General features: G+C 34.8%; 7 protein-coding genes and 1 non-coding gene across 23 annotated transcripts; 3 read left to right on the top strand and 5 right to left on the bottom strand.

The window, feature by feature from the left end:
- The first annotated feature begins 21,955 nt into the window (after window positions 1-21,955).
- LOC114875760 (G1/S-specific cyclin-D2) lies at window positions 21,956-82,918 on the top strand. Of its 2 annotated transcripts, XM_029186412.2 has the most exons (5): window positions 22,015-23,503; window positions 33,065-33,280; window positions 62,384-62,546; window positions 70,094-70,239; window positions 76,451-82,918. In XM_029186412.2, exons 1-5 carry the CDS (start codon window positions 23,306-23,308, stop codon window positions 76,655-76,657), a joined length of 930 nt encoding a protein of 309 aa, XP_029042245.1. In that variant the 5' UTR covers window positions 22,015-23,305; the 3' UTR covers window positions 76,658-82,918. The 2 variants fall into 2 exon arrangements, with proteins under 2 accessions (XP_029042246.2, XP_029042245.1); XM_029186413.2 differs by lacking the exons at window positions 70,094-70,239; window positions 76,451-82,918 and adding an exon at window positions 65,163-66,063 and having other exon boundaries at window positions 21,956-23,503.
- A 1,800-nt stretch (window positions 82,919-84,718) lies between these two features.
- LOC114875761 (echinoderm microtubule-associated protein-like 2) lies at window positions 84,719-197,943 on the bottom strand. Of its 11 annotated transcripts, none has more exons than XM_046286640.1 (19): window positions 197,491-197,943; window positions 159,268-159,372; window positions 126,994-127,224; window positions 124,976-125,141; window positions 122,881-122,994; window positions 113,398-113,526; window positions 110,543-110,611; window positions 97,689-97,994; window positions 96,796-96,868; window positions 95,678-95,884; window positions 94,945-95,182; window positions 93,512-93,669; window positions 92,625-92,882; window positions 92,009-92,146; window positions 90,387-90,503; window positions 88,351-88,374; window positions 87,818-87,905; window positions 86,500-86,726; window positions 84,719-85,916 (listed from the first exon to the last, which is right to left on the bottom strand). In XM_046286640.1, the coding sequence occupies exons 2-19, from the start codon at window positions 159,311-159,313 to the stop codon at window positions 85,788-85,790; spliced, it is 2,718 nt and encodes a 905-aa protein (XP_046142596.1). In that variant the 5' UTR covers window positions 159,314-159,372; window positions 197,491-197,943; the 3' UTR covers window positions 84,719-85,787. The 11 variants fall into 11 exon arrangements, with proteins under 11 accessions (XP_046142596.1, XP_046142597.1, XP_046142593.1 ...); XM_046286641.1 differs by lacking the exon at window positions 197,491-197,943 and adding an exon at window positions 160,669-160,737; XM_046286637.1 differs by lacking the exons at window positions 159,268-159,372; window positions 197,491-197,943 and adding exons at window positions 132,849-133,239; window positions 145,253-145,731.
- On the top strand, window positions 130,287-132,354 carry LOC114875762 (ataxin-8-like). Of its 5 annotated transcripts, none has more exons than XM_029186425.2 (4): window positions 130,287-130,393; window positions 131,818-131,848; window positions 131,940-132,107; window positions 132,220-132,354. In XM_029186425.2, exons 2-4 carry the CDS (start codon window positions 131,824-131,826, stop codon window positions 132,321-132,323), a joined length of 297 nt encoding a protein of 98 aa, XP_029042258.2. In that variant the 5' UTR covers window positions 130,287-130,393; window positions 131,818-131,823; the 3' UTR covers window positions 132,324-132,354. The 5 variants fall into 5 exon arrangements, with proteins under 5 accessions (XP_029042258.2, XP_029042260.2, XP_046142611.1 ...); XM_029186427.2 differs by lacking the exon at window positions 130,287-130,393 and adding an exon at window positions 130,470-130,547; XM_046286655.1 differs by lacking the exon at window positions 130,287-130,393 and adding an exon at window positions 130,604-130,673.
- On the bottom strand, window positions 151,284-155,746 carry LOC123988023. Its single transcript, XM_046286649.1, has 2 exons — window positions 155,256-155,746; window positions 151,284-152,007 (listed from the first exon to the last, which is right to left on the bottom strand). Exons 1-2 carry the CDS (start codon window positions 155,398-155,400, stop codon window positions 151,508-151,510), a joined length of 645 nt encoding a protein of 214 aa, XP_046142605.1. The 5' UTR covers window positions 155,401-155,746; the 3' UTR covers window positions 151,284-151,507.
- Window positions 197,944-208,444: 10,501 nt separating the features above from the next.
- LOC114882266 (peritrophin-1-like) lies at window positions 208,445-209,393 on the bottom strand. The gene is made up of 3 exons (XM_029199150.2): window positions 209,387-209,393; window positions 208,576-208,864; window positions 208,445-208,469 (listed from the first exon to the last, which is right to left on the bottom strand). The coding sequence occupies exons 1-3, from the start codon at window positions 209,391-209,393 to the stop codon at window positions 208,445-208,447; spliced, it is 321 nt and encodes a 106-aa protein (XP_029054983.2).
- A 3,586-nt stretch (window positions 209,394-212,979) lies between these two features.
- Window positions 212,980-215,667, bottom strand: LOC114880689 (peritrophin-1-like). The gene is made up of 3 exons (XM_029196968.2): window positions 215,582-215,667; window positions 213,913-214,125; window positions 212,980-213,422 (listed from the first exon to the last, which is right to left on the bottom strand). Exons 2-3 carry the CDS (start codon window positions 213,917-213,919, stop codon window positions 213,106-213,108), a joined length of 324 nt encoding a protein of 107 aa, XP_029052801.2. The 5' UTR covers window positions 213,920-214,125; window positions 215,582-215,667; the 3' UTR covers window positions 212,980-213,105.
- Window positions 215,668-218,550: 2,883 nt separating this feature from the next.
- Trnas-cga lies at window positions 218,551-218,632 on the top strand. Its single transcript has one exon. It is a non-coding gene; the product is annotated as a tRNA-Ser (tRNA).
- A 1,815-nt stretch (window positions 218,633-220,447) lies between these two features.
- Window positions 220,448-234,920, bottom strand: LOC114880690 (MD-2-related lipid-recognition protein-like). The gene is made up of 4 exons (XM_029196969.2): window positions 234,781-234,920; window positions 228,657-228,782; window positions 221,685-221,854; window positions 220,448-220,615 (listed from the first exon to the last, which is right to left on the bottom strand). The coding sequence occupies exons 1-4, from the start codon at window positions 234,878-234,880 to the stop codon at window positions 220,532-220,534; spliced, it is 480 nt and encodes a 159-aa protein (XP_029052802.1). The 5' UTR covers window positions 234,881-234,920; the 3' UTR covers window positions 220,448-220,531.
- Window positions 234,921-243,793: the final 8,873 nt, after the last annotated feature.

The raw sequence follows: 243,793 nt of genomic DNA, 5'->3' as shown, positions 1-243,793 counted from the left end.
ACATTATTTTTATTATTTTTTAATACACTTGTATTATAGGTGCAAACACCGTGACAAAAATAATAATACTATTCATACCAGACGTCGAGATATGTGTAGTTGGTATTTCGAAAAACGCAAAATTGGGTATAAATTACTGTAAGCCCTTCGATTGTATAACCGGATGTTAAAAGGATGATGTTCATTTGCTTTTTAAAGAATGCACCATTCTTGTTATCAAAAAGTAAATCATACGGAATCATCGCCCTCTAAGCATCGTTGTTTACATTGAAGTGATAAGAGACGAGCTCGTGCCGAGTTGACGCGGGTCAAAATGACCCCGTCGAGGGTTAACGTGCCCGCATCTGGCTGCGACGCTCGTCTCGGCGCCTCGTTGTTAAATACAACGAGGAAGCGTCGGAAACGGAAGACCGATGCGGGCACGAGATGCACTGCTCCAACTTTTACCTTCCGTTCACAAAAATAATCGTCAGCTGAATTCTTTTGATACGAATTTTCAAAGTTTTTCAAACGAGACAGTTGAATTTTTCCAATCAGGAATCTTTTATTGAACATTTTTATTTTTCCACCTGTTTATTTGCAATTCACCTTTTTCCTTGAAAGAAAAATCATTCGATATTGCGCATTTAACTTGAAACCACTATTTGATTTAAACTTCTAATAGGATACAAAAATGTTTTTTATTGACAATGATAGGCGTTGAACGTAATACGTGTACACTCGCGATCAAATTAAGCTTCCGTAGAGAAAATAGTTATATAAGAAGCAGAAATTCTAAAAATCCGAATTTCGACGATATTAATTTAAAAGTAATTTAGAAAAAGGATAATGTAATTTTTAATCATTAAATATTATAAAATTTAGTATAGGTTGATATATGCCACTTTTAAATAATTTCTTAATGAACTCAGAAATGACAATAATTGTGCGTTTATTTTGTTTAATTTAATGCAATTTTCAACTAATTCTGATAAGTTATAAAACTATCGTCCTTATGTAATTCTATGCTGTAACTAGAATGCAGGTTATTCATTTGAACAAAAAGTCGCGCAGTTAATTAATAGATAATAATAAACTACACTGATAAATGAGATGTGTAACCTCCTAAACATTCTAAAGAATTTTTCGATCGATTTTCTTGATGGTTCTGTGAGACAAAATTCCACATATTTGTTGGTATTATATACCTACCACAAATGACATGTTACACACAAAAGTGGATAATTTCATGCACTATAGTTGTTTCTTTCTTCTCAGAACTATGCCTAATAAACATTCAAACCGTATTTATTGGTCATAAGAAAGTTTAAAAAACAGCCACGAAGATGGTAAAAAAGGCTCCTATTACAATATAGCAAGCTTATGGTATATCGTACCGTATATTTAAACGAGGAATAGTTTAAAAATAATTGCAAAAGACAGGTCAATGGAAAGTGCATTCCATCTGAAAACTGTAAGGAAATTGTTTACTTTGTGAAAAAATAGATACCACTTTTTTCAATATTTGTACGTTACATTGATTTCTACAATTTTTTATTATCACTATTTCAAGTTTATCCCATAAATTATTTATATTTTTAAAAATAAAATTTTTTATAAAAAATTCTAAAGTAATTGTTAATAATTTAAAGTACAGTTGATTTGCATTAATTTTTAATCATTAGTTCCTAATCCAGGGCCCCACTACTTGGATATAATACCACTTTCAAAGCCTTTTGAACTTTTAATTTTACTATTAAATTATACGAGTTGGATATCTGTAATTATTAATCAACAAACATAATTAATCATATTATTATATAGTTTTATCCTTTTCCTTGTAATTACTTATACTTGCGAGATGTCACCTTTCAAATCTAACTCTGGCATATTACACGGAGTTACCATATAACTGAGAAATATGAATAATAAATAAACAGCAATCCAAATTTTCCCGCATAAATGTTTATACGCGAGTAGTGGGAGAACCAGAGACCTATATATAGGAACCACTTCGCTGGATCGTCATTTTTTCCAGGGACGCCTACGGGAAGACTGATTTGATCGGGAGTGTACACCATGGAATCTAATCTTCCGAATGTAATAAAAAAAAAACGGAATGTAAAGCAAGGAGCGGTCGAATATCAGAGTGTACGGTTAAAGTTTTCGAACGCAAACACATGAAATTTAAAAACCACGATACCGGTACGTACTACGCGATACGGTACCCATATGTAGGCATTTAAACCATATCATTCATCCGCAGGAAAAATGTTACAATTCGAAAAAATGAAACTTACATTAAAATTACAATTTCAAGGTTACAATTTACAACTGAAAATTACAATTCGAATTTTGAACTTTTTGAACAAAAATCGGACTGTTACCTTGGAATAGCTGCCATTTTATTATAAATTAATGTTTCACAAATTCGAACTATCAACCACAAGATAAAGATATATACTTACAAAATCTCTTTGGTTTTTTAATGTCAGATAACCCAGACAAGAATGACGTTGCTCACCGCAAAACATGTTTCTAAAAACAATCTTCAGGAAATCGTTTATATCTCCCTTACTTTTCAATATTTTTTAACGAAAAAATTTGTGTATATATTTGAAATTATGTACTTTTATGTGTATAAGATTGTACACGCATAACGGTTTCCGTTTCTCCAGAAAAAATTTGCAAAATTTCGTCTTTTTTGGCCATGCAAGTACATATGACCCTTTAAAATAGAATTTTAGTTTAAGATGACAATCATTGTATAATTTACTCTAATTAATACGCCGATGCACCGATTACATTATATTCGATCTCCAGTACAGTCCACGTCTTAAATTTTCAAAAGACTGAATCGAGTCACCGTATGTGCATATCGTTCCGAGCGAAAGGGTTAAAAAACGTGTCACAGGTATTAGCATATTTCTTCGACTTCCATTGACTGTTTTCCAGACTCGGAGTATGCGTATCCTCCTGAATTCCGTGGTCGACGGAACAATGTTGAAAACACAGGGCGGCCAGGTAACTCGTCTTGTTTTCTAATTTAAATGAGAAACCTGCATAGCTTCACGCTCGGCGTTATTCCAAATATGTATACCCGCGATGGAAGCCGTGAAAAAGACGCACGGTTTTCGAAGGGGAAGCGGTGTAACCACGTAAAAGATAAGCGAGATTTCGGTTGTTTCGTTCAACGGAAGAAACGTGGATCCTTGTGGGACACGCCTTGCATGAAGAACACTTGTGTTACCGGGAAGAATGTGAAGTCCAAACACGACCCAACGGCAGCAGCATCGACCCATCGAGTTCGACGCTTGTCTGGTAGCCGTTTACTGCTGGATCAACAGAGAACCTCGATCCTATTGTGATCATCAATTGAACGTACAGTAGACTCTTGATAACTTTCCGCGTTCGGGATTGTAGGGGAGGAAATATCTGGGAAACGGAAACTTAACAAATGTCCCCTATCACAATGGTAATGTATAATATTGTGCTGGGAAGCTAGCGAGACAACCAACGTCGAAAATTATTATTTCATATTTATTTATTATTACTTACCTCGGACATCAAAATTTTGTTGTTCTATTCAATAATATATTTTTATCCTCCCCCTCATGAAATTCTTACAATAATATCTTAGTGAGTTTTAAAATTCATAAGTTAGTGATAAATAATGATGAACTAGATATATTGTAGAAAGAGGAAGAGATAATTAAAAGAAAGAAAGAAAATGTCTCCAAATTTTTTAAGACATCTTCTTTGATTTATGATATTATTAACAAATAATTTGTTGGAGAAATAATTAGAAAATCATTTAGATCGGACGACGGACCATGGAGAGAGTCGTAATTCTAATTTAATTCTCTTTAAAAATTATTTTTCTAACAGATCAATTTTATTTTAAAATTACACATTTCATTTTAGGACAGTATCTTTGTTTGGGTCATGATTGACCCAAGCTTCGTTGTGCGAGAATTAAATAATAAAATATAATTGTCTTTCTTAGTTCAAACACTTTTGATTTCAAATAGAATTATAGTGTATTATATTATATTTTCTACTGTTTTAAAAAAAAGATCAATCACTATTTGAATCTCGTATAATTTAGACCAATCTTATCATTCCCAAAAATTTGCCGTATTGCATCGTCGTTTGGAAAATAAATATAAAAATGATTCTTTTACACGATATACATTTTGTAGCCAGAAATTATAGGAAACTCCTTGTTAATCGTTATCAGTGAACGCAGCCGTTTGTCACGATCGATACCCTGCATAGATCCCAGAAGAAACGGGTGAAAAAAGTAACCGAGGGTGAGATACGACGATTTGTGTCCTGCGATAGAGCAGAAAGGGCAGTTATTGGCGCCGGCGCCTGATCATCATCGTTACACACGTTACAATCTACTGACTGTTAACTATCTTTTATTTGCGTATAATAATGGTTATACAAGAACTGTCGTTTCTTGCTAATTATATACAGTCGATACTCGATTAGTTCTTGTTACATGTTACCTATCGTGCGAGGTAATTGAAAATGATACGAGATGAAGTTTAATAGAGGAATGTTTTATATTCATTCAATATAAAATACAAAGTCATCAAATACATCTGGCTCTGTAAAATACAATCTTAACTTATGGTGCCGGTGTTAAATTAAATTATATCGTCGGTCTAATGTCAAAGTCAAAAATCTGTATTTTTGTCGATTTTGAATTAAATATGTAATAAAATTTCATTTTAAGCAGAGTATACATTGCCAAAACAGCAAATACGAAATTATGTAATAGCACCAAAATCTAAGCATCTACTAAATAGTAGGGTAATTAAATAATTATCCAAAAGTCTGACTAATTACCCACGTATGAAATGCCAAATTGCCAAATGCTAATTCTTTAGAGGGAGTGAGCATTTTTTGAGGATTAAGAAATCGAATTTTTTAAATCTTTTTATTTGATAATAAACAATATTTGGAATCAGAATATATAATTAAAAAAAACAATTTTTCGGATTCTATAAGTGTGCTACAGCCAGATTGGCAGCATCTTTTAGATTGTAGGTAAGAATACAAAAAAGCCCACATATTGATAGGGTTGTATAATATTTTCTATTCGGTGTTTCAACATTCCCTTTGGCTGAAATACATATCTAGTATGATACTAGATGCTCTAAAAATTTCAAGTTGACAGCTGCAGTAGATTCTGAGAAAAAGGAACATGAAATTGGCTAATTTTCTACATACCGTAGAAAATACATACCTACTCCCCTTAAACGTTTGACTGCTGACTACTCGAGACTTAAACGTTCTGTGTGTACGAAATAAGAATTAAGTCAATAACACTTCATTATAACTAATCATTATAATTTGATAACATATAAGGTAAATGTCCCCATTACCGGATATTTAAGAGTGTGACTGTTTAGAAATAGTAATTTCTTACTAATATTCAACAATATTTAAGTAAGATATGAATTATTATATTTATTGAAGTTTTTAATTTCCCAATTGAATCGGTTTTGAAGTGTTATTTGACTATTTACACGAAAATTATAGTAAAAATTATTTTCGATCTGAGTTGACCGACTTGTACCATCTATCTATATTGACCAACAGTTACTTAGATATAAATAATAAAAATTTAAAGAATGCTAAATGAAATAACAAATAAAATACTTTAATTACAATATCCAAACCTTTTAGTTAATATATCGTTTTATTCATTGCTACAAACAATAACAAAATCATATGGTCGCTAATGGGGGTGCGGTCGGTAATGGGGCATTTACCTTAGGGTCTAATTAGTAACATGCATTGATATACAAAAAACAAATTATGTATGCATATTGCGTCCATAGCAATCAGAGGACTTATTACCTATCTCAGACTATAAATTCTGTAGACATTGAGTTATATGAAGCTGATTTAATAACAATATAAATAAATTTATGATTCCAGTTCTAAACTTCAAACCTCAATATCTAAAAATGATATTTAGGCACATCTGTGACTTTGGTATTTCACCAACGATATGTAAAAAAGAAAAGAGGAAGCATCAGCAATTTTAAAAAGATTTATGTATCACAAAGTTTCCCAAAGGATCAATCCTTTTCTCAGATTCGTGTCAACGATGTTTACACATCGATTCAATGCCCATTGACGAGTTAAATCGTTGGTGGTCGATCGGTGTTTATATTTATCTAGAAAAATACCGTTGTAGATGCGATATGTAATGGTAGATTATGGTCAAACCGTAATGAAAGCCCCTATTTTTACAAACAACACCGTTGTGACTTTGTATTGAGCGCTCCTTTATCAAAGGGGAGCGGAAGCAGTTATCAACGCGGGATACGATAAGCGTCAGTATTCGATAGATTTAGTTAGAAAAGATCGTTAAAAGGGTGTGGTTATTTAATATCATGCTATCTAACGCTAACCCTTTCTTTCGTAAGTAGCGCCGGATTAAGGGGAGGTCTCAGGGTGGCTACAGCTTCGAGCTCCACTTTCCAGGGGGCCTTGTTGTAAACCTTCCATTTACTATATCAATAAATATTGAACGAAACTTTAAAACTAATCTTGTCTTGTTCGTAAGCTCATTTTAATTCTATGGAACACCATGTCATTTCGAACACAAAGGGTTGATATTGAAATAGTAATAAATTTAAGGGAGAATGGGGCTATCGCGATCACTTATGACAAATTATTAATATCTTTGTTTTAAACTGATTTTTTTCAAGCTTCTTAACTATAAGAAAAATATAAGGTTTTGATTTTAACTAAAATTGTCGGAAACATTAGAAAGGTTACATAAGGGACAATGTAGGATTTAGGAAATGGAAATAATATGAAATATAAAATTAAATTAAAATTGTGGTGTTCTCCATAATCCGCTGTCGCAGGACTCTCTCTTCGTGGTTCACCATCTTGGGGGTCTTTGCATTATATAGTTAATTAATAGCTTAATCGACGGCGTCTGAATTGTGTAGGGTCACGATAATCAAATTATGAATAGTGATGATCAAGGTGGGGTCACAACGATCACTACGTTATGAATTTAAATGCGGGAACAGGTTTTTTTATTCAAGTTAATTCGTACAATATTAAACATTTATATTATTGAAAGTAGGGTAACGTATACAGTTATTGACTCTTATATAATAATTGACCCTTTTCCTAAAAAAGTAGAAAATATTACATAATCAACTATAATTATATTGAGAACAAAAGATATAATTATATTTTATTATTTAACCCTTAAACAATAGAGTCTGGGTCAATCGCGAACCCAAATATGGATATTAACCTAAAATTAAACGTATAATTTTTAAACAAGAGAATTTCATGTACTAGAAAGATAATTTTTAAAGGGACAGTATATAATTTTAAAAAATGAAACTAATATGAAGTATGGAATTAAATTTGAATTATGGCACTCTCCATGGTCCGCTGTCGAACAGTTAAGAAATGCATTATGTTATATCCTTTATTTAAAAAAAAAATTGTCAATTATTGTATATATTCAACTATGCACGTTGTCCTATATTGTATAAAAAGAAAATTTTATTCTCATGACCCTAAATGCTCGTGTAATTTAAAAAGTTGTAAAAAATAAAAATAATTGTTCATTGCACCCGATTTTCGCTCCGTCACCCATATATGGGTGACGCTTGAATTTCAATAGGAACCCATCACTCATATTATTAGGAATTCTTTGACTTACTTAAATAGAAATACTTGTATTAGATACTTGAAATTGTGGACAAAAGTATAATGAAATATTTTAAAGATAATATACATAAGATTTGTGAAGACAAAAGTAATACTTAATGGAATTTTCAATGGTTTTAGCTTGACAGGCAAAGTGTTAATGAAACTTGAAAGATATAATATACGTACACGTACCTAAACGTACTAAAAAATCTCATTATTACACGATAATTAATTACATGAACTATAAAAATTTGATTGCACTATCTCTTCTTCTGTGAATATTTGAATACATTTTATACGCGCTAAAAATCGTCAGAAAAACAAACATAAGCATTATCTCCTGGAATTTTTATAATTATCGTAATCATCGTGCCCCGCTGACCACGATGACCCCATTCTTCCCTAGATCGAAAATCTGCAATAACTAAGAATAACTAACAAAGATATCGTTAAATCACATCTTGAAAATTTCACAATTTCCCGGACCTCCCGTCAACTATAAACTCGGTGGGAAAATTTTACGAGGACCTAACCATCGGGAAGCTCGGAAAAATCAACAAACCTTGGAAGTTGAACGGTGTCCTTTCCTCAGAAGGATCTCTCTCTGTTCCAGGTAGAATTGGTCTCAGCGGGGACCCGTTAACCGATCGGGAGGCGTCGAAAAGAAGCGAAAAATCCGTGGCCCGGTTCCGCAGTAAATTCAGCCTGTAAATTCGCCGGTAAGTCGAAAGCGCGCCGTCTGAATGGCCGGTGAGCTCGACGTGCTCCCACAAGCATCCATTGTACGGTTTATTATCCTGCAGCAACCCTTGAGGATCCGCTCGCCACGGGAGAAACAATGTTCGACGTTTCGTCGGCCTGTTCGGGACAGGTCCGGTCATTAACGGTTCAGGTACGTGTACCATCAGCTGAAAGGTTGTTCCTCTGTTCCAGAGGCCGGGCCCGGCATGACCCTTTCATTCCTGCCGCTCATCCTTCGTTCGAGGGAAAAAGTTCGTTTCAACGGTATCATGATTACGGTTCACAGCTCTCGAGGTGTCTAAACAATCTATCGCCACGTTCGAATGCCATTTCTAAACCGATTCTGATCCTAGTTTGACCGGATAATGCGATTTTTCAGCTGAAATTTAGGTTAATGGACGGGGTTGCTTTTGGAAATCCCTTTAGGATGAGATTTAAGGGAGTAAGCCTGTCAGACGGTTTCAAAAAATCGATTTTTTTTATTTTATTAAATTTTGAAGTGTATAGAATGTACGTACCGGTCATATGACCGGTTGTAAACTTTTGATCAGGAAATTAGCATAAAATGTTATCGCTCTTTTACATTTCACTTCATGACTTGTTCTATTAAATATATTCAATTAATTTTACATCATTTGTTTATATTTTTATTTGTTAAATCCGATAAACACATGTAACATAGCGTCATTTATCACGACAGGTCATTTGACCGGTTGCGGTACAAATAAGTATACATATATTAAATCGGTACGTTTAGTGTTAAAGGGATATTTCAAAATTTGAAGGTTTCAGGGATTAGGCCACTCTGGAATTTTGAAAAAACCGAAATTTTTTGTTTTGATTAAAAACTACCTTAATGTCTTAAAAATGATATGGCAAAAGATAATGGGTGGGAAAAATCTGTAAGTACTGCTGCGCCTTTTACTGAAAACTTGAAACGCATTTTTCTCGAAACCGCATTTTTCAAACTGGCCGGACTCATAAATTAAACAGATCATCACCAATCGATTTGAAAATTTAACAGTATATTCAAAACTAAATTCTCTACCGAACTACGTAGGAATTTTTCATTATACTACATAGTTCTTTTGTTATAAATAATTTTCTGGCGATTTTCTCTTAAACGCCATTTTTGCAAAAATCAATATATCAAAAAAATCCTACGTAGTTCGGTAGCTGTTCTCACATAAAATGGAAAATATTTTGGCTTTTTATCCTAAGTTAAAAACTGCAGGAGCTGCTGGTCCGGCCGTTTAGCCCTACAAAAAGGAGGCGCCATCGAAGAAATGCATATTTTGACTTGAATCACTATACAAAAATTAATTTTTAAATAAGTTGTAAAATAAAGGCATGCTTACAGAATTTTTATTTATTCCATCATTTAAAAAAAAAAAAATTCCCAAAATATGCCTATTTTTTCTTGCTCTAGAGTAGCCTAACCCCTTAACGAAGTTATAGCACTTTAACCTTCTTTTAAGTTTTTCTAGAAACTATGTTTTTCACATGGTAGACATAAAGTCTCTGGAAATATACATCCGATTTTCTTCAAACTTTCAGGGAATATTTTCTATAGGGAACTCTACAATGTAGCATAGGTTTTTGTCGACATTCTAATTATTTACCTTTTTAGAACCGTTTAAAGTTAACTCTTTTAGTAAAAGCAGATTTTTCGTCTTCAAATTGTCGCCATTTCTGTAATTATCAAAATCTTTTTAAAATCCTACGCTACATTGTAGGTGATACATTCTTATCTGCAAACCAAACAGAATTTTTTATCTTAGGCATTCCAGTTGTTACCGGCGATGGCGGCCAACAACCCATTTTCTAACGCACGCGGTTTCGGAGTTAATGAATAACTCTGCCATTTTTAAATATTTCCAGTTTAAAAAATTAGAGAATATAGTTGGAAGTTATATATATGTTTTCCAACAAGATGGAAGTTTTCACTTAGCCATTACCTACTTATAAAACAATTCCACAAGGAAGTCAATTTTTTGACACTGTCTGACAGGTGTAATTGCAATTATGCAATTTTTCAGGTAACATTTTGATGGTGTTGAATGTTTTATTGGGTAGTCATTTTATTTTCGATGAATTCTGTCTGCTGTTCTCATATTTCCCTCTTTTTATAGTCAATAATAACAGATATTCGTAATTTCTTAAGATGAATATCACTTTCGTTAAAATGTTCTATCGACATAAATTTTTTCCATAAATTATCAGCGAAATGCAACGACGATTGTATTCCAGATGGAAGGTGAAAAGGTTCGACCGTTCGATAATCAATTCTCACGAATTGAACGTTCGCCACTGACATTTTCCAATCATCAGTTACTTACGCAAATAATCCCCGAGAATTTCTGAAAAAAAAATTTCACCGAACTCGTATGAAAATAAAACAAGCTCGACCATCGTCGCCTCGGTGAATCCGTCAGAGTCCGTCAGAATAATCATTCCAAGTGTCAGAGGATCAGAGCCGTAATCATCGCTGATTACCCTAACGCGAAACGCGTCCGACGAAAAATTCGCGATGGTCTAAATTAAGATAACCCCTTGGCCAATTATCGTTGCTGTCATCGTCTTCCAATTCGTCGGTTATCAACTCAGCTCAAGGTGGAATACCACCGATCGCTTCCTTGCCTTTGACTTTCGGGCTTGCGGATATGTGTACTGTCTTGTCGTTAACGAGAAATCCTATGGGAATAACGCGATCTGATTTGTTATGCCCCATAACTCACACGTACTTTTGGCCCTAACGTATGATTAGTCGAAATCACTTACTAATTGGACATCCACTAATTAGGCGGCTCGTCTAAAAGTTATGGGGTCGATCGATGTATGTTCAGTATCCCCTCTTACTTTTGTGCCGTCCCGCGAGACTTTTTGTGAGAGGAGGACAGTATAGTCCGTGGAAGCCATAGAGCGAGAGAGAGGTAGTAGTTAAGTTACGAATTTTTCCTTGGCTACTAATGTAAGTTAAAATATAGCATTTTGAAAAAATAAGTCTTCCATCACTCCAAAGTTCTATAGGGTCGATAGGGTCGATCGATGTATGTTCAGTACCCCCTGTTACTTTTGTGCCGTCCCGCGAGACTTTTGGAGAGAGGAGGACAATATAGTCTGTGGAAGCGATAGAGCGAGAGTTACGAATTTTTCCTTGGCTACTAATGTAAGTTAAAATATAGCATTTTGAAAAAATAAGTCTTCCATCACTCCAAAGTTCTATAGGGTCGATAGGGTCGATCGATGTATGTTCAGTACCCCCTGTTACTTTTGTGCCGTCCCGCGAGACTTTTGGAGAGAGGAGGACAATATAGTCTGTGGAAGCGATAGAGCGAGAGTTACGAATTTTTCCTGCTACCTTGGCTACTAATCTAACAATAAGTTAAAATATAGCATTTTGGAAAAATAAGTCTCCCATCACTCCAAAGTTCTAAGATTACTTTACTCTATCAATGTAATTTATTGTTAGATTATACCGCATGAGAAATGATCTCAAGCCTTCTTCCAATATTATACTCCATCAGTCTAATATCCTAGTATTAGTATAGCTCTATGTAATCGTACCGCTCCGCAAGACTTCTTGCGAGCAAAGGGCAGTTTAGTCCGTGTATAATCTATGGAAGCGTTATAGTAGAAAAGAGGTAATCTGGCTATTAATGTAATTTAAAATATAATACTATGGAAAAATAACTTTTTAGCCAACCCGTATCTAAAATGAAAATCTTGAGAAGAGGGCTAAAGCATTTTGACTATCTGTTACTTTTGTACAGGCCAAACGGTAAGAGTTATTGAAAAAAAATTTTTGCGCCATTGCGTCTAGTGGGTCAAAATCTCAACGAATGGCTGAAATTTTTTTTTTGCCACTTCCGGTCAGACCGAACCTCGCCCTACATTTACCTAGTTATTAGCTATTTCCATCACTTTAAAGTTCTAAGGTTAGTATGTCCTTAGACTATACCACTTTTCCCTATATTCCAATATTTCTAAAAAATTTTTTACAATATTTGAATAGATTTTGATCTATTTTAAATTTTTGGAAAGATTTTTATTGTATGACACTGACTGTATTACACTCTACTAGTAGCCTTCTTCTATCAGTCCAATATCCTAGTATTAGTAAGTATAATTCTATGTAATCGTGGTATATTATTGCCACGAACTATACACCTGAACGAATGACAGAACGTGAGATGTTGGCGCCGCATCGAGCCTTTCAACGGTCGTGACGGTAACCCCATAGTCACTTATGCAATCGGAAGGCTCATCGAAGGATGTGACACATTATGCAGCCGCGTATAAATCATACGGTCAGGACTGCAGGCATCGGAATTATCGAGCACGCCCACTTACAGACAGATAAGCCAAATAATGTTGGCCTAAGGCGGCCTGTTCGATCGAGAACATGGTCAACATTTCGTTCGAGGTGAGCAATTCCATGGGACTGTGTCAATGCCTGATTTCCTGGACGAAGAAGAAAATCAGGTCTGCTATCACGATACTGTTGCGTTTTAGAATTGTTATCGACTCTTGGGAAATTAATCTCGTCTAGGCAAATATGTATATTCTTCTACACTTCGCAGACAAACTAGGTCATTTATGTCATTTTGCTGTTGCAGATTTTTTAAAAGAAATTCTTCTTAACACTTAGGGTTGATTTTCTCCATCTTTCTTTTCCGGGCTTTTTTTAAGGCATTGCAATGAAAATATGTGCAAATCTACGTGTCCCATCCATTAGGTGTTAAGTGAATGAAATACCTTCCTCCAATTGTAGCCAATTTTTTCTTCAATTTCTATCAATTTTTGTTTTCCTTTGAATTAAACTGGATATTGAACTCCTTATGTAAGATTCATCTTCTTAAAATGAATAAGATAAATGTGTACAAAAAATAGCTTCTTATTTCAACATCATTGATATAGTTGCAAATGAGGGTGATAGCAAAATAAATCTCTTAGTAAGCCACGAATCTTCCTCTCTGTCAGTTCTAGAGTAAGTGCTATGGGGTTAGTCACAGTCCTCTTACAGAAAGGCAATGCCTTCCCCACTCCGTGGTCAGATCCCTCAGGAAGAAAGTCCTTGTTCTTTAGCAATACGGCGTCGAGCCGCTTGCCTTCTCTAAACACTCTTCATTCAAACAAGCAATTCTTCGATACCTGATAGCTGGGTGACCCAACTTGGTCATCAGCCATCCTCGGACACCAGGGCTGTTTAGTCTCACGCTGTTTCAAGACCTCACGCAGTTGTGACGACAGGATAAGATTTGCTATGGACTCCGAACACTAAAGGTGTGCGAGTACTCGTAATTTACAAGCCGAGCTGAACTCGCTTCGATTGTTCGAGCCGAGCCGAGCGCTTGAATTTGCCGAATTACTCGAAATCGACGAACTGTTTGAATCAAAAGCGAGATACTCGAAGAAATCGAACTACTCGAATATTCGGCGTCGTAAAACTTCGATTTACTTGAAGATGAATTTTCAGCTCGAATATTCGAGTAATTCTATTTCTTTCGAGTAGCTTGCTTTTGATTCAAGCAGTTCGTCGATTTCCAGTAATTCGGCAAATTCAAGCGCTCGACTCGGCTCGACCGACCCTGTCAATTGTACCCTTATTCCCTAGACCCTTATTCAATTGTACTTGAATAAATCGAGCACACCTCTACCGAATTCTGAATCCCCACGTGATACACCTCGTCAACCAATATCTGTGACGACCCAATAACCCCTGGACCCCAAAGTCCTGATATAGGAGGGCCTTTTCCTTCATATTAGCAAAAATCCTACATAAGGCCTCGACTTTTTCTTATACATGGTCAGAATATTAAAAGAATTGTTCAGTCCAACACCTACGCGATTCTTGTATTTTTTTTTTCTTTTCTTATACCATGATCCTTTTGGCGCGACATAGTCCAAGTCCGCATCATAAATCCATCGAAAGCGAAATAGTATCAGGCTATCTGCCTTCGAGTTCATTAAAAACACGCTGACGCTAACAAGTGTATCTCTTCATTGAACGATATCTCTCTTCCCAATTATTTCTCTCTCCGCGATCAACGATGATTTTGCAACAACTTTAACAGATATTTGTATCGAGATGTCGTGAAACTAACGTTACTTTTGAATTAATTTGTTCTCGATAGATAAAAATCTTTTACTATTTTAGGTTTTATCTATTTTAAAGGCACGAGCTTTTGTTTGGTAAGTTATCTTAGTTTTAGAAGAATCGTAGAAGCTCGGTAAAATTATTAATGAAATTTTATGAAATATTAATAGAAAAATTAATCAAATAGTAATAAATACGATATAATGCGCTTTAGCCCTCGGAATGACGGACCATGGAGAGACTCCCAAGGTGGATCATGAAAAGAGCCACAATTCCAATTTAATTCTATGCTTCATATAACTTTCATTATCTAAATTTTACACCGTCTCTTTAAAAATTATTTTTCTAGTACATGAAACTCATTTATATAAAAATTATGCATTTAATTTTAGGTTACTATCCTTGTTTAGTTTAGGATTGATTTACGTTCTGCTGTTCAAGGATTAAATAATAAAATGTAATTATCTTTCATAGCCCAAATACTTTTTGTTCCTGTGAATACAATTCCAGTTTTATATTATATTTTCCACTTTTTTAGAGAAATGGCCACTTATTATATAGGAGTTAATAACTATATACGTTATCTTGTTTATTTAAAAATAAAAAACAGCTTACCTTTTCATACTATGCAAATAAGAAAGAGAAGGAAATGAGAAGAATTTATTTCGTCGAAATTGGACTTTCTCCCATCGATTGTCGACATTTGTACGATAAACGAATAAGATAGCTTCTTTGGGGGATTCTTTTCGGTATTTTTATAAAGACCTCGCCAGGATTTCGTTCCTAACTAATCGAGACAAGTTCGAGGGCAGGGTCTGGAGCAATGGTGGCTGTGGAATGGAATGCCACTTTTACCTTAACGGACATTTCCAACGATCCTTCCAGCAAACCGAACCAACCAAAAGCGACGAGAACTCGATGATTCGCTGATAAATCCACCTTACGTTCTACACCTGTTTTACTTACCGTTTATTTGCCGGCAAACGTGTGAATAAATTCGATTTCATTAGTTGTCATAAGGATCTGGGCAACAAATAAACATTGGATTATAAGATTAAACAAGTGGATTATGTAAAGTTATTAAAAATTCTCAATTATTTTATTGTAACATCTGCAATTGCCTTAATCATATGTATTTTCAATTATCGTAATTCTAGTTATTCTTGAAATATTATAGTTCCTAGGATATCTTAATCATTACATAATCATTCCAGTTACCGGGAAATCAATAATTACTGCAATTATTTCAATTGTTCGTGATTACGATATATCAGGATAGGTGTATTTTCATCGGAACAATTTTAATTAATACTCAATGTAATCTTCGCTTTATACAAGGTGATTAAAATATAGGGACCGATAATACTCTTGAAGTAGAGCAAAAAGTATCTAATCAATACTGGTTCAAAAATTAACCCTTTCTCCATGAAATCAATTTTCTTTTCTTCATTTTTTTTATTTCAATGTGTTATGAAAAAAACTAGTTATGATATGGAACACTAATAATTAATCATTTTTGTTGATATTAGTACATCATCAACTTTTATTTACAATCTTGAACTAAACAATAAAAATTGATTTTACAGAGGAAGGGTCAATTTTAGAATCTAATGATAATTAGACATTTTTTACTTCACTCAGTGAGTACTACAAGCCCTATAAGTATGGGACCCTATTTTTTCATCACCCTAATATGCAGAGTTGTCCCTAGAAATTGCAAAACTCAGAGCGAAAGTCGAAATTATTAAAGATATTTAATTAGAAATAGATAACCTTACAATTTCTTCTTTTATATTTGTAATATATTGAAAAATTTAGTAGATTTCATGGAATTTGGAAAATAATAAAGGACCCTGTTACCTGGTGCTAGGGACGACCCTCGTATTCAATGAAGAATACAGAAAAGAATAATATTCCTCAAAGTAGGCAACGAATTATGGTCTAATCTGTTAATTACTTTATCACACTTCCCGAAATGATTTTCAGTAGGAACTGAAATAAATATTTACGGTAAATACGTTGAACTGATGAACAGCTTTAGAAGGCGTTATAATGATCCCAATGCAATAAATACCTACCTAAATTGACCTGGAAAATTTCCGGGCACAATTACTTTATTGTCCTTTCGTTTAGGACCGAGACTCCAGGTAATAATTATTCCCAGTACCTGAAGGTAATATATCATTGTGATGCAGGTAGCACACTCAAACAGGAAGTGATTCATTGTATAAAATTCAATTGAAATGGAAGAGGAAATATTTTTTACCAGCTTTCGTTCACTTTTTATTAAATACATAAGAAGATAATTATTTTCTGGTCGATTAGTGACCCAGTTAATGATTTAAACAACCCATTGAAAACAGGCTTAACGGTGTTCCATAACACGCATCACCGTCGAGAAATCTTCATCGATGATGTTCCTCGCCGAGCAGAGCATCTTCAACGAGTCTGCAGAGACATAACGCTTGTGTTGAGGGGCGTGAACGGTCCGAAAAAAAAAGATTATTTCGCTAGTTAAACACTAATTAGCCCCGAGCGGCAATTCAGTTCGTCTGGAACAGGGCCGGCCCTGAGATTTCGGGGGTCCGAGGCGAGCTCCGAAAAAGGGCCTCTTCACATATATGACATAAAAAAAGTACCTCAAATAAAATTTATAAAATTAACTAATTTAGATTTGCATTTACATCGATTAATATTCAAGTAAATATTATTACTCTTCTTGCATTCTTAGACGCAAAATCGTCTTATGGGGGCCCTAGGCGGCCTCCTGGTCTGCCTAGGCCCAGGGCCGGCCCTGGTCTGTACGTAGCTGGGACTGTCCTGTTGATTGCCGAAACGGGGACGTTGATCCGTGGAAGTGGTCGGTTCCCTAAAACTCGAAGCAACTAATAATTACTTAATGAGACTCAGGTCATGATGCCGTTTCGTGTTTGCGCTTCCACGCGAGAACAGTGTCGGTCAATTTCGCCGCCTTTACCGAAACGAGACAAAGGAGATCAACCCTTCGATTTTGGGGAAACTATAATTAACCGTCGAACGACGGTAGCCGGGTCAATTTTCACCCGTATTTACGAACAGATTTCAAGCAGTTTAAGGGAAGCGGGCATTTTTTGAAATCAAAAAATCGAATTTTTAAAATCTTTTTATTTCGTATTAGAATCTGTAATTAAAACAATTTTTCGGGCGCTATAAGTGGGCGAAAAATGCTGAAAAAGTTGAGTATGAATTAATAGAGGCAAGATTTTAGAAAAATGCTTCCTCTGTAAAATCACGTTTTTCTGCACTCATATTCCTTTTCCTCAGTAACCATTCGACCGATCGAGTTAGAATTTTGTGTGCCTTTACTACTAAGGGTAACACGTATTTTAGCTGAAAATTTTTTTGCAATTCAACCTACAGCCAGATTGGTAGTATTTTAAAAATACAAAAAAGTATTATTTTTTCTATTCGGTATTTCAACATTCCCTTTGGATGAAATATACATATAATATGATACTAGATGTTCTAAAAATTTCAAGTTGGTAGCTGCAGCAGATTCTGAGAAAAAGGAAAATGCAATTGGCTAATTTTCTATGCCCACTTTTTTAAAAATTATCGATCAGATGTCAGGAGGAAACTAGCGAGCTTTTTTATTTTAAATGCAATTTTATAACTTCGACAAAAAGGGATTCTTTCGCCCACCCGCATCCGTGACTATATAAATGCAAATTCAACAATCGCTTATCAGGCCATATTACGCGGTGATAAAGAGCGAACAAGTTCGGTTAAAGATGCCGACTCGACGAGAAACCGGGTTCCACGACTGCGAATGGCTTATTTACCAGAAAAGTGAAGTGATTGGAAAATGTTTAACCCGTGAAAGAAGCTCGTGAAAGCAAAGTATGTTACTGAATAAATGAAGTGCCTAAACTTTCTTTTTTTTTTTTTTTAAAGCAGTTAACACAAATCGTATGACGAAAGTTTAAAGACACACTGGATTACGGTAAATTCATTACACTTTCATTGCATTTTTAATAAAAGTTACTTCTTGAACAATGTGTGGTTAATATTATTCATCTACAAATACATATATAAATTGAATAAAAAATCGCTTTAAAATCGTGTTAGGTCAGATCTAAATAAAGATTTATTTTTTAATAAAAATGAAAGATGTATTTAAAAGCATCAATATAATAATTTGTCAATTATTTAAACAAAGCAGCTTTAGAAGTGCTAGGGTTAATTTCATGAAAATCATGGAAAATTAAAAAATTCCACGTTCTAGTTTTCCAGAAAAAAAGGAAAAGTGCCAAATGTGATCTAACATACGAATCTCACGTGTCTCTACCTGCGTCCAATCATAAATCACCGGATATCTGTTTAACAAATACTCCAGCCCGAAAGCTACCTTTCAAACGAGCAATAAACCTTTTCCAAGAAAAAACCCTCAACTTTTCATGGAATGAAGAAACCGTGTCCACGTGTTGCTCCACGTGGCTCAATTAGGCTAAAATTCGTTTGCTCGCTGAATCGGACGAGTCCGATACTAACAATAAGACGAAGTTCGAAGGGGAAGTTGCGAGGCGTATCGTGAAAGATGGGTAAGCACCGAGCGGAACATTCATGCTCTAGCGAAATTAAATGGTAAAGCAGCGCGAACGCGTAGAGAGCCGCCTCGGAGCCATTTAAACCAGCCAGAGGCGAGGATATTCGCCTGGCTTTCCAACAGCATAAATCTTCCCCCGACATTGGCCGACCACGTGATGCAACCGGTATGTTGTTGGCCACTTTGTCGCAGCCCCATCGAAGAGAGAATCGTTCCTTGATGCCTTGCGAACGGTTGTCCCTACGATTTAGGGGATTGTCTGGTAGTTACGGTCGATTGTCAGCCCGCGGTGTTACTTAGATTCATGTGTCGCTATTCGATGAAAAGGAAGTAATGCCCGTTGCTCGCAGAGGTAATTCTTCGCATCATATTCGATGATGATCGGACATCTGGGAGGAAAACAGCTGTGCAATTAACCCTTTCGTTATGCACATTAAATCATATGTAGCTATAAGATGGATAATTTCACATTTGTACAAAACAAACGGCATTTTATTAGAATAATCTTACATGTTGTAGTAACAAAATTATAAAGATGGAAATGATATGAAATAGAGAATTAAAAATTAAATTAGAATTGTGGCTCTCTCCATGGTCCGCCGTTTAATTTTTCACTGTTTTAGTTCATTTTTACTCAATCCTGAACTCAAGTGCCAACCGATATGCAGAGATTGCGTAACAATAAAAATCAGGATTTTTATCCTCCCCTTCAACCCTGCTTATAAGTAGATATATGGAAACATAATAACATTTTTACTACAAGTCCAAAGGTACTTGAATCTTTTTTAAAAGCTAGATGACGTGTTATCGTTTTGAAAAAATTGCAATTAGTACATAATAATAAACTCGCATAAATTGGTAAGAAACCTAAGAATTAACTCTCGGTTAGCACACTTCTATGAAAATAATTAAATATTTGGTACACTGGGTCAAACGTACCTTATCCAATACTGTAAAGCAAATATCTAAAAAAATATGTGTTTCTTGGAAAAAACACAAAGGATCTTTTTCAAACAAGAATTTTTTCCTTGGTATTTTAAAAAAGTATAACAACATCTAAAGTTGTCCTATGCTAAATTATTACATTTTAGTGGCCCAATATAAAAGTGAATCGCAAACCAAAAGATAATTTAAATTAAAACAATATTACAGGGTCTGAGGTGTCCAGAGTACCAACCAAGTGTTAATCCTCAAGCCAAGCGAATAAAATAAAGATAATCTCCATTAAATAATTCCGCAGCAAAGGAAAAAGTATTTAAATAATGATAACCAATCCAAGCGAGCGAGTCATCGGATCGATTGCAAATCGAACAGTAGAATATCCGGTTGGCACAAGGTCTACTTATACCTAATACGTGATGTCCGATATCATTCGGACTTACTCGTCCGTAGTACTCGAGCGTACCACTTATTGTTCAGTCGTTACGACGTCGTCTGGTACGCGCAACGCAACATCCGGTCTCGTAAGTTGCACGCGCGTACGATGCCGTAGTAAAAGCGTAGTAAGTACACGCGAACAAGCCCCAAGGAGCCGCGGGTTTCGTGTAACGAAGAACGAATTCCCACTCCTACACGGACCGTTTCTTTCTCCCGGCCCGTTGAAATTATCCACCGGAAGTGGCCCTTACTTTCCCTGTACACGGTTCAGAAATTTCTTGGTTAAACGAACGAACAAACCTCTAGCTTATTTCAATCGCCACACGAGCATCGTACACCTTAATGAGTGTACGCAATCAACGCAATTAAATACGAACTACACTTTTTGAATTTTTCATTCTGAAGGAAAATGTAGAGGAAGGCCAATTTAATAAATTGTCGATAGTCTTCACTGCGGAACGTTCTGATTGATATTTGTGAAAAAACGAAACCAAAAATTAGCCATTTTGTATTAAGAATATTAATCGAAGGTTTCGATTATTTCGAATTTTCAAGAAAGTTTAAGCATCGAATTTTATGTTATAAAGATTTCATTGATAATACAACTGAGATGTAATTTAAAACCTGAAGATTGATGAAAGTTATCGTATAAACATTTATGATAAACATGTTGATCGTTCCAAAGGTGAAAGATATTATCAATTCTGATACTCATCAAAAATTGTACAAGATATTGTATATAAATTAGCAACAAAAAATAACACTCAAAATCAAAAACAAAAAAGTTGCATAGATGTAAATAGGGTGGTTTTAATTAAAAATTGATTAAATAAATAAGAAACTAAGGTCTTTGGGCAATTTTCAATGCTATTTTTCCTATTTTTATGAAGAATATCTCAAGAGATACGTAGTCAGTTGTTACGTTATGAAACTGAGATAACAAGCTGTAAGGTGCTCTTAAAAAGTTGAAATTTTGATAGCAAGAATGATGGAAAAATTTTCGACGACGTAATGAACGAATGAAAACGAATAAGTCCGAACATGACCGAACTCTTTTGAACCAACGTTGGATCACATAGAAATGGTACCCTATGCCATCGTTAAATCGATCATCTATTGACTTCTATATCGTTTATTTTCATTCCTTAACACGAAGACAAAATATAATGACTCAAAAAATTTCACAAAAATTCTTGTATCAAAGTCTCCTAAAATATACACCATAATTAAATTTAAAAAAAAATAAGTACTAGAAATGTTATGTCTGTTCCGGAGTTGTTCGAATATTTGTGAAGACCATAAAGCAATATTTCTTATGTATTTTCTAGGTACCGACGGAGATCGTAAATTTCGCACGGCCCTGAACGCGCTAACGAAATCATTCCCGTTCAGAAATTCATCCCAGGTCATAGTAGGCTCAAAGACGGTAGGTAGGTTTAAAACGCTATCGCCTTGGAAGCCGTCGTTTCCGTGGTTCGTCCCTGGAAATAACAGGAGAACGCCGAAGGTGGCGAGCCTGTAGGTGGCAGTCGCGCCGTTGGGTTCCTGTTACACGATGCGAATCCAGCACTGGCGCCCCAGTCATAGGGGAACGGTGGTGGGGGAAGAGTTACGTTTCACGTGACACGTTGGCGCCTTGGTGGTAGGGATCGATCGTGGGGTCACGTGACCGTATGGCGCCGAGGTGGTGGGGATCGATCGGGGGGTCACGTGACCGTATGGCGCCGAAGTGGTGGGGACGCACCTACCACCCCTTCGGTTTGGAGCGAACCGGCAAGACAGGAGGACTGCCGGCATTCTGACCTGGTAAGTCGCCAGTGTCGGATCGTGAGAACAGTGTTTGTGAGAGGCTAGGCTCGCTACGCAGGACATTTAAATCGACCGTGAGCAGACGTTGGTTCTAAAGAAAACGGTTTCTCCGCGTACACCGGCCGCCAGCTTATCGCGACAATTGTGGACATAACTCGCGATCGACTCCGGCCGCGACACTAACCGACGAAACACGAACAAGGCCGAATAATACGCTTATTTATTAGAATCCTACGTCCCACGATCCTTCGAACGATTACTCTTTATTCATTCGTTAGTGTGCAGCCGCGGCTCGTTCGTGTGTCTTTTTTTTCTCACTTGGCTCGAGAGACGAAAAGTACGAGAAACGAAATAGAAAAAAAAAAAGAAAGAAGCGATACGAGCCGACAATTACGTCAAACAAGCGAGAAGAGGGAAGTCGAAAGGAAGACAGTGGTGTTGTGCATGAAGGAAGAAAACCCCGTACCGACGTCTCTGAATATTTTTTACACCGTTGCCTTCATCTCGTGTCGTACAATATTGTTTTCGCGTAAACGGCCTTTACGTGAGTGATATTTCGGAGTCATCGTCCGAAACCAAGGTCTCTCTTGTTGGTACATGTATCTATATACCCGCAAATACGGTACACACGTGTATGTATGTTATTTAGTGAAGTGTTGAGTGGCCCGGTCGCGCGTCTCTCTTCTCGTGCGGATTCGTGTGAACTTCTGTCTGTATCTTTACGATCGATTCGTGCATGCTCTGTCTGGTCGCGGCAGCGAAAAACGGTTTGGCAACGTGGCACGTGAATAAAGTGACACCACGACGGCGACGGCGACGATCACGAGGACGGCGGTGAGACGAAGTAACGGAAATAACGAACGTGAAAGAAACAAAATACAGCCGATCTGACGGCGTCCCGTCGGAATTGGCAGAACCGGTGGATCGTTCGTTCGCGTTAGTCGAATAGGAGGCTGTGCGGCCGTGACGTGACGTTATTCTAGAGGTTAGAAAACGCCACGGGTACCATGGATTTGCTTTGCTGCGAAACAACCGAGTCGGAGTGCAGAGCGTACGCCGATCCAGCTCTACTCGGTGACGACCGTGTCTTGCAAAATCTGCTGAAAACCGAGGAGAGATATGCGCCTAGCAGTTCTTACTTCGAGTGCGTGCAGAGGGACATCTCGCCGCTCATGCGCAAGATCGTCGCGGAGTGGATGTTGGAGGTGAGCAATCGTTTCCGGTCCACGTGTCGCCCTTGAATTTTCCCAAATTTCTCGCATTCTCTACCCTATATTAACCAAGTGTCGTTAAGAAAAAAATTCCCTTTGACTAGTAAATTTTTATATACAAAAGGGATAGGATATCGACGCTTATTATTTATTTACCGTTCGCATGGCTCTCGCGTTTCGAGCTGCTTTTCCTACTGTCAGCAACTTGACAGCCAGTGTGCGCAATCATACTTGTTGATAATACTCGACGTTAAGCCTCTGCTCGCTGAAAAACGTTGGTATACACTACCGTTCAAAAGTCATAGCTGATAACCTTTCGTTTGTATAATATAAATTCCATACTATATCTTTATTGTTATATATATCAAAACTCCGATTATATTTAAAACTTAGCGAAATGTTAGTTGGAGTTCTATGACTTTTAAATGGGAGTGTACAATCGAACGCTATCGTTTTCATTGTTCAAACCAGTCGCGATAAACAGAAACAATTGAATCATTCGCATTGCATAACCGTATTATACTTACGTGTTCTAAAATCTCAAATAAAACTCGGTGCGTCCTTATTCGAATGGAAGGATAAATCGAATAAGAAATTATTTAGTTATTTCAAATTGGCTATAAAGTAGAGAAGGAGTTTTTATTAGAAGTTACATACTCGTTTTTACTTTCGATAGATCGCATAGCGGAAGTCCGTTTGATATATCGAACGGTCGAAACGAGTTTGCCTATCGTTTAGTTTTCTTCAGTAGAGCGTTGCAAAGTTAACCGTGCAATAAACGGTGAAGAGAAAGAAGGTTCAGATTATTTTTGGCTGCGGCGAGCGAGCTGAGACGCGTTCGGTGACGTCGAACAAGAACGCGTCTGCTGGAGTCCCTTTAAAATTTAAAAAACACGCTTATTGCGTAGGTACGCGATTTACTGGCGGCGCGTGCGGTTCTTTCGTTGGATCGTCATTGACAAAACGAATCGGTCACTGATTCCGTCACCATTCTTTGCCATAGGTGGTCTCGATAACGACCGTTATTAATATTTCACTTTCGGCGGTTGATTCTCCCACAGCGCGCGGACCATGGAGAGAGACCCAACTTTCATTTCATTTACAAAAAGTTACGAAACTTTGTGAATATGTACGGAAATTCTTCCTGATTAAAACGTAATTTTCGTTTATTGTCCGTTTTCAATCTAAGGGAGTGAAAATCGCCCATAAAGTTTCTCTCTTTCTCCGAAATTATTGAAGATATTAAAAAACTACATGAGCAAAAGTTGTTCATCTTAATGTATATTATTTTTTGATGTTGAAATAAGTAATTGTTTTGAAATATTTTTGTTTATAATTGTTTGTGATTGTTTAAATAATTTCTACTTTCAGCATGAAAAAATACTATACATTGAGACAAATAACTTTTGCTTATGAAATTTTTTAATGTCTACATCGGTTTCGAGGAAAAAGAAAAAAATGTAAAACAACTGAAACTTCAAGGGCGATTTTAACCCTTTCAGGCTGAAAACAGGCAGCAAACGAAAATTGCATTTTAATCAAGAGAACACCGCCTACATATTCACAAAATTTTCGGGGAAACTTCCGAAAGGCCCCATCACCCCAGGACAACCAAACTTCGGATTTATAGTAATTGAGGGACGAGAAATCGAATGAGACCATTTTCAGAACTGGCAAATAAACCGTTCTCGAGATATACAGGGTATTCTAAAAGTGCGGAAGCCCCATATTATCTTGATAAGAACGCATTTCTACACAAAATGACTAACCCTAACCCTAACCTAGGTTAGGTTACACAAAATGACTAACCCTAACCCTAACCTAGGTTAGGTTACGCAAAATGACTAACCCTAACCCTAACCTAGGTTAGGTTACGCAAAATAACTAACCCTAACCTAGGTTAGGTTAGTCATTTCCGTGAAAATGCGTTCTAATCGAGGTAATAGGGGGTTTCCGCACTTTTAGAATACCCTGTATATCTCGAGAATAGTTTATTTGCCAGTTCTGAAAATGGTCTCATTCGATTTCTCGTCCCTCAATTACTATAAATCCGAAGTTTGGTTGTCCTGGGGTGATGGGGCCTTTCGGAAGTATACCCACAAAATTTCATAATTTTTTGAATTTCCGGGTTCGAGATCATTCCTTGTTAGTAAATTGTTACTAAATTTGAAACTGTTCTTCTGAAAATAAATAAAAATAAGCAAACGTAAAATTATTTAAATACAGAATGAAAATAAATTTGAATTGAAAAATTGGAGAACAGTGGTAGAAGCAAAAGTAGCTTTGCCTTAGATTCTGGTCGTGTAATCGTTCCACAGCAGACTTCCTTCGACGACTATGGTAATGAATTCCCCACTTCCGGATCGAATTGCACGATTCCACGTTCATTTTTCCTTTCAACGTGACTCTGGCCCGCTGACAATGTAGTCTGGCTAGCCAGTAAACGTTTAAATGCCTGCTTCCCAAGCGTGCCCTGACAGAAATATGTGCGTTTCGCACGACAAACGTATCTTGCCTTTTTTTTTTCTTTGCAAACTAACGTTTCTAACGGTAATTGTTCCTTCCTTCTTTTTTTTATATCCTGGCAACCTATTTGAGGCCCAACTTTTGTTACAGTTGAATGACCAGCTCCGATGGTCGATGTTCTTTTTCTTGTTTCATTGCGGGAGAATATAAGAAGAACTTTTTGAAAATAAATTTTCAATTTGAAAAAGAAAAGGCACACAATTCATTTATAGGGTAAACAGACCAGTAGATGGACGGTTTAAGTAATTCTGAAGTTTATATTAAGTTTCTTTAAAAATATTTGTCTTATAAAAAAAAAATCAGAAGTTTTGTACTTAAAAATATTTAAATTTAAAGAAAAAATTAATTGCATGTAGAGAAATTAATTTGTTCAAGCGTAAAATGATGAAAATTGTACTAAATAGCAAGTATTACCATTAGATGTACGATAGAGCTAATTTATATGTTTATTTATAAATTTCTAATATTATTTTTACAATCATACTTAATAATAAATATTCTTTGCGTGCAAAACAAATTTTCATAAAAAATGTTACTTTTATGAAATAATAAATGTTTTTTCTACAAAATAAATTAAAAATTTAATTTTCTTATAATTATCAATTAATATACCATCGTCAATCTACTGGGCTCTGTTCATCTACCGGCTTGCTTAATTTATTGTAGAAAAATAATTTTCTTTTTTAAATTTATTGCATTTAAGCAGTATCTTATTTTAGTTATAGAAAATTTGTCCTAAAATCTACGTTAAGGTTGCACAAGGTTATTTTCGATTCGAATTCATAAAGAAATTGATTAGTTGAAAGCGAGGAACTTGAACGTCCAGAATCCCCACGCTTTCTAATGATGTAACTCTTGTTAAATTAGAAATCGTTGTTGAAGATCATCGCATTCCGCCCGTAATTAACCATCGACGGTCACGTTTCATCATGAAAACTAGACTGTGAGATATTTAAAAATCCCGAGGTTGTATAGGTCATTTCATAAATATTGATAAGAATAACAAGGACCTATCTAATCTTTGTGCTAAGATAACGCGTTAATTTCTTATGTAATACATTGACTGTTTCAGAGATAGATAGGTTCTGTTAAATGGTTGTCTGAAAAATTCAATTGTATATTATAAATCGTTTAGTAATTCTAATTCATTCGTTCGTTAAATAACCATCGTCTTTATCTTAAAACACGTATGTATATTTAATCTTAAACCGCACACTTTGATGATAAATCATTAGATTAAATGGTTGATTAATTTTCGACATTCCAGGAAGTAATTAGATTCGAAGACATTTGAATTTGAAATAAGGATTTTTAAATTTGCCATCTGTCCACGAATTCTAATGCGATACTTTCACTTTGTATCGGTTTTGCACATCTAATTATCAGAAAATTAAACACGAATCTATTCATTAAGAATACGTTAGAAATTTTTGGAATTTATCTCTCTTTCTTGGGCACACGATGAACTTTTAACCCGTTTGAGGGTTAATTAATGTCTAAAAATTTTCGACTTGCATTATTCTTTGATTCGCAGATTCAATTATTATCCATCAAACGTTAGAGCAAAGGGTTAAACGTTTCACGAAGCCTTGCGGTCATTTCTCCAGAACAGTTTCCCGCGATTAGTGGTTCAAGGCCCACTGTTATTCGGGCGTCGATTGATTTTTTTGCACGATTAATTGCAACGATCAGAAAGGTTTGTAAAGTCGGCCTTGGAGCACACGGCTACGATGGGAACGTGACTGGACTCTGGCTTCGCGTGTACACTCGCGATCAAATCAGGCTTCTCTAAGAAAATATTAATATTAGAAGTAATTTAGACAGAAAATAAAATCATTTTTATTTATTATATATTATAACATTTGGTATACAAATGGAAAAGTACGAAGTTTTTTAATATCTTCAATAATTTTGAAGATTTTCACTCCCTTGTTAAAAACAAGGTAAATTGTATTATGCAATTTAAATTTTCCCGCGCAAACGTTTGTACGCAAGTGGTGGGGGTTACGGATCTATATACAGGGTGTCCCGACGGAAGTGTGACAGATCCGTTATTCCGTAATGAGACAAAAGATTATTGATTTTATTATTGAAAATTATTGTGTCTTACCGCACCAATAGGATTGCTTTTACTATTTGCTACTCAAACCGAGACGACTCCACTGAAAATTGATAAATTTGTAAACGTTATATCTTGAAAACTAATTAAAATCGGGGGTTAAGGTTCGGTATATAACCTAAATTGACTGCAAGAAACCGATTAAAGTTGGTAAGAAATTTTTGTACAATTTTGGGACTGCGCATGCGCTATTCAATACTGAACATGTGCTATTCGATACTGCGCATACACAGAACCTAACCTAACCTTAGCACGATATTTCGAAAACGGTAAGACATCCAGCTCTGAGACCAACTTTAATCGGTTTCTTGAGTCAATTTAGGTAATATTCCGAACCTGAGTTCTCAATTTTGGCGGGGCCATTTAGAAACACAGCCAAATCGAGTGTATACATTCAAGTTTAATAAATTCATTTTGAAAAGTACTGTCACATGATCTGAAAAAACATGTATAGTTCCATTTAAAAAACGAAACTTGATCATTATATCTCTTAAACTAATAAAGCAAAAAATTTTTTATTTCGATCAAAACATAGTTCCCATTTTACCGTGCAATTTCCATATCAACAATTTTTTGTATCATTACTAGTTACGGAATAATGGGTCTGTCACACTTCAGTCAGGACACCCTGTATACAGAGCCTTCTCCCCTGCAGCGTCATTCTCCTCGCGAACGCCTAAGGGGAAGGGTGAGAACCCGGGGCGTTACCATTTTCCCGGTGAAGCCTGATTTGATCGCGAATGTACTTACACGCGTGTCGAAGTCCATTGCTTTGAATTCTTTGGCATTAGAGAAGCATTCGTCGGTCGAATTGCTTTAGCTCGTTTTCTGCTTCCTTCTCGGCTATGCTTCGCATAACTTATCGAGCATCTTGCAGGTTCAACCCTTCTCAGATGTTGCTGGTGAATGATAATACATACACTTTTTTTCCTTCTGTGGGACAATGTACTTATTTACCGTAGATTGTTCACTTTTATTAAGCTGCATAATATAATCATGATACTTTAAGTATTATAATTGATATTGATTTGGTTTATTAAAAACTTTGTTACTGCTGCTTAAAAAAATTTAATAACATTGTTAACTTCTAGCTTGAGATTGGTCAATTTTCATAAATAATATTAATTTAATCGTGCAACAGTGTTCGGATGGTTTGTTGTATTGTCTGAGCTTAATGCGTTCACTGCTACAGTAGAAAAGTCTGTATATAGTCAGACAGGTTACAATTACAATTACTCAGCGTACAATCATTCTGTTTTACAAATGCATAATTTCTGAACAAAAGGGTTTCATATATTGGAACAATCATTTTTAAAGGAACAGTGTAAAATTTAGAAAATGAAAATAATATAAAGTAGGTATAGAATTAAATTAAAGTGGTGGCTCTTTCCATGGTTTGTTCGAGGTGACTGGCGCAGTAGAAACGGGCGTGTGTGGTAAGACACGACAGTAGAATCGAATCGTTCGCTTCAGTTTAACAGTAATTTAAATTAATATCTATCTTTTTTAACATTTTTTTAATCAATCAATTTGTGATATATCATTTAAATAATTTTCGAAGTATTTAGTATGAATCCTTGGATCTATATCTTATCATTTATCGTTAGAAAGATCGACATTTTTTGTGAACATATGTTCTTTCAAAGAAATAAATTAATTGGGTCATAATTCGTGAATTCAATTAACAATTTTCAATATTCATATCTCAAAGGACTCGAAAGTCTTGATACAGATCTTTCGAGAGTCTCGATAAGTACTAAAAGCTGTGGAAAGTTTTTCAATCTTTTGAAAGTAAATTTATTACAGTTATTGAAACTTTCCAATATCCCTCGGATTTATCAAAATCTGATTATTTTCGGGGATTGTTGTATTCTGAGACTATCAAAATTTCTTTCGTCATATTTATTTATATTTAATAAGGTTTTTAAAAGATTCTGTATCTCGAGAGTTCCTCTTATCTCGTTCATTTTTACATTTATCAAACACCGAATCAAAACAATGTTTTGCATTGAAAAATCAAAACTGAAAAATCATTCTCTTCGGAACAAGTTCAATATTATCGCTGTAATGCGTTAATGAACGTCGATTTGCTTCCTTCGAAAATGCCATGACATTTCGAAAACGAAATCCTTTTAGAGCAGAAACGTTAATTATTCTAATTCAAGATACTTCATTAACTTCTATCTGAACTGATTTCTCTTTTTTTTCACGATTTTATTTTGCACATTTCAAGTTCAGTTTTACATAATCGAAGTGTTTCATTTTCTATTAATTTTTCGTTGAAATATTAGAGCAGACGAAATTGGAATAAAAGTAGTTTATCGTGTATTTAAATATAGCTGAATCAGTTTAGATTTTATTTAAAATTTTCTGAGGTTTCTTAACTTTGACCACGACGAAAATACGACATCCTGTCAACGATTTGTTAAGCGACTAAAGAAAAAATATATTTTTAACCCTGAAACATTTGCATAATGCCGCGTGGTACGTTAGATACTTTTTATTTTACACACAGAATCATAAGGCAATATTCTATAAATGTGTTTTCAAATGAGTTTTTTATTTGCTTAATTATAATTTTTGGGGCAAATATGTAAATTGACAGCTTCAAATCTTTATTAAATAATCAGTAGTGTATATTAATATTTTTTTATTTCTTTGCAATTGAAAAAATAAAATATTCACAATGAAATGTTATGTTCGAGAAAATTAATTATGGTCATTAATTTTAAGTATCACTGTCATTCTTTTTTTTTGTCACTGATATAAAGAGAGAGTTGGAATACCTATCGTGGCAGTAAATGCAAAATGTTACTTGATTTATGAATTAAATAAACCTTCAATAAATCATCGTACTTTGCAATTTCTGTGAGGTATTGAATTTTATGATAATGGCGTTTAATTTTAAGTTGTAATCGTGATATCCCACCACAAGTTCGAGTTAACCTTCTGTAATATTTGAACAGATGCACGACGTAATCGTCGAGGACTTTTATTTTTGCAACAGGCCGCTGATAGAACGACCTCTTTTCGCAAATTAAAATTTGTCGAATCGTTCCATTTTCAGTCAGATTTAAATTTCGTGAAGCTTCTAGTCCCCAAATTTTAGGTTCACAAAATCGTAATTTTCCAAGTTTGTACTTCAAAAAATTGCAATTTAATCAAATTATCATTTCCTGAATTTCAATTTTCACTTCATTTTCACTTCAAAACCTCCATTATTAAAATATTCCCATAAAAAGAGGATAATGAAATTCTGTTCTTCGCATTTACCTTCGAATCCTCGTTTCACTCTGTTGCAAAAATATTCCTCCCTCTTTTTTCTTAAGCTGAACTAGCGAAGGTAGCTACGCACCCTCCGAACGCGACGTTTAATCGATGATAGGGCGCAGACAATTATTTTGTTAAGTCGCTGGTACTAATTGGTCGTGGTATACGCGTCATGAAGCAATTAGGAGTATAGAGGGGTGTTGGAAAAGGGTAGCAAACGTTGGTCACGCTCGATAAATCGATTCGTATGGCTGCACTCACCGGTCGAAAGCAACCGGTGGGATTTCTCTGAACCCTCCCCAGAAAATTTTCGTCAACCCCTATATCACATAACAAGCTAATAGAAAATGACGAAATTTCTGTTTCTTTCGATAAGTTAAATTTACGTAGATAATTTTATAAACGCATCATTGTTTATTATTACTTCGATCGAAAAATGAAAATTTGGCAATTTAACTTTATTTTAGTTGAATCCTCGTTGACCGACCATGGAGAGAGTCACAATATAGTTTTGTATTTCATATTATTTCCATTTTCTAAATTTCACACAGTTCTTTTAAAAATTATTCATCTAATATATAAAACTTTTTCAAGGATTAATTAGTCGAAAATTATTTCAATCCCTCGAATTAGAATCTTTGAAAAGTCGTTACACTCTTCCCAACATTGATTCTATATTCTGGCGGAGAATACGTTGAAAACACAAACGAAGGTTCCTGACCTGTGCTCTAGAGGTGATTAATTAGCTACGATATTTAACCCTTAATCGGTATGGTGGGGTCTGAGAGTATAAGTGTACAAAATTTAACTATAATTAGGGCTCTCTATTCGGAGATTATGATAAATAAAACAGGCCGTATGTTTTACTAAATTAAAAATTTAAAAATTGTCAAAAAATATTAAAATTTATAAACCTGAAAAATTAATTAAGAAATTAAAGTATACGAAACAAATCGGAGAATACCAGATGCATTAAGGAAAATAATTAACGCAATTTGGTAAAAGATAATACATTGTATCGGAAATATCTAATATACCAAAGAGAATAGTCAATTTTTTTTTTCATAATATACATGTAAAATACATTGCAGTTCTATTGATAATATAAAGGAAAAGTATCACTAAATGATATTTCTATTTCATCTCATTAAAATTTCGTGTTTTTATAGTCAATGGTAATTTTTTATTTTACAAGACGTGTATACACGTCAACGCTCTCTCCATGGTTCGCCATTCTGGGTTCTTTTGCAATTGGAAAAGTCTTAACATATTTCTTTACAATTAATAATTATTTTTGCAATTATTCAATTTAAGTGCCAATGCAGGAAATCCGGTTCGACCTGCATTTCCTTTATTTCTCGAGCAGCCGACTATCGATGAATCCCAATGCAACAAGTTTTAAGATTTCAACCCTTAACAAAACTACTAAAATCTCTTTATTATATTGTCAGGTAGAAATTCGATTCCATTAAAATTCAGATGGAGTCATTGATAGTCGCCCAATTTCCAAGCATCTCCATCCCTTTGGGTGAATTTGTTAAAAGCAACCCCTTTTCACCCCTTTGTACACACGATACGACCTATGGGGTCGACGAGACGAAGAACAGGATTGTAATCTGTTGGTTGATGATCGGTGACAGGTATGCGAGGAACAGAAATGCCAGGACGAGGTCTTTCCCCTTTCGATGAACTACGTCGACAGGTTCCTTTCGATCTGCCCGATCAGGAAGTCGCAACTGCAGCTGCTAGGAACTGCTTGTCTTCTTCTCGCCTCGAAACTCCGGGAACCATCGCCACTCACCGCTGAGGTGCTCGTTTTCTACACGGATAATTCTATCACCATGGATGACTTGTGGGTAAGTGTTAGTAATGATTTTATTCATGTTTTTTTTTCGTGCATGCTGGATGAATTGATATTGGATTGAATTTAAAAGAAAAAAAGAGAAGATTTATATTCAAATTAAATTTTCACTGGTAAATAAAAGAAAAAATTGGGTGTCATTCCAGGCAGGGCTGAGCCTAGGAATTTTGTCGCCCTGTGTAATGATATATTTTACCTCCCCTCCCACAAATAAAACTCTTACAATGAGGTCTTAATAGATTCTAAATAGTAATTCATAAATTAATGAAAAATAATCATAAACTACATATTTTGCGGAAAGAAAGAAACGATTAATGATATAGAAATCTCCTAAATATTTTAATACATGTACTTTGGTCTATGATATTATCAACAAAAATAATATATTTTTACTACCTTTTATCATGATTTACCATATTGGAATTTCATATAGTTTAGACAAATTTTATTATCCCCAAAAATGTTCCCTGCAAATGCACATGTCGTATCGTCGATTCCAAGTGATAATTATTGTCACACTTAATATAGTCTCTTCAATCATTTTGACGATAACAGAAAGAAAGAAAATCCTGTTGGTAAGCAGTATTACCTTCCAGTGATAAAACACTAGGCGTTAATGAAAACGTGCCAGTCTTATCGTTAATTGCACTGCTGTGCACGATAAAGTCGTCGAGGTAGAATACTCGTGAGTGAGTTTTCGGCGTAGAAACATATGCTGATATCCTTCACTGTCACTTCATTTTTGGTAAAAGATCTCCGTCGCGATAAGTTAACGATAAAAATAAGTTCGGCTTTCTTCGTCGAATTGGAAAAGATACGATCTTTCGTTACAAGGAATTAAGGTGGGTCAAGGTGACCCTCCGATCAGAGTTAATAATTTCTTTAATTTAAAACTAAAAATCTATATATAGGGTAAGGAATACTTTTTTAAAAAATTTTTTTTAATTTTTGCGATGAGGTCGGGAGAAAGGGAGGGTGTGCTCCAACCTCCAAGACTTCCGTATAAGTTGTCCCTGCGGGCAAATGCTCGTTTACCAACTAATAAAAATTAACTTGGCGTTACCGACATGAATGTATTTAATTATTGGAAGATTTGAGTGCGGAGCAAGAAAATTATATATAGGGTAAGGAATACAATAGAATGCGTTTTTTAACTCTCGGACGGCGGACCATGGAGAAAGCTCCAATTTCATATTATTTTCATTTCCAAAATTTTACACTATTACTTTGAAAATTCTTCTCAATACATGAAACTGTTTTGTTTGAATATCCTTGTATGGGTCACGATTGAATCAAGCTCTACTATTCAAGGGTTAAATAAAAAAAATGTCCGAATACTTCTTGTTCTAAATAGAATTATAGTTTATTATCTAAAGAACGCATTTTATTATATTAAATATTATTATACAGGAATCGATAACCTTATGTTACCCTATTTGTTATTCGAATAACAACCTTCTCGCGAAAGGTGAGAAAAATAAAAGGACAAATTCGTTGTGCCCCTTTCTTTATTTCGGGTATATGCGATCGCGTGGCTGTTTACGATCGGAAGCAAATCGTCAGCTGGATCAAACACGGTGAAGTCAGCGGTGCGAAGTACCGTGAATTTCCTCTTGTCGTTGAAATGTATCGCAAGCTGTATCAATTCACGTGCTCGTATGCTAATGGCATGAAAGTTTCATAGGAGAAATTTACGGTACACTTCTTTCCCGACCATTTGGCAAATCGGTATCAAATAGAAAGAGAGGAAGCGCTGTTCCCTCAACGAGACCGTTAAATCGCCGAATCTTGAACCACTGATAAAAACGTGCCATCGATAACATTATCGATTATCATACGTACTGGCCTTTACGCCTGTTTTTTCGACGGACACACGTTGACGTTACAGTCATTTTATGTATCTCTTTTGTCACTCGTGGAATTTCAAGTTAACCCATATATATTCTGTCCTTTGGTTTATTTGAAGTTTTGTAAGATGCTGGGAGAGAATGTTTTGGGGATTTCACTTATTTTAATTAGGCGTAGTAGGTTCAGTCGTGGGTATGATCATTGACGTAATTTTGGAATTTGGAAATTTGAAAACTTTGCAAATTGGATATCTGAAAATTTGGAGCTTTGTGACTTTAGAAATTTGGAAACTTTGAGGTCTTGGAAGTTTGGAATTCTGCAAATTGGATATTTGGAAATTTTAAGGCTTTGGAAATTTGGAACTCTGCAATTTGGATATTTGGAAAATTGCAAATTAGAAATTTGGGAATTTGGAAACTCTGAAACTTTGGAAGTTTGGAACTCTGTAAATTTGGAGCTTTGGGACTTTAGAAATTTGGAAACTTTGCGACTTTGGAAATTAGGAACTCTGCAAATTGTATATTTGAAAATTTGGAAAATTGCTTATTGGATATTTGGAAACTTTGAAACTTTGGAAATTTGGAACTCTGCAAATTATATATTTGAAAATTTGGAAGATTGCTTATTGGAAATTTAGGAATTTGGAATTTTTGAATCCTAGAATCCTAGAATTACGGAATTTTCAAATTTCGGAATGTTGTAAATTTGAAATTTTGCAATTTCCAAACTCCGAAGTATCAAAGTTTTCAAATTTTAGAATAAAAATAAATTTAAGTGCTGAACTTCCGCAATGACCTGTATATCTATAGACAACTGAACGAACAGCTGACTCACGATTAGAAGAACACATATGATCCCATATGTATGTGTATGTGTAAACACAATCAAGCAGTACAAAACAGTAAGAGGTCATTCACTCATGGCCCTTCTCGTAGCACAACAATCGCTAGTGTAAATAATCTCCTACTGTTCGATAGTGTTTGCTATGTATTCATATGTATTCTCGTTTGTATAAGTACAGGTATTTATGGCCACGTACTCAGTTGTTCTTTCAGTTGTACAAGGATTAACCCCCCTCCCAAGCTGAATAATGAATTTTCAACATTCAAATAATTTTTGATTAAAATCGAAGAAATTCATATCGTCCCACGAATGGTAAAACGCATTTCATTTATTATCTAATCTCGCATCATCAATTCATTAAAAGTCAGAATGCGAAAGTGTTCCTTTTATCAGATAAAAGGAAGCAACGTTGTCAAAAGGATTTCGTTCGGTTACATAATAATATAAACCTATGAAAAAGAAGAATATTTAAAAAAGAAAAGAAACCAGGGTGACTCAGAGAATCAATAAAATCGAAATAAATAACAACACGAGTGTCTGAGTAATTTTTTGAGTTTTGAACTCTACTCTGATAATAAGTCTTGTGAATCATTGGCGTGAAAAAAAAGAAGAAATTGTTAGATCTTCGTCTGAAAATAGTCTTTGGAATTCGCGTTGGTTTCTTTTAAAACGAGCCATGTTGGATGTTGCAAAATTTTGCCACGAGAAACGATAGGACTTACTATATGTTACAGTTATTCAGAAAATTGATTACATTCAGAGACATTTTGAAATTGAAGCAACGACATCGCGCAGTGTCAAATTCCGCTCGACGAAAGGCAAGCATTTTGCAGACGTAGTAAATAAGAATTCTTCAGGAATCTCTGGCTTCTTTGCATAGTTGAGAAATCAGAGACGGTATGTGAAGGGTTTTAAATGGCTATGATGGCCAGTTGCTCGGCCTGAATTCCTGCTTTTCGAGCACACGAAAGCGTAACCGGGCAAGCGAGCGATAGCCTGAGCAAGCCTAAATAGATAACAGCTGATAGAGGGGCACGTTATTTAATTTTCAGCCATTCTCGAGTCTCTCAACTCTTCAGTCTTGGAAATTCTAGGAATTTTTCACTCATTTCGTTTAAATACCTCGTATTATTAATTGAGAAATTATAAGCAATGCTCGATCAGAATTGATTTTAGAAGTGTTCATTGATCTATCTATGAGTATTCTAAGCCCACCATTTATAAATTATAAGTTAGAAAAAGAACAATTTTATAATTTTTATTTTTAACAGATTTTTCTTGAGAGCAGCTGGAGTTCTAAGCACCGAGGCTTTTAATACTTGAAATCACCAGAGAAATAGGTTTCGCGATTAGTTTCTCTAATTTTGACATTAATTGCGTAACTACAGCTGTCTAATGTCTTTACTTATGTGTATCTCACAGTAAACGATGAAAACGTACGAGGTTATCAGTTTAGAAGCTACGTAAACTCTTATCGATGGATTTAATATTTAGAATTTACTATTTTAAAAATCTTTTATCGGTGTATTAGAAGAAACTATCAATGAACATAGTACATTCACATATTTTTCTTCTTTTGAATCATACAACAGCGGAATGTGCAAATATTTGCATATTTGCCCCATTTATCTAAATGACGGATGCATAGTTCCATTCTTCGTTTACGAATGACGTTGGATCATTAGAAGCTTAGTAACCTAGATTCAACATTAGGGGAGGATGGGTTAAGACGGATACAAAAAAATAGTATTTTATTATAATAATTTTACATGTTATAGGAACAAAATTATATATTTAGAAAATGAAAATAATATGAAGTACAGAATTAAATTAGAATTGTGCTCTCTCCATGGTCCGCCGTTATAGAGTTAAAAAACGCATTATATTATATTTCATACTGTTTTAGAAGCATATTTTTTATACAAATATAAAATAGAATTTTACTATAATAATCTTACATGTAGTGGTAACAAAATTATGTATTTAAAAAAAGAAAATTATATGTAGTATCGAATTAAATTAGAAATGCGGCTCTCTACATGGTCCGCAATTTAACTCCCCGTTGTTTTAGTTAATGTCTAGTCTACCATATTGAACTTTAATGTCAACTGATATGCAAAGATGGCATAATAATCAAAACTGGTATTAGTAAAAGAAGCAAAAATAGTATTCGCCATCTTGTCCTATCCTCCCCTATATTAACTTTCGGATGGCGGACCATGGAGACAGCCCCAATTCTAATTAAATTTTATACTTCACATCATTTTCATTTTCTAAATTTTACACCGTTTTGGTGAAAATTATTCTTCCAGTATATAAAGTCTTTGGTTTAAAAATTATACATTTGATTTTATGTTAATTTTCTTGTTTAGGTCACGATTGTCGTTTAAGGGTTAAATTTTCTCTAAAATTTCTCAGTGTCATATCGCACACTTGGTATCGGGCTTCCCTCAGGGAAAATAGTAATTTCCATCCTTTCCCAGGGAAGGAGGACAATTTATATAAATCTGTAATCTCCCACTATTTACACATAAATTGTTTACGCTAGAAAATTTAAACTTCTTCAGCGAGCAGAGATAAACACATTACTACATCACCGAAAAACACGAAACAGAGTCGAGCATATAATCGTCGCGTAAAACAGTCGAAACGTTGAAAGGGTAATTGCTGTTTCAAGGCCAATTTCGTCGGGCCCCATGGCAATAAACACGTTGCAGGCGGTTTTCTGTTGTGCCTTGTGCTCGTCCAGTCGTGTAATAAAAAAGTAACTAGAAGGAAAAATGAGAGGGACCACTGACTAATCATTGGAAAATAAACAGGAAGGTGGTAGCTGAGGGCGTGGTGCACCTGCACCACGCCGGAATGCACATGCACTGGCACGCGTGCAACAGGCACGAAAAAGTTTATCGATCGAACGCCGGATAAAATGACGGAATTCACCGGCCACCCCGGAAACGGGGGAACATTTCGAGGGTGTTACATGGGGTGCTAACCACCGGCGACAAAATACAAACATTTCGAGGGGTTGCTATAAAAACCCCCCTAACTTCAATTAAAATTCTTGATAAATTTTCTAATCAGTAAAGAAAATCGTGATTTTTCGGTTTAAAAATCAGTTCAAAAATCGCGACCTACATTTATTTTTAAAAGAATTCTCTGATTTCTACCTAAATCAGGATACGGGTTGAAAAATCATAATTTTATTTTTATATAAATTACAATCTTATTTAAAACAACCCTTTCCTTAAAAGAAAGGAGAGAAGAAAACATTCTGGTTCCCAAGCAACGTCAGAAATCCACGCACTTCCCATGCACCCCTAAAAGCTCGTGTTGGAGAGAAAAAAAAGTCTCGCAAGCGTACGGTCGGAGAGGGGATACGGGATTGCGCGACACTCTCTCCGGATCAGGCGAAAATACCCATAGAATCGAATTCCGGCCGGCTGTCCCGTACACCGTGCACGGTGTCCGCTGCAGAAGCCAGAGAAAAGGAGGGGAGCAGGTGAGAGCCAGGTGCGTCGATCGTCGTCGTCGGTGACGGCATCCTGGCTCTTTCAGGGCTGCACCGGGCCCCGTGCTCGAGCCAGCTGCATCTCTGAATACGAGCCACCCCTTTCTTTCGTCCACGAGTCAGGAAACCCCGCCGAAGCTAGCCTGGATACGCGGCGATCTGCTCGTGAGAGATTCACGAAGGAAGAGAGGCTTCCTTTTTCCTTGCGAACGTAGGAAGCTGTGAAAGCGAATCGGATGCATAAGAGAAGACGCGTGTTCCCTTGGATGTGGGCCAGCTGCCGCGTAATTGCCGTGAAAAGTATCACCTGTTGATCGCTGGATATCAGGTGCGACTTGAGATGATTGGATCCTCGGGCTGATCTGGATGAAATTGGTTATTGAAACTTATCTTTTTTCATGGTATTTCCTGGTGTCCTTGATCGAAGATGAGTTCAACTAATGGATATTGGTTCGTCATTTTGTCCTGCATATCAAATAATTTTGTTATTTTTCATTTTGGAAAGTTGAAATTCTGATGAAATTTCACGACCTAAAAGTATCACGAAATCACACTCATGGTATACCAATCTGAGGATCAAATACAGTGGTATCTCGATATACTATACGTCCAAACTTTTTGTGCGAATTTTGCGTCATTTTTAAATAATTATCTCAGAGGAAATTTTTTTTGTAATGTATTAATTTACAATCTGTCGTAAAGTGACAATAAGTAAATTTGTTAAATTATTACTCTTACATACAAAAGAGATGTTTTTGAATAAAAGAGGAAAAATTAATGTAGGTATAATAATATTTTTTACATGAGAACGGATTAATCATTTTTACATTACTTCTTATGGGAAAGGTTAGTTTGGTATACGTCCTATTCGGTATAAGTTCAAACATCAGGAACGGATTAAGATCGTATACCGAGGTACCACTGTATAATAAAAACGACTACATAAAAATATCATCGATATTCTGTAAGAATACAAAAAACACAAACGGATATTGGTTCTTCATTTTGCTTTGCATATCAAATAATTTTGATACTTTTTCATTTTGGAAAGTTGAAATTCTGATGAAATTTCATGACATAAAAGTATCAGAAAATCAATTTGGAGTTTGAAGTATAATAAAAACGACTACATAAGTGTTTCCCTGATATTCCGTAAGAATACAAAGAACCCCGACGATATCTAAAAAATGGTCAGTCAATTCACATCGAACGTAACCATCACCTGCTCGCTGATAATTATGCATGCAGATCTTGTCGCGTTTCCCGTATTAATAAGCCGGATTAACGAGCCAGACAACTTTTTTCCCCCGTAATTATTTCGACTTATTAATCACCAATTAATTAATCCTTTCTATGTTTCGTCGATCGTTAGGTCTCTCTGTCCCGTATAATTTCTGATTGCTTGTACCATGGATGTGTTCAGGCTCGATATAGTTGGTTGCCGATGCGGATGTTCGCGAGCCTGATGATTTTAGCAGATAACAAGCTGAATCTACCAGTTAGGCACGCGATAGTTCAGTTACGCTTAATCATTGCCCGTCTGCTTCGCTTTTAATCCTTGCGATTCCCTAAGCTTTTGAAGGAAGGACTGGTTTCCGAAGCACCTACTTTTGCTTTGTGTAGAAAATAGGAATGCTTTTTGAGACTACAAGGCGAGTAGATTTTAGGAACTTGTAATTAGAAAATTTTTCAATTTGAAAGCTTTCAATTTCAACGTTTTTCCACCAGGGATTTTTGCGTGTGGAAATTTTTAATTTTGAAGCTTTCAATTTGAAATTTTCAAATTCATGGATTTTTACCTGGAAATTTTTTTATTTTAAAGCTTTTAATTTGAACCTTTTCCAATTCTGGGATTTTCATCCGGAAAATTCTTCGATTTTAAAGCTTTCAGCTTTGAATTTTTTCTAATTTAGGAATTTTCATCTGAAACATTTTTCAATTTTAAAGCTTTTAATTTAAATTTGTTTTCACTTCAAGAATTTTTATCTGGAAAATTTTTCAATTTCAAAGCTTCCAAGATTGAATTTGTCTAATTAAAAAATTGTTACTTAAAATCGCTCAATTTGAAGGCTTTCAATTAAAAATATTTCTTAATTAAAAAAATTCAAATTGAAAGGTGTCAATTTTCAGTTTTTTGTTCGTAGAAAATGAATTGCAAAACGTAAAGATTTCGTGGACACTTCAAATTGATAGAATTTGTAAATTAATTTGTAAATGGTTTTTACACGATATCGTAAGACAGAAAGTAGATGATATAAGGTAAAAGATAGGGAAATTATGTGGTCTAACCGCACAAGGATTTTTAATAAGATCACAAGGCCATCGGCTGCATCGATGCACGGACGCGGAACGAAGCGTTCTTTTGCAAAAGCGAAGCTAGCGATATCATAGACCAGTCACGACGTTCCTAAGGTAAACCTGTTGCGAGCGTAAAATTAATAAAAAGTAAAAGTACGATTCAAATCGTCAGTGAAATTCCTATACAACCGATTTCATTTCATTTCATTATCCATTCATAATTTGTCTGCAAATATTAGTACCTATAGATTTTTTAACACTAGATTACCTTTACTTTTCCTTCCTTAGATTACTAATTCCTTCCCTCTCCACTCCTCAGTTCCAAAAATCCATATGTGAGTCCGGCAATCTAGTGTTAAAAATGAAAAAAAGGAACCATATAATAAAGGGGTAAACGTACTTTTAATTTTAGAGCGGAAACGGAAAATAAAAATTAGGATTAAAATTGATATTATGTATTAAATTACATTAATACGAGTGCATACTGACGTTACTTTAGTTTCTTCTCAAGAGATTCCTATGCAAATCACCAGAAGCTCAATATGAACGGCTTGAGCAAAATTCGCAGTAGATAGTACCGTTGGTAGTCAGACAGCCGTCTTCGAGAACTCTTATCTCTTGCTTGCGACACGCTTTGTTAAGCTTGTTTCATTTCCTTCTCAATTTATTTTTCAAAGTTACGTACCATCATTAATATTATAGCATTATAATACATTTTTTAATTTTGATATATTTTTGTAGCTGAAGGGTTAACGTCAACTATTACTTTATAATCCTCAGATGTCGGACCCTGGAGAGAGCCCCAATTTTAATTTAATCTTGTATTTCATATTATTTTAATTTTCTAAATTTTACTGTTTCTTTTAAAATTATTCTTTTTATATCTATAATAATCTTCATGACGGACCACGAAAAAAGGCCCAATTTTAATTTAATCTTGTATTTCATACTATTTCAATTTTCTACATTTTGCACCGTTTTTTTTAAATTATTCTTCTTACATTTATAATGATCTATAATAATCTTTATGACGGACCATGAAGAAAGCCCCAATTTTAATTTAATCTTGTATATCATATTATTTTTATTTTCTATATTTTACATTGCTTCTTTAAAAATTAATCTTCCTATATCAATAATGATCTCGATGATATTTCTTTGCATCACTCATGTAAGTGACCATCTGTCATTGCAATTAAGGGCTGGAACAGCAATCAATCAAATTACAGTACAGAAAGTTGTTGCTTTCCACCTGTTTTGCTTTTTTATCCTTTCTCGACCATTTCTTTTCCTTCGCTTACCATTGTTATTCTTTTGTCATGGGTTGAAAAGCCTTTTTCTTCTTCTCCCTTCGGCGACCACTGTTTCCTGGCATTTAAATTCCTCGTGGCGCGTGACGCGTATGAGAACAACGTTGTACGGTGTCATTGATTAAATACAAACGGCGTAAAATGGGTCTCGGTTGGACGGAAATCGAAGGAAAATCAGTAGCTTTCGATTTAAACAAAAATATCTAAAGAAAAAAATAAAATTATAATTTTTTATCCAACTCGCGAAACTACCAAATTAACTGAGCTGAAATAGCACACTCTTAATTAACTCAGAAGTTCGTTAATCGTCCTGATACACGAACAGCGGATTAAATTACGAAGGAAGAAAGGTGGTATTGCAAGTATACTGGGTCATTATCGGCACATGCTACAACCTGTTGCAACATTTGTAATGCACACCTTGCAGCCCTTGGCCAATGGAATGGTGCGTTGATCCTCGACGTGGCCTACCTTAAAGTAGCCGCACGACAGGTGCTTCGTTTTCTGCCAGCAGGTCTTCGTTTCGTTGGAATTGGGACGAAAGGGTCGGCAAATTGGCGAATGAATAAAAATAAAAATATACGAGTATTAAATCGACCCCCATAAGTCGCGTGAAATTGAATCTACCAAGTTAATTGCTGTTTTGGCATTTACTGCGACTTCGTTTTCAACTTTGTATCTCCTTTTGCCGAACTTCCAAATTGATTTTCTTTCTTCTTTTATTTGGGAACTGATCGAACGAGGAATACTTTATTCGACGTGGTAATTAAATTTAGGATTTATTTTTCAAAACCAAAGGATTTTTACGAAAATCGGAGTTCCCTAGGGAAAATCGCGATATAGAGAAATCAAGGATTCTCAAGATCTTAATTTTTACAATACTCAATTTAAAAGTAATTTAGAAACGAGATAATGTAGTTTTTAATGATTAAATATTATAAAATTTAATATATGAATAATAAATAAATATTGATTCAAATTTTCCCGCGTAAACGTTTACGCGCTTGTGATAGGGCTATGGAATCTATATATAGGGAACCGCCTTCCCTACATCGGAGTGGCCTAAGGCCTAAGAGGGAGATTGCGAACCCGGGGCTTCGCCACTTTTCCTAGGGTTGCCTGATATGATCGCAAGTGTATTAAAAGATAAGTTTGATTGAATTTTTGAGGTAAAATTCACATGTAGTTTATTTCCTTTCACCAATTTATCGATGTCACCAATTTATTTGAGCGGACAGGTGCATCGATTTCACTGCAAATTACTCAACGGTATCATGAAAACTGATCAGAAATTCAGGGAAAAAGTGGCGCAAATTCTGTGTTCAAATTTATGAACTAAAAAATTGGTACCACCTAAGTTTAGGAGGGTAGTATTTAAATTATTATACTCTAAATTTACAGGGGTGTGAAATTTCAAAGTTTGTACAGCTGTAAAAATTGAGAAATTTCAAATTATCAATATTAGTACTTTCTAAGGCTCTAATTCTCTGATTCTAATTTTTAACATCTTTAAATTCATCCGATTCGCTATTTTCATGATTATAATATGAAGTACTTGCACTCGAAACTGAACGCTCGTGGAATTTGCAAATTTTTCTCCGACCTCGCAAAAAGCCACCCACGAAGCGACTAAGAAATTTGTAAAAAGACGTTGAAGCTTCATCATCGAGCTACGTCACGCCTAAATTTCCGTCGAAGGCAACGATAAAGAGTACGCTCGGCTGTGTACCAGGCAGAAAAGCGAGTTTATGCAGCCTCCGGCTGGTCACCGCCCCCGACCGACTTGTTCACGTCGAAACTATTTCTAATAGTCGGCTACGAGCCGACAAAATCGGCTCCGTGACGGCTCGAACAATAGGCAAACCTGGATGAATTAAGGACAACCGAGAACCATCTTAACGCGAGAAACGTCGCCCCTATTGTGTGTTGACTTTTCTCTTTCCACCTTTTCTACCACTTTTTTCTTTATTTTTAAGCAACGACAAATGCTGGACCTCAGTGAAGGTATGTCGAAATGAGGATTATAACGGGTCAGAGAACGGTAACTATTTTCTTACAGTTTGTAATTGACCATCTGAAAGGTGTAGACATTTTAGCTGCTGTTGATAGAATTCTTAGTAATCGAATCTTTTTACAGCGGACCATGTAAAGAGCTCGAATTTTAATTTAATTTTGTATTTTGCATGATTTTTATTATCAAAATTTGACAATGCTCTTTTAATCCTTAGGTCAATCGTGACCCAAACTTATAAAATATATGCAATAATATTAATTTGCAATTAATTTAAGATTGGAGCTCTCTCTCTATGGTCCGCCGACCAATAATCAAATCTTTTTACCCTTGGACGGCAGACCATGTAGAGAGCTCCAATTTTAATTTAATTTTGTATTTTGCATTATTTTTATTTTCAAAATTTGACAATGCTTCTTTGATCCTTGGGTCAATCGTGACCCAAACTTACAAAATATATGCAAGAATATTAATTTGCAATTAAATTAAGATTGGGGCTCTCTCTGTGGTCCGCCACGGAGAGAAAATATTCCTTCATTATACGAAACTGTTTCATTAAAGAATTATACACATACCTCGCATAGTTTAGCTATATATGTATACTATTAGTAAAACACGTTGATTCCCACAGTAGAAATGGCCATGTGTAGTCAGACACGGTATAATTGTAATTACTCAGGATGCAATCAATTCAGTTCTTACATCAAACTCCCTACTTGCTATCCAGCATACCATGGTATTATTCAAAAATAAATAAATTCTTTAAAATAGATGGTAAACGAATTCAACAAAATTGCGACAAATAGATTATAATGGAAATTTGACATACAAGAATGAATAATGTCTACCTACTGTAGAGATGAAGACATCATTTATGAACGCGGTATCTACATATGTAGGTACCTTCATTCCCTTTACAGAGATGTTGCATAAAGATGAAGAAAGCGGTAGATGATTATTTCTCGTATGCAATTTAAATTCATACATAGCCACAATGTGACAGCTGTACGTAACGTTAACTGTGAATTTTAATGATGAATTTCCATGGTATTGTCAAAGGAACGATGATTGTTCGTGTAGCATCATTTTAAATTGACATTTATGCTAATCTGACCTAATTAAAAATTCATTTTATAGGCTTCAAGTTATAAATATGTATTCGATTGAATTTGAGAAACGAATGTAAAAGTTGCATCAGTTTAATCATTTTTACAGCTATTTACAAATAAAATGAATAATAATTAGTGATAATATAGGTACTAAGAAATTTAAGTGTTCATTTATTAACATTATGTTTAAAATACAATGAACGATATGTAATTCTGTTAAATTGTCTTTACGTTTAATATCTACCGCAATGTTGTTATCTTCGAAGATAAATACTACTGTGTAACTAGCGTTGGAAGAATTCAAATCTCAGAAACACAATGGCGATGGTGAACGCGTAAAGTAGAGGCAGGGTCGTTGAAAAAGAAACGCGTAAACACATAAAACCGCTTCCTGCAGGTTACAATGCGTTACGAAATGTTAACGAAGCAATCTTTGCTCGCTCGTAAAACGATTATTTTCGTGGTCGACCCCATTGTTTCTCACGCGACAATATTCGCCAAGGGGGGACACGCGCGAAACATTAACCCGCCTCCTCGAATTGCAAAATCTGTTTCTACTTTCTGTCATTTTTTGACAATCGTACGTCAAGCTCGTTTAGTTATTGACATATCTCCATTTTAAATGGACACTGAAGGGTTGTTCACAAAAGGGAGGGAAAATTTCAATTCTGGGTAATTGAATGGAGTAAATCAGATTGAAGAAGAATGAAGAAATTAAATGTTGAAAGCCTTGTTATTATTTTGCAAATAAATTTATTGCTGCTATTAATTTACACCTTTGTTGGCCGAACTTTACTTTGGGGAACGCAAAATTGTTGATTATTTTTTATATACTTTGATAGTATTTGACAAATAAAATCCAAGAATATCAGTTTTAAACTCAGGAATCCACTAGTTCAAAAGTTACGCGCATAGAAAGGTAGGTATTTTTAGTGTATTTTGGGATGAGTTTCCGAATGGCCTCACTAAAATTGAGAACTTAGGTTGGGTATATAACCTAAATCGACTACTACATACCGATTAAAATTAGTTTCAGAGCTGGATATCTTACCGTTTTTGAGATATCATGGTAAGAAATTTTTGTATAATTTTGGGACTACGTATGCGCTATTCGATACTGCGCATACATAGAACCTAACCTAACCTAACCTAACCTTACCACGATATCTCGAAAACGGTAAGACATCCAACACTGAAACCAACTAATCGGTTTCTTGTAGTCAATTTAGGTTATATACCGAACCTGAGTTCTCAATTTTGGTGGGGCCATTCGGAAACACAGCCATATTTTGAGGTTATTTTAACGCCATTTTGACGGAAAAACCAAATAGTGTATTGTCGCTCGGTACATGGGTTTTAAAAATATTGATTGTTGAGCTTGGTCATATATTTTCTAAATTGAATATTTTCAGATGATTCCTAAGTACATTTTCTTCCTTTTGAATTAAGTATGTTCAATGATCAAGTCACGTGTAGATAAAGACATTTGACTTTTCCCGCCAAAATAGTCACCACCCACGTGATCTGCTTACAGGCAGTCCGCTGATTGGACGAATTATGGGTAAAAATTAATATGGCGTCACAGTAACTTTTTAAAATATGCTAGGAACTTTATATAGGTGTAACTTTTGATTAGGTGAATCCCTGAGGTTAAAACTGATATTTTTGGATTTTACTCATCAAATACTATTGAACTGTGAAAATAAAAGTTAACAATTTTGTGTCCTCCAAAGTAAAGTTCAACCGAAATCAATAAAAGTCAATAAAAAATATAAAAGGTTCATTCCAGTTTACTCTAATTCAATAAGATTTCGTTTCGTCCACTTCACCTTGAATTCAATTCCGAGGTAAAAGGAACTGGTGCTTTCAATGAACGAGCAAAGTGTTTCAACACGTGGTTGTCAGAGCCCATAGATCCAGCAGAGATACGTCACATCCGTATTCGAGGCCGAAAGGAACGAGGACGAAAAGAATCGAGCGGCTGTTGCTCTTAGAAGTTAGAAAGCCAATTCCTTCTGGCATATCTGGCCTTGGCTCGATCAATATTTACGAACATCCGGTTTACGAAGATCAAATACCCAGACGTGCCATTTGATCGAGCTGCCACAAACGATCTTGTGACAAATAATACTCACATAATACGGTAGGCTGTGTAAACGGAAGTTTCGATTCAATTTTATATCGAGTTCCATTCACCTTTGATTTTATTCGAGAAGAATTTAAGCATAGGAATTTTTGTGAACGCGTTCTACCATACATAAAAGTTATTAACATTTTAGGATTTTAGAATTTTAGTACTTGGGGACTTGAGAATCTGAGATTTTAGAATTTTAGAACTTCGGAACTTGAGGAATTGACGATTTTAGAATTTTAGAACTTGAAAATTTTAGAATTTTAGATGTTTAGATGTTTAGAAGTTTAGAATTTTAAAATTTTAGAATGACGAAGGAACCAGTCCCCAGTTTCAAAGAGTCCCAACCCCTGCCCCCGCAAAATAATTAGTTTTCCAAGACTCTTAAGAATAGTACAAGTAAACTTTTCTAATTGATAAAATTGTATTCATTGCGCAGCGAAGATTTGTAAAATATGCAGGAAACAATCGATCCTCCAAAAATACAAAACCCCTCGAAGTCAGGGATCTAGGAGAACACAAAATGAATTTTAATTACGCTTTTCCGGGCACTCGAACCCCTGTAACCCCTCGAAAATCTAACGATCCTTTTTCAATTTGGTTAAATACAATTCTGGACGGGAACTAGGGATACTGGTACCCTTATCCCAGGTACTTATGTTGACGTTTTCCTAGAATTTTCTTTAAAAAACGATCCGTTCGATTCTGCGTTTAAAAGCCCTGTCAGCCAATGAAGATAGTTTTTCTTCTCCAGTTACGTGTTCCTTCAACTTTACACAATCCTCGTTCACGATTTTCGTGCGTTGAATACTTGCCGAACCTGTTCTTTTCCTTTCCTCGAAACAATTTTTCTTTTTCTTTTCTATTATTTGTCATGTCATTCTTCTTAGAAAAATGCATTATTTGCATTGCAAATGCAGAATAATTATTTACAAACATTTTACAACCCCTGGTAATTTTTCAATCCTTCTGCTGTAAAATCCTAAAGATTACAAATTTGATTATCAAATGAATAAACAATAAAAAGAAATGAAATGTTAGAAATTAATTTTCTGATATAACACTTGTAATATTTTAATTATTTCATTAAATCAAATTAGTAGGGTTGATCATTAATGACATCGGAGTAAACTTGTTTTAAAAAAAATTGCATTATTTTATATTAGAAGAAAAAGATGTGACAGTTGTTGAAAAAAAAGCGTTTGCAAGTCAGGAAAATTCTGACAAAAAGCAGACCACGTGTGGCTGAATGAAGGAATCAGTAGTCGCTGCCAGTACCCCGTCAGACACGCACGATGAGGTCACCGCCGTTCCTCTCCAAAGTGAACGTGGAAACAAGTCGGACAAGGTTGCAACAAGTTCCTTAAGAAGTTCTATCATTCAATAATACCTTTCTACGTAGATTACATCCAAAATTACGAAAATTATTTTTCGAGATTTGTGTTGACGAAACTTGTTTGTAGTTTAACATATGATTGAGATTTCTTTGATACCTTGAATTCTAAATTAAATTCATTCTATCTCAATTTCTTATTGAGTATTTATAATTATTATTACAGTAGATTCTCGTTATATTGCCGCGCGATTGATTTTACCTTTAGACTTTTCAAGATTTTTAAGAATATTAGTGTCGCTTTTACAGTTTCATAATCTTTTACCCCCACCGAAATAAGAGCTTGAATGCTTAATAAATTTTCCATTTTTACAGCCCTCTCCATGGCAATATAACGAAAGTCCACTGTATTTAATATTCTGGCAAATGGTTAATAGGGTTGTTTAAAATTAGATGGTGGTTTTAGCAATTTTCTAATTTTCAGTTCATTTGGTTATTTTTCAAATGAATAGAAAAGAAAAGGCACGTTTGATAGACAGAATAATGGCTATAATTAGCCTGTACTGTGATGAAAATGAATATCAGTAATATTTCTGATGGTGTTGAGAAACAGGGGATATATGGTTGACGGTTGTAGAGAATGCATAAGCACATGCACAAATAGAAGTCAGCATTCGAAGCAGATGTCCTACACGATTCCTGGAAAGGAATCGACAGGAGGACAATGATGTGTCTTTCTGTACACAGACCAGGAACTACAGAGCCTCCTTTCAATATCCTAAGTAAATATGCATATAAATATGCGTATTAAAAATTTCCTTTTCAATTTAAATTTACTCGAACAAGGTGAAATATACCTAAGGTAGATCTTTAATAAATTACCGTCGAACGTAAACAATTTATCTATTTTACATCTTTGAGTAAGGGTAGACGGAGTAAGGTGGATACTCTAGACGAAAATAAGAATAACTGTTTTATTTCTTATATAAAAAAAAAATATTCAACTATAATTATCTTACATGTAGAAGCAACAAAATCATATACAGAATTGTGGCTCTCTCCATGGTCCGCCGTCCGAGGGTTAAAAAACGTTTTATATTACATTTCTTACTCCTGAACTCCCCTATTGCCTCGGCAATATTCCTCATGTCTTGGGGGTTTTTTTGAAAATTTGTCCCCTCTCCTACCCCATATAAATTTTTTCTCAACTTCCAATAGGTAATACCATACAGGATTCCTCATGCACCGCCGGTAAGGGGGCCCGCGATCTTGTCCCCAGGTTCGGTTTACCTACACTCATGAAATAACGGAAAAAAAAAAACATTTCTTACTCTTTTAAGGATTTTTCTTCTCTTCTACCGCATATAAATTTTTCCTTAACTACCCTTCGGTAACACCACTTAGGACTGCTCATGTACCACTCACGAAACAAACTTACTCTTTTAAGGAAAGGATCACTTATTCTATAGAAGTGAAGATCTGTATACGTTATCCTGTTTTATTTCTTGTTAAAAAAGAATATAGCATTCTTTACCCCATCTTCTCCTATATCTAATTTGCGGTGTCACCAGTGATCCCCAAGGAATTCAATAATGTCAATATAAAAAGAAAAAACACATCGTGTCCATATTTCACACTGAATCGATGGCTATTGCACCGGTGCAAGGATAGAAGGAAGGGGTCTTGTACGCGCGAAAAAGGACCTGATGTATTCTCCTGTAATCGGAGCAGATGTCCTGCAGAAAAGACGGTTCCTGGAAGTAGCGTTGGCCATCGTACTGGCGCGGCCATAGATGGCTATTAGAGGTACCAGAAAACGACCCCTCGAGCACCGTTTCGTCTCTCGACTGTTACTCGAGGGTCCTTCCTTTCCCCGGGTGGAATGCCTTACGCCCATGGAGAGCAAGGAATGCGCGGACGGTGATTCTGCTTTTTGTTGCCAGTTACGCTGAGAGAAGGAGCTCTCCCTGGCCTTTGTATTTTATTTTTGGCCGGAATGGTAAACACCTTGCTCACAGGCGCCGCCCTTCGATCCTGCATCATTCTTCCCTCTTTCCTCGTCCACCGCTTCTATTCCCGCCGGCTCCTTTTCTATCTTTTCTTCTCACTTTCTCTCGCCCTCTTCCTTCGCCCGTTTCATCCACCGGGTGAGCCGATACGCATAGAAGAAAAATTCCATTCGGGGGGTGAAATGTATCCTGGAAATTTGTATTCATTGTTAGTGTTTGTTCATAGTGTTGTATCACAGATAGCCTAAGCGCGTGTTGCATAAAGTGCAATAAATCATTGCCCAAGATTTATGGATCCTGTTGGGAAAAATATTCTACGTTTCTACAAGGAATTACCTTTCCACAGATAATCCATCTTTCGTTATCTAATCTACTATCTTTGCTAACGTATGTACATTTGCAGTTTATTGCCTGCATAATACAGGGTGATTCGAGAAAATCAGATAAAAATTATAGAATATTGTAATTTTCTCCATAGGCAAACTAGATTAGACTTTTTTTAAATCTAACAAAATTCTAAGATAATTCTAAATTTTTTTTTTTTAATAAAATTGCAAATTCAGAGGAAATTGAAATGAAGTTCTAATTAATTTTATGAATTTTTGAAACGATCCCGAGGGTGATACCTGTTTTCTGGGACACATTGTATGTTTCGGCGTCTACCTTTTCGTTGCAGGCCACCTCCTATCGATTCCTCATTGCGAACCAGATAAATCGGACCCCCGTTTCTCGGAACTGGCCAGGTAATGGCAGGGACGTAACCCTCCGCGTTTCTTCTCTCAAGAAAAGCTATTGTCCGTTACTCCTGTTGGCCGTTTTCGTCCTGGTTCCTCGGTCTGTCTAGAATTCGGGCTCTCTTTCGTTGGCGAAAATTGATTGCAACCAACCTTACAGTTCCTATCCTTTATATTTCTCCATTTCTTTCTGAAAAGTTCATAAAATTAACAGATATAATTAGGTTTTGAGTAATTATAACTCCTAAATATTTTATAATGCAATTTCTTCGATGTAAATAGACAGGAAGCCGCCATTACTTGAATTACGTCCACCAGCTGTCGCACTGATTCCATTCGATCGTCATCTGGATGTGAGAAAATTTGTCATTCTTGGAAACGATGTATCACGTGCATCTGTAATTATAACAAATTACTGTAATTAGTACGCTGTTCCACTATCACCAAGTGTTATCCGATTTCGCACGATCTCTTATCTCCATGGCGCAACATATGTCCAAGTAATTAATCCTGTGTCTCTGGCATTCACACGAGCTTCAATTCTGTCATCAGACGGTACTCGTTTTCTTAAACATAATCGTATACCGTTCGTGAGAAACTGGTGCAATTAATTATCAGCATCATTGAGAATTTATTCAATCCTCGGATGACGAATGCTAGGTAGAATAATTTAGAAAACCAATATAAAAATAAAAAAATTTAATTTGTGGCATCCACTGTTCCATCATCAGTAATACAGTAGGCTCTCGTTATATTGCCGCATTCGAAAACTTGTCAATTTCTAAATTCCTTTGAAGAGTGGGGAGCATAGAAATGTATCATTTTCTTCGAAGGGTGGTATTAGTATACTTTAAAATCCATGTGAACATCAAATTGCTCGCATGGCTATGTAACGAGAGTCCACTGCATAAAGAATGCAAATGCAACGCTATGCATTTAATGGGTTAAACGAATGCAATTGTTCGCAGTTCCGTTGTTTATTAAATTCGATCCGGAGGCGATAATGGTAAAATACGGTGTCGGCTCGTACCAGACGAGACCGCAGAGGGTTAAATTGCACGTGGATCAGGTATGCACACCCGTTGCGTCATACGTGCGTGCGTACTGCGTGTATGTCTACGCGGAGTACGCGTACACACGATACGTATGTACTACCGCAATACCATGAATACCCAGTGGCGTATCAAGTTGTCAACGTGCCCCTGTTCCAGTCTTCTCTTCCTTTTTTTTTTTAAATCAGGAGTAACTTGTTTGAAAATCGACTAGTTTAACGACGTTACATATATACATATATATATATATGTATATTTCATCTTCGTTGGATTTTATTTCGATCATATACCGGAGATACCGTAAGGATTAAAATATAGAAAACTATATAATTATAAGTGATTGGTGGATTTAAATGGCAATGCTTGGGAATCTTTACGATTAGTTGGAAATAAAATAATAACGAAATGAATTCATGCAAATGTAGATTTTTATACATTTTTATAGTTATTGATCGGGTTAGAACTGGATGGAAATTTGTTTTATATTTAGAGACAACCATTTATTTATATATTCGTGGTAAAACCATATTAAATTAGAGATATCATGCATTGTCTGACTTTTATCTGGTAACCATATGGAGCAGTGTGTTATAGGGAAAACGTGCCTAAAGATAATGCTTCGTTCACAGATTGGTATGTTAATATCATTCAAAATTGTTCTTCCAAGAAAATAACGTGGAACATTTAAATTTATTTCTCCGAATAATCAGATACAGGAAATAGCCAATATCTGGACCTTACAGCCAAAATATGTTAAGTCCATTTTTTTGAAAAAATGACATTTTACATGTTTTCTGTATCAAATTTTTCACTCTTCCTGATAGTAAATATTATTTTATTCTAAGTCGTTTAGTTTTTAATATAATAGTTTAAAAATAATATTAAATTATTAGAAGCAAGCAATTTTAAGTCCAGTGTTAAGTTATAATAATTTTGGACTTGATGCCTGCTTCAAAAGATAAGTCAGAGTCATAACACTGTATTCAGGTTTATAATATGAAATCACATAATAATAATGATATTATTATTAAAGGTATATTATATTATATCTCATGTAGGTATAGTATAATGATATTATTATTAAATGTATATTACATCATATCTAATGTAGATATAGTAATAATGATATTGTTATTAAATCTACATTGATCAAGAGGAGATGCGAAATTGGAAGTAGACAGTATTGAGTCAAAACAGCCAGACAGTATCAACAACAATTTATTTATTATTTCAAAAAGCAACAATGTCCAGTACACGATAGATAGATTCTTTATCTGCGTTAAAAAAATTATGTACATTTCTCTAATAGTTTCAAAATTATAAGACTTTCGCACCTTTAATTTGCTCTGCTTTAAAATTTGAAAAGTGAATTGGTAGACTCTGGCCCTAGGGTCTAGATATGTTTATTAGTATCGTAATTACTTCGATATTTTTAGTGTTTGTCAATATTCCTCGATTTCATTCATTTCGATACATTTATTATATTGCCTTTAGCTTTTGAATTGCGGACCCTGGAGGGAGCCCCAAGTTGAATTTAATTTTGTAATTCATATTAGTTTCATTTTCTAAATTTTATCCTCTTTTTGGAAAGTGTAGCTTAATTGGGGTCCAAATATGTACAGCCAGTCACCCTTATTAGGAATTTTTGACCAATTAGTAGTATTCCTATCAAATACTTGAAATTATGAATAATAATAATAATGGAATACTGTGAAAATAAAATCGTTACAATTATTAAATTGCTAACTAAATTTTCTCTTCTTAAAAAGCAAATGTATTGATGAAAAATTATATTAATTATCGAATGCTAATAAATAATTTTATATGAAACAAAATGTAATTCAGTGTATACTTTAACATTATAAATCGCACGTTTGTAAAATTAGAATTTTCCTTTGCCACTAAAAGTTCCAATTACTGGGAAGAATTTTTATAGCCAGTGATAACAATTTTTCACACAAGCTGTCTTCGCAATGGAATGCATGCATTCCGGACGTTAGTAATCAGGACTTCTATTCTCACTTTGTCAACCGGTCCGAACCAGTCTGCAAGATTTTTGAAACGACAACCTTCTCCTCTTCCTGGTCACCCTTTTTTTTTCTGTGCTCCATCTATACTTGAATTATTACCAGTTGTAACTTGCGCGCTTAGTCAACGGATAATATGCTCGATGCGTGTCCTTATTCTAAGATTAAGTAGAAAATACATATCCTACCACAGATTTAAAAGGCTTCGTAAACCGCTAGAAATCCATTTTCACACGAATACTAAAATGACATTTTGTAAAAACAAAATATCCAAGTTATATTCCATAGTTATATTCGATCGAGGATGATTTTATCGTCCGATCGTTTATCCGACGTATGGCACTTGTACTCGATGTTACGCTACTGTTACTACTTTACACAGTTATTACAGACACCTATAGCTTCGCACCTGTAGATATGGTTATGCCCGTTGTGCTCGAATGTTCCACGTCTCGCAGCGCACCTCTTCTTCTTCCTTCTTTTTACCAGTCTGATATCGACTTTCTCTGTTTCGATTTCGTGGTCGATAACGCGTATCGAGCACGGTAGAAAGCTAACAGGAAGTCTGATTTAATGGCAATAAAATGATGTTGGCCCTTTGGTGATATTCACTCGATCGATTTATTTATGAGAGCTGCTCCATTTTCAGTAACGATTTATTCATCGAACGATCGAATATTATTTATTTTAACCCCTTCTGCTATGATTTTTTTATTAGGCGTGTTAATCAGAGCTAACTGTTCGTTGCTTGCATTTTAAAACAAATAAAGAAAATTGAAATATGCATATATGCCATTCAACACTTCTTAATGAGCAAATTATAATTAGAATTGAACTCAAAATTCAATTTTGACACATTTGAACTGGAATTTGCGTTACGAGTGTGACTCGGTATTAGAGAGCAAAGGATTAAGTATTTATTTTTAATCTTATTATATATACAAATTAAAGTGATCGTACAGAGTAACAGATTGAAAAATATAGATACTTTGGCTATTTTTTTTTAAATAAATAGCATAATATAAAAATTTCCTATATTAAAATACATCAATTATCTGATATAAAAAATGGTTTTAATTGTTTTTTGTACACAATTTTGAAATAACCACCTCTAATAAAACGTTGTGGTGTTAACAACAAATTGGCCGTACACTTTATCTGAAACTAATATAGGGAATATTATTTAAGTAGTCCTTTTATATTTTGGTAGTGTATACAGGGTGTCCCAGAACTACCGTTGGTCCCTTGAAGGGGTGGTAGCTGGGGTGATTCTGAACAACATTTTGCCAACATTTGTATATTTCGTTCCTGGCACTCGCTCTTTGACATTCGCCCTTACAGTCTAACAGTCTCACTTCGCTATTGTCTTTTATACTCACTTACACAGGTCACATTCGATCACCGATTCGTACACGCATTCACACACTCTTGCCACCTGGCGACTTTTGCTCCCAATATCACCCCCGTCACGCATGCACCCTCATTCAGAAGAACTGTCACTTGATCCAAATACTCTTTATTTACACCTCACTCGATCCGATTGTTATACTACCCAAACATTCTCAGATCCTACACTAGTCGTAAGAAAAACGAAAAGATGTAGAAACTACATATGACTGGCTATTACAGAACGTAGGGAAATTAAAAAATGTTGAAAAATAACAAAATAGCGAACATATGAAAAAATACTTAAAAATTTTATATATTTTTCGTATGATAAAAGTTAAATTAAATTAAATTAAAATTTTTTTTTATAAAATGCAAGCTTGACGACATCGATTGGATTGTTAGATCCTTTATTTGGTGTTAACGAGGTCAAAAACAGTCGTTTTGATTACTAGTACTTGGAAATAAAAAGTTGATTCACTATATCTCCGTCAATCCTTCGAATTTCGTTCTAAAAAATTGGGATGTATATCTATCGAAATAAGTTTTAAAAAAATCGCTTTTTTCGACCCCTTACCGTGTACTTACAACTCCGTTAATTCAGTGGTTCTGGTATTATGTTTTCTTAATTACTATTTTAAATTCGAATATTTTCCCGCGCCTCTGTGTATCTGAAAAATGGCGCGAAAATATAATAACAATAACAATTAAATCTTCAGTTAATAAAGAAACACAGAAGAAGTATATTTGGAAATCCAAAGGGTTAAATTTCCAGTAAAATTGATACGTACCGAAAGTAAGGGTTGAAGATGATAAACACCCCTCTGTCGAAGTAGAGCCGTGTTAGTCAGTTCGAATTTCAGAGAAACGATGACGACCGCGAACACGTCGGTTCGCATCGCGGCGCGCAGCATCGACCGCGTCGATTCGATTCCGTTTAATCGAAACGGGGGCAGGAGGGGGCTGAAGACTGGCCCTCTAAGCATTCCAAGCGGACCACGAACTCGTCCTCTCGTCTCTCGTGAGAACTCGCTAGCCGACTAAGCCGGCTCGTCGTGGAAAAATGCAAACGCACAAGTGCAACCGTCGTTGCATCATTTAACACACAGCCTCTTACGATGTGCATCACGGATACCAGATATTTCAAGAGGAAATAATAAAGAGGCTGAGCGAGCGAGCGAGAGCCGACTTGTCTTACTGGCTCGTCTACGCAGACCCACCCGATTCTCGACAATCCAGAAAACCGCAACGGGGGCCAACTTGTTTTCTGCACATGGTGTATTATTATTAACCGTATTCGTTATATTGCCGCGATCGGGAATGGAGAATTTTTCAAACTTCTAAGCTGTCATTTAGGGGGGCGATAGAAGTGTATCATCTTCGTCGATTATGATGATGGAAGGGCGGCATTAGTATGCTTGAAACTCTGATATAGATTTTTTTAAGTATTTATCAGACACTCCATCGGCCGATATTAGTTATTGAGCGTGTCTATAAATTTAATTTTTCAATTTTAGTAAATTTTAATAAAAATCCATATTTTGATTTCTAGTAGGGACCTAAATTTTGTTATCAAGCTTGAAAAAATAGAATCACTTTGTCGTTTGGGTAGACGAATGCGCAATTTTCATAAATTTAGTTTTAATAACATTTGGATCAATCATGGCCGAAACTTACAAAACGAAAAATACCTCATTTTTAGATAAGTATTTCATATATTGGAAAAATAATTTCTAAGGGAGCAGTGTGAAATTTAAAAATGAAAATAATATGAAATAGGAAATCAAATTAAAATTGGGGCTCTCGCACTCAAAGTATCTTATCGTTAGTATAATTGACATTATTTAAATTTCATTTGAATTTTCGTTTACAGTCCCTGATTTCAGGTGGGATGCAAAAAATTTAAAAGCATTGTGAAAAAAATATATTTATTAATTGTAACAATATATGTAACTTTTATAAATCTGGTCCTTCTCACCCATAATGATAAGGGTGAGATGGACCATAGCTCAGAAATTTATTTTCTTTTATTTTGCAGCTATTTATAAAGATATCGTCTTATGCTAATTATATATGATAAAAAAAAATTATCCACTACATATTTATTATTTCTAAAATATTAAATTTACAGACATTTTAAAAAAGGTTCTCCATTTCTATCAAACTTACCCCATAACGAGAGTCTACTGTAAAAAGTACATAAAGTTAAATTTAGAAAATGGTAACAGTTAATGGCTTACCGTGTATAAATAGTAAAACGGCGTATCCCTGAGGCGGATCGTTGGCCTCGATCGCGGAATCGTTACGTTTACGCTTGCGTACGCATCGTACCGTGTCGTGCGTAGCCAGCCCCGCGTATTCGCGTCGTTGCACCGTCACGCATTCCACGACGAGTTTATACGACCATCGACGAGATATTACGCGCTTCGAGCTTGTTCTTTGCAATGCTCCATCGACCCGACGCTACATAGACCGGCGATTTTTTATTTAAATCAACACCAGAAGCTTTGACCGTGATAAGCGCGCGCGCACGTTTTTCATAAAGGGGAACCTTTTTCTCGTTTTAGCAAATTTCACGCGTTAAGAAACTTAACGATCGTGTTTTCTCCTTGGAAGAAAAGGAAAACATCGTTTCCTGCCCTGTTACTGTTTCAGATTGTTCGGAATAAGTATTAGGATTTTTATGGTTTTTAAATCAAAATAATAATATTTTTATTTTTAAATATAATTAAAAAGAAAAGATCGGAAGCTTCGTTATCGTAAATAATTTTCTTGTTGCATCGTCCTGTTACGCTGCAAATATCGTCTCTGACATCACTCGAGAAACGACTTACGGCCGCGTAAAAATCACGCCTATACCACTTGCGCGTGGTCGTCTTTGTTTCATTCAGCAGTACTACGAGTCGCTTTACGAGCGTATACGCACGCACTCGAGTATGAAGCTCCACCTCTTCAAGGATAAGAGGTCAATCGAGGAGGTGAGACCAGAAGGAAAGCGATATCCCTCGAAGATGTGAAAGAAAGAGAGAGCGAGACAGATCCTTGGAACTTTAATTATACACTTGCCTCCAATTTCGTTTTTCAAATCCTTGACTCATAATATTGAATCATATTCGTGGCGTAACTTACAATTTAATTGTAACAAATTTAGTACAGTTGAATTTTAAATTTACCTTTAATCATATTGGATTAATGAAATTATGGTGATTATGTGGAACAGGGTTAATATGAAATGTAATTATTTAATTTATTTATTAAAAAGAATATAATATATTTTATAGAAATATTTGATTTTGAAATGTTCCTACTAAAATTTTAGTAGGAAATAAAAGTAATACTGCAAGTGCAGTGATGCACTTTTAATGATCGACCCTTTTGTTAAAAAAGTAAAAAATATAAAATAATTCATTTCTTATAATTCTACCCAGAATAAAAAATATTCGAGGTACAGAAGAAAATTATATTTCATTATTTAACCCTTGGACAGCGGAGCTGGGGTCAATCGTGACTCAAATAAGGATATTAACCTAAAGTTAAATGTATAATTATTAAACAAAAGAGTTTCATGTACTAGCAGAATAAGTAAAATTTAAAAAATGAAAATAATATGAAATACAGAATTTAATTAGAATTGGAGCTCTCTCCCTGGTCCGCCATCCAAGGGTTAAAAAACGTTATCCTATTCCAATTTATTTTCTAATTTTACTTGGTCCATTATTATTACAAGACTTATATATTGAATTTTAATAAATAATTCTATAGAAAAACTATTTACACTTTCGTCACATGAAAGCCTTTTTTCCCATACAAAAACGATTCCCAACGCTGTACACCTGATATTATTAAGTTCACATACTCGTGCACCGAATGTGTATCTTCACGTCGTGTACCCCATATAATATTTTTCATATTATTCGTATATACACGGTGCTCAGTTTACGCATTAAATATTCCCGGTTAACCAAGGAAGGTCCATTTAACTTAGCATGTTTCCCCGATGCCGTACACGCTCGTTTCCTCCGCGTGCATCGCTCGATCGTAGTAAGCGTATACTACACGTACGCTTTCTGCTTCCTTTCTGTCTCGCGGATGCGCTGCTCGCTCGAGTACGTCGTAGTACCCTCGTTTTCTCTCGACCGTGAAATTACACGGCGGCTATACTACGTGGAGTACTACGCGTCCTTCGGCTTGATTAAAAGTCCATTGAATTCGGTGGCTACGATACTCACGGTTCGGAAAGTTTCTTACGAAACCGTGTGACGTGGCTTTCGTCGCGTCCGCTCGGCAAATAGACAGCATTTAATGAATTAGGATCATTAACCCTTTTACTAACTCTAAATAGTTGATATTCGCAAAAAGTGCTAGATCGGCCCATTGGTCTATAACAATGCCATCGTTCAAATAACACATCGGCCCGCGGCAATGATAGGGTTAAACGATAACAATGAAGTTAGTGAACCTTTCAAATTCGACACCTTCTATTACGAATAGAAATTTTCTTAATTATAAATCTGTATATATGGGAACGTGACTAGACTCTAGTTTCTCAAATCAAGTAAATCAAGTTTCCCTAGAGAAAATATTAATGTTAGCTAGGGATGTGCGGCCCGATTACTGTGCCGGGTTCCCGACTAGTCGGGTCGCGGTCGGTTCGGAAAACATCGGGCGGGCTCGGGCGAGCGTCCGATATATGCGTGCAGTCGGGTAGCCCGACTATTTCGGGTTCGGTCGGGTACAGTCGGGCTGATTCGGACGAGCTCCCGCGGGCCGCGACACGCGACCCAACTCTCATTAATGCTTGCAATAAGCATGTTCAAAATCTATTTTGTATAAAATGAACATACAGGTGACATGGAATGAAATTCATTTCAAATAAATTCGTTACAAGTATTATTTTTCCACATAAAAATGATCTTATTCCAAAATTCCACATAAAACAGATTTTGCACATGCTTATTGCAAGTATTAACAAGTACTTACAAGTCCGAATCAGCCCGACTGTGCCCGACCGAACACGAAATAGTCGGGCTACCCGATTGCACGCATGTATCGGACGCCCGCCCGAGCGCGCCCGATTTTTTCCGAGCCCGCCCGAACCCGTAATATCGGGTACCCGCACATCCCTAATGTTAACAGTAATTCAGCAAGAAAATAATATAATTTTGAATTATTATATATTATAAAATTTGATATGTAACTGAAAAGTACGAATAACGAATTAAATTGTATTATATAATTTAAATTTGCCCGTGCAAACGTTTGCACGCAAGTGGTGGGAAATCACAGGGCTATACATATATGTATATGGGGCTTCCTTCCCAAGATGGTCGTTGCCCTTGGAAGCGCCTGAGAGGAAGGGTGGGAACGCGATGCATCATTTTTTCTGAGGAAGCCAATGTCGGGTTAATTAATCGACGTTAGAAATATTCGGTTGTTTATTCACGTGCCTGTTTTTGATAGAAAGAATCCTAATCGCTTTCTATCGTATGGCTGTTACAGAGGTGGGAACAACTGGTCGTCTCGAAGCTGAAATGGGAATTATCCGCGGTGACACCAGGTGACTTCCTGATGCATATCCTGAGCAGACTGCCCGTGCCAGGTAGCTGGGACCCGGTGATGGTCAGGAGGCACGCGCAGACCTTCATCGCCCTCAGCGCCAGAGGTGAGAAACGATCAGGATTACCGAGCTGCATATGTATTTATGTATGTGGGACATGCGTGCATGCGAATGTGTGCACGCTACACCATGGAAAATTCAAGGGAACCAAGGTAAATGATGGCGAACGATTTACCTGGGCCAATGCAGTTTATTCTTCAGAAAATACACCCTGTATACTCTTTTCTTTTTTCAGAATTTTTCACTTGATTTTTTTGGATATAATAAATGTTGCAGTACAGTAGACTTTCGGTATATTGCCATGACTCTCGTTATATTACCGTGACTCTATAACCATTGCCAGGACCATGACAATATAACTTTTCATGACTCTCGTTGTAGCCACTCTCGATGGCACACCTTTCCACCCTTATAGTCCATGAAGGTGATACATTTCTATCTCCCTCCCACCTTCAAATGAAAGCTTGGAAGCTCGATAAACTTTCCACCCTACAACCCCCTCAGCGGCAATATAATAAGAATCTACTGTACTTTCTTTTACCCTTTGCTGGATTTTGAAACAATTAAATGTAGTGATTTTGTAGAAAAAGAATTTGCAAAATAGACTTTGCAAAAGTTTAAAAAGTACTCTCTGTGAGCGATACGCTTAAATGGAAATGGTGTATTTTACTATGCCAAAATTTTCTGCGTTGTAGATTTCGCGTAAAAATAGATAGAGTAACCTTACCACACTATTTGTGGATCAGCAACGTAAAAGATCTCTTAGAAGTCAGAATCTTAATTACAAAATTTCACATTTTTCCATCACATATTCTATGATCTTATTGAAAATTTAAAATCTTTTTGTTTAAAAAAAAAAAACAAACAGAAAATGATTACTAAATAGGATGAAATTTGGATGAAAATTCAGTCCTAAGTATGAACGAATTTAAATTACAAAATAAAGATCAAATAAGTTTATTGTATTGAATGTAAAGCATCGTAACGAGTCAAACTCATTGAAAAAACAATTACGATTCGTTCTACTTTTGCACAGGAAATCGTTCTAACAAGTTTTCAAGCTTCTCGGCACCTACAGCCATCATTTTCATGATATTGTAATAGGCATAGACGTGATAAGAATAATTAACAAGAAAGGTCACAACGTAGAATAGTGCATTTTCTATCTGTGTTCTATTTCAAAGAAACGATAACACTGTTCGCATTACATATCAATCGTTCCCAGACCGAAGTAATTAACTCCAATTGTTGAATTTTCGAAAGTATCTATTGTCAAAGCACCTGATTGATGCTTAAGTTTTTATATCTTATTAATTTCTTTAGGTAAATTTGCTTTACTTTTTAATTTACAATTATTTCCTTACCTCGGTGCACTCTTAAAAGAAAATGGCGATATAGTGGAAGTAGGAACTCTCAAAATACGATATTAATATTAAAAGTAATTTAGAAACAAAAATAATGTCATTTTTAATCATTAAGTATTATAACATTTAATACTGAGAAATATGAGTAATAGATAAATGTCCATTCAAATTTTCCCGCGCAAAAATTTTAACGCGAGGAGTGGGGGAGCTGTGGAACCTATATACTAGGACCATCGCCCCATCACTGTCATTTTCTCCCGGGACTCCGACGGGAGAAGCTGGGAATTCGGTGCATTATTTCTCCTGGAGAAGATTAATTTAAATTACAATTTAGTTAGAAAAAGTGTTATCGCATGGTACCTGAAAATTAAAGCCAGAGGGAAAAACAACGATTCGGAATGTCTTCGTCGCTTATTAGAAATGATAATGACATGTCACGCAACGCGTGGAAAATGCGACACGCTTAAAAAATGTGCTTCTTACGCGTTGCTGTTCATTGTCAGCCTCGTTAGAACCGTGCCACGGCGCGTCGTCGTAAACAATCGGTAACGTGCATCGTTAACTCAGGCGTTAATGAATATGCCGGTGCATCGTATAATGCGCTCGACGGAAACCATCACGTAACTGCTTTCAATCGATTCTATGTATATGTGCGTGCATTTTTTTGCTTCTACGTTTAATGGGTCATGCACATTGCAAGACTATTGATAGCAGAATGATACGACGAAAGTGCAAGGACGTAAATACATAGAATGGATAAAATAATGAAAATTAAAGTATGATGAAATAAACAAAAAAATAATAAAATAAATTAACATAATATAATAAAATAAACTTAAAAATAATAAAAAATTCATTTTTTATTTAACAATCATTAAATTGCCATACTCGGCAAAATAAAAATATGTATAAAGTTTAGGATAAGTTTCCGAATGGCCCCACCAAAATTGAGAACTCAGGTTCGGTATATAACCTAAATTAACTACTAGAAACCGATTAAAATTGCTTTTACAGCTGGATGTCTTGCCGTTTTTCAGATATCGTGGTAAGAAATTTTTGTACAATTTTGGAAGTACGTATGCGCTATTCGATACTGCGCATACACAGAATCTAACCTAACCTTAGCACGATATTTCGAAAACGGTAAGACATCCAGCTCTGAAACCAACTTTAATCGGTTTCTTGTAGTCAATTTAGGTTATATATCGAACCTGAGTTCTCAATTTTGGTGGGACCATTCGGAAACAGTCAAAATTTACAAGATGATAAAAAAGAAAGAACTTCAATTCAATTCCAGTGTCGCGAATATCTTCTCCCACGAAACAGAAAGCATTTCACCCTGTAGCAAAAAAGCAGGCGAGTAAAAAGAGGAACGGAGGAGGTAAGGGAACAAGATGTCGAGGAACAATTATCAAAATCGTCGAGCCATCATCGATGCGTTCCGAAAACAGAGCTGTTGAAAGAGACGGCTTGGAAAAGCGCTGAATCAAAAAGTAACTGATGAGAAGTACCACGGTGAAAAAGAAGAGGAAGAAAGGGGAGGCGTCGCATCGGTCACGACCAGATCGCGAGACACGTTTAAATCCCCTTCTGGTCGTTGCCGGTCGGTTGTTATTACAAGTGACGAGGGCAAAAAGCAAGGACCATCGTCCTTCGTCGTCTGGTTGGCTCTCGGTGGTCCGTCAGCTTCGAGAAAGAGAAGAGGCTAGATTGCGAACCAGAGGAGGATGATTGTTTCTCACGAGCCAAACTAGGTAGTCGACGAAGCCCGGTTCCACTCGTTTGACCTTCTTTTTCAGCGACGAAAAGAGAAGCAAACGGCGCCACGAATTCCAACCGCTTCCTTGAATCGCGGAAGGTCTCTGAACTCCTTCGACTTTTTCGTTTCCACGCCCTTATGTTGCCTGCCTGATAATTTTTTGTTTTTCAATCTTTCAACGAGCATCGTTACTTTGATGAATTTATCGAACACCGTTTATTGCATATCTATAAAGATCAAAAAGAAATTGGGTAAAATAAGGAATATTTGGCTCGTTTCACAAAATTAATTTCTTCCGGTAATAATACTTAAAAATTCAAAGAAGATTTAGTTTTTATTTTTATTTTAGAAGATAAAAATTGTTATTGCCAATAGCAGCATAATGTTATCATTACTTAGCCATTATTTGTTGACCCTAACTCTTAAAATATTATCCTAAAATTAAATGTATAATTTTTTGACAAAAGAGTTTTATATATTAAGACAATAATTTTAAAAGAACAGTGTAAAATGTAGAAAATAAAGATAATAAGAAATACAAGATTAAATTAAAACAGAAGCTCTCTCCATGGTTCGCCATCCAAAGGGTTGAATGCAAGAACAGAATGCATATTAAGGTTCTACTTGAAATGAGATCTTTAGATGAACTTTGCTCCAAATAATTAATCTGAGTTTACATGAAGAAAATTAAGCAACGTTAATGTACAAGATTTGTCGTAAAATATTGTTATTATGTATTGTTAACTTCAATATTAGTGAAATTGAAAAGTTCTAAGAAAATGAAAAGAAAAGCTTTCTATGTTTCCATAGTTAGTTTCATAATAGTGTATCTCTTTGAATGTGACAATCGTTGACGTGGCACGTAGTCTTTTTGAAATATTTATAATTAGGATGCACCCTGGAGGTGGTACGAGACGCGACAAGAAAAAGGATTTGAAAAGCATAAATACTACAGAAACAGGAAGAACCACTGTGGAGAAAGAATAAGAAGAAAAGAAATCCATAAGAGGTATGAAAGAAAAGCAGAAGCGACAGGAAAGAAAAGAAGAAAAGGAAGGTAGGAAAAGAAGAGAGGAGCTTAACAAACAGGCATCAAGAGAACATAACCGAAGCGCCAAAATCAAAGGAAGCCCCAGAATGGATGAAAAAAGGAAGACGTACAGGGTAAAAGAATCACGATCAAGAAAGAGAAGGCTGCAGGGGAAAAAGTGGAATATGAGAACAGGAAGTTCATCAAGAAGAAGAGTGAAACCAAAAGAAAGTAAGAGGAGACCTCGCATTACCTTAAAGTGTTATCAAAATCTTGCAAGAAAAAAAAGGATTCAATTCTAGAACCATGTTAAAAATTGGATTTCTAATTTTCTTGGGTAAGTTGAAAATTCACCAATTCCCAATAAAGCAATTAACAAATTTTTGTTTCTCCTAAAATAAAAGAAATTAAAAATGAAGCTACTCGCCTATTTTTTTATTTCTCAGAAATTGAGATTTTCATTAGTTTTATGGCAAAGGAAGAAATTGCGATTATAAAAAAGAACTGAATTAATGAAATGGAGGTGATCCTACCTCCTTATTTTTAAATTGTAATTCACAATCGAAAGAACAGAAGCCAGCTGCACAAAGATGGTTCACCTCACCCTCTCTGTGCAAATTTAAAAGCGCCTTCGTGGAATTCCATTCTTAATGGCTTTATTATGGTCGGTATACCCGTTGAATTTCACCTTGTCCATCGGACGTTTTGGTTGTCCGTAAACCTGTTCCCATCTTTCCATGAATGAATAGTGTCCGCGTTTAAGAAAAATTCGACCAGAAACGCGGCTCGACCACGCGTTGGAGTATACAGGACGTTTCAAAAGTATTGTAAGTTTAATAAATTTTATTTTCCATAAGGGATGGATAACTATAACGCGTTCATTGCAAATTGTAAAGGGGAGAAGTGAGTCAGTCGCTTTGTGCCAAAATGTTTAAGGGAAAAATTACTGTAATGGGTTGAAAAAATCAAAATTTTTGTTTATTATGTCTTTACTGCTTATGATGTCTAGAATCAATTTTTAAGAAGAGAAGGTAAAATTTGCAAAACTAAAAAAGTTACAGAGGTTTTAATTGATACAGAGTAATGATCAAAATAAAAGTTTATTCAAAATTCCTTTGTTATTGTGGTTACAATAAAATTTATAATATGAACGGTAAATGTTTTTCGTCAATATTTTAGCCGTGTAATCAAAGAATATTTAGTCTAAAACAATAAGAGGTGTGAATGCAGGATGTTTAAATAAAATATATGAGATTATCATGGGGAAGTAAATAATTGCTCACAGGTTTCAAAAACTGAAGCCATTGCCTTATAGTTAAAAAAATTGCATGATTTTTCATTTCATATCTTTCAGTAAAATAATTACACGTCCGCCCGTTGTCCACACATTTTTGAAGCCCACATACATCGATATTATTACTACGATTACAATAATCGATATTTTTATGTCAAATTTTTAGAACAAGCCGTTTAAGAAATGTACTTTCCGAAGACATTGTGGGCTGTCAGAAATAAATATTTAATTTTGCCAAAAGAAATTCCTGAGAAAAAGCCTTTATATTCAGCAAGGCCGGCCCTGGGTCTAGGCAGACTAGGCGGTCGCCTAGGGCCCCCTAAGGTCCAGGGCCCCTCTAAGACGATTTTGCATCTAAGAATGCAAGAAGAATAATGTTTACTTGAATATTAATCGATGTAAATGCAAATCTAAATTAGTTATACAAGCTTTAATGTTAATTACATCAATTTTATTTGAGGTACTTTTTTTATGTCATATATGTGAAAAGGCCCTTTTTCGGAGCTCGCCTCGCACCCCCGAAATCTCAGGGCCGGCCCTGATATTCAGTAGCCACGATGGTTTCCCTTTAAGATTGAGCACGCGATATCGCGTGATTGAACATTTATAGAATTCAAAAGAAAGAAAGAAAGGAGTAGAGCAATCTTTCGTAACAACTTTATCCATCCTGTCAGCTCGAGGAAAAATGACCACATCCGCGTGTCTAATCGTAAGAAACGGGAACATCGGCGTCTCGTTGCGAACAAAGGCATTAGAAAGTCTTGGTTCGCAGTTTTTTGGTTACAAGGGGGGCCTTTCTAACGCGAGTACCGTTAAAATAGGTGTCTGCGATTATAGCAAGCCGAAAACGACCTCTAAAACAGATAGCCCAGCTTAATTGTTTGCCTGTCCGGTTTCTGGACGCTGGTGACCCCTTACGTGCTTGCACGACTAGGTGACAAAAGCTTTCACGCTCAAACCCAAAGCATAACAAAGGAAGAGGTGGCACGGATAGGTGTTTGCTGTCGGTAATCTTTGGACGTTGTTCGGTCCTACCGAAGGCCATGCTTTTCAACGTTGTAAATCTTATTTCGAGGCTCGAATCCTTTTCCTCGGATACATCTACCTGGCGGCTTCTTTATTAGCGGATTTCAATCTCGGGTTCAACCATTGGCGTAAGTAGAATTTTTTGCGGTGAGAGGTCTTCTGATTTTACTAAAAGTTTCAGATAAGTTTTCGAATGGCCCCACCAAAATTGAAAACTCAAGTTCGGTGTATAGCCTAAATTGACTACCAGAAACCGATTAAAATTGGTTTCAGAGCTGGATGTCTTACCGTCTGAGAATTTTGTTTATTTTATTTTAACTTTTATTGTTTTAGTTAATATCTACCTTACCATTGTTGAAAAGAAGCAAAAGATAACATTCACCATTCTACCCTATCCTTTCCTAAAGGGTGAAAATCCGTATGAAAAAGAATTCACTTAAACAGCAATATAACAAGTATTTACTATTTTTCCACGCTAATATTTGATTGTATTAAGATTTTGCAAGAGCCCACCCTGACCTCCACTTGTACGCCAATGAGGCCAACGTCTTTTCCGTCTGGGATTCGCCCGACAGGACCTGCTTTCTTCTTATTCCTTCTAGCGGCAGGATCAAACTAGACCGTTCAAAATAATGGTCGGCGCTTTGAAATCCTTTGGTATTCTTAACGAGAACCACTCGTTCATATTCCGGATGGATATTATTCAGGATTCTTGTCCGATGCGTTCGGAATTTTAGAGAGCATCATAGAAAATTATCCGGTGAATTATGACGTACGAGCAGTTAGCTAGGAATTGGAACTATCCGGCTATGAAAATGAGGATATGTTTAGAGATTTTATTTGAATACATGAAATGATAAATTGCTAGAAGGGTGGCAAATTCACCCTTTTAACTTCCCTTAATTATACTACTATGTCGAATTAAATCAGATTTTTTATATTGCAAAATCAGCCATTTGATACGATAACATTAAAAATTGATAAGATTATCTTTGATAATTGTAAGCGTTCTAAATAATAATTTTACAATATTTTCCTATCAGTACCACGAACGGTAGCTCTCCAAGATTTATCTAATAAATCATAAGGTAACGGTGAAATTTCTTTTTTCTTTTACAGAGTACAAATTCTCGATGTACACGCCTAGCATGATCGCGGCGGCGAGCGTCGCGGCGGCCCTTCACGGTCTCGATTGGACTGGGAAAAGCGGCTACGGGCTGGCCGGCCTCCTCGACGAGCTTACCCGCATCACGGCTATCGAACAGGTTTGTTCCCGTGTTGATATTATTGCAGGGCAGTCGAGAAAAAGCGTAGAGGAGTAGATTTAATCGCCGAGCTGATCGCTTCGACGACGTGTCGGAAACCATCGTGACGATCCACCTCGAACAATCCTTCTTTTCTTTCGTACTTAAGTTGAGACACGCGTGACAAAAGTTTTAGAACCGCGCAGAAGGTCAAATCAATCTTTATTACAATTTTTTTAACGATTTTCGTGCCTTTTGTATTTCGGTCATTTCCAAATTTTCCCGCCTCATTCAAATTTTCACATTTTCCTGGCATATTTAAATTTCCATATTTTCCTGGTATATTCAAATTTCCACTTTTCCCGCTATATTCAAATTTCCACATTTTCTCGCCATGTTTAAATTTTCGCATTTTCTCGCCATATTGAAATTTCCACATTTTTCCGCCATATTCAAATTTTCACATTTTCTTAGCATATTCAAATTTCCATATTTTACCGCCATATTGAAATTTTCACATTTTTCCGCCACATTCAAATCCATCCGAAGTTAAAAATTCGTCCGTATGTTCCATCGATATTATTCAGTGAACGCAATAAAAGAAAATTATTCACCATTGTTTGAAAATTCTTCAACGATCAAAGGGTCACGTTTATCTTGCGCGAAGAATCAGCGGCTCACAGCCATGAATGAAGAGAGGTCAGGTGGCCAGATAGTTCCAAGAACGTTCTTCCTGTTTCTAAACACATGCGGCTGGCGAAAATATTGCGCTTACAGGGCGTAGACCCCATGCCGAGCCATTCACGCGTGCACTTTATTTGCACTCGTCGCATCATGAATGTGTAGTCTGCGCGTGTTTCGAATCGTCTTTCCCTCTCTCGTCACGCTCTCTTAGCCCTTTTTTTCCATCGTAAACATGTGCCCGACACCTGCTACGCTGCTCATCAGGACTTTTTGTCTTCGCAGGATTCATGAAATGTTCCTCGAGAGCTCGATAAGATTCTCTGCAAATTAATTCTATTGGATTCATAACTAAATTCGCCACCTTCACGATTTTCCTTATAGAATTATTTATTTATTGAAATTCCACGAATTAAAATTTTTATTTTCCAGCGAATTTCTAGAATTTTTATTCCTTATTCCTTAGAATTTTGCCGAGAATTTTTATTTCCTGAATTTGAGTAATTTAATATTAGGGTATGTTAAGGATAGGCTAGAATACCTAGCCTAGAATAAAACCTAACTTAACCTCTCATGGGAACTTTCTCATTAAAAGCTAAGGAACTTGCTTTTGAAGTTGATTACTCATTGAATTAGTTATGGTGAAATTTGGAACACACGTTTTTTGTTATTTACACTTTTATGCGTAAAATTCACAATTTTTTAAAATACTTTTCAGTTAAACTTGCATCAAACACTGCCATTTTGTTTTTTATCTCAAACTGGTTCATACCATAGTCATTAGTAAGGTAACTTTAGTACAATTATTGATCCCAATTATATATAATGATTGACCTTTTTCCTAAAAAACTGGAAAATATAATATAATGGGTTTCTTATACAATAAACTGTAATTCTGATTATAGTATTATTTGGCAAAAGTCGTTATTTATATATATTTTAATATAATAATGAAAAAAAGGGATAAATGAATATAAGAACTGTAATACATAATTCATAATACAAAAGTAAGATAAAACTATCACTTAAAAAGTGATAAAGCATAAAACTGTCACTACGCTTTCTCTACCGGCGCAACATGGCGTATCTAGAAGAACAATGGGTAAGTAGCCCTATGAACGGGCCCAGCATAGGTTACAATAGGCGACGCCAGTCGGCGCCCCGCGAAACTCAAAAAAAAAGACATTAAGGCGCTCAATTATAAATGAAGAAGGCTGGGGCGCAACATCCATCAATCTCCCACTTTGCGCTCCAGGCTCTCTGAATTCAACTTCAATTCATGAACGCAATTATTATGTTTTACTCTATATAATGCCTTAGTAAAAATATTCGCGAGATTAGTAACATATTTTGGAACAATAATATCTTCGTTTATCGCGTCTTGCATTATATTATAACAAATGTCTATATGTTTTGTTCTTGAACGCTCTATATGGTTTTTAGAGAAGTCTATCGTCGCTCGATTATCGCATAGCACAATATGTGGCGTCTTGAGGTGCTGTTCCAACTGCATTTCCGAAATGAACATTTTCATCTATTTGGCCTCTCTCGCAGCCTATGACATGGCGATGTACTCCGCCTCCATAGTAGATGCGGATGTGGACTTTTGCTTTGTAGACCTCCAATCCACAATGTTGTCTCCAATAATTGTTAACATCCCACTATAAGAACACCTATCGTTTGCATCACCAGCCCAATCTGCGTCTGTTTGAAACAAAATAAAAGGCTCCCCCTTTCTGTAATTTAAGCCATAGTCTTTGGTACCGTTCAAATATCTCAGGACTCGTTTTGCGGCTGTCCAATAAATGCGTCCTGGATTTTCACAGAATTGCTATAACTTAGTTGTAAGCAATATCGGGTCTAGTGCACTATGCGAGGTATATCAGTGATCCGATTAACTCCCTGTATGGGATCTGCATCATTGCATGTTTCTCTTCTTCATTATCCGGCGAATCGCTCTTGGACAATATAACACCGGGGTCCATCGGTGTCGCTACAGGTCGACATTCCTCCATTTCAAAACGCTGTAGCATTTGCAAAATGTCCGTTGACTTAATAGTATTTCACCTTGGACATTACGTTGAATCTTTACTCCCAGAAAATTGGAAACCTCTCCAAGATCCTTGATTTCATACTGGCTTCGTAACATTTCTGTTATTTTATCTAAAGTTTCTTGGATTCTGGAGAACATGACTACGTCGTCTACATACACCACCAAAAAGGTGTAAAAATCCAATCGGTATACACAATTTGACGACGCTAAATGTTTGAATCCCATTCTTACTAAATAATCATTAAATTCATCATTCCAATTCCGACCGCCCTGCTTTAGTCCATATAGTGGGCGTAATAGCTTCGCTACCTTTCTTGGCCGTTCAACGCCTCTTTTTCCTGTTACACTTTGGTGAGGCTCTCCCACTATCTTCTTATCTTCTTTATCTGGATCTTCCGTGTTTACCGGATCTGCATGTGGGGACTCACCCTTTTCTATTTGGTCTATTTCCGTCTGGGATGGCCGCCCTTCATTTGACTTTTCTTCTTCGATTTCAGACCTGCAACTTTCAGTATTTGTATTAAATTTCAGGCTTGGTATTTCTGTCCACACCCCTTGACTGCCATAGATACATAGTCATAACCGATTTTATTCTCGTCAAATCGCACGTGCTTTGTAAGAATAATATCTTGATTGTTTGGGTTCCACAGTCTGTAACCCCTAGTTTGACCCGCATATCCGACAAATATACATTCTTGAACTTTCGCGTCCAACTTCTTCCTTCCTTGAGTAATTAGATGGGCATACGCTAGGCAACCGAAAACCTTCAAATGTTTCACGCTCGGTGCCCGCCCTATTCAAATTCCTTCAGGGACTCCATCTTTCACGTTTGTATGCACTACTCTATTTCTAACATACGCGGCAGTGTTTACAGCTTCTCCCCAAAATTTCGGAGGAAGCTTCGCGGACATCAACATCGATCTAGCCAAATCCATCAATTTGCCCGCTCAGCTACATCGTTCATCTGCGGAGTCTCGACACAGCTCCTTTCGTGCTTCATTCCGAGCTCTTCAAAAAAATTTCTTAACTCTTTGTTGCAATATTTAAGTCCGTTGTCCGTACGGAAGCGTTTAACTTTAGCATCTTTTTCACGCTCGACTCTTCTAATAAATCGTTTTATACAGTCGACGACTTCACTCTTTGATTTCAAGAAACACACTTCTATTTTTCGCGTATAATCATCTATTAGCGTCATAAAATATACAGAGCCGCCTATAGACTTAACCGGGAATGGCCCGCACACATCTGACGATGAGTGTATTAATTCTAAAATTTTAGTTGACTGCTTACCTTGCAGCCTTTTGCACGGTGCTTTACTGGATTTTCCTGCGCAACAACCTGAACACGTTCCAGACTCCAATTTGGCTTCTTCAAGGCCTCGAACGAAGCCCTTTTTAGCAAGTGCTTGGATACTTTGGCTACTCACATGGCCAAATCTTTTATGCCAGACATCCAGATTGTGCACGACCGTAGAGTGCAACTTGATTACTCTGTTGTTTTCTGGAGTTACGACATCGGCGCGCATGACGAAAAGGGTTTCCATCCTATGCGCTTCGATAATCACGTTTCCAGATTCCTTGTCCTTTATTCTCACTTTGGCATTGTCGAAAACGGTACATTTGCCTTTCTTTTCTACTTGGGCAACTGATATCAAGTTTCTTCTACACCTAGGAACATAATATACATCTTTTAAAACTATTTCACAAGATTTCAAGACCACGTCGCCAATTCCCTCAGCCATCAACGTATTTTCGCCATTATTTCTGCTTGAGTCCGCTGTACCAACCTACTCTGAAGTGCTTCTAAAGTTCCTAAACCAGCTCTTATGCCTGCACACATGGTGCGTTGCAGCACTGTCTGCAAGCCAGGCATCATTTGCAGTCACATGTTGTAGAGACATCAAACATGCATATGAATTCTTTTTATTGCTCCTGAACTCCTTTTTCTGTGTCTTATCTCTACTGTGACAGTATTGTGCAAAGTGGCCTGCCCTGCCACACTTAAAACAAGTTTTCTGCTTGCCTGATACTTGTTTGTCTAGCACTTGCTTGTTGCCCTTCTTTACTTGGTGCGCAACCACCTCCTGTGTTTGTTCTTGATTCTCATTTTTATCCAAGCGTCATTCCATCAACAGAGCCTTCTTTATTTCGACTGAAGTAAACTTTGTATCATCTAAATTGGCTAATGACATTGTTAATGCATCATATGAATCTGGAAGCCCACTGAGCATTGTGTAGACTAGGTCTTCATCCTTGACCTCTGAACCTGCTAAGTTCAAGTAGTCACAAGTCACTTTCATTCTGGAGAGGTACGATGCCATAGTCTCATTTTCTTTAAGTCATACCTGAACGAATTGTCTCCTCAATTGTATAATTCTTTGTCTTGATTTTGGCTCATATACCTGTTCGAGCACCTTCCAAGCATCCATGACCGTTTGACAATCCACAATATGTACTTGTTGATTTAAGTTAATTGATAAAGCTATTGTGGGAAAAGCCTTTGAGCTATTTGTGAGAAAAGCTTGCCTTTCCACGACTGTGGCGTTTTCCGGCAACTTTGCGGTTCCATCGACGTAATGCCATAATTCTCTTTGTATTAACAGCATTTTTATGGAAAACTTCCAAGTTCTGTAATTCTCGCCATTCAATTTATCTATTACGTTTGCATTGGTCATTGTAACACTGCTTTTCTAGAAAAATCACTTACTACGCAGTTAGCGTGCCAAATGTAGCGCGGCGGAAAAACACCCTGAGCCCATAACCTTGATAAAGTCTTTATTTGTATATACTTTAATATAATAATGAAAAAAAAGGATAAATGTATATAAGAATTGTAATACATAACTCATAATATAAAAGGTAAGATAAAACTATCACTTACAACTGCACATTTCTATAATCTTACACATACCGTTACTACGCTTTCTGTACCGGTGCAACATGACGTATCTTGAAAAACAATGGGTAAGTAGCCCTATAAACGGGCCCAGCATAGGTTACAATAGGCGACGCCAGTCGGCGCCCCACGAAACTCAAAAAAAAAAAAAAAACACTAAAGCGCGCAATTATAAATGAAGAAGGCTGGGGCGCAACATCCACCATTATTTTAAAAAACGAAGACCTCTTGAGCGTCTCCCCATGGTCCGCAGTTCGAGGGTTAAGAAATACCCTCTTGTCAATAACTGTATATATTGCCTTATAACGTTTAAGAATTTTTTTCATTTTTTTTTATTTTAATAGACCCTACATTGAATTATAATGGCCACCGTTTGCACATCCCCTATTTTGTAAGTAACCGCTATCTACAAATGAGACTACAACAAAACCATATTTTTGTAACATAAACAAGGTTTCTTGCAATATCTTGTATACTTAAAAAAAAAACAAATTCCTCAAAATCATTTATATTTCAAGCGATTTTTTGAGAAAGTCCTCTTAAAATTAAGAAACTCAAGAGACTAAAAGAAATTCCTAATTAACCCACCGTTATTTGTTTCAGGACTATCTTCAGGGTTGCCTGGAGCAGATCGAAGAGATGGTCTCGGAAGCGGTGGGAGCGGATGGCAGCGGAAACAGCCACCAAGTATCCGGCATGTCGATCTCGACGCCGCAGAAACCTCTGGGGGACGACATGACCAGCCAGGAGAAGATCCTGGAACACGAGAAGGCGGGCACTCCGACCGACGTGAGGGACGTCCATTTTTGAGAGACGCCGCTGAGGGAAACTCTGGCCAGGGTGACTCTCTGCTAATGGAGACCGAAGAGCCAGCGTTAGCCAGCAGCGACGAGGACGCTGACGGACCTACGGCGAATAAACGATTCAAGAAAAACGAAGACGATACATCGAATCGAGCGGACGTTACAGAAGACTCTTGAAAGAGATAACCGATTGAATTGTGCTCGTAAACCGATTGTTCATCTTCGTTCGAATAAAGAAAATGGTCCCCAGAAGAGAGTTATCCTGGCGAAGCCCTCACCGGAATGCGTTCTCGATTGTCAACGGGATGTTATGAACATTTTTGTTACACCGATCGGTGATCATCGAGTCGGAAGACTCTTAAGCCAAGGGACCCCTAATGCGATTATCTTTTTAGTCTCGAGATCTACGAATTGTGTACGTAGTTTTTTAAACCGGGAAGCGAACGACTGCTGAAACTGATCCGGAACAATTTTGCTTCCCGCGTGCGAGAAATCAGTTGTTTTTACACGTGGAACGGTCGGACGGCGTAAACGAGTTATTTTGTTATTTAGTTGTTACGCGTTTTTATTCGAAAGATGCGGCCGATCCTCGCGGTCGGTATCGGTTTTTTTTTGTTCTCTTCAGAGACACGCGTTGTCTCGAATCACGATCTTATAGTTTACACAGACTTCTTTTTGTCATGTTCGTTTCGAATATAGAGATGCGCGAAGGGAGAGTGCGAAACTTGTTGAATTTTCTTCGTTCGAGCGTTGATCGACCCTCTGTTTCTTTGTAATTAATTCGAGATTTCTCGGAGAGAATTCAAAACTGACAGGGTGAGACCTGATGAACTCAGGTTAATTTAACTCTCCGAGCGATTGCGACGTTAAACAGAGACCATTGTAAAAGTTAACGTTGATTCGCTTTGCAATTGAAATTACAGAGGGTCGATGATTGATCGGTGATTTATTGTAAAAATGAACAAGTGAAATTTCGCGAAGAGATACAAAAAGGAAGTTGGTCAAAATCTAAGGTCAAACTTAAAATTAAAAAAAATTGAATAGTATAAAAAAGAATGATGGGATGAATTGTAAATGATTGTAAATCGTTTCGAAAATGCGTCTCTTTAAGGAGAACCCTGTGCACGTGAAAATCGCGAATGATTTTCTTTATTGCACGAAGTTCAGCGACCACGAGATGAAGAACGAAGAACGAAGATATATCAGCAAGACGGGGAATTAGCTGAAGAGACCGGAAGGCGGCGTGCTGTTGGGGGAAGGCAATGCAATACGCTTTACGCATCTATTTCGTAATAGAATTATACACTTAATTTTTAGCCGGACGACGAACCACACCAGAGAATGTTATAACGTGAATTTAAAATTAAAAAAAAAAAGAAGGAGAAGAAAAGTGGAAGAGGAACACGCGGATTATAACTCCTCTGTGAGACTAAACAAGATAGGGATATATTAATGAGAGAATCGGGAAAGAAAGGGAAGAAATGCACATAGTCATGTCGAGTCACTTAGTGTTTTGTACATAGGTATACATAGGAAGAAAATGAGTATATATATACATATATATATATATGGTACACGAAATGTGTCTGTGTGTGAGCGTGTGAGTGCGTGTGTGAGGGAGAGACACATGGTGTAGAGAAGAAAAGTGCGGATTAAGATTGGGTATGAATTAAGACTAGTTTATATTACACGTTCAGACATTGGATTGTATTTTTATTTCTACTATTTCCCAATCATTCTATGATATTATTTTTAATTAGATAAGTGTGTAGAAAAATTCCTAAAAAAGTAGACTTTCGTTATATTGCTATGTAGGGGACTGTAGAGGGGGAGAAGAAGTTGAAGCAGGGCTGTAGAAATGGAAAATTTATCAAACTTCCAAGCTCTTATTTAGAGGAAGAAGAGAGATAGAAGTATATCATTTTCATAGATAATTAAAAATTATAATATAATTGAAAATCCCTGTGGAAATCAAATCACTCACATGGCAATATAACGAGTGTCTACTGTAACACATATAATAATTTCCTATGGAAATTTAAATGTCACGCAAATATTCATGTAAACCTGTTGAAGGTAATGGAATGCAAAGTTCCATACAATTTTATAGAAAACTATAAGTCCATGTCTGAACCTATAATATAAATCTATCTTTATTATTGCGTACACGTATGCATGTGTAATAGAAACGGTGTTTTAGATCGATAGAATGTAGTTCCCTTTTTTGTATTTACGCTATGTTAATTGTTTATCCAAATGAGTTATCCCGAGGGCTGTGGCGCGACCCGTAGCGTACTCCATTCGGTTCCTAAGATCGGTTGTGCCAGCCCACAATGCGCGACTAAACGCGACGTGTGGATGTGTGGATGTGTGGGTATGTGTACGCTCTTGTGTGTCAGTTTTATCGTCTTGTGAAAACGGGGATGAAGGATACTGTAAAGAGTTGGTTTTGAAATTACCAATCAATTGATACAGTTGAATAGGAACATTGTTTTTCCTTTAAATTCAATTTTATTCTTTAAATAGAAATCAATGCTTGTTTCATAAGAACAGTTTTCGATCATTTCTGCTAAAATATTTATTACCGAAACATGATTTTACTGTTTAATTAGTTTCTTTTTTAATAGTATTTATTTCATCTTTGTATGATTAATATTTTGATTGCCATGGTGGAATAATTATTAACATAAAAGAATAAGGTAAACTTTAACCCTTGAACAACAAACTTACAAAGCACATGTAAATGTTTAATTATTAAACTAAATAGTTTCATTTTTAAAAGAGCTGAAAAAATATGGAATACAAAATTAAATTTAAATTGAGGCTCTCTCCATGGTCCGTCGTCCAAGGGTTAAATAATTCTAGGATTATACCAATAATGCAAAGTACCAATTTAAAGTATATATTTGAAAATTAACCAACAATCTCCTTAATAATTACATTCTTAATATGTCTGACTACATATTATGACCTTTTCTACTGTTGCAGTCAATGTGTTAAACTTCTCTACCATTTTCAACATTCAAAATTATTTTCAAAGCCTGAATTTCTTATTCAAACCTGTTCTTATTAAAACAAACTTCTATTTCCATTTGAACAAATTTTTCTAAAATCGGTATTTAAAGCAAATTGCAGAAATTGTACTGTTTGATCATCAAACAGTTTGATAAAATTTCTGTACCAAATTGATCGATCAAAAAACCTAATGAACCAATTATTTCTTCAAAACCAATTTTTTACACGGGCTCTTTTTCCCCAATATTCGCGGTTGTACATATGTAGGTAAGCTATACGAGGCGTACGATCAAGAGTAATCCACGTAGTCCGTGTAAGATAATGCGACGATTAAGGTGGCAGATAAAGAAAATCGAGAACCGAGAGATAAAGAACGTAACAAGGGAGCTTAATCGCGAAACAAAAGCGGACGTTTTCGAGAAATAAAATACAACTTCTTCGGTGCTGTGATTGATGTATCGTTCAGGCGTATTTCTACTACTTTCAGAGCTCCTTTAAAACATTTGTATTTAAAAAAAGAAAAATCATTCACGTTCTAAAATTGCTCTATTCGCACACAGTTACTCGGGTTTATTTATGTTAATTTTAATCGCGAATTACGATGAGTTTTACGATGTAAGAGCCGCTCGACGGAGAGTCGAGGACTAATAGTACAAAGTCGAAATACATAACGTAATTAGGCCAAAGTAGTTTGAATAAATATACGAATATAATTTCGTGAAAATTAATTACATTCGATGAATGTTCAAACACTGCCCGAATAAAAAAAGAAGAAACTCGAAGTTGAGAAAAATAATCGGAGTATGAGGATCGAAATAAAAAAAAGTTTCATCAAATCTTTATTCATCTAATCCTTTTCGCAAACAGTCTTTGAAAGAAGTTTCTAACCCAAAGTCACAAAAAGTTACGCCAAAAATCAAACCTCCAGCACCGAGAGAGTTTCCGCCTCCACTGCTATCGTTCGATCAGTTTATACTACTGCATTTATATAATCGTACCTATAAATCCTGACAGTGAAACATTTAACCGTATATCCGTCTGTCTAGATCGCAAAATAATTATACAGTAGATTAATATGCATATAACAAAAATATGAAAGGAGACAGTTATCGAACGACAGAGGTCGAGGCAACGTCCAAGCATCATCCAAAAGAAAATATATATATTAACTCAATAGTACTTAAAAAAAAACGTCGATAGTGCGTGAGAGAGAGAGAGAGATAGAGAGAGAGTGAAAGAGAGGACGAAATTCGGAAAACACGTGTTTTGATCTTTTTTTAGATTTTTTTGGAAAAAGATAACCGTGTTTTTCGTCCGATCGAAACCGCATTCCGATTAACAAATGGGAGATGTCCCAGTGCCACAAAGCGAACTAGTTTAGTAGCATACTCTTCAGTAACCAAATCTTAGTACAACGTAGCAGATCGAGTAATATAAACGTACGATAATGCCGGCTGGTACGCGTGGCTGACCATTCACTTACTTCTACCACTAGCAGTAGTAGTAGCCGTTCTTCAGGAGGTCCTACGTGCACGCACCTGTGTATTTCTTTTAATCTTGCATCGTTTTCTAGACACCCGTGGTGTGATCAGGCTTCCCTAGAGAAAATGGGATTTGATAGAAGATATTTTGAGTTTTTTTTTCCATGCAATACTTCCACGGTTATTGTTGCCAGTTTCTGCTTTAAAGAGAAATTGAAAATCTACTTCTTTTGATTCATGCTTTTTTATTTTTTATTGATACTTTGAATGTTGTGGAAGGTTAACGAAGGGTTGGTTGCAAGAACCGGGTAGCTACATTTTTTATAGGAATTGAAATTCTATTATATGTTTGAGAAACAATTTTTTAAACAATTTGTTCTTATAAAGTTAATAAAACTGGAGATGTCTGGTTCTGACATCCAACCCCTTCAATTGCACCTGATATGAGTTTAATATAATTGAATAATTTTTCAATTTTAACCCTCAATTGATATGTAAAACAACATTGCAAAGAACAATTAATTCTGATGGAATATTTGAACCTTTTCAATTTATATGGTAAAACAAAATTAATTAGTTCCGATGGAATATATTTGGAGTTTTTAAATTTACATTATTCAAAATAATTTTTTTCTTAATTATTCAATTATATTTCATTTGTGATCACCTCATGCCATTCAATGTGTTAAGGGACAATGAGAATTTTAATAGAGAATTCAAAGAATTTATTTGAGATTTTATATATACTCGTTTGCGTTTTTTTATTTAGATTTACGTTTGCACTTCTTTCTTCATTTTGAAAGATCTTGATTCTTTTTCTATTTATTTATTTGAACAGGCATTTTTGATACAAGTTTCTTATCTATTCATTTTATATTTGTATCTTTGTTTCAGAGCCTTATTAATTATTCACAGTTGTACATTTAGATTCGCTTTTTCAGTCTTCATTAATTAATAGACATATTTCGAAATAGGGTGAACAAAAGAAAACAGACTATCGAATTTCTCTATTTTAAAGAGTGGAAATGTCATTTGGTAGAAGGAACTCGATGGGGAGCCTAGACTTGCAAACCTTGTTCCTAATCATTATTTCGCCTCGGTTTTTAGCTTTATAAGAGCACCACGAGCTTGCGACACACCCTTGTAAACTTGCGAACAAAAAGAAGTTGTAATCAACGTCACAGCGATCCTTTAGTTATTACAGAACACACGCGTTTTACACACTTTTTTCCCTGTTCGATGCAAGCATTCTTGAATTTTTTCGACACGAAATTTTATATAAAATCAACCCTGAAATGAAATTCGTGTCGAAAGAGTTGAAGTTAATTCACTGCCAGAAATTCACACAAAATGCACCTACGTTTTTTTTTTAAAGCTCGCATTGATTTGTTATTGTTGTTGTTATTGTACCAGTCGTTTGTTCCCCAGATTAGTTGGATGCAAAGCAGCGCAATAAAAATACCACTGATATACCTCAGGCACCGCGTACACCGCTCGGAAACAGCATGCGTAGTTTTTAAAGCGAAAAAAAGAAGAAAAAATATGAAAGGGTTGATGATGATGATGATGATGATGATGAACGAAAATGATGGAAGCAACCACACTTATATGCGTTACTTTTTAAACCTAGCACGTAAAATGCATCATTTTTAATCGGTAGATGCGCGAAACGTTTGTACCGAGGAACGGTACGGCGAATCTTTGTACATATCCCGTGCGTGGTGTGACGCACACTCGATTGAAAAATAAAGTATTGGTATTTTATACAGTCACATATCATGTTTCCTTATTTCCTATATTTTAGATAATTAAGTCTTTCTGCTATGATTTTTTCGATAGTTGCGTCAGTCAGAATTTTAAAACAGATAAAGAAAATTGAAATATATATAACACATTAAAGATTCGATAAAAGCGAAAAAAATCAATACGATGAAAGCGAAAAACTCATTCCTCTCCACTGGGAGAACTGCCGCATTCGTATTGGACGTGCATAGTGTGGTGTAGGTGAAAAGGAATATGCCTTTACCAACAGTGAGTATCGTGCCGACCTACGGAATCTTTTTTATCATCTCACCCCACACATAAGGGGGTAGACACGGCACGTGGTCTCTCCGATTCGAGACGTCGGTATTACAGCAGTTTTTCGTTGGGCCTGGTGGAGCCACTTGCGTGGTCTGTTACGAATTTGATAGGTTTAATTTTCAGCTAGCGTGCGCACAACACGATCTAGGAAGGCAACAGCGCTTCAAGTATTTTTACAAACACATTCAATCGCTCATCTCGCCAGAGGCATCGCGACAATACGGCTGAAGAACAAAAACGAAACAATGGCGCGTGTTTAGAGTGAGATGTATGGTGATCATGCTATACTTCTTTGAACCTAAATGATAGAATTGTCCCACTCCGGTAAATTCTGACTGACTGAACGTGTGGATTTTATATAGCGCACCGTAGCACGCCTCGCTGCTGAAAAATATATGCTTACTCTGAAGAACCGAAGGAACGTGCAATCTGAGAATTTTTTTAGAAAAAGTTATTAGCTTCTTTAATTTTTTAATTCATAAAAGCATAGGGTGCATCACGCAATTGGGACGGGTTATATCTTGAATTTGGTAAGAGATAGGAAAAAGCTGTTCATGTAAAAGTTCAATGTTGTCATTATCAATGATAATGTTTATTTTTCTATGACTTTATTTTCTTCGTGAATGTAATGATGCACTAAAAAAATGCACATGCACTTTTTGTTTAAATAGAATTGGATTTCTTTCTTTACTCGTATCAACTCCTTGAAACATTCTGCATAAAAATGTACTATTAGAACTAATAAATGAAGAGACCTCGGCTCCTTCTCTTCTCTCCCCTCGCTACTATTCCCTCACACTATTTCGCTGACGCGATTCCAAATCGGCAGCCTTCTTAGTTAGACGCCACCTTATAACTACTAGCTGAACTGAATTTGTCACATGAATTGCTCTGTATTATCCACAAAATGGCGGAACTGGTCTGTGAGAATGCTTTTACGGGCATCCGTTATTCGTCCTTATTTCGCAACAAATGAAGACAAAATAGATCTTAATTTATAGGTAAGGGTTGTGGCTAGACCGCTCAACTCATGATTTCAATCACAGCACTCTTTTAGTGGCATAAAAATGCTTCGATTTCGCGAATGCATTTTGTCGATTTTTTACCTCTACTTTGGACGCTTATATTACTAAACATGAACATAATCCCACTGAAACATGAGTTGAGCGGTATGCATTGGACCTTCCTCTTTCGAATAAGCCCTCACCCAGCCCTAAATGTTCTCATACAAGGACGAATAACGTAAGCGCGTAAACCCATGTTTATGCCCATTTTTGCCGGTAATGTCAACGCGCTACTATTACCCGTGTCTACCCCTAATTATAATTCTTTATTTTGCACTATTTTATTTACTAAATTATTGCTGTGACTATTGAAATTTATTATTTTGGTTACCTTCACGCGGGAATATTTTGTATAATTTTGTTAAACTACTATTATTACAATTTATTTGGTTACAATTTTTATATTACAATAATTTATCAACTAAATTATTAATACATCTGTTAAGATTTATTATTTTTATAATTTTAAGACGTAAATGTTCTACAAATTGAATTTCCGGGTTTGGGATCATTCCACGTTAGAATTGCATGTGAAACTGATAAGGTCAAACGAATATTTATAACGATAAATATGAGGACATTTATTAAGTAGTTTTAAATGTATTAACATTTACACAAATGGTTTATCGGTTAGAAAAATAGAATTAACTTAATTAATTAATACTATGCTCTTTGCGTCTGCAATATGTCAGAATTTTTACAAAATTTTCGGATGCTACTAATTACAAAAAATAGGACAGAAACTGGAATTTCGATTCTTCCTTCTTTACTACTCTCTTAGTTACGATAAAAGGTTGAAAATTGGTGTACATACAGTGTTCTCTTTGGATATTCTATTGAATGACGCATTATGAGTGTAACTTAGTTCAAGAATATTTTTGATCACCTTATCCGGTTATATCCTCTGCAATTTTACAGTTGTGTCATTGTTCTTCTGGAGCGGCGATACAATTGTAGCTGAAATGGTGGATCTATTACGCTACCACCAATCAAACTCGCGTTTCTATCACTAGCTAATCCATGTACAGTATTTTATGCAATACATTGAAACAGAACCTTAAAACAAAACAAGTGTGTTGTCCTGAATACTTGAAGTTACGACCTCGTTATGTCACGGTAGCGACCTGCTTGATATTTCAAGTCGATAAAGTAAATCGAGAAAAATGCCATCGATTCGATGTGTCAATAGTACTAATTTTCATGCAAAAAGCATCGGTTTTCAAAGCTTTAAAATAGTAATAGTGCATTTCCTTCGTGAATATCGCCTTAAAAAATAAACTTTTTGGACTACCTCCTTCAACTTCAGGGTTTCTTTTGGTAATTGCACTACTTTTGTGCTAAAGCATTTATTTATTTTTTTACTTCCTGTCTGTTAACTCTGTGAAGGCAATCTGGATTGTTATCGGTATAAGAGAAATTTGACTTTTCTTGAAATTTGTACTTTTATTGAAAAAAGTTTTAAAGATTTGATGTGCACATCCTCGGTTAGGTAAAGTTAGTAATTTACAATCCACTGAAGAACGCTGGTGTCGCTTCCACCGGTGGAAATCAATCGTGTGTCGTCTTGGAGGAACGATACATTTGTAACGTGACTGGAGTGGCCACCGTACGTATGACACAACGACTGAAACAAACAAATTCATTTATTTTTATCACTCACTATACATTGCCAACGAATATACAGGGTGTCCCAGGCTCGGAATTTCAGCAAGTTTTCAGGGGCTACGCCCCGTTCCTTACGTCGCTCGCTGTGTCCGCGTGAGGGCCTTAGTCTTCGAGGCACCCCAGGTGTGTGCCGTATGAACTTTTCAGGGCGCATTGGGGCTACACTCGTATCAATAGGTTTTCACATCACCCATATGGTGCGATTCATACGACACGCGCCTGAGGTGCTTCGAGGACTAAGGCCCTCGCGCGGGGCACGGCCAGCGGCGGGAGGGAAAGGGCGTAGCCTTTGAAAACTGGCCAAAAAGAACAGTTAATTCCGAGCCCTGCTTTGGAGGGATGATTTCTGAAGTGATTCTGAAGAACTTTTTCCTTCGGCAAAATGTCGGTTAAGGCTTCATTTTTGAATTATTAACGAAAAACACTGTCCAATTAGAGCGAGGGATGAACTGTCATGATTAAATGATAATCATGAAATGTTAAATTACTCGCTCATAATTAATATTTCCTTTGTTGTTTGAAAATACTATTGTGTAAATTACCTTCGGTTGACAAGCAGGATAAGAGAACAGCTTGACCTTTCCGAAATCATCTCCAGTTGCCAGCAATTTCGAATCGTTGCTACGAGTGCAATTGTTCACGTCTGTGCCATCTGCACCTTCGGGCCATATTCCAATAGTTTCGAAGGATATAACGCAAGTATGAGTTGCCCAGTCTACGTCCCTCATGATAGATGATTGAGGTATTTGACGACAAACTCCAGGATTCCCTGTGTAACGACAAGATATTGTAACACACAAACTCATCAACAAAAATATGGCATAAGCATTTATAACTACATTTTATGACACAAGTTAAGAAAGACGATTTCAATTGATATAATTTTCTACTTGCAGTGTGATGGATATGTTACGAATTGTTTTATGACAATATAAAGATATGACGTAAGTAATGTCTTTGCTTTTGTTAATGTTTAAGAATACAAACCACTGACTCTTTAATTTTTCTACAGGGTGATCCTCTCGCTAGTGGACTCAAAGGAAGTGCCGCCACAATAGCATAAAGTGGCCCTAGCCCTTTTTCTGTCATCGATACCTTTTCACGGACACCGCTACAGTATGCACCCCCGTCGAGAAAAGGGCTTGGGTCCATTCATACTGGTGTGGCGGCACTTCCTTTGAGTCCACTAGCGAGAGGATTCATGCATTAACGGTTAGGTTAGGTTAGGTTAGGTTAATGATTAACCCAAACCTGTCTAACTTGCGGCCCGCGGGTTATAACGCATTGTGACATAAAACAGAAGAAGCGCGATCGCGCCACGTGGCATTTTTCGACCGGATTTTTGCTAAAACCCGTGGCACTCAAACGGTTAAAATATTTCAGGACTTACAAAATTATTGCTTTTACTGCTTTTTCATTGATGGGTACTAACAATAAGTACCCTTAACATTTCTGTTCCTATAAATAACTATTATAGATTTGTATTCTAATTTAACAAACAAAGTGCGCAGTCAAAGCATGAAGGTGCGATAAATCACTGCTTTTACTTACAAAAATCGTTCATAAAACGGAATTATATTTTGCAAAATATTAAATAAAGCACAACTTAAGAAGAACAAAATGAGATTACTTATAGACACCTTTTAATAGATATTTAAAACATTCTATTTTATATCTTTATCAAAAGATAAATACATATTTTAAGTTAGTACATAATATGTACCCTTCTTTGAATAAAATATAACTAAACATTAACGAAACTCATATTGTTTAATTATAGTTATTAAAGGTGTTTAATTTCATTTTGCGATTCAAATTTTTCTAAGCTATTAATTTACTAAAATCCCTTAATTTACGTACAATACAGTAGCTCGTAGTCTCCGCTATTGCTACGTAAATATTGTCCATCCACTGACCAGTCCAGATGAGTTATAAAACTGGAATGTCCCTGAAATAAATAGTTTCCATTAGATCGACAAAAAATATTCTGCCCTAACTTTTGCGACGCTTCTTTAAACTATAAACATCTTTTTATATTTACTAAAATTAAAAGTTATGTTAGTAGTTTCCTTTGAAGCGGTTTAGAATCAAACAAACCCAAAACCGTTACGACAAAGACAATGTCAATATTTTGTGCAAATAATGAGTGCGGTGCATGATTGAGGTAAGCAGTCTGTAAGCAAATATTGTTACTCCTACGTGACAATCATACTACTTTTAGAGACATTATATTTTTAACTATACATATTTTATAAAGATTTTTATTGATATGTTACAAATTATACGTTTACTCTGATGATTAATAATTGATTATACAATATTTTGTACCTAATAATATATTATGTAATATAATGTCTCCTTTTCAATTTTATGTAATTAAACCTATGTCTTACTCCACGCCTGCACATCCGCTTTGGCTAAAAATGAAGAAGAAAATGTCTAAAGTTTGTGATTTTATTACAAATTCTTACTATTATTTTACTAATAATTGTATAATCGTTTCTACACATTTAACTCGCATAATAAAATAAAAAATAATAAATATTTGATGTTTAATAAATTTGAAAAGTTCTATGTACAAATATGATGATTACAGATTGTACGACATAATTATAAACTACTTTACGATACACACAAGCAAGTTGTACAGCGTACTGAACAATACTGATACCAATGTAACAAATATAAACAGTATTAGCGTTTTATAAATTATTCTTTTGGGTGATCTTGTAGAAAATCACGATGATTTTTGAATATGTTGTAAAATTCAATATTTTCAGCAATTCTTTTCCTCTCGCCTATATGTCGCACTCGCATAGTGTCGGAGATATTCGCGAAAAACGCGTTAGAAGTTTGCTGACAGCTTCGAACGTAGAAAAGGACAGCGAGTGAAAGAAAAATAAAAAATAATAAAGTTTGGTCGTTGCATTAGTATTACCCCACTAATAAATCCGATCCCAGACCATGTTACACTATTCGGCAAGCGAACTTTGTGGCATCTCAAGAGGTATATCCCCAGTGGTGGGGATCAGTTCTTCGCATTTATCATACAGATCTTTTTCGCTTTTATCAAATCTTTACTGTACTACTACATTAGGACCACAAAGGTGCCGTTCGGGGCCTTGCAGCCAGCCCCAGCGGTGTCATGTGCCAACCCCTCCTCCTCGTGGTGTGGTCCGGGTACCGGGCTATTTCGGTAGCAAATGGGGCTCTGGCTATGGGCGTGAAGCGCCTGGTGGGTGTAGTTGCTAATCCACTCAGGTTAGTTTGTTAAAGTAAAAGCGTCCTAAACCAAAATTCCTTACACGCCGACAATGAGTCAAGTGGGCCTTCCGTACCAGTACGATGATTGGCCAGCCCATGAGTGCAATGACTAACCCGGCGCCACTTGGTTGGGAGGTGGCTGCTGGGGAGTGAATTTAATAGCGCAATAGCGCCCTTTAACACCGCCGGTATAAGTGAAAACTTAGGACCGGCAGAGCGGGCTTTTAGCCCCACAAGGCTCCTTTAAACACGGATCTGTACTACTACATTAAATTGCGTCTGTACGTATACGTTCGTGGCCGTGTTTACGTCGGCAAGTGACCCTCGCATATTTACCAATACCGTTTCTGTCAACAGCACCACGTGATCTGGCTACCATTTATGTAACGAGTGAATTTAAAAATCAAACATGGCTACAATAATTTTGAATTTTGACTTGCGTGATTAGCCGCTTAACGCCGACCGAAATATTAATTTAATCTAACGTAACTTATTCTACTTCTTAGGTTGAGTATATTATAAAAATCCACATTTTGATCAACTTTTTTCTCTTATCCGTGTAGATTAGGTTAGGTTAGGTCAAATCAATATTCTGGCCGCCTAATGGCGGCCATGCACTTCAGAATTATTGCAATAAGTTAAATTTGATTTTTAAATTCATTCGTTATATAGGGGATTGCCGGGTCCAGTGTTGCTGTTTACAGAAATAATAATAGACAGAATTCACTATAGTGATAACGATATTCTTTCACGAATATCTCGGAAAGTAAACGAGTCCGACGTATAAGTTAAAGGAAAAAAATTGCTTGAAATGTCGAATTAAAAAATTATCGAAATCGGAGAGGAAGCGTCTTTCCTACAAGTTCACCTTCTTTTGTAATGCACAGAACTCGATAGAAACTACAGGATGATCTTTTCGCTAGTGGACTCAAAGACAATGCCGCCACAATAACATGAAGAGCTCTAAATTTCATTACTATTAAATTGCGTAGAAGGAATCTTCAGATATGAAATGTTAATACAAGCATTTCTACAGAACTACATATTTCATAAATATTTCTACACTCAGTTAATTTAAATAATTTTCACATAAATGATTTTTGTCAGTACTTATGGTTTTTTTATCAGTGTAACAATTAACTTTTAATGCATAAAATAGTCTTACCATACATCGCCCAACTCGACTGTACTTGGTTGCATCTTCATTTCCTTGGTAGATATAAATGTAATTATCTCTGGAGCCAAGTGCTAATAGTGTACCATCTGGTGAAAACTGAACGACCTAAAACATATTATAAAAGTAATTGTATATTTATTTCTAATATGGTAAATATTGTATGGGAATAATAATTACTGGTTTATTGTGCTGTATTAAACTCCATAATATGTAACAACATTATGTTATATTTGTTTAATTTATACAAGTATTTAATGTATTTTACTGCAGTTATTTTATAAAAATCATTACTGATGTAACTAATATATTTGAAAACGTACATGTATTTTTATATAAGTTTCCAAAATTTTGTGATCAGCTATCGTAAAGCCCGCTCTACATTCTCAGCGAGAGCCTCTCGCCGAAGTTCTCAGGCGAGAAACTATACGAGATCTATCCTCTACACTCTCATTTCACTTATTAGTTTATTACTACATTCAGTTAAAGTGGACAACGTTGCCAGAAAATCGTTTTGACTTGGGTTAAAATTACCGCCATCGAGCCGAGAACTGACGTGGAGAGTCGAGGAAGGCCGAGGAAATACGAGCACATTCACAACACTACACTTTCATACTCGGCTGCTCTCGGGACATCTCGCCGAACTGGGTGAGGCGCATGCGCTTGCTTTATTGTACCAAAGCTTTTGCTTATACCAGGTGGTGTTGGATGACGTTGGACCACTGCGAAAGGTCACGTCCGTAGATGGTATGGACGGCGGGCATGGAAAATCCCTTCTTCACCATTCACCATTCTTCACCCTTTCACACCGGACGGGACATATGCTGTCCCAGTCTGGGACATATGATGTCCCATCAATGAAGCTTGTAACATGATTGTTGTTGATGGTGCGTCGTTATGGGATCATTTATGCATTTCTAAGACCTTCAGCCTTTCAGGCAGAAAAGTTATTTCATCGTAATAATCACCTGGAGGAGAAATAACTGTTCCCGGTAATGGGGCGCACTCAAACTGATTAGGGTTAAAAATCATCAGAACGGTAGACTGTCCCTTTCGGGAAGCGGCCCACTTAGCCGTTTCCATGCAAGCACAGATTTAGGGGCGAAACGTTGCCCAGCGGGGCTCCAAGGAGGTGGGGCCGCCAGTGCGGAACTCACAATCAGTGTCTTGCAGGCTTGTGCTTTCGCACAAGGAATGACCGTGACATGTCGTCTTCTTTCTGGGACTACACCTGTGACGTCAGGGTCATCAACATCTCGCCGAGAGTATAGAGCGGGCTTTAAATATTACATTCATATAATAGCAATACAAACATATTACACTTAAACCGGTAGTGTCCCGAGCGTGCGCCGCACGTAACAGCACAATAATTTGGTGAAAGAATGTACCTGCTTATCGCACCGAATTTCTGAACTTTTCTATCTGTTTTTTTATACCTCCGTCTTCCTATTATTCATTCCGGCTTTCTCAGAATGCAACGTTGCATAATACATTTTTTCTGTTTTCCGTACATTTACTTGAAGTACAAAGTATAACATTCGAAACTAGATATTGGCGTCCAAATATTTTTGTAACCAACTATACATATGTTTTCGCTGAAATAAAAATTTTACCTGAATGGATTCTGTTCCATCGCTGTGGTGAGTATATAGTTCTCGAGTTTCACTGTCGATTGCTAACCATTTTCCGGAGGTGCATCCAACTACCATCACACTACCATCTGGTGAAAATCCAATACTCTGTGCCTGTTCCTAAACATACAAAAATCTTGTTTAAATACCGTATCATAAATTTCAATAAGCTTAATTTTTTCACAATTTCGGAAAGATTAAAAGAATATGTAAATGCATTGTAATATTTGTTGTAATCATGAAGTATAGAGTAAATCAATAAGAACTGCTATGTGAAATAATTTTTTATTTATTGCTGTTCTATTTAATTTTAGTTTCATATTCTCGAAAATATGACTAGATCGGCTAGAGGAAAAAAGTTACTTAAAGTGTTGAATTTTACAACATAGTCAAAAATCATCGAAATCTTGGGAGGGGGGCTGTTTTATAACTTCACCAAAGAAATAACACCAATATAAAATTTCTTCATAGCTATTGAAGATGTGAAATTACTTAAAGTGGTTCTTTGGGGCAAACAAAATTATTTAGTAAATATTAATACTAATAACCGTTTACCTTTTTATTTAGTTAGAGTAGTAGTGCACTTGTTTATACTAACCCCAATATCTTTGCTCCAGACAACAGTGTGACTGAGACTATCCCACATTTGCAATAGCCTATCATGGCCAGCTGTTGCAAATTGTGGTAAAGTTGGATGAGCAGCCAGGCCCCAAACCTCCTCGGCATGTCCCAACATGGCTGGATTGAATCCGATTCCTACATCACCGAGCAAAATGCAATTTCTTGTTGTACCAATCAACAATTGTGAGCCTCTGCCTTCTGCTAGTGTTCGGATTCCTCCAAAATGATCTTCAATCTAACAAATTAAACACATTGCGAAACACTATTACGAAAAAAATATAATACTTGTGATGCGAGGAAGGGATCTCGGGTAGTAGGGCATAAATCTCTACAAGTTTTAGCCATGCCATCTTCTCACGGACGAACAGTACGTATACGCAGGGTCGGCGTTAGGGGGGTGCGCAGTCGGGCAATCGTCCAGGGCGTTAGATCTGTAGGGGGCGTTAGATCTGTAGGGGGCGCCGCAGCTCGGTGTCCCTAGTAAGTACTGTACGCGTCCACTAAGTTGAGACTCCTAAGGATTGGTCGAAGCCAAATGGGCCAGGCCAAAGGTTCGAGGTGAGGAGTAGGAGGAACGTTTCACAACTCGAGTCTCAACTTAGTAGACGCGTACAGTACTTATGCGAATATACCGATATTTTCTCATTGTCTCTTCTCTCTATCTACATCTCATATCTAATATTACATATATGCTATATATGCTGCGACATTTACATATGTCTACATCTTCCCTGACGCGTTTTTTAGCCCCTGAATGGGCGCCACGATAATCTTGCCCGGGGCACCAATATTGCTAAAACCGGCCCTGCGTGTACGAATATCATTATCCTGAACTAACGATACGTGGTGTTTTTTAGAACTTACCTGTGCTTCTTCTCCCGTCGAATTTAAAGAATCGTCGAAGTACAGTATTTTACCATCCTTGCCACCGCCGGTAACGATAAAACCATCTTTCAGAACGCAAATTGAAAATATAGAGCCTTCATGGATATTCCTTACTATCTTAGACACAGTACTTGTACCTGTACGAAACATTTTCACCGTTATAAACATGTAAAGGATTATAAATGTAATAAAAAGTAGGAAGAAATATACTGCATATTATTATCATTTCTAATTACATATGTATTCAAATGGATTTGCAAACAACTATTATGCAAAAAACATGCAAAGATTTTGCATGTGTTAAATTATCCCTGCTGCTTTGGGATTTCCGTATATGTATTTAGTTCTAGCAAGTACATACACCGAGTCCCATCGAAGTTGTCGCAGTGAAGTTGGCTACAAATTCATTAACGCATTCACGCCGCGTTGGTGAATGAATGCGTGGCCAACTTCACTGCGACAACTTCGCTGGGACTCATGACAATGAAAATGCAATGTACACTGACAAGTGTACATTGCATTTTCTTATTATTATATTCTATTGTTTTCCTACATCGATGAGATTTTTTCTATGTAAATATAATGTCTAATTAAAAAATTATTTAATATTGTGTCGTGCCCCGAATAGCACTTGCGATTGCCTAACAAATTGACCAATACAACTGACCGAGCAACCGACATCGCCCGGCTAAAGGAATGCACAAATAAGCATATCAATTCCGGAAAGCAACAATAGTAGGTCGACTCCCGAAGAGGGAGAGGATAAAAGACCGCGTCAAGGCAGGCCGCGACAGATTAAGACAGTCATTTTAATAAAGTCCATTCTTGCTGTTCGTTCGAAGTCCGGTGGATTCTAATTCTTTAAACGACTCCCGAATCCTCAATCTCCCAAAAACAACAGTAAACACCGAGGGGCACAACAATTGGATTTTCATTTTGGACTAATTTAACCCGAATAATGCACGAAGGTTGGTTATATCGGATGAATCATATGACGTGTGAAAAGCTGTTTTCTAGCAAATAGCGATTTAAGTTTTTTCGTTAAAAAACAGGGACAATGGAGCTGACTATTTGGTATACATACCCAAGTTTCTAGTGACGTCTGCTAAAGTAATAATGCGAACCTATTCATTTTCTTTTTTTTTTAACAGAATGGCATATTTATTTTCTCTTTTTTTATTCTAATACCTCTCTCGTATCAAATTGAATAACAAAGTATAAGTTATGACAAAAAATAGTTTTCCCAAAAGAATAATTTTTATTTATAATATGTACATTTGAACGCCCTATCAATAATATTTTAGTGATATTTGTATATTTCGAAAATAGTTCATCAAAACTACGCTTTCTTTCGGGCTTTATTATGCCATTCAAAAATTTCCTTAAGAAATCAAAATGAAAATTTTTCTTACCTCTACCCCAAACGATGATGTTACCATTACTATCACCAGTAAGGACATCGCCATTTTGACTGAAAGCCACGCAAGTGAAGTATCTCGGCTTTTCCCTGCTTTCCAAAATGCCCATTCGTTTGTATAAAACGTCTCCGTTATCGAGAGTCCAGAAGGACACGTGTCCCTTTCCACAGGATACAATGTGGGTCCGTTCCAGAGGATGCCACTCAGCGCATACCACCGTATCGACGGAGCACTGTTACAAATAAAGATCATTCATAAAATGATTCGGTTCCAGTTTTACACATTCAATTGTATAGCTGACAGTTGACAACGAATATCTTGCTCATGGGCACTCATCACCTTGCATATAATGAAACCTAGCCCTCGGATCCGATCGGAATTTATCTCGGTTGACTCAGTGTTCCCAAAATTTGGAGAACTGTATTTCGGGATGAAATTTATTGAACATGACCGTGAATTGAAAGTGTTCACCAAAAACTGTATCTAATTCACTTTGAACTGGAGTATCAGGTACCCAAAATTTTCAGGTTCTCGTAAGTGATACATAAATGGCACATTATAATTAAACAAAGCGGACACTATATTAATTGACTAAAGCGAATTGAAAATTCAACCTTGTTAGAAAATATACTGTGTCTTTTGGGTCTCTCATTAATAGTATATAATCTAAATATAATTTCTATTAAAAGTATATGTATGTACTTGTACAAAAAAAGCGACACTGTACCTTCGTTTCGATCACCTTGGTACCTCGCTCTCCCTTTTGCCAGTCCCAAATAGAAATGTTGTGATCTGGCGTTTCATCAATTGCACACAAGTAATTCCCACCGTCTGCTTTCGAAAACGAGAGACAGCAAATCGATCCATCGAATTCCCCGTTACCAATTACAGAAAGAGTAGTCAAGCTGACTGTATGCCATATTCTTATGTGTGGCTAAAAAACAGCAACGCATTATCAACGTTAGATTAATTCTTATGTCTAACTTTTTATATTGACCCTTTCGTTTCTAAAGGCGACTAAAGTCACTCGCTGCATACTAAAGGTAACTACAGTAAAGATTCATTGAAAGCGAAACGCTGGGGACCGAACTTTCGCTTACATCGTGCAATTCATACTATTGTTAGAAGTTTACCGATCGTTTCGAACGTAGAAAATGACAGCGAGTGAAAGAGGGACTGTCGATTGTGGTCGTGCATGAACTGTGGCGATTACTTTATAGCGGTGGCCATAAAGGCCCCACACGAAGGTCCGGTACTGTATACTTGGAAGTCAGGCAGAACTCTAGAGAGCCAAAAAATAATTTAATATTAATATTTTTTCACTGACTAAAGCCATTCAGGCCTTTTTTTATTAATATCTTTTCACTGACTAAAGCCACTCAGGCCTTTTTTTATTTAATTGAAGCTAAAAGAAAGCTTCCGTTGCTGATCGAACGGGTTAAGGGGATAGACATGGCACGTGACCTCTTCGATTCGGGACGTCGGTATTACAGCAGTTTCTCCGTTGGGCCTGGTGGAGCCAATCCGCGCAGGACGAGCCTAGCTGGCTCCTTAGCATGCATGTGCTATTCTCCAACCCACGTATACAGTACCCGACCTTCGCGCGGGTCCTTTATGGCCCCCGCCATAAGGTAATCGATGCAGTTCATGCACGACGCTTCTCACATACTGCCGGCTCTCTCGTTTTACACGAGCCCAATTAGTAGATATGATCGCTTCGACCAATAATATGCTAAGGCCAAAAGTACGTGTGAGTTGAAGTGGGGCTCCGTTCCACTCTGGCCAAACAAAGCTATGTTTCATTTTCTGAACCCCCTATATACATATAGTATCATCGTATCTTACCATCGCATCTCGTCTATCAGTTCCGCATACTTGTCCAGTGGCTACCACTAATTTGTTGGGATGAATTGCTATGCTGAAATAACATTGAAAACACAATGAAGTATGTCCGGTTTTAGAAAAGTTATACACTAGACTTTTCAAAATTTTTTTCGGGGTAACCTCCAGAATAGGTACTGTTCACCGATGACAAGAAGTCTCACGGGACGGCACTGGGGTAAGAGTTATATGTACGAACAGAGCCGGCTTTGGTTCGAATCATGTTTCATAGATCTGATCATCAAGAATAACATGCATCGTCCAGTTACACGCGTTATACCAGTGTTTCCCAACGTAGGGCCCACGCCCTACAGGGGGGCAATTTGATTGTTAAGAGGGGCAATTCGAAAATGGACTCGTCCAGAGTTTAAGTTAACCGTATAGCGATTCTCAGTCGCTACTCGAGCTGGGTAAACGTCCATAATTACTAATAATTAAAATAATATAGAAAAATCTTTCATTAAAATTATTTCCTACTTGAATTTCGGTTCTCCATTATATGTTTTGAAAATACACTTACTGTGTTTCCTCAACAATTTTCTAGTGATTTCATTGTGAAAACTATCATTTAAGTTTCTTCAGTGAACAATTAAATTTTTGACTATTAAAAGTTATGTTTACGTTACATAGGGGGTATAAGAATTTTAGAAAGGCTTAAGTGGGGCATGGCACAAAAAAGGTTAGGAAACACTGCGTTATACTGTTTAACACTGCACTTGTTTTCAATGAAAAATTTGTGTATATTTACTGCTTATAGGTATATGTTTCTATCAAAGATATAGTAGTTTTCGAACTGGGCAAAGTGGTCTACCCCTAAAGATAAATGACGTAGATCTGCATGAATTCAATTAACCTACCATTTGATATCGTCGGTATGACCCAGGTAATGTCTTTGGCTGTGTTCTTCCATATTGTACAAGACCACCACTGCTGCGACGAAATATACAATTTCTCCAGTTGGTAGAAGATGTAAATTACTTCGACAATCCCTGCCTCGGTAACCGTATACCCAGTCGAGTTTCAGTTTGCTTTGGGGCGGTGTGCTGACTTTGTGAAGGTCGTAGGACTCCATTAAAGGTGTCGGAACGTAGAGGACGACGGGTCGTCCCCGCAGGTACATACGGACGGTGTTTTCCTCCTCGTTGTGCTGCATGTCTCTGGTACTGCGAATTACAAATATTTTACCAATCCGAGTGGATCACTCCCGCCAAAATCACCCCATCCGACGTGACTCAAACGCAAACATTGTTAATCGGTACCAGAATCAATCAATCGTATCAAGTTCAAACTATCGTCCAAACTATCGAATCAATCAATCGTATCAAGTTTAAACTATCGTCTCAATTCAAACTTCTAATATATCGCCTTCACAAAATTTTAATTTTAGATTTAAAAAGTAATTTAATTATTAATTATATATATAAGATTTATTTAAAATATAGAATTCCAATAATAATATATTAAGTGAATTAATATAAAATACTACAATTATGAATGAAAGTTTTAGATGGTAAATAATTTTATTAAATTTAAATTTAATGCTAGCAATAGCGGTTATACTGAATTTAAAAATTAATTTTAGATAAATAATAAATTAAAAATAGGAATTAATTAAAATAAAGTTATATTAGTGAAATATAATAATTTTATACAAATTAATTAATAGAACAAAGAAGATTTATAAAGATTAAAGGTGAAAACTAGGATTAGATACCCTATTATATTAATTAAAAATAAGTTTAGTTATTAAATGTAAAACATTAAAATTTTAAGAAATGGCGGTTATATAAAATTTTAGCGAGCTTGTGCATTCATTTGATGATCCACGATAGGATAAACTAATAAAATTTATAAATTATTTTTTATATTAATATTAGAGTTCTAAAGGCACATTTAGAATAAACAACATATTTATACAAGGGGTGTATTTTTCTTAAATCGATCGTCTCATACAGACTTAAAGTCGTTCATTCGAAATTAAATCAGAGCTCATGTTGAGGCTCGAATTTGTGGAGCTCAACAAATTCAAAATATTATATAATTAGAGAAAGTAGTTGAATATATTTTCTTAAACACATTTTCCTTTGTATCTCCGAAACTAAGGCCGAATTAAGATGGTCATATACAGGAAAAAGTTATTTCGAATGTTGATCTTGACAACGTATTTCAAAGTTACTGAAATATATAAGATTTCTCCTTTTCTAGATAATCATCGATTATTTATGTTTTCCGTACTATACTTTCAAACATTTCTTTTTAATATCAAATGCATTTAAATTTTATGGCTGCTCCTTCAATAAATATTTCACATTTCTTATTACCAGTTAAATCTGTTGTCAGTGAAATCGTTGCCGGTGATTTTATCGACCTTATTTCAGCAAAACATAATGAATTTCTTTAAAGAAATAAACATACTAAATAGGATATAAAGGAGCATGTGCAGCACTGAAATGTAATTCCTAATAACATTAGTATATAATCGGTGCGGTTCTAAATGTCAAATAAATAACTTAATTAAAACATGTGTTGAATTTTCCATTTCGCAATCTTTTTCAGTGTCCACTTCACCGAATCATAATTTCACTCATCGTAAAAGTAGAAATGGTACATGTACCCAATATTTACTTTTTTAACACTACATCTGTCAGCGCTTTTTACTCAACACACGTCGATACTTTCACCGATATCTCTATATTTATGTTTATATTACAATTACTTTATGTATTTTATACCGTTTCTGATACACAAATAGGTATTTGCACTTACCAATATAACACCGATTAAACAGAAACAATGCTGTACGATTTCGAATATGTAATCACCTCACTGATTGTAATGACAGAAATTTTCGTGGCGATACAGACGCATCTACTCCAGAAACCGACCGCGAATGAATGAGTCACCTGAGTACAACTTCGCTTTTATTACTCGACCGAGAGAATTTTTCCCCGATACATAATACGTTACGTCACTTTTATACGTTCCTTTTACTGCATCGCCTCGCTTGCTCGCCTTCGCCTTAACTGCATTACAATCAAGGACTGTCTGCTGTTCGAGATACAATTTACAACTTGCTTAAAAAATTTGAAATTGGTGGTTCAGTAAATTAACCAATCATTTTTTTCGATTTAGGTTACTAGGTGTTTTTGCGTAACTTCTAACCATGAGCTATTCGGACACTTACAATAAGCGACTATTTTTAATTAATTTTATGCCTTTCACCAGACACAAATAGAGTAAGTCAAAAAAGTATTGCCACACCTAATTCTTTTGTAAGTGAAATGACAGGGTAAAATGACGACTCTAACGGTAAGAAAAACTTATACAAAAACTGTACAGGTCGGTAAAGTAGAAAAATAAATTCTGTAATGCTTCTCACGTTGTCCGTAAGGTGGGAAGCGAAAATGACCAATACGGGTAGAACAGATACTACATATTTCTCGATCCTCGCAGCTGCTTTTGATCTCCGGTAAGTCGCAAAAGAGAAGGATGGCATGAGAGCCGTAGCAGACGAGAAATTAACAACAGTTTAATTTTTTTATTTTTAGATTTTTCTGCATGAAAATTTTTTTAACATATTGGTACAATTTTTCTGATTAAAATAAGACCAAACATGGCATAATTTAGACTACATGGACAAACAAAAAATTCGCATTGGGGATATTTCCTTGTATAGTTCATTTCACCAGAGTCCATAACTGCGACGCGCAGGTTGGAAGATCGTGGAGGAACTTAGCGAGCCTCGAACTCCCACTTCGTTAACCGTGAGTTTAATATACGGGGTGAAACAATAGTATAGTCGAATAGGAAGAATACAGAATGATACACGTGAGTAGAAAACCGTGCTACCCGTTATACACTCCAAATGATGCACTTTCGCGTAGATGTACCTAGTGGAGGCGCCTCATCGACGCTGTGCGCAAGCGTATGGGAGTGGGAGTATCGCCAATCAGGGCTAAGATGCGCACGAAAGAACGAAAACTGGTCTTTTCGCAGTTATGGACTCTGGTGAAATGAACAATACATAAAATAAGTAAATATGATCGAAATTATATCGTGTTCGGTTTAAATTGTTTTAAACTGACCGCCATAAGGCAGCCAGCATATTTGGGCTCATTTTTCGAGTCGCCAAAAATCCTTCTTGCAAATATTGTATTTATGTAAAATGAAGCTATTTGCAAAGCTTACACCGGTATTCCTAGGATAACGGACCAGTTGAAAGGGTACCGGTGGTTCACAAGGGGGACGAGTTTTAGTGGGTAGTCTACCACCCCGAATTTTTTAGTGTCGGTGATACGAGTCCCACACTGCCCGGGTGCTTCCTAGCTGAATAATGTGAAAGGGCGTAGCTTGCGCGTATGTAAGAATATTTCTCTTTCGGCTTACAAAAAAAAGCTATTTGCAAAGCTTCAGCCAAATTCGAGGTGACAGGTTTTTGGAAGAGAAAACCATGGCACCTAAACAGTTTGGCAAAAATGCAATTTTTTTGAAACTCTCCGATATTTCTAACCATCTCTCTTTGGAAACTACTGAGAAACATTCCGTTTTAAAACAGCACCAAATAGATCTACATTGTTCTTACAAGTTTAGCAGTTATAAAATGTCCAATTCTATAACTGAAATGTAGATCTACAAAATTGCATTCACTACCCAAATATCTGTAAGAACATAATAATTTGAATTAGGAAGAAAGAGAAAGGTCCGTATGGCTGCGATGGCGGGGTACATGCGCGTCTTGCCACGATTAACGTACAATCCGTCATATTCTGCGATTGTACCGACCGAACCAGCTCATCGTACACCCCCAATCGCGCCACCGACGAGAGGCTGTTACACCGACAAGACAATTTCTCGTCGGTGACGCCTGGCATTCCTTTTGGGAAAATAGTGGTTTCAGGCACTGACAGGCATAACAAGAAACTAAACACTTAATTACATGGCTGCGATGCCGGGATACATGCGCGTCTTGCCACGATTAACATATAATCCGTCATATTCTGCGATTGTACCGACCGAACCAGCTCATCGTACACCCCCAATCGCGCCACCGACGAGAGACTGTTACACCGACAAGACAATTTCTCGTCGGTGACGCCTGGCATCCCTTTTGGGAAAATAGTGATTTCAGGCACTGACAGGCATAACAAGAAACTAAACACTTAATTACATTGCTGTCATGTATTTCTTTTTTCGTTTGTAATAATTGTAATAAAAATAAACTAACATATACGATTATCGTACCATATTAAAATTGTTATACTGTATATTACACGAGTTATCCACATATCACTCAAGCTACCTTTCGCGTTCCACTTGTTGAGAACCACTGCTTTAAATAATAACTTACTTCAATTGACATAAAAATATATATGCCATTATTTTAGAATAATCAATCCAACATAGTCAGGGAAATAGTTTCTAACAGGATATTTATTTTCTATTAAAAAGTATCTACTATTTTATCCAGAACTGTTTAAATTATTTATTATTCTCTTGACATGTAAGTACCTGTTGCCTTGAAATTGAATGTCTTGTATTATCGTGTTTGAATCACCCTAGATTGGCAATGGTTTTGTTCGTTTTGTACGTATGTATCATGTCGGTCGACCCTTTCGTTTCATTCGGAGATTTGAATGCGCAGGCTCGCGTGATTCCATGCAGCCGCATGCCGTATGCGAAATACCGAATACCGGTTTGCATGCATCTCTATGTTTAACACGGAATTTATTATTGCATTCCTCGAGTTCAACCTTTAATACAGCAGCAGGATGATACAACAATTCTAAATAACTTGATCGGTGTTCTTATTGCGACTGTTCTGTTATCTTTTCACATTTTTAACCGACTTCGAAAAAGGAGGAAGTTACTCAATTTGATCAGTATATTTTTTTTTCTTGTTCATCTTACCAGCTTCTAATTAACCCCTAAAAGTATTAGATAACTAATCGTAACAATACTCTGTTGAAAATAGACTCAACACTATGCAATGCCACACATTGTATGAAATGGTATCTATGCCACCACAAGTATTAGATGTATACATTAATTTGGTGGCTCTAATATTACGCTTTATTAATTTTCATTTTAAATTTGAATATTTTTTCGTGCTTCTGTGTATTTGAAATTTGGCGTGATAATATATATTCAGAACATAAATTACGTCAATAATGTAGGATAGTAGCGTAGGTATACGTTTCGTTTAGATTAAGATAATTTACGGCTGTAGTTCCGAATACTACCGGTCGCCGATCAAGATGAAATTAGGAAGGTTGGTTGGGAGCAGGTAGATGACCCCAAATATAAAGTGGTATCTTCGGCTTCCTATTAGTTTCCGAGATATTAATTAAAAACTTTCGTACAATACATAGAATTTTTCCTATACAGATGCAACTAATACTACCGTTTTCGCTGTAGCAACCGTCATCGTCAAGTGTCGAACAGCCGGTCACACCATAGCGTTATCGGCTTCCGTTTCTATAGGGTGACCCATGTAAAATCCATTTTTTTTTAACTTTTTGTAACTTTTTCCTTTCCTTGTCGTATGATCACCAAGCTAACTGACCGACCAACACAGCAAAAATCAGATAAAGAATATTTTATGATTGCATCCAAGTGAGCAACACGTGCGAAGAGTGTGCCGTCTTTCGTTTAATCCTTATCTTCCAGGTCAGTTTGAAACATTTTATGACTTTTCGTCGAAAGAAATGCTTGCGAAAACTGTCGTCAGTTCGAAAATTGTCCTCGTGCGTGCATTACTATTAGAAATGTCTGTAATATTAAGTGATCCTCCTGCAGGAAAATTGAGAGACTCGTTAGAGAAGTGCTGGTTTCGCTAAATGAGTGTATTTCGTGGTGTCAAAGTGTTGGATTGTTGCCATCCAGGCGTAAATGTCTAAAAAATGGTAAACATTTAATGAAACTGACAGATACTTTCGATAATAGTGACATTACCTGTATAGGAAAACGGTGGAGGTGCCATAAGCACTCCGTACAACGGACCGCGGCCGAGAAAACATGGTTTGAATTACATAATATAAGTATGGAAGATATTTTAAGATTGACTTTTTATTTTGTTCGTGGAATGAAATATGAAGACGCAATGAACGAAATCAAAAGTCCAGACCGACAAAACATTTCACGTGAAACGGTCGCGGACCTCTATTCGTACTGCAGGGAAGTCTGCATGTTAACAATTGACAGGATTGTCAGCAACAATGACCCAATTGGCGGGCCTGGAAAAATTGTTGACATAGATTGGCGGGTGGGATGTTACCGATGGAGGAATTTAAAACGTCTCTATACGAGACGGTGGGTCTGAGGGTGGCGGGTGAAGGTCGCAGAGCGGGTTGGGTGGGCTGGGCACTGTAACCAGGGGGAGTGGGACGCGTGCGAGGCTTTTCCCTCTTCGAGAGGTACTTTGCCAGGGATGGGCAGCCTGAGAAGTTAGCAGGGGTTCCTCCCGAAGCTTCTTGCACTCGTGTGCCAGGTGTGACTGCGCACACTTCAGACATCTATGTTTCAAGTTACAGTTTGTCGAAGAATGGCCGAAGGATTGGCACCTGAAGCACTGACAATGAGAGTAAGGCTTCTGGGAGAAATACTTTACCCAGTAAACCCTCGTATGAAATAGGTGGTTTATTTTCTTCACCGAGGATAGATTTGTACCGTTCGAGAACACAACCTTGTACGAGCAGTACAGGGAGTTTGAGATCTACTCGATAGTGGCGAGCAGGACAGGGGTTTGAGTCCGTTAAGGGTTATTTCCGCCGCGAGCTCCTCAGGCTCCATTCTCGGGAGGCCCTTTAGGATGACGGAAAGACCCTTGTCCGAGTTGAGGCTGAAGGTGTGGAACTCACTACCGGCCTCGGTGAGTTTGCCCTTGAGGTGATGGAAATGCTCGATGGTCTCGAGGTGGACGCGGACGGGGGTACCCAGGTATTTAAGTTTGAAGGAGTCACCGTAGTCCTCCTTCAGGCAGCAACTTAGCTGCGCAACATTGCCGTTGAAATGCTGCAGATAAATTGGCGGGGGACGGGTAGAGACGCGTTTCGGACGCATCTCCGCGGGCTGGGGAACCGTAGAACGATCGCGTCGCGCGGGGTTCGAGAAGGGATTTCTCGAGGATTCTGCCTTTTCGAGGAAGGGCTGGGAGTTGGAATCGTTGGGCGCATGACTGATGCCGGCGGTGTCAATATCCATATTGACTATGGAGTCCAGGCCAGAATCGTCCGAGGGGTGGTTTTCGAAGGTGTTAGCGCGCGTGGCGGGATCGAGGATGAGGATCGAGCTCGAATGCATGAAATTACGGTCGATCAGTAGAGGGCGCAGCTCGCGCGAGCCTGCGCAGGTGGAGGTGCGCGTAAGCGACGTACGGGGCGCTGCCTGGTGGGACGCAGCGGTAACGGTCGAAGAAGAAGCCTTCGACGCTACAGGTGGAAGTTGAGGGAAAAGGTCGCGCTTGGTGGCGGCCATCTTGGATTTTTTGGTGGTTTTTGTTCGATTTGGCGCCATTACGCCAGCGGGCAGGGGAATCTATCTATCTATAAATTTCACCCCTAAAGGGGATGGCGCTTTTAGGGACTTATCTGTCCCCTTTTTGCCCAACGAACGCTATCGGCCACGCGCATTCGGGGATGTGCTGGCAGCCCCGCCAGCACCAAACCCCGCGCATTTTTTGAATTATCTTTTTCTTTGTCTTACATTCTCCATACTTTTACTTCCATACGTTCCATACTTTTAACGTCCTATTCGGTGTATGTGTATTTGTGTGTGTGTGTTAGTGTGTGTCTGTGTATGTGTGTGTATGTGTTTGTGTGACCCCTTTTAGTCGCCTCTTACGACAGGCAGGGGATACCGTGGCGGTATTCTAAGCCCCCCGAGCCACAGGGGGAGCGGCCAGGGGAATGAAGTTTACGCTGTTTGACGCGCAATCGGCGATAATGGGAGTGGTATTACTTACCAGGACGATGTTATCAAGGGATTCAGAGGATCCGAGGATCGGGGTACCTGTACTAAGTTGAGGCGACGCCGCGCGGGAATTTGAATTGTGTAGGGACGCTTGAATGGCGGCGATGGCGTCCTCTGGAGAAGACGTGCTGGAGGGCTTCGTTTCCGCTTTAAGCGGAATGGAGGCGAAGCAGAATCGACCTTCCCTCTTAAGGGAAGGGCGTCGGATCCTGAGGGGCACCTCCGAGGGCATCAGCCTCGAGAGGCGCACGATGGCTGCGAGCAGCCACGAAAAGCACAAAAGCACTAAACACGATTGCTAAAGAATTCGTGATAAAGAACTCTGAAAGGTCAGCCAGGGGCTGCCGTGATCACCAACACTCACAAAGCGCGAAATCACAAAAACAACGGTAGACGCCTAATAAGTCACAGTAGGACGCAGCGAACCACAAGAACACGACCGCACTCGACGACCGCTAGACCGTGAATGAAATTCTCTCGCTGCTGGACACAAAAGAACTGGGACAATGAACCCCTTGACCGCACCATGAAGAGGTCCGTATGTACACACATACGTATTGTGCAGAGATGAGATGTTGCGGAGGCTAAGAAGTGCCTCCTTGGTCTGTCCCGCCTAGTCCCCACGCCGTTATGCACCCACACCATTTAACTTAGCGGCGTGCAAGCGGCGTGCTTAGTATGTGTGAGCGTTTCGACCAATAACACGCGACGGGCTAGAATGCGTGTGCATTAGGCGTGACTAGAAAACTCTGACCAATCGTACCCGCATTCCTTAGCCTCCGCAACATCTCATCTCTGCACAGTACGCACACAGAGTCGTCTCGGCCCGGGTAGGTCCCCGCTGACACGTGACAATGGGAACCTCCTCATGGACTAATCAAGGAGTTCATTGTCGCCAGTGTTCCTTTGTGACACGGCAGCGAGAGAATCACCCTGTATATGTCGAAGTTCCGAATTGCGGTATGATATGTGTCTGGGGCACGGAACGTCTGTTGTCAGCCCCACTGACGAGTCTGACAGACGATCCTGAGACGAAACGCCTTTTTCTCCCCTCTCCTACAGCGCGTCGTTCGTATTTTAGTCATTTAGTTATAATTTTGTCGTAATTTGGTTGTCCATAGTCTAGTCTATTTCGGGTTGTAACCATTTATACCAAATATAATCTCCACTCAATTCAAATCGAACTAGCATTCGTTTCCGCCTCATCATCGCAAAATCCCATAATAATTGGAGTTACCATGACTTTTTAAAAATAAATTTTCAAGTAAGAAGAGACAGGCATAAAATTATTTTATACATCTAATAGTCACGGTCATCACAAATACATATCTTCTGCCAATTAAATTGAAGGCTACGAATTCCACTGTAATAGAAATCATCTACTACAATTTTCGCATCATTAAGGGTTCAGAAGAAATGTGACCCTCGGAGATAGTCCGATACAGGCGATATTTTGATGGTACGATATTTGGAACTATGGTGAATACCAACTTTCACAATCAAGACCGGTAATTTCATGAGTCACCTTAGCGACGTGTGGATTTTCGTTATCATGCAATAGAAGAATATTCTTGCTATTCATAAATGTAGGCATTTTAAATTACAGTTTCTCATGAACAGCTGTTTCAGAGTATACAGTCATACTGACTGGTGTATTTGAGATTTTCACAATGATTTGAATTAGTATTTATGTCTTCGAGTTTCCATCGCGTTGGTCTTTTGGTTATCTTTCTAACGTTCTTTTCTAACGAGTCTATTATTCATGCACGGCTTTTTTTATTTCACTTTGAAATCAGAAGCGGACGGGTTCACGAAAATCAGAAATCTCCCTATTCGCATGCGAGATCAAATGCCAAAGGTAACTTTTGTTACAGTAATTAACGGCATGCTACTTCAACGATACTACGTATCGTGTAATTTGGAACACGGTTATCTTTCGTTTTACGTGTTTCCTTCCATCTGCGATTGACTTCACAATTAACTTTCGTAATAGTAATTCGTGTCAGTATTTAATACCGCGATAACATTGACGTTCATCAGAGGTAGTGATCAGAACGGTACCGAATCAGAACTACCGATTTTACAAATTACACTGTTTAACAGCCATTTGAACTCGTAACATTCAATTCTTGCACGTTTCTGTATGAGGGAAGGATAATAGTATAAGAGTGATAAAACAACGTGCAGAGAATCATTTTCTCTTTCCAATGGGTGTTTTGGTGAGGGAAGAAAAAAAAAAGACAAAAAAGAAAAAGCGTATTGCAACAATAATAAAAAACGAACACAATAACAAATAATAAAACGAGGGAAGAAGCTTGTTTTTTGTTGTTGTTGCAATACGGTTTTTCTCTTTTGTCCCGTTTTTTTTCTTCCCTTGCCAAAACACCCATTGGAAAGAGAAAATGATTCTCTGCATGTTGTTTTATCACTAGACGGTGTCTAGTGATTGCACGCATGTATCGGACGCCCGCTTGAGCCCACCCGATGTTTTCCGAACCGACCCGACTAGTCGGGAACCCGACACATTGGTCGGGCCGCACATCACTACTACATACTAACTAGACACCCATTAAGCTATGTGTACACGAGAAACTAACAGTGGTAGAGTTCTACGGGAAAGAGAGATTTGCTCTACCATACGCGTGTATGTACACTGACAAGTTGCATTGATTCTGTCGCGGCGTGAGTCTAACACATATTTACGCCGGAGAGTCGATGGGCGAGGGGCACGCGAAGGAGGGACTGCACCCAATTGACTGCTGGCGTGAATATGTGTTAAGGCTGGTTCAGACACGGCTAGTAGTTTAGTCGAGTGGCGAGTAGTTTAGTGTATGGACACTAGAGTTTAGTCGAGTAGTTTAGTAAAACGGTTTAGTCGAGTCGATCCGTTTCATTGGATTTTGCTGGTCGAGTAGGCTTCCCCCATCACTAACTAAGCTTGCCCCACCACTAACTAGCCTTCGGGACAGACCTGCCCGGACGCATTTCTTTAGTCAAGGGATATATCTTGAACTCTTGATTTTCAAAGCTCAACTGTACTAGTCTGGACACTTTTCTATGCACTAAACGGTTTAGTAGTAAGTAGCTACTCCCCACTCGACTAAACTACTAGCCGTGTCTGAACCAGCCTTTAGAGACACACGCGGCGATAGAATCAACGCAATTCACTGTACGCGAGAGTGTGCCTCTACCATAAATTCGCTGTACCTGACAATGAGAGCCGTAGAGAATTTTAGAAAGGGAAAAGGATTCTCTCTCACTATCTTATGTTTATCTGTTCAATAGAAATTTTTTCATAGATCTTTGTACACTGAATACGAACTTGAGTCTGGCATTTTTCGCCAGCACCCTCAATTATTGAAAAATTTAATTTTGTGAAAAATGTAAAATTTTAACTCTGAAGATGTTTTACGCTTAAACAGTAATAGCTATTCTGTGAACTCTATCGAGAATAACCTTTCACTGGTGGAGCTCAGGCACTATTCGACTTACGCGGTTTTTCAACTTGCTTGAAAAACGCTAGCCGAATTAATCGCGTTAATTGAGAACTTACTGTATTTTACAGTTAGTACATATATTCATTGGCGTAACTAGGTGATTTATTCCTTACCACTTCCTCCAAATGCAGATCAGAAATTATTGGTATAAATGAAAAAGCATTCATGTGTTTGTAAAATCTTACCTTGATAAAAATAAATATTTAAACCGAAGTGCAATAGGCAATGCAACCAAATACAAAATACATAATAATATTCTTGTTACGCGAAATAGTCAACAAAATTATATTATTATAGAATTAAGCAGCAATTAACACTTGACACTTTTAGTAAAACAAGAGAATCGGATTCACTCGACTCACCGTAACAAAAATTTTAATTACGCCAGTGCACGTGGTTTGTTTACTCCCATAACACATCGACGACTGTGTGGTGTTAATATCATAGTAATTTTCATTTTAATTGACAAAAAATTGCACGCATAATTTTTTAACCTTAGAAATAAAACTTTTAATTATAAAAAGAAAAAAATAAGAAGTTTAGTATGTGGATTGTTTAGTATACATACATGTGTGAAATAAAAACCTCTTAATATTACAATTTATGTAGGTCAGTCAAACATGAACCGTAATTGTATTAAAACAATTAAACGTGGAAACGTACGTTGTTGCAATGATTTAGGGATATTAATGAGAGTATTTAGATTCACTATATACAGGGTGTCCCAGAACTGGGGTAGGACCCGTGGAGGGATGATTGCTGAGATCATTCTAAACAACATTTTCCTTTATCAAAATGTTGGTTAAGGATTAGTTTTCGAGTTATTAACGAAAAACACTGGCCAATCAGAGCGCGCCATTAGTACGGGCAGAACCGCAAGTGTTGGGTATGCTCTGCGTTCAAGCCGTGGTCGTGATCAAGTGCATCGGCACCACGTCGGTGTAATAGGATTCGTTGTTCATGAGTAACCAATATGTAATGCGATACTATTATTCCTTTCTTTTTTTAATTCATTATTCGATACAACTTTTGCCCAAGTTTATCGTTAATAATTAAAAAATTAAGCCTTAACCAACATTTTGGCGAAGGAAACAATTGATCAGAATCACCCTTTCAAAAGACTTACATTCTCTCTGGAATATCCTATATAGAATTTAATGAAGAAAGATGATTTACATCACCAGCCGTCAAAGTGTTAAGAGACGAGATTAAAAATCATAAAATGTTAAAGGACATTTTTTATTTACCCATGTTTCACGTTGTTCGTCGCAGGGGGCTTGAAGAGGTTGAACAGAGACTTGGTGGAGGCTGATAATCTATAATGAACGAAAATGCAAACGGAAACCATACGGTGCAAAACAAATAAAACAGATTAAAGAAAAAAGAACAACGACAAGTAATAACAAAAAGAAACACACACAGAAAGATTGTGACGGAACGAACGTGTTGCTTTTTTAAACGTAATTCAACGCGTTCTTCCCCACGACGCGACGAGACGCGACGAGACGCGACGCGACGAAGGGAATTATGCACTTCCGACCCTGTTCTCTCGGTTCAGTTGGTTTCAAAGGGAAGTTCAACAGGCGGTAAATGGAAACCAATCTGAAGACAGCGCTGCTTTTGAGGATTAATGAACCATAAAGTGAACTCACGTCGCGAAGCGTAATCGATAGTTCGTTGTTCTGCTCGACTTTATCGATCAGCAGGTGTCATTTACCTGCAGGACCTATATATGTATACAACTTTTACGTTATGTACAAAGTATGTTCAGTAAAGGAGAGACGCCAATTTTCATGCAACGTAGCACAAAGTTATTTGCTGGACCTATCTAACAGTTTATCTATATCTATTTATTTTAGTTACCTCTTTTATTTATACGCTTATAAGCCATAAACTGTATGGACAAAAATTGGAATTTACGTATCAGTGATCAATTTTTGAATTGTACTTTACAAAATAAAAATCATTTTTATAAATGGATGATTAGAATGATACACTATCATTCGAATGATATACTATCAAAACCAAAATTCAAGAATTTCAGTAGGTATCATTGAGGAAAGTATCGACACTTGATATGAAAAACTTTGTAACTAGTTTATGCTAGGTTTACAGGAGAGCGATTTGAAAATTTCTAAATCTGATTTTTACACCTGCTGTTTGTTTCCGTTAGTGTAATAAGGACTTAGATACAGCTTTTTCTCTTTTAGTTACTTTTAAATGGTTCATATCTTCTATAATTCAAAGTATAATATTTTTAAGACAAAAAGTCAAGAAATATAGAATTACAATGTTTCATTTTTAATAGTTGAAAATAGTTCTAAGTGTATCTAATAAAAGCATGATTCCTAGACAGGAAAAAAAGGTATTTTTTAAAATACGTTTGTATTATAATTTCAATACAAAATACAATACGGTAACAAAAGCTACAATGTTGCACATATCAGGTGTCGGTATATTTTATGAATACAATATATACAAATTTAAAAGAGATTATACATTTAATTACATTGCTGTCAAATAATTTTTTTTGTTTCTAATAGAACAATTGTATAAAATAAAGTGAATTAACATTTGCAGTATCGAGCAAAATAGACTTCCTTAGAAAAAATGACGATATTGATATTAAAAGTAATTTAGTGTTGAACATTATAAACATAAAAATATGAACAAAATACATAATACTGCTTAAACAAAAATTCACTATTTTTTTTATTAAAGAACAAACATTTTCCAAAGTTTTTTCTACGCTAATACTACTAATAAACTTTCATTGAAAGAAATTTTGTTTTAAACTACAAGAACCCACTAAAATATTGTGACAACGATATTGCATTACATCGATTTTTTTGTCTTATTTACAATCTATGAATAATTGGCAGCAATTCATTTATCAAATCAAAGGTTCGGTCCTATAGGAATCGATGAAGAGGAAATATACTGTGCATGTATAAAATATTTATATCTTCTGAATGTATTCCTTTCTACACATATTATAAGCATTACTAGATAACATTTTGTATTGAACAACTTTATCAAAAGTATGTAAGTACTGTCCACCGATGACAAGAAGTCTTCTATCCCAAGAAGGGGATACTACACACTAGGGATGTGCGGCCCGACTATTGTGTCGGGTCGGTTCGGATGGTTGGGTCGTGGGAGCTCGTCCGAATCAGCCCGACTGTACCCGACCGAACCCGAAATAGTCGGGCTACCCGACTGCACGCATGAATCGGACGCCCGCCCGAGCCCGCCCGAGCCCATAATATCGGGTATCCGCACTAGAGATGTGCAAGTACTCGATTTATTCGAGTACTCGAATTTCGAGCCGAACAATGATCGATTGTTCGAGCCGAGTCGATCGCTTGAATTTGCCGAGCTACTCGAAATCGTCGAACTGTTTGATATAAAAGCGAGCTACTCGAAAAATTCGAACTACTCGAATATATTCGAGCAGATGTTACACATGTTTTAGGTTAAACATCTGCTCGAATATATTCGAGTAGTTCGAATTTTTCGAGTAGCTCGCTTTTATATCAAACAGTTCGACGATTTCGAGTAGCTCGGCAAATTCAAGCGATCGACTCGGCTCGAACAATCGAAGCGAGTTCAGCTCGGCTTGTAAATTACGAGTACTCGCACACCTCTAGTCTGCAGATCCCTACTATACGCAAATCGACTGACCCGCTAGTTTTACACGAGCCTAATTAGCAGATGTGATCACTTCGACCAATCATACGTCACGACCGAAAGTAGGTGTAAACTGAGGTAGGGCGCGACCAATCAGATTGCGTTATTCTCATGGGACTTCTTGTGATCGGTATGCAATAAAAATTTAGCTATGGGTCAACAAAGTTTTCAGTTTGCGGCGTTATTATTTTTAATCGGCTCTTTTCGTGTATAATCGAATTAAAGTGCATAAATACTTCATTCTGATTAAGGATAAACAACACGTTCGAATGTCACGCAACACAAAACATCGTTAAAAAACAGCAAAAAGAACAGTAAAAATTTTAATTAAAGTCTGTGCATAAATCAAAAGGAAATTACGAAAGCAGGCAAAAATGCATTCACTAGTGGAAAATATGAATTCCATGCTTACCTACTGCTGACAAGTTGTGAATTGCTTCCTTGATTTTGAGGGGAATGAGTAAAATCCCCCGTCGACGACCACCGCTTCGCCCTTCTTAAACTGCTTTTCGGGGGTCCGTTTGATCTTGCTGTTGGTGATCTATCAAATAATAATACGATTTCTATGTAACTAGAAAGCTCATTACCTGCTTCGTAGAACTGCTGTTTCGTAATTGTAGCTTCATTTACGAGGTTAAACGGAGCTTTTCATTTTCCCTTCCCTTTTGAAATATGAAAATCTCTTCATCTGCGTAGTCGCATAGAGTTGTAATTTTAACGGAAAATGATTTTATATATTAACCCCTTCGCCTATAATTTTTTCAATTGATGCTTCAGTCAGAACTATTGCTTCAATTTTCAAACAAATAAAGAAAAATGAAATATTATGCATACATAGCATTCAATGATTTTTGATTGAGCAAATTATAATTAAAATTAAACTCAAAATTCAACCACACTAAAAGTCCCAGCCAAAACGTTTGAAGTGTAAGTTACGTCACGAGTGTGACACGATTTTGTAGGGCAAGGGGTTAACAATATCGTATGATTAAATGAAGATGATGGAGATACTCCAGCATAGTTTTCTGAGGTGGAAAATATTTCAGGCATTTGGAGTCGATTTTAATGATATTGTAAAACATTACAGTAGATCAAATAGTAAATAATAAGTAAAATTCTGGGGGTGTTTTCAACTCCCCGAAAACAGCGGTATAAAATGCCGATCTGATTACTTCGTTATAGATGAATTGATATTAAATTAAAATTAATAATTATTTAATTTATTTAAATAAATTTAATTTAATTAGTATGAATTTTATAGTATTATTTAATAGACGTATTGATCTTTGGGAAGTCAATATTGTTTGTATAACAGTGCTGCTTATTTTTATGATCTATTATAATATGCTACAATATTATCAAAATAACCGACATTGGCGCAACTAGGGACGGGCCAGGTTCGTCCAGGTCCCCCGAAAATGTGAATTGGCCCCTTCACCATTTTAAAATTTTAACAATCCAAAATTGCAAAACTTCCATTTCTAAATTTTTAAGTTTCTAAGAGACCTGACCCACCCTAGAATTAATTCATAGTTACACCAATGTAAGCAACGGACATCTGGAATATCCTCTTTGTAAGTAAAAATAACAAAAGATGGAAGCATATAGTTATCTACTAATTGCTACCATAACTGTTTGTAGAATCAATGATAAATAACAATCGAAGGTTGTGACTGAAAATCGTTAATATTCATTTCATCTAAACAACTCCTTACGCATATACATATGTACTTCAATATATTGAATGCGAGATTAATTTTATTAAGTATACCAAAAAATTCTGTCCACGCTTATGAAACATAGCTAATACCACTATAAAGTGATATCAATTATAAACATTTATTCCAGAATTCTAATTGATGAGTATGATGAAATATTGTTTGCCGAGTACCATTAAACTGTTCACCTATCACGTTTCGTGTTAAAAGTGGATATTCATTTAAAATATTTCGGAAAGCATTGCTATCGATTTTTTGGATGTATACGTGTAAAAAGAAAACGGGCTAGGCGCTACATACAACTTCCTTTATGTAGAGCAGTAAGCAAATCATCGTGTACTTTATTTACTACTGATTGCGTTCGAATGAAACAAAACCCCGTTTTTACTCGCCATGAATATGGTTATTGTTCGTCCTGTAATAAATAAGGTAAAACAAAATACATTACAGAGGCTTTCATTTTCAAGGCACAGAGTTCTTATTAAATATATTTCTTTCAAATTTCTAGTATATTGGGGTCATTTCATTATAAACTAATTGAAAAACATGATTTTGAATTTTTTCACATGCCATTGTTACGATCAGCCGCCTAAACATCCGATAACCGAACTCTTCTCACGACCAGACACCCAAACATCGTGTTGCGACCAGCCGCCTAAACATCCGATAACCGAATTCTTCTCACGACCGGACACCCAAACATCGTGTTGCGACCAGCCGCCTAAACATCCGATAAGACACATTCTCGCGAGCACCCCACCCCAAAAAGACCCCACCGGACATAAGAAGTTAATTAGTGAGAACCATACTCTAAAACCAAATAAAGTGCCATACTCTTAAAAGTGCCATTCATTTATTTCTTAAATTCTACGAACTTTCTACGTGACACCGTCTATGTTTAAACAAGCGATCTCGTTGACATAAAAACACTGTGCTATGCAACAGTCTTGTATTCAGTTGCAAACGTGGTATATTTTTCAAAGAATTAAAAGGGAACATAACTTTTATTTAAAAAATTTGTATTCTTCATGTCCTAGTAAACAATATTTAATTTTAAAGGTATTGTAAAGTTCCTAAATAAAGCGACAACTTGAAACGTATCTTACATTTGTGCAAAATTTCAGATCAATCCCCTCTGTAATTCTGGAGAACAATTTTTCGAGACAAAGTCATACAGTTAAACGATGAATAAGCGACTGATTTCGGTAATTTACTTGTTACTTTCGTATCTACTTTGACGTGTAGGTAATATTTTTCAAAACTAACACAAGCAAAAGGAAATTAAAGAAAGCTAACTTTCAAACTATTTCGAAAAATTATAATAAAATCATAATAGAATTATAATAGAATTTCGAAAAATTATAATTGAATTATAATAGAATTATAATAGAATTCGGGTCTTACAGTAATTGCAAACTCGTGGTACAGTTCCTTATTTTTTTATGGATATGAAAATTATATGAATTTCATCATAATATTTTAGGAAAATATTTCCAAGATTTCTGTAAATTGTAAGAAAATGCGAAATAAAGCTTTCTTTGACCGGTTACACTAACAATAAGATACCTCCTAAACTTTAGGACCTAAAGGATCAACAGAAGTGACAGCCCAAGACCGAATTGATGCTGGGGGCCTCACGCGGGAAAACTGAGAAATTCCGAACGATTCATAGCCATGCAGACATTAAAAAATTCAAATTTTGCGATTTCGTAGTTCAAAGATTTTCAAGTGACGAAGCAATATTTTCTTATGATTTCAGTTTTTAATATTCATTGTACAATTATACAACGCCGTACAGAACCCGATTTTGTAATTTAACTTGTAGAATCCTATAAAAAATGCATTTTTGTTGAAATAATTCTTTTTACAATTTTTTCCAAAATACGCTCTGTACATCGACCAATATACTCTTTCTATGAATACTACAATCATTATGCGTTTCTCTCGCAATCAGAATGATGTTCCACAAATGTAAATAACTTTTCCGAGTTCCAGTGCTACTCCGCTGAAGATGCAAGTGTTATTCCTATTCATCATTAAGCTTTCAATCTTAAAACATTCAATCCAGCATCGACTTCCGATATACTTAACCCTTTGACTGCTTAGTACTTTAGACTTAAACGTTCTATGTGTAGAAAATAAGAATTAAGTCAATAACATTTATCATTTTCTTTTTTATTTCTCTTCATTTCTAAATTTATTTTCTTTTTTTCATTGTTTTATCACATTATTATAATCTAATAACATATGGCGTGTAATTAGTAACATGCATTGATAACTTTTGATTACGATCAAGATATAAAAGAAAACTATAGATACATATGTGGGTACATAGTCAGCATCGACAGCTTTCACCTGACGCATATGTGCGTCCATAGCAGTCAAAGGGTTAAATTCTGCAATGGATGATATAAATTCTGTTTTGGGATGATCACGTTATTTTCATAGTAAAATGTAAAAAACGCAGTGGCGTAAAAAAATCTCGTTGACTGACATTTTTGATCTACTGTTGTTTATAACACGAAACTATGTACTATTTCACATAACTCAAAAACATAACTCAAGGACATATGTGTAATGTAACAGTCAATATTTATAACTTGCTGGTATTATACCTATAAATGTAACACTTCGATGGCCCTAAAATGGACAGAACATTTCGGTATCAGAGCAAGCGTGCGTGCACAAACGTTTATGCGACGAGTGAGCATAACCAGCGGAGTGAGAGTGGTTTGGCCGTGCTCATTAGAATCCTTTCAGTGAAGGTGTAAGGCAGATGTTCTCAATTTCGCCATGCTAATGTTTACAGCGTTGCATTATTTTTCTAAATGTTTATCTAATGAAATATGCAAACGTCTCATACATGATAGTTTATATTCTTACCTGACGCCTGGAACAAATTTATACTTAAAAAACTGATTTTTTATTAATTCAAAAGAAAAAACAGTAAAGCATTAAAACTGACGAAAAATGCACACAATTATGCCAAGCTGCCGTAACGTACTGTAGCGAGTTGAAAAATTCATTTAGAAAAAACGCGGGCTTGATTGGTTGTGCCCCACCGCAGCTCATATACAGGGTGTTTCATAACTCCCGTAACGCACGGAAATGAGGAGTTGTTGGGGTGATTCTGAAGAACTTTTCCTTTTACCAAAATGTTGGTTCAAGCTTCGTTTTTGAATTACTAATGAAAAACACAGCGTTGGCTCTCAATCGCGCTCGGTCGTGCTCATGAACAAACGCATTGGTACAAAGTACAAACGCATTCGTTATTCATGAATACCAAATAATTCCACATTGTTCTTAATTTAAGACGATGTAACATTTGTCGCACGCTTTCCTCAATATCCACGCTGTGTCAATGCGTTTGTTCACGACCACGACCGAGCGCGGTTGAAAGCCATCACTCTCGTGGTTGAGCGCGCTCATTGGCCAGTGTTTTTCATTAATAATTCAAAAACGAAGCCGCAACTAACATTTTGTTAAAGGAAAAAGTTGTTCAGAATCAACCCAGCAACCTCCCATTACCGAGTGTTACGAGAGTTATGATATATGCATCTGTCTTTAGTGAAAAATTTTGATCGAAAAAAGTGTCTTTATTAATAAAAAATAAATTTGTTAAAATACGGTATGAAAAAACTGAATATTACCATTTTTAATTACTACTTGCTTGTATCATGATTTTATAATTATAGCAAAAGTTAATAAGTAAATGAAGACGATGGATGCACTATGCATAAATGAACTATTTCTAGACGCTTTCAGCTTTTGACTGGTCTAAAGGAGGGTGTAAAGAAAAGGCGAATAGGTGTGTATTGTACTTACGTTTGAACTTCGCTTAAATTCCGCTCAGCATTGTAAAACTTATTAAATATAAACGACTATCTCAACGGTATTTACAGAAATAAAAAAAAAATGGGCACGAAATTAATAATGCAATACATTTTATATCCTGTAGGTGTCAGTTGTGCACTCATAACAACGGACAATATTTTGAAATGGAATTATAAAGTAACCGATTCCTATGATATCAACTAACGATACTAATTGATTATTATTTCATATTTTTGTTTAAAACTTTTTAATAAAGCGTTTAAGAGCTTATGTTTATATGACATTTTTGTCTTATTTTTGTTTGTGGAATATGCTGGTAAAGTTTGGCGTATACAGGGTGTTCGACAAAAGGTGGGCAAAATTTTAATTTAAGGGGTGATTCTAGGGATCAAAATAAAACGAAAATCAAGAATAACGAAATAGCGTTTGCGGCTTTGTTTTCCAGTAATTAACGTTTAAAAATTCGAGTAAAAAGCGCCTGAAACCTGCAATTCGCCCAGCACCGACGACTGAACGTCAGGTCAGCAGGGGAAGGTACAGTCATAACCAAGAATCGAAGCCGAATGCTGCAGTACCGAGAAACAGAATAGCACGAGGTAAGTTTCTACTATTCAACGATTCTTGGTTATGACTGTACCTTCCCCTGCTGACCTGACGTTCAGTCGTCGGTGCTGGGCGGATTGCAGGTTTCAGGCGCTTTTTATTCGAATTTTTAAACGTTAATTACTGAAAAACAAAGCCGGAAACGCTATTTCGTTATTTGATCCCTAGAATCACCCCTTAAAATTTTGCCCACCTTTTGTCGAACACCCTGTATACAGGGTGAGGCACTAACTATTGGCATCTAGAATAACTCCGAAAGTTTGATAGTACAGGGTGATTCTTTCGCTAGTTTACTCAAAGAAAATGCCGCCACACCAGTATGAATGGACCCAAACCCTCGACGGGGGTGCATACTGTAGCTGTGTCTGTGAAAAGGTTTCGATGACAGAAAAGGGCTTGGGTCCACTCATACTGTCGTGGTGGCATTTTCTTTGAGTAAACTAGCGAAAGAATCACCCTGTAGCAAAAAAGTTTTCGAAACAAAAGTTGCACGGGACAACAGGGAGCGTAGTATGGCGTTAATCTTTTGTTGCTAGGTGGAGTCGCTTCAGAGATATGAAGGTCACCTTTATTTTTTTAGATAGAATGCTCTGTTTTGGTACTTGTTTTCTAAAAGCGGCTATTGAGACAAATTCAATGAGGTGCAACATTAAGGTCTTTCAAGGTCAACAAAGGTCATTTATGACGAAGGTTGCAAAGATTTCCAAACCGTTGAATTGGACACGGAGGAACTGTATCGTGGCCGGCTCGTTCGCCAGACTTGACGCCTCTGGATTTTGGCTTGTGGAGATCCTTGAAAGACATTGTTTACAAATAAGTCCCAACCACGCCTGAAGATATGCGAGAGAGAATTGTTACAGCATGTGATTCGATAAGTGCCGAGACGATAAGAAATACTACTCAATCCGTGATAAGAGGATTGCAGCATTGCATTGATACCAATGGCAATCACTTTGAACACTGTTGAGATCATATGAAATTATATGTATGTACAGTATCAATCATAGTGTCAGTTCGTCTAGTAAAAAAGCACTAAAGGAGAAGGTGCCCCTACCATCTCGTGTGAATGAGGAATCACGCACGAGCGCGCAGCTATTATGCTTCATTGGTATGAGGTGGTAGGGGCACTTCCCCTTTAGTGCTTTTTCACTAGACCAGGCCTGGGCAACATCTTCCCCGCCGTCGCTACGTAACTCCCACTACGCGTCTGTCGATTCCCCCACTACTAACCACACCGTGTTCGGTTACCATGCTTTACCTCGTACGCCTCACACGGCTCGCACGACTGTGCATGGTGGGAGGCACGGAGAAATAGAGAGGGAGGTCGTATGTGGCTCACGAGCCGCAAGTCGCCCAGGCCTGCTAGACGAACTGGCACTATGATTGATACTGTACTTGGCGCGTTTCTGTTGTATCGTCTGCGCAAGCGCGTTCCGCTTTATGTACACTCAGTCCCATCGAAGTTGTCGCAGTGAAGTTGGCGCGCTAACGCATTCACGCCGCGGCGGCGTTAGCGCGCCAACTTCACTGCGACAACTTCGATGGGACTGAGTGTACACTGAGTTGCATTGAACTTGTCGCAGTGAAGTTGGCTACAAATTTACTAACACATTCACGCCGCAGCGTCGGTGAACCGAACTCACCATCGGCTCACCGACACGGCGTGAATGCGTTAGTGAATTTGTAGCCAACTTCACTGCGACAAGTTCAATGCAACTCAGTGTACATATTCCCATAGTTGGGAAGTCTGCGAGACATGAAGTTAGCGGCGATTACTATCACCAATGTTCATGCGTTTTTCTATTCTATTCGGCGTCTCTCGCGTAAGGCCTTCTATTTTGTCTTTTTTCTCAACCCCTGGCGTCTATCAAGCACCTTTTGCAAATAAAGTTTATTTCGCCTTTTTCACCTTTTTTCAAAGATCTTGATGTTGGATCTCGTTGGATTTGTCTCAATAGCCGCTATCAGGAAACAAGTACCAAAATAGGCGGCACAAAATTGAGTCACAAAACTCTTTTAGTGATCTCAAAATACTTGGATTCTGTGGGTGTATTTTATCGTATTTTTCCTCTATTTGGACACTCATATTGTTAGATATCAACTCAATCTCGTTGAATCATGACCAGAGCGCGTTGGATTGAACCTTCCTCTTTCGAACGATCCCTCACCCAGCCCCAAATCTTCTCATTTAAAGACGAAAAACGTAATTTCCTAAACTCCTTTTTAGGCCCATTTTTGCCGGTAATGTCACCTGGCTGCATTACCCGTGTCTACCCCCTTAAGGGTGACCAGGAGTGACGGTCCAAGTCCGAATTGATTTCGGGGGCCTCATCTAGGGAAACTGAGAAACTCCGGATGATTCTTATCTTTCCTGTATGAGGAAACAAGGCCATCGCTATTGTCAAACAGCTACGTTAACATAAAAAGGTTCAGATTTTGCGATTTCTTTTTCTCGTGATTATTTTTTTTAAATATTCTTTGTACAAGTCTATTGTCACTCCTGTCGATCCTTAAGATTCGAAGAAAAGAAAGAAGTAAAATATAGGAGCGTATCATTACTGAAATATCTGTACCAGTATCTTTTCAATAATTTACAAGACGTGGGTACCAATAATACTTTGGCATCGAAACGGTACAGCATTGTTATGTACATACACATGTATGCTATATTATTTCTTAAGTTTTAAAAATTGCTGTTGTTTTCTTTTCTTAATAAATTTATTTTTTTAGAATATAAACTATATGGCTGTAAGTAAACAGTACCGAAAAATATTCTTCTATTTCTTAGTTTATATATCTCTGTTAAGCTTTCATTAAATTGTTGCATAGTTAATAACCGATTAGGAAATTTCAAAAATCTGACATCATTTGATGACATCAAAGTTTTGTAAAATAACACATCGTATCAGTTTAAAATTCAGTTTGATAAAAATGGCTATATAAACCATTCATCAATCTTTTTAATATAAACTGGTTAATTACTGGTTACCATAAATAATGACCGATTTGAAAATATATAAATATCTAACACAATTTAATGGCATAAAACTGTTACTAAGCAGCGCTTATATTAATATAAAGCTTACAGTTTTGTTAGACATGATCATAATATTAATATTATTATATAATATTTCATCAATATTTTTATTAAAAATTACCTACAGTCTATTCAACGAGACGAGACAGGAAATATATTCAAATTCACGTGTTCAAAGCTGTCCTGACTCACAGTATACAGAGCTCGACCAAAGCGTTTGAAAAACTGGAAACAACTGTACTCGACCCTGCGTCGAGCGTGTAAATTTGTAAACATATACATACTGACTCGTCTCGTTGGTCGGACTATAGTTGTCAGAGAACCATCTTATCGATTACTACGTTGTATACAGTAAAAGCTTTTAGCTTTGAAAGTGTTTTCGCGTATAATCGGATATAATTGATTTCGAGTCGAGTTCGGGTCCCGAAATTACGGGTACTCAAACAAAATGTGTTAGACAAACTTTCGCGGTTTTGCCCGAATCTGAAAAAATTCCGAGCCCGATCCAGAATTTTCCAATAGCCGCACACCCCTAGCAATTTTATAACTCGTTGCACCTCGAATGAAGCTTTTTATGAAGGAATTGTATTTCATGTTATTATACCTTAAATCATATCCTTAAAGTAGCAGAGTTATGTAAAATCTAATTTAAGGAGTAAAAAGCATTAAATGGGATTTATATTAGTTTAATTTGAAGATATACCTGGCTACTGGCAGTGGTGTGGCTCTAGGACTTGGCGATGGCACCGGGGAAACACTACTACTACTGGGACTGTCCGAGTGTAACGAACCCGTTGATTGGTAATGAACTGACCTTCTGAAAGTTAAATTAAATTTGTCTGAGCAGTTCTCAGCCTCGATAGGTTTACATATATACAGGGTGAGCCACGTAAAACAGGTCACCTAATTATCTTATCAGGCTATTATGGTGTAAGAGTATTTTCTTATATCTAATAAAAAGGAACATATCACATTAAAGCATCGAAAAATAGCTATATTTGCGGTTTTTCTTCAGAGGTACTTAATTATTGTTGAATGCAAACTTGATTTTTCCAAAATACATCTCCACTCGTGATTAAATCGGGCTTACCTAGGAAAAATGGTGCTATAAGTATCGCTGGGGAAAATGACAGTGTAAAGAAGGGGCTCCATATAAAATTAGAGACTAATTTGCGAATAGATTGGCCATTCTACTTATAGCGCAGTTCACCAGAGTTCATAACTGCGAAAAGACCAGTTTTCGTTCTTTCGTGCGCATCTTCACCCTGATTGGCGATACCCCCACACGAAGTGGAAAGCGATTAGCGGAGAGCTCGCTGCGTTCCCCCACCATCTTTCAACCTGCGTGGCTTAGTTATAGACTCTGGTGAACTGCACAATAATTATATCGAGTTCACATACTAGAATAAGATGGTTCTATTGATTTAATGAATACAATCCTTGCATTTGAATGAGCTAACCCCTTGATATTTAATGCACGATTCATCACATCCTGGAAATATTATAGTATCGACCATAAAAACATTAATTTTTGTTTAATCACAAGTGTATCATCTTATCCGATGTAGGTGATATACATAAATAATGTGAAAATAAAATTGAGACATCAAACTTTGAAAACACTATGTAATATTTTTTCTGCACTTGGATACATGGCAAAAGTAATTACCTATTAAAAACTTATTTTTATCTAAACTTCTATTCACTAATTTCTCATATCAAATGCTTATGAATTACATAGATCAAGTCGTGATTTTGTTAGAATTTTCTGTCGCATCGTATTTTATCTACTTTATTATGCTAAACTATTATTGACTCATATACGTAAATAGCATACAAAACAAAATCAGTCAATATTACCAATAGAAATTAAAAATAGCATTGACCATCTTGCCCCGATTTCTCCTATAATATAATCCCCAATAATGTTTGTTCCCATAAAAGGTACAACAAAATGTTTCGTACACGCAAGTTTGAGTATTAATGATAAAGATATTACTCTGAGATACCCGGGTACCCATCGTATACATATGGACTGCGCCCTTTGTGAGAGAAGTTGAAGTTAACACATGGACTAGAGGGTAATAGTTGTGATCGCTATTTCTTTTTTTCTAATATGGAGGGGGGTTTCTATGTGTGCAAGACTGATTGTAGCTCTATGTATGATCCGTACCCGGGTATCTTAATCGTTTGAGTGCCAAGCGACGCGATCGCGCTTTGCTTGTGCCAGGTCAAAAAATGCCACAGAATCGGCTCAGCGGACCCAACTATCCGTACGTTTAACGCTAATGGTAATACAATGTTAACACGTTGAACACCATGGGGGTCACTGGCGACCGGCTCTGTAACTTACACACAGCGGAATAATTAAAAGAAAACAATAGAAAAATATTAGTTTAAGTAATATTGCTATGGTACAAATAATGTGAAATGGCAAATAGGAAGCTTGAAATTTGAAAATTAATTATTACTATTCTTAGTAATTAGAGCTTTGATACGTCCCACAAAAATGTCCCAATTGAACACCAGTATTTTTGCAGGCTGATTAGAATGCAAACAATTAAATAATTAACAAAACTGTAAAATTAAATGACAAAATTACCGCGTTGCATAACACATTGTGACATACATAAAACAGAAAAAGTGCGATAGCGCCACGTGGCATTTTTCGACCGGATTTGAGCTAAAACTCGTAGCACTCAAACGGTTAAAGCAAAATTTCTAATTAATGGGTTAAAGTTGTACAAAATATAAGTGATTGTGTAAATTATCAATTTTATTGTATAAAATATAAATACCTCTGAGGAAGTTGTGATGAATGTGTATAACTGACTGGTCTACGTGGACTGGAGAGAGAATCTCGTACATCCTGAGAAGATCCTGAGGAAGAAGAATTCCTCAGGCACGAAGTACTGGTTTGACGTAAACGTATGTCTTTTTGGGGCACCGAATTTTGATTACCTGCTAACATACGATGTTAATTAGATGAGACCGTTGAGTTGTTCGCAGATATTCATCATATATAGGTATTGTACATATAAATGCGTGCAGAGCCGCCTTATGCATATGAATCATCTTTTGCAATCTTTAAAAACCACCCCCCCCCCCCCACACACACAATACACAAGATAATTAAAAAAGTAAACATTTTTATGATTATAACATTTCTTTCTTAGAGATCACTATACATGGCATAATAAAATAAATTTAGACCATACATGTAGGTTATTTTACGCAACTAGGTCAGCTTTACAATAATAGAAGATAGTAATAAAAGTAACTGGTGTCGAACGGAGTTCTATACAGGGTGGGTTGGAAATTGTAGTACAACTGGGCAGGGGGTGATTCTATGTTAAAAAAGATGAAAATAGTTTGGTACATTTTCTCATCTCAGAGCTCCGTTTTCGAGAAAATCTACTTTAAAGTTTGTTCAACTTGGAAACGATTTAGTACAATTTACTGAAGCACCCGTCGCTTCATAAGTTAGTTAATCTTCGGAGGCACTTGTCGCCTCAAGTGCATCGGGAAGTACAGTGGGTGATCAAATTATTATGAACAGATGGAAAACTTACATATTTTATGTTTCCGATGTTATTATGTATTCCATAAAAGTGAAATAAAAAGTGAAAGCGTAATTCCGTAACAGCTTGCCTAATTAATAAAAAAATTCAAGTTTTACCGTAGCCTGGAAACTTACCAGATATGTACCCAATAGAAAATCTATGGGAATTATTAAAGCGTCCCATTGCATCAGAGATAATAACTAACAAGCAACAACTGATTGACAAAATTATATTCGTATGGCATGACAATCCAGAAATGCTAGAAAATTGCCGAAAAAATATGGAAAGCATGCCAAGACGTATTCAGGCAATTCTAGATGCCAAGGGCGGCGTGGACCAAATATTAACATTAATAGCATTCCCGTCGCGGCTTCGCCCGCTCTCATAAATAAAAACTTCGAGAATTTGAAGTAATAATTCATGTGGCGAGTAGGTAAGCTCATCTTATAGCCTGAACTCGCCAACTCTCTTGTGGAATGCCGCTCGCCATCTAGTGGGTGATTCTCAAACTACACTCCACCGGTGCAAGAGCGCTTGCGCGGCTGCAGCGGGAAGAGCGCATGCGCGACGTGGATTCACATATCATAAATCACTTTTTTAATAACATAATAACATTTTAATGAAAAATCGGTAAATTTTGTTATTGTTAAACCTTCCGGGGACCATGAAGATGATGTAGTTAAAAGTTGATAACGATTGGTTCAGTAGTTTTCACGGTTAGCGGTTCCAAACGAAAAAGGGGCTGTCCTTTTATATAGTAGTAGGATATGTGATTTAAATTATAAAAGGTGTAAAATATAGCAATATAATAATAATAAAAATATAACAGTAAGTTTTGCAATAAAAAGGGATACCATTTTAAGTGTATTTTCAATTTCATTCCCGATCAAACTTCAAATAAGTGGTAATTTCGAACTGTTCATAATAATATGATCAGCCACTGTACTATTAGCTTCAGACTGGATTAAACAAATAAAGTATTTCTTCAATTACAGCATTTCTTTGGGTAGTTCTCCGACAGAACCATTTCCAATGCCTTTCAGTGCACAAAAAATCTGGCTGCTTTCAAATTTTTTAATCTGCACGTTAAAAAAGCACGTACTATATATTGATGTATTGAAAAATATATTTTCTTTGCTTGACATAACGAAATAGGAAAAGGTTCAAATGTGCTACATTTTTACCTCTGACTATACACATTTTGCTTATTATTTAAATATTTTAAATGCAAAGATCCAACCAGTTTTACTTACTTCTAAGCGGTGCATGTCCATTTCTTAGGGGCGAGGACACCATCCTTTCGTTTCTCCTCTCGTTCCTCTCGTCCTCCCTTTTCTCGCGTCCTTCCAACTGTGCAATTCGCCTTAGCGCATCCGCGAGAGTAGCGCGAAGACAAACTATCTCGTCCCTCTGCGCCAAGGATTGCCTCTCGAGATCGGCCACTCGACCCAATAAGGATCCGGTCTCGCACTCCAGCATCTCGTCTGTAAAAGGAAATTCTCCTTTATATGCATGTCATGCAATAAACAGAAGGATATACTATTACACGATAAACCTTATGGAATTCTTTCGCGCTGTTAACGTTCAAAAGATATTTTATAATCTACAAAACTTCTGGCCTACGAATGTATGAGATTCTTCCACCATCACTGTTGATTGTATTTCAATTAACATGGTTCTGTTTTGAGGGTCAACAGGAACGACAGTAGCCAGTGCCGCTTTTAGCAACATTAGCACCCTGGGCAAGATTATCGTGGCGCCCATTCGGGGACTCAAAATTTTTAAGAAAAAAAAACAAGGCAATAATATGAAACGATGAACTAGGGACTCCGGGTTGCGGCGCCCCCTACAGATCCAGCGCCCTGGACGATTGCTCCCCCCCCCCCCCCAACGCCGGCACTGTCAGTAGCACATTCTGAAGGAGTAGTAGGGAAATAGGAAAAAGTAATTCACATTTTTCGGATACAGTAAAACTTGGATATATGCAACAAACATTGGGACCCAGGCGTTGCATATATCCAGTCGAGGTGTCGAATCTCGGGTTACACGCGACGAGCAGCCAAGCGTGAACGTAGAAAAGGACAGACAGTGGTGGAAAGAGAGAGGTCCGATGATCAAAGGAAAGAGCCGAAACGTATCGGTGTGACTAATACTAATTCAACTATAAAACTTTTTTATTTTTGACTTTTTTTTACTGAAACTTTTACTAACGCATTGGTGAAATTTTTCTGATTAAAATGATACCAAACACGATATAGTTTGAATTATAATTACTTGCTAAAATTGATGTTAAAAGTTGGCGAAAAGCAAAGGAGGATTGGAAATGAAAACCGGTTGCGGCGTCGACTCGGGTTTCAAACGTTGCATATATCCAAGCGAGGTGTCGATTCTGGGCATTTAAACGTTGCATATATCCAAGCGAGGTGTCGATTCTGGGCATTTAAACGTTGCATATATCCAAGCGAGGTGTCGATTCTGGGCATTTAATGTTGCATATATCCAAGCGAGGTGTCGATTCTGCGTCCGTACAAATCGTTTGTACCGTGCCGCGTTACCTATTCTACGTTCGTACACAACATGCGACGTGTTGCATGTTGCATGTTGCGTGTTTCATGTATCTTTGGTGTACGGCCTGCCTTATACATATGTAGTCAAATCATATCGTGTTTGGTACCATTTTAATCAGAAAAATCTCACAAGTGCATTAATAAAAGTTTCATTAAGAAAAAGTTAAAAATAAAAAAGTTTTATCGTTCAATTAGTATTAGTCACACCGATATTACGGTCGGATCATATTACACGGTTTCCTCGCCGAGCGGCTCGGTCTGGCTTAGGGGGATCCCCCCAAGTGGAGGGGATAGCGATGTTGCATATATCCAGACAAACTTCTGTTGCATATATCCAAGTTTTTCTGTATAATTCTGAGGATAATACATAATAATTATGATATTCATACTCAGGAGAAATATACAGAACGTTTCTTGGGAAAATTATAAAAAAATTCTTCTATACAAATGTATTTTTAATAAGATTTTAAAGACCAAATTGCAAAATCAACCTATGTACGATGCTGGCTAATTGTATAAAAAATATTTTGAAAACAGAATCATAAGAAAATATTGCTTCTTTGCCTTAAAATGTTTTAATCAAGAAATCGTAAAATTTGAACCTTTCTATGTCAACAGGACTGCAGGACTATTAGGAAGTTCAAGCTCCGTTAGATATACATAGTGACCAATTACATACAATGTAGAAATGTGAACGATTACTTTATAATTTAGTGCAATGCTTTATTCGAATTAAAATGGCACGTGCATTGATAGAAATTTATAAAATTATTAGGTATGTTGGTATGTGCTCGATACGTTTAATCCGTTTGATGCCATACGCGCTTTTTTTTCAACATTCAATCGAAGACAACGTCGCAGGGTATTAATTTCAACTGACTGCTGTTCGCCGTTCGTAAGTTGGCCGTCGGAGAAAATGTGCGTCTGATTGGTCGTGCCCCACCTTTGCTCAGACGGACTTGCAGCTGTAATGTATTATTGGTCGAAGCAGTTACATCTACTGACTAGGCTCGAGTAAAATAAAGAAATCGGCGGTGTGTGCGAAGGATCCCTCCTTTCCCCTGCGTCGACCGATAAAATTGCGTGACATTGCCCTACTACCAATTTTCCCGAGTCCAGCGGAGCTTCGGATCCGTAAACAAGGAAAGAGAATACGTATTACGCGAGAAAGCGAGATAGATGGATTACAAAAGGATGCCGCGAGGAAAACAAATCAGCATCCAGTAAAGAACAATTACATTTGGACTAATTTTTGTCTTATCTTAGAAAAGATAGTACCAATGGATTGTTGAGGTTCTTACGATTAAAATAAGTCCAAACACGATATAAATCGGTTTAATTTTACTTTAATTGGCTATTAATGATTGACTGGATCAATTTAAATTGATTAATAACAAAACTAGTCCGATTTACATCGTGTTTGGTTTTATTTTAATCAGAAAAATATCACAAATCTGTTGATAAAAGTTTCATAGCAAACAAATTAGAAATAAAAAAGTTTCATTATTGCATTAGTATTGTTTTACAGATATAGAGTGGATTGTTTTCGCTCCGTCCTCTTTCTCACTCGCTGTCCTTTTTTACGTTCGAAGCAGTCGGCAAACTTCAAACAATGTAGGAACTACTGTTGCGTGATGCAGGGTTTTAGCAATATTGGCGCCCCGGGCAAGATTATCGTGGCGCCCATTCAGGGGCTAAAAAACGCATTAGGGAAGATGTAGACATAAATGTCGCAGCATATATAGCATATATGTAATATTACATATAAAATGTAGATAGGGAAAGAAGACAATGAGAAAATATCGGTATATTCGCATACTAGGGACCCCTTACAGATCTAGCGCCCTGGACGATTGCCCGACCGCGCGCCCCCCTAACATCGGCCCTGGCGTGATGAGAAGTTTAAGAGCGGGACGGCACAGGGGCAAAGGGAGCACTTCGCACGCTTCTGTTTGCGGATCCATACGACGCAACAGCGAAACAATGTGTGCGATCATGAAATGTGCCCCACCAATTCTCTTACTCTCTTCATTTGGAAGTCACCGATATTTGTTCAGTTTGAATCGAAGCGTGCTGCTGTTGAACGGTAAGTACCAAATAACAAGCAATATTTAATTTTAATAGATATGTTATACATATATACTGTGCAGAGATGAGATGTTGCGGAGGCTAAGGAGTGCCTTCTTGGTCTGTCACGCACCCACACCATTTGACTTTGCGGTGTGCAAGCGACGGGCTTAGTAAGTACATATGTATGAGCGTTTCGACCAATAACGCGCGACGGTCTAGAATGCGTGTGCTGACTAGAAAACTCTGACCAATCATACCCGCATTCCTTAGCCTCTGCAACATCTCATCTCTACACAGTACATATAATATATGGGATGTGAGATAAGGGTGTTGGGCAGTATGGCAATCGGATCGAGTGAGGTGTGAGTAAAGAGTGTTTGGATCGAATGACAGTTCTTCGAAATGAGAATGCATGTGTCTACGAATCGGTGATCGAATGTGACCGTGTGTGAATTTAAGAAACCAAGAGCGTCGCGAGGGTGGAATGAAAAAGTTAGTTGTGCGTCAGCATCCACAGAGTACAGTTAAAAAGTAAGAAGTAAGGTTAGGAAAAAGTTGCACAGTGAAAATTGTGATTAAAAATTAATTTAATCATTAATGGTTGGTGGTTTGGTTGTGTGTAGTTCTGAAAACCACTCACCCCCAATTTTTTTTTAAACACAGTATTCTTACGTTTTTTTATACGCTGATTACGAATATCATAGTGAACAATTGGCAACTATTTGGCCATCGTAAGCCGGCTGGCACAGCTTTCACGAAATAATAACAAATTTTTTACACAACGTTATTATTTGCAAATTCTTGTGGCGGTGTCTTATCAAGAAATTAATATAATAAAATTATCCGGATGTTAGGATTTGCTATTTCGTGGTAGTACCGCTTCCGTTTGTGAGAAGCAGTTGTATTCACTGAGATAAACGTAAAAAACTATAATTTTTATTTTACCATGAAAATCAAGTAGTCGCCTTTCAGTATATTTGTTCAATATCATATATTCAAAACTTCGATGTAAACGTTAGCAGCTCGTCAACAAAGCGGCTTCGAGGTAACGATTAGCAGCTCGTCAACAAAGTTCGACAACATTCTTTTTTTTTCACTGTTTTTCATACTTCGACCTGAAAAATGACACATTCAATCGCTCGCTACGCAATCACGCGACGAGTGTGAGAGTCGAGTCGTCGACGAAACATTTATTGTTCAGAAAAATCTTTCCCCGAACTATGTATTTCCAGTCCCGCGGGCCAGTTTATCCTTTTTCTCAATCGGATCGGTTCGACAAAATTAGACCGAGACGAAACATAATGACTATATTTGTAATAAGCGTATAAAAAATGTAAGAATACTGAGTTTAAAAAAAATAGGGGGTGAATGCTTTTCGGAACTTTATCCACAAATGCGAACGGATTATTGTTTTTTTAATTAATAAAACTTTTTTTTCAGAAAAAGATGAGTGAAGAATCAACGAACAATCGTAAGTATAATTCCAAATTCAATGGAAAATGAATATACTGCATGATTCAAAAACATGCATGTAACATATATATTTATCTTTTTTCTTTCAGAAAACGCAATAACCATGATCCTGCAATTGCAGCAGCAGCTGCAGCAGTTGCAACAGCAGCAGCAGCAGCTACAGCAGCAGCAGGAACAGCTACAGGAGCAGCTGCAACAACAGCAGCAACAACAGCAGCAGGAGGAAGCTGATCTAATAAATGCGCAGCCGCAGCGCGGTAAGTATCATAGATCTTATCAAACAAATAATTAACCCATTTGCGTCATAAATAATAAAGAATGAATTCTATAATGCATGACCTATGTAACAGTTCAAATTTTACATTACAGAAAGAAGAACGGCTGTAGGGACGTGGCGGCACCCCTTCCGCGTGAGATGGCGACGCGGCGGCAGGGGCGGCCGCGATACGCACTATTATATAAATTTCAGATAAAAAGAAATAAATAAAAATAATTAAAAGCTAATATTCAGATTGTTCTCGTTTATTTAATTAACCGACTCAATTCAATTAGTATATTTTTTATTTTTTGTTCATGGTTATTACCTAACCAATAAAAACGGAAAAACCACCTTACGATATCCTACCAATTTTACTCCTTCCACTAAAAAGTGTGAAATAAAATAATTATTTATCAAAAAATACAACAGACTTCGAGATGCACTAAAAAGTATAAAATAAAAAAATTTTCTTTAAACAAAATATAAATTATTTTACACTTTTTAGCGCATTTTGAAGTCGGTTGTATTGTTTGTTAAAAATTATTTTATTTTATACTTTTTAGTGCAGCTCAAAATCGGTTATATTTCTTTGATAAAAATGATTTTATTTATACTGTATTATTAACTATCTTTTTTTTATATATTGTTTATTTATAATGAATTTTGTTCAATATAGTATAAACAATTACGCGTTTAAAATAGGTGTACCAAATGTTAGTATATGGGATATAACACTCACGCCATGCCTGCTCCGCTTCATCGATGGTGTCCATCGTGTCCGGCGTGGACATTGTGATTAACCCGTTGCGATGAACCCGACGTATTAATACGTTATTCAATTGAACTGATTAACGAGCACAAACAGAGCCAATGTACCGTCTCGAATCATGTCTCCTCGACCAACTAGCTTTTCCTTCAAAACACGACTGGAGCTCGTGAATGCTCCGTTGGACAGATCACTAATTAGCACACTCAATTCTTTTGTCTTGAAATTAATTTCTCCTTTCGATAATCTTCTCTGACGATCCTTCAATAAATTTTCTTCACTTCCTCATCGAAAGTGTTAATTTTCTCAGGATGTTTTTTCGGCTCGGCCGAAATCTTATTGATATTTTCTGATGCATTGTTTGCTAATTGTAAGTAATAAAAATTAACTAAGTATATTCTTGATATATTTCTATTTCATAGATAAATTGTTAAACATTGGTAATATGGAAATTCATAATCAGTGTTTTTCTGTGCTTGTGCAAATTTCAAAAAACCATTGTTCGTAATTAGCATTTATAAACTGAAATATTCTGCATATACACCCGTGTTCTAAAGTATTCGATCATCTTTGAGATGATCAAATCAGGCTTCCCCAAGAGAAATGGCGATGACCCGGGTTCCTGCGCACCCCCGAGCTCCCACCCCTCTCCATAGGCATTGCAGGGGAAAATAATGATGTGGCGTCATAGCCAGTGCGGGTAAATTGGTTACTTAAATTTTTATTTAATAGTATAAATGAATTTTTAATTTCAAAATTATATTAACTTTATTTAAAAATATGAGCCTTACAGTCAGAAAAAGAAATGAAGTAAATTGCTTTTAATTTAAAAATCATATTAAATAGTAGAAATATTAAGCTCCAAAAAGTTAAAATTAATATTTTTCTTTTTAATCAGATAATATCAAATCAAACCTAAATTTAATTTTTATGGATAAAAAACAAAAGTTGAACAATGAAGGTACATATTTTACTTCATGTCTGTTACACCCTTAATCAATTTTCCAAGTTTTGTCTATTATTTAATTTCAGTTAAGAAAGAATGGCATTTGGGGTGTGATGGAAACTGCGATTGGGACTTTGAGGGCCCCTGGGTTGATAAACTTGAATCAAAAATTGAAATTTATTCTAAATGAAATTTAATCTTAAAAGGGTAAAACAAATTAAATTCAATATTGTTTAACATATTGAACAGAAGGTTTAGAAGGAAGCTCTTTGGAAAATGAGGCCCAGGACTGTAGCCTCTCGTGGCCAAGTTTGATTGTAATAATTCTAACAAAGAATCGAAATATCGTTATAACATGTAAGAGTACCTACACCCGTTTGTGGTATTTTAATAAATGGAGTAGTACGTATATACAGGGTGTTAAAAAATTCCCTGAAGACCTCTACACCGTTGGATAGATCACGAAAAATCGAAGCGAATAGTTTTGTAGCCTTTTTCAATGGGATCAGTAGTTCAGCCACATTTCGTTGTTGAAAATTGAAAAATTGACCAATCAGCGCGCAGCTTGAGTGGCAAGACATGCTCCGCCGCACAGTGGGACAAAACGGCTTTCGGCGATCAAAATTCTATAACTTCGGTTCTATTGGAAATATTTTAGTGAAATTTTGGGAAGTTTTTGCCTACATTATGGTACTTAAGTTGTATCAATATAAGTCATATTGAACTACAGGGTGTCAAAATATTCACGTATAAAGTGTAACGCGTTCAATATCCTTCACTTGTTAGACATATTTTATGTCATTTAACAAAAATTTGACTCAAAACTGTTAATAACTACAATGAAAACGGATATAATAATTAAAAAATGACAAGACATGTGTTATTATAATATATTTATTTATATCTATTATGATCTATACCAAATCTTTCGTGAAAACAGTTTCGACAATTATGAAAATTTATTATGGCATATTGCAAGGACGAAATAAAGTTTTGGATGACGAATATACACGTGTTAACTGGTTAACAATCGTATCTGGTACTGTTTTTCTATCATCGTGCGCAGCGGCCAAGATGGGTGTAATTTCATTCAATCGCCATTTTCTTGAAAAAGTGCAAAAACGTGCACCCAATTTTTTCAGATTCTGATAGAGGGAGGTTCACACTTTCCTGTAGTAATAATTAAACATTCGGCAAGTGCCGGCATTTTTTTAAAATCAAACTCAAAGTTGAGATTTTAGTTAAATGTACTTTGTTTCAATCAGATCCTATTATTTAAAAAGTTGTTAACATCTTAACATACTTTATGCACTGAATAGAATCTATACTAATCTAGTAAACATTATAATTCATTTGAATTTTATCTTTCCGAGTAAAATTCATTAGAATCGTACATTGAAGTTACGGGTAATATCATCAGCGTTTCGTTCTGACGAATTTCTACCGACTTTGAGTCAAAAATATGAAAAAACGGATTACACTACGTTAAACTACAGTTTATTCTCTATCGATGTACGCAAATAGTTTTTTAATTCTCGAATTCACGAAAATCGGCTTTTGATCGCCGAAAGCCGTTTTGTCCCACTGTACGGTGTAGAGGTCTTTAGGGAATTTTTTAACACCTTATGTACGGTGAATAATTAACCCTGCTAATATTGTAATATTAATGTATTATAAAATAGTTTAATGTAAATAATCCGTTTTCATAGAGAAACAAAGTTAATTGATTATCCGAATAGCGCAGTGTGTGCCACGATTGCTTCGGATATCTGAGGTTCTTCTCTACTATACCGCCAGAACACATCCATATATGAAAAGAAAAATGAAAGTTTAATTTGATAGAAACTTCACGGTAGAGTGCCTATGCGTGGCACAATGCTCTACAAGCATAAGCCGATTCCTTTGCTTCTATGATCTTGGATACTGTTGAATAAATGCCGTTCATTTCAAGGTTCTTCTAACAATTAGTATGAGACGACTCTACTTATTAAAATTACACCAAGATTCGTATTTTATTTTTTTACATTTTATAAAATCGATGTAAAATTAAGAAAAAATTAATATATATTCTACGAATAGGGAGTAAAATAAAGTATTTTTAACCTAATATATAAACGGCTTTTGTCTTGAACACAGAATGTCTAATTAATGTTATATGAATGATCAATACTGAAATTACAATATTTATTAAAATATTGTTGCGATTAGGGTAACGAAATTGTCATAAAAATTTATTACATAAAACGTAACTATTTAAATATTTTTAATGAAAACGTAGGCATTAAAAAGAAGTTTTGTTATCTTTCTGATTTTTAAAAATAATATCATATTTATAATCATTAGCTTGCAAATGTTTATAACAAATATATATTTGTATAAAAAATTAAACCTGGGTGAATATTTGTTTTATCATTAGACAGTTCTAAAAATATATTTCATATTTTGTATAATGCATATTTTACGTAGTGTATATTTAGTTCATGTTGTATATTTCTTGTAAATTTCATGCATATTCAGAATTGGGTCATGAAACAATTGACAAATAAATTATTCATTACTTTCTGGAGTTTATTTCTGGTCTTCCGCTTCATAAATATGTAGAGGAAGTATAGCATACTTGGAATACTGTTGGTAATTTGAAGTACCAAAGTATCTACAAAATTACAAACCTTAGCTAATTCGTATTACTACAAATAACAAGGGCGAATGACCTATTAACCAATTCCATTAATTGCATAACATTGGCCTGGCCCCCCTAAAAATCTGGAATGGTTTCACCACAAAAATGTGGACTTTCACCATTCTAAAATTTCAAAGTTTACAAATTTTTAAATATCAACATTTCTAAATTTCTAAAAGATCTAACCCAACAAAGAAAACAAGGTTCTATTTATGCCAATGCATCTATAGATTTACCATAATTTTTACCTTTCCAATAAAGTGTGTCGAAACTGTAGAGTGAATCATTTAATTGACGTGAAATTTTAGCTTTTAATGTCGTGTTGATAATTCGAAACACCGAATGATACCTACTTACTGAGAAAGGGGTATACCCCTTCTGCAATGTGGATGCAGTGTTTCATGTGTGAAATACAGGTACACTGTGAAAGTGCTGATTATGACCCCGGAAGTTAAGTACTCTTGCGACTACTCTAATCGTAAGTAAATTATAAGACTTAAAACTGATATTTACCTACGATGAATATTCCTATACTGTGCTGTGATTTTTATGCCTGATAAGATTATAAGAGAAAATAATTGTATTATCTACTTGTTTTTATAATTTTATAAAACGAAGGTAAGTTGCTATTTCAAATTACCTGCATGATAACAGAATCAACTTAATGTTATTATTTAATTACACTAATTCAAATACTTTTTGTTTTTCATCATTAATGTGAGTATGAAATATACAGAGATAAAATTTTAGATCTTTTTTTAATTAAAAATTTATTTTTTAAAGATTATTTTAAAGAATTTGTTCCAATAAATATTTTAAATTAATTTTTTATTCATTTTAAACAAAGTGGTATTTCAAATATATGTACTGCATTTCTTTCACGATATATTCCGCATAAAAATGCAAGATTTCATGCATTTTCTAAAATTGGTAATGTTCTAAATAATGCAGCTATCGAAGGACCAAACGAAATTGTGGGACGAATATTGGCAAAAGTATAAATATATTTTCCGCAGATAAATTAATTGATAACGGTTTCAATTTACTGCTGACAATATAGAAAAACTTACAATTTCATATTTCCATACAAATACTAATAAATAGTAAATAGCAGCCACAGAGTGATTCTTTTTGTATTATGTCATAGTTCTATTTAAAAAAAAATCATCATCACATCTAAAATAATAACATAACAAAAATTCGTTTTCGTTAAAACATATTTTTACAAAAAGCTATATAATATTCATACAAACAATTTTTTGTATTATTGATAGTTATGTAATTACGGGAATCTAACACTTTAATGAAGACATATTGTATACATTTCGCGTATATTTCAAGCTGTTCGAGCCAAGGTTCGAGCGAGCTTATCATGATAGCACATGCTTCGCAAAAATTCCCCCTGCTCCGAAATGACTCTGTAGGCTTCGAAGATACACAGACGGCTTCCGTATTAATGGGCTTACATAAGTGATAACTTTTTGATATTTATAGCTAAAGAAAATAAAGGATAAAGTATAACAATACAGTGGCTCAAAATAGTATTCGGACACTCTTTAGAACAGAATACCTCATTTAAAATTGGACCAAATAACTTGAGGTTTTTTGAGAAGTTATACAAATTAATTTACTAAGATACGTGCTTTTGTCGTTTTAAAAAATTACAATTTGTTGAAATCGTGAAAGAAAATAGTGAAGGGTAATTTTTCAACTTTTTTACGTGAGCCAATAATGAAAATTTAAAATGTGTCTTTCGTAGATTGAAATAAGTTATGTGTGTGCTGAAAATTTCATCGAGATCGGTCAACGCGTTTAAAAGTTACAAGTAATTAACATTTCCAAAAATCGCGACTTTTCATCTAAGAACGGAACTAGTCACGTTTTAAATGAGGTATTCTATTTTAAAGAGTGTCCGAATACTATTTACTTTGAGCCACTGTACCATTGCATCGAACTTTATCGAATTGCAATCTGCAATAAATTCTGTTAAAAGTTATATATATACTGAAGTTTCTAAAAGTGTATATCAGAAACAATAGGTATACAAGATAATTACAATTGTATGTAAATTCATTACTGACGTGAAATTGTTTAACGACCCATTTCTCATAATTATACTACACCATAAAATGGTAAAAGTAAGCTGTGATATTCACTTCAATAAATTAAGGTGAAAGCAATAATTACATGAAAAAAATGCGCACATTATTCACTCTAGTAAATTCATTTTACAATTTTAGTTTTTAATCTATACATACAACAAATAAGTTAAGAAATGTAGCATTAACAGCATTACATAATTTGAACGAAAAAGATTCAATACCGACTAATCCCATGGCGATACCATGGGGGTACTTCATACCCACCATGTTAATTTCGAGAATTTCCCCTAATGTGTAGGTTAAAACAAAGTTATCGATATTGCACGATTTTCCTTTACAAGTATCTATTTATCTATTATAATACGAAAGCCTTTTTTTAAATCACTTCTCTTCCTAAGATATTTAAATTAGAGAAATAGGACCCATACTGTTGGATAGCCCTAAACGAGTAGACCACAGTAACAATTTGAAATGTTTAATTTGGTACCCTGGATCTTGTCTAATCACTAAATAAATTTATTAAAATGTTGCAAGATTTTCGAAACCCTATATTTGGATATACTAGTATTGATATATTTGAACGATGTAAAGTACCCCTCCTTCCTGGCAGTCTAAAAAAAAAACGATTGACCAATTATACACTTGAATTTCAATCACACGTTTCAGTTGCTCAAGCGAATCGATACCCCTCATCAATTATCCGCAATTTGTTAAACAAAAGATCGTAAGTACCATTGATCAATTTTAACCAATTAACAGAGTGCAATTAGTAGAAAGGACTCAGACTTCTTTAACGACTGTAATACAACGACGCGAGATAGAGAGAACGATAGTTGACATCGTTTCTGGAAACTGGCTAGGAGGAGAATGAAAGGCGAATTAATGAAAGTGAAACGTGCACGCAGCCGTTACAAATCGCGATAACCAATTCCTACGAAGCACACCATGTAACCCCGTTTCATGGTCGTAACACTAGGCCAGTGTTTCTTACGAACGAAAAATTAAAAAAAAATCCTGCTGGTCGATTTGATCCTAATGTTTTTATGGTCGAAATATTTTTTCTAAAAAATTGTTTGTTTATTCATTAATCACCGCGTAATTAGTCCGTAATGCGTAATTAAATCCGCATTAATTAATTTAACTCCTTGTATTTTCCAAAAAATTTTACATGGGACATATTTGTCTTACTAGCCTTTAAGTCCGGTGAATAGGAAAATAAATTTTGGAAAAGACAAATTTGTATATTTTTTTTATTAAAAACAGTATATTCCCATAAAGTGCTCTCTTCATATGCACCAATGATTATTTTTGTGATTGTTTGCATATTATACATTTTCATATTATTGCTTTCATTATAATTTATTAAATCACTATAGTTACGACTAATTAGTTCATATTCATAAACTTTATTTTAGTTATAGCCATCATTCGATTTACGTGGAAAAAATTATGAGACTTATGTGGTGTACTGTTTTTGTCTTGGAGTGTACAAGCACAATATCAGCGTTACGTAAGTATATGTATCTTCTAAAGATACAAGAAAGCGTTTAACATTCCTTTTCTTTCCTTCGTAAAGATAACCACATCGGATAGAGACGTAATTACAATTTCGGCCTAGAAAATCTTGGAAGCATTAACATAGTTATGTACATATTTCCATGGTTGGGAACCTTGGAGGACTTTTACAAAAATGATATGAAAAATAAGATACAATCCTAAAGAAATAAAAAATTCGTGGGATAGATATTTTAAATTTAAAAGTGAGAGATTTTATTCGAAAATTTGAAATATTCCAGAAGGTACATTTTCCTATATCTTTTATGTAAAATATTCCAAAGATTCGATCTGTAGGAAAATATACAGACTACCAAATCTATTACAAATCAATATCTTCGAACCTATGGTTAGTACTAGGTTCTAGTAGTTAAAAAATACTTTTTTAAACATTGAACAAAGAGGCCTTTTTTTTATCAAACGTACAAAAAATGTAGTCTTACTCCAAGTATAAGGAACACAGTATAAACAATTTCTTACAAAAATGTTGGTTCTTTTTTGTTACTATGTAAATTTTTATAATAAAAAATTTTTTTAATTGTAATCAGCAACTTTTTTCTAAAAACTTTTCTTATAATGATAGTTGTTGAGATAGCATTTCTCAGCTGCAACTTTAAAGGGTCGTTTCACCCCTTAAATTTGCTGTTGGGCAGCTACTAAAAGGGGGTCCCTTTTTTTACTTGCCCAATATATCTACAAAGTTTTATCAAAATCGAAGATGGACACTGTGGTATATTTTCTTGTAAGAGACCATCAGTAAGATTGAACATTTTCTTTTTCCTATTTTTATAAAATATTTATAAAGTTTCATAAAAATATTTTTCTTTTTATTAATATCTCTAATAGAGATTCTAAATGAGTAAACTTACTTTGCCACGTTTCGTCTAATTCATTACGAAATTAGTTTTTGGTCTCAACTCCTAACGAATTTTAATAACGTGAATCCTAAATAAATACTGCACTTCGTTTTCTCAACGGGATTATGCTAATACTCTTTATCAAAGAGCCTATAAATATCTCAATCGATTAAAATACAGTTTACCACCTATGAGAAAGAAGCAACACACATGAATTGCCTCGATGGACATTAACCCTTGAAACGTTGAGAGGCGGGGGTGGAGGACTCGTCGAGTCCGGTTAATCCAGCTCGTCGGGTTAGAAAATATTGAAAGCATGTTATTTTTCCCACGTAGGGTATTTTCAAAATATTTAGTTATTTTCATTTATATCTTCGAGTATATATTGAAAAGATAACTGGTTTAATAAAAAATTTTATTTTAAAGAAGGTATTAGAAATGAATAATTATTTACGTATAAGACTTCGTTTTTCGTGGTTTAAGAATTTGATTTATCTTTCACGATTAATAAAAAAGAAGATTTGAAAATAGAATTAAAAATACGTCTTGCGGAGGAATGACCAGGTATTGAAGTTAATTATCTTTAAAACAATTGTTTTTTGACATGTTTACAACATGTTATACAACAAACGGAATATTCTACAAAATATTAATATTTAATTAACAATTACTATTTTATCTTGATAAGTTCAACTTATAAAAAGTCCGATTAATTGTATGACTTCAGGATTAGCTATGTATTATAACAATTAAATAGTTTCTGTATTATTGTTAATTGTAGACTGTAATGAAACACACTACACTCTTTTTATTTATTGTATAAGTATAATTCTTTAAAATACAGAGTAGAACGTTCAAAACTATGCTGGTGTCTAAATATTTTTATGATTGGCAGTATGTAATTTATGTATGCAAATATTGACACAAAAATTCACTGCTTTATTAAAAAAAATATATACAAAAATGTAGAACAGGGTAGATAGACAACATCTAAACAACACGCGTTTCGAAAGTTGATATTCCAATTTTCAATTGCTTATATCTCCGAACTCAGAGATTGTGTCAATGTGGTACCATGCCATCGCGCTTATTCACACCCACGCCACGGTTCGAACGTAATCAGTAGGGATGGCGTGCATAATCACTAACACTGATTTATCATAGTGACCGCAAAATCACCATCATAACCGTGATTCAACTTCGTTCCTGACCGTGATTGTAATTTTTCTTTATTTTGTGTAATTGCTCACTGTGATCGTAATCCTTGATCTTGATTGAATTCAATATAGCTATAAATTAAAAATTTGTATTCCGTTTTCTTTGCTGTAATCTTAGACAATTCGGAATTGTCTAAAGTTTAGATCATGTACATCGTGTAAGAGTATAACGCGTGAAACGAACAGGTATGCTCTCCATCGATCAGAAGCGATCACGAAGGATCACGAATCACTGTGAAAAATCACCGTGATCGGGAACGAACAAGTGATTTATGAGTAGCAGTTCACGCTATGTCTGGTAATCAGTAGCCAATATTCTCGCGGTTCAACCGCACTCTACACGCGCTCTAATTGGACAGTATTTTTCGGTAAAAATTTAAAAAATGAATCTTTAGCCAACATTTCGGCAAAAGAAAAAGTTATTTAGAATCCTCTCAGCAATTACATATTCAAAAGATTAACACTCTTTCTGGGTCACCCTGTATATTTCCAAAATTCAATGCCAATGTGTGGAAATAGAAGGAGGATATGTGGAACATTTTCTCGAAATGCCGAGAAGCTAATAATAATTCTATCACGATGCTAACATAAAAGAATGATAATATCACGGTGACAGTTGATTTTTCGACCTATGTTTACTAAAACTTTTTGATCAGAATACCTTACATGAATATTGAATAGCTTTTTTTTAGCACCTTGTACACTCGCTATTAAATCAGGCTTCCTCGAGAGAAAGGGTAATGTCCCTTTCCCGAGTTTCTCCCTTCTCCTTAGGCATCCCCGGGGAAAATGACAATCTAGTGAAAGGGGCCCCATGTATGTATGTACAGGTTTGTGGCTGCCAAATGTACTCGCACATAAATGTTTACGCGGAAAAATTTGAATGAATATTTACTTTACAATAATTAAAAATTGTAATATTTTTTTGTAAAGTAGGTACTTTTAATATTAACCCTTAGCTGGCACTGTGGGGTATGAGACGACCTCAGCTAATTCAGCTTTTTTTCTTTTTGGTTAAAATTCGTCCCTTCAACTCTGCAAATAAATATCTTTTTTGAAACTACGACTTTTGTATTATTCTTTTCCTTAAAATATTCAATCTCAAGAGTATCCAGCTAAAATTTTAGCTCTTTATATGAAAATTTGAAAAAATTATGAATTTTTTTGTGGAAACTGTCATTTTTTCGATTTTTCTACGCTTTACAATTTTTCTTTTCTATTCAGTATTTAATTTTACGAAAATTAGCTATGAAATATGTTAAAATAACTTTCAAAGATTATCTAGGAATTTTTCCAAGTTAAAATAATGAATAGCTTCTTCGCAGGAAATATTTTAGTGTTTGGGGTCTTAAACGTCCCAGTGTGCAGCCATGTTATTCTGGTGAAATGTGCCAGCTAAAAGTTAATATTGCTGGAATTAGAATCATGTACATTTTTGTTTTAGTGATAATGCGACCTTGATAATTGAATAATTATATTCAATTTGATATAGTAACTGGAATAGTCTAAGTTTCTAATGATAATAATGCATGTCAAGTTTAACATGATTTGTAATTTTTATTTATTTAATATACTCATGTAAAAATTTGTAAAGAATTCAGACCGTGGCACCATACTCACTACTAATTATACTATTTCGGAGTTCGTTCTAAGCTTTCTCTTTCTTTCAAATTAAAACAGAGTGGCGATAATATTCATATACATATAAATGAATTTATTTAGGACACTGACCTTTATAATGTATATCAAATTCACTGAAATCGGTGATAGATATGCCATATTTAAAAATAAAATTAAGTTTTTAAAAATCTGTTGATTCACTGAAATTTGTCATTTAAGAAAATACAATTCGTTATCAATGAAGCCGTTTCGACGCTTATGTCAACCAGATAATATCTTTTGATGTGTCATCAAATACTGTTATATTCGTATTCAATTTATCCACGTCGTAGTACACATTCCGAAAACCGATAAAATCATGCGAAATAACGAGATCATTGAAGTTGTTTCATTACTCCTTATCATTTTGTACAAGAAAATACAAAGAGTTATTTAAAAATAAAGAGAAGGTAAATATCGACAAGTGTATGTGCTGGTACCACTGCGCAATAATGAAATTCAAATATTTTTTAAACTAATAATTTCCTTGGATAAATAGTCAAGCCTAGGTAACTCATAATGGAATACACCTACTGATTCATCAGAAGATATATGATTTCATGTGAAAAAAAATTTGACCTTCATATATCTTTTATACGTCTACCTACAAAAAAGCTAGTTACTCTCAATTATGATGTCCTTGAAACCATTCTACTTCTATTTAAAGTTATTTTCGGTACCATTGACAGTGATGAAATATTCACCATTTCTATTTTAGAATGGGACATCCTGTACATATCTACTTATAAATAACACTGATCATTGATAAGTTTTCAATCAATTGGAGCAAATCAATGAGAAACTTAATAACGATAAATTTTAATAAATAATAAAGGTTTTTAATCAAATTTAATTTATAAAACCATATATTAATCCTTGGAAGGGGTTTTATGCTTCATTTTAAATTATTTCTTTAAATATTACTTATATTTCTTTCATATTTCCTTAAATATTATTTATATTTCTTTAATATTTCTTTAAATATTATTTATATTTCTTTAATATTCCTTTAAATATTATTTTAAATATGAAATTCATTTAACAACTTTCAGCTCCTAACTAAAAATCCAAATAGATTCCGGAAGTATGGAACCAGCTTATTTAAAATAAGTCACCTGATTCTATTAAAAATTGATGCTATTTGCAATTTTCTGCTGAAAACTCTAAACAGCATAAAAATAATATCGGTATATTTTTAAATGTTTTAAGCACTGAACCTGAATCCAGTTGTATATTTTGTTTGATAATGAAACAGGTAGAGGCAAGGCTTCCAAAATTTGCACAAGCATCGAAACGAGAAGAGGTGCTTAAAATTCAACACCTTTGTTCCCTAAAATCACAATGTAAAGCAATTTTCGTCACCTATAAATCGCCGTTCAAACATCGCGTCCGAACTTAACACCGCTTGTTCATTTAGAAGAGAACAAAAATAAAATATAACGAAAACAGAATTTAAACTGTTTGAAATTTCACCGATCCACCCACGTTCACTGTATCTTCTTTAAAAAAAATATTCACTCCGATTTCAGAAGGCGTGCACACGTCGCGAACCGCTGTCAAGGTGAGAGTGAAGAATAAACAAATTGCCGAATTGGCACGATGTCGTCGTTTTGAACGACGTGTCAGCTCGAAGATGGGAGAAAAAAATTCGCGTACCAACAAACCCGTGACGATTTCGTTTGCGACACTGTTTCGAAAGAGTCGGTTCGATCGGTTCGCGGATCTACGCTTTTCCACGAGTTTTCCCTCGGCTGATGGAAGGACGCGAAAGCCGACGCGATGGTTCGACCGTGAGAGCGTGTAACACGTGTGTCTCTCGAGCGGGCGCCCCAACGATACTGTCAGCTCGAGGTACAGCTGCTTAGGCGCGATCAATACGTTCTAGATACTCCAGATGATCCAGATGATACTCCACTACGCTACGAGAACCATTGACTGGGGTCACGAGCGTTGCTACACACGCATGAAAAACACGTATTCTTTATACGTTTTTTTCTTCTTTTTTTTACAAATATTTTTCCCATGTAAAACTACATTTCTGGGTCAAACGAAAAATGATTTTAATATGAAATAAAAATACTTTTAGAAAAAAACATGCTTCATAGGAATAATTATTTTTCCTCGGGTGTATTTCGGAAAGCGACAACCCTCCGATTTTTCTGAAATTTTTGCCAAAGCTTTTCATTGATTAGAGAAGAAAGTCGCTAAAAGGATTTTTGGCGACAAACCCTGGTTTGCTCCCCAGGCCCCTTCAAAGTTTTGACAGTTCTTACTAAATATCTCCGAAAATATTGATTTTAGAGAAAAAAGTTTCAAACAAAAAATGAAGCTCATAAAATTCTCTACAAAAAAGGTTATACACATTTTTTACGCAAACCTATTATTTTGACTGTTATGTAAACAAATAGTAATTTCTACATTATCGTTGATATCATTCCCTACCTTACCGACACAGCGCAGTATAATTGGCGATCTGTTCCGAACACAATCCGCACATTCCGGCAACGGTTTCATGAAATAATAATAAATTAATTATAAAAATATGTGTAAACGAAAGCGTTACCGGCCGCCGGATTTAAATATCTAGCCCAACCTAACTTAAATATAACAATAATAATTATACGTACATGTACATCTGAGGAAAGAATACTATTATTATTCATAACAGCCAAAATAATAGGTTTTCGTAAAAAATGTGTATATCCTTTTTTGTAGAGCATTTTATGAGCTTCATTTTTTGTTTGAAACTTTTTTCTTCAAAATCAATATTTTCGGAGATATTTAGTAATAACTGTCAAAACTTTGAAGGGAACTGGGGGGCAAACGAGGCTTTGTCGCCAAAAATCCTTTTAGGGACTTTCTTCTCTAATCAAAGATAAGCTTTGGCAAAAATTTCAGAAAAATCGAAGGGTTGTCGCTTTTGGAACTTTATCCAATATTTTTAATATGAAATAAAAATACTTGGAGAAATTACCATGCGTCATAGGAATAATTATTTTTCCTTAATTGGAAATTTCAAACGACTGATAATTTTAACAGATCACTAGTTTTAAAATTCACATCGATGGCAAGCACAGTAGCGGACAAAAGAAAGTTTAAAATAGGCACTTGTGTATACGAATGTTTATGACTTTTATACTAAGTGTATTCTAGGCTATCCATCACCATGTACGATATACATGTGTGTATGTATTATAGATATCTGTTGACTATATTTATTTGCATGATACGTAAATAATCCATTTGGTTCGACGCGTGCAGCAAATGCACTGCATTTTTATGCATGCGTTAATTTTACTCATTATCTGAGTTTTTATTTATGTCGATGAACGCCTGATAGAAGATTTATGAATATTAAATAGTTAATAGTTTGAAGCAGAGAAAGTTGTATTAACGTTCAAAGAAACTGCAAACAAATATGAAACTTCAATTAAAGGAGCTATAAAGATGTATGATAAATGGTAAAAATATGTTACAGATAATAATTTAATCAGTTCTGGCAGACAAAGGAAAACTTCAAAGGCGAATGATAATACGCGAAATAAAGAAAGATTTCTCATAGACTTTCTTAATAATTATATTAAAAAATTTAGTTAACAATATGTCACAAGTAGATAAAAGTTACACTGGCGATGGATCAAGTCGCTCAGAAATTTTGAAATGATGAAATTTAAGAGTTCTGGAATTGTTGACTTCTGAAATATTCTAGGAATTTTCTAAATATTCTAGGAGTTTTGAAATCCTGGAATTTTAGGATGGCGAGGGGGCCAGTCGATATTTTCAGAGTGGCCAAATCCAGCCTGGCACTTATCAAATTACGTTAATGACAAACTGAGATGATAATATAAATCCCCAATTGTTATTTATATATTTATTATAATGTTTAAAACAATATGATTTGATAACAGGACTCAGCATTAACAAAATAAACTTTCATTTTAATAAAAATGTTTTGATGTTTGTTACTTTATTTTAATTAATATTACGTACTAAATAAGATATTTTATTACTTGTTATTGTATTTGAAATTTAGCTACCTACTTCTTATTTGATTTTAGAAAAGAATAGAAAAGTTTTTTTATCGTACTGCTATTTCAAAACTATAGCCTTTCAACAATGTACATATGTCATTGGCAGCGTTTACTTTTATCGCTATGTTTACATTCTGACGTCTTACGATTAGTCTAGTCATATTCTTCTCCGAATAAGTTAATTTTAAATAATTAACTTTTAGTATTATTTTATTCAAAATAATAAAATGTAATTTATGCAGATTTTTTTAGTTATAAACAGAATACCTTTTTTAAAATTGGATCAAATCACTTCGTATGTGCACAGTGTATACGTTAAGGTTTGTTTTATTTTAAATCTTTTGTAATCTTTGTCCTATTTGAGGTAGGGTAAGGTTGCTCAAGTCGTATCTGTGCCTAAGTGGTACCTTTTGAATTTTTAATTTAATACGACGACAACTGCGCATGTAACGGCATCTATATATACAACAAAAGAAGTAGTCAAAAAAAGTACCGACATTAAAAAAAAAAAAGAAAACCAATAAAACTGACACTGATTGGTTTTGAGGTATTTGTGCAGAAGACCGGGAGGAAAATATGATTCGATGCTTGAAATGTAAAGCATGGGTGCATGATCTATGCGCTGGAGTTAACAAAAAAATAAAGAAATATGTGTGTGATATTTGTACTAACTGAATATATAACATATGCAATAGGCATTAAAAAAAAAAAGTATTAAAATTTCGATCAAATAATAATATAGTAATAGCCCAGGAATAGGCTTTAATTATTATTTTTGCTTATAGGTGGTACCACTTAAGAAACCAGTTTCCTAAGTGGTACCGCTATAAGTTTTTAAATATTTAGTTTTTGAAATTTATTATAATAAATAATATCAATGTTTACACAAGTTTTGAATAACACATATAATTCTTATTTATTTGATAAATCTTAACATTTATACGAGTTTTTTCTTAAGGGGTACGACTTGAGCATCCTTACCCTAATTACAAACACCATGTAGGGGCGTATTGTGGACATCTGCATTTACCCAATAGTATCTTTATTTCTTTTCAATAGTATCTTCTTTCCTTTTCTTTCTTTTACTAACATTTACTTTACATATTACCTAAATTTTTCTATGTTTCGACCTATATATTTTTGGTAATTGACATATATGTACTTTCTTATGTATCATTAAATTGAATTCAATTCTTATGCAGCCTCGATAGCATATTGTATAACATTTCTAGGCTAATATACATTTTTAAAAACTGTTTGACATTCTATTATGTTATACAATACTTAATCAAAAAATTTTAACCCTCCTGTCTCATTCGGATTAAATAGACTCGTAATGAAGATCCAATATTTAATAACATCTTAAAAGAACATTCTATTTATATATTTATTTACTGATTATTATTAATTAAAGGTAAGTACTTGCGAAATATATTCGTCGAGTCAAATATTATTTAGCTCTGTATCTTTTCGATGCATTATTATGTGAACCAAATGATACGAATTCAATAAAAATTTGAAAGGTATTCAAGGGTTACCACAGCCTAATATTCGAATTTCATAATTATTTAATACACAGTTTGCATGTTACGAAGAAATTAAAATTTCATTTAGGTACATTAGCTTACGTAATCTTTCAAAAATATAATTTTATAATAAATTCAAACATCTTATTCTCTATGTAATTTATTTAAAATTATCTACAATTTTTTATGGTTAAACACAACATTTCTAGAAAGCTATTTTAACTACAAATTTTTCTACATGACGTCTATAATAAATGTTACGAAAATTTTTTCTCTTTTATGTGGAACATCCATCGCGTAAGTGCAAGCTGAACGATCGCAATCATTTCCTGTGATGAGATTATATACGTCCGATTTACCCTTTAGGATCGTCCTCGATAAACGAATCACATCCTGGATATTGGGCACACCCTAGCAATTCTTTGAAATCGTTTGTCCTATATCGTACGAGTTGTTCTACTAACATTATTTCTGTTATGTCATCCTCCGGCACGATTCCAGCGGATGAAACAATCCGCAAAATAAGGCCAAGCCAAGTGGAACTGAAGCTCTTCGCCAACTGACCCCTGCACCTACTACTAAATCATAGATTTTTAAGAAGCTCCATTATCTTATATTAACTAAAAGGAGTTAACAAGTGTAACATTCCAATTTTCACTTTCTCTTTGTGCAGAGGGAGATAAACACACTCTAAGCTAACAAAAAGTATTTAATTTTTAATTTTCTTTTTATAGCTACCTTCTTAAAAATCAATACAATTTTACAAATACTAACACAGCCAAAGTTTTTTATTTATATTTTGCACTGAAAACGCAGGAAGTGTAATTACATCCTTCGGCACTGATACATGTGTGTACGTTTAGTTGTTTTAAAATTAAAATTGTTCTAAGAGACTAAAGAATTAAAATTTGTGGCAGCACCGAAAAAAATTAAATAACAATTTAAATCATTCCTTTTCACTTTAAAAAAATTGGTCCCTGAAGATGTTAAGTACACTAGGGAAGATGGTAATGTAGGAGAAGCAGAAATTCGCAAAATTTTAATTTTGACGATATTAATATTGAAAGTAATTTAGAAATAAAATAATATAATTTTTAATTCTTAAATATTATAGAATTTAGTATATAACAAGTTGTATGTACATCTGAGAAATATGAATAATAAATAAATGTGGGAAAAACGTTGTATGTTACGTTTTCATAAAATTTATATTTTGGCAGAAATTTTTTTGACGGATTATATTTTGTCTTTTCTCATCAATCTGTAGTTTTTTAATTAATTTTCTTTTACGCTAGTAGGTTGCATGCAGGGATGCAAACGGTGCAAACGGTTTATTGCTGAAAAAAACGGTGAATGTTATAATTTGTCCAACAATAAACAAAGTTAATAAAGAGTACATTCGTACCTTTCAATATTTCCTTCTTCATTAATTACTATATTTTTAGAAAGTGGAAAAACGTTATATATTACATTCAGCACCGGATTAAGGGGAAGTCTAAGGGGAGCTATAGCCCTGAACATCGAATAAAATTTTAGAATTTTAGAATTTTAGAATTTTAGAATCGTAGAATTGTAGAGTTTCAGAATTTTTAAATCTAGAATTCTAGTGCTTTAAAATTTCGGAATTCTGCACTATTGAAATTTCAGATACTTCGGCATTTTAATTTACCAACAGTATTCCAAACATGCTGCACTTACTCTAATTTTGGGATCATTATAATTATACAAAGTTTAAGCTATGTTATTAACTACATTCCAGTAAGGTAATGAAACATTTCAAAGTATTTGGATAAAAAGGACACTCTATATTGTAAGAACGCAAAAAGACACAAGACGTAAAATTAAAAAATTTATTTTTGAATTGAATCATTAATCATAAGTGTATTTACCATAGTTTGTAATGTTAATGTATCATACTGAATAGAGCTAGAAGTAAAATATAACGAAGTAGGTTGAAACTATGTAGTGGTAACAGAATCGATGGATGAAGAAGTAGGTGACATGTGTTGTGAAACATGTGAAATAACGCAAGGTGTTGGTGATTTTTTTCCAGTTGGATCTTATTTAATGCGTTCATCATGTTGCGACCCTGTTAACATTTCGTCCAACAACATTAGAACTTTGACTTTAAAGTCTCGCATCTCATTGTCTGAAAGTTTATTAACATCGGGAAGCAAACTAATGAGAAATGATTTCCGATAATCGTCTGCAGGAGAACCGTTTGTTTTTTGTTGTGAACAATTTACACATACGTTATCAACCTGATTGCTACATGGCTTTACTCTTTCATTGCGTCTTGGTGACATCAAATGGTCTTCTTGAGTCGAAGGCAATGTTTCTCTTGTATCTTTCTTCATTTTCAATCCATTTTGTTCTTTCGTTTTGTCAGTTTCTGTTTCGACAATTGGAGGAGGCGAAAAATGTCCGGTATTTTTAGTGTGATCTATAAGTTCCATCACGGAAAACACAAACTTCCTCTTATCGTGTTTATTTAAGTCTAGCTTTGAACTTAGAGAAATTACGTCTTGAATTATGATCCATATCTCTTTACAAGTGTCAACAGTAAAAAGCAGAAAATATGAATAATATTAAATAATAAATGATATTTTGCTTTCAGATATTTAATAATAGGTTGGTTCGATTTTTTATTAGGAAGAGCAAGAATTCTGAAAATCCTAATTTTGATGATATTAATATTGAAAGTAATTTAGGAAAAAAATATTATAATTTTTAATTATTATGTATTATAGAATTCAGTATATAATTGAGAAATACGAATAACAAACTAAATGTTAATTCAAATTTTCCCGCGTAAACATTTATACGCAAATGGTAGAAGACAGTGATATGCAGTGTGAGATTTCTGGCACAAGCGTACTGAAAAAGCACTAGAAGCGTCTCAATGACGTGTTCACCTATGTAGGTACATTTTTTAAATATGAAGGTATCATTGGGTTCCAGAAATTTTAAGGAGGAAAGAAAACTTTAATTTAATAAAATACAATACTATATAAATAATATTAATAAATTGTTTTACTATTTTTCTGTGTCTGCAACCAATTTATTATACGAATACCAACATTTGTTGTAAGGATAAGAAACACTACTGAAAATACACGGGCCACTGTCAGACGTGTAATGTATACAGCTATGGTATCACGTGATGTCTTTAGTTGGAATGTTATTTATGCATGCACATGCAAAAAAATCCAACAATTGTACATCACTGGTAGGAGGCTACAGAAGAGAGAGAGCCTCTTTCACTACACTGTCATTTTCCCCGAGGAAGTCTAGGGGAAATCACTACCTTCCTCGTGCAAATCTGATATGTAGATATTTTTGTGTCATTATAATTATGTATAAGTAAATAAAGTAAATAAATTCGAATAACTGTGAACGAAAAGATTTAAAAAAGAATTTAACAGCATGGGTCTGATAACACGGTACAACACGATTTTTGATCAGCAATATCCATTACGTGATTCTTATAGGCTATTGTTCACTGATTTCGAATCTGCAAACCGTTTTCGTCCTATACGTACAGTTTTTGAGAAACAGGCATTTTTGTGAAAATGTGTGGTGGTGGGAAAAATGCCGAATTACATGCAAACTAAAAATGCTAGGAAGTTCAGGTTTATGTCAAAAAATAGAGACTTTCCTCTATACGTCTGTATGAACAATTATATTTAGATGATTTTTAATATTTGTAAGTGCTTGTCAAAGTTTGAAAAAGAGGTGCTGTAGGTAGTTTGTATGTGCTATTTTTGTATTTTTATGAAAAATCTTTTATCTAGCAGGAATTTACTATACAGGCTTGCATTCTATAAACATTTCTGATGAAGAAACCATTCACAGAAAGTATCGGTATGGTTTGGTGTTGGAACAAATAAAGAAAATATCCATCGACAACGTGACCATGATGCGTTGCCGCCAGGCGGCCATTGTATGCCTACCTCGCCGCGCCAGTGCCGTAACTACGCGTAATCCGTATACCCACCGTATCTTTTAATAACTATTTGCTCTTTAACAGTAAAATTTCTCCGACGTGGACATGAGTGATATAGCATTCATTGTATAGCAATATAATACACACTCATAGTAAGCAAAAATCTATTAAAGTGGTACAAATGTCCATTACGCGTAGTTACGGCACTGACGCGGCGAGGTAGGCATACAATGGCCGCCTGGCGGCAACGCGTCGTAGTCACGTTGTCGATGGATATTTTTTTTATTTGTTCCAACACCAAATCATACCGATACTTTCTGTGAATGGTTTCTTCATCAGAAATGTTTATAGAATGCAATCCTGTATAGTAAATTCCTGCTAGATAAAAGATTTTTCATAAAAATACAAAAATAGCGCGTACAAACTACCTACGGCACCTCTTTTTCAAACTTTGACAAGCACTTACAAATATTAAAAATCATCAAAAAATATAATTGTTCATACAGACGTATAGAGGAAAATCTCCTCTATCTTTTGACATAGACCTGAACTTCCTCGCATTTTTAGTTTTCATGTAATACTGCATTTTTTCCCACAACCACACATTTTCACAAAAATGCCTGTTTCTCAAAAACTGTACGTATAGGAGCAAAACGGTTTGCAGTTTCGTAATCAGTGAACAAAAGCCTATAAGAATCACGTAATGGATATCGCAGATCACAGAAAAAGTTCAAATTTGTTGGACTGTGTAATCTGTGTAAATCGAGGGACGAGTGTATACAGTATATGTATTTATAAATAGTTAAGACCGCTAGCTCTTGTCAGGATCCACGAGTGAGAAAGTGGAAAAAAGTGTCGTAAACACTGTTGTACTTATTGTTAGATACGCACTTTTTTTCGCGTATAATAAATACCGGTAAATATTGAGATTAGGTTACTCCTCACCGATTTTGATGAAATTTAAACATGTTGTAAAATTAGAATTTTGAACAACTTTTTCCTATACATATAACGGCCGCTCAAAAGCTTAAAAAGCGGCGATCCCATACTAATGCGTACGTTGTCACGGACACACACGGATGGCCAGAATTCAATGTGTTAATTTCAACAGTTTTTCAAAAATATCTCGAAAACCATGGCCGAGCGGCGGTTATATGTATAGGAAAAAGTTGTTCAAAATGTTGAGTTTTACAATATATTTAAATTTTATCAAAATCGGTGAGGTGTAACCTAATCTCAATAATTACCATTATTTCTTCATTTACCAACTTTTAAGAACTATTAGTATTTAATTTTTGAATACTGATAATATCGACATATTTAATTTAAATTTAATCCTTGACCTATAAAGGGGGGTTATTCGTATGTGGGCGATCTCAAACAATTTTGATCTCTCTTACGTATTTTATTTGTGAAAATCACTGTGATAGTTTTAATTTAAAACAGCTGGAGATATTATATGAATTTGTATAGCTTTTTTAAGAATTATTACCCACTAAAAAGTGCATTTGACACGAAAGATCCACATTTACGGTTTGAAGGTATCGTAAAAACGTTTACAGTCTGAAGGTTAAGATTAAAGATAGTATCCCACATATGTACAAAATTAAACATTTCTTAGATCCTAATAAACTACATAAATAATACATAGAACAAGAAATGTTTATTAAACAATTTGATTTTATGATAGTAATTACATATGCAGTACCTATCTAAGAATATATATTTGTAAGTATATTGTAAGGAAAGGAAAAAAATTATGTGGTCGTTGTTAATAACAAATATCAAATGTTAAGCAACGGATTGCTCCGCCATGGTAGTGAAATTTCTGTATTTACAATTAATTAAATAATAATAATTACCTGACAATTTCATTTCCTTTGCTATCTCTTCCCATGCTTTTTCTTTAGCAATTTCTTGCCATACATACACCGGTGAAGTTTGTTTATTGCATAAGCATGGATGCTTTTGAATCATGTCCATGAGTGCCTCTAATTTTCTAACCATTTATTTGCTGTTGTTAAACTTTAAGAAATATTCTTCGTTACGAAACTGTATGATGGATCAAACTATTTTGCTTGCGCCAAAGTATCAATTTTAAATCATCCGTTCACAACGCGTCGCGTCGTTGCTTACTGTACGCTTTCCTGTAGCCAGTACACTGACAATGAGTTCCATCGAAGCTGTCACAGTGAAGTTGGCGCACTGACACATTCACGCCGCGTCGGTGAGCCGATCTCGCCCATCGGCTCACCGACACGACGTGAATGTGTTAGTGAATGTGTAGGCAACTTCAGTGCGACAAGTTCAATGCAACTCAGTGTACATAAAGCAAAATGGACGGTCGTTTACGAGGAGCAGGTCCTCCAAGCTCCACTCTTGTGAATTTGATGTAAATTTTAACTCGGCGCAGAAAATCCAGGCGGCACTGATGTCGATTCTCTACATGCATACCTTGTATCACTGATTTTAACATACACAACTAAAGATATCGTGACGTCATGTTCCCGCGAAATTTGTCGCCGCGTTTTTCAATTGTTTCAAAATTTAAAGAGACTGAAGAAATATGGCGCACAGTGGGTGACAGTGGTGACAGAATTTTCAGGTTAGTGAATTCCATTATTATAATTATTACTATTATTATTATTATTATTACTATTGCTATTATTATTATGACTATTATTATTGGCTGTAGTTCCGAATACGACCGGTCGCCGATCAAGACAAAATTTGGAGGGTTGGTTGGTCGCCGGTAGACGACCTCAAATATAAAGTGGTATCTTCGGCTTCCTATTAGTTTCCGAGATATTAATTAAAAACTTTCGTACAATACATAGTACTTTTCCTATACAGACGTAACTAACACCACCGTCTTCACTGTAGCAACCGTCATCGTGAAGTGTCGAACAGTACTTCACACCATAGCAATATCGTCTTCCGTTTCTGTAGGGTGTACCATGTAAAATCAATTTTTTAGTTACATTACGTTATGTTTTATATTTTATTACCAATTCTCAAGGAATTAAACACATTTGATTTATACGTAGGTTAGGTTAGGCTAGACAAATTTCCAGCCGCCGGGAGGTGGCCGACAACGCTACGACAGTCGTCGTATCTCCAAAGTTTTGAATAGGACACCCTATAGATAGTCAGGTTGGAACCCCCGCTGTGTCAACGGCTGTTCGGCATTTGACGATGTCAGCTTATTGTTAGTACAGCGAAGACGGTTGTGTTAGTTACGTCTGTATAGGAAAAATTCTATGTATTGTACGAAAATTTTTAATTAATATCTCGGAAACTAATAGAAAGCCGAAGATACCACTTTATATTTGGGGTCCCCTCCCCCTCCCACTCAAAATTTCATCTTGATCGGCGACCGGTCGTATTCGGAACTTCATCCTTATTATTATTTAAAAAGATATTTTTAAAAATTTTTTCTACGTTTTGAGGTTTTTCAATAACTTTTGCTGATGAGATGCAGCAAAAGGAGGAGAAGACAGAAATTAAGTAAGTATAGAATTTTTAACTGAAAGCATTAACTGTTTACATTGCTGTTTTAGTAATATATTTAATTTTAATTATTAAAATGTATCTTAAAAGAAAGAGGAAGAAGATATGCAGCATCAGAGGGTGTATTAACGAAAACAGCTGGATGTTCTTCTTCCCCCAAGAGAGAAAGGATAGGAAGAGGATGGCACCGTGGGTGGAAGTATGTGACAATCCAAAGTCGGTACTTCCACCTGAAAACTGAAATTCCGGGTGATCTGTAGCAGCTACTTTAAAGAAAAATACTTCATGAGGAAAAGATTAACACATCAGTAGTTCCAACACTGAACTTATTTGGTAATAACTCTTATATACTTTTTATAGCATATGTAAATAATTGTTAATGAAAATATTTATTGCAGAGGCTGTAATAAATATTGCATGTCAGAGGCTGCCTCTATTAAAATAGAGCAACAGGACACCTGGATGCAAATGAAAAGAAGAAGAAGATTGTAACTATTCAGTTTACATATACAATATATTATATCATAAATCATCTTATTTTCTCTAGTCCTAGGTAAATACATGTAGTGTCTTAACATTTTACACTATGTATAAATCTATATAAAAAAATTTTTACATATTTTTTACATACACTTCCTCTACTTAAACAAGACTCGTGTCTATGGTAAGATATCCTTCTCGAAATAGAGTAAATCAGTTCTGTTTCAAACATTTATTTAAAAACAAGTGATTTTATAAGCAGATAATTGCGTAGAAAGATTAAAATCAAACACCCTGTATATGGGAAAAATGCAATAAGCCCATATACCTTGAGTGTATAAAATTCTTTCATGAAACAGTTAACCTTAACGCTCAATGGCTACATTGGATATGTACATTATTTTCTCTGGCATTTAAAAATATTTTCAGTGTTACCTGTTCATTTATATATACAGCAGTAAAATAAAACGTGATTCTTTTTCTTGATCTTAATAAATTCGTTCTTCAAAAAATAACAAAAATCAAATCCTTCACGTTGCATTAAATGGAACTCGACAACTCGATGGAATGTCGTCGGTATTTCAATTGATATTTTTTAGGTGCAAGTTGAACATTGGAATTCCGTGAAATTCCAGCCGGGACCGTTACACGAGTTTATGTTGTCTGGAAAGTCAAATGAAGGATCGATATTAAATGAAAGAACAGGATGAGCACGGCGCACCTTCGTAACACGTCATCGTGGCACCTTGAATGGCTTATATAACAAGTGCCACCGACCACTATACAAGTTCTATTCTTTCCATTTACGACGCACATTCGATCTGCGGCAAAGTATTCGCGTGACGCCATTCAAATCGTGAAATTTACGAGTTGTAACGTTACGACCCGTACTTCCTTCGCGGCTATGAATTCTAAAATTACGAGTGCCATTTCATTCGGAGATATGGCAATATCTTTGTTGCTATTTTTAGTTCTTATCATTCTTTCTTTATGTTAAGTACTGTTGTTCACGACTGGGCGGAATTTCAGTAATTTTTATGCTTCTCTGCAGGTATTTCAAGTTTCGTTTATACACTGTCTGAATATTTTAGCAATTATCAATTAACTCTTAGACGACGGACCATGGAGAGAGCCACAATTTTAATGTAATTTTGTATTTCATATTAATTTTCATTTTCTAAATTTTACACTGTTACTTTAAAAATTATCTTTCCATATATTAACTCTTTCGTTTAAAAATTATATATCCAACTTTAGGTTAACATCTTTGTATACCTACTTATATTTTTTAAATTTGGGTAACGGTTGACCCAAGCTCCGTTGTTTAAGGGTTAAGTATACATATTGTCTAAAGAAAAATTGTAAAGTCTAAAGAATGACATAATTAAATGTAATCAGTTTCTCTTCTTCAGGTCATATCAGAGAGAAGCGACATATTAAGCTGCTTAAGTTAGGTGGGTCACTTTGTATAATAAAGTATTGAATATTCTTCTTCAGTAAATCAACATTCATCTGATTATTTTTTCCTCAATAATTTATCAATAATGATAATGATTAACCCTTTGAGAAGGGAGTATTCTTAAATTTACACAGAGTATAATTAATTTAAAGTAAAATAAGTAATAACTCTATCCTTCAAAGCACATTCAATTACTTTACTGTCAAAATTCAAAATATTTACTGTCTACACTTATAGCGGTGTTCTGTATCAAGAATATACTACAATATGTACAGGAATATAAATTACTATAAGAATTATGTTTAGACACACATATGCGTCAATCGTCTGCGAAGGGTTAATGTACTAATACACATTTCATAAGAATTTCCAATCCTTTTCTTTCCTCTTTTTTTAAAACAATTAATTTAAAAACTAAAACTTACCCATTTCTTGCTTCGCACCGTGTGTTGAATGCCCGTTTACGTGCATCGTCGAATTTGAACTTTCTTTTTCATGCTGATCTGGTTCCTTCGCTGAAAACTCCGTGCCTAAAAAAAATCAAGCAAATACTTGAGTATAATTTTAATACAATTACCAGATAAAGTAAAGTGAAATAATAAGATAATAATCTCTATAATTTTTCTATTCTCCGTTAACATTACAAAGCAATTTACTGCTTTTATAGAGTGTTTTAGCAGTAGATTTTTGAATTCTTTAAAATTCATTTCTTTTTGCAAACTAACTACGTTTATAGGTCCATTTTCAGTGATTACGCTTACAGTAAGTCTCCAGAGGATCCGAAAACAAACTAATCGATTCCGAGCATATTTTTCAAAAGCTTTTTAACTTGCCTACAAGGGAACTTCAAGAAAAAGGAAGGAGTCAACAAACAACAGTATACATATAATAGGACAAGTCTTGAGTCATTTACTCTCATAACTTTGACTATTAATTTCTGATTCTATGGAGTAAAGCAGGGGTGGGCAATTGTTTTGGCTCGAGGGCCACTTTGTAGAAACGGAGGTTAGCGGAGGGCCGCACCTTTTAAAATGATTGCATTAGTTAACTTTGCATTTCAGAAAGGTATAAATTGTATCATAAAAATCAATGTATTGACTTGGCCGTCCTAGTGGAAAATACGAGACGAATCTCCAGTCGCGCATGGGAAGGAAATCTCGGTTCAAAGCTGATTTTTCTGATTGTCTTGGCGGGCCACAAAAAAACTCTTAGCGGGTCGCTATGTGCGCACCCTTGGAGTAAAGGAATGCAAAATGAAACAATTATCGACTTTCTTACCCTAAAAGTTAGATCACCCCATTCAAGAAAAATATCCTTACTGTCAAAAATGTAGAAGATGGATCCAGGAAACTATCTCTATTATTTAACAAGTTAAATTGATAAAATATGTCTTTCGAAAACTGAATATTAGATGTGTACGAAAATCCGAAAATTTCAGGTACCCGATATTTGGATCGAGTCGGGAACTACATTGAGTTTGATTTTTAAATTCACCCGTTATACATATAGGGGGTTGGCTTATAGGGGGGGTTCTTATAGTAAATGGTAATTTTTTATTTTACACGATGAATATACACATTAACCGAAATAAAGTTTTGGATTGACGTGTATACACGTTGAACGCAGTTAACTGGTTAAAATGTTGAATTTCACAACATATTCAAAAGTCATCGAAATTGAAGGAGAAACGTCTCTTCTACAAGTTCACCAATTGTTGCTTTTGGGTATTTAAAATTCTAAGCGTTTCGAATTTCGCGCTTTCGATTTCTTGCTTGCTCGTTACGCGCGCAGTATGTTAAACTGTCTTCCGCGTTCTCGATACTTACATGTTACATCCGGCGAGATTCCCGCGTTCAATCTGTATCCACTGAACGCCCCGTATGATTCGAGCCTGGCCGATTAGCAACAGCCGCGCGCACTGTGATCAAATCCGGCTCATTCCCCGCCTCTCTATGACAGGTTCAGTTATTTGATAACAGTCTAATCACTAATCGCTCAATAGTATTGTCATTTCGCTGTACAGAATTCGCATATTCAGCACACGTTTAGCGCTATTTTTACACTTCCGGACTACATTCAGGTAAAGTTCTGCACGTACTGCCGCGGCATACATTGTGCACTGTTTCTTGCGCGTTTCTCCATCGCATACCGTATACTGTTAAGTTCTTGTAATCCATGGTCAGTTTTTGTCGTCGCTAGGTACATAGGAATTGTGTGTATGTATTTAAATGTAACTGAATGTGTAGGGTGACAAACGGTGCATATTGGATTTTCAGAATTCTTTTTTTCTTCCGGTGGAAGAACGTTGAGTGTAGTCTAGGGAATGATTTATTAACCCGCTTGATTTAGTAATCCACTTAGGTTAGTTTTTTTAACCCAAAAACAAAATTCCTTACACTGACGCAGAGTCCAGTGTTGGGTCTTCCGTACCTGATGCAATGATTGGCCAAGCCAGGAGTGGTTAATTTAATCATACCCGACGCCACTTGAAGGGTGGGGGCTGCTGGGCAGTGCCGGTTTTAGCAATACTGGTGCCCTGGGCAAGATTATCGTGGCGCCCACTCAGGGGTTCAAAATTCAGGGGCGCAGCATAGCATATACCATATGTTATATTACATATGAGATGTAGACAGAGAGAAGAGACGATGAGAAAGTATCAGTATATTCGCATACTAGGGACACCGGGCTGTGGCGCCCCCTACAGATCTAGCGCCCTAGACGACCTTCCCCCCAACGCCGGCACTGCTGCTGGGGGTGGATATTTATATAGCGCTATCGCTCCCTTTACCATCGCCGGTATAAGCGTAAGCTTGGGAACGGCAGAGCGGATTATCAACCCTACAAGGCGTAGTTAAACAATGATCTGTTCACGGGCGTAAAGCACCTGATGGGTGTAGTTGCTAATCCAGTCAGGTTAGTTTTTTCGACCCAAGAACAAAATTCCTTACGCCGACAAAGAGTCAAGTATTGGGTCTTCCGGATCCGAACACAATGATTAGCCAAGCCCATGAGTGATCATCATTGTTTAAGTGAGCCTAGTGGGGTTAATAACCTACTCTGCCGTTCCCAAGCTTCCGCTTATACCGGCGGTGTTATGGGGCGCAATTGCGTTACAAATAAATTCACTTCCCAGCAGCCACCACCCTCCAAATGGCGCCGGGTATGGATAAACTGTCCACTCGTGGGCTGGACAATCATCGTTTTCTGGTACGAAAGACCCAATACTTGACTCGTTGTCGGCGTAAGGAATATTGATATAGGGCCGAAAAAGCTAACCTGAGTGGGTTAGCGATTACACTCACCAGGCGCTTTGCGCTCATGCCCATGAGTGATCAATTTATCCATTCCCGGCGCCACTTGGAGGGTGGTGGCTGATGGGGAGTCGGTATTTCTTTAACGCTAATGTGCAATTTAACACCGCCGGTATAAGCAGAAGCTTCGGTACGGCAGAGCGAGTTTTTAACCCCCCAAGGCTCCAAAGGCCCTGTTATTAGTTCATTTTCGTATCCAGAGAATGCTGGGGTGATTTTAAGCAATTTTTTCCTTTACCAAAATGTTGGTTGAAGCTTCGTTCTTGAATTATTATTTTATTCAGATAAAATAGGTCGAAGAGCACTTTTGACATAATAAAAGTTTTCGTAATCCACAGTACTTTTGAGATGCCCTTTATAAGACGGTGAATAGACATACTCGCTTTCTTTTACTCGAAGCGGATCAAGCATCAACATGATACTGAAGTAAAGATCAAGAAAGCATACATTCTACGAAATTCTGGCGGAATCCGAACGAGACGATTAAAAGAAAGTTTAACCAGACGAACACATCATTTCTACTTGCCAAGCGAAAAGAGATAACTGTTTGATTTTTTTGTTATGTAATAAGTAATACGCATTATAGTGGATCGGGTCGATGCGGGTCGACGGATAGACCCACTGGTAAAGGTGCCGGTAGCACCCAGCACTAATTATAAGTGAACGCGCGGTGAAGCGACTTGACTCATTGACGGTCGGTGAAGGGCAAGTAAAAGGAGCCATCTTTGTATCTGCACTGCGTAACAAAAAATAAGTCAATTCAAATGAAGCTATTAAAGAAATAGTGTACCTTTATTACGGTTGTAGAGATTGTTATAACATGGGTAACTATAATTCCTAGTTTGACGTAATATTAATTGACATAATCGGCCAGGTTACTAATATGTAATTATAATGCATTATGTTTCTTTGTAACAGTAAATCATTAGGTGAAAAGTAGTGCCTAGCTTTGAAAAGGCCAAAATGAAGTACAATCAAACGAAACTATTCCGCATTCTTTGAAATATCTTGTCAAGTAACACTTGAGAGACCTAGTTTATTATGCCCATATGTCCAACAGCCAATTTAGCAGATTAATGTTTAGCGGAGAAATTGAGCATAACGATAGAGTAAATGTATGTATCCTAAAATAGAGCAACCTCGCTTTGAAATTATTACAATGCAGCTTGAAAACCTTCGAAGAAGTGGTACTCGAGTCATTATATTGTGGATATGCTCAACAGAAAAGGGCGTTATAAGAGTGCAGCGAGAAACGAATTAAACATAAAAAAATTTTTAATTAGTTTATTGCAGTCACTGCAGTGTCTAGTACTGAACATTTTTCATTAATATTTTGGAAAGTAATAAGTACCTGAAGCTACAATGTTATATTTAAGGTGCCCCCCCTCATGCCAATCCACGACAGGGATCTTTAGGAATAATCTTCATTTGGCGATTCATGAATACATAAAGTAATATTTGAAAAATATTTATACCAATGGCCAGCTCATTCTCATGCTTTATACACCCTCTACAGGGACGTGTATAAATAGGGGTCGATATTGGGTACGTTTATCGTACTACCTAGCACGATATAGTGAACTAACAACTCTTAAAAAGGAATATCGTTGCAACGCCGAGGATCACATATTGCGTTCTATTTTAGAGATTCGTTTCAACATACATATATACAGGGTGGTCCGAAATTCATGGTACAAATGGGGTCAGGGTGATTGTATGGTTCATTAAGAACCAAAATCATCAGAATCAAGAATCACAAAATTGCGTGGGAGGCTTTATTTTTGAGAAAGATGTATTTGAAAATCAGTTTAACCCTTTCGGTCACGAATTATTTTTTCTCGAAAAAAAAATCGAGGCTTTGCTAAGCAATTCTTTGAATTAAATTATGACTTTTCAGTTGTATAAAATATCTCCAAGGAGGTAAAAACCGAATTTGAATATACCAATCTGTCCTCATATGAGGACGAATTTGATCTTTATAACCGAAAGGGTTAGGTACGTGTGCACTTAATAATAATCGATATTACAGATTCCACTATGGAACGTTGCTGTGGCTGTTTTTACACATTAAACGTAATACAGTATCCGTTGTATTATTAGTTGAGCTTAATTTATTATTTATTTGTTTAGTGTACATTGTTTAGACAAGATGTTGTTCAAAATGGTGATCATTTTCTCGTATGCAAAGTTGTAGTTTTCAAACTATTTGCTGTATATCCCAGATTTTTATTTCTTCAAATGCTGCTATGATTCATCGTTTTAAATGTTCAAGATTTACTATGTCTTCAAAATAAACTATTCTTTTCACGTTTTTCTACAAATAAAAATCGAGAAAATAATAAAAAATAAACTGATTTTCAAATGCATCCTTCTCGATAAAGAAGCCTTCCACGCAATTTCGTTGTTCCTGATTTTCGTATTATTTTGAGCCATAAAAATCACCCTGTATATGTACGATATTCGTATTACACATTGCATAGAGCACACACTCTACGGAACATCTTTTTACGCGGCTGTGGCTGAAGTTTCAGGTCCTTATTTCCCTTAAATTGCTATTTCGAGGATCGGATTTTGTGTATCTTGACTTCTGAAGGACTTTACGACCTCGTTGTATTGCGGTGGTTGCTATAAGAATGTTTCAATACCAGGATAAGATAAGACAATAGAGGACTGTCCTATTCTCGAAAAAAGATCAGGAGTCCTACTAATGTGCGTAAGAATTCCACTTGAGACGGTGATCGTTGAAAGTACTTACAGGAGACGCGGAACGAGGTGAAACATAAAACCAGTAAGCATTGACCTGGCCAGAATGCTGCCTTATTGGTGCATAAGGCTGGCCCCCACGAAGCTTATTTTACGATATCGCCAGTGAGTCGATGCACACGCGTCTTTCTCCACCTTCGTACCTTATATGTATTAAACGTGACGCGGATAATTGGTTCAGCGTTCGTAAGCAACCTCGATATCAAGATAGCGTTAACCCTTTTGTTCTCATTGTAGCCATATAGCTACATGTTTTACATTACGAAATAAAATGGGCGAATAGCAACATTTTTCGGTGTAATCGGTTTAGTAATAGGAGAGGGGAAATTTTAATTAAAACTTAAGATGAGATGCGCTGAAATTAGATCTTTCTAAGTTTCTTAAGAAAAACCTCTTTGATAGGCAAAAATCAAGATATGTTTCAATACTAACTGACATAGGCAGATATAAGTAGATGATGTAATCACACGAAAGATACAAAGAAGGAAACAAATGATAGTTAGCTGACATGAAGAAACAGACCTACCAATTTAAAACTAGTTTTCACAAATTATACTAACTCTTAAGTTTGAGGGGGGCATCGCAGCGGTTCAGATTTGTGATTCCTTTCCAGTCCTGCATTCGTATAGACACAAAGTTTTGTTTGTATTCACCTGACAAATACTTTTTTATATCCATGAGTTCACTTGATATTATTATTTTGATTTCATCTGTATGGAACAGATTTGATAAATCTTAAGTACTTTTCACAGTAGGGCTTACAGCAGTTTAAAAATAAAGAAGATATCAACTTTATGGAGCTCAAGGTCATTTCAGGATCATGTTATTATACATACCTGAATGTATCTTTTTAACAGCTACAGGATGCAATTGAAAAAAATATATAGACGTATGCAAAAAAAAAACACGATAATCTTGAAAACTTAGAAAAATGGCCTTAGAGACAAATATTTTTGCACTATAAGTATATCAAACATTTTTTGTACCATTAAAATTGTAAGAGATATTTAACTAGCCTTATTTAAATGGACCACCCTGTATAGAATAAGGAATCTAAAAGAGATTACCCGAATATCTCGACAGCTTTTTGTGATAGGAACTTGCTTAGTGTTGACGGGCACATAGTTTTTGGATAGGTAGATTCGTAGAAGACATATGGAGGTCAACTCCGTAGTAGATACATGGTATATTTTTTACCTCACATGGGGTAGCATAAGTAAATTTGGGGGTTGCAGAAATTTTAGCAAAACTAAAAAATTCCTGGAGGTGCAACGACCAAAAATGATTATTTATAATATTCTTCATGATTTATTATCAGCAGATGTTATTTGTATTCTTAGTTTTTTAACCGACTTCAAAAAAGGAGAAGGTTATTCAAATCGATCACTACATTTATTTTTTTTATACATACTTCTATAACTAGGTTTGTGAAAATATTTACTTGGGTAAAGGGAGACGCTTTGAAAAGTTTGAGAAGTCCTGATCTAGTAGAGCGTTTCAAGACGTACACAATGATCTATAGCTCAAGGTTATTCAAGGTCGATGAAGGTCAACTGTAAGAGAAAATGATTGACCTTCTTATGTCCTTTACGCGTCTACCCATCAAAAAATTATTAACATTATATTATGAGCTCCTCGATACCAAATTTTAATCTCATGCAATTAGTTTCTGCTAATCATTTAAATATTTTCTTAAATAACTTTATAATTTTTTGCTAATTAATGTTTTTGTTTGTTTTTCGAATACAAAAGAATGTTTCCAAAACTTCAACTGAATCCACCATAAAGATTAAAAGAAAAAAAAGAAACAATTTTTCCTTTCTGTTTGTCATCATCAATTAATTGTGGTTTCCCCCTTAAGTTGGGAATGACAATGATTAGTAAAGTGCTGAAATTAGTATAACTTACCCTATTTATACTATTTCGAAAATTGTTTATTTTGATTATGGTACAAAAAGGGAGTAGCTTCAGCTTATTAAGTTAAACTTACAGTACATATGTATGTACCTATATATTGTGCAAAAAATGCATTTATTATTCATGCAACTTCTTGTTCAATATTACGTAGGTTGATGATATTATGCAAATTTTACTGCTGCATCGTCCGTTGCTAATAAGATACTAAAAGAAGACACCGAGTCAACATTGAATAAAATTTATGCGAATGAAGTAGTCAGTGATTTTTAGCTTCTAATCACGCATTTCCCTCTATGCATCTTGAATACTAGTTATGTTGTTAACGGTCTATACTTATATGTACTCAATTCATTTTCACCTTATAATTAGAATCAGTTTCGTGTACTCCTTTCCATGATATACTCGTAGTAAATCGAACACTTTTTATCCCCTGACAACCTTTTCCTATCGTATCATTAGGTCGCAGATGCTTATCATATAAAATTGTACCAATTCAACCGTAAATCTTTTTTTACATTATACCCCAATACTTTTTCGAGCAAAATGTTCTGAAAAATGCACCCCTTTTTAAATATAACTAATATATCTATGTTACACATCATTTCTGTTCTTACTTAGTTACACCAGTGATTTAAGGGCTAATAGCTACAAGGAATATTTAATGACTACAGATAATTTAAAGACAGAATCATTTTATATCAAAGTTATATCACTTTCAGATAGTGTAATACGTGTACATACAAGTTACTTAAAGTTCAACAGAACTAGTTCCATGAACATTTCTGTCTACGAAAATTTATTTTTAGCGTGTACCACTTTCTACATTTATTCATTCTAAACCAGTTTCAAGGTCTTTTTTAAAGCGATAATATCATTAATGTACGTCAAAATGTTACTAGCTATGCCAGTAATGCTGAAACACATTTTCAATTCAGAATACCAATACTGGAAACGTAGCCATGCGTTATATTCATCTCAACATTTAATTTTCAATTATTTTCGATATAAATTGTTATGATACTAAAAATGTTACACTTTAACCATTGAATAAATTTCATAATATTTATTAAAAATAAAAATATTACTGTAAAAGTATTAAGTATTTACTTTCAAATTTTTTGCAGTTTTGAGTAATAAATAAAGCGTACATATTTACAAAATATATCAAATGAATTGTCTAAAAATTTAATCTGAAATATCATTTCGAAAAATGTTTTAAATAAAAGTTGATTAATGTCAAGGTGGGTCGAAATGTAGTCGGTCGAAAACTTCTACTTGAAATCTCCATTTTTCGACATTTTTGCGTTTTTGATTTTTCACGTCTAGGATGTACAACCAAGAAATCTGAAAAGATTTACAATTCTAAATAAACATGTCTAGAATATTTTATAATTTTTTCATAGTAGGAAAGATATGGCAAAAACCTATTCTACTCTGTAATTACCCTGTAGTACAGTAAGTACTGTCCACCGACAAGTCTCGTGGGACGGCACAGGGGCAAGAAGGGATACTACGCACATATCGCCTGACCCTCTAGTTTTACACGAGCCCAATTAGTAGATGTGATCACTTTGACCAATCATACGTCACGACCGAAAGTACGTGTGAACTGAGGTGGTCGGCGATCAATCAGATTGCGTTATTCTCATGGGACTTCTTGTGGTCGGTGGACAGTACATACGTATGTTACCAATGTCGCTACGTGCAGGTGTGTAGATTGTGCTTCCCACAAAGGTGTCTGATCAAGAGCAATACCATTTCAAGAAGATAAATAATAATACATTCTTATATAATGCTCTTATTCCTGAAGTGAAACTTATATTATTACGCAACTTAAGATAAATAATGAGACAATAAAAGGTAAACAGCTTTCTTTGACTTACAGCCCATAACAACGTCCGAAAAACACATTACCAATTTATCAATGATATCAACAAGAAGTGATATTGTAGATACTTTCGATATGAACGATCTGATTAAGAATTTTGTGGCAATTAAAGCCAGGTAGATAAATATGCAATAAATAACGTGATACATATCAAAGTACAATATATATTATTGTGTTGTTTGTATTGTATCTTTTCCGTGATATTTGAAAAAAATATTTTTGTGTGATGCTATATTTTTATGTACACATAGTTACGTATCTTGCATTTATACAGGGTGTCCCAGCTTAAATGTTATAATTCCGTTATTTCGTAACTATTAATGATACGGAATAACGGAATTATAACATTTAAGCTGGGACACCCTGTATACAGGTGATTCACCTAAAGGCAACCACTTAAATATTTCTTTCACTTGTGAGAATATAAAAAATACGTATGTCATATGCAATTTCAGTGGTATCGAAGGTGGAATACACTGCAAGGAATATTTTGCCGCCAAGGTTATCTTTTTCAGAATTTTTAAGGTCACTGACGCTATTTTGCACATAAGTACCTATATTTGTTTCTTGTGTATATTGTAGCTAAAATTAAAGCATAAACTTTGGAATCAGCTAAACTGTCCATCTACTGGTTTGTTTACTTTAGTCAATACCTCGAAAAATTTTAACCCTTTCGCTACGAGCGGCCTCCGCCATAACGAGACGCCACACCAAAAGTGTATACATTACGCAACGATAGTTGTCAACGAGTGAATTTACACCTTACCGCAATTAAAGTTACTTAGACGGATTTTGAAGGAAAATTCTCAAAGAATTTCTTTGTATAAAAGAGAGATTTATGATTTATTAACAAATGCTTTCAGAGAAAACACATGAAAATTGAAACTACAAGTTCAGAGACAAATACGGAGTGTCGCCCGTCGTATATCAGTGGCCTGTAGTCGCCCGTCGTATATCAGTGGCCTGTAGTCGCCCGTCGTATATCAAAGGCATCGTACAGAGAGCGACTATAGTCGCCCGTTGTAGCGAAAGGATTAACAAGCACATCCATGTAGTCTCTAGTTTGAAGTTGCCATTCGGGTATTGTGTAGTTGTAGTGCATATTAAATGGACGATCAATGGCGGCTCGTAACTAAAATTAGTGGGGGTGCAGCTCCAGAAAATTTTTAGTCTTTGTTTTAAAAAAGCGGCACTGCGGGAACGACAGTGTTTTCTCTGCCGCGCAGCCTCGCGCGCAGCTTCCTATGTGCGCATGCGTGCAACAGTCGAACACCACGCCGCTGGAACTGTGAAGCGCACAGTTCCATACGAAGATTTTTGTATCTTTTTCATAAACTGGGGGATGGCTACTGACATTAAGCTTAAGGATTACATATTGTACAAATATAAAGAAAGAATTAAAGAAAAAAGGACTCATTATATTAAATGTTATTGATAATATCAAGTGGAAATAGGGGGTGCAGCAGTTCCACAGTGCCTATATGCGAGCCGCCACTGTGGACGATATCAACCACAAGTAAATAAAAGAGCTAACAAGAATCATTCATTCTGAACATATTGTACTTGTGGGAGAAGACCGTGAGCAGGTAAAACACGCATATCGGTGTGATTGAATATAGTTTAATATAATAGGAACTGAATACAATTAGCACGCTTCCACTGCGGACGTCGGATAACAAAAGATAGGGAGAACCATAGACCACGCATGATTTAGGCTCGAGTCGGGTAGATGGCACAGCCACTCCTCAACAGTACTTATTTGTATTTCAATATTGCGGAGCTGCTGAATGGTATTCTATGTGTATCAAAATGTTTATTTGCGCTAATAAGTATTGCGTATTGTTGAAGTTTAGCTCCAACTTTTTGTTTAACATCCTGTATTTTTAACGTTATAGCAAAACAGTTGATACCAAGCTAACAATAAGTCGAACGACACAGAACGACACACAATACCCGAAGGGTAACAGAATGACCTAGAAATGATGTTGGACACATTAGCAGAAGTGAGCATCTTGAATTTGTAATGAAATTTTCATTTCTACGCAAGATCCAATATCAAAATTTTACTTTCGGCTTCCGGTATCTGGTCTGAAATTAACGAGTTCAAACTTGTAGGCGTTTAGTGAAAAGGAAAAGCGGCGAGTCTCTCCGGACGCCCTTAGCTCGGGTCGGCGACCGCCAGGTGGCAGCGGGACTGAATCTGTTCTCGCTGACGGTCCCCCAGCATGCGATTCGGATATACATACATATGTATGTGTTCCGAAAAGCGGGGTTATAGGCGGCTGGAGCAGGGATCGTCCGTCGTCAGTCCCACTGAGGAGTCTGGCAGACGATTCCGAGACGAATAGCCTTTTTCTGTTCCTACAAACTACAATTTAAATTTCAAACCGGGTCTTAAGTGTTCATAAATCTTTTTTTCAAATACTATACAATTCTAAACAATACTCCACGACGAATTAAGGGAAAGTCTAAGGGGAGTTACAGCTCCATGCTCTACTTTACAGAGGTCCTTTTTAAAATTTTTCGGTTTATTATGTTAAAAAATATCGAACTAAATTTTTTCCGTTGCCTTTTTACCATATGATTAAACGTTATTTAATTTTATTTCAAATAAATTTCACTTTTGAACCAAGTTTATCAACGATTAGAGCCTTCGAAGCTTCAGTAGTCGCGAGGCCTCAGAAATTTTAATCCGATCCTTGCAATACTTAAATCATTTCCGTAACAAGATTAGTTCAAATGAATGAGATTTTTCCAGCATTATGTAACTTTCTTCGTGGAAGAATTCCCGCTATAAGTAAATCCAAGTGCAGAAAGACCGACGATGCTTGATCTTTGCAACGCTATAACGCAACTGCGTTTACGTTTACGTAAGGTGTCCCAGATTAATTAAGATGCTTCATTAAGTCTAATGAGCGTACTAACCGCGCGTTGCAGCAGGAAATTTCTTCATACGACTTTATCATGAAAACGTGTTATATAAGTTAAATTTATCACGAAAGTAATTCATTTCCTGCCTGGAATATTTTAATTGTGCGAATAAACTGGACAACCAAGATTAACAGAGGAAAAACAATCTCGTAACTTGAAGATTTCTCTGTTGTAAGATGCCTCGGTTTGCGGTTCAATTATGCCATGACTCTTTTCACGCGGATGTGTATGCGGTGCAATTATGGGACGCAACTTTCCCACTCCCATCAACGAACGTAATTCACATTTATAGCGGGTGTAAAAAGTATACGTGCAATGTTTAATTTCAAACTAAATTTCTGTAGGAGAGAAAAGGCGTTTCGTTTCGGGATCGTCTATCAGACCTGTCAGTGGGGCTGACAACAGACGACCCCTGCCCCAGACACCTATCATACCGCAATTCGGAACTTCTATACAGGGTGATCCTCTCGCAGCCGAACATAAAGGAACACTGGCGACAATGCACCCCTTCACCGCACCATAAAGAGGTCCGCATTGTCACGTGCCAGCGGGGACCTACCCGGGCCGAGACAACTCTGTGTGTCTTCATGATGTAGTCAAGGGGTTCATTGTCGCCAGTACCTTTGTGTCTGGTTGCGAGAAGAACACCCTGTATATTCTAACTGCATGTCGAGTGACCGCTTGCGAGAACATTGTCACCGATCTCTCGCCGCCACCTAGCGGTCCTCAGCCCGAACTAAAGGCGTCCGGGGAGACGAAACCCTCTCCCTCTCGACTAAACGCCTACATTTTATATAATTATGATATCGTACTAACAATTTGTATGCAATGGCGGAGAAAAGAAGTTTAAAATAGACACTTGTGTACATATCTAGACCTGTACAGGCGAAACATAGGCTACCTCAAGCGAAGAAATCCTTATTAATATTAAAGGAGAAGGGACAAAATCTCAGTAATGGTAAATTGATAGACTTCTAGTGCATTCGGCTCGTGTCGGCTGAATATCGTTACGAAGTTACCCGATTTATCACCACTCACTCTCTTATCACGAATTTTAATCCCCCACTAAAAGCTAATGCTCCGTCTATACAGAGGAGTTAGATACAGTGTTACAAACTGTCATCTATTTATCAACGATAACAGTTATCGACCTAATTTTTTGTGTGCGGTGTATAAAAAATATTTCTAAAATGGTTACCATGGGATCAAAATAAACTGATATCGTCTTTTTTAAATGGAATGCTATAATATACTAATTTTTTTTTAGTTTAAATAGCTTTTATCAAAATGGATAACATTTGCTCGAACCATTTTTTGATATTCTTAATGTTCTTATTTGTAAGAATGAAATACTGTTAATAAATATTAATAGACAAATGAAAGTTTTTAGTGGCACTAAATTAGTAAAACGTTTACTGCAAAATTTTGGGTCTTAACTTTCGAGTTGCCAAAAATCCTTCTCACAATCATTGTTTTTATGTAAAAAAAAGGAGTTATTTGCACAGTTTTAGTAAAATCGAATTTAACAGGCTTTCGAAAATGTAGCCAAGGTTCGATAGCCTCGGGCTTTGGAAATTGTAATCCAGTCCTGGCTCAATTTTAATGAAATTGCTTCTTCGCATTAATAGCAGATACTGATGGAAATTAATTTATGCAGCTAATTCAGACACACCTTTTTACGATTAGGTTTACTAATCGTGCGTAAATGCTAATCTTCGAAGTTCCTAGAATCTTTTGAATGTCTTAATCACTGAGATAAATAATTACCTGAAGCCATAAATTTCTTTAGAGTATAATCGACTGCAGATTTAGAACTTCTAGTTCTTTCTTTTTGTTTTTTGCTAATATTTTTAATGTAATACTTTATTTTTGGCAAAATGATAATGTTTGAACGCCCTGAAATTGATATTTCTTTATTGTGAGTAATCATAATTATCATTTAAGGTTTTAAATGAAGATAACAGCATGAATATTAATCCAATACTATTCTAAATTACATATAATATTTAGAGGTAGGTGGGCCCAATCCCGTAGAAATTTTTAAATACTGTAATTCTGAGATTTTGTAATTTTAGAAATTTAAAATTTCATTTTCAAGTGTTGAAAATAGTAAATAGTATTGAAATTTTACAATGATCAAAGAGTCAGGCCCACGATCGTAACATAAAAATAACAAATAAAAGAGGACTCTAAAGTCTTCATTATGTACTTTCCAAAATGTAAGCACTGAAAACTGTTTGTATTGGTATGCGACAAGCTTACGAAAAAGGTATTAATAATTAAATTAATAACAGCCTTTGGTCCTCTCTTTGTATAATTCGTTTTGCTGCGTGATGATCCTGTTAATAATTAACATTATAAGCGAGGAACCAGTGCCTTGTTGTGCAACATATTATTATGAAATTTTTAATGAACAAGAAGTTTAAACCGAGCAAAATTTTGCAAAGATTATACTCTCAGTTCGGAAATGAGACATCACCAGAATCGCAAGTGATTACGTAAGTCATTCTGTGGTGGTTAATCCTTAGTTGGCACACTTTACCAAAATAACATTGTTGGCACTCTGAGCCGATTAAGATCCCAGCCACTAAAACATTTCTTGCGAAGAAGCTACTCATTATTTTAATTTGAAAAATTTCCTAGATAATCTTTGAAACTTGTTTTAACATATTTCATATCTAATTTTAGTAAAATTAAATACTGAATTTGACCAAAAATGGGAAAATGTAGAAAGATCGGAAAAAATGAGTTTTCACTAAAAAATTCATAACTTTTTCAAATTTTCATATAAAGAGCTAAACGTGATGTAGCAATGAGGATAACTTTTTGATGGTTAGGTGAAAAAGTGATTTGAATATATATTCTAATAGACTTTGGAAAGACCTATCAATTGATACCGCTTTTAGGGCCCTAGCCCTTTGAGAACTCCCGCTAGGGGGCGTTTATGGTATAGGGTCAACTATGGTCGATATAGACAAATGAGGTATCCTGGCATATAGATTTGGCCATTCTGAGTCGATTGGTAAAAGTTCCAAGTCAATAGCTTCATTCGTTCAGAAGCTATTGAGGAAAAGGTCTAGAGGACGATACCTAGACCCTGCAGCTATAGACACCCTCCAGGTGCCATCCCCGACACCTTTTTCTGGGTATTTATTTGGAGAGTTGAAGGGACGAATTTTAGCCAAAAGAGGCTAAAATTGAAGCTGGATTAGCTGGGGTCGTTTCATACCCCACAGTACCAGCTAAGGGTTAAATAAATATGTATAAAGTCTGAAGAAATTTGTAAAATTCGTTACCTTATTGAAAGTAAATGGTGTTTAATTGTAGGTAAATGAATTTGGTAAAAGATAATTATAAATCATGTAAGTTTGTAATTAATTTTCAGAACGAGTCAAAGTTTCAAAAGATCTCTGCGCTATGGTTAATACCGGCTTTGCGACGGACGGAGGAAGGTTGAATTACCACCCAGGACGGCAAAGACCCAAAGATGCGTAAAATCTAATTTTTAAAACCGCATAATGAAAATTGTTATCTTCGAGCTGAAAAATTTGTATGTACATATGCTATTATTGAGGAATTAAGAAAGGAAAGGGGATTTCACCAAGGGTGACAGACACGCTAAAGTCGGCCCTGGCTATGGTGTCAGATACGCTCTACTACTTTTTATGAAATTAGGATCAAACCTGCCAATCCTGTGGTAAAAGAGCGTAGACGATAAAGAAAATTATACAGAAAAAATGACTTGCGTATATTTTGAAAATAAATTAATTAGGTTACGAGTTTCATCAGAATTTCAGTTTATACTAGAGTAACTTTATATTTTCAGTGTATGGAAACATTGGAGTTTCATTGGCAAACAGCCTCTATGAATGTGCGGTCGGTATCATTCATAGGGTCGTGACATCAATTTGCGTGCATGCAAATCCAGTTTATCATTAACATAATCTGATGTCTGCTGCGAGAATCGATTATCGTTAGTGTCACGTTATGTAAGGAAGAAAGTAGAAGATTATAATCACGTTGATACTTAAATTGACGTCATTGATACCAAACGGATGAAAAGAAAATAATTCTATGACGCAAAAGTTCAATTCTAGATTTACAACTTTTTAACAAAAATGGTAAAATTAATACACTTCTATAAGTGAATAACAGTGAAAATAGTTGTTGGACCCTTGACGAGTAAGGGAGATGTCCTTCGGGAAAAGTTATACTATATTCAGACCAAATTAATGGAGCAACTTTGAAAAAAATTTTCTTTAATTTTGTTGATATTTAAGGTTTTAAACATATACCTGCATAGTTTCAGCGTAAATTTAAAAAAATTGCTGAACACCAATGTTAGGTGTAATATTTTCTGTAATTAATTTAAATATTTATTTATAAATGTTTAAATCTTTGAATACTATCAAATGTATTGTAGAGAGAAAAAGAGGCGTTTCGTCTCGGGATCGTCCGCCAGACTCGTCAGTGGCGCTGACGACAGACGATTCTGGCCCCAGACGCCTATAATTCCGTTTTTTGGAACTCCTACTGTGCACCGATCAACAGAAGTCTCATGAGAAGGCCGCAACCTGATTGCGCTCGAATACTAATTGGGCTCGTGTAAAACTAGGAGGTCAGTCGATGTGTGCGTAGTATCCCCTCTTGCCCCTATGTCGTCCGGCGAGACATTTGTTCATCGGTGCACAGTATACAGGGTGATCCTCTCGCTAGGGGACACAAAGGAACTGGCGACAATGAATCCCTTGACCGCACCATGAAGACACACAGCGTCGTCTCGGCCCGGGTAGGTTCCCGATGGTACGTGACAATACGGACCTCTTTATGGTACGGTCATTGAGAGGATCACCCTGTATATCCGAATCGCATTCCGGAGACCACCAGCGAGAGACCAGATCCAATCTCGCCGCCACCTGGCGGTCGCCGACCCGAGCTAAGGGGGTCCAGGGAAACTCACCGCCTTCGCCCTCCACCAAACGCCTACAGTATGTAAAACGTATATCGAATTATGTTCTATTGGTATGCAAATTCACAAACGTTTCGGGAACTAATACAAGTACGCTTGATGTAATACTTTCGTTCCGCTAAATTGCCGAAATATCACACTGTGCTACGGCTCCTATAAAATGTAGATTCTCAACTGCTGTTGATAAACAACCCTACATCATTAACGAACTTCTATACTTAGTACTAAACTCAAATTAGCTCTGTATAAGGCTTTGAGACAGGGGCGAATTGGCTATCGAGAATTTAGGAAAATTTTCGTTGGACCAGTAGATATTTCAAGCCTAATTAATTAAAACTATGGTTCATATTCTACAAAAGGGCCCGTCAGGTCGTTAATTTTTTTGCTTTGAAATGTAAACCGTGTTCAGTAGAAAAGTATTCTTATAACTAGCATCATCAGGAGTCTAAAGACGTTCTGCGATACTGGTATGGGTCAGGAAGTAGGCTCTCTATATGGTGAGTACTCATGTTCATGTTCTGGATCATTGATTAGCCAATCAGTTTTTAATTGGACAGCTGATTAATTAAGTTTTCTATAACGTACAAACTGTCTTGTTCAAACCTGATTATTTTTCATTCTTCAATCTAAGCTTTCCTTTTTGAAACGTAACTTAAATAGAAACTGGCGTTTCATCATTTAATGTGCAGTGTTTGTATTTAAATATTTTTCAATGCAATCTTAACGTTTGCACGAAGTTATCAACTATTGACCTAAGAATTTGTTTTTGCATAATTTTAATATTCATCTATCGTCGATTTTGTTTGAGGTTTTAATTAACTCATACAAGGCTTATTTATTAATATTTTGTCATTATTATATTTATTTATTTTTCCCATATTTTTTAATATCTCTAGTATGGGATTTGTGCGCCTTTTTTTAAATTATATGGTTGGTAGAATTACGTAGACTATTATTTCTACATCATAAAGGAAGATCTATTTTTATCAGATATTTACTGGAAATAGTTATTAATTAGAAAACTAGAAAATGATTATAGAATATTTGAAAATAATTCTTATACATATTTGCAAAATGGATACATTGGGATAAATTTTGTTGTGTATGATTCCGAATTATGTAGTTATATTGCTTCTATTCACGCCAAATAGATCATATTTCAATTTCAATGTCAAGAGAACTTTATTCTAAATGAAATATTATTATAGTGTATAGATTAATCTATTTTAATAATATTTCTTTATTTGAAAAATTAATTTTGTACATAGGTGTAACTTGGTATAGGCTTATGTGAGCTTGATTCCACTAAAAATCTGAATCAGTCTATCTCCAAAAATGTGGACCTTCACCATTCCAAAATTTTTTAATTCAACAATTCCAGAATTTCACAATTTTAATATTTTAGAATTCTAAAATTACGAATCTTCAAAATTAAAAATTCCTTGTATTTTAGAACTCTAAGATTCTAAGATTCTAAAACTCTAAAATTCTAAACTTCGAAAATTTGTAAATATCAGAAACTTAAGATTTCGAAATTTTAAAATTTCTGAGGGACCTAGTCCACCTCAGAAAAAGGTGTTGATCCTTCTCCGAATTTCGATAGAGCGAATTTGATATTAGCAGTTGCCTACCTTGCCACCATTGTTGCACGCATATTGGACTTCGAGGTCAGTCAACTGCAACGCGATACAAGCTATGCCATTACATTTACATTTGCATGGTTCCCATAGAATTAATACAGGAACCTATCCTACCCCCTTTCATCTGGTATATAAATGTTCCCTACTTATCGCAGTATCTTTCCTGTATTCATTCGAATAGTAACTTTAAAAGCTTCTTCCTCAAGTTTATCTATTTAACGATTCGATTATCGAGAAGCGTGCGGTAGTGCACACCAAGGTCAGTAAACTGCAGCGGTATGCAGGCCGTGCATTCACGTGTCGACGACGGAATTAATGTGCCAGCTCTGTCGAAAGTTATTCACTTTCTAGCCACGTAATTCATGCTTTTGTGAAATTTATTAATACCTTCCACGGTATTCAGATTTTATCTACATCGATAAAATGAATAGCGAATAGTATTTCTTTGTTTTATCAGCCCATCGATTATAGTAAATTCTAACAATAAGCCAACATCATTAAATTCATTGACAGAAACACTTACCAAATGATTACTTGTGAATAAAATATAAATGTAATAAAATATCAGGCAATCAAATTTGACATTGATCATAAGAATAACAAAAATACAATTCGTTTAATAATCAGAAATTGTATCATAAATGTTAAAACTTTTTCTTGTGTTTTCTGTATAATATATTAAGTAGATATGATCAAACGAGGCTTCTCTAGAAAAAATGATGCCGTTTCGGATTTTCGCGTTTCCCCACTAGCATTTCTGGGGAAAATTTGAATTGATTTTTATTTATTATTCATAGTTAGATACTAAGTTGTATAATATTTAATAATTAGGAATTATATAATTTTGTTTATAAATTGCTTTTACTATCAATACATATTAAAGATTTTGAAAATTCCTGCTTCTCTTATATCGCCATTTCCCAATGAGCCCAGAGAGCGTGAATGGGAGGCCTAGGAGGAGGACTAAGAACCCCGGAATCTGAGGAAGCCTAGGAAAAGGTCGGAAACCCGAAAATCCGGTGAAGCGTACTGTACGCGTCTACTAAGTTGAGACTCCTAAGGAAGTACGAATGGGGTGAGAGAGCTTGGGACATCATCATTTTTCCTGGGAAAACCAGATTTGATCGTGAGTGTACCATTTAATTGGAATTATTGTACGTTGAGTTGACGACACAGGGGTGGAAAATCAAAAACGTTGCTTAAAAGTTTAAACGCAAATATACAATCAGTCTTTCTGGTAAAAAAATAAGATTCTATTAATTTATCATCATAACTATTTCAAATAGCCAACATGACTACATAAAGCAGAAGTGTTAAATGTCATTGTATTTTTTTTATATTATAATAATGTCAGCACGTGTATCAACAGTAAACCCGCTATGTATTGCTTTTATATTTAGTTCTTATGTTTTTATTAGAATATTTTTTAAAAGTAATATCTGTGGCTTGATGAAACAAGTGAGTAAGAAATCTTAGCACTTAACAATACGTTAAATTTGTGTTCAAATCAATTCTGATAAAGGAGTTTCTACTATTTCAAATTTCATTGTAATAGAAAAAGAAAGTTAAAGCTTATGCAATTTACATTGTTTACAAAAAAACGTAAATTTAAACTGCCATTATAATCATTATAAGACACTCTATAATTGAAATTATTTAGAACACTATTGTTCCATCACTTGGAACTTTTCTCTTAATACCTTGAGTGGGTAATGTAATTTTTAATGTAACTTAAAATTAAGAACAAATTTGTTTTTTGACTATCACAATTAAGAGTTTTTATAATCCTTGAACTATTTGGTGCTAAGGAATATCGTCTTGAAATTAATGACCTATAAATCCTGCATAGTATAAAAAAAAAATTTAGCTAAACCTAATTGGTTCTGTCTACTACGCTGCTCAGCATGTTTTATTTTTACTTTGCCTAAATGGATTCTTAACGGATTTGTATAACATCAAATGATCATTATGTTTCTATAAATAAATGTTTTAATATTTTTAAACATTTTTTAAGGTTTAATTGTTTATATTATATTAAATTTTGTGACTACTTTAATATTTCACATTATGTAAACTACTAGCCAATTACTCGTGCTTTGTGCAATCTTTCTAGGAATCTTTTTAATTAATTCTTGTTTTCCTCTTGTTTAAAGAATCTTTCAGAAAATTCCATTGTTCGAATATTACGTTCCTGATTCATACGACTTCTAATATACGGCTAACTTTTAGATCATCTGCTACCCCTGGCACGAGTGTAATATATTTCAAAAAAAGTATTTCTACCAAATTTCGTTCTTCTAGATCTAATCCATAGATTCCAAAAGTGATTTAGCCTACCGCCCCCATGTTTTATTCAACGCTCCCCTGGAAATCTACCTTCTTTAACACGTTCGCGACGGGATGTACCACCGGTGGTACATTCTTATCTGTCCCATGGAACGGGCTGAGCTACCAGTGATACACGAACTATTGTTGCATCATAGCATTTAAATAACTGATTACTGCAATTAACAAATTTATTTTAACACCGCCCTATGGTGGGGACACTAAATTCAGGCCCCGTCGCGAATGTGTTAAGCGAGTAAACAGAAAAATGCAGTGATTTTACGTCCTCCAATTACACCCAAGGCTACTACCTCTTTCCATGAATCGTTCCAGCGCCCACAAGGGTACCGTCCACTTTTGGAAGCATTGATTTAACCGTTCGCGAAAAATTCTATAATTACAATCCCCCTTTTTAACTCTCTTGAGGGGTCCAAAAATTTCCAAAAATTCCATCTTGGTAGATGCTTACGTCTTCAGGAGAAGCCTCTCCTCAAATTTCTACTTTCTATGTCCAAAGATTTTGAGTGGACATTGATTATAATTATCCTTAAGAGAATGAGTCATTTAGGATTTTATATATAGAAATTTCGATGTATCATCATCGACTTCAAACTTTGCGTAACATATTTCTAAAAACTTCATTTGCAATTCCTTCCTATTATGTATTAATACTACTATACCGCAAAGATTCCGTACGGACAATTTCCTGTTAGCTCTTCACTCTTCTGTATCCTTTTTTTACATTACCTTGGTGCTGTGACGCCTTTTCACACGATTTTGAACACACAAACACCTTGAATGAGTGCTGCCTTGTAGTTCATTATTCTTGCAACCTTGACACTTATCGCAAGCAAATAATGCTTACGAGAACGTGTTGCGTCTTTTAAAGATAGTGGGGTAATATCAGCGTTGTTTTTCCGTGTGAATGTTTATATGTACAGTTAATGTAAAAAGTATCCGTACTGTTATCAATTTGAACAAACACTTTATAAAACTTTGTTTATTACAAAAACATATATTGATAAAGAACTATATACATATTAGTAGAAGTTTCTGAAGCAAATTTGATTAAACACAAATTATTTATTTATATTTTATATGAAAATATTAATAAATTTTTAGAAATTAGCAAAAAAAATTCACGCGTAATAATTATTCGTACTTCTAGTTTTAAAACAAAAATTATAAATTTTTAGAAATATGAATAAGAAAAATCTATTCATTTACTACTTTAGTATCTAGTGATATCATTTTAAATTGTACAATTTCTTTAAGTCCTTGCGGCATATTTCGTAGCTATTTCTTGGAATATTTATTTCAAGGAAATTTACAAAATATCTAGCAAGAAATTTTGTATGCGTTACTCAAAAAGTTTGTGACTAAAAATGATATTATGAAGGTAAAAATCTCTATTTAATCACTATTGATAGTAGCTACAAATAGAAATTATCAATTTTGAAATATGAAAATTGGTTATGAAGAAAATTTTCGCACAGACCTGAATACAATTTAGAGAAAAAATATCTGAAATGCTATTTAAAATATTAGATGCTATAAAATTCAAATAAAATAGTATTACAAATAAGAAACAACATTTTAGCACATAAGATAATTTTACTTTATACTTTAAATTGGTAAAATAAAATTACTTTATTTGCTGAAATTTCATTTACATTATGTATATAGGGTTGTAGTCTTACATCACTTCCAAATTTCAATTTATATTTATTTATTATTCATATTTCTCAGTTATGGATTAAATTTTGTAATATTTAATACTATTTTGTTTCTAAATCACTTTAATATTAATATCGTCAAAATTAGGATTTTGAGAATTAGTACTTCCTCTATGTACACTATGTTCGCTATTTTCCCCGGGGAAACCTGATTTATGCCACCACCAGTACGATACAAGGAATAGAACTTGTCTATTGTAAATAGGTATAATCTACAAAATGTGCTATGTAACTTGATCAACTTATATTTCTAAAATAGTAAAAGTTTGGGAAAGGTTTAATTATGCAAAATAAAATGGTATCGAATCAAGCATCATCTAATGCATGTGTCAGATCTGAAAGTGAAGGCGTTTCAAAGATTTTAAAGTCCTTCACTTATACATATACATCAAACTGTGCATTTTTTCTTAAATCCATTTGATAAATTGGACCATTACAAATTAAATTATTATTTCAAAATAGAGATTTTTATACATATATCAAAAGTTTTTTCTTTTCTCAGAAATGAAGAAGTTTTTAAATTAAAGCATAGATATTGTTAATATGTAATTATCTTAAATTTTGCAAAAAATTCGTTTCTTTAAATTCAAATTTCCAACCTAGAACACAGAGTGTTAGTTGCATGAACTACGAGATAAAATATATGATTAATAGAATATATCTTTGATTTAATTAACACGATGCTGGCCTTTAATAAGGTTCAGTTGTACTATGTTTAGTATTAAGTTATTTTTAAGCGCTAATTACTGCACTATTTTTAGAGCGAATTAATTGGCACTACTCCCCTGAAATTGAGCTTTATCCAATTTAAAATTAGTTGATCGTAAAATAACCGTACGAGTACAAAAACCTTGACGACTTGTACCTGTGATCATAATAAAAGAAAAAAGAAAGGTTACGCGAACACTTCAGTGAGACCTAAAGATGAAAACAAAGCAAGGTAAAATCTATTCTTACGAACAATAAGATAATTAACGGACAAACTATATTATTTTCATGTCTTGTCTCAATCATTGTACAATGTTGCATCACCTATGTGGTTGGTTATTAGCAGTAATGATAATGACATTATTCGTTGATGGTATTATAATAGTGACAGTTTTAACTTCCTTGCAGTGATTTATTAACACGTTGACCATTGGCGTATTCACTGAGGTAGTGACTAGACCCCCGTAATAATGACTAGGCTAGACCCCCCCTGATAGAGAACGGGTCGCTCCCAGCTTTAAAATTCTAAAATTCTAAAAAGCTAAGGTTCTGCAATTTTTATCATAAAAGTTTGCGAAATACAAGATATTAAACACTTAACACTGTTAACGAAGCTATGGGATCTGATCCACCCCAGACAAAAATCTTAGTTACGCCCATGACGGTGACTGCCGCAATACTTCAAAATAGCTATGTTAGTTACAATGACATTAGGTAATAGATAATTATTTTACAATCCAATATTTTAAAACTCTTTTTCATAAAAGTTTATCCTAGACATTCATAGAAAGTAATTATAGATTCAGGGTGTTAACAATAATTTTGTTCTACATTCTGACAGTGGGATTAGTGTAGTCATAAGTCAGGACCGAATTAAGGGGAGATCTAAATGTGCATCCATATTATATGTATTGTATATCTAATTAAAAAGGAGGAGGTAACAACTTTTTTTCCTTGATTCTTCCTGTATAATTTCTGTACATAACCCTTATTACTCAGTACCTCATTACATTTCTTTTAAACAAATATCATGCAACGTCCAATTATTAATTGGGAAGGTACGCAGTGGCGGCTCGCGTATAGGCACTATTTCTACTTGATGTTATCAATAACATTTAATATAATGAGTCCTTTTTTCTTTAATTCTTTCTTTATACTTGTACAATATATAATCCTTAAGCTTAATGTCAGTAGCCATCCCCCAGTTTATAAAAAAGATACAAAAATCTTTGTATGGAACTATGCGCTTCACAGTTCCAGAGGCGCGGCGTGGTGTTTGGCTGTGTGCGCATGCGCACATAGGAAGCTGCGCACGTGGCTGCGCGGGAGAGAGAGCACTGTCGCTCCCGCAGTGCCGGTTTTTTAAAACAAAGGCTAAAAATTTTCTGGAGCAGCCACTGAAGGTACGAATATTTGTATTTTGTATGTATTATACTTGTAGGATTCACTGTACGCACTTAGGCATTCAGTGCAAAATGTAGCCAAGATTTCAAGCGTACCGCTTTGCCAATTACGAAGCCTGCTTCTGACAATGAGCCAACGGCATATTGAGTTTCCCACGACATTCAGCACCGTAATTTCTCTCGCCATTGTCTAACTATGTACTTAGGATCGTGGTACGTAAGTCTCGTCGACGACATCGTTGATGAAAAGAAACAAAAACGGAACTTAACGGTGCCGATAAAAAAATTCGCTGTCTTTATTTTACGACCTGAACATTTCACACTTTCACCTGTACCAAATTCAATACAGAAAACTTGTAGGATAAACGTTCCATTTATTCGCACGTGTCGGGGAACGATACAGCTCGTCTAATGGAGGTATATAGCGTATTGTCATTCCGTCATCGTCGCAACCCTTACATTCGAGCTACCAGTTAACGCTTTTTCAGGTAACAATGATCGACCACGCGAAGGCGTCTTCTAATGAAAGGTACTACATTGTAACCCATAAGTTCCCAGAAATCGAAAATATTTTACAGAGTGTTTCGCCTAACGATCAATAAAACTACCTCAGTCACTTTTCATGATAGGTACGGAAAAAATATTCAACTCGATGAAGTGAACATATTCGATAGGTTGAAGTGTAATTTGTTAAGATTTTAGCAAATATTTGTTTATCACATCTCACAAAAGTAACAAAATGTAATAGCGCTAAGACCTGATGTCCGAATCTCGCGTTCGAGACGTTTGAGTATTGACAACGATGATTTCGATTGATGCAATAAATCTATTGCCAAAAAGGAAAACTGACCACCGGGAGGTGGACGAATATAATCAAATACTTATACAGGACCAGGAAATTAAAGCTCCAAAACGCCTGTCCATTGGATCGAACTCCCGGACAAGCAGAGCCAACGACATTGCGCAATTAAAGTTAAGTTGATTCTTCTTTTGGTTCCCTTTTATAATATGTTTAACCGACTTCGAAAAAAAGAGGGAGGTTATTCAATTTGATCAGTTTTTTTTTTTGTTCCCCGATTACTCCGAGACGGATAGACCATCAGAACGACACCTTTTGCATTTTGTAGGATGTCTCCCGATTGGTCCTGTTGGTTCCTGCACTATCGATGTGTATTATCGACCGATGATTTTTATGGCATAATGATACACCGCATGCAGCGCCGTTTAGAACAAAGGAAGACGGCTAGGTTTCGGCACGCGCACGCGCCCCTTTAGGCTTGATGCGAACGATTAAAATCCAATTGTAATAACGCAATTTTGGGTACAATAAAGGTATGTTAAGGTTAAGATAGTGGAAATTATTTGGCATCCTGCCTTTTATTGTAATTTGTATAATTATTTCTTATTGCATATACATTCTTGTATCCTTGCACGATTGATTTCGTATCGTAGATCGACTTCTCTAGATGAGTTTTATTCGATAGAGTCCCATGGTCGTTTCTAATTTTATAAAAATTCTAATATTATAAACTAAATGACTACATAATATGAATAAACTAAGTGCGATTTTACACAAGGCAAGATTGTCCAACTACTTCAATCTATTTTCTTTCTCTTCTTCTTTTTTCATCTCAACCTCCAACAATTATTATTAATAGCCCTTATTTATAAGTATTTTTCAATCGTTCTGATATATGTATCACGCTGAATAATGTGAATTTCATACATTGCACCCAATGCGACGCGACATAAGGTTAAGGAAAAGTTGAATATGGTAAATCAGTTCGAAACTGTGGGAATTGCTTTCACCGGCCACGTTGGCGAAATAAATTTTGCAGAAGTAAACATGCAGCTGTAAGGAAATCGCGTAACACGTTGTGCTTTCTGTCAATCGTATCCTATTGCGGCAAGCACAGGGAAAAGAAAAAGTCACCTATATCACTGTCCTTTCGTGCAGATATCGATGTCGTCTTATCGTGTTTCATAGAATTGTAATAGATAGAGTGTGAACAAAAGCATGATTTCACAATAAAATAATATATAAAATAAACTGTACTTTCAAATAGCTGTTTAACAAAAGGTCAAACGTTTCCTGTATATAAAATTTTATACGAACATTAAAAAGCAGACTTTAATTTTATTTATTTCAGTCTTTTTTTGGAAACGAATTTATAAATGCATTTTATTGTACTTTTAATGTATGAAACCAGTTCGTTTAATGCATACACAGGGAATTTGTAAAAAGTCTTACGTAGAACAAGAATAATGTTCCTTTCTCCATTATTTTTTTTTATTCGACTTTATGTATTGAAACTCTTCTTGTGGTATTTAACATACTCGTTTTGTTTTTGCTTTAAATACGTTCTTTATTCATTACTATAAATAAAGGACATTACATATTATCGATATTTCTTTAAATACCTCATGAATAAAAAAGATTTTCTTAACCTCCTTTCACAGTATAGTATACTACGAAGACAACTCATATTACAGCAGCTTTGAACAAAATACAAAAGCATCTCGTCAATATACTTGTTTAATAAAGATGTTCATAACTCGCTGTTAGAAACAAAGAAAACGGAAAACCATATCGGAAAATTATTTTTACGCCAGAGTGAGGTAGGAACCTAAAACCTAATTTTTCAACATAGAATATGTTATTACGCTCGACCCCCTCGATTTTGGCTTTCGTTAAAACGTTCCATGGTGATGTAATGAAAACGTGTGACGCTTGCGTAACAATACAACAATTTATGGAACGGAGATGTCTTTTCGGTTCTTATTACAGTAAGAAACGATTCAAGTCGAGCCTTTGAATTTTGCCGAATCTAGAAATCGCAAAAGAGCGAAAGAGAAAGAGGTTCTAGAATTAAAGAAACCCAGAAAAATATGTCCGCGAGACAATATTATTTCAACAATAAAACTTTTTTATTTTTGCTAAGTAAAACGTTTATGAATGTAATTGTGAGATTCTTCTGATTAAAATAAGACCAAATACAATATCATTTGTATTTTATTTACTTATTTACTTAAAACATAATGCGAATAAATAATTAAGTAAATATAATTCAAAATACATCGTGTTTGGCCTTTTTTAATCGGAAAAATCTTACAAATACACCAGTATTTGAAGTTTTATTAAAAAAATGAAAAACAAAAGGATTGAAAAAATTTTATTCGCTCGTGGAACTTGGCAGCTTTTTAAGCAACAGAAGAATAACATATTCTTTGTTTACAATTATAATCAGCAATAAAACTATACCGATTTTGGGGTTTATTTTTCGAGTCACCAAAAATCCTTCTCGCAACTATTGTTTTTACGTAATATGAAGATATCTGCATTTCAACTAAATCCGATTTGACAGATTTTCAGAAACTTAACCCTCATATGTCGTAAGATATGTATGTGTTTCATGTAACATATGCTCAATTTTGTAACTACCTGCAGCCTAGTGGTAAACTGACAATTTTTCCACTTTCTAACAGCTGGATCAAGCCGGAAGTATCATCGGTTGTTTGCTGTACGTGATGCAATATGATTGTGTAGCGTTTCATCGGAAAAAATGTACCTTATTATTAGTTTGACATTATTGGCGCGATTAGAATTTTTTGGAGGGTAGAGTGGGTCCTATAGAAATTTTGTAATTCAGAAATTTTTGAATTCTGGTAATCTAAAATTTCATTTTTCACCTCTAGAATTTTTAAGTTTTAAAATTGTGAAGTTTTCGGATCTTGAAGTTTTAAAATGAGGATATCAGGATTACCCTGGCTCATTCATTGTTACACCAATAAACCCTAATTCGTGTTTTGTGACAGTTTAATTGAAAAGAATGATTCTTTTCTAGAATCACCACACTTCACATTTTATTAAGTAATTTGAGCATAAATAGTTACATAATATGCTAGGTGTAGTCAGAAAAACAAAAAAAAATTTGCATTCTTGTTAGATGGTACTTGCTATTCAATGATTCGCTAATTGAAATGATTCTTTTCCATACGATTGAAGAAATATATCGTTATCGTAAGGAGATGTTGCGTATTACATGAGTAGCAAACTCAACAACGAGTCATAAACAATGCAAAAAAGTAAATTACATCGTTGAATTATTTGATATGTATTCATGTTGTTTTATAAATCATTTTAAACATCATCGATACCATTAAAATGACTAAATTGTCTGTATTCTCACCTGTATTGATCTTAAATTATATTTATAAAGGTTTACACGTTTACAGAGGTGCGACTGTATTAACCCTTAGCTGGCACTGTGGGGTATGAGACGACCCCAGCTAATTCAGCTTTTTTTCCTTTTTGGCTTATATTCGTCCATTCAACTCTCCAAATAAATACCTTTTTTGAAATCACGACCTTGTACCTTTGTCAAATAATATTGCAGGGCAAACATCGAAAAGACACATATTTTAATAATTTAATGATTTGAAAAGTTTAAAACAAGTGGATTTATTTTTGCAGCAACAAAAATTTTGCAAAATCTAGTGGAATATTTCCAAAGTTTGGAATATTTTGATATTGTAAAGGCTAAGAACCTTAGAACTTTCCTTGAAAATTGGCCCCAAGGCTGTAGCCTCCATTACACCCTCCTTGATCCGGAACTATAAATACTAATATTATGAGTTTATGGAGTCCCAAGTATGGCTTTATAATTAATGAATTTTACGAATAAGTTTTTAAGGTATGTTTGAACATCTTAAAAGAAAAATAATTATATTGCATCTTCTTTAACTGTTTCATATTTTTTACGCTTTCACATATTCAAATTAATATGCTTTTTCAACAGAAGATTTTTCAATTAGTCAACATAATTTGAAATTTAAAAATCAATTTATTACCAAACACTAGAAATTTTCGTTTAAAAATGCGTTTGTAACAAACATATGCACGTATATTTTAGCATTAAATAAAAATATGATCGCTGATAGTGTTGACGACTTGACGATAATGCTTAACTTTTCATTTTATTGTTCTTTATCTTATTTTTATCGTTCATATCAAACATTGATAATAATTTGTCGATTGATAATTTTTAATTATAAATTATACAAGATCTCAAAATTATCTTTTAAAATATCAATAGATATTATAAATGTAAAGTTAAAAAATATTGTTTTGAACATAATGCATGTAAAGTTGAAAAATATTATTTTGAACATAATGCATTAGTTTTAAGTACTCGGTGGAACTGTTTTCACCTATATTGTAAACAATAAAATTTGCACTTTTTTTTATATAAAGTTTCTCGAGAATTAAAAGTAGAAATTTTCTAATTTAGTGTATAAAAATTTACAAAAAAAATTTGTTGAAAATAAGTAATCTAGATACGTGTTAAACAGGGTCATTTAAACATTTCAAAGATTTAATATATAATATAAACTGTTACAAAACTAGACGTTGAATTTTGAATTAGTTCAGTTATATGTAGAAGCCCTTTTCTCGGGAAACCCTAATTCGAAATTATTTGTCTGTTTGATCGAACGTTCGAAGGTTAAACTGTAGTATGCATAGGACTTCATACGTACAGTCAGGCACAAAAATATCCAGACACCACTGTGACTATCAATATTATGCTTTGTATTTTAAGCAAATATACCATCAACAGGAAAAATATTATACTACGTTGCCGTACAATACACCTATACCTCGCTGTACGCCCGCTCTTTATACGGCATTTCACTATAACGGCCTTTTTTAATTATGGCACTAATTCGATTTACGGCCCACAATGTTTCGTTATACGGCAAAAAAAATGCTGTAAGCATTTTTAGAGGAAATAAAAAAGATAAAATGCTTTACGAACTAAAAACTGTATTATTTTATAAAAATTGGAACAGATCCAATTGAATTTGTATGAGATTGTATCAAAATAATTGATTCGTTATACGGATTTTCGCTTTACGGCCAACTTTTCCGGAACGTATCTAGGCCGTAAACCGAGGTATGGGTGTATTTACTATTAACCAAGAAATATAAAACTATAGCAAGTGTTACGTACAATTGACACAGTATAAAAATCCGCTAGGTTCAGCATTGACTTACACCAGCATTAGCACATATAGGTTAAAAAGATATAACCCCCCCCCACCAAATCTAGTAAATAGATGCACCAATCAAAGTTAATACTATTATAAACTATATCAGCGATCACATATAAGTAATACAATGGTCTAATGCAATTGCTATAGGTAACTTTACACGCCACAATACAATGTCAGTAATTAAATTACAATCGCCATACAATATCAGTAAATAAATTCAGTTACAATTAGGTTTATAAATACTTTAAGTCAATAAAAAAAGAAAAAAGAAAATGTCGTACTTTCTGTACCTAATAAAAGTAGAGGAACCGTTTATTTAGTATGTATACTTGCTTAAATAATAAGAGAAAAACAAAATACATAATAACTAATTTTGAGATCATAAAAATATTCGAGCAGGAGGTATACTCTACGACAGAGGTTCTTAAACTTATGTAGTCCGAGGACCCCCTCTTGAACAACATTTTTTTTGCGGACCCCATCCCAACCCTAGGCATTTTACGTCGTTCTTGAAATTTAATTTCTGGCTCAATAATCTCATAGGCACTACATTATAATAAATATTAGAAAAAATGTATCGCTGGTTATTTTAATAAATGGTCTTGCACATTTATAGAGATGAACATTTTTATTAGGATATGGAATAAAAAACATAAAATGAATAAAAATAGTAGCAAAAAGAATTTAAAAAGTTACAAATCATAATACATTAAACTCATATAAACATATGCTGGTCAACCATTTTTTATAATTTCACGGACCCCCGGCAATGGCTACGCGGACCCCCAGGGGTCCGAGGACTACAATTTAAGAACCTATGCTCTACGAGTTTCCAATTTCCAATATTTATAAATATAATGATCATGACCAGAGAACCATCAGTCTTATTTAAAATTCATGTAAAATAGGATGTAAAAGTACAGCTACAACTTTGGATAGGCGACAATTAATGATTGCCAGATATTGTAAAGTTGTATAAAAATGGAGATTGGGATATAATTATCGGTTATAGATGCGGTATTATCAGAAAAATTAAAAGTTTATGAATGTATGTTCCCCAATTAATCTTAAGTGAATAATGGAGAATCTATCCAGGGAAACTGCAAAGAATTTTACAGGCAAAGGGTTATAATATGTACACTCGCGATCAAATCAAGCGTCTTCGGGGAAAATGGTGCTTTCCGCCTTTTCCCGTAGGCAGCGTCGGATTAAATGGAGGTCTGAGATAAGCTACAGCCCCGGACCTCACTTTGCAGGGAACCCTGTTATAATCCTACCATTTATTATGTTAAAAAATTTTGAATTAAATCTTATTTTACTCTTGCTCTTTTTCCTTATGATTGAGTGTTACTTAATTTTATTTAAAATAAATTTAAATTTTAGAACCAAGTTTATCAACCAAGAGGGCTCTCGAAAAGGTTTGATAGCTCCGGGACCCCAGAAATCTTAATCCGGTCCTATCCATAGATATCCTTATGGCAAATAACAATGTAGCAAAAGGGACCCCATATAGCATACATACATATATTGTAAGTCTGTGGGCCCCCACCCCTTGCGTATAAATAAATGTTTATACTAGAAAATTTATTTATTTACTTTGTTGTATTTTTCAGTTATATATTAAATTTCATAATGTTTAATAATTAAAAATCATATTATATCATTTCTAAATCACTTTTAATATTAATATCGTCGAAATAAACATACTGAGAATTCCTACTTTCCCTAGGGAAACCTGACCTGATTGTTCAATAATTCAACAAAAACGAAGTTTCAAACAACATTTTGGGAAAGAAATATGCTATTCAGAATCATCCCTTCAAGCGGCTAACACTCATTCTGGGACACCCTGTATAGAGTGGACCAGTTAAATGGGGTTACCTTAATATCTGCATTATTTGTTGCCGCATAAAACAAAAATTGGTTTCAAAGAACACATAGTATATGACAAATGGCTTTTTTGATCATTTTTTTCACACGAGATCTCAGTCACTGATATTTTTTGTTGATAACTCTATATTTATTTTTGGGTATTCTTGCAAAGTGAGAAGAAACAAATTCAGTGACCTATAGAACCATGTCATTTCAATTATTTAGTATGTATAAGTGCAATAAATAAAGAAAAAAGATTTCGGTATGTAAAGAAATACATGTTAAAGAAATCTGATCGTGAATGATGGGATAATATTATTTCAGCCAATGACAGCAAATGTGACATTTATGATAGTGATGGAAGAGTAAAAGTCTAGAGAAAGCAGAAAAGATCTTTTAAAACATTTGCGACCAATCATAGAACTCAACGGGTGAATCAGTATTTATTGATGACATTCTCGATAAAAATTAATATGTAACTAACTTAAAAAATTATTTAGCGAAACAAGTGAAGGAGGTCGGTGAAAGATGTATGAGAATAATAATCTGAAGCACCAAGTATGCATCATGCAAGAATTTTTATGATATCATTGCACAAACGTCTTGCAACCACCTCCGTTATTTCCTTGCTTGAAGCTGATCAGGAACTTACTAACTATATCTTTCAAACTACATATAAAGAAATTCATAAAGTTGTTACTTTGAAAATAAAATTTAAAAAAATGTCTCAGAGAAAAATGGCCATGTAAAAAATTAGTTATTTAAAAATAATTATTTCTAACAATCTAACACGCTTTAACATATTTAAGAATTATTATTTTATAAATTTTAATTAAATATAAGGTGTCTGTGGTCTCATTTTATTATTATTATAGGCTGTATTTTTGTTAACTGTGGACAGTAATGCATAATACACTTTCTTTGTTTACTGCATATATTTTTTAAATACACAGTATAATATTCGAAACTATATTGGTGTCGACATATTTTTGCAACAAACTGTACATATTCCATGTTGATATCGTCCAGTAGTTATCGCGAAAGTCAGATCAGGCTGCTTTCTGCTTTCTTTCGCAATTGTCACTCGCTGAAGCTAAATTCGAAATTATGATTTCATAACTTGAAAGCATTCCCAGAACTATGTGCAATAATCGTGAACTAGGTAGGACCCAGGGTGAGCCTGGCCTAAAAATATTTTGACTAAGCCCTTCATCATTTTAAAATTCTAAAATTCTATAAGATGTATAAGAAGCTTACATGATTCTGAAGTCGATCTCATTGAGTACATAAGTATACAAAATTTTATACATGAAAAAATAAAAGATAGAAAAGCAGTATATATTAATATTAACGTAAGTAATACACCGCAATTGTTTTATCAGTGAAAGTTTAGAAGGCTTTTGAGGTTTACTATTAGTAAAAAGAATGTACATTTTAGGTGATATAGTACGCCGATTTACATGTGCAATTCATATAGTTGTTGCAGCTATAGTTAATTTAGTAACAGGATCGACCATGGAGGGAAGGCCTTTAAAGAGGCTCCAGTGAAAGGAGAAAATAGAATAAAGAAGAAGAAAAGTGAGGACAAAAATTTTTAATTCGTTATAATCAATATAAGTTTATAAATCGATTTGAATGTGACGCATATCACAATTGTAATAACCATATCTTGATATGCGAGGACTGTCAAAAAAAAAAATTAGGAATATTTGAAGTTTTACTTGCTCTGTTTTGTATACTGTAGTCTAGATATTACATTGATATTGTACTGATAGTAATAATTATAAATGCAATATGAATGTGAAGCTAGAGTATGGAATTCTAAATTTGAAAATTTTAGAAGTAAAATATTTTTCGTGAAAAGATGTTATGCTTTTTTACCGTTAAAAAATTATTTTGGCCCCCAAAGTATTTCTTGCACCCAGACCTCTTTATAGAGAACACTGGATCTACAGTATAGTAATATGCTTCATCAAAGAGAGGAAAATTGTTTAGCAGCTTAAATATTATATACACTGAGTGTTTTAAGAAAAAGTCTTATAAATGTAAATTTTTCAAATAGGAGTTTTACCTTTATAAGCGACAATTCGCATTTTATGGTAATGTTTCAAGTTACGTAACTTAAGCATTATAGTACGGATTCTAAATTGACTATTTATATCATAAGTGAATAAGTACACAGCATTATTGATTTTATTATGAATTCAAGATTTCTATAAGTAATTTGATTGATTCATCGAAAATGTTTAAGGAAGGATAAAGAAGATCAGAAAATGCTACTAGATCTTTCATATGCGCTGTTTCCAGACTTCTACCATTTAAGGTGTATGAATGATTTAATGACGTGGAAAAAAACAAAAATTATGCGAGAAAAGAAATTGGGTCAATCGAGACCTAAACTTAAAAAAAAAAGAATGTGTGTATAAGGACTTACACCAATATTCATATGTTGGTAGAATAATTTTTAAAGGTGTAGTGTAAAATTAATATTATAGAAAATTAAAATAATATGAAATACAAAATTAAATTAAAATATAATCTCTTCACGGTCCATCGACCGAGGGTAAACCTATTTCTTTACAAATCTGACAAAGTTTATTGTTGGAAAGAATTTTTCAATGAATGAAGAGATAATAGCAACAGTAGACGCTTATTTTGCAGAGCTTGCAGAATCATATTTCAGAAGTGGTGTAATGACTTTATAGTAGGGACAAAATGGACAAAATGTGTTGATATTAAGGCCTGAGTTCAAACTATAAATTCGTTCACGTTCCTTCTAGATTCAATCAGATATCATTCCATTGTTTTGGCTGTACATGTTTACACCATGAGTAACGCTTCAATCCAGTACGAACAATTTAAACCAGACCTACAAATAATCGAACGGTCTATTATTTAAACTGAAGATAAAAATAATTCTTTTACTCATTTCTTTTATTCATAAATTTAGAAACTTATAAACCGTTTTCATAATATTTTCCGAGAACGTTTTGAATAACCCACATAAAATGAAGAATAAAATAACAATTTGTTATCTGAATTAATAATTCTTCTTAAAAAGGAAACAGGGGAAATGGGTACCAAATTAGCGATAAACACACTTAATATAAAAAAGTTGATATTAAGTGATCTTTTTAGCGCTCAGGCAGCGGACCATGGAGAGAGTCCCAATTTTAGTTCAATTTTGTATTTCATATTATTCTCATTTTATAAATTTTACACTGTTCCTTAAAAAATGATTCTTCAAATATATGAAACTCTTTCGTTTAATAATTGTATATTTAATTTTAGATTAATATCCTTGTATATAGGTACATGACCGACCCTGAGATTTCAGGGGTCCGATGCGAGCTCCGAAAAAGGGCCCCTTCACATATATGACATAGAAAAAGTACCTCAAATAAAATTTATCAAATTAACATTGAAGCTTGTATAACTAATTTAGATTTGCATTTACATCGATTAATATTCAAGTAAACATTACTCGTTTTGCATTCTTAGATACAAAATCGTCTTATGAGGGCCCTGGCCCTGGCCCTAGTCTGCCTAGGCCCAGGGCCGGCCCTGTGTATATATTTTGTAAGTTTTGGTCTCAATTGACTCAGATTCCGCTGTTCAAGAGTTAAACCCTAATTTGTTTTTTCATTGTTGACAATTCAAAAAACTTATATTCATCTAAATTTACAATCAATTATTGTGTTTCTGTACCTTGATATCTATATGAAAATTCTTTTTATTTTGGGCTCCTTACGATTCTATGTAAATTGTATACAATATAATGGTCCATACTAAAAATCATTTACACTGGAATGTGTAGGTATTAGTCTTATTTTCTTACTACTGCGTAATAAAATTTAAGAATAGAAAATACAGTACAAAAAGTACAAACTAATAATCAAAGCACATCATTATAAATATACAGAGTAATAAACAAAAGAGCTGAGAACTTTTAAGGTAAATTGTACTCGTCAAATGAAAAGAAAATGATGCAAGTAATTTTCAAACCTTTAAATAGTTTTTCATTTCGATTAAAGCGAGTGATTTGCTCGCTTCTGGCGTTATCGCGCTATATAAAAACAATGAATTATCTGTTCTCTTCCCACTTTATACACGTATCATAACACAGAAGATCTTCTGTAATCAGGAAAAGAATAAGTGGTAAGATAATTCGTTATTTCTATGCAACACGGTATCTTCCGAAGCGACCAAGCTACTCGTTTTAACTGAAAAGGAAAACTGTTTGTAACCTTGAAGGTATTAAATTTTCAGCCTACGTTTGTTAGAACTTTTGTTTTCGAATTTTAAAAATTTAAATACAATCGAATTTCGCAACGAAAATTGTTCACGTACTTTTATTTTAAAGATTTGTGCATTAATTATATAAAGATTTTAATTTAATACCTAAGCAGAACTTCCTTCGTTGTTGTTTATTACTCTTGTACTTAATCATTTTGTTTCACCATTTCTCGGTTCAAAATTTCTATTTAAATATGGTTATAATATTTAAATATAATATCTATCTGGAAACTACAAAATGTAAAAGCAAGATACAATATACATAACTTAAAATCGATAAGTTATTGTTTAACTTACGAACGACGGACTATGGACCATTAAATTTTAATTCAATTTTGCATTTCATATTATTTTCATTTTCTAAATTTTAAATTATTCCTTTCAAAATTATTTCTTCATTATACGAAACTTTTTCGTTTAAAAATTATACATTAAACTTTAAGTTTACACTTTGATACATACTAATTTTCAAGTTAAAATAAGGGATGAAATATAATTGAATATATCCGTTCTTTATCTCAACAATAACCAACATACATTTCAGCAAAAATACCTCGATAAAATTTATAAATTAAAAAAATAAACTTGAAACCAGTCATTCTGATTGGTTTGCTATTTTTGGTGTTAATATCCTTGTATATGTTTTGGGAGATTAGGTCTCAATTGACCCAAACTCTGCTATTTAAAGATTAAATGTTGGATGTCTTTTTTTTTATTACATTAAACCGAATTCAAAAAGTATCTCACTGTGTGACAGCAATATGTGATTTCGAAAAAAGGACGCGACGCAAGGAAGAAAAAAAGATGAATAAAAGGAAACCATGCTTGGCAGTACCTGTGCGCAAAATGATCGTGCGGTATGCACGATCGCCTCGGGTGGACCTCTTCCACGGGAACGTTAGTCACCAACGTAAATAACGACACGATAGCCGAGCGGAGGCTGGTGGTGTTACACACAAACTCACGGATATTTCCTCCAGTATTTGCATACAATCCGGCTCCAAGCGAATTCACAAGGTTTAGGAATCCGTGGAAAATTCTGTTGTCGCTTTTTCCCTTTCTTCCCTTCGCAAAACGGAACAATTTCCGCTTCGTGGGCGTCGTCAAATGTCCTGTCCAACTTGGTCGTCGAATGATCACTGAACTCGAACGGGATTGATTCGAAACGATTCACGGGGAAAAGACTCGCGTAAAAACTCCGAAAACGACGAAAATACGATAACGAAGCGAAGTACGAAAGCAGCGGCGAGCAAAAGGAACCGCACGCTCAAGAACCCAGCCAAGCACTGGTGAGGCCAACAGGTGAGCCGTGCCAACAGTTTACGGCCAGTGACGTATCACCCGCGTGTTCTATTCAGGGCAACAGGTGTGAGCCGGCCCAGTGACGTAGCCTGCGATTGGGAACCGACCGTTCGCTACTTACAAGCCGGATTCGTCAAATTTTTATTTGAATAAAAATGAATATCTATAATAACTCTTCTGATTAGTGGGTGATTAAGGCAAATCGCTGACATATGAACTCATTTCGTACTTGATTTTAATTTTATCTACAAAAGTTTATGTTAATTTTTTCGATATTTTATATATATATATATATATATATATATATATTAATATAAACAAATCTTTTTTTGTAAAAAATAAATATTGTTTAACACTAGAATTACTCAAGTTTTTTATTTTAAAGTAAAATTTGTTAAAGCGTTTTTGTTGAAATATACGTTGATTTTTGTTCAGATAAAGAATTATTGCATATGCTGGTTTATTTTTCATTCTATATCTATTTTATTTTCAATTTAAAAATCAGCGTTTTTTGAACGCCGATAGTTTTAGTATGAAAGAAACGTTTTCTCGTCCTTTGTCTTTCCTGGAGTAGTGCATCTATTTGTGTGCTCCCTGTTAAAACACCTGTCTACAATTGTGTGGCCTTGTTTAACATATTCCTCCTTAAAAGTAAATAGTCTTACAAAACATTTTTTTAAACTCACTAATTTTTTATACAATTTAATATTATAGATGAAAAATACCTAATACGAAAACAGAATATGGAACACATTACACGTAATTTTCATTAGATAATAATATTTTATTAAGAAAAATATGCAGTGCAGCATTATATAAAATTAATTTAATAATCCGGTGATTCACACTTGACCTTGCACAGAAAAAAGGAGGTTAGTATGTAGCTTACATGAAAATAAATGAGAACAAGTGTTAAACCTTATTCGGATATTAGTGGATACGTTAAAGAAAAAATATGAAACAATTCTTTTCACGATTTTATTTTATTTTGCTAATTCTGTTGTTATTGGAATTTCAAATTATTAAACTTGAGAGCAATGAATTATGTATTTGAAATTAAGCATTATTTTATTTTCTCAAATAAGATAACATTTGATACACACAATTATATGATCTTGAAAATAAAATCTTATTTTAGGTAGATGTTTCGTTCACTAAATTCTGTCCGCAATACAAATAAAAAATATTCAATTCTAAATTTAAAAATAATTTTATTTTCAAATAGTATAGAATATTGCATTTTGCATTTTGAATACAATAAAAAATTATTTGTCTTCCTTGATTATTTAAAATTATATAGGTAACTAAAGTTAATTATTTGAAGCTGGGGACAAATAGAACAATTATTTTATTGTTTTATTATCACTTTATTAATTATTTTTACTCAGTACTATTTTATTTTTATTTTATTAGTTTATGTACCAATTAACACGACCTTTATTAGTAAATTGGAAACCATACCAATGAAAACTGTATATGAGTTAAGAAATATAATAATATTATTATAATTTGTTTGTCTAGCTTTAATTTATCTAAATGCCAAAATACAGGTAGGTCTCGATTAGTGCGAGTAATAAATCCCATAAATTGTTCGCATTATTTGAATTCGTACTATTTGAATACTTGAAATATAGGAATTGGTTCTTAGTCAAAGAAAATATACGATACAAATTTTGAAATATACCTTTCATACGTATATTATTAAATTATAATAGCATAAACATGTTTATTATTTTTTAAAGTTTTACCAATTGAAAGAAGTCTCGCAAGCCTCGCATTAACTGAATTTTTTCATTTTAAAATTCGCACTAAATCGAATATCGCACTATGTGAACTAGCATTAATCGTGACTTACCTGTATAAGTAAAATCGTTCTGATATTATTATATAAATTTCATGAAACAGGTATAATAAAACAGCTTTAATATACATATAAGGTGTCTCACGCAACTGACAATGAGTCAAGCTATACATAGCTCTAAAACGATAGGAGGTAGAACAAAATTTAATTGGACAAAAATGTCAGATGGAGCGCCACGTGGCGCTTGTGACGAATCTGAAGGTGAAGATGATTCAGAGATTTCAAGATTTTCTTATTTGCCATTTCTGTGGGATGGGTTCTTCAGTATTAATTGTAAGCATTAAATTCTGTAATTTTAGGTTTTTAGGAAAGATTAGGTTTGAGTATAGTTCACATATAAAATTAAGAGGGCTTTAGAATTGTTTGCGACACTTTTTTCAATGATACTTCACCTGTTCAAATAAGGCTTTTCAATATATTGAAGTTTGAAAGAAATTAGAGATGACAATAAACAAACAGTAAACAATCACGAATTTTAATTTAAACCCTTACTTTGTTAGTCAACTGACAAAAGACGATCAATAAGTAATACACATCGACTTTCACGTGATTTTGCGCGATTGTTTTTGCACGAATTTTATTGCACTCGGTTGGTGCTATTTTTATACTTAAGAGAAATTATTCCTGTTCCTTATACGTGTTTGACTCATAAATTACAACACTCGCCGAAACAATATTTACATAAATCTTATATCATTTCTGGAAGTGTGTATATTGTATATTTCAAGAGAGTCATTTTTTCTTACGAAAGTTAAATTTTTTTCTTTTTTTTTTCAAAATGAACAAAAACTTGTTTATACTTCGAATTTAACAATGTATCAAGATGTATAATTACTAGACTGTAGATGTTCATGCAATTACATATCTTTATACAATATATTCTAATTTTTCTCAGATAACATAAGATGTGCGTGAGTTTTATATATATACAGTGGGATGCGGTTATTATAATCACGGATAATATTATCAATCTGCTATTGTTATCATAATCAGTCGGTCTCAAAACACTATATAAAATTAGTTAAACATAATTCGGTTAATTATATGAAAATGGGGTACCCTCCGATCGAGTTGATTTTTTCACCATAGATAGTCTTTAAGGTGGGAATTCCAACGGTGGTCATTCCATCCCTTAAATCCCCCCCCCCCCCAAGGGGTCAAAAACTGAAATGGCCCAAAAAGTGGTCTTTTGCACCGATCTCAGTGAGTACATCATTTTTTAATTTTTTTTAATTTTTTGGTTTTCCCAAAAAACCACTTTTTGGGCCTTTTCAGTTTGGAATCCCCAAACTGAAACTGAACGGACCACCGTTAGAATCCCCACCTCAAGGGCTATCTATAGTGAAAAAATCAGCTCGATCGGTGCCCCATTTTCCTATACTCAACCCATAATTCACCTATTATAATCAAACTTTGACAAGCCATTATAATTCTTAGCAAATTCCTATTAAGTGGATATCTTTTTATAAATTTACTTTTAAGCGAAACATACCTTGTACCTTTTATATGAGTGTGCGACAAAATTTCTTTCAGAAATACGTAAATACATATTTTTCTGAAGCGTTTCCTTGAAAGCGATTCCTGGTTGTAAAAAATGAATACATCTAGAGCAAGCTTGACCAACTCAAATGGTTTCACGGGCTACTTTGATGATGTGTAACGTTACAGAGGCCCGCACTGTAGGTAAACATGCTTTTAAAAAATGTAATACAAATACAAAATGAATGAAACTTTATTGTTATACTATGATTGAATATAATTAACTATCGAGTCTTAATTAATGAGATATTTGTTTATCCTTTCTTTCATTAATTTTTTAAAATCTATATTTACGTTCGACGTTGCACATCTTAGCTGGTTTTCTAAATTGGCATCAGTTAATGAAGCACGTGATGAACTCTTTGTAAATTTCATTTTCGAAAAAAATGTTTCACAAACATATGCGGATTCAAAAGCACTTACAACTCGTTGTGCAAAATATCTTAAGTTGAAATATCTCTCGGATGTAATATAAGTATTGTAACTACGAACTGGAGTTCGTAGTTGCACTTGCACATTATAACAATGACACATGCAAATTATCATTTCTTTAATATTTTTTGTATACATACATATGTACAACGAGAAACAAAAGTTTCAATAGAAATATAAAATCGCCCGGCGGGCCGCGTGGTGGCCAGGCCTGATCTAGAGTCTTAATGAATTTATTTAGTCGAATACTCTATTCACGTAATAATTCCATATTAGTGAAAAATTTCGGTCTTTTTTATTTATTTGAATAATCTATCCAAAAATTATTGCAAAATTATTTGAATAATAATACCAATAATTGATCGTTTTCGTTTTCACTGAGTTTTATAAGAGTATCTTGTGTGGAATTTAAATATGAATGTCACGTATGTGTCACGTGTTGAAGAAACAACTCCAAAGAAGTGTTGTTGTAGATTGTCCCCAAAAGCTGATTGATACCTGCTCACGTGATATATCAACAATATCTTTGTATACTTAACGATATTTTAATAATATCATTAAGATATCATTATGACAAATACGAGTAACAGAAGTAGAGTGCAAGATATAATGGATTCATTTATCATTCGAAAGGTTTGTTCTTGTTTAAACATAATTACATACAGCATATTTGTTCATTTTACTTGCGATCTGATTTCTCTGCTAAAAACAATCTGCCTTGCTTTTGAAAATAGCCATTCACTTGAAACGAAAGTTGCTGGTATGAATAAATACGATATTTGGAGTAAACCTATAGAGAAAAGGCTTCGACATTGACTTCCCTGATTTTTGAATATATTATAAAATGAAAGGTCCCAAGTAAAATGCACCTTGTCCGAGGCCAGGGATGTTCACGGTTCAAAAATTACGACAAAAAGAAACTTGTACTTCTTACATTACATTTAGCCGAATAATAAATGTTTAACCCTTTCGCTGCCACGCGAATTTTTGAACTTGCACCGGTGGGCCACAAAATTAAAAATTTTATAATGGCAAAGAACTGCGAAATATATTAAAATAACGGTACAATCTTACCAATAGCACATTTTTCTTAGTGGTGGTTACCGGTGACCACCATGGCCCAAATCAAAAGACAAGTGCCGATCCCATGGGACCACCGTGGCAGCGAAAGGGTTAAAGGTAGATAATTATTGTATAGTACAGCGGTCATTCCATGTAAAATCGGACACCATGTTTCGGAGCACCATATCGGATTTTGCTGAAATTTAGATATGTTGTAGTGTTTAGTGATTTTGCAATTGTTTTAAACAAATGCAATTTTATAATAGTAGATAAATATTGAAAAATCTGAACAAAAAAAAATGAGAATATAGTCCCCTTTACGGACCAATTTTCAAAAATAGTAATTCCTCTATTTACGTGGTCTCCATTTACGCCGATTCATTTTAACGTGCTTGAGCTACCAGAGCTGTTATGTGGAAACATAAATTCGGGGTTTCCCCAGTGTAATTTATTTACAGTAATTTATCTACCTCAGTAAGAGCTAAATACATGTTTGAGAATGTGGTACGGATCTTTATCTTAAACGGATCTTTAGCTTTTCATGGTTCCATTTACGCGCTGTTTTCGTGAAACCAATGATTACCCGCGTAAAAATCATCCGAATAGTGTAGTATATTTTCATCACAGGTATTGATATTTTTCCTATGCAAAATAATAAAATGACTGGCATCACGCTGAAGTATTTTGCCTTTATTCATTAATGAATTTACCATGGACTAATAATGGTTTAAGTTAGGTTGAGCTATAATAGGTTCTAAACACTGAATTACTACTTAGAATGCGATCAATATGGTATAAGAGAAACAATTTATGTTAGATTAAATATAATGTAATATATTCAATTTGTTAGTTGCGATAAACAAAAAAAATTTTTCTCGTGGTCATACTTTTCATAATTTTAAGATCACCATTTTTTTTTTAATGACACCTCCTATTTTTGTCATTGTCATATTTTTGTAATTACTAAGATCAAGATCAATTTAATAATTAATCTATAACAATATGTTATTTATATTATATTAAGGACCAAAAATTGAAAAATGAATGATTGATTGACTAATACATATAAAAGTTTATTTCAAAAAATGCTGAAAATGATGTCTATCTATTTCAGCAGATACACTTCTATAGACTTTGAACGAATGACTCTCTGGTAGTCTATTCAGAAATGCAGAAAATGTTTCCTACGGTTATTTGAACCTTGACTAATACATATTAGTAAACACATTTCTTATGACTTTAACATCAAACCGTTCTTGGCACTTACCATTGTAACTAATAGGTCGTAAATACTGGTATGCTTACTATACAATCAGGTTGGTCCAGTGTAATAATTCATCACGATCAGATTGCGTTACTTTGCGAAACAATGCAATGGAATAATCATGTAGAAAGAATTCGAAGTTATTTAAAGGTCATGTTGTTATAAATGATTAGATTGATATTGACCTCGATTCTTGTACCACAATGACACAAATATGTAACTATTTATATCATTCCATTTAAAAAAATATTGATGATCTTGAAACATTTTTCTGTTTATTACAATACCAAATCATATTTCTCTATTTTACATTGTTTTTTATTATAATGAAAAAAGCGAGCAAGATATTCCAGGTCCTCAAGTGAACTGGGTCACCCTGTATTGTACATATACAGTGAATCATGAAAAACAGAAATATGTAAAAAATTTATTCGTGGAAGTTGTATATCATCGAGAGGGTTCTAACACAGCAGCAGTCATTTCTTGTGAGTGAAGAGTTTTAGGAAATTTCAAGATTAATATCGTTTTATCTTTTTTTTAATGGAATGACCTTTTTGGCAGGTTGACTTTTCAGAACTTTTTGCGTCTTCTATGGAAAAATGAGCAATTCCTATTAATGTATGTAAAAGGGGACGTTTACCACTTATCTTTAACAACTTTCCCATTGTTTTTCGAGAAAGTCATAAATACATTTGTCGTTTCTTGAGAGACATTCTTAAAGGTTTGCATGAATTTTTTATTTCTTGGGCGATACTAAAAATGGCTATTTTCTGTATTCAAAAAACAAAATTATACGCGTTTAAAATACCGATATCCTTTTTCGGTAACCCTATACATAGGCGTGAGTATAATATTACTTGAAACAGAACCGTATACGTGAAAGATGTAGAATCGGATCAAACAGAATTGTCGAATCGTATCGAATGTGGGTTACATACATAGAGAAACCGAACGCTTCCTTTCGTGTATCACAACTTTCTTTCATGCACGAGGGAAAAGTGTATCCGCTCAGGATACACTGCGTATTGTACGTGGTCAGCTGGTTTCGCAATTCTTATTCAAATCTTCCAGGCGGTTTTGCATTCCGAAAGTACCCGGCACGTTCCATGCTTATCGCACTGATGGATGTATCTGCCTCGAGGATCCTCCAGTAAATCCGCCCACTTCCACAGGATTTCTGCTCAACGAGATTTCATTCCATAATATACAACGCGACGGAACGTACAGTGGGACAAAACAATCTCTTGCCGATCAAAAATGCGTGACTTTGGTACGATTCCAAATAACTTGATGAAATTTTGAAAAATTGCCTTTAATTGGCATCATTACCGAAAATATAAATACTGACTTATAGCTTGTTTAATTTTTTTTTAAATTACATTTTTTATTGAAAACTGTTATTAATTACTGTCATTAAAATATTACAGAGTATTTTACAACAATACTAAACCGATCGAGTATTTACAACAATACTCGACCGTAGCTGGCCGTCACAGACTACGCGGGGGAGTCCGCAAGGGTAGGAAATGCGGGGAATATGGATTTCGGGGTAGAGGGTTCGAGGAGGTTCTTCGCGATCGAAAGTATTTAATGGGGAATAAGGGATCTTTAGGGATCGGAACCAGGGACAGGACGATATCGCGGTTTACGAAGAATAGTACGCGGGAGGTGGCCGTTAGTGTACCCAGATTTTACAATAGTAAGGGCTTACCGGTATCTCAGGACACCTGCGTACATTCACACACTCTATAAACGCGCTTCTACGATATCACTCTTAACTCGCTTTCCCAAAATCGCTTCTCGGAATATAAAATTGCTATTTGAAATCTAATAGCTTTCGCTTGACGCCTCGAATTCTAATTGATCGCTCGTCGCCATCGCAGGGAATTTTGGGGAGGGGATGTAGATCGGAGATTGGGTCTTCAAATCGGGTAATTACAACCGATAATTGGGTGAGGGATCTTGATCGATTGGGGATTGGCTGTGATCGAGGTTGATAAAGGGCTAGCCAGAGGTTTATCGGCGCTGGGCTGCCTGGTGAGGGTCCTCGGGCTTGGCGTACAGATGGCCCCACTGGGACGTTTATCGGCTCCTTTTGGGGCAGGACTCCGTTGCCTGGCGGACATTCCCTCCAGGGGTTGGGTCGGTGTGCTTTCCTATGGGTCGTCGTCGGCCTCGGGGACGGGATCTCATTTCTTCGGTGTGGCAGCAGCGTTGTTCTCCTTTCTACTCTTCGCTCTGGCCCTTATCGGCCCGATACCAGTGGTTGTGAAAGGGGTAGGGTTAGGGAAAGAGTTCCGAGCCCGCCCGACTAGTCGGGAATATACAGTGTAAATAAACTAAACGATATGTATGTTTGAATAGTAAATTATGATAAAACACGAGAATTATGGTAAACATTTACGTAGGAACCATGGTGGATCTGTCTCCCACCAAAACGTGAACTAATCCTCTCATCATTTAGAAACTTTAAGATTTTAAAATTCCACAATTCCAAATTGCAGTATTTCAAAATTTCAAAACTCCAGAATCCTGGATTTTGAAAATGAAATTTCAAATTTCCAAAATTCCGAAACTTCTGTTGGGCGTAGCTCACCCCAGACAAAATTCTAGTTACCTCAATCATGGTAAAGTGCGCATATATGTGTATAAGTACGATGTTAGTAAATGCAATAATAAAGCAATTGTGTGATGTACATATACTGCCAAAGAGTAATCATCCCTAAGGAAATAGGGGGATGTAGGGGAAAAAGATCCTATCTCGTTACTTAACATTCGAAAATTACCCATTATGCTTGCTTTACACAAGATGAATATATATTCGGTTTAGTAATTATTTTAAAATGAGTTGTTGAATTTAGTATATAACGATAACTTGCAAATATTAAGACGAATTATGGAACCTACTATTCCTATATCCTATTCCTATTTTCGGCACTATATCATGATTTTCATGACCTTGCCTTATATCTTTTATACGCGAGAAATCAATTTATGAAAACAAGTTATAGTTATGCAAATGAAACAATAGGTATTATCGAAACATAGTTGTAAGATGATTCACTTCATCAGTTGGATTCAGATAACAAATTGCATTGATAAATAGCGACCATATTGGTTCCTTAGAAATTCGAAGACAATTGAAAAGTAAAAATCCTTTAATTTTAATACTCTATCGCAGGTCTGTCTAACCTGCGGCCCGCGGGCCACTCGTGGCTCCTTCCCCTGCCACGCAGCTCGCGTTCAGCTACCCCCACTCTTCCAGTTGGTTTCCCGACTCTTCCAATATCTGCCTCACTACTGCCACTGAAGCACAGTATAGGAAAGAACAGTAGGCTCACTCCGTGTCGGCGCCTTTGATCTCATGACCAATAGATCGCCATATTGCTGGTTGTGCGCGGGCTCTAATTTGAAAAGCACTCGGTACAAACAAACAGAGATTTCGTAATAGAATACCATAAAAAGACTATTAAATATCTACATTTAATTAAAATACACATTTTATTGAAATCTCTGTACAATACAATTATTATATACAACAATTATTCAATTAATAAAGTCCTAATAAATTATATACAAATGTATAATGTATACAGCATATCTTAGAAATTAATAAACAACCCATAAAGTGGTAATATTTTGATAAAACAATGATGATAATAATAATAATGTCTATATCTAAAATGTACATACAAGAAACGTTGGATAAATATCATTTGACAGATATAAAATATAGGGTGTCCCAGAACGCCTGTTACTGCTGTCACTGCTTGCACTTTGACACCCTTTGAAGGAACAACGGTATCCACCTCTTTCTCTCATATTTTATATCTGTGTATAAAATTTACTGAATTTTATCGCAACAGGAATGTTTTAGAAGTAACAGAGGTTAAAATACCAGAAACTATTATCATATATATTCACAGCCGCCATATTGTTGGTTGTGCGATTCGGTCATGCGCGAGCGACAATTATTGGTACGCTTTTTGGCAGAGTGATCCTACTGTTCTTTCCTATATTGTGACTGAAGTCTGAAGCGGTAAGAGTGGGAGCAGTGGCTCTTTCGCTTCTAGCAGTTAGACAGGCCTGCTCTATTGATCTAATAAACATTGTTGCAACTTTACAGTAAAAATGGAATCCTCATCCTAAAACTGAACCTAATCTCTATTTTACTAATTACTAAATGCATAATGATTCTTCATTATTAAGCCAGGTGGTGCATAAAAGGTTTTCCAAAGTCAAAATAAAAAAGATATGTTGTGTGAAAATTTTTAATATGTAAATTTGAGAACTTTAATTTAATATCATGTGTAAATACACGAATGATATTTAAATTACTGATTTGGCGTCCATACTACAACATTAAACATATTATGTATAAAAAAGTAGATTTAGGATATTTCTTAGTGGAAGAAGGCAGCAGATAGTTTTCCTGGGATACTACTCCCGCTTCTTCTTACACTACTGCATCTTGGATTTCGGGTTTCGGGCACTTAGGATGAGTCTTGCATTTTACATTCGCTGGCGAATCGCATTTCTTCGTGGCGTCATTGAAATACTGATGATTAGGGCATAGCTCGGGCCTATTCATAGGTGGTAAGCAAAGGTAGTAAGCACTGCAATTGCACGGGTGTGGAGCATAGATTGGCCCAGTTGAATTTTCGTCGTACGGCGGGCAATTCACGGTCGGCAAGTCTTCAGCATATACAATGTAGCCAATATACGCGGCAATGGTGATGAAAAATAATCCTGAAAAATGTAAATAACAAATCTAATTACTCTTATATACTAGGATAAAAATGTTACTTGAACGAAACGCACGGGGGGAAGTTCTATTAAAACTTGAACCCTTTGCACTCGACATAAATGGGTATATTTTAAGCAAGAACTATTGAAAATAATTACTGAAATGATTCTGTTTAAGTGTGATAGTATTCGAATATTTATTTTACTTCGTAGTGATAAGTACAAGCACACGTGTAAATATTTATTTAAAATCGAATATTTGGAGTTATTAATGGGTTGATGATTTTTGTACCTATATTTATTATGATCCTTTTGTCTAATAAGTGCTATGCACTCTAAAAACTTTTAACATTCAATGATTTTGAATTATTTCTTCCATCCACATTGACTGTCTATTGTTTAATTTCCCGTATTATTTATTAATCAAATTATTAAGTGAAATAGAGATGACAAAGAAAATATTATAAAAAGACAATTACAAATTACATGATATTCATGAAGTGGAATATTGTGTAACAAGCTTACCCTTCATTTTGTCTTCGAGATATAAAACTTTCCAAAAATTCTGGTTAGCAGTTTTATCACGACTATGTGGCAGAATTATCGATTCCCTTTATATAGTCAATTGACTGATTAAAATATCAACGAATTTCGGTGGTGGCCAATTCTTCCCCTTCCTTACCGTTCTTATCACTTCCATTACAATAGGTATTTTTGATGTTCCAACAAGATATGAAGTTGTTACGTGCGGCGAGTGCGCGTGTTCTCGGAACGCTACCGTGTGGGTCAGCTGTTGTAGGAGTGTAACAGTGTGTATTGTGGTAGTGTGGTAGTCGAGCAAAGTAATTAACGGTAACGCAATGCGCGTGTGACGCCTTAACTCCTGAAAATTTACCCTAACAATTTCTATGGCTATTGGATCTAAAAATGTTGTGAGTTCGGAGATACGTTAGTCCCATACAGGCCCTTTCATCAGATCGCTAATATTATAGGAACGATAAGGAGGCTAACAAGAGGTTATGTTAAAGAAAATTAAAATTGATTAATATAATCAAAAATAGTATATTATCAAAATATTAAAACATAATAAAATAAAATATATATTGAAATGTGAAATACAATAATGAAAAATATAAAACGGTAGACGGGCCAGAAATAGTAGAGAAGCAATGGTCGCTTGCGGCGAGTGAAATTCAAGTTCATCGCAATTTCCAACCCCTATATCTCCGCCCCCTTAAGACTTAGACACCTGGAACCACCATGTTTGTGATCCTCATCCACCAAGCTATCTGACTGTATACCCCCCCCCCCCTCCCATTTATTGAAATGAATTTTAAAGCAACGTATTTCAGAATTGTAAATTGAATGATTTTTTGTTGACTTAGAATTCTAAATACAGGAAAATAAAAGCAATTATTAAGAAAACGATAGTTCCTATCTATACATCAATACATCACTACATATAAATAAAACTGGAGTGTCAGTCTGTGATTTCAAAATAAATATCTATACTTAGGCTTATTTACTTAATTACATGATACCTAAGCATGAACAACTGCTCTTAGAACTTTTATCTGTGATTCTTTCTATCGGTTTGTTTGAGCTAATCTCAAAAAGTACTGAGCGTATATTAATGTGCCTTCATAGGTATATAGAGGCCATTAAATGCCACAATATATTGTACATTTTGTTTTCATCACAATATCTTAATGGATTAAAAAAGAACCAGTCAAAACATTTAATTCTTAAGCAACCAAAGTTTTATATTCAACAAGATAAAAGGTGCTAAATCAAAATTAATTTGCATTTCTAATTCTCTCGTGAACGAAGGACGATCGCTAGTACTATAATAAAATTAGTTCTCTCTCAGAAGATGTTAACATCTTTTCAATTCATAAAATTACCAAAATCGTTATTTGATCAATTTCAATTCATTTTGTTCCACTGTGCGACGTTTAAAACTGTTAACGTAATCGCACTTCACGTCGACTTTTCGAAATTCGTCTAAGCTGTTGCTATTTTTGGTATGGTGAATCTGTCGTGTTCGATGACATAATTTTTTATCCATAAGAGCGGAGAAGGTACTACTCGAAATGCAAATGTAAATTTGTGTAGGATGAAAAGATTATTGGACAAATTACTTGAAATGGCATGTTTAGCGCTATAAGATATTCCAACTGAAGGAGACCACTTAAATATCTTTATCGTTTTTAATTTTTTTTTAAATGTTTGACAAATTTTAGTAGAAGATAAATTTTTTTATTCGTTTTTCTTTTAAGTTTCTATTTTCAGCTAAAACCTTCTACGCTTTACGCTGTTCGTTCCGATCGCTATATTTTTTCGATTTAATTTTTCAAATACGAGGAAACACTTTATATAATTCAATAGCAGCTACAGATATTATTCGTTAATAATAAACCAGTTCATATTTAAAAATATACCAAACTAGCAGTTTTTATGGCAACGCATGTAGTGTCGGAATGTACAGTACGGTGCCATTGAATTACGAACACTTGCAAAAGTTTAACAAGTCACATTTTCACTTATTTATTACCATTTTTGAAGCGATTTATGTAAGAGGAAAGTGTAGTACATACTTTACTATCGGAACGTTTTCCTTAAGTTGTTTCGAAATTATACGAAACATCTTTCGAAACTATACATATACACTGTAAATAAATTAAACGATATGTATGTTTGAATAGTAAATTACGATAAAACATGAAAAATATGGTAAAGATTTGCGTAACTAGGCAGGAACCAGGATGGGTCTGTCCCCCTCAAAAACGTGAACTGACCGACTCATCATTTAGAAACTTTAAGATTCTAAAATTCCAAAATTCCAAAATTATGAAAATGAAATTTCAAATTTCCAAAATTCCGAAGATTCTGTTGGGCGTAGCTCACCCCAGACAAAATTCTAGTTACCCCAATCATGGTAAACTGTGCATATATCTGTATAAGTACGACGTTAGTAAATGCAATAATAAAGCGATGGTGTGATGTATATATACTGCCAAAGAATAATCATCCCTAAGGAAATAAAGGGATGTAGGGGAAGAACATCCTATCACGTTACTTAACATTCGAAAGTTACTACTCATTATGCTTGTAGTACACAAGATGAATATTCGGTTTAGTAACTATTTTAAATTTAGTATATAACGATAACTTTCAAATATGAAGCCAATTATGAAGCCTACTATTCCTATATCACTATTCCTATATCCTATTCCTATTTTCGGCACTATATTATGTTTTTCGTGACCTTACCTTATTCCTTTTATAGGAAACATATTATAGTTGTAAGATGATTCACTTCATCAGTTGAATTCAGATGACAAGCTCCATTGATAAATCGCGATATGATTTGGTCATATTGGTTCCTTAGAGATTCGAAGACGATTGAAAAGTAAAAATACTTTAATTTTAATACCCTATCGCACTTGTAATGTCCCGCTGACAATTTAGTTTTATGATAAGTAATTTTTAGTCGATAATTAATGTATTATAGTAGAACCTCGTAGCATTAGATGGCGTGCACGCTTGCGTTAAAGGGAGGAGTAGAGATGCTTGCGTCAGAAAGAAGAGTAGGGGTACGTAAGTACTAGTGCAGGCAAAATTTTTCCGCAGGCGGAATCTAATGTAAAGGACTATTTGATTAATATTTCGTTAATTGATTAATTCATTACTATTCAATCAATAATAAACAATTAATGAAACGCATTAACGTTTGAATTTCACTTCTTAACCGCGCACCACACGAATCTATATCCCTAACAAAGTACATAGTAAGTAAGTTCCTATCGAGTCGCTTTTTGAGGGAACAGCTCTCCCTCTACGCCAGTGCAGCAACAGAGTCTCACTTTGGGACGTTACACACTAATAAACATTGCTTCAACTTTACAATAAAAATGGAATCCTCATCCTCAAACTGAGCCTAATCCCTATTTTACTAATTACTAAATGCATAATGATTCTTCATTATTAAGGCAGGTGGTGCATAAAAGGTTTTTCAAGCTCAAAATAAAAAAGATATGCTCTGTGAAAATTTTTAATTTATATCATATGTAAGTACATGAATAATATTTAAATTATTGATTTAACGCACACGCTAGAACATTAAACACATTATGTTTAAGAAAGTAGATTTAGGATACTTCTTAGTGGAAGAAGGCAGCAGATAATTTTCCTCGTTGTTCCTGTGATACTCTCTGTTGTTCCTAGGATACTACTCCCGCTTCTTATTGAGATACTACTTCTTCTTGAGACATTACGTCATCTAGGATCTCGGATTTCGGGCATTTAGGATGAACCTTGCATTTTGCTACCCATGGAAAATCGCATTTCTGCGTAATGCTGTTAAAGTGATAACCCAACTCGCATTTCATGGGCTTATTTACAGGTGGTAAGCAAAGGTAGTAAACATTGCAATTGCACGGGTGTGGAACATAGAATGGCCCAGTTGAATTTTCGTCGTACGGTGGGCAATTCACGCTCGGCAAGTCTTCAGCACATATAACGTAGGAGATATACGCGGCAATAGTGATGAAAAATAATCCTGAAAAATGTAAATAACAAATCTAATTACTCTTACATATTGGGATAATAATGTTACTTGAACGAAACGCACGGAGGGAAGTTCTATTAAAACTTGAACCCTTTGCACTCGACATAAATGGGTATATTTTAAGCAAGAACTATTGAAAATAATTACTGAAATGATTTTGTTTAAGTGTGATAGTATTCGAATATTTATTTTACTTTGTAGTGATAAGTACAAGCACACATGCAAATATTTATTTAAAATCGAATATTTGGAGTTATTAATGGGTTGATGATTTTTGTACCTATATTTATTATGATCTTTTTGTCTAATAAGTACTATACACTCTAAAAACTTTTAACATTCAATGATTTTGAATTATTTCTTCCATCCACATTGATAATCAAATTGTTAATTGAAATAGTAATGACAAAGAAAATATTATAAAAAGACAATTACAAATCACATGATATTTATGAGGTGGAATATTGTGTAATAAGCTTACCCTTCATTTTATCTTCGAGAAATATAGAACTTCCCGAAAATTCGTGTTAGCAGTTTGATCACGACTATGTGGCAGAATTGTCGATTCTTTTTATATAGTCAATTGACTGATTATAAAATATCAGCGAATTTCGGTGGTGGCCAATTCCTCCACTTCCTTGCCGTCCTTATCACTTCCATTACACTACATATTTTTGATGCGTAAATATGATATCTGTGAAGAAATCACACAATCCATCAATTTTCAATGTTCCAACAAGATATGAAATATTATTGAAGAATTATCAGATCTAATGGCATACATTACGTTTCTGGATTTTAGAAAAGAAAAGTAAAAAAAAATAAAGCAAACATACCCATTAGAAATCAATTGTTTATTGTATTTTATTAAAAATGACAAATAAAGCAATCTATTAACTAAAACTTCGCAATATTAAAGTTACAAGTATTTCGTTTACTTTTTAACAGATATTTTGCTTCTGAAATATTAATACCTTCGATCATTAATATTCTATAGAACGTAGTTTAGAAACGGAAATTTCTTACAAGTTCTATTTTGATTATGTCAGATTTGTGAAGATGATTGAGATTTATCTCGCCGTTGTGCTATCTTTTACAGGTATTTATTATCGAATTCGTGTTTAACACGACAAATACATTTAGATGAAACACGTATCAAAAAGCATTCAAAATAACGCGACATTCATTACTTGATATGTATATACATCATAACGTGTCCATTGTATTGGATTATTAACAGATAACAAAATTAACAGATATAATACTATCAATTAGTTATTCTGACAGATATTATCATTTAAAATCAAACTTGATATTGCGAACAATTTAATTTACACAAATAGATTTTCATTAATTTTGGATTAAGCTTTGCTGAGAATAGGTTAATCTAACGCACAATCTAACGAACAATTTAAATTTTAAATAGATAAGTAAACAATCCAAATAACAGAATTTTCAAAACTAAAGGAAAATGCATCTCATCGAAGAGGTTGTTACGTGCGGCGCACGCGCGTGTGCTCGGAACGCTACCGGATGTATGTGTAACGTGTATGTATGGCTGTTGTACCAATATGAAAGTGTAAAATATGATACATTGTGATAGTGTGGTAGTCGAGCACTGTGATTACCAGAAATTTAACCCTAGCAAATTCTATTACAAATGGGTCTTAGAATGTTTATGGGTTCGGAGATACGCTAGTCCCATACGGGCCCTTTCATCAGATCGCTGGTATTACAGAATAATGAGGGAGGCAAATAATAAAACGAATGGATCAAATTAAAGTTAAATGAAAAATAATATATTATGAAAATAATTATGAATTATTGTGTACAATAATAAATTTAGAACAAAATACAAACTTTTATAAACAATATAAGTGACACACAATTAATTCGTTACAAATACAGAAATTTCCAGTTTTAGGGAAATCTCAGAGTTAATTACTGGCTATTGGAAATTACTTGCCAAATTATTCATAAAATAAAATGCTTGAAATTTTGAAACTCCCCATCTATTGCAAAATTTATTAAACTAAAATTACGTGAATATATTTATATATATATGTATAAAAAGAAATAAGAGAAATAAAACTGAAAAATAATAAAACGAATAAAATAATAAAAACAAATCGAATTGAAGACTTTTATACCTGAAATTAGAGTCTTTTGCCCTATTTGTCACTTTAACAAACTAACGACAGAACTCGTCTCTAAACACTCCACTGATCTATCCGACACGCACCTCGCGATTGCACGTCGAAGAGTGTCGCAATTTAACTTGGCACCCTCGAGGAAGACCAGAGTGAGCCTAGTCCGAAATTGTTTACATTGCGTTACCGTGCGCCTAATGAATTAGGCCGCGAGATTGATGCGTGAGGAGTGAGGAGCCGTGATTCGTTAATCGTTAGTGCAGTAGGGATATGTGCGCTTCTCTCTCCGTTTAATCTTACTCTTTCTAATTCGAATATATGTATGTATTCCTTTATTCTTCCTGTTATAATCAAAATGTCGATAATCATTACAGTACAATCAATTTTTAACCAAATTCGTTCCAATCGCAACATCATGAAAAGGAAAATATATTTTTCAAAATTAACACAAATTGCTAGATCTAGACCAATGATAAATAAAATTTTGAATTCGCAATTTGAACTGACTGGCGTGGAAGAAATACAGTATATATTACAGAATTTATTAAATTAATAGAGAATTTGAATTATTATATATATGTATGAAGAATTTTGATCATCTTCGCGAGGCCGATAAGGAACGTTGCAGAATGCTCAGCATTATCGGACCACACGAATGGTGTTTCGGGTTTACATCCGGTGATACTTAGAAATGAAACTGATCTGTATTTTTCGGAGCGTGGGACCACGTTGATTTCAAGGAAGGAATATCCAAAAGATAGACTATCTTAAAAACATCAAAGACCGTTTCTGCGTTCGTTTAGGGAGTTCCCAGAATGCTATATGCATTGTCGAATCACATCCGGTCGATGTAAAAAAAAACAAAGGAAAATTTGTAAAAATTTCTGTTCGGAACGTAACACAGTATTTGTAGGATATCGTAAGGTGGTTTTGCGTTTTTATTGGTTGGTGTGCGTTTAATAACATAATCCAAAAAAAAAATATATTGATCGAATTTAGATAATTAATAAAAAAAAGAACCACTCGGATATTATTAAAAAATAATTATTAACAGTAACAAATTTCATAAATTTTTGCAAGTCGATTCGTCGCGGAAATATCTCCTACTAAATATGAAAGGTTTCATCGCGATCATTACATTCCTTGGAGACTAACACCAAGGAATAGGTTTTTTGCTATGACAATAGTTATTAACAAAAAATTCCATAAGTTTTTGCAAGTGAGGTCATCTATCAGCCGAAAAATATAAATGTAGCATTACGTTTTTTGCGATAAAAGTCGTTAGGAATGAAATAATGCAAAATGTTTTTTTAACAGGACCAATCGGGAGTTATACTCTATAAAATGCAGAAGGTTTCGCTCCGATTGATCCATTCGTCTCGGAGTAATCGGCGAACATACATTTTAAAAAAATATATATTGAGTAACCTCCTTCTTTTTCGAAGTCGGTTAAAAATCATAGTGTTTTATTGAAAAAAATAAAACAATATAAATGCTGTAAAAATAAAATGCAAATATTTATTTTATAAAAAAAAAAATCAGAAGCTTTGCACATAAAACTGTATTTTAAAGAAAAAATTAATTGCATGTAAAGAAATTAATTTATTCAAGCATAAAATGATGAAAATTGTACTTATAACTCCTATTACCAGTAGATGGGTGATAGAACGGACTTACATGTTTCTTTGTTTACATATTTGTTTATAAATTATATACTTTTGTGCAGTACGCCTAAATACAAGTTTTCTTCTAAAATCTACGATTAGCACATGGTGGTAACGTAAGCAAGCACATATTCTTTGCGTACAAACTAAATTTTCATAAAAAATGTTGCTTTCATGAAACAATAAATGTTTTTCTACAAAATAAAAAAATTACATAGATTAAAAATTAATTTTGTTTTATAATTATCAATTAATCTACGCTCGTCCATCTACTTGTTTGCTTACTTTACTTGCGAGAAAATCATACAGTCATATTACATATTAACTTGATAAATAATAATGAATTTTTCTTTGAGTTCAATAATGCAGATTGTTCTAATTTTACTTGGGGCAAAGCTGCATACTGGCTCATTGTCAGCACATAGTCAGAATCACCCTCTATGGTATCATAAACGAAGCTACTTCGAGGATATCTCTTCCATAACAATATGTTACAGAAAAGTGTACTTCACAGGATATCTTATCAATTTTATCTTAAATTTTGTATTATACGAGAGTTCCCATAATTTTAACACCGTGTTGTACCAAAACCATTTATCAAAAGTATTGTGTTATATGAGAGTTTCTGTAATTTTCAGATCATACTTTGCAAGAACCGTGTTTACAAAGCACATACTAATATAGAAGGGTTAAGTTCTAATTATGTTACTTAATTTAAATTTTGTTTTTTTTTTACATTATTTGTTCTTTCCAGATGTAATTTATCAATTAAGTTCAAGGTAGGTTTACGGTTATTATATTTTCAAAGACTGTCACTAGGTGGCAAAAGCAGTACTTTCTAAAATGAATACCATGGTGACTATCGTTACTTATTTCGTTACGCATAAAAAATAAACACATTTTTCAAAAGTTGGAAAAAGAATTTAACTATATTGCACTATAAGATTTATTATTTTAGAATTTGATATATATAGAAAACAATTTTAAACTATTACTTGGTTTTCATTTATATAAATTTCAAAGTACTTACATACATATATAAAATGTAACGAAAGGAAATATTTTAAAACAACTGTGTTGTGTGTTTATCCAAATTAAGCTTAATAATATATGATTTAGTGGTTTCTAAATTTCTATTATGATATCGAAAAAGTATGTTGCAATAAGTTACTTAATTTATTACTGTTATTCAAATATTAAGTTTGTTGTTGTCTAGTGAGTTATAATAAAATTAATTTTATGATATTGTTGTTAAAAATATTACATCATCTTTTTCAAGTTAACTTTGAAAAATCTTTGTTACAAGCTGCGGTGTCCGAGTGGTTAAGGAGTTGGACTCGAAATCCAATGGGTTTTTCCCGCATAGGTTCGAATCCTATCCGCAGCGGATTTCTTTTTTTCTATCCCTACTTTCATTAAATACCTTATCATCATTAGTAAGCCATAGTGAAAACCCTTATGTTAAAATTTATAATTCCTTTGGTAGTATTTTATAGTTTATGTTCTAGAACAATACAATTATTTAAACAAAGCAATAAAAATGCATTTCAGATTCAAGCAACTAATAAGATATTACAAAACTTTGCCCGTTTATTAAAAATTATTAACATATCTTGCAAATATTTGGATAATTATTTAAAAGTTTGCTTTCCACTCCGATCTTAATAATTTTTGGATAAGTGGTGGGGGGTGTAATTTTGAACAACATTTTCCTTTTGAAGTATGTGGCGGAACCGGTTGGTCGAGGTTTTATTCCAGATGTCGATGATGTATGCTTATGAGCGTTTTCTTTGAAGTTGCTCGAGATGAGTAAAGATGAGTAAAGATGATCTGAAAGAAATGCTGAAAGAAAATGCTGAAATGAAGGGGCGTAAAAAAGAGGTGAGAGTCAGGAAGTTACCAGGAACTTTTCGCATTACCGCCAGCATGGGAGAGGTAGGATTGAACGGAAAGAAGAAGCACCGAAGTTGAGGGTGAGGATACCTATAACAATATACTCGTTATACATATATACAGGGTGTCCCAGAACTAGGTCGAATTCCGTGGAGGGGTGGTTGCTGAGGTGATTCTGAATAACTTTTTCTTTTGCCAAAATGTTAGTTAAGGCTTCATTTTTAAATTATTAACGAAAAACGCTGTCCAATTAGAGCACGCATAGAGCACGGGCTGAACCGCGAGAGTGTTGACTATAAATTACATTCAAATCGTGGTCATGAACAAATGCGGCAATAGCACATCGGCACAATTTGCGGCTTCCTTTCCGAGATGTAAGCAATTGAAAATTAGAATATCAACTTTCCAAGCGCGTGTTTTGCTTTCGAACAGCTGACAACTGAGCAGATCCTGGGAAACACAATTGAACATTGACTGTCGTATAATATGCATTCGGTTCAGATATAATTTTGCTATGAAACGGACAGAACGTATATTAAAATTCATCATGTATGTACTACAATGTACAATGTACCACATCATGTACCATACAACAAGGGGATAAAAATTACAACGATAACCTCATTTAAAAATAACCTCATTAAAAATAAAAATTAACTTTTCTGATAATTGTTCTGAATGATTTATTAGAGAATCGTCTATTATTAATCTTTCAACAGTATGATCAGATATGCTTTGAATATTTATTTCTGCCAAATAATCACTGACTATTTACAATCAGCATCTAATCACATTAAATTTTATGATTTCTTTTTTAAATTGTTATCAATATACAGAATAGATCACTTAAATGGGAACACCTAAATATCTTCTTTATTTATAGATTTATGAAAAAGTCCGATTCTGATCATTTTTGAATATGTTGTAAAATTCGACATTTTAAGAAACTTTTTTCCTCTAAATATCTCGGACTCGATTGGTTTGCGAGATATTCGCGAAAAAAGCTCCTTTTCTACAAGTTCACAAAATACTTTTTAAGTTATATTACATACCGGTTTGAACAAAGTAATTTTGAGGGGATTACGTTTAAAATATTAACTATTAATTTTTGCAAACTTATACAATTGTTTAGCTATAAGCTACTATAGTATACACGTTCGTACAATATACTCTTCCAGAAGCACTAATGGAAAAAGCTTATGGACTTATGGAAAAAAAAAATGTTTCGATCTCTTAACTGGGATTCTCTCCTTAATTATCAGGTAGTGTGTATAAAAATGGAAGAAGAAGAAATAAGAACACACTTTCATAGTCGTAATGATTTGTTTATTTGATTAATTAATAAAATCGCAGATTGAATTGTCGCGTTTGGACGTCTCACGTATAGCTGATATTATTTCACGATTTTAAATTGAAACATGAAGCAACATTCTTGTTCTTGCTCACCCCAGATTTTCCATTTGACGTCATACGTTCTCTGAAACAAATATAGTTGTTATTCAACAAATCGTATAAACACGAAAGATTTTTATATGCATCATTACAAAAAACAGTATTACACTTTCCTATTTCATTTTGTTCTTATATTTATCGTTTATAAGAAACACGCTGGCTAGTAAATCTCTGAACACCCTGCATATGTATCTTAAAAAATGAACTTACAGGATGATTCTTTAGTTACGCGCCACAAAAGAAGTGCCGACTACGCTAAAGTTTCGACAAACGCCAAATAATTGAAATAGTTTACATGTTTAAGTATTCAAACTGTTTAATTTTCGAATTGTCGAAATGGTAAGTCAGATTAACATAACTGGCAGACCTTATTATTTCATTGCTTACGAGTGTAACATTTACAAAGTACACGTTATACTTATCGTTATCGTTAATAATAATCATTAATATTAAGCAGAAAGTTTAAGCAGTAAATACATAGTTTTTAAATCTAATAAATTCACAATAATAGAAAAAGCAATTTCATTTTGCGACATAAATTAGTATTTCTCAAATTTCAAAACTCTTGGGAAAAAGAAAGAAATTGATTTCAAGAGTACATATTTATTTATAAAGGTGTGCGAGAACTCGAGGATATCGAATCGGATTGGGTTCTTAAAAATATACACATATGCGAGAATTTGAGAATTTTTGGTACTCGATACTCGGATCGGGTCAGAATTTGTTTTGGTCGGTTCAGACTGAACTAGATTGTACTGCTTTTTGTAAATACTTCCAATGCACGGTCATGTTCAACGACGTTTGTTCCGAAACATTTTTAAAATTCTGGTAATTCCTGACCCGATCCGAATATCGGGTACCGAAATTTTAGAATTCTCGCACACCTGTAATATTTAATAACCACGTTTGGTTATGCTTATTAACATTTATAACTGTATTTAATAAAGGAATATTCTATGAAATAATAAATAAAATATTTATAATTTTAATGTTTTAAGGTCTTAATAAATAGATTACTGTGTATGCAACTTTTTTATATTGCAATTAAGTAAAATAAACAATTTGTTGCTAATAGGAATATTTATTTTACTTACAACAGGATATTTTTTCAGAATTGGTATTTCCGCATGATACACGTATCTTTGTCCTGCTTCGACTGGACACGTGGTTGATAAGCAAGCATCGGGGTCCATTCCCAAAAATGGAATATCCATTACTTGACTAGCCCAGAAAATTCGGACGTTCATCTTGTCTGACGAGAAGTCTGCAGAATAACAATTTATACATTTCTTTTATATGGCCATCGTTAGTGGGATTTCAAATTAATCTTTTAACCCTTTGAAGACGTACTTTCAATATTTGTTATTTGCAACTTGTATAAATTTTTATAATCAACATATATATAATCAAAGGTTTGGTCAGAGTTTTTTAAAATTCTGAAATCCTGAAATTAAGATTCTAAAATCCTAAAATTCCTTAATAGGTATAAAAATAAGTTGGGGATGAAGAAAGGATAGGGATAGATATTTATTGTTACTTTTTCTTTGTTGAAAGTTACAGCAATCAATATAAGTATTTACGTGTTCACCTACTAGAGCAAGAAATAAATCAAAATCTTCTTTCGATTAATAGTACAGAACTGAAATATGTTAACTTTTCTGTTTTTCCTAAGATCAACAACTCATCATTAAAAGAAAGAATAGACAATTTACCAAGCACGATGGTGAATAATATAAGATAGAATTATATACATATATACATATATTCGCTTTGGAAGTTTGCTGTATGTTACCTGGAAATCTGGCAAACGGAAAAGATGAGAATTCTGCCACACGCGCACTGTCGCAGTCACGGTTGGCCTGTTCTACGATTAGCCTGACCGGCATTCGGTATTTTGCCGAGCAATTAGTTACACGAATCGCGACGCAAACTCAATATCTACGTTACACGAGCTCTACGTCACGTACCTAACGATTTTTCGACGAAGAGTGATTTGCCTCAGTCAGTGATCGTAGTCTCAGGGTTCGACTTGAGATCGGTACCCTGCGTGGGGACGTCAATAGCAAATCCTAGTACGAGTCGAAGGGTACGGTCCGTTCCGTGATTGGTTTGTCGTGACGCGCTAACAGAACTCTCATCCCTTCTTGACTTCCTTGTTCTCTTGCTCTGTCTTCGAGTTATCTATTCTTTTCTATTTCTCTTAATGGCTTTTCTACGCCACAATTTCTATGGAATATTCCGCGCTTGAATTCTATACAGGTTTTAATTTTAATTACAATATTTTAAACGACGCGGCTAGCATAATCAACGTTCCAGCAATGGCAGATCGCACTGGTTAACGAAAGGGTTACCTACAAGTATATCCCGTCTCGAATCGTTGATGGTATTAACGCAATTTATAGATTCGTATGATAGAAGAGAATGATGATCTATAACGACGATTGTTTAGTCATTTTTGGCTGTAATTCACGCGTTAATAATTTAGTCGAGAATATTCCTTCGCTTGAAATAATTGGCAAAGTTTCGGTTGCCAGGCAAATTCTCGAAATTTCTTACAGTGTATGTTTATTGCCCTATTCGACCCTTATTTAAGGCTTTCGAACGTTCGCTGTCATTTGGCCATATTCGCAGTGGTTATCATACACTCTTCTCGTATCATTTAACCATTTACCTCGTCATTCATTCTCATCTATGCCGCTTTTTATTAACTATATTCATTTCGCGTGTCGGAACCGACTGGCGCTTGTACTACAGGGAGGGCAGGTACTCAGGTTAAAGTATAACTAAAAATCATGTTTTCCTCAGTTCTACGCAGTTGGCATGGGAAGGATTCCAAGTGCGAAGCACTGCCTCATCCCGTAGCGAAGAGTGTTTATGATACCTCTCCCTTAACGGACTTACAATTAGTTTCATATATCCTATTGAATACGGAGTTAAACACGGCAATAGTTCCAAGGAAGGTTAACTATGTTATTTGAAAGAACTAAATACATATAGCTTCCTTTGTGTGCCTCGTCTGGGATTACATACTTCCATGTGCGTCGCACTGACGAGATACACAAAATCGGTATAATAGCTGTTGAAATAAAATAAAATGAGCGAAATAATTTGGAAAAGTGTAGTAATTATTATAATCTCAAACCCTTTTCTTGTGCTCCTCACATGGGAATTACTTTCAAGTGCTACGTACCCGATGAGGAACACAAGGTGGAATTTTCAAGAAAATTCCCCGGACGTAACGGGGAATTAGCATTAGGTACATACCAATCCGAGTAAGTCACACCCGCCAAAATCACCTCGTCCGAGGTGAATTAAAAGAAAAAAATTGTTACCCGGCACCAGAATCAATCGAACTGTTGATACAAGTGAAAGTTATTAAAGTGTTTGGCATGACTACCAAAAACAGAGTATCCTTAAGCCGGGTATCCACCGGTATCAAACGCCCGTATCGTATCACCGTTGCGAACCCTTTTGAATAGGCAGGCGTTGCCTCGTTGTATGCCACGGTGTGCTACGGCTCGGACAATAGTTCTTCGTTTCTTGAAATAAACTCCTATAGGCGAGAAGTTTCAATTCGCTGCATGCTGTTTCTTTATTGTAATTATCCAAACCATATCGTGTTTGGTATCATTTTAATCAGAAAAACATCACAAATATCTTGGTAACAGTTTTATAAGAAAAAAATGAAAAATAACAAAGTTCAGTCGTTGCATTAGTATTATCTCACTGATATATCCGATTCCAAATCATATTATCACGTGCCTCAAGTGTCATGTTTCCACTTGACATAGCATTTCGGGTCTTCGCCTGAGTATGTTGTTTTTACATTTCAAGTGGTCTCCGAACCTATGCTTTGAACGGCAAGAAACCGACAATTTTTGGATCGGCCCGTTCCTTCACCTCCTTGCAAATATATTATTTCAAACTTATCCAGTTTTTTCAAACTACTTATCCAGAATTGTTAAAGATAATGAAAAATATTAAACAATACTATAACTGACAAAATACATAACAAGAGAAACGGTAGAATAGAAAGTACTTCAAAATGGTATTTATGTATATTACAGATAAAAATATTGAAAAAATATTATTGAAACATTTGTAAACAAGTATATTAAGGATTATCATGTACGATTATAATACTAATGCAACGACTGAACTTTGTTATTTTTCATTTTTTTCTTATAAAACTGTTACCAAGATATTTGTGACGTTTTTCTGATTAAAATGATACCAAACACGATATGGTTTGGACAATTACAATAAAGAAACAGCATGCAGCAAATCGAAACTTCTCGCCTATAGGAGTTTATTTCAAGAAACGAAGAACTATTGTCCGAGCCGTAGCACTCCGTGGCATGCAACGAGGTAACGCCCGCCTATTCAAAAGGGTTCGGAACGGTGATACGATACGGGCGTTTGATACCGGTGGATACCCGGCTTTAGAGAACTTAAAAGCGTTTAGTGGCAAATCGTGGCAAAAAAATATAAGGTGAATCGTTCAACGATTTGCAGGATAAAAAATAATGCACCAAAAGTTATGGAGTTCGTTGACAAAGGGAAGATGCAGCAAAAACGACGAAGAATCAGACTACCTTTGTACGGCGCACAGTGGGACAAAACGGCTTTCGGCGATCAAAAGTCGATTTTCGTGAATTCGAGAATTAAAAAACTATTTGCGTACATCGATAGAGAATAAACTGTAGTTTAACGTAGTATAATCCGTTTTTTCATATTTGCTTCCGTTTTGCAGTGGTTCGCACTCAAAGTCAATAGAAATTTGTCAAAACGAAACGCTGATGATATTATCCGTAACTTCAGTGTACGATTCTAATGAATTTTACTGGGAAAGATAAAATTCAAATGAATTACAAAGTTTACTAGATTAGTATAGATTCTATTCAGTCCATAAAATAAGTTAAAATGTTAACAACTTTTTAAATAATAGTATCTGATTGAAACGAAGTACATTTAACTAAAATTTCAACTTTGCGTTTGATTTGAAAAAAATGTTTGCACTTGTGCGGGGTTTGATTATTACTGTAGTAAAGAGTGAACCTTCCTCTATCAGAATCAGAAAAAACGGCTGCCCCAACCTGCCACTGCTCAAAAAAAATGGCGATTGAAATAAATTACACCAATCTTGGCCGCAGCGCACGATGATGGAAAAGCAGTACCAGATACGATTATTAATTAGTTAACTGCATTCGACGTGTATATTCGTCATCCAAAACTGTATTTCGGCCTTGCAATATGCCATAATAAATTTTCATAATTGTTGAAACTATTTTCACGAATGATTTGGTATAGATCATAATAAATATAAATAAATATATTATAATAATACATGTCTTATCATTTTTTAATTATTATATCCGTTTTCATTATAGTTATTAACAGTTTTGAGTCAAATTTTTGTTAAATGACATAAAATATGTCTAACAAGTGAAGGATATTGAACGCGTTACAATTTATACGTGAATATTTTGATACTCTGTAGATCAATATGATTTATATTGGTACAACTTAAGTACCATAATATAGGCAAAAACGTCCCAAAATTTCATTAAAATATTTCCAATTGAACCGAAGTTATAAATTTTTGATCGCCGAAAGCCGTTTTGCCCCACTGTGCGGTGCATTGGAGCAAAATTTGCTGGCTTAGTTGGTACAAAAAGCAACGGAATTAAAGAACAGTATGAGGTTGCCGTTGGATTTTAAAGTTAGTAGGAGCTGGTTAGATGGGTTTAAAAAAAGACATGATACATATACGTTTAATAAAAGTGTATGGGGAAAGTGCAAGTGTTGATGAAGGTTCCGCGAAAAAATTTTGTGATGATTTTACCAAATTATTGGAAGAAGATGACAGTATAGATGAACATAATATCTACAACATGGACGAAACTGCGCTTTTCTGCAAACTCTTACCATCAAAGACATTGGCAGAATAATAGTGTTTTTCGTTAATAACTCAAAAATGAAACTTCAAACGACATTTTGGTAAAAGAAAATGTTGTTCAGAATCACCCCAGCAACCCCCCATTTCCAGGAGTTACAGGGGTTACGGGACACCCTGTAGATTTTAAATCAGCCATACCTCTGACAGTATTCTCCGACGGTCTCTCGCAGGACACTTATTTTTGACGATATTGCGAGAAGTTACTTGCTAGTGTAAACGGTGTTGCAAGTTCTTCTGCAAGACTTCCTCGAGTTCTCTCGCATGTGGAAACACGGCTTAACTCTAAATGGCGTTAAAACTTTTAGGAATACTTGATCGCAGTTCGCAAACTAACAGTCGCAGTGCTTCGAGACAAAAAGATACCTCTGCTGATGAAACTGACCGGAATAAAAAGATGAGAAAGATAGCAACGATAGATGGAAACGCCAAAACCAGGCACGAGCCATCGAGACCGGAAAACATATCGTACAAAGAATCATGGATCACTTGATAATTTTTCTCCACTAATAGCTGATATTTAAGTTTCCAAATAATTTAAAGCGATTGTGTGTAATGACTTAATTTTGAAAACTTCCGAGACTGATAACTGAACAATTTGATATTATTAAGTCAAGGTCATAGAACATTCGGCAGGAACTTTTTAATTTTTAATGTATTTCATCAAAGAGCCTGGAAATTATTTCGTAGTCCGGTGTTAATCAGGAAAAATTGAGAAATGCTCGTTCTAAACGCTCCTCGCTTGGAACGGTGGTGCTACATATTATGACTGAAAAAAGGGAAGGAAGGAGAAATAAAGAAGAAAACTTTGGAGAGGTAAAAGTACTCTAGCAGAGGATGAAGATACTTTAAAAATGGCACCTTTGGTAAGTTACAATTGTTGTACAAAATAAGTACAATAAAAATAATTACTATTTAATGGTTTCTGATGGAGCACGCCAGGATACATGATGAGAGAGGAGGTGCAGAGACTGAAATTAAGAACAAGAGCTGGGAAAATGGCGTGGATTTTCGAAAGAAAGTTATGGGGGAGAAGAAGAAGCGAACTGGCAAGAAGTTGTTTGGAGGAAATAATAAGCGGTTAGCAAAGGGAAGGGAACTGAAGTAAATGGGAAGAGAAAAGGAAGATAGGGGATTATTTTACTGTTATTAATACCGATTTGTATAAAATTTAATGTGAAAATATCCTTATTTTAGGTATTGCAAAAGAAGCAAGTGCATGTATAGTAGAAAATAGACGCCAGGCGAAAGTAGTGAAAACTCCTGATAATATTGTAAATATATGATTGTAAAAATCTTGTATTCACCGCCATACGAAGTGAGCGCGTTATAAAATCATTTATTTAATGTTTTAAATAAAATTCATTTATGTTCGGCTTGATTTTATTTTAATTAACATTTATTTCTTTTCAAAAGAAATTCTGTTCAAATTTGGTTTGGAAGTTATGTTGCATTCATCAAACTATTCATAACATCTGTTACATTTATTAAACTTTTTCACTTAATCATTTTTTAATAAACAATGTCCAACACTTAGAATGCTTTGACTGAGCATTTTGCAATTCAGAGGATATGTCGAAACAATCGAAATTATGGGTGGCTCCTTATATCTGTATAATTATCCAAAATATAAATAATAAAAAGTATTAATTTCGAATTGGTTGAGAAATCTTTCTAGACATGACCAATTCTTGCCTTAATCTTGCACCAAAGTAGCACAAAGATCTTCAATTTAAACTTTGTAAAGGATCTAGCTAGAGAAGTATGGTGAAACCGTCCCAGTAACAATTTCGGTTTCTACTCATACCAAATAATGCTTTGTCCCTAAAGAACAACATAGAACGATTTCAACTCTTTACATGGAGGTATGAAAGAAACAACCCTAAACTTTATCATTTTTTTTCTCGAAAATTATTTAAAATATTTGGATAAATCAAAATGTAAATTTTGTTCTTTCTGATCCAAGTATACGTATAGGTATACCTCTGTTTCTAAATATTACTTCAATATGAGTTTTTGCATATAACAAAAGGGAAGACGTAATTAGAAAAAATAATTAAATAAGTTTTGATTATTAATGAATAAAAATTATACATGCTAGAAGACTTACCAGGTGTGTAGTGAAAAGTCATGTTTGAAGTAATTCCTCTTTTTACTTTACATGGTTTCTCCTCTGCAGCTTCTTTACAGGGATCCAAATACACTTCATGTATGGTGCAATTTGATGGTGTATTAGCTGAAAAAAAAGAATGATCATTTTATAATCTAGTTTTTGGAACTGATAATTGATGTACAAATAATTTATAGAGGGGAAACCAGAATAAAATCGTACATCCGAGTAAAACCGCATACTAAATAGGTATAGTTATCTATTTCGATAATAATCAATTAGTAAAACATGGACATTCTATTTTACTATTTTTTACCATATTGAGGCGTTTGTCACAAAATGAATTGTTAAATTTTTTCTTTTCAATGATTCGAATGATTCGATGTTTTGAAGGATTAGGAAACAATTTATTTTATGACCGATTTCGTTTTGGACGTGAAGCAGAAGAAAAATTGAGTGAATATAATCATTTTATTCGCGGTAAATATGTAGATTACTGTTACCACACCTAACGTCGTTGATCTTTACATACATATATTGTAAAAGACATAGTTTTGAGTAACTTTTCCTTATAACTTATATAAGTGGTGGTCTCTGATAGTTTCTAATTATAAGCATCCAATAATATTGGCGCCCTGGGCAAGATATATAGACATAAATGCCGCAGCATATATGTAAAATTACATATGAGATATACATAGATAGAGAGAAGAGACAATGAGAAAATATTGGTATGTATTGTATTCGCATACTAGGGACAGCGGGCCGCGGCGCCCCCTACAGATCTAGCGCCCTGGATGATTGCCCGACCGCGCCCCCTCGCCCCTTACGCCGGCACTGATTGAACTTTGATTCCGAACAAAAAGTCAGAATTTGAAATGTATGATTCGATGACTATTTGCAAAAATAAATATTTACTCTTAATTAGTCTATCTTTATTGAAAAAATAAACCGTTCGCAATTGTTATATTATGCTAAATTTGAATTGTATGGAATATGAATAAAGATAGGTGATATTAGGATAGATTGTAATGAAGATAACTGATGAATAAAAGATGTTTAGACAAATCTTATTGTTAGTAAAAATTCATGGAAAGTAAAATAATCTAATCTAATCTAACATAACCTAATTTTAGTCACGATTGCCCGTGTTCTGATTTCGAATTTAAAACAAGGATTAAGTTTGGTTAAGTTATTTGATTAATATTTGTAGAAATTACTTAATAAATTTAGTGCATAATTTGAATGTATCGTAATTCCATAGGAGATGAAATATACGTGTTACTGGTACCTCCTTCTATTTTAAATATCTCAAGAAATATAAGAGACCACCGATTAAGGTTTAAAAAAAGTTACTCAGAATTATACCCTTTACAACATATGCGAAGGTCAACGAAATCGGGGGTGGCACCAGTAATCTGCATCTTTACTTGTCTACTTCGCTACTAGCTACAGTTATCAATGCCGTTCGTTCAATTTATGAAGACTTGAGTGAATAATGATTGTTATAGAGATGTGTTGATGGCTTCCACCATAATCATGACAAGAGTGTGGACAAGTTAATTTGAAAAGTAGCTCTAAAAATAGTGTACAGTAGCACTTCGGCAGTAGAAATTGCAACTTATGTTGCTGCCAGAGATGTATGAGAACCTGAGGAGGTAGGATCTGATCGATTTGGAAATTTTTGGCAAAATCGAAATGTTTGCATTTCTGAGACTCCAAGAATCACCTTTCAGAACGAAGTTTCGATTTTCTAATACTATATGTTATGGAATTATACAATACAGCCCACAGGATAAAGATAATATAATAAATAAATAACATGATATTTTACTTCAAATTAGCGTGTAAGAAAAGGTAATTCCCCTACATTTCTTGGCAATACCTAATTTTATTCTAGTAGGTGTAATAATACCAGTAGTGTACAATTTTTATATATACAGGGTGTTTGAAAACACGTAGGACATTTTTTAAGGGGTGATTCTAGAGATCAAAATAAGACGAAAATCAAGAATGTCGGAACAGCGTTCACGGCTTTGTTTTTTAATTATAAACGTTAAAAAATTTGTTGTACTTGGAGACGACTTGTCTACTATTGTTACACGATACTTCTTCGTTTCTTGGACGATACGGGACCTTTTCCTTTATTCGAACGATCGGGGCGCATGGTTCCGCTGCTGAACCATAAACATCCCGTGGCGTCGTAGGCGATCGCTACGCCGACCGTTAGTCGTAGCCAAACATCGGTACAAGCCACACTTCAAACTTTTTCTGTATACTCCACATAACTCTGATTAACAATAAAATTCAAGTGAAAAGTGCCTTAAACTGGCAATGTGCATAACGATTGAATGTCGCGTCAGTAGGAGCCTGTATAGTCATTGTCAACAATCGTTGAATACTACAAGCTCACCACGTGCTATTCTGTTCCTAAGTGCTGCAATATTTAATGACATGTGAACAGTAGACAATCCCGTATTCATTTTACTGACAAGTGTATGGTCAAAAGTGGATGGTAGAGTTGCTCGTCCAGACTATGTTTATTCGAAAGAGAATGTAACGAGGAGTTTATGGTACAATTTTTGGGTGCCATTGGCAACAGGTTCAAAAGTTATGGGACTTTGAAATTTTCATATTTTTAAGTGCAAGTGATCACACAAGTGCAAATTGCATCACACATGCAATTTTCCCTGAAACTCATCTTAATTGTTAGTAAACATCATTTAATCATCTCAAATTCATGCCTTTGTCACTATTACACTTAATTTTCACTGCATATTTCGATTTCTCATGTTTTCTAATCATTTGCACTTAAAAATATGAAAATTTCAAAGTCCCATAACTTTTGAATCCGTTGCCAATGGCACCGAAAAATTGCACCATAAACTCCTCGTTTCATGCTCTTTCGAATAAACATAGACTGGACTGGCAACTCTACCATCCACTTTTGACCATTCCCTTGTGAGTATGGTGTGCGTTGTAACATTTCCTCCGAGATAAAAAAAAAGTTCAATACTAGGCAATGATTTTTCAGCACTTTATATCATACTCTAATAAAAAAAAAGAATAGCAGGTGGTAAGCTTTTAGTATTCAATGACTTTCGGCTGTGACTGTACACGCCCCTGGTGATACGACCTTTTATCGTCGGTGCTATGCAGGTTGCTGGTTTTAGGAACTTTTCACTCTAATCTTTTAACGTTAATAACTAAGAAACAAAGCCGCTATTTCGTCATTCTTGATTTTCGTCTTATCTTGCCCCCCAGAATAATCTATTAAAATCTGCCTAACTTTTGTCGAACACCTTCTATAACTCACAGACTAGGTAGTTTCAAACCTTATACAGGGTGCTCCAATTTAAATAAACTTCAGTACCATGTAGAAGACCAATAAACTAAGAAAAACAAAATCATAAAAAAGAAACAAAAAAGATTTTATTTCTTCACTTATTTATTCACGTTATCATTTGTTTAATGAAAATACTATTTAAGATGCTGGCCTCTCACAGCAAAACAGACACTGTATACTATTATTTGCTACTAATCAATATACGAGTATAACTAATCGTGAGAGACTAAATCGGTGGTGTAGTACACCAAATATTTCTCAAAGCAATGCTATTGCAAAGCAATTTAGCTGCAATTATAGCTAAAAGTGATGCTTGTACTGCTGCGAGAGTTTTTCGTACCATTGTTGGCATTTTAAATAGCATCTTCAATAAGTAGATAATATCCTAAATAAATAAGTGAAAAAACACAAATTTCCATTTGTTTCTGTTTTACGATTTTTTCAAAAATGAAACAGAAATAAACCTCCAAAGGATTTTATTGGTCCCCTATACGACAGCAAAGTTTTGGCATTCTAATTGGGGACATCTGGTGTCTAATATAATTATAAGAACATCTACAATTTTGTGTCATTCATTATCAATAGTTACTTGTTAATTAGTTTTCAAACGATTTGCATTTTTAAATACATTCAGTGTGCCAATAAGGAAATCCGTTTGCAATAGCAAAGTTTTAATTAATCACAATTGTATTGTAATCTATCGGCATTATAAAATCACAGAACATATGTGTATGACTCCACATAAATGCACAATTAGACATTGCATTGACTTAGGTATTCCAAAGTTGGCGCATTTTTATATTCTGTTAAAGGAAAGTTTAACTGTCTTTAAAAAATATTAACTTGATTTACTTCAACTAATTTCATATGACCGCACATTAAACATAAAATTGCCTTCATTAGATCACTTTTTGATTACGAAAAGCCAATTAAAAAAACTTGTCCAGACGTAATACAATTAGATATGTAATTGATTATATTTTGTAAATTTCATCCAAGAAATAATAAATAAATACTATTAATAAATTTCAAATTTAGTATATTGAAGGCAGTGGCTTGAAATTAGTTGTTACGGTACCGAACTTTTGATAATGTCTCTATGGATTTACGTCCTAATTAATAATTATTGACAACAGGCTTATCTTTGAAACGTAAACACTATGGTTTGCGTAATTAGCTTACATTATATATCAGCAGAATACTTAAATATGTTTCCTTCTTTTTTACATGGGAGAAATGTATACATATAGTAACACAAAATTAAATAAAAAACTAAATGCGTTACTTATTAGTACAGTAGTAAAAAATTGGAAACGATTTAAACAAGTGAGAAACGATGTATTTAACAGAATAATTGATAAATACATCTACGATTTATATTCATTGCCTGATGATTTAAAGGTGTATCAAAAAATTAAATAAAGTTACTTAATAAACTGATGTATTTTGTTAAATATAAATAGTATAAGTTTTAATTCTCTCTTTTTGTATTAGAAAAGAAATTTGAAACAGTAGAAATTTCTGTATCAGAGATTATGTGAACATGAATTTGTTAATATATTTTCAAGTGCTAATATTTCAGCTTTATAAATATTGACATTGGTACCCTCTTACATCAAGCCATTTGAATTTAATAGCCCTTAAGTATATACATTCTTGTAGAAATTCATCTTTTATAATCAGTACACGTTTGATTATAATTCATACACTAAATATAAACGATACTTTCCACTTAAACAATAAAACAATGCACTTGTATCTTAAAAATATTAGCACTTTGATGACTACATATTTCATAGGATTTATGAATTTTATAATTTGATGTTCCTCTTCCTTCATAAAATGACACTGATGATAGATTTATATTTGATTACTTCTGTACTGTACACAGAAAAATGTATACGTTTTAACCCTTGGATGGCGGATTATCAGAAAAGCCTCAATTTCATATTATTTACATTTTCTGAATTTTACTCTTTCCCTTTAAAAATTATTCTTCCAATACATCAAACTCTTTCGTTAAAAATTATACATTTAATTTTAGATTAATATCCTTGTATGTTTGAATCTTAATTGACCTAGATTCCTCTGTTCGCGGGTTAAAGTACAATTTATAGCTGATACAGTAAATATTAATAAACCACAGGAAAACAATATTAAAATTTACGTACTATAATCACAAATTGGTATCAACTCGAGAACACCACAATCATTAGAAAACTAATTAAAATATCGTACAGTTTGTAAAATGTTTAATTACTATTGTTTAATTTTCAGAATCTAAAAGTCCAAAATTGTCAAGTGTTCAATGCAAGAGAAAATATTAATATTTGTCAAGTTGTTTTTATGGAAATATATTTAGAAGATAGTAGTTAGTACAGTGTATTTTTTCCATTAAATATTCCATTATCAGGACGGTAAAAATACGACAGATATCTTAATGAAGATTGTCTATGAGACAATTATTTATAACCAGTTTTCATATTCTAAAGCTGATAATTTTTGTTTGAAACATTCAGAACATTCTAATGAACCGAATAAATCATTAACATTATACAATTTGAGAAATTTTTGAAATTTTATGAACATTACATAGCATTGCATTTAAACTACATAAAGATTTTACCTTGATTTTATTATCAAACTCTGCTACGAATATTCTAAGCAAGTCAATATCTAACATATCACAAAAGCACAGGGAGTTATTGAATTTTAATCGGTTTTTTTTTTCATTAACCCTACGAGTGAAATAATTGAATTATTTGAATTGATACTCACAATCAGGGTAAGGACACGGTCGCCATGGGATGAGTTCTGCGTAAACCATGGACAAGGCCAGGAGCAGAAAAACGAAGATGAATTCACTGTGTCGGTTCATCCTCGATGGACGATCGTCGCGAAATGAAGGAAAGACGGGTCGAGTTTATGAACAGAAGGCGAACGATGGCCGAGGAGAGGTCCAAGAGTAGGGGCCATAGGTCAATTGAGATTGTATCTTTAATCGCGAGAAAACTGTACGCGCTTGCTTTATTTCTTCCAATGTATGTACGGTTAACCACGTTTATCACACTCTATTGTTCATGCGCTGATTCACTAGCTATCCCAATTGAATCAGTGAGTTTAAAGATAGTACAAGTCCAAAAACCACATTTTCAGATATTTTGAGAAAATACAGACATTTACGAAATTATTGCTGTACACTTAGCATCCTATAGTTTATATTTTACAGTATTATGATTATGAAAGAAAATAGTAAAAATCAATTAAAAAATTTAAGAATAGTGTGACAATATTTTAACAACTACCCATGGTACGTATTCGTGACTTTAAGATGTAACTTTTTACAATAACACTTTTTTATTTAATTTTCATTTAGTGTATTATGTATGTGTTAATTATAATTGAAAAAAAACTAATTTCGTAAACTGATGGAAATATTAAAATGTAATCGACACCACAACTTATTTTGTAGAAATCTTGATTGAAAAATCTTTCTATCATATAAAAAGAATTTGTGCATTTCTAAAGTACCAGAAAATGGTAACTGCATTATCCAAAAAAGATCAGAAAGGAACCTACTATACCTATATGAGGTGTACAAATTAATTCTGTCTTATCTCTTTTTTTTTTAATTGAAGATTTATTTCAATTATCAATTATGAAGGTAATTTCAATTATTTAAGTAATCGTTATTATTATTGTATTCTCACGCCACTTTTCAAATACATAGAAGCGCGGGGAATTATTCAAATTTAAAATGGTAATTAAGAAGGTCTGATACTAAAGGCACCAAATTAATTTGTACACCTAATAAATATGCGCAAATGTTAAAATGTAATTATAATTATCGTTCCATTATTACAACTTCGCTGTTCTTTAATTTGAACGGAGATATTGCATGCTCTGAGAAAGTCATAGATGTCAATTATATGTCTAACGATAAGGATGAGAATTAATGGGAAAGTTGACAAACTGAATGTCACCTTAGTTAGAACACAATTTTCTCGTTTTACTTCCTGCTATTATTTTAAATCAGCACAAATCAAAGGAATCTAAGTACATGCTCCAAAAATGACAATAGGGTTGTAAAATATTTGTAAGCACGTGAAAACAACTGCATTGATAACTTGATTTTTAACATTTTCTGTTTACTTTCTGTCTTTTTATTTTTGAAATCAGGTGAAAATACAAAATTCCTCTATATTCTATAGAATACGAAACTAATAGTTATACATCGAACACATGATGGGAATATAACATAAAAAAGGAACAATAGATTTGTATAAACATTGACGTAACTAGGATTTTTTCTCGAGTAGGCACAGTCCCTCAGAAATTTTATAATTTTGAAAATTTGAAATTTCAGAATTATGGAAGTTTAGAATGACCAATCTACATTTTCATGGAGGGGATTGACCCACCTCGTTCCTACTTACGATTAGTTACGCCAATGTGTTTAGACTTGTTTATTCTAACTTTCTCACAATATATTGGTAATTCAATTTTTATTGTTAGGTTTTCATTTATTATATTGAAACATGTGCAATAATTAAGTAAAAGAATTTTCTTGATTTGACCAATAGGAAGAGGAACGAGAAAAGTGATAAAGAGGAAAAGTGATAAAGAGTTGTGATACTGATTCCATTCTTACATTTGTGCTTATTTTTTGAAACTGTCCCACTGCTTTTAGGATATATGATTATCCAGTACTACTAAAATTGGCCAAAGTTTACTGATTAATTATTTTACATTTACTAACATTTTATTTTATTGCTTTTAAATAGGAAAGCTGTGTTAATTTGCAATAAGCAGTAATTGTGCAGACGTTCCGCGTCAATGCGGTTGATTAAATCTAATTCAATCGCTCCACTGGAGCAACATTTAATTCGCACAGGACGCACAGTTTTGAAGCTACACTTGTAGTTAATTAGTATTGAAATTCTAAACTTCTGAGCCTATAACATCTAATAAGGATTACTGCTTCTGTTTTAAATTGATTAATTAAAATAAATTTATTATAAAGGACATTCTTTCTGGTACAAGATCTATTGTTTGCACTAACTTTGCATTAACATAGAAATATAAAATGATTATATAGCTTTCCTATATTTTTTAAGTTTTGCGAAAGAAATTGTTTACAAAAAATGTGAATGGTAAAATAATGTTACATTTGCCAATAAAAGCAAATTTCACGTTTTTAAGCTATTTTGCGACAGTTGCGTTATGACAAAGCGCAAAAAATGAAGAATTTAAAATCAAACATACAAAACCGATAGTTAAGCACAGTATTGCAAGAATATCATGTAAGGAGCGGTATTTTGTCAATGAAGATTGATGAATTACTTTTTATCAAAAGTGTTATGGACAACAACAGAAATGCAACAAATATGGAAATTAGCGAATATTTTTAACTTCGTCTGGTAAGCAAATTGCAAATATACAGCTCAGGTTATTGCAAAATTTCAATTGCATAATTGTCTAAAGGTATTATATTCTCCATCCCTCTATTGTAGAACTAGAAAAATAACACCAACCTGTAAAAAAATATTGCAACAAAAATTAAGGGATGAATAAACATGAATCCCATTAATCAAAACAATTATACTACGAGGTACTAAAGTATTATTGATTGTCGTAATATATTTTATTATATTTTATTCTTAATCTCTGCATTGTCCGAATATTTTTGTAATGCCAAAACAAGATATACTTTTACTTGACGTCAATTAAAGCAGCAATCCTCTTCGTACTAGAAAATATACCGAATAGAGAGCTTACGAAACTACTATCAGGCAAGGAACATATGCCAAACGGGAAGTTTTGTAAGTTTCCATATCATACCGTGATTGCAGAACATGCAGGCAAAGTTAAGGTAACAGAAATGTTAGTTCATCCAGTGCTTCCCAAAGTGGGTGATAACGCCTCCTCGTGGGCGCTGGGCTGGAACGATTCATAGGGGACGGTAGTAGAGTCAAATGAAATTGGGGAGTGTAAATTGATTACTGAGTGAGTCTTTCCGTTTGTTTACTTACAAATTTCAGGCGAGGGGGAGGGAGCGCTGAGTAAATTTTTATCTAACAAAGGAGCAACAGAACAAATAAGTTAGAGAACACAAAAATGTAATTAGGAGACAGGGTCCCAATAAATAAAGTCGAGGTATCAATCACGGTAAAGTTGATCACGATTCGAAACGAAATCAAAGTATCAAAACCCAATGGATAAATACAGTGATTCACGTCAGATTTATTCTAAAATCCGATCTGTATGTTTGGATAGGTTTAAGCTAACCTAAGATTAGGTTTAGATAAAAGTAACATAGTACTTACATATATCACTAATTTATGTTTGGCAACAACAAACGACAGACTTAAGAATTTCTTTCGTTTAAAAATGTTTCCACATTCGTCTTTGAAAGATCTATCTAGCATAGCATTATTATTAGATGAAGAGTAAGAAAATGAGAAAAGGAAACATCGTTTTGCAGTTCATGAACAGCAAGTAATATCTTTCTTGTTATTATCGTTATAATTTATATTCTCTTGATTGTACAAAAAGTCGTGATTCCGAATTAATTCAATTAATTCTTCGTGGTACATGATGAATTTTAACATACGTTCAGTCTGTTCCATGACAAAATTCTGTCTGAATTAAATGTGTGATGTATGACAGTCTCCGTTCAGTCATAGTTAGATTGCTTTAGTTAAATTACTCTTTTCGGGAATGTCGGTCGTCGTATGTCGAAAACGCAACGATCCTTTAAGCGTATACAGTTGTATTTATAGCGTATACAGTTGTATTCAACCCTTTCGGTCATGGCGTCCTCATATGAGGACATATTATATAAATGGTTGATATATCTAAATTCGGCAAATTTTACTGTTTGTAAAAGTTGTTCTCATTTGGGGGCCCCCCCCCCCCCCCCGACCTCCTTGGAGATATTTTATACGACTGAAAAATCATAAGTTAATTCAAAGAACTGCTTAGCAAAGTCTTGATTTTTTTTTCAAGAAAAAATAATTCGTGACCGAAAGGATTAATAACCAATAACAATATTTGCCTGAACCAAACCGAACAGAAACGTTCTGTGTCTGAACGGATAATATAAGTCGATCTTAATCCGTTCCTACTTGCTATTATACTAATAACGTAGTAATTCGAAAGTTGAAAATTAATTACTCCTATTTTTAATAATTTTAGAGCTTTCATTGTGTCTTACAAGAAATGCCCATATCCCCCGTGGCAATCAATGTGTTAAAGTGTTAAATCACACAGATAAGGTAAATCTGATCGTAAGACTCGTCGCATACGATCTAACAGTTGTAACTTGAATGGACGCCCTCGTTGGCCGACCGAGGAGTCGCACACTTTCGAAATTTCGGCAGAATCGACGGCTAGACTGGCCAGGCCACTTTTATTAGGAAATGCACAATTTAACAATTGCGTCCAATTATTTCTCGTCTTTGATTGGCCATCTGAGGTCGCGTCACGATAGCCCTTTGCCGGTCTCTATGCTTGATCCGCATAGCGACCACACTCGAACGATCGTCGAACTCTTATTTCTGGCACTGATGATTCAAAGTGTCTTGTATCGTAAACGTACATCGTGTACATACACAATGATATAGATGCTAGTTCAGATGTAACCTTCGTAGTTAATTCATTTAAAACGCAGCACAATTGACTCAATAATCGAGTTTAAAGTTGGAAAGGGGTCAAGCACCATGGATTCAAAAAATTGTAATTTTATAAATGAAGCACTTTTTTCAGTTAATATTTGAATTATTTAATACTTATATCAGTATAAAAAATAATTTTATTAAGTTCTCATTAATTTTCGATTGATTATCAATTATTACCTATTATATTTAAATACTGCGATTCGGTAATTTTGTAAGTGAAGCATTTTTGTTAATAGTTTTGGGAAGGATGTAAGTACATATACATAAATCAGTGGTTCTCAATCTTTTTATAAACGCGTACCACCGAAACAAAAATTCAAGAATTCCAGTAACATCAAGGAAAGTATGTTCTGTACATAATAATTTAAGTGAGATTGTACACTTAATTTCTTTCTTTGGTTCTAATAGAATAATTGTATATTATCGAGCAAAGTAGGCGGTCCTAAGAAAAATAACGTTATAGGGGAAGCAGAAGTTCTCAAAATCCTAATTTTGACGATATTGATATTGATTTTGAAACAAAATAATATTATGAAATTCAATAGATAATTAAGATATATGAACAATAATAGTGGGTGACCACAGATCTATGTATATGTTTGGACCCCCCACCCCTATATCATTCTCCCCGTATCTTTCTATTGGTGGGTGGGAGTGGGAGGCATCGTTATTTACCTTGGAGAAGCGTACCGTTCCAGTTCGATATTGTACAATTATCAAACAATATTAAAATGTTTAAAAAGTATATTGCACAATTAACCGCCCACTCGGCTACTTCTCGCGTACCATTAGTGGTACAAGTACTACTGGTCGATAACTGCTGCTCTAAAGTGTGTCTGGAAAAGATCTACAATACATCAGCAGAGTAAATAGGAAGAAGAGATTAGCTTTTACAAGAAACTAAATTGATAAGGATAATACGTTTTCAGATAAAGTTATTTTCTTAGACGAAAGTAAATTCAATATCCTTAGTTAAAATGGACAATATTATGTACAGAGAGAGTGTAATCAACAATTATAAAAGCGGAATTTACTTTTAACTGTGAAACCACAGAAGTAGCTCGATCATAGTATGAGAATGTATGGCAACAAATTGAACTGACAATCTCGTTTTCATTAATGGAATTTTCCATAAATACAGATATCTAAATATTTTAAAATCAGATCAAAATGAAAATGTAAATGGATTGAGCTTGTTGGAAGATTTTTATTTTCAACAAGACAACGGTACAATTGGATTATGAAGAAGTGGATGTTATAAATTATACAGGATTCAGCAAAAGCTTTTTCAACGGTCAATCATAATCTAACAAATTCTGGAAGGTCAATACTTAACATTAATACTCAGGTTAACAATTACACTAGCCGAGCTGAACTCGCTTCAATTGTTCGAGCCGAGTCGAGCGCTGGAATTTGCCGAATTACTCGAAATCGACGAACTGTTTGAAACAAAAGCGAGCTACTCGAAAAAATCGAACTACTCGAATATTCGAGCCGTCGCGTCGTAAAACTTCGATTTATTTGAAGATGAATTTTCAGCTCGAATATTCGAGTTCGATTTTTTCGAGTACCTCGCTTTTGTTTTAAACAGTTCGTCGATTTCGAGTAGCTCGACAAATTCAAGCGCTTGACTCGGCTCGACCGACCGATCATTGTTTGACTCGAAATTCGAGTACTCGCACACCTCTACCTATAATACCAACTTTACAGAACTTATTAGAAGATGTTAAGTTAATACAATTTCTCCATCAAAGCTATGGGTAAAAATAAATACAATATCTATAAGAAGCATATAACATTGTCCTCAAATACTACATCTTTCGGTAATGATATAAATATTTAAATGTTTTGGACTTTGTTTATTCATAACTTTTTAATAAATAATGATTGAAAAGTGTGATCAGGATCTACATACAAATTTTAAATTACCAGTTCTATATTTTATTGCCCATTTTCGTAGCTTATTTATAATGAAGTATAATTAACATTACATTGTACTAGTATATCCGATTTTTACTTTTGTTCATTGTTTAACCAGTTAACTGCGTTCATCGATCCAAAACTTTATTTCGGTGCGGTTGACATGTATACTCGTGTAAAATAAAAAATTACCATTTACTATAAAAACTCAACTTTTCAATAAGAAGCAATACAAATGCCATTTGGTGGTATGTTGCCTTTATATTACTAATAAAACAACTATGTATTTTATAAAAAAAAATTTGGTAATTCGGATATTCCGATACTTTTTACAAACTGAGTTAACTATTTTCTCCAATGCATCTGGTATTCTTCGAATTATTTTATACTAGCTAACCAGACAAACGTTGCCCTGTCCAAATTTCAATAAATTTGTTTGTGATCGTTTTGTGAATTTGTAGAAAGCTATTGGAAATGTGTAAACAAAGTAAAAATGAGAAAAAAACGTATTTCTGAGTGATCATTGTATCTATTAACGATTGTGTCCCATAGACAAAAACACTTTCATTTTTTCCCGAATTTTCCATTTTTCCGGGCAACTTTCCCAATTTTTCTTTCCCTAAAAACCTTATTCAGACTATTACGAACATTTAAAAAAAAAATTAGCCAAATCGGTCCAGTTTTCAAGTGATGCAATTACCAACGAACAGCATTTAATTTTGATTTATATAAATACTTTAATCTATATTTTAACTTCTTATAATTACTTTTTTTCTTTAATTTTTCTTGTTTATGAATTTTACCATTTTTTGACAATTTTTAAGTTTTTAATAACAATAACATTCTCAACAATGAATTGTTAATTCTTCATCGAATAAAAATGTGATCCTTTCTCGTTTTGCTGTATTCTTTTCTTAAAATTTATAATAGGATCATTCGTCCTGCGTTCGACATGTATACTCGTCACTGCTTGATTTTCATTACGCATCTCGTGAAGGATTTTTAAAACCAAATTTCGCAGTTAACTGGTTAAGACGCAGGTAAAGCTGCGGCGTCTACTAAAACCTTGTCTAAACTATTCGCTGGCTAGCTCCGTATGAATCAGCAGTTTCCTTCAATTGAATAATCTCATATTAACTGTTATAACGTACAGTGTACGGGCCACCAAGTGATCTGCTGTTATGACTTCAGACCTTGGACGAAGTTTAATCGACGCTGAGCATGATAATTACAGTGGCGCGCATCAATATACGAACATCGTGATATTTAAGTAGTTATCGTTCGAAATTCTCATTTGCAATTGAATCGGTGAATTGAAGGACAGTATTAATCCACAATTAATTATTTTTAAACAAGCCCAAAACTACATATAGAACGTGTGTATAGAATTAAATTAAAATTGGGGCTCTCTTCATGGTCCGCCATACGAGTGATAAGGCATAATGTTAAAAAATCAACATTTTTTAAATTTAAATAACCAGATTATTTTATATATGTATAAATACCAAACTTGGTTATAGCGTATCTTACTTTTTTATTTCCCTCATTTGATAGGTTATTCAATGTACACTACCGCCAAGAAGTTTAGAAACATTTGAATTGTTTTAAAAAATAATTAAAAAGTCGAGATAAGTGATTCTACATTGTATTCTTTTGCTTAATTCTAATATTGTTCTCTCCTATATTACTATAAAGGTGAAGTATATATTTTATATTAAGTAATGCAGTTGAATTATTTATTTAAATTTCTTTGTTTCCAAACTATTTGACGGTCGTGTAAGTGAATTACCAAGAATCGCGCAAAAGAAATATGTACAGCATCGAGTAAAGTAGTCTTCCCTAGGGAAAATGGCACTGTAAGGGAAGCAGAAATTCCCAAAATCTTAATTTTGAAGATATTGATATTAAGAATAATTTGAACAAAAATAATGCAATTTTTAATTACTAAATATTATACAATTTAGTATATAATTAAGACATATTTTCAACTTCACCTTCACTACATCGCTATTTTCTCTGGAGAAGTCTACCGTTCTGTACTGTACTGTCACGTCTACGAGAATTAAACACTTCTTATGAAAAGACGGAATTGCCACTCCGGAGATTTCCCATTAGCGAACTTCTACTCTAAATAATGTATACTGAATCCACAGATCAGTAAAATGCATGGAATTTCCGCGTTATAGAATATA

Source organism: Osmia bicornis, chromosome 8 (assembly GCF_907164935.1).
Source record: "Osmia bicornis bicornis chromosome 8, iOsmBic2.1, whole genome shotgun sequence".
In the NCBI taxonomy this organism is placed as follows: Eukaryota; Metazoa; Arthropoda; class Insecta; order Hymenoptera; family Megachilidae; genus Osmia; species Osmia bicornis.
Note: the sequence above shows the minus strand (reverse complement) of the source record. Positions and strands in the feature narration are given on the sequence as shown.

Coding starts and splice junctions, on each gene's coding strand:
- LOC114875760 (XM_029186412.2), top strand. CDS start 23,306: ATGGATTTGCTTTGCTGCGAAACAACCGAGTCGGAGTGCAGAGCGTAC. Junction 33,281..62,383: donor TCACCATGGATGACTTGTGG/GTAAGTGTTAGT, acceptor TGGCTGTTACAG/AGGTGGGAACAACTGGTCGT. Junction 70,240..76,450: donor GCATCACGGCTATCGAACAG/GTTTGTTCCCGT, acceptor TATTTGTTTCAG/GACTATCTTCAGGGTTGCCT.
- LOC114875762 (XM_029186424.2), top strand. Junction 131,849..131,939: donor TGAAGAATCAACGAACAATC/GTAAGTATAATT, acceptor TTTTTCTTTCAG/AAAACGCAATAACCATGATC. Junction 132,108..132,219: donor AAATGCGCAGCCGCAGCGCG/GTAAGTATCATA, acceptor TTTACATTACAG/AAAGAAGAACGGCTGTAGGG.
- LOC114875761 (XM_046286637.1), bottom strand. CDS start 132,900: ATGTCCACGCCGGACACGATGGACACCATCGATGAAGCGGAGCAGGCA. Junction 122,995..124,975: donor TCATCACAACTTCCTCAGAG/GTATTTATATTT, acceptor TTTAACTTTCAG/AAGGTCAGTTCATTACCAAT. Junction 113,527..122,880: donor ACACCACTGCCAGTAGCCAG/GTATATCTTCAA, acceptor ATTATTTGATAG/ATCACCAACAGCAAGATCAA.
- LOC123988023 (XM_046286649.1), bottom strand. CDS start 155,400: ATGGTTAGAAAATTAGAGGCACTCATGGACATGATTCAAAAGCATCCA. Junction 152,008..155,255: donor AAAGGAAATGAAATTGTCAG/GTAATTATTATT, acceptor TGCTTTTTACTG/TTGACACTTGTAAAGAGATA.
- LOC114882266 (XM_029199150.2), bottom strand. Junction 208,470..208,575: donor GAAATCCAAGATGCAGTAGT/GTAAGAAGAAGC, acceptor TTAATGTTGTAG/TATGGACGCCAAATCAGTAA.
- LOC114880690 (XM_029196969.2), bottom strand. CDS start 234,880: ATGAACCGACACAGTGAATTCATCTTCGTTTTTCTGCTCCTGGCCTTG. Junction 221,855..228,656: donor GACTTTTCACTACACACCTG/GTAAGTCTTCTA, acceptor GTTATTCTGCAG/ACTTCTCGTCAGACAAGATG. Junction 220,616..221,684: donor TTCTGAAAAAATATCCTGTT/GTAAGTAAAATA, acceptor TATTTGTTTCAG/AGAACGTATGACGTCAAATG.